Raw genomic sequence first — 288358 nt, 5'->3', positions numbered from 1 at the left:
TCAAGAACATCCCGGTTTGGCTGGATGACCAGAGAATCTAATATATGCTGCCTGGAGTCTTAATGGAACAAGCGCACAATATCTAATCCCTAATTTGATGTCCTCCGTATGTATGTGATGAGCAGCCCTTCCAGTATTTGAGGGTGTTGTTAGAATCAGCCTTACTGTTGTGTTCCAGGTGGAAAGGTCTTGGTGTTCAACACAGATGAGTGGCTGGCCCTGAGAATCACACTGTACAATCCATGATGGAAAAGTCAGATATGGTATTAAAATTCTCATGTATTAAGTTTATAAATCCTTTCCCATTCTGGATGCTAATGGAGAGTGGCTCCATATTGCCGATGTAGTCAACATCAGCGTAGGATTGTTGCCTTGTGGTGCATGTCTTGTCTTTAAATAAAGTCTATGACTGAAGTGGAAGACTTGTATCTGAAAGTAGCTTCAGCTTAGGTTATTGCCCATGCAGCATGCATTTGTGAGAAAAAAACCCACTTTTGTTCTTTACTGTTGATTACTTATTGATTCTGCAAATTCAGCATCTTTTCCATTTTAGAGGTACAGGTAGTCTTCGACTTTTGACCACAATTGGGACTGAAACTTCCGTTGCTATGTGAGGCAGTTGTAAAGTGAGTCATGCCTGATTTTATGATCTTTTTGCTGCAGTTGTCAAGTGAATCACCACGGTCGATAAGCTAATCAACGCAGGCATTAAGTGAATCCGGCTTCCCCCATTGACTTTGCTTGTTGGAAGCCACTGGGAAGGTCGCAAATGACAGTCACATGACTCTGGAACACTGCAGCTGTTGTAAGTGCAAGCTGGTAGCCAAGCACCTGAATTTTGATCATGTGGCCTCAGGGGCACTGCAGCAGTCATAAGTGCGAGGAAGTAAGTAACTTTTTTCAGCGCTGTTGTAACTTCAAATGGTCACTAAACAAATGGTCATAAGTTGAGGACTACCTGTATGCCAATGTAGACTATAGTGTCTAGATAAAGGGAATCTCTGCCCTGTGGATTATCTAAACCTTTAGGTGTTTCGTTCTGATTTTCCCCAGAGACATGTCCTTCACTGAGCCCCAGATCCAGATCATCAATATTACTTACTCCATCTTGCTCTGTTCTTCCCCTTCCCTATTACAGAGTTCACGAAGAAAGGAAATGTATGAGTACAAATACATTCCATGTGGAGAAAAATGTAAACACTGATCATATAATTCCATCTACCTTCCACTTTGGATGAACCACTTCTGGATTATAGATCCTGTGCATGAACACAGATGTTTCTATGGGTACTTAAGCAACAAGGCCATTCTCAGTGGACTCCTCTGAATGGCCCTGAAAGCTTTTAATTGCTTGGCATTTGGGCTCAGCTCTATAAAGGATGCAAGGCAGAAATATGCTAGCGTGTAGGTACAGGCACAAAATAATGCTCATGCTTTCCATAAAAGAAATTTATTTAGTGGTCATGTGTCAGTATACAGTTATGAAGTCTTTGCTTAACCATATTGAAAAATGTGCTGTAAGAAATACTTCAAGGTATTTACACTATTATCTGAAAAAAGTTTTGAGTTGGGTTGCATATTAAGTGGAGAGAGAAAATGTTCACAAAATGATTTTTTCTCCCTTTCAGAAAAAATTCAAAATATAAATGATACAACATAAACATTAAAAAAAAATTCACAGTGAACTATTTACAGTAAAACACATTTTAACAGAAACCCATTTAGGTGCTGGTTGGTGGATTTCTTAGGTTTTCAACCTTCCCATGCTTTTCATAACGAGAAGCACATCTGGTTTGGATTCCTCTACAGCTGGGGTAAGCAACCTGTTACCCACCAGATGTTTTGTAGTACAATCCCTTGCCATTGTCCATACTGTCCAGAGCTGATGGGAAATGAGGTCCAAAACATCTGAAGGGCATCAAGCTACCTACACCACTAACAGCCTCCCTCATAACCCCCCATAGTGTGGAACCATTTGTGTATTTTACAATTTTGTGTGCGTTTTATGTCCTACATTGAAAACTGTTACCACTTTGACAAGTCTATTTCTAATTATTAAACCTTAAGCTTTTCACGCAATTCATTGTTATCTCCATTAAATATTTTCTGAGTCCTATTTCAAACATTCACTGAATCCCAGTGAAGATACTGACCCAAGTCCTCTTGAAACTCAATGCTTTAATCCTATTTATGTTTGTTCCAAGGTCCCTCTATGTTCAGTGGAACTTACTCCTAAGTAAAGGTAGATAGGATTTCATTCCAAAAATCTAAAGTATGCCTTAAACTGGAGTTGTTTGCTTATTTCATGGGGCAAAATGCAACTTTTCAATTGCCCTTCACAGCTACATGTTATTGCTACTTGGTAAAAGTTTCAACAGCTGCTGATTTTTTTTGTACCTCAAGCCAATGAAATACAGGTGGAGGCCACATTACACTTTTCTGTTTACGTAACATTTCTACCCTACAGCTTCAAATTAACATATCTAATCTTAAAAGTAGAAACATCTTCCAGTCTCTGGAAACGGATGTGTTGAATATACAGGCCATGTATGAGAAAAAAGCTCATTTGCGACTTGAAAAATTGCCTAGAAGAAGGACTTTTCAGGATTGTTCCTTGAGATTCCTACCTCTGTGCAAATATTAAAGGCTCTGAATCAGTCTTGTCTTCTGCAGCTGGCTGTCCAAATTTCCATAGATGCCCACCATCAATAATGCCACAGAATGTGCCACAGAGTGAAGCCAGATAATTACGTCCCTGTTCTTTGTATTCTTGTTTTCCAAGCCAGTGAAAATGAACCTGCTTTCAGCATAATGCGTGACAAAAGCACCAAATCTGGGAACGGTGGGGGTAAACCCTGATTTTAGTGAGGGCAGGCACCGTCTGGCTCACTCTCTAATGGACCAGGCTGCAGTACAATTGCCAGCTCTTTTCAAAGTGTCTGAAATGCAGAAAATAGGATAAAATTGCACCTCAACAGGGAACTTCCCCCACAGTCTCAGCAACACAGGAATTGCTTTGCAGCCTCTATAATATAGACTTCAGGGAACAGTGTAGATTCCATGGCCAAATGTACAAGGTATCTGAAGTTTTTCTTGTCAAAGTTTACACGGGAGATCAAGAAAGCTTATGCGTAACAGCACCTGCCAGAGGTGTTCCAAATCTACAAGATGGTGTCACAATCATAGCCCTTCCTCTTTGTACATGTGATGTGTGCATGTACACACCAGATGGAGCTTCCATTGCAACATGCTGCACAAATCATCTTGCAAACAATTTGGACACACCTCCTCCACCCCATGGATGCCCTGCTGATACGTCCACAGACCATGGTTGCTGTGTGATCCTGGTCTAAAACTTATTGCAGGTAACAAGACCCTTCCTATCCATCTTTCATAGTCACTCGAGGTGCAGCTGCACATACATACATACATGAATGACAGTTGTTCATAGATCTCTGCTACGTCTTACGTAACAATGCAAGATTAAGTTCTGGCAGCCAATCACAGGAGAACTATGGGAAACAAATGTAAACCTGATGACTCAGCATCTCATGCTGTGTTATGCCTTAAGCAAAAAAAAAAAAAAGTAGGAGCAAATTGGTAGTGTGGGCAAAATGTTTCAAACTGATCCATTTCGCATACAAAGCACCCTGTCCTGAATGTGCAACAACTGTTCTAAGCAAGAAGTGGGCTGTTTTGAGCATTGGGGAAGATGCACCAGCAACGCTCAGCCTTGCAGGAGACTTGCAGGATGTTTGACAGCATCCCGCTTTGCACTTAGAACAGCCGTTCTGTATTTGAGGCAGGACGCTCCATGCTCAAATTGAAAGCGATTCAGTTTGAAATGTTTCGCACGTCCACGCAAAGAGGCATCTTGCTCTTTCTTCGGAAGAAAGCTTGGGTGACTGCAGAGACAACTTAGCAACAAACGTTAAAACACGGTAAACAAAAGGGGCCGTGAGTTCAGTCATTCAGCAGCAAGCATCCTCTGCCTGGTCAACGTGGGGTTAGGCTACACCTGATCTGTCTGATACTCAGAAGCTTCAGAGAGGCTTTCAGAAAAGCTGAGGAAATTCTCTTGATACTCGGAGCAAATGATCTCAAACTGGTAGTGTCTGAATTCCACAGCGAAGGATCCAAAGAAGCATAGGAAGCACATCACCATTCCCCACTGTACCCTCGATGCATGCATGTGGAACTTAAACTCGTTCATCAAAATGAAATCTGAAGGGGTATCAAGGAAAATACCCAGAAACACAAAGGAACGGACCGAGCGACAGGAGCAAAAGTTGAAATGGCTCTTCGAATCAGGGCTGTATAAGCTTCCTGCTGGGAAAAAGAATCTATAGCCCATTGATCCAGCGTCTGTCCCATGAAAAGCAACATTATTAAGTTAGCAGAATTGTAACCCAGCCTCTATTTGGCATCGCTTATTCAGCCACAGTTTGCTACTTTGCAAGTCATGAGAAGAAGGCCATTCCAACCAAACAACTGGAAATGTTATTTTTTTGGCTGCTAAGACTCAAGCAGACCTTGCTGCTTATGGTTTTTTCCCATGGTATATATTCATAAACACAGAGATTAGAAACGACAGTCAATATGTTACAATAAAGCTAAGTTTCTCGGGAAGCCAAGGGGTGGGCCAATTCAGGCATACGCTATCAGACTGATTGTGGCTAGGACAGGGTATTTCAAATAGTGTTTTGCACAACCCTCAAATTCCACAAGAAGCTGATGAGGTATGTGACAGATTAAGGGCAAAAAGGAATAAATAAATAAAAGTTCACTCAAACGGAGCCGATTTTCTATCCCTGGAGCTTTGTCTCTCGAGCAGGCAATCTGGGAAAATTTTCTTTCCAACTATCAGATTCCACAGCCTGAAAAGGTTTGAAAACCTTTGGCAGACAGCATTAGATCTGGAACTTTCGATAGCTCAAGCCTATATTCCGGGTCTCCTAAAAAAGGGACTTCATCAAGAAATAAACAGAATGATACAGTATTTCCTGCAGGGTATTTGCTCAAGCTATAGGAACTTTCCAGTGGTCAATGTGTTGGCCTCCAGATGTTCTTTGACTGAAATTCTCATCATTCCACAGCACTCAGTCTTGCTGCTAGAATTAATGGGAATTCAATTTCAGGGCTGCAAATTCTCCATCCTCCCTTTTCTAGGCAGAGAACATTTCACAGAGTAATCCAAAGAAAATATGAAAATTTAGATACACATAAACATACCTATCCTAGAGGAGAACCTTTTCTTCTCCACTTGGAATTCAGCTTATTCCTACTTTGGAATAAGCTAAGAAAAATACCTAGGAAATTATTTCTTCTATTGAATGATTAAACTGTTAAAAGTACAAGAGTTCTGTCTGCACTCTGCACTTCACCATGTGGACACACCTACATTCACACAACACGTACAACCCCAAGGTCCTGTCAATGAATGCAAAAGCATTGCCATGTTACTGCCACCCCCATAGTGCATAACCTTTGACCAAGACTTCAGCTTACTCTGCTGTCCAAACTAAAGACAGTCATTTAAGGTTTATGAAAAACAGAATTCAAAATCAAAATACGTAGATCACAAATACTGGTTTCTGTAAACCTGGAATGGTGGACACTCCAGGTTTAGACAACCTGGTACATCTAAGATTTTAATTAAGCAGCTATGTGTGATGAACAGGGTGAAATAAGATAGCAGCATCTGCAAACTCATTGAGTGGACTTTTGCGTAGCATATTGTGCAATCTCAGCCCCTGTATTTCAAGAGTCTTTTTAAGAAGTAAACTGGATGTTTAAAGTATATCTAGACCAAAGTTTTTCAAACCGTGACTAAGGGCAAAATATTATTATTATTATTAATAACAACAACTCAAATGCAGCTAATTTTTTTGCACTAGAGCTTTGCTTCTTTGTGTTGCAACCTGGAAAAGTTTGAAAACCCCTAATCTAGGCCATTTGACTTTAAAATGGGGTCTTCTCCAAACATCAAATGAAGCACATGAAAAGAGGAACAGAACTGAACTTACCTCTCTGCTGTACGTCAGCCTTTTGAATACTGATCTTTCATTGTTTTTTCCCTGGCACGGTTCCCTTCTGGCACTGAAAGCCAGTTGGGGGAAATCAGCCGATGACAAGAGAAATGGGGGCATGTGCCCTCTTTTTCCGTGTGCCCCACTGGATACTGATCAGAAGGCAAGTCTGATTTGTAACCACCGACTTTGTGGTCAAAGAGGCCAGACATGTTCTGTCAAATACATGCTTATGCAGCTTGGACCAAACAGTAATTACTATGCCAGTACAACAAACAATTCAGAAACAGCCTATCAGGATTCAAGCTGTTTTTTGAAAAGACTAGTCTGCACTTAGGAAAAAAAAAAGCAAAAACTTAAAGGATACAAAGGACTAGGCAGAGGGTTATCGCTGCTGACAAGACAACCCGTGGGATTCCAACTTTTCTACCTTCATTCTTCAAGTCGATTTTGAGGGTTAGCGCAGACTGAATCCAACAGGCCAGGGTGCCGAAACCAAAGGCCAAAGATGTGCCAACATTGTGTATTTCTTCATCACTGGAAAGCTAAAAAGAGCACAGAACAGGGGACCTTGGTTGATACATCCAGTGAAAAACACTGAGCCAAATTTTCCTAAGGATTTCACTTTCTATTGCTCAACTCAGAATGCCCTAATATCTCTGCTATGAGTACTGGGAGAGCTGGAGGTCTTTGCTCCCCATTCCCAAAAAGTGTTTTGCTTGTCTCTTGAACTTCCAGTGGGATAGCTCTTACATGTTTGGAGTTATGAGTTAAAGAAGGAAGTTGACATTCTTCTGGCATTTCTAAAGGAGACCAAAAGAGACCACTAAGGCAGTTCCATCCTCTTATCATCTCTTGTATTTATCCCAAGAAAAAGATGTAGGCACCAATAAGATTGAGGCTGCCTATGGATTTTAACTGCTCACCCTGTTCTATTAAAACTAGGTAAATGTTATGATCTTGCCGCAAAAGCTGGATTTCAGATTTGTGGGCCTGGCAAGTTTTTATCCAAGCCCTTCATCCCTTAATATACCAGAATCCTATTCTTGTGTAAATCCATCAGTCTTGTTTCTTGTGCTCATTTCTTGTTTTTTTATGAAGGTATCACTGTCACAAATTTGCTGAATTATGATCACAGCTGCCTGGAGCCAAAGAGGTAGCACAGAAACTTTTATGGCCTGACCCCAATCGAGACTTTGGCCCATGCAAATGCAGCTTAGGTATATCCAGAGAGCTGGGCATGGATCTTGCCATTGTTCCACCAATTTTTTTTTCCAGAAAGCCTGAAGGAAGTTCAAAAGAAGTTTGTATTGCTGAAGCAAAACAAGTGGCAGCCAAAAGATCTTGCTAAGCACACAAATACCTCCATGGCCAAGCACAGTGGACCAAATCTGGCTCAGGTGATTCAGAAGAAAGCCATTCACAGGTAGCTGGGACATTCATTAAATGGGACAGGAAACAGAGTTCTGCATGCTGTAAGCCGTAAGTGATAGTTCCCTTCACTATGTTTTACTGAATAAACCACAATAGTTTGACTTCATGCAGCAACCTGTCAGGATTTAGCATCCTTCCAGTATATTGAATTGTAGTGATGGGTATTGTAGTATTTTATTAGTAGGTTGTAGTGGTAATTTGGTATGTTAGAAGTAGAATTGTTTAGACGGCCTAAATAAGTTCAAAGTCAGCTTGTTATCAGTGCTTGCTAGCAGAAGGGGTTGTAGCTGGAAGTAGAGAGCTGTTAGGTGTGAGAAAGGAATTTCTCTGTTAGAGAGAAATCAACATTTGAAGCGGGGCTAGGACTGAGCTGTTTGATGTTAGAAAGGAATGTTTATGTTAGAGAGAAATCAGCATTTTAAGGAGGGGCGGGTACTGAGGAGATTCCTGTAGTAGCATTTACGCAGGCTTTCTTCAGACTGATCTTTGTACTTGAACTGATCACTGCATTAATAAAGAACTTTTTCATATCCCCTGATGGCTTGTAACTGAGAGACTCTGAATTAATAACTGAAGATGCGGTTCATCACACAACCAAAGCCCCAAGCCATGATTCATAAATAGTGGCTAGGTTTATGCAACACGCTGAGCCAAAAGCAACCACAGGACATTATGGCAGAGTGGAGGGTGTGACTCCAGCCAGTAAGGAAGAGAAAACAAAATACCTGGAAGTTGCCCAGCAGGGTCATTCCAAAAGAAGCCAAGCATAAGGCCACCAAGCCACTGACATTGAGCCATGGGGTTAAAACCTTTGGCTTTAGCTGAATGAAGCGGAGGACAGCCACAACCAGTGCTGGAAAAAAAAGAATGAATTGGTGACCCAGCCCTGCAACTTCAACTCCCACAATAAAAGCCATTCAACATCCAAGTGAAGACGCATTTACAAGGACAGCTACAGTCACCTAGTACAAAACAACTGTTGGCAGAGGTTGGGCAGCCCCAAGATGGATTCTCCCTTTAACTTTGTGAACTGCTAAACTAGTAAAGCCACGTGCACCAGTTCCCCCACTCCCATCCCCACGGGATTAGAAATGTATGACTGAGTTTGCCCACAAAGCTTAACTTGGTTACTGAATCAGCCTATTTCTGCATTCACAGAGTGTACTAAACCACACGTTTACTAAGCAAATGGGCTGGGTTCACATACACTAAAGAATGACCTAACCAAGTCTTTAACTAACCTGCTATATGAGCAGTGTAGCCCATACCACAGAGAGCAAGAACAAATCGCTTCTCTTACATTTTTTTGTGGCCTGTCCCTGCTCCTGGCCACACACAGGTCGCTGAACACTTGCAGAAGGGAACACTGTACGCAGAGTAAAAACGCCAAGATTCTAAATTTTGCAGGAAGCTCACACGTATAAAAAAAGACTCCCTGATACAGACATCTGGCTCCCAGCTCAGAAGTGGTAGGGTTGGGCAACAACAGTTCAGTAGAGAAGGGGAAAGGCAAGGGGCTTGTGTCTTTTCTTGCACGAGACTAGGTCATGCGTGCCTGTCTGTGAACTAAGATATCATTCCAATTCAGTTGCTACAAGACATTTGCATAGATAGAATTGTTTATCTTAGCAATTATACTGTAAGGTCTTTGCTTGCACAAGATTCTAAGGTGTATACACTCTCTCTCTCTCTCTCACACACACACACACACGCTTCCTACTGCAGACATCCACGCTGTATACATGGCTGTCCAGAAGAGGGAGATGTCATTTGAGGAATGCCAACATGTTGGGATTTACTGAAAGTGCTTGTATGCTGGAACTCCTTCTTTTTGAATGCATGTACAATATAGCACTATTTTTTTCTGGAATATAATATCAAGAGTCATCTCATTTTCTACGAAGATAGCCATATGTTTACACAAAGCATACTTAAAAGTGAAGCTGCTTCACCTTCAGACTAAGCATTCGAGTCCCCAAATCATGGATTTCTAAGCAACCCTTGAAGCAAAACACCAAGTACACATTGACCCTTCCATGCTGGCAATGCAACCACTGAATGCTTATATTTATCAAACTGGTGATTAATGCAGGAGTTGAAGGCAACCAACCCAAGGACCCATCTAGTGCAACAACCTGTTTTCGACAGTGGCTAGCCAAAGATTTCTGAGAAGCCTACAAGAAAAATAAATAAACAATACTCTCCTTTTGCTTGGTTTCTGCACTTAACACTGTATGCTACAGGTATGATGCCTGTGAAATTAGAGCTTGCACTGAACAATCCTGGCCACTAGCAACTGAAAGACCAATTTTCCATTAATCTTACCACATCTCAACGTTCATCCATGAAAACCTCCTAACTGTAAAAGCAGTTCAACGATGGACCTAATTTCAGAGACAGTGAGCCTCTTTCTCTAGGATGTGGCCAAGCAGAAGCTGCAGTGGGGAGGTTCTGCCGTGAGCAAAGGGTTAGTCTCAATGTCCTAAGATTAGATGGAACCTTGTTCTCTGGCTCTTCCTCCTTGGTCCTTCTCCTGTTACTAAAAGATGATCAGAGGAGCCATAGAACTATAGGGTCCCTATAGATTTAGTACCTTGCAGGTTCAACCATACAGGGAGGCACTAAATGAATTTCTTGCATCAGAACTTTTGTCCCACTCTTGACGGAGAGAACTTAGGCCGGCAGGAGACATGACTATGGAGTTAAGGCCATCAAGCCTGTTCCTGCTTTCTCCTCACATACGATAGGGGACACTTGAGTAAGAAGGCATCAACAAGGCTCTTGTTATAGATACTGTTCATTGCCTTACACTGTTTAGTAAAGTCAATTCTCAGGATTGTAAAAAATAATTACCTATAATCTTTTGTGCCTATCTATAACATGGGAAGAGTGACCAGCAGCCCAGACAAGGATTTGAAGAGTTACATATAAATGGTACATTATTGCTATTATTATATGCACACTCACAACTGTGTGATGTTCACACACATGCAGAGTTCTCAAACAATAGAATCTGTAAAAGTCTCATGCAAACCAATAATAATGACTGATGGTGGGTTTTTTTTAATTTAACATATGAAAAAAGAATATGAAGGCACTCATGGGTCATTACTGGAATAGTTAACACATCTTTTATAGGCCTAGTTCCTGCTGAGGTAGTAAGCTTCAGGTTTGATTGGGACCCCTGAAAAAGCAACATTTGGTGGCTTCTTCTCAACATTATTGCCCACCAACAAGCTATCATTAAGGACAGACAGCAGCACTTCCATCTTCTATTTTAATTATCCATAATGCTTGGATATGATGTGATTCCAAAGCTTTGTGGAAAATTTTAAATGGCAGCCAGTTCACAACAATTTGCAAAGAGATATTAAAAATTTGACTAGCTTGCACAGGTAAGGCAGGCCCAATTTCAAGAAAAGTGCCTAGTTTCTGAGTTTAAAGATTCCAGGTCTTTGTGCAATGCCTGGAATCTGTACCTATCCTATATAACGTGAGTCTACAAATAGGGATGGAATGTAGTGTCTATTGCCGGTTATTGACTAGAATCCCTGCATAAAGAAAGTTGGTGTGTCCGGGGAAAAAAAGATATAGCTTAGCTTTTTCCTAGACATGGTAACTTCCTTTCTACAATAATAATTGGGGGATATGGAGAAGTTGTTTCTAGCCCAAACCCAACTTTACCACCTCAGAGAGAATTTAGCCCTTGTAGCTGCTGCTCACTAGATCTCTATGACACGGATTTGGCTGAAACGGGATTCTCTAAAGTGAATTAGAAGAGGTGAAAAAAGAAGCCACACATTCTTCATGCAACGCCTACCTAGAAATGCTGCCATGTTCATGACTTGGCTAAATACACAGCTAGCAGGAGCGACATCACCTGCAATACTTCAAAAATATAATGTGTTTCATTGTAAATCTACTAAGCCTGCAACAAAAGTAAACAAATCAATTAAAAATGCATAGGGTAGAACAGGCTTTATTGGGGAAAAGAAGAAGAAGAGGGGACAAGAGAAGAGAATGGACAATGGTATTATTACCTGATATATGGCGGCTTTAAAGAACTTGGTTTGCTGTGGGACACAAAAGGAAACTAATCACACCTAAGTCAGAATGACAGCATTAGTCATTTGGTGCTATTGAACTTGTTTTGCATAGAAATACCTAGTTTTAAAGAATCGATCTGCTTCCCAACAAGATGAAACAGAACTCTGATTGCACTCCACCAAAAAAATCTACAGCAGCCTTCTCCAATCTGGGCACCTGGGCATGTGAACTTCTACTTCAAAATTCTCAGCAATTTAGAGTGCTGGGGGACCCTAGAGTTCAGGATCCACATATTTGGAGATGCATGATTGGGGAAAGCTTTTTATCTTAAATAACAATTGCTGGAAGTCCCTGGCTCTGGAGCCACATGGAATTCTTTTTGTGCATTACTCTTCAAATTATGCCCCAATCTCCTTCCCCATTACGTTCTCCCAACCGTTCCTATCCTCACGAGAGCTGGTCTCCATTCCTGAATGAAGCTGTGTGGATATGTATCAACTGCCCAACATGGAGAGCCATCGTGATGTGTGTGCAAGTGCATATATCAAATAGTTCTTCTCATGATCTTCCCTTCACCCCAGCACTAGGGATGGGGCATGCAATTCTGTTCCTCTCCCTGAGTTACACAGGAAGGATGGGTGAATTCCATCTCCTTCCAAGCATGGGGCAATGATATGTGCGCCTCTCCTCCTTACTCTACTTGGCAGGTATGTGCATGTCTGTTTAAATGAGACCAGAAGGCCTTTGGTTCTGAATCAGAAGGAAAAGAAGGAAACCCAGCAGGTGTTTGTGACCCAAGCTATTCGCTGTGGCTTCATAGATTGCCCTTAAAACTCACCTCGATAGCCTCTCTATACCTATTTCCTCTACCAGTTGTGCTAATGGTATTTGCTTTCTCAAGCTATTTTGCATACACAGCAATTCTTCTAGTGGCACAATTTTATTAGTAATTATCTTTGCTGGCTCAATATGATTATTTTATTATTTGGTGACATCCCTGAAATGGCTGACTTGCTCCCTACCCTCAGCAGGTTTCCATCTCTCCTTGACCTCATTCTTCTGGGTGTTTTTTTTAATTTTTACATTAATATAGTGGTTACATACTGGAGAGTATAAGGTTTACAAGGCATAGTGATAATCAAGACCAGCACCGTTCTCTGTGCTGCCATTTGGTGACTGGACTCAACTGGTAAATCTCAGAATGCTGCTCAAAAACAAAACAAAGAAGAAAAAGTAGACCATTCACAGCCAAGACCCTTGCGCTATATGGCTCAGAACGGTGAGATGCTTGTGACCAAATGCACAATCAAACAAGCTGAGTATCTCTGCTTTGTTTTTTCCTACTTTCGGTGCACCACACTTGGGCTATTGTTTACATCATATTGGCTTATTAGTAGAAAATAGGCTAATGCCCATGAATGCGCTCTACTACGGCCGTGCAATACCTCAGAGTCAGCTCCCCAAAGGTTGTTCAAAGCGGATGGGAGCAAAATTATAGCACTCATCTACAACTTTTTAAAGCAGCCATGTCTTTTCCTGGGATCATGCAACTGCCATTCCCATCCCGCCTCTTGGTTATATTAACATCCATACATTGCTTACTTGGCAGCCATGTATATTTATCTTGTATTTATCTTGTATTTTAATTGTTTTAATTGTAATTGTTTTAACTGTTTTGTGGTTTTATTGTTCTAAGCTGCCCAGAGTCACTTGTTGAGATGGGCGGCTATAGAAATCAAATAAAAAAATAAAATAAAATAAATAAAGACACGGCTACTTTATACAGATAGTGGTTATCCTCACAGACTTGTGTATTTCAAACACCTTTTGGGAACTGAATCCAAAGCACTGCACAGCCTTAATAAAAAGCATTAGTGTGTATACCGGAATATCGAGTTGATAAAAAAGGCTTACATACTGCACTCCAGGCTTAAAGGAAGCTAATTCTATTTCATTATAGATGGCCACAGAGTAAAACACCCAACACTGTTTTGGAAACAAGTCTGGTGGAGCCTTCAAATGCCAAATAATAAATATTAGAAAAATTAGTGTATTACCTGTCTGGCACATTTAGTGGACGAATTTTGTGGTCCTCTACTGCTATAAAATATCTGCCAAAATAGGAAAGCAGAAGCATAGAAAAAGTTAATAAAACTATATCTCACAAGGAAAATGGATGTGTATGTAGGGATACTAGAGCTGGGAGCTGGAAAGAAATTGTTCAGCAGAGGGTCAGAAAGGAGCAGGTGTGAGGAAAGAAAGATGGGGTCAAGAGGAAGGGGGAGATCAAGAAAGTTGTGCTTGGATGGAGTTGATAAGGTCCTCTAAAAAGAGAGAGATGACAGGTTTAAAGAACCAAGGGTAATTTATGAAGTGGCATATGGATATCATGAAAACAAGAATGATTGGAAGGAATGGAAAGGTATGGAGATAGTATAGGGAATGGTGTTGATGTACAGTAAAGAAGTTATAGATAGGTTTTCTTTTTTCATATATTGTGCTTCTGATTTCTTTGGCTTGCTTTTTTTTTTTACTTTCATTCCACCCTTGCATAATGTTGCTGTCCCCAAAAGGGTGGATATGTATCTATGTATATACTGGGTGAAAAAGCAGCTTAACAGAGAATCCAGTAAGACATCAGCCTACAAGATCCTTAGATAATCCTGGGCCAGAATCTTCCAAAACACTGGGTTGAGAAGGGTTACTTTCTGCAAAGCAGACAGATCAGAGCCAGATCTGTAGGGCTCTACCGTATCGTTGTGACATCAAATCCTTGCAGGATGATGGTACACCTTCTGGCCAACAGTAGAATTGGTCCTGCATTGCCATCAAGATTTCTTTCTTCTGCCAGAGTCACTGGTATCTTTTGGCAGGAGCTTAAACCTGCTGCCCTCCAGATGTTTTGGACTACACATCCCATAAACCCTTGCCATTGGCCATGCTAATTGGCACTGAAGGGAGCGGAACTCCAAACCATGGGGAGAACACCAGATGATTTCCTCTGATTTATGATGAGAGATGGAGCTTAAGGGTATGGCATGGTCCTTTCAAAGTAACAAACATTATACCTTGAGTACAATCCAAGAATCTGTTAAGCATCCTCCTTTGATTCCATTTGAATCCACTGGATTTAAATGTATGTAAATTCCTGAGGATTAGCATGCTAAGGTTAGGATGTCAACTGCAATGTGGTTATAATAGTAGAGGCACCTTTCTAAGATGAGTCTATATTAATGAAGGCCATTTTTGGACACTCTTCTTCCTTATATAATCAGAAATTTATACTCAGACCATTGGCCCAATTAGCCCAAGACCGTCTGCAATATTGGCAGATCTCTTCAGATTCTAAGACAGAGAGATTTCCTATAATCAGAGAACTTCCAAGGAGTCAGCCTAAAACCTTCTCCATTCATAGCATGTGCTTGCCACTGAAAAGGGATCAGGTGGGATCACTATAAATCCAGTCCTGCAAGGAAAAATGTTAAAGTGGCATAGCAAGCAATTTTTCAAAGCCTATTAAGCAGGGAAAAGTTGCTATAATTGCTATAATTATGATTCCAGTCAAAGGTATACATACAGAGAGCCACTATTAGAAACCAGGAGATCGTGAGTTCTAATCATCTCTCAGGCATAGAAGTTGGCTGGATGATTTTGGGCCAGTCACTCTCTCTCAGCCCAACCCACTTCACAGGATGCTTGTTGTGGAGAAAATAGGAAGGAGGGAGCATTAGGTATGCCACCTTGAGTTCAACAATAGATGCAGGATATAAATCGTATTCAAGCCTATTTGAATAGGATGTTCTCCTTGAAATCTTATGGCATGTTCACATGTCAGGGACAGCCATCGTGTTGGCTTGACTGGACAAGCCATCACTTCCTGTGACAATCAAACACAGAATAAGTTATAATTTACTGTTAAGGAGCCTTTACTCTTAGCAGATAGTGGTGCCTGGCTAACCTTGTCTGAGGCTGGAAGTTAAGCAGCATCAGGCCTGGTTAGATATTCAAGGAAGGGGTTGTAGAAATCAAAGCAACAGCCCTAAAGCACAAAACGTTGAGTTCCTGGAGAGGAGTCAGGAAATCAGTCTAGACCAGTGTTTCTCAACCTCAGCAACGTTAAGATGTGTGGACTTCAATTCCCATAATTGTGGGAGTTGAAGTCCTCACATCTTAACGTTGCTGAGGCTGAGAAACACTGGTCTAGCATATGCAGTGGCCAAGTAGCACCCTCAACATGAGGGCCTCTTCCATTTTTAGCTCACCCAGAACCCAGGAGTACTAGAGCCAAAATTCCCCACAGGTGAGAGTATGTTGGTATGGGGAGGAAGGAGTGAATAATTTAAAAAACTGAGGCAGGATTAGCTTTCCTATCCTGTGCCCAGTGATGAAATGGTGCCTGGCAATGCTTCTAACAACAGTGTGTGGCGTAAGTGAACTCACAGGACATTACAGAAAAACCCAACACAATTACTGTTCTGATGGCTGATGCAGTTGTTTGTGGGGGGGGGGGGGTTGGATGTCTCTCATGGTAGGGTGTCCTTGTGGCGTAGCACTTCATAGGAACAGACCCACTGCTTCCTTTTAATTTCTTTGTTCATTTGTTTCCACTTAAAATATCTAGCCATCTCGGGAAAACAGGTCGGTAATAACATCTGCTGACATTTTGTGATAGGAAATGAGATTTAGATCTTCTGCCTATGGTTCTGCAAACCATACCCAAATAAAATATTACACAAGATAAAAATTGCAAATTAAACAATGCAGAACAGGACAAGTTTTGCAGATTTGCTTATGTTGCATAACTATGCAGATTACCATCACATTTGAATTGCAGACATAGGTGCTTAATTTCTTGCATGTGTGTGCATGGTTTTTATCAGTGGCATTGTTTATGTTTGGCAAGGCAACACTGTTCAAGGATAGTACACAACAGAGAAACACTGGCAAGCTTACAAAACCCTAATTTTGCATAAGTACTGCAAAAATATAAACAAACAAACTGGGGAAAGAGACACAGCAGCCTCATGAAAAATAAGTGTCTATAATGATCACGGAATCTTGACTGAAAACACTTCCAGACAAATGTATTGTGCAACTGTCTTGCCTCATACAAGGAAAGTTGTGCTGAAAGAAACAGAGCATTCCAAGAGAGATGTTGGATTATTATAATCTTCCTTGGATAAAATGCTGTTTCTTCTTGAAACATGTTGTGACTCTTAGACTTGACTTGTATAACAACAATAATTCAGTAGAGCTTACGTACACAATCCACAGTCCTGCTGAGGTAAACAATGTCAAGACAAGAGGTAAGAACATCCATACACTGCATTTCTTCCCATCCATGCCTGAAAAAAAGAAGAAGAAAACAGGAAGTGAACTAAGCTGTGGGTAGAATGGAAGTTAACAGATTTATTTGCTGAAGACATCTTTTTTTTTTTACTAAGCACAAATATGGTGTTGCCCATATAGAATCTGGAGGTGGAACTCTTCACCCAACTTCTTCCATTTGGATCTCCTTTTCTTCTCTGGAGCAACATGATCCTATCTGATTCTGTTCAGATAAGGAAATGCAAGTAGGTTAAATAAAAAATGAGTGGAACAAAGCATCATGATCTGGTTGCTCAAACCTGATTTGGACCCCATATTCTATCCGTTATCAGGACCTCTTCCACTCCCAAGAACTGGGACAGAGAAGCACCATCACCTAGGAATTTTTAACTGGCATCCCAGAACCATTTAAAATATAAATGATATAAATATTGGGAAAAGATATGAAAGGGACACTTCCCAACACAGGGAAAGATTATCAACTCATTGATGCATGTTGACTTGGTGCCATGGTAATTCTGCAGCATCCAGAAGGTGAGAGTGCAGCTACTCATACCATGCATCTAATTTGTTCACCGGTTAAAAACCTAGAGACTACATTACCTAATACGATAATCTTGTTTTGTTTAAACCTTGGTTAGAGTTTTTTGTTGCTTAGGTACACTTGTGCAAATCCAACTCATTTGTTTAGTTGTCAGTTTAATATATTATGCAAATCTAGAAAATGATTTAATTCAGTAAGCAGGTTAAGTGTGCTGGGTGAACATAGCTATATATCCAACTAAGTTATTTGCTACTAGGCAAGCAAGTGAATGGTTTAAAATTGCTTCCCCATGTTACCCGCCCTTCAAACAAGGATAACTCTTTATATAAAGATAATGCTTCTAGTTTTTATAGTCTCCAAAACTATGAGATTCTAAGATCTCCTTATAGCAAGTTTAGAGTGAACCCATTAATAGAAGTCCAGATGAATTCCTAGATCACCTCTACATTCTTCTCCTTCCAAACAAACTATGGACAAGTTGGCCATGACAAATGTGATATTAGGTCATGGTTGAAAAATGTTATAATGAAATGTAGATTCCAACATTCAAAGCATATTTTACATAAACTGTAATGATTACACATATGTAAAATCCATAGACTGGCCTTTGTTTTGTTTCATGGACTCAGGTAACACTCCTTTCTTTGCAAAACTACTATAGAGAGGGTTTTTTTTTTTCCATGCAGCTTATATTCATGTTGTTTTTCTTACTGGCAACCCCTTTCAAGTAGTAGTAGCAGAAGTTTTATTTAGTATGTGCTTATAACTAAGTGCAGTAAATCAAAATTATATACAGTATAAACTAATATACAAATAAAATAATAAAACAACCAGGTTAAGACATTTCCCAATACAGTATAACAATCAGTGTATACAATTTCTAGTATTACCACAACTTTAGTATAAATCTATAGCAAATAGAAAGAGAGATAAGATTTTAAAGGGTGCTGTGAAAAGAAGTGTTTTAAAGGATCTTTTAAAATATCTGTAGATAAGACTCCAGAAAGCAGTCAAGAGGTAATTGATTTCAGAGAGTAGAAACTAAATGGAAAAAGCCCTAAAACATGAAGTAGCAATTCTAAAATGAGAAAAAAACTAATTGAACGTGATTGCATTATCAATGCAAGTACGCAGAAGCATGAACAGTAATTATGTTTTTCAAATAATGGAGTGTTTCTATAGGTACAGCCAGAAGACAGCCCCAGTAATGTAAAGTGATGACTCTCTTAAAGACCGAACCAATATAGGAATTGATGAAAATAAGAAATAGCAGGATATTGGGAAAGATTCACAACCAGTTTGATTCACCAACACCTTCATTGGTTTCTTACGAACCCAACAGTCAACATCAGACTGAACAGACCTCAAGGAAATCTAAGACTCACCTTCCTTCACCTGTATCATGCAGGCTGTATGCCAACATAAATTTGTTACCTGGAAAAATGAGCACTGTTTTTGTTTTCTCTGAGTAATTTCCAAGCCTGATGTCCAAACAAGGCACAGGTCAACCTCATAATCCTATTTTCCCCAGTTCCTTCCACCCCAATCCTCAGTACTTTCATATTATCTAAGATAATTAATTGAAGCTGTTACTCAACTCTAGGAAAGATGCCACCACAGATAAGACAGCAATTTCTGTCCCACCCTAACTTCCTGGTTAAGAAATCACTATCTGAGCTTAACTTCAGCATCACTGAGTAATGCTGAAATGCCAAACTTCAATTTTGCAGCTTTGAATTTCCTATTGTGGGATTATCTATCACTTTTTCATGTTTCCATTGTGACCAAATGTGGTCCTTGGCCTGGAAACTCTACAGCAGAATTATGGGATGAAGCCAGGGAAAAACCATTCTACAGTTCCCACTTATAATGGCCTTGTGGAATTTTATTTTTTAAAAAACTGTATGGTACTTGACTTTTTATGGAACCTACACCCTCCCATTATGATAAATAAAGGGCACCTTAATGATGGTCTTTTATACATCACCTGGAGTCACAAAATCAGCAGAGTTACAAAGGGAAGCAATCTAAGAATACGGGGAGGTCACATCTGGACCTCAGCCTTCATTGTAGGCTGACTCACATGGAAAGCATCGGCCGGACCTTCTGTTTGGCTGAGGCCGTGATGGCACCAACTTATCCCTTGTGGCTTCAGTGGCATTTTTAGGCCTCTCTGCCCTCTGCTTGGGTTCAAGGTGGGCCATCACGAGGCAGTCTGGAAAGCTGGCACACCAATTGCACTGCTTCTTGTCTGAGTGTGCAAGGATGAAATTAAACCTGAGGAGAAAGTGGGTCCACAGCTTTTTGCACCTGTAACCTTCCTCCATCCAAAATGGGGTGGGTAGCCACAAGAGAGGTGGATGCTGCAATGTGGAAAATAGATACAATGAAATGCAATTTACAGGGCTGCTTTTAACCTATAAAGAACTTTATTGTTCACCATTGGGTGACCTGCCAGACTATATTTCTCTACTGGAATTGGCCCAACCACTTTGTTCACCCATTTTTAGGAGATGGGATGCTGAAGCCTGGAGGCGTTGTTTTTCCATAAGGGGTTGGCTCTCTGGAATGACCTTAGCCCCAGCGTCCACCTTCCAGAAAGACCTGAAAACAGAGCTTTTTGAGATAGTGTTTAGGGAATTACAAGTATTGTACTTTTATCTTGTATTATGACGTTATTGTCTTCTTTTGAAAGCTGCCAAGAGTCTATTTAAGATTGCAGTATGATATCAATTAATGTCAATTAATAAACAAAGATATAAGCAAAAGGAGTAGTATTTAGCTCCCTAATCATTAGGCCTCATGACTGGGAGAGGCAAGGAGGGATTTCAATCAAGCAGCATAAGTTAATTCTATAGAGACTAGGAAAACAATGTACAGACAAGTGTGGGTTGGGGTGTAACTCTTCATGGAGTTTTTTGGGAGTGGGGCAACCTTCTAAATAGGACCAATACATAAAATAAATAAATAACCAAGGCAGTGTGGCAGCTGCTGAAAAAATATTCCTCTTGTGGCCTAGTTCAATATTGCCTTGATAATATGATAGGATCTGAAGAGGACTGTCCTCACACACAGGCCTAGAGTTTAAACAGAGTAGATCTAATTAGATGGTGGACCTTTGACCAGACTAAGCTATTTCAGGCCACAGCTTGGACACAGCATTGAGTGATCCTCAATATAACTGCTTCCCTGCTCTATGAAAACTAGCAAATTAGGAAATCCAGGTCAGCCCCTGGTACTGCATTTTCAACATGCAGCTTTAAAAAAAAAGCTCAGTTATTTATTTATCACATTTCTTCACCGCCCATCTCAACAAATGACTCTGGGCAGTGAGAAACAACTCCAAGTATGACCTGGCATGGTACAGATAGATGTTGCCCATCTCATTTGTTGTTTAATGCACTGATACATGGGATACAGACTTCTCAGAAGGCATTCTTCAATGCGCATCTCTATTCTTAAGGCAACAGCCTTAAGATGACTAATGATTTTCTAAAATAAAATCAGGATTACTCATTGGCATATGTTACAAGCTTCTTCACCCCCAAAATTACAGCCCAGATCACAGCCGTCAATGCACGCACGGTAAAGATCCTGTTTTAGCAAACGTAAGGGTTCACGTTTTAAAGAATGTTAAATTAGGAGCCTAAACCAATGGGCCCACATTAAGATGCAATTAATGTAACAAAAGATTGTGTGTATGAGTTCACTGGACACCCAGAGAATGTGTAATAAGAATTGGGTTTCAATTTCTATACAGTATATCAGAAGTATAATATTCTAACGCTGGGACATTGGCTCCTATGTTTTAGAATCTCGAAGACATGTCTTCATTATCTACATATGAACTGGCCTTCTACGGATAGTGTGGGAAGCCTGCTTAGCATTGCTCTGGGTGATCAGAGTTTAACTGGTTGTTTAAGATCTCAGCTTTCTATTTTACATACATTTATTTCAACTTCTCTCTCTCTTTTCAGTTTTTTCCCTATTATCTTTTCATTTCTGTACTTTGACTATTTTTCGATTTAGTTTATATATTAAAAGCAATTATGCTGGGAAACCTAGCAATGCCAGTGCCTCATATACTTCCCTCTACAGAAAGCTATTTAATATGGGGCGCATCCCAGCACTTTGTCATCTCTAGGGATTAATTTCTCCTACTGCAAGCCTAGAGTCACCTTCATAATTCATTTGCACATATAGAGGTTGCTTTAAGTATGTCAGGAAGAGTTGCAAGCATCTTTCCAGTAGCACCTGCCTTAGAAATAGGGGTATATTTTAACATTCACCACTGCAATGCTGCAATCTTGATACTAATTAGTAGCAGCTACAAGACAATAAAAAATTTCTACGTTTTCAGACCCATCCAGTGCCACAAATCAATAATATTATTATTCTAAGGCATGCATTTTCAACTCCATTCTTAGCCTCAGGACCTTCTTGCTTGCCTTAGCAAATGTCTCATGTCAGAAAATCATGGAAACATAGCAACCAGCTATTACACCAGGATTATAGGAATTAGGATGGATGGCTGAGCCCACTTTGCAACTCCACGCCAGAGATCAAGGTTTCAGCTTAATTCTGCTCTGTCGAATTTCCAAAATACTCTCCATTTGACACATGCAAAAGCAGTAGCCATGAAAATGTCTGAAGCAAGAGCTGCAATGCACCAGGCTGATGATAGAAGAAGCAATGAGCCATTTTGTATCAGTCCCAGGCTCCAGAAACTTTTCCTTGGAGGAACAGAATTGTTTGAAAATCCCAGAATCAATCAGTCTGCTGTAGTGACATTCTGCAATAAATGGCAGATTTCAGAAGAGGGTTCTGGAATTCTCTCTGACACAGGAGAGTTGTTTAATGCAGGAATATCATTAGGTCAGACAGGCTTGTCCCTTTGAAAAGGAGGCAATGCCTGAAAAATAATCTTTACAGGACATATCAGCACAGGTCAGAATAGAAAAAGTGTTGGATTTGGTTCAAGTCTGTACGAGAGTCAATCACTCCCTCTCAGCCCAACCCACCTCATTTAAGCAGTTGTGAGGATAAAAATCAGAGGAGAGCTCCATACACATTGATTAAATGGAGCAGAGAAATGCAATAATCCATTTTTAAAACATAGTTCTATCCAATTAATGCCATGCTTTCCATTCTGAGTTTCAATGGGGTTGCATGTCACCCCCATTCCTTATAAAAAAAATAGTCTCCTTTGAATAAAGCTTGACTCCTGGTGACTTTGTGAACATGTCCACATTGTTTTTTTAGCCACAGTACAGAAATGTTTTTCCATAACCGCCTTCTGGGATGTTTCTGAACTTCTAACTCTAGGGAGTTCCTGGTTCCCATGTGAGTACTAACAAGGAGGGTCAGCAGTGCTTTGGAAAATGTATTTCAAGAACACATAGCATCTACCTGCACTTCTTTAAAGTAGACATCTGGTTTCCAGGATTGCAAGGTTGCTCTCTGCAACTTTTTGGAATCCAATAGAACAGGGCTCCTCAACCCTGGCAACTCTAAGCTGTGCAGGCTTCAACTCCCAGAATTCCCCAGCCAGCAAAGCTTTGCTGGCTGGGGAATTCTGGGAGTTGAAGTCCGCACAGCTTAGAGTTGCCAAGGTTGAGGAGCCCTGCAATAGAAAGCACTGCAGAGGTCAGGCCAGACCCTGCTTAGTTTTGGAGTTCAGGCAAGTCTACGCAGAGATGCTGAGACCATTTCTTGTGTGCTCTGGCAACATGGAACACAAGGAAGATGCCATAAACTATCAGATTCAAATATGTAGCTGGTGACATGAGCTCATAGTCTCTGACATGACCATCTCACTGCAGAATGACACTTGTTTGAAAGTCATGTCATCATGTCAGGTCAAATACATTTTTGATTGGGAAGATTAGCAGCATTTATGTTCTCCAACAATGACTAGACTAGATCATGCGTAGTCATTTGAACACAGAATCTTAGTGAGGGGCATTTAGGCCATTGAGTTCACCCCACAGCTCAGTGCAGGAATCCAAATTGAAGCAACCCCTGCAGTGCTTGAACGCATCTAATGAAGGGAAGCCCATCATGCCTGTAGAAACTGGTTCCATAGTTGAACCATTCTTATTGTAGGAATACTTTCTTCTAACACTCAATTGGAATCTGTCTTCTGAAATCTATTCTTCTGGAACTAAAAGAATAGGTCTTGATCTTCTTCTGGGTGACATCTTTTCAGATAATTGAAGAGTGCCATCTTCTCCCCACTCCATCCTCTCTTTTTGAGGCTAATCATCCCCAGGTCCTACAAGCTCTCTTCACAGCACTTACAGTAGCTTCTAGTCCCCTGATTATACCTGTTGTCCTTTCTGAACCTGTTCCAAAATCTCTGAATCCTTCTTAAAAGTGTGATGTCCAGAACCGGACAAGATACAGTAGCTGAGGGCACACCAATCCAGAATAAAGTGGAACAATTAATTCCTATGATTTGTAAACTATACTCTACTTCCATTCATGCGGCTAAAAATCGGCTCTGCATTTTTGCAGCCACTTCACACTGTTGACTCATATTCAGCTTATAATTAACTATTATGGGAATAACTTCTTTACAAGAACCACCAAGCCAAGTATTCTCCTTTCTCCCTTTTATACCTACACATTTGCTTTCTTTTGTTTTATGAAGGAAATGAAGTCTTAAATTGCATTCTGCTATTTCCAGCTCGTTTATCAAGACTTTGCTCGGATTTTATTTCTGCTTTCTAAAATGTTAGCTATCCAACTGGATTTTGTGTCAACTGCGGATATGATAAGCATAGCTTCCACCTCTTCCTCCAAGTCATTAATAAAACTGTTGAAGAAAGGGCAGATAACCATGACAGCATGCGATCCCTACCATTTGCATTTTAAACATGATGAGATTTTCTTTTTCTTTTTTTTATTTGACAACTTGCATGGGTTCCAACAAGGATAGGATTTAGTCTTTTCCTCTTTAGCCTTTCCCTTCTGAAATTTTTCTCCATTATTGTAAAAGAAAAATCCACATTAAGGCATTAGCCATATTAGGTTGACTCCAATTCATAAATAATGCCAAAGCTTTCAATTTCTTAAGAACACTTCATCCAGCAAGATGATAAAGAAAGCAAAGGAAGAATGCAAATGTCCAAACTATGACACTTTCTGAAACTGAACACGGAAGAATGTTATGGATGTGTAAATTAGGTATTCTAAGGCACTAATATTGGGTCATGTTACCCTTGGTCTTGCCTAAGGATTCACTTAAGGAAGAAACAAGCATAATAAGCATAACAAGAGGCAGGCCTTCTCTGCAGTGGCACCCGCCCTCTGGAACATTCTATCCCCGGAGGTGAGACAGGCCCCTTTGCTCCCGGCCTTCCGGAAGAATTTGAAGACCTGGTTCTGCCGCCTCGCCTGGGATGGAAGGGCAATAGTTCTTCCTGGGGGTGGCTGGCACCGTAGAGCCCTCTTCACTGAATGAGATCTTATCGCTGCTTGGATTTCACATCTATTTTATTTTCTATTTATCATTGGCTGTTTGTATTGTATTTTATGGGTTTTATGGTTTTAAGTGTTAATTTTATTGTAAACCACCCAGAGTCCCCCTTTTTGGGGCAGATGGGCAGTGATAGAAATTTGAAAAACAAACAAACAAACAAATAAATAATCTTTTAAATTTATATTCCATTGCTATTGTTCAAAATCTTTTGTAAACCGCCCAGAGTTATTTTGAGATGGGCAGTATAAAAATACAATAAATAAATAAATAAATACGAGAGTTGATCCAGCTTAAAAAATATTAAAATCCACCTGTTGAAATCAATTCTATCTCCAATCATAGCAGAAATACACAAAATCCACAGTAGGTGGGAAAACCAAGAAGCTAACTAGTTTTCATCTTAACAAAGCTGGAGATAATTTTTAAATATTGTACAGTATTTATTTTTTAAACTATTACTAGTTGAATGATGATAGGGTTATAATACAGCCAGTTTGGTGTAGTGGTTAAGGCACCATGCTAGAAACTGGGAGACCGTGAGTTCTAGTCCCCCCTTAGGCACAAAGCCAGCTGGGTGACCTTGGGCCAGTCACTCTCTCTCAGCCCTAGGAAGGAGGCAATGGCAAACCACTTCCAAAAATCCTTGCCAAGAAAACTGCAGGGACTAGTCCAGGGAGTCACCAGGAATCAACACTGACTCAGAGATGATGATGAAGATGAAGATGAAGATGAAGATGAAGATGAAGATGAAGATGAAGATGATGATGATGATGATGATGATGATGATGATAGCTTCAAAATGTGCTTCCTCCAGAATGCTCCTAATGCTCCTAAATTTGCACTAAGGCCAGCATAGGAGTTGGTCCACACATCTTCAAGTTGCCAAGGTTGAGAAACACTGCCCTAGAAGACCTGGGATTTGTACAACCACAGCTTGGAATTCCAAATTAAGGAAATTTCAAGAGAAGTAGAAGGCAGAGAAGAGATCATTACAGAATGAACAGTCTCTGAGTCAGATTTCTCTGCAAGTGATTGTGTAGATACTTAACAACAGATCACTTATTATTTTATATATTAATTCCAGAAAAGAAGTGGTTCAGGGCTTGTCACATGGATTGATTGAAATGCCGCCTTTTGTACAGGTCATGGCAGAATATATTATACTACTTCCTATTTCCCATACAAGAACATCCCTCTGAGCTATCATAATAAAGCCCAGCCAAGTCTCTGAGAAAAATGACTAATCCACTTCATTGGAGAGACTGGAGATACTAAACCCACTTCCAATCTACAAAACTGCACTCAGATTTAGTTGTTGGGTTTTTTTTAAGTGAAAAAAAGCAATTTCCAGGAACGCATTACCTCAGCTTTAAAAGTCCCTAGACGCTATGCCGAAAAGCAAACATATGCAATGTTTAAAGCTCTGAACTCTGCCAATCTCAAATAATCCCAGTCATTTGTGGGCCCTGGTTTTTCCCTTGGTAATTTATTTTGATTGCACAATATACTTTTGAAATTATCTGCAGGGTTGTAAAAAGCAAAATTAGACAGAGGCATTGACCCAGTTCACATGACAAAGTAAACTAGCCTGCACATTAGCTCAGCTCATTGCCTAAATTTAGAGTATGGTTAAGGAGCACCTTAACTCCTATCTGTAATAACAGATCGTTTTATGATTATCTTATGTGAACCACAGACAGGCATGTTATCCAAACCAACATTATTGGCTAATTTATGATTAAGCAGCCATTATTCCTCCAAGGATACCAAACAAGGAACAAGACTTGCTGCAGAGCTGTGTTTCTGCTGCTCCCTCTTATTATTCTTTGGAATTGCTTTACAATCACACATTGACTTTGTTTTGAAAATAAAAGGGCAGGGGAACAACCAGCTTTCCCATCCCACGTGCAAAGGCTCTGGCTATAATCACCCCATGGTAGGTTTTAAAAGTGTTTTTGAGAAATCAACATAACAGAAACAATATTGATTAAAAGGACATGGTCAAATCACATTCTGGCACAGTTTGATGTGTAATTTGGGGCAAGTTCATTAAGCAAGTGCCTTAACCATGGTTAACTCTAATCCTGGTTTAGTATGTCATGCAGTCGCAATAGTTGAGGCTTCTAGATAATACTAATTCAGCTGAGGCTGATCATAATTAAGTGCCAGGCAAAGCAATGAAACTTAAAAGCGTTGTGATTAATTTGTTTCATTACTTTATATGGGTCTTGCTCATGACTGGCTTTCAACGACAGGGCTTATAGGTACAGGAAACATGGAGGACAATAAACAGAGATCCTACGCCTATTAAAAGAGAAGCTTTGTCCATAAATTCAGTACATCTCTTTTTTCTTTTTGGAAAGCTCCAGCATCTGGTGGTTTCTTCAGTGTTAAGGACAAAACATACCTTGCAGCGTCCAAGAACTTCCGCATATATGGTGCTTTATGGAGAGTCACACTTCGCTCTCAGCCTGCCAGACAGAAAACCATACGTCAGTTACAATATCCAAGATATGACCATAAAAAACAAGAGGCGGACATCTTGGCAGATCTACTATGGCAGGTTTAAATGACCATTTCCCATGGGCACAGATGTGTTTTCTGCACTTATGACTGCTGTACCGCACACAAAGATTAAGCAACCTGGGGCTGTCCAGATGTTTGAGCTTCAATTCCCATCAGTCGCACTCAGCACTGTCCACAGCAACGTACTGTGGGCATTACAGTACAAAATGCTTGGTTGGCTTTAGGCTGCTCAGCCCTGCTTCATTAATGCTGTTTCACTGAATCCTTGATGAACCCAGCCAGCAGCTTGGTTTGTTTGTTTTTTAAACTTGAATCACAAATTTGAAATTGCTACTTTGACTGGTACCTCATCAGTTCATTAGCTTATTAGTTAATTTGATGAAAGACTGCATTTTTAGAAACAGAACATTTTCCCCTCCACATCACTGCCTGGAGCACACAGTGATGGGCTCATGTAAATCAGCACCACAGACACAGGACCTTCATAAGGCTTTTCAATGGGATTCAAACATTGGTCTGCCAGGAACTGAGTGCAAAGCCAAAGTGATGTACATGCCTACCAGGACCAGTCTCTGATGACCGGTATCTGCAGGTATAAAGACACGCAACTGAAAAAGATTGGGCTGAAAAATGAAAAGTTGGTGGTCTGGCATTTGTGATGATCTCAGCTGCTCAGTAAAGACTAGATCACTGTTTCTCAACCTCGGCAACTTTAAGATGTGTGGACTTCAACTTCCAGAATTCCTCAGCCAGCCATGCTGGCTGGGGAATTCTGGGAGTTGAAGTCCACACATCTTAAAGTTGCCAAGGTTGAGAAACGACTAAATACTGCAGTCACACACAGATGGACATGGATGAAGCCGAAACCTTTTGCCCCAGACTTCCCAACATACCTCTCAATGTTCTGCCTCCCCAATCCTTGAAGATCACCCTTTCTCTCTTTCTCTCTTTCCTTTTCAATTTTATCTTCCCTTTTGTTCCTCTCTCTTTCTCATCTTCCCTCTGTTCAGAAAGTGGGCACAAGCCTGTGGCAACTTTTCCTTTTCTTTCTCTCTTTTTAAACTTATTGAAGAGTTTGGACATCAGCTAGAATGAAACGGCCATCACCCTGGGTGTCTTGATTTTCATAAAAAAATATGGTCGAGCAACCTTCATAATCTTGGAAGATTATGGAATCCAAAGGCAACCTTGGAGAAGATAAGAGGTTTGGAACTCCAACCCATCTTCTAACCATGAACTATGAAATTTTTAAAAAAATACATGCAGCCATGTGTGTACAGAAACATCCCTTTTTTCCCCAATGAGAAAATCAGCATACTGTGCTGAGTTTATTCCATATATCCCTATTTTTAAAAAAAATTACACTCCCACAATCAGAGAACAAAGAAAGGGTGTGGGCAAGGGAAATTCTTCCCTGTGTTCAGTGCTGCAGGCTGGCAACATAACAAAGTGGACAAATGGACAGGCAAAATTATAAGCACAAAAATATTCTCTCTATTTTAATGAAAAGATATTCCCATAGCTTACACAGCAATTGCAGCAACAAGTTTTTTCCCATTTATCCCTACCTCCATTTCCACCCTCCATTTCTACCCATTTCCCTCTTGCTTCCTGGGGTCCGTTTTCATAGACTCCAAGCCCCTTGGCACCAGGATTTGATTGTTGCTGCAAACCTAGAGTTCTCAAGAGCCATGTTCCATGGCAGCCTGTCCCAGCCCCGGCCACCTCCAGGTGTGTGGATTTGATCTCTCAAAATTCTCAGCAATGGCCACACCAGCTAGGAATTCTGGGAGCTGCAGTCCCAACACATCTGGATGTTGCCAGCATTTGGAAAGCCGCTGGAAGAAACCTGAAAATAGTTTCATCCTGTCTTAGTGGAGCTGGGGCAAAGCTCTGGCCCACTGTGGATCTCTGGAAAATGCTTGATGGTAGCTTTGGAACTTGATTGACGGTTGGACATTGGGAATTCTCTTCTGATCCTCAGTGGGTGGGGTCAGAAGGAGAATACTTAGCAGCCACTCCAGGGGTGGCATCTAAAGCCACTTATTCTCTGCCAGTTGTTCCTAAGAACAAAAATAACTCAAATTAAAGGAAGCTGTTTTCCTCTTTTTCTGACACTTGGGAGCCCATCCTTAGAAAGAAAGTCCTGCAAGGGGGTACAAGCGACTTCCTTCACAATACCACTCCCCACCTTTTGCACCCTCACTCGCACACACACACCCATGTCTCATACTCAAGGACATTTCACTAAGGAAACAACAGCAAGCACACGGCTTGGGCTTTGCCATTAGGCTGCTTGCTATGCCAGAAAAAGGGGAAAAAATCATCATCCTCACCACCTACACCACCACAGCTTTCCAAAAACGACTTCCACTAATGGCTGCAGGATGAAAATATCTGAAATACTGTAAGGGGCATCCCCCAACTGTTTGCTTTTAGGGACTGGGATGAAAGAGGCAACTCTAAGGGCTGCAGGGAGGAGCACGCTGAAAAACACAAGCGGATGGATGGGCTTCTTGAGGCTGGCCTCGCTCCAGGCAGGTGCAGCCTTACAAGAAGTGGCTATGGCTGAATGATGCAGGAAAGGGGCATCCATTCTACAGCAGGAAAAAACAACGAGCAGAGGGAGAGGCTTGGGGAGGAGAAAAATATTAATAGCACCATCTTATACTGACTTCAGCAGGAGTTACCCCCAGGGAAGAGCGCAGAGGGCTGCAGCCTGCGGATTGCAGTCATGGCAAGATGGATTTCAGGTTAGAATACTGCTGCATGCATCCCAAAGTGGGTGGTTTGTTGGTTCTTTCTCCCCCAGGCTGGTGGAGAGGGCTTACGAGCACATAAAAGCAGCCGGAAGCCAAGGGAAGGACAAGGGCTTTCTAAGACAAGGAAACGAGGAGAATAGGAGTAGTAAAATCAAGTAAAAGGGTCCTAATTATAAATACCAGCTGCCAATCCTTTGGGACTGCATCCAGATCTTGGAAATGCCTGGAAGAAGGGGAAAGTGAGTGTGTGTGTGTGGGGGGGGGGGGTTGTTAAGCACACTATATTCCCACTATTCAGAGTTGCTGGGGCTACAACGTGACTGTGACCGGACCGCAAGTGTCAGGGTAGCTGGGCTGCTGCGGGTGGTCCGGGCGGGAAGAAAGAGCACCAGAGCAGCGCCCTGGATGGGGAGGGTGGGAACGCGGGGCCGCGGAGGACGCCGAGATGAAGGAGGGGAAGGACGGGGCGCCCTGTGGAAAGCGAGCATCGGATCTACCCACCTGCCGAGGACTGGGGACCGGCCCGCCGGCGTGCCTGCGAGGAGGAGGAGGAGAAGCGGCGGCGATAGCAGCAGCCGAAGGACCACCTGGCCGCGCCGAGAGGAGGCGGTGCGGCGGGGACCTGACCGGTCTGGTCAGCCTCGCCGGGGTCAGAGACAAAGAGCGCCCGCCTGCTTCTCCCTCCGATGCTCGCAAGGGAAAAATAAGGGTGTGGGGGAACACACCCCAAAAGGGGCGTGGGACGGACGGATCCTGATAGGAAGGGGTGAGGGCGGGGCTGGGGACATCCTGGCGACGCAGGAGTAAGCCTCCGGGGCGCTGGCACGAGCCGGAGGTAGGCAGGGAACCGGGGAGGCGCCACCGGGGGCCGGACCAACCTCCCCTTTGCCCGCGGCTCCGGGCCAAGCCCCGCTGCAGCGCTTCCCGCCACCCCGCTTGGCCAGAGGGAGGGCCGGGAGGCGCTGGGGGCTGCGGCTGCGGGGCTGACCGAGAGGCGCGTGTGAACGGGAGACACGCCGGCGAGATGCCGGGACTAGGGCCGCCCGCCGGGGGCTCCGGCGCTCGCGGGGGCCGCCTTGCTGGGTGCTCAGCCCAGCGCCCTCCGGTTCGCGGGGAGCTCGGCTCCCCTCGTTTTCCCACCGTGCGAAGCCCGCCCTCCCGCTGGCCGGTCTGCCCCTGCAGTGTTTCTCTTCCTTTCAATTATCTGTTCCTGGGACGTTTTCATTTAAATTACCGATCAGTGTGTTACTGGTTTCACTACTCCCACTCACTACTGGGCATGTTTCTATTTTGGTCACAAGATTGTGGTGGCTTAAACATCTGATAAATTAATAATAATAATAATAATAATAATAAATACATTCCATACTGCAGGAAGGATGTGCTTGCAATTGATAAAAACATGCTCACAATCAAGTAAGGCAAGCTGAGTGACTCCCCTTAAGACAGGAAACCAACTGACATATTGCTCTGGGTGTGTTTTATGTAATCATTTATTGTTCAATAAGCCCTAACTGGCTGGGTTCAACAACACACTATACCATAAATCTGCCAACCACAGAGGCTGAGTTCACCTGACCCAGCCTAGAACAAGAAAAACCACCTTTCAGTTTAATTCTGCAGTGTGTGATTTCAGGCTAGGAAGGGTTTTATTTGAGCTTCTTAAGCCAAGATAGAGAAACACTGTTCTTAAGGTTACTGTTGTGAACATATTTTAATTACTGTAAGCCTGTTGAACACTGAGAACTGGTTAGCAGTTAGCGCCCTATGTCAAGACCATGAAAGTCCAAAGTACGATACGTGATTTAGAAATCCCCTTTTCTACTTCCATTAATGACATACATGCTGATACATGTCATGTGCACATTTTGGAATATCTTTCATCCATGTGTCTCATGTCAGTAGAGGGTGAAAGAATTAGGTGTGGTTCCCTGATTTATCACTTGGAGTTATGATATCAAGAACTGCCTTGAATGTAGAGATGAAGAAACAGGTTTTGTTTAACCACTATTTTCAAAAGAACAGCAGCTGTCACATGTGGATGGCTTCTCTCTTTTTCTGCAAAAACTTAACCAATTCTTAGAAGAAGTAATTTAAGACAGATTTTAAACAATTACACCATAGGCTAAAACAATGAGGAACACACACTTTGACCTGACAAGGCAGAACTGTTGCTGCTTTAGTTTTGTAATCTTCTGGATTTATTTTGTGCCAAACACTACCAGTTAGAACCACTTTTTAAGCAGCAAACTGAAAATGCATCTGCAAAGTCCGAAACATGTATTAAAATGACAGAGATTAAGTAAGGAAGAATGGAATTCTGAATCTCAAAGGTTATCAAAACAAGGTTGTTGGTTTTTGGGTTTTTTGCAAAATAAAGGTTCACAATTGGGGGAGAGGACAGAGCAGGAAAAGAGCTACAGAATTTTTCAAGGTCCTAATAGCAAAAGAGACAAATGAGACCTCAACTGGGATAAAGTTTAGCCTGCTGAACAACAACCAGGGAGCCTTAATTCCAATCTTTTAGGGGATTAGTCACTGTTTCTACACTGTTGTTATGAGAATAAGTAAGTCTATGAAGGAGGAGAGAATGCTTTGGACACCCTAAGGTCCCGTGAAATATAAATACAACCCATCATCCAGCAGAAATCAGTAAATGCAATGGCCTAGGGTAAGGATCCACGACTTTTCAAGGCTTAGAGCAGCCAATATGGTCCAAGAAGTAGAGAATCACCCTGGGATAAAAAAGTATATTTGAGCTTATCTAATTGGGCATTTGATTTTCCCTATGTTAAAAATAAATAAATAAATAAATAAATAAATAAATCGCAGTTTGGGGGCGACTTTTGGAGGCTGCCAAAAGAAACTTGAAACCAGCCCTGAGGAATCAGGCTGCATGCTGTTGATACACTACATGGATCAAAGGATGTAAAATGAGGCAGGTTGGTGGAACCCAACCCAATCTGTTCCTTTCCAATTATGTTGGGTTACAATTCGCCAAAATGATTAAATCTGCATTGTGACATCATAAACCCCACTATTCTGTACTATTCAGTCCTTGCATCACAAGGTTCTACAAAAGTAACCAAGACATGGAGTTTGTCACCCATCCCTCCTTTGCCTCCCTTCTGCAATGCCCATGATTACCAGTATAATAAATGAACCTTAAGACAGGGTTTCTTGGCATGCACAGAGCCAAAAACTGCCTCTTTTTATGGATGGGATGTGGGGGGGGGGGGATTGGGGTGATTAGAAGGGGCAAAATCCAAACACTTCAGACACAGACTTCATTTTAAACACAGCCTCCCAAAATCCATTCCCCCTTTACCACTTGGGCCCTGTAACTTTGGGAGTGTGGTTCCCCACATTCTGCAAAGGCCAAGTCAGCCCCTGAGCCAAAGGAAATGTGCATTTCTGTTGTAAGATGTATATGTTTCCAATTAACTTAGCTTTAGATACTTTATGTTAATTTCCTGTCCATCCAGTCCAATATGATTATTCAAAGTTTAATCATTTCAGAGAGGGAATTGGGTTAGTTATCATAGCAAAAATGACAAACAAATATGATGTATCATCTATTGCATTTTTCATGGACAAAATGCAATATATGATACATGATAAGGAAGTTACAAATGCTATTGGAAAATGGTAAGGCTGCAGGTATGTATCATGTAACCAGAGAAACGGAGTGTCTGCATGGCTTGTTTAATGTGTGCAACGATTATAACTGTGACTGGTGTCTGAACAAATGCGAACAAGGGGATTAGTTTGATAAGTGTGCATGGAAAGGTGTTTGGCAGAATTCTTGCTGCAAATGTGTAACTGGTGACAATGAACAATATTTGGAAAGTACAGTGTGACTTATTGTTGGGCAGGGGGTGTGCTGAGAAGACTTTTTTCTTTTTATCAGGTAATGGAGAAGTGTATGAATGTGCTTATTTAGAAAAAGCATATGATAAGGTTTGAATTATGCAACATTTTGCACAAATATGGAATTGAAAGTTGGTTGCTGAATGTGGTAAAAGCGGTAGTTGATGTAAGTAAACCATGTATGAGAATAATTGGAATGCTTAGCAAACGGTTCAACATTTAACAGGGAGTAAAACAAGAATTTGTGATGTTCCCTTATTGTTGTTATTTATTTGTTTTTTTAAATAATTTTATTAAAGCTTTTAATAAACAGTAAAAACAAATACAAACTAAATAACTAAACTAAATAACTACAAACTAAAATAAAATAAGGAAAAAGTAGAAGAAAAGAAAAAGACAAATAGAAAAGAAAGAAAAAATAAGAATATAGTAAAGAAAAAGAAAAGAAATATATAAAGAAATGACTTCCCCCTTCATCACAAGTATAAACAATTTTAGTAATTTATCACCTCCTCTTGAAATACAACAAATGGAGCAAAAGTCCATTAAGGGTTACCAGATATAACAAAACATCTATTTTAACCGTGATCAAATTAAAAAAATTATAGTCTTTCCTTTTAGTTTTAATAATCTTGATCTTTAATCCCTTCAAATAATGTCCTAGAACTTGGTATCTTTTCATTTTTTCTTTTTCCCTTCTCACAAAATACTTCAAAGCTTTAACAAGCCTCTTTTGTAAATCCAATATAGGAAATTTGTCCAGGTCGCTCTCTTGGTTTGTTATTTGTATATACCTTTTAATTATTAAGACATCAGCCAGTTTCATTTGTATATCCAGTGTAGCATGTTTTTCCATATCATTCTTGTAGCTTGTTATTTTTAAATCCACTTTCAGGTCAGTTTCAGTCTTCTCCAGAAAAGCTTGTTCCTCTTTCATAACATCTTTTAAACATAGTCTATCTATAAAGGGAGACATTTTAAAAATTAACTTCTATGTTCATTGGTCGCAAATATCTTCAATACATCTGATGTGAAAGTATTTTGCTCCATTCTATATTAGTAAGTCAAATTTCAAAATTCAAAATTTCAAAATTCAGCAAAGGATCGTTACCTTGTCGTGGTGCTGGAGCTTGAGCACCTCAATGATGCCATGAGCTAAACCGTGAAGGGCCACCCAAGACGGGAAGGTCATGACAGAGAGGTCAGACTAAATGCGATCCCTGGGGAAGGTAATGGCAACCCACCCCAGTATTCTTGCCATGAAAACTAAATGATCAGTACAACCAGAGATATGTCGGTATGTCATCGGAAGATGAGACCCCCAGGTCGGAAGATGGTCAAAATGCTACTGGGGAGGAACAGAGGATGAGTTCAACTAGCCCCAGACGTGATGACGCAGCTAGCTTAAAGCCGAAAGGACAGTTAGCGGCCGACGGTGCTGGTGGTGAACGGCGAATCCGATGTTCTAAGGATCAACACACCATTGGAACCTGGAATGTAAGATCTATGAGCCAGGGCAAATTGGATGTGGTTATTGGTGAGCTGTCAAGATTAAAGATAGACATTTTGGGCGTCAGTGAACTGAAATGGACTGGAATGGGCCACTTCACATCAAATGACCACCAGATCTACTACTGTGGACAAGAGGACCACAGAAGAAATGGAGTAGCCTTCATAATTAATAGTCAAGTGGCTAAAGCAGTGCTTGGATACAATCCAAAAAACGATAGAATGATCTCAATTCGAATTCAGGGCAAGCCATCTAATGTCACAGTGATCCAAATATATCCCCCAACCAGATTACTGCAGATTCTGACTGCAGTCAGGAAATCAGAAGACGCTTAATCCTTGGGAGAAGAGCAACGACAAATCTCGATAAAATAGTTAAGAGCAGAGACATCACACTGACAACAAAGGTCTGCATAGTTAAAGCAATGGTGTTCCCTGTAGTAACATATGGCTGCGAGAGCTGGACCATAAGGAAGGCTGAGAGAAGGAAGATAGATGCTTTGGAACTGTGGTGTTGGAGGAAAATTCTGAGAGTGCCTTGGACTGCAAGAAGATCAAACCAGTCCATACTCCAGGAAATAAAGCTAGACTGCTCACTTCAGGGAATGATATTAAAGGCAAAACTGAAATACTTTGGCCACATAATGAGAAGACAGGACACTGTGGAGAAGATGCTGATGCTAGGGAGAGTGGAAGGCAAAAGGAAGAGGGGCCGACCAAGGGCAAGATGGATAGATGATATTCTAGAGGTGATGGATTCATCCCTAGGGGAGCTGGGGGTGTTGACAACCGACAGGAAGCTCTGGCGTGGGCTGGTCCATGAAGTCACGAAGAGTCGGAAGCGACTGAATGAATACACAACAACAAAATCAAATTTAAGTGTTCTTCTCCTTTAATTGTAATCTTTAGTTCCTTATGGTTCCCTCTAGTGTCCAGCCTTCAAAGTCCCATCCTATCTTTTTTTTTTAAGAATTCAAAACAACAGCCTTTTCCCATGGGAAGGATTCTTACAATTAATTCCAAAATCTTATTTCAAATCCATCTGGACCTTTAATCTGTTTGTAACTTCCAAAATCAACATTCTAGTCACTCTTTTGCAGTTTATTCCAAAAAAAAAGAAAAAATAAGCTTTTTTTTAGCAGAGCCATTTTCAGTTTGCCATTTCTTCCCCAGAAGGGAATATTAAAGTTATTTCAAAGCTTTACCTTGTTACATCCATCAAAGGTTGGGAGGTACATTCTTGCTCAAGGAAGAACCAGAGAAACAGACTAGACCAGTTTTACAGCTTAATACTGAGATGCAACAGAGAGAACAATTTTCATGGGGAGGTAGTAAAATTAGGTGCCATCTTGGACTGTGGGGGTGAAATGCTATTTTGGGAAAAGTTGAATGTAGCATTTCCAATCATTCACATTTAGCATTACTAGGACCAACCAAATGGTTAAGAACCCATGTCTGAATAAGGATTTTTCAGCAAAGAGTTAGAACTAGTTAATGCTTGGATAGGAGAACTATTAGGAAACTCCCTGGCTGTAAGCTAGAGGGGGGAGTAAAAAAAAAACCCTAGAAGAATGCAAATCACTTCCATATTGGTTGTCAAGAGCTGAATATGTAATCTTCCTCCTTTTATTGCTGTGAGTGCTTGATACACATTCTTCAGAATTTGGAAGTAGAGTTGACACCAAAGTTGGAGTCTGCCTTCCAAGGAAGAAGATTCTCCATCCTCTAAAGAGTGACCACACAACTGTCAAATCTCTAAATCAGTGTTTCTCAACCTTGGCCACTTTCAGATGTGTGGACTTCAACTCCCAGAATTCTGGGAGTTGAAGTCCACACATCTGAAAGTGGCCAAGGTTGAGGACCTCTGCTCTAAATAATACTACCTGGTTTGATTAATTCTTTCCTTAGGGAAACAACCCAATTCCTTTCACACTTTTCAGACCAAAAGACTGTTTTAAAAGTCCTGCTGTCTGCCTGGCTGAGAAAGGAATTTGGTCTATAAATTCCAAATGGCAGAGCACACGGTGGAAAGATTAGCCTTTTAAGCAGAAAGGGTATTTTTGTCCTTTTTAAACCACCCTTGTTTTTGTAAAATCATACCTGAAGAAAAGAACTCTTAATGCTTGCCTACTGAGTTTGTGTCGTTTTAGTTGCGCCCAGTATAGGTGTTATCAGCAACAGATGTTGGATTTTTAAAAATGGACTAAGACAACCCTGACTGCTTTTAATAAAAAAGTTGGCAGTGCCTTCATTGAACTTCCTGGGAAAATGGGGTGCTTCAACCTTATTTTGACAGTCAGCAAAAAAAACAAGAGGAAGCATTTCTTTAAAAAACGAATAGCCTTTCTTTTAACCAGTTCCTATTTTTATTCCCAGACTTCTTCCTTCTAGCAGCCTTACATTGTCTTCAGTTTCAGTTGCTTTATGTACTTGGTAATAACCAGTGGAAATTCCACAAGTTACTTTTTCTTTTCTTTTTCTTCTGGGTCGAGGAGCAGAGCTGCCTTGATGGAACTGATTCATCATCATAAAATATTTCTGAATCCAACTTTCACTTTGTAGCTACTGGTATTGATTCTCCTTGGCTGTCATGAATTCCTGTAATCCTTATGGAAGTTTATGGCGGGTTCACACGAGCAATTAAAGACTCGACTCTTTTTTAACATAAAAAATGGCGGAGATTTGATTGGGTACCCCCACCATCTTGACTCTGTTGAATCCTCCATCCAAAAAAGCCAGTAGTGATTTTCATCAACCCCATTCAGAGGCATGATTAGATAATGCTCTAGGGCCTGCTCACCTAGATTCAGTGGCTTTAGATAACCCTGATGCTGCAAATTGCCCACCCTGGCCCCAAACTACAATGACTGGATTTGTATAACAAACTGAACCAAAACACAAGCTACTTTTTTACACCAGAAATAAAGCATCTTTCGTTAGCCCAGGGGGTGTGATAAGTTAGGCTGAAGGATAATGAGCTGCCCCAGGTTTTTTACTGAGTTTCATGGCTGAGTGGGAATTTGAACCTTGGTTTCCCACATCCCAGTTCAACACTCTAAACCCTGTACCAACCTGACTTCAGCATGTAAACAGGCCAGTAGCACATCTTGACTTGTTCCTAAATGGTTTGTTTCCTAAAGGTGAATCTGAGGTTTCAGTTCTCCCATTTTAGCTGAGCGTGCTCTGCAGTGGTTTAATTTGGAGACCATGGGGCTTAGTTAAGATGTTAAACTGGGATTGGGAAACCAAGCTTCATCCCCCCATAGTCTCAGAGCTCACTCTAAGTTGGCCAGTAACTCCACCCAACCTACTTCCCAGGGCTGAAGGAGAGAAAAGGAGAGGCGAACCTCATTAATGTCATCATGAGCTCCCACCGAAGGTATGAATGCAATAAATAAATTAGTGCAATCTAAATGCAGATCATACATACATGCATGCTAATTTGCCTTCCAGGATAGAAGAAAATGGAAATCCCCATGTTCAGTGCTGCACGGAGCTTAGAAACAGGGATGCATACGAATATATATGCAGTAATATTCTCCCTGTGTTAATGTATTAAGCTTAAATATTTTGAAACATTGGGAGAACAATTTATTTTCTCTTCAGGATTAATTTGTTTTAGTCCCGGAATGTTTTTAAACATTCTAATTTGGAAGATATTTTTTTTAACTCCAGGCAGTTGCTCCTGTCTTCCAAGCCTTGTTGTACTGTGTTCTAAGCTTTGAGGGTGATATTTATTTATTTAGAACCTTATATGGCCATCTATCTTAGATAATCCTAGGCAGCTCACAATAATAATCAGTAAAAGCAGAATACAGGTAGCCCTCATTTCGTGAACACAATTGGGACTGGTAACTGGGTAGTTAAGCGAAGCGGTCACTAAGTAAAACCACAACTGTGCTTATGATCTGACTTCAGCTTTCCTTTGCTTTACAGACCTGTGAAGTTTGTCAGTGAGAGGATTGGTCACAAAGTTACTTTTCATCATTGTTGTAACTTCAAACGGTCACTAAACAAGGCAGCTGCTAAACAAGGACTACCTGTAAATAAAACCAACAAACCCCACAACACCACACATCTCAACCACAGCACAGCAACAGCCCACAAACTCCACATATTCTTATATCTGCTGGGCTTGCTTCTATCCTAGCTCCCCCCTGAAATGAAAACCTTCAGTTCTGGACTGGGCTTTGTTTTCATGGATGCTGATTCTGTTGTATACTCTCTTCTCTTCTGCATCTTGCCCTGTACCACCATGCATACTGGATTCCCTTGGCTGGACACTCCAAATTCCCCAGGCCATCCTTGCATCTGGCACTATCCTGATACACCACTTGGACTGATAATTAGTTCATTCATGGATAATGAGCTCCTTCTGACGGGCTAAAACAGAATATGTGCCCACAATGGACACACAAGTCTGTCGTCCTCCTAGATCTTCTAGATCTTTCTCAAGGGCTTCCATGCTCCAGGAGCCATTCATAGAATTCAAACCACAAGATTCAGGCTCTTTCAACTGCACCCAGCAGTTAGTTGTGCAATAGCCTTCTGGTGTGATTCGTATGACACGCTGTAAGAGCTTTAAGTTGTGGCTAATAACCACATGTTTCCTTAACCTAGCTGCAAAGAATGTAGGAGAAAAGGGGGTGTCTCAAGGGGTGGTATAAGAACATATTTAGTCTGCCAGTTGTTTCCACAATAGCCCCAAAAGATTTCTGTTCGCAGGCAGTAAGTTTATAATAAATACAGTAGCTGGAGAGTGGAATGGCATTACATCTCTCTCCTCCCCCAATTCTTGTTCCTGTAAATATTTTCTGTACTCTTATTTTTTTCTTCCTCTTCCTTCATCCTGTCTCTCAGTATCTACTTCTTTCTCTCTGCATTCCCCATCCAAGCATTAACGCTGACACATTTATTTTCTCTCTCTCTCTCTCTCTCTCTCTTAAAAAACTTTGATCCTGCTTGTCATTTTTTTCTCCAGAGAACTTCTACAGCAAGGAAGAAACTAAACCTTTGCCATTTTTTTCTTAAAGAGATATGTTTGCAGATGAATAAGGAAGCCCTTTGATTTTGTTTTTGTTTTGTTTACTAAGTCAACAAATGATGCAAAGAATGATGAAAAGAATCTGTGTGACAAAGCCATCTTTTAACTTCCCCCAAATATGCATGGTATGAATTGGCAATTAACAGTGTAATGATTCAATGTACCGTATTCAAATGTTAAGCGAGAAAAGGGAAAATTTCCTGGAAATTTGTTTCATAACCAGAACAACTCCAGAAAAATTGACCAAATTGCTCAAAATCTTTTCTCCTGCCCATTTGCTAAAAAAAAAAAAGGGGGGGAGGAAAAGACTCATACAAATCAGCACCTTTTAACAAGCCCCTGCTACAAATAAAATGTTGCTTTATCTGGTATAGTAATTATTTACATCCTATGTGGAAGGTCCATCATTCTTGATATTTTGCTAAATTCCAAATGTTGGGGATATAGCCAGGGAGAAAATATTCATTCTTAATCAGCAGCTGTCACCTTAAAATTATGTTGACAATTGCACCGACCTTAGATTAAATTATCATAGTACAGAACAAGCCCAAACAATGTGGCTTGATGGTAATGTCTGTAGCTCCTTAAATTGTGCCTACTGTGGTGTTAGTGACATCACCGAGCAGGGGAATTTGCTCATCTTCACACTAGGGCCATTTCCCCTTACTGTGTTTCCAAAATGACAACAGAGAAATGCTGTGCAGTCGTGTTTTGACAGCTTCATTCAAAAACAGACACTTCTATAGACATTCTCATCATGACAATGATTCAGCTAGGGTCTGACATGGAGGTCAAAATCCAGGAACTTGCAACCTGGTGACCCAGACCTGAGAACTCTGAAAGTGGTAAATGGTGGGACATACAGATCCACTGATAGGGACAGCTTGCCATGGGAATCCACATAATCTACCTATCCAGGGAGGAGCTGTTAGGAGCTAATGTTGCGGAGAGAAACCCCTTTTAAGGATCCTTGGGGAAAAAAAGTTTGGTAACAGTCTTTTCTGGAGAAGAAAGCCAAGAAGCCCCACCCTTGTAATAATTTCATTTATTAAAATTGTGTTGCACGTTTTTCCCTGCCGCCAATCAGCTTGGAAAAAAATCAACTGGCTTGAATATGTAGCCTACATCTTTTCCCCAAACATCCACAATCGAGGCATAAACAAAAGCAGGAAAATTCGTCCAACGGCTTGCGGCAAATCTTAAAATAAACCTGTCGAAAAACAGAAGCATCTGCCAAGCGAAGGCCTTCCAGAAGTTTTCTGACTTTGTCAATAACAATAGCACCATGCTGCTAGCTAATCCCCTCCCCCCCCCAAAAAGCTAAGTACAGTAAGAAAAATAAAGCCATTTATTTGTATTCTAAACTGGCCCACAGTTGATCAGCCAAATCTCTCATCTCCAGCCATCTGTTTCAGGTTTAAAAATATTTTGATACATTGAGTGTTTTAAAGATAGATGTCCTACGACACCATATGTTTCATTTAGCCCCAGTTTGCATCATTTTTGTTCTGTGCCATGTTGTTCCTACCCAATGTCTCTGGAGCAGAACAGCTGAGAACCTGTGGGATAGAAGGCCAGAAGTCTCAAGCCTGTTCTCCCAGAAGCTCTGGCCCCGCCTCCTGTCTCAGCGTAGTTCTGTTTCTACCACTTCTCTTTCAAGGGGTACTTCATTTGGTGTCTTCCTCTAATGTGCCTGACTGAGAATGATAGGGCTCTCACAGCCTATCCTCTCTTTTTTGGTGATTAAACAGTTAAACATGCAAAAAGTGAAATCATTTCCATAGTGCCCCCTCCTGGCTTTATAATATGCAGGTGTGTGACTAGATCAGCCTTTCTCAACGTTTTGACCCTGGAGGAACCCTTGAAATGTTTTTCAGGCCCTGAGGGAACCCCTGCACATTCAGGCTCAAATGTAGACCGGAAGCTACAAAATTATTATATTCGTTTCATGGGTGGGCCTGTATATATGCGTTCACAGTGTTCTTAAACTAAAAGTAAAGAATGAAACTTACCTCTTTAATGTGAAGTTGCCCAAATTTGAAATAATTTTTTAAATAAATCGTGATCTCCCAGAGAACCCCTAGTGACCTCTTGCGGAATCCGAGGGTGCCATGGAACCCTGGTCGAGAAACCCTGGACTAGATCATGCTGGCTGGGGGATTCTGTTGAAGTCCACCCATCCTAAAGTTGCCAAGGTTGAGAAACACTGGACTAGAGAATGTAGCCCTTCCTTCTCCCCTCCCCTTTGGGAGATAGACAAATCTCACCAAAAATGAACCAAATCAAACTTTATTTTAAAAAAAGAAAAAAAAACATAGTACTTTTTTAAACTTGAAAAAAATGAATTGCAGACATTCCCCATTAAAGGGAAGAAGTTCAAGCTACCTTAATAAAACTGTGCTTCCTAATGAGTTAAAAAGAAAAGTCTAAAATCAAATGCAACATTCCAGTCAAACTATAAGAAGCTACTTGTAGTCTTCACAAAGAGACCAGAGGGGAGGAGGATTAACAAAAATATTCTGACGGAAGAATATTATAGCCTCTTTTGTAAATGTTTATTGAAGATATCTGAGTATCTGTGAACATCTGAGACTCAATTGGCAAGTAGGTGATGTTCAGAATGATATCTTTGGTACATCTAGCTGATATTATATGTCATAGTTTAGCTCAAAAATAAAGTATATATTTTGCAAACAAATGATCTTCAGTCCTTGGCATCTCCAGTCCTTGGCATCTCCAGTTTGAAAGAAGATTTGATAGCTGAGAAAGCTATTTGGAAACTTCACTAGTATTTTCCAGAGTTCTCTAACCTGATGCCCTCTGGATTTCATTTTGGGGCCTCCTGTGTTGTCATTTTGGTTTATAAATCATGGTTTATAACATATGTGTAAACTATAATCAAGTAAAGCATGGCTGAACTATCTTGCTTGAACATGCCTTCTAGGAGATCCAGAGGCAGAAAAATTGTGTTTTTCCCCCCCACCCAATTTTCTTCTTGCTACATCCTATACCAAGGTACAGTAAACCCCAGTCTTTTTTGTTCTCTGAAGTCAGTGGTCTAATAAACAGGAATATGTTGGAAACACAAAATATTCACATGACTCTTCAATTTATATTTTAACTTACTAGCTGTACTATCCTCGATGGAAAAGTTCCATAAAAAGAAGTTCCGTTGCGCCATATGATCATTTTAAATACTGGACTACATTTGGACTGTATTCAAGAAGAGGGAGGGGTAAAGATCTCTTGCCCTGAACTCTAAGTGGGTTATTTCAGGTGTACAATTTTGTATCTTGAAGCAACATGCTGCAAATTGACCTTCAGAATTCTGCCCGTGCTTTCCTAACTGATCCTTTAGTCCAGTGTTTCTCAACTTCAGCAACTTTAAGATGGTGGAGTTCAACTCCCAGAATTCCCCCAGCCAGCCATGACCATAGTAAAATGGTCGTAAAATTGGTTCCAGTCACATGGTGATTCACTTAATGACCACACCACTTAACAACCAATTTTCAGTTCCCTATTATGGTCATTGAGGACTACCTGTATGCAGCTGTTATGCAGCCTTTTGTCCTCTTTTCTTTGCTTTTGGGTGGCTTGGCCCTAACACTCACATTGAGTCTGCCCTTACACTTCCTGCCCCTTTAGTAAATCCCTCTCCTGCCTCTTTTGCCTCCCTTCTGAGTCATGGCCCAATGTTGTTGCCCTGCCTGGTGAGTGTGCCACTTCTCCGCAAGGTGATGGGCGTTCCCTTCTGGCTTCCCTACTTTCCCCTTCCAGCCAATGGGAAAACAGCCACCAATCAGGGCACTGCAGTGGCAAGGGGGAGGGGCTCATTTCAGGACTGCCTTGGGTTCTCAAGGCTCACGCACCCCATGGGGGCATCTCCCAAATTAAAATAATGTGAAATTAAGACTACATGGGAAGATAGCTGGCCAGACCCTGCCATTAAGTGTTGGCTTAAAGTGGGGGAAAGCCGTTTATATTCCAATACCCTTCGTGGGTATTGTTTCACTCCTGGGCTGGGGACATGGCCAGGCAAAGGAGGGAGGAGATGGGGGCTGTGTCAGGGCACAAGGATGCTGCAGTAAACTCCAGAGGGGGACAGGACCTGTGCTTGGTATCTGTTGAATATTAACACCAGCCAACTGATGCAGGAACTGATTTTAGTTCACTCCTGACAGCAAAAGAGACTGTTGGAGAGCCTCCACAATTGCTGCAAAAACTCAAGACTTCTGTCTCACATTCTCTGGGTCTGTTTGAAAAGCTAGAGATTTCCTGGTCCTGCTGTTAGCTATTTTCTGTAGAGAACCAGCAAAAGCCATTGAGCTCTTAGCTAAACAACAAGCCAGATTAGGGTAAAGGCCATCTTTTCCCCTTAATGGCCCTTAAAGCAATCATGATGCAGTGGTGATTTTCCTTAAGCTGTTCCTGTTTTAACATAGTGTTCCTTCTGCTGTATCCTCTTTTCACCCCAGGGATCTGGGTTTTCCTTTCTTCTGAAATCCAGGAAAGAGGAAAAAAACAAAAGAAAACACATAGGGAGCAAAGGAGGAGAACAATGGGAATTTTTTATCTGTATTTGTAAGAGCCCAATTCACAGGATTCAGGGGGAGGCACACAACCCACACCCCATACTGCCAAAGGAAACGGAGTCAGGGGGCTTCTGGCTTTTGAAATAAGGGAATCGATACACATTCCTACCCAACCAGGGTCTCACTCATGTCTGTTAGTTTTTCAACTTCTTCTCAATAAGTGTGAGAAACTGGAGGGTGGGCTTCAGTTTTTACTGGAAGGAGACATCGTAGGAGGAGAAGGTAGTGGTAGACTACCGTGGAAAAATCAGGAGTCTGGTGACATCCTTTCCAACTAACAAAAAGCTCATGCTTTTTCATAAGAATTGTTAGTGGAAAACGATGCTACCAGATTTCTTCCGATTTATTGGAAGGGAAGAAGCCCTAGAGATCTGTCTTTGCAGACCTCTGCCTCTTCATAGGAATTGCAGTTGGGCCAGGCTGCAGAATAATTACCTCTATGATCTTCACTGCAACATGGGTGGTTGTTGTTGATATACACAACAACATGAAATCACAGCTGCCAGTTCTTTAGCTGGTGTTGGCCTTCATTTGCATCAAGTTCTTCCTAAGAACCTGGGATGTCGTAATGTATCAGCGTAGTATATGTGCGGATCCAAGCAGTGTGGCCTTTTGTAATTGACAGATGGAAATTTTGCCAATGTGCAGATTTTCTAATTGCCATCCAAGGTTTTTTGGAATGGCACTCAGTGCGCCGATAACCACTGGGTTTATTATTAGCATTATTATTACACTTATAATTATTATAATGCAGTTACCCTGATCATCTTATAGTTATTGTCACCCAAGTGGTCCCCCATTAAGGCCAAACATGCTTAGTTCCACCAGCAGAAATGTATCATGCCATTTACTCTCTGTCTGGAGTTCACAAGTTTGACTGAAAATGAAAAATGGCACCTATTAGTCTCTCCCAGCAGTACAGCAAATGAACCCAATTTTCATGGTATATGAAACACTATGCATTAAGGCAGTGTTTCACAACCTTGGCCACTGTGGCTGGGGAATTCTGGGAGCTGAAGTCCACACATCTTCAAGTAGCCAAGGTTGAGAAACACCACATTGTGCAAAACTTTGAATCACCACTGGATAGCAGCAAACAATTAAAATTTTTTGTTTGTTGAAGAAACTCTGCTGCCATCTAACAATTGTCTGGATTTTGCTACAGAGATCAGGTAGCCCTAATTTATCGATGAGAGTGAAATCCAATCTATTCAGTTTGTGGTTCCCAAAAGATGAAGGAACTGCTTGTCAAGAAATAAAGGTAATATTTTGAGAAGCAACAGATCTGAGCCCAAATAGATTTTGAACAGCTTGGTTCACACATCACATGCTTTGCTTGGTCTTGGTTTAGTACTTTGTGGGAATCCAACCCTTTTGTTCATAAACCATGAGTTTTGGCTTAGGATGCTGTATAAACTTACCCAATTACAGTTTATTTATAAATAGTCAATGATGGGAATCCAAAATATTTGAAGCTGTTTTTGCTGACTTTCCTGAATACTTTTAAATTGTTTTGTTAAAGCAGTCTTAATAATTTTCAGAGTACTGTAGAGCATTCACAGCCCTTTAAGATAGTCTCCTCTCTCTATATAGACTCCTTAAACATTGTGCTAAGCCATAGTTTGACTATGTACAGGACTGGGTGTGCATAAGTTTCCATAGGAATCCTGCTGCATTTCCTGATTGTGTCCAGACAGTCAATGGATTTACTTAAGAAGATTATTATGGAGGCACCCAGACACTGAGTTCATTGAAGATGCACCACATTTCAGCAGTTAAAAAGATAAAAACTCTTGGTGCTTTCATGGACATGCCCATGTAGTATTTTGTTTCAATTTGGCTTTAGCATGTTGTCTGAAAATAACCATCTGGGCATTATTCAGTAAACCATGTTCAGCTAAAGAGGGGCAATCATGTCTTGAGGAGACAATGTTCAAGCTTCCTCTGACCTTCAGCAAAAAAATCTGTGCATTATCAAAAGTGAAATGTGATGAGCCATGAGAAAACTATATATCCTGCTTGGTGCAGAGTTGATTCATCTCATAAAACTTAATCCCCACCACTATAGTCATGAATATTGCATAAGATGTATTAGGATACAGTTTAGGAATTCAGTAATGACTTTAAAACATTCTGGATCAGTTTTCATGATAAAATGAAGAGTAAAAAGTTTGAAGTAAAAACATTACTGTGGATAAAACTCTGTTGCTCCAAATACTAATGGAGGGACCTTAAATCCTATTCCTAAACACACGTCTTCAGCAAAGGATCGTTACCTTGTCGTGGTGCTGGAGCTTGAGCACCTCAATGATGCCATGAGCTAAACCGTGAAGGGCCACCCAAGACGGGAAGGTCATGACAGAGAGGTCAGACCAAATGCGATCCCTGGGGAAGGTAATGGCAACCCACCCCAGTATTCTTGCCATGAAAACTAAATGATCAGTACAACCAGAGATATGTCGGTATACCATTGGAAGATGAGACCCCCAGGTCGGAAGATGGTCAAAATGCTACTGGGGAGGAACAGAGGATGAGTTCAACTAGCCCCAGACGTGATGACGCAGCTAGCTCAAAGCCGAAAGGATGGCTAGCGGCCGACGGTGCTGGTGGTGAACGGCGAATCCGATGCTCTAAGGATCAACACACCATTGGAACCTGGAATGTAAGATCTATGAGCCAGGGCAAATTGGATGTGGTTATTGGTGAGCTGTCAAGATTAAAGATAGACATTTTGGGCGTCAGTGAACTGAAATGGACTGGAATGGGCCACTTCACATCAAATGACCACCAGATCTACTACTGTGGACAAGAGGGCCACAGAAGAAATGGAGTAGCCTTCATAATTAATAGTAAAGTGGCTAAAGCAGTGCTTGGATACAATCCAAAAAACGATAGAATGATCTCAATTCGAATTCAGGGCAAGCCATCTAACATCACAGTGATCCAAATATACGCCCCAACCACAGATGCTGAAAAAGCTGAAGTAGATCAGTTCTATGAGGATCTGCAGCACCTACTGGACAGCACGGCTAAAAGAGATGTTATTTTCATCACAGGAGACTGGAATGCTAAGGTGGGCAGTCAAATGACACCTGGAATTACAGGTAAGCATGGCCTGGTAGAACAAAACGAAGCAGGACATAGGCTGATACAATTTTGCCAAGACACTCTGCATAACAAACACTCTCTTCCAACAACCTAAGAGACGGCTTTATATATGGACTTCACCAGATGGACAACACCGAAATCAGATTGACTACATCCTTTGCAGCCAAAGGTGGCGGACATCTATACAGTCGGTAAAAACAAGACCTGGAGCTGACTGTAGTTCAGATCACGAACTTCTTCTTGCACAATTTAGGATCAGACTAAAGAGATTAGGGAAGACCCACAGATCAGCTAGATATGAGCTCACTAATATTCCTAAGGAATATGCCGTGGAGGTGAAGAATAGATTTAAGGGACTGGACTTAGTAGATAGGGTCCCGGAAGAACTATGGACAGAAGTTCGCAACATTGTTCAGGAGGTGGCAACAAAATACATCCCAAAGAAAGAGAAAACCAAGAAGGCAAAATGGCTGTCTGCTGAGACACTAGAAGTAGCCCAAGAAAGAAGGAAAGCAAAAGCCAACAGTGATAGGGAGAGATATGCCCAATTAAATGCAAAATTCCAGAGGTTAGCCTGAAGAGAGAAGGAATTATTTTTAAACAAGCAATGTGCGGAAGTGGAAGAAGACAATAGAATAGGAAGGACAAGAGACCTCTTCCAGAAAATTAGAAACATTGGAGGTAAATTCCAGGCCAAAATGGGTATGATCAAAAACAAAGATGGCAAGGACCTAACAGAAGAAGAAGTGATCAAGAAAAGGTGGCAAGAATATACAGAAGACCTGTATAGGAAGGATAACAATATTGGGGATAGCTTTGACGGTGTGGTCAGTGAGCTAGAGCCGGACATCCTGAAGAGTGAGGTTGAATGGGCCTTAAGAAGCATTGCTAATAACAAGGCAGCAGGAGACGACAGCATCCCAGCTGAACTGTTCAAAATCTTGCAAGATGATGCTGTCAAGGTAATGCATGCTATATGCCAGCAAATTTGGAAAACACAAGAATGGCCATCAGATTGGAAAAAATCAACTTATATCCCCATACCAAAAAACGGGAACAGTAAAGAATGTTCAAACTATCGAACAGTGGCACTCATTTCACATGCCAGTAAGGTAATGCTCAAGATCCTGCAAGGTAGACTTCAGCAATTCATGGAGCGAGAATTGCCAGATGTACAAGCTGGGTTTAGAAAAGGCAGAGGAACTAGAGACCAAATTGCCATTATCCACTGGATAATGGAAAAAGCCAGGGAGTTTCAGAAAAACATCTATTTCTGTTTTATTGACTATTCTAAAGCCTTTGACTGTGTGGACCATAACAAATTGTGGCAAGTTCTTAGTGGTATGGGGATACCAAGTCATCTTGTATGCCTCCTGAAGAATCTGTATAACAACCAAGTGGCAACAGTAAGAACAGACCACGGAAAAACGGACTGGTTTAAGATTGGGAAAGGAGTACGGCAGGGCTGTATACTCTCACCCTACCTATTCAACTTGTATGCAGAACACATCATACGACAAGCTGGGCTTGAGGAATCCAAGGCTGGAGTTAAAATCGCTGGAAGAAACATTAACAGTCTCAGATATGCAGATGATACCACTTGGATGGCTGAAAGTGAAGAGGAACTGAGGAGCCTTATGATGAAGATGAAAGAAGGAAGTGCCAAAGCTGGCTTGCAGCTAAACCTCAAAAAAACCAAGATTATGGCAACCAACTTGATTGATAACTGGCAAATAGAGGGAGAAAACGTAGAGGCAGTGAAAGACTTTGTATTTCTAGGTGCAAAGATTACTGCAGATGCTGACTGCAGTCAGGAAATCAGAAGACGCATAATCCTTGGGAGAAGAGCAATGACAAATCTCAATAAAATAGTCAAGAGCAGAGACATCACACTGACAACAAAGGCCTGCATAGTTAAAGCAATGGTGTTCCCCGTAGTAACATATGGCTGCGAGAGCTGGACCATAAGGAAGGCTGAGAGAAGGAAGATAGATGCTTTGGAACTGTGGTGTTGGAGGAAAATTCTGAGAGTGCCTTAGATTGCAAGAAGATCAAACCAGTCCGTACTCCAGGAAATCAAGCCAGACTGCTCACTTGAGGGAATGATATTAAAGGCCAAACTGAAATACTTTGGCCACATAATGAGAAGACAGGACACCCTGGAGAAGATGCTGATGCTAGGGAGAGGGGAGGGCAAAAGGAAGAGGGGCCGACCAAGGGCAAGGTGGATGGATGATATTCTAGAGGTGACGGACTTGTCCCTGGGGGAGCTGGGGGTGTTGACGACCGACAGGAAGCTCTGGCGTGGGCTGGTCCATGAAGTCACGAAGAGTCGGAAGCGACTAAATGAATAAACAGCAAACAACAACAAACACACGTACTCATTAGTAAATCCTTTGGGGAGGCATTTATGCCCTAGTGAAACAGAGAATCAGGACACTAATCTCATGCAGTGATAATGTTTGGAATGTTTATAATCAATCTCGCCTATTTATTTTATGCTATTTTTTCTCCCAAGGTCAAGTACTTCAACAGTAGTTGTCAAGGAAACTTGCAAGGCATGATTTGGTAATGAATATTTCATTTTGCCGGATTCCCCAGTATGGTAGATTTGATAGGTTTCTCCACTCCCCATTTTCATAAACGAAAAGGGTAGTGACTCTTTTGCAAAAAGGAAGATATTATTTTCCAAAGTGATGCAGGTATATAGTTCTGTTTAAAAGAAAAGGATCAAAGGAGGGTTTTTCCTTCTTTTTTGGCAAAGCAGCCCCTCTCAGTCTTGGCCCTCTTCCAACAACTCCATACATTTCTTTTTCTGATGCACTTAATACTCAAAGGCCAAACTATCGGAAGGCAATGTACAGATGGGATGTGAAGTCAGGAAGGATGTCTTTAGATCATATGTATGAATCAGGGGGGCAGGGCCGCAACTGGGGGGGGGGGCAAGCGGGGCATGTGCCCCTGTCACCAGGCTGGGGGGGCACCAAAATGTGCACTGGGGGGCACCAAAATGGGCATGGAATCCATGTTTGCCCTGGGTGACACAGACCCTAGTTGCAGCCCTGACGAAGGGAGAAGTGCCAGTTTGGTGTAGTGGTTAAGACACCAGGCTAGAAACTGGGAGACTGTGAGTTCTAGTCCCCCCTTAGGCACGAAGCCAGCTGGGTGACCCTGGGCCAGTCACTCCCTCTCAGCCCTAGGAAGCAGCCAATGGCAAACCACTTCCAAAATCTTGCCAAGTAAACTGCAGGGACTACGCCACGCACTTGCCAGGAGTCAACACTGACTCAAAGGCACCAAATCAGCCTTTCCCAGGTAAGCTTGTTTAAGCTTGCTGCCTTCATTTGAGAGATCTAACATTTTGCAGGAACAGCATTCAGTAGTTGGAAACTAAGGGGCCAGCTACTACACCCAGTAGTTCTGTTGTTTTTCGGGAGCGCTCTGACGTTAAAGCTCTATCCTACAAGATACCAAACAGGAAGGACAGATTTTGTATTTTTCATTCTCTTCTGGCGGTCAGAGGGGTCTGCAGGGAAGAGGGTGTCAAAAAAGTCAAGATGTGCATCCTAATGCATGTTCAAAAAGGGCAGGGCTTTGATCTTGACTTTATTTTTTTAACTTCCTCTCTGCAAATACTCCTGCTGGCTGTTTTAATTACTAAATAAACACATTTCCCACCCATTGCCAGCAAAGATGGAGAATTTGTTCCTGCCCTTGCCAGGGCTGGGAATAATGCCATCTCAGGTCCATGTTAAGGAGCCAAGCTGCCTTTGGATCCACAGGACCATTTGATTTGCATTCCTGGCCCCAATGCATCTCTTTGGACACTCTCAGTCACCCGACTTCCCAAACATTAGAAAGAGCAGCCCTGGAGGCTGGTGCGGTGCTGAGAATATCCCTGACCTCCAATCTTCCCCCCTTTGACTCTTCCAAGGTTGGAGCCCTTACTCATTCCCCTCGGGGAGGCAAAATCTAAAATATCCTGCAGCCCCAGGAATGCCTTCCCCGCCACTCCACAAGTGAATGCTTGTTTTCCCTAAAATTGGACAAGCTTGCCTGAATTAAATTCAACAACCCATGAAGTTCAAGGGAAGTGGTTAAACTTTGGCAGTGAGTTTATTAGTCATTTTTTGCAGCCTGCGTCCAAGTGACTTAGGAGTATCAGTTCTGGGAAAGAGGCTGCATGTTTCCAACAAGATATTCCCAGCCCCTTCCTTATACTGCAATTCTGGAACATTTGTGACTATAGAAGGCAGATGGGTGGAAGATACCCACATAGACCAGCTCTCAGTGTCACATAGATGGCCTTTTGGTTATATATTTAGATGGACATCTCCTGTATCCATGTCTGCGCTCTAGATTTATAGACTGTATGTACACGTAATTATATTAAGGCATGACTGACCAAGTTAAATATGCATCTTTCTGTAACAAGATCAAAACAAACGATACTTATGTCCTAGGGACTGGATTGGCAGATCTGGGTCGCAAAAATCTGGGCAACCAGCAGAGGGACATAGAAAGAATAGAAAGCCAGAAAAAGTGTAACTCTTTTTAGTGGTCACTCATATTTTTGCAGTGCATATATGACCCCCTCATTAATCATACACTTTTTGGATTAAATCCTTCGAATAGCAGATGGCTCAGTTTAGCACAGCCCCAATTTTATGTTACCTAGATTCAGACCAAAAAATTCTGCTTTTTTTTTTTTTTTTTGCATTTGGGGAGTTTGGGGTTTTAAAATGTCTTAAGGGTCTTAAATTTTGCAAAAGTTTAAGGCATGCATTTAGCTTCTTACCTCCCCCAACTGGGGCCATTTTAAGTCCTGGCTTCACCTGCTTTTCCACTGGTGTCGACAACTTATTGCACAAAACCCAGATCAGTCCATAAGCAAAGAAGAGGGGGCCAAATGGCCCATTAAAATATATCTACAATGTATTTCCTCCCACCATTACATTAACAGCAATGATGTCATAGGGGGTGGGGCTAAAACAGTTCAGCCTTTTTTAATGAATGGGTATGTTTGGGAGTTTTAAAAGTTTGAAAGGGAAATCTCTATCCTTACAGAGGACTTGCACGCCTATCTCTATTTTTATTTTAAAAATTTTCAGCACAAAGCACATATTGCCGAACCCTGGTCATTGTGTCAGATATAATTACAGTGACCATACATCCTTTATTATAAAGGACAGTCCTTTATTTCAGAAAGCTGCCCTTTAGGTTTATTTTTCAAAACCTCAGTTTTGTCCTTTATTTTGGTTGTTTTAAGTTTTAACGTACAAATGGTACCACTTAATGCACAGTCTTTTGCATTCATGTGAAAAATATGGAAATTCAATTGTCTTTTCAAAATAAATTTACATATACTGTTTGATTTTAGATTTTTTTAAATGTATTTTCATGAAGTTTGTCTTAGTTTTACTCTTGAATTTTCCTTTGTAAAGCAAAGTTGTAAACATAAACAATTTTTTTTTAATCCTTATTAACCTCTTTCAGTTTTCCCCCTTTTTCATGTTTGTCCTTTATTTTTTCCAAGAAAATATGGTCACCATAGGTATAATCTGCTTTTTTTTTACAAAAAAAGATAGTGAAGAGAATTAATTCAGTGTTGGCCTGTGACAACTGAGGAGAGAAGTTGGTCTTTTCATCTTGCATCATGGCCCTAAGAGGAGCAATTTTTGAAGTAGCTTTTTAAAATTTAAATTCTATTGTGCATTTAAAAAATAGCCACACTAAGCCAGAATTTTTGTTCATTCAGGGGTGCACCAAAGTTCTTTCAGAGTGATCTTTCGGAGGCCACAAAGAAACTGGTGTCTTTGGCCAAAGCCCACCAAATTTTTTTCAATATCTACTTTTTCTATAAATAATATCTAATTTCTCCATCTCGCCCCCAACATGTAACTCTTCAAACATATAAAAAATGATGAGTTGTCAGTCACATAGTCATGGCTACCATCTTGATGTTTTTATACCCCCACACATGGACACACACACACAGAGATGCTCCTGCTGCAAAGAATGGGACATCTCTCTCTGAATTGATGGCTGGATGAATTCACACAATGTGGTTGTGGCTTAATGTATTGTTCATATCCACCCCTGTGGTTATTAAACCAAAGTTTATGGTGGGGAGTTAACCTGCAGCCCTGGGGTCATGTACAGCTCCAAGTCCCTTTTTTCATCTTCTGGATGGAAAATTCAGCTGTTAGTTAATTCTGGCTGGCATCTTCAGAGGCAAAGTCTGTTGCCTGTTGTTTAATTGTCTGTACTTCCTGAAGTGTAAAAAATAAATGCAGCACAAGAAATACATTTAGTTCCTATTATTAATTTTCAGATTTGTAATTGCAACACATTTGAAAATTAAACTCCATCTTTCATTGGCTCAGTGGCATTAACACAACAAAAAAGAGATTAAAAAACTCCGCAGTGACAAATTTATTCAAGTATTGTCATCACGTGAGCAGTATTAACAATATTTTTCCTAATAAGTTATCTTTGTTCTGTATAAGTATCATTTTGGGGAGAAGCATTAAAATGTATGTATTTCTTCTTAAAATAACATATACACTTCTGAAAAAATTATCTTCTCTTTTTTGCGTGTTGTCCCGTATACATTTTTTAACTCTGTAAGTTCATGTCTTAATGATCTGCTTAAGAATCTTTCCAGATTCCATAATTCCCTGATTTTTCCCCTTGATGCAGATAGAGACAGCTAAAGAGGAGGAGGAAGGAGTATTAGGTATGTTTGCCACCTTGAGTTATTTATAAAAATAATAAAGGTGGAATAGAAAATAAATAAATAAATAATAATTTTTAAAAAATCTCCTTCAGTCATTTGACATTTTAGCCATTCTACAGGATATCTCAAAGAAAATAATCAAGTTTCAGCGAAACCATCAGCTACTTTCTTCAGCCTCCTAGAATGCAGTTAATCTGGCCCTGGAGATTTCTCATGGAACTGTATTATATTGTGACATTTATTTTGGCCATTCAAAAGCACTCCAGTATAATCAAAGGAATTTCCGAAGCAAAACATCTAAAAACCATTTGCTAGGCTTTAGGTCAGTGTGAGAAAAGAACATTAGATGGACAACAAAATCTTCCAAAGGTCTGATGTTGTTGTTAAGAATGTGATCAAGCTTCCTATTTTCCTCTTTTTAGACACACTGAAGCAAAACGATTCTCTGTTTCACCACAGTGTTCCCTTTTGCAATACAGGGATAATAATGCTGATCTACTTTTTAGGCCTGGTATCATAAGCACTCTGGAATATTCTGTGCATCATTCAGCATAGCAAGTTCTTGGATCCAACCTTATTTTACAGGCAACCAAGGCATTCCCTTTGCAGCATCGTATTGCCGTGGTGCCCTAACGTGGACCCAGAATGAAGAATGACACGTAGTGAATACTTTTTAAAGCTGTCCTCTGCATTCTGTGGCATCAAATTGTTATGTGTTACCTTATGTAAAGGGGATGAATCTGAATGTTCGCTGTCAATCTAAGATGCTGAATACAACCCACCTGGAATGAATTCCACTGCTTTCTCCTTAATAACATCAATGCACTTTTTATTCAGCGATGGAGGCCAACTAACACCAACTCCTCTCTTTTGTTCAAGGTAGAAAATTGTATTTTATGGTGATAGGCAAGTAGATTGCTGTTCCTTCCCCCCTTATGCATTTCAAAACATTTGTTGAAATAATTTCAGAAGAGATAAGCATCTCTATTTATACAAATTAATTAAGGCTGTAGGAGGTTCTGTGCATTCAAGCCTTGTCATCTAGCCTTTCTAATAGAATAACTTAATCTTCCCACCAAAGAACTGAAGAGAAGGCAAGCTATCTTCAACCGGGATCTGCTTTTGGTACCCAATTAAGGAAGATCAAAATGGCTATTTTTAATTTTCCTGGCTTGTATCCACAGACTTCTCTTTTGACCTTCAGGAAATGCTGTCCATTTGAGGAGATGGATTGGCCACAACAAATTTGTGAGGTTTGAAGCCGCCACTGTTGCTGCATGTCCAAACATGTTTAATTGTTCTGTAGATCTCTACCTAACCAGCTTTGAAAACAGGAAGCAATAATGGCAGGAGCAGAGCCAAGCGAGAAAGAAATGAAATCTGGAAGGATAGTAAATAGGGTGTCAATAGGAAGAATCAAATAGCAGAACAGCCACGTAATGTCTGCAGTCAATTATGTGATAGACCCAGGGGTGGTTTTCTTTATGATGGAGAGTCAGAATGCTGAGCATCCTAACTATTGTAGAAGGATTGGATATGTTCAAGGATTGAATGGGTCTTCCTCTAGGAAAATGTCCTCCCTGTAGAAAGTTAGGGATTAGGGACAAGAATTCTAGTTTATGTCGGTTTATTATGAAGAGGGACATTTGTATATGGAAAAAGGAGTATCCAATTACATTAAATCTTCCTTCCATCTATATTCTGAAGTAATTAAGCCCAGAAACTTCTCATGGAGGTAGAGGCCTTAATGGAAAAGAAAACTGGAATAAATAAGGAACTTGGTAGGAAAAAGAAAAAAGAACAATATCTCTTTTCCATCCAAATATTAATGGGATGTCATGGATGAAACTGAAGAATTTAACAGCAACAGAAATGTCTCTTCTAAGAGTGAGATCAGGGCTTCTGTTGAAATGCTGGATGAAGATCAGATCGTTGAGTTGAAGAAATTAAAGGGAGAGATCGAGTTGCAAGCCATAAGTGAAATTGCTCTTCTGATGGAACACCATGAAAAGAAGGGGCTATTATGTACGGGAAGTCTCCTGAAGAGAAGTTGGAGTTTTTGAGGGGGACAGTTGGGCTGTTCAATTTTTTTAAGAAAAAGGCTCTGTGCACATTGTGGGGATATGTAAATGCTCTGGTTTATTTTGAAGTAGGATAAGGGTTAAAGAATGTTTATCTGGATTAGTTTAAGGGTTTGGCTGATTTCATTTATCTTTAAGGATTTGGATTAAGATTATTAAGGTATAACAAAAAAAAGTGTCTGATTTTGGGTTTAATATGATTAAGATTATTAAAGTTGTTGTATTATCAAGTACAGTGGCAGACAATTTATATGTTTTATTATGGTAGACAGGAATGTATAGTAGTAGGAAGGAAATAATTAAATAAATGTTATCTTTGGGGGGAGGTTGATTAGGAGGTGTATGTGTGTATGTGTGTGTGTATATGTGTGTGTGTATGTGCACGTGTATATATTCCTTCCTTCCTTCCTTCCTTCCTTTTAATATAAGGGGAGGGAGCAACTATATTTAGTGATTTTTATAATGTGCCAATGGAATGATCTATAGAAATAATGTGATTTTGGTTTAATATAGAGTAAGGGATTGATTATGGAAAATTGTTGTATATCCTTGCTGTTAGAAGTCGGAAGTCACCTCTTTTTGTAATTTTGAAAAATTTTCTCCTGTGTTTCTACACTTTTTTAGTTTTTTCTTTTTTTCTTTGTAGTTTTTTCTTTTTTTTTTTGTAGCTTTTATCTTTGCTTAAAACTTAATAAAATTCTTATATAAAAAAAGAATGTCTCAAAGTGAAATGTTTTTTCCTTGCACGAGGCCTCAGCAGATAGTAGCACCAAGCTGATCTTGATTGATCTTGAGAGTAAGTAGGGATGGAACTGGTTAATGCTTGGATGGGAGACCACCAACAAACATCAGCTGCAGGCTAGACTGGTAATTAAAAAAAAATAAATCCCCCAAGAGGGCAGCTTGTTGTCAAGGAAGTTGCATGGAAGTGTCCATGAAGTCAGCAGGAGCCAGCAGGACTGAAGCACTTCTTTATCTTTACCTCTTATCTTTAATATTAACTCCTCCAGAACAAAACCAGGTATTCCCTAACAGATGTTAAATAAAAACTGGGCTTGGCAAGTCAGCTGCAAGTTGTTTGTTATTGGACGTAAGGTACAAATAACAGAGAAATCAAAGCTGGAGAATCCACTGCATGTTTTTGCTCTGAGAGATGATGAAGAACTAAAACTCTTAACTCTGATATTTTCTTTCCAAGTGACAAGGCTTTTAAAAAGACGCTTGCCCTCTCTGGCATAGTTTGGCAGATGCCTATATCTGTTCCAGGGCTGAAAAGGAGATCATCACCATAGCCAAATATTTTTAAACACGCACAAGTTGGGTCCTGTCCTGTATTCAGAGAACCTGAACAATTAAGAGTCAATTTTTGCTATCAGTGGAATGATGACAAATGATATACAGTATAGTCCACTTGATTTCACTAAGGATTATTGTATTGCTCTGGTCTCATATTTACATGTCTAACTTTTAAATCAGTATTCCCCAACTTAGGATTCTCCAGCTGTGTTGGGTGCAAAACGCAGAATTCCTGCAAGTCCAAATCCATCATGTGTGGCAATTGCATGACATTGTGACATATGTGATGTCACTTGCCCCCTTTATTCCCCTCCAACAGTTTAAGCTCACTTCTACCTCAGTGTATAAAATACTTTACCAATACCATCTCAGGTATGTGGGCACTGTTCTTACAGCCATAGCAGTTCTGGTACACCTAGAGAAATACCTTTTGTAAACGCAAAAAGTTGTAGATTTTGCCTCTTGACATTCTCTTGAATTGATTAACACATTCGGCTAATCCTGGTTTGTTTAACCACAGTTTATAAATGGCAATCGGTTGAGTCCCACACAGTCAAAGAAGCCACATCCAGACAAGCTTAATTTAGCTCTGCTAAGGAAAAATCAACAGTTGCACGATCAGTTTAGTGCCACAGGGATAAAGTTAGGGCAGCTTTAAGCACCTGTACTCTATTCTGTCGCATGAGATGGCAGAAGAGGCAGAAAAGTGAAAAGGAGACAAATATCAAACTCTTAGTCCACAGTTCCATGTTTCATGGGGTCTCGCGTCTCAGTGTCAGGAAGTGAGAATTAATTTGTTGACCAGGTTTAGCACCAGAGTCATCGCAAGGCTCCGAGTGAGTGTTAGATAACTGGATTAGGGTGTCAGGGTCTTTGCACAACACACTAACACCCTCCCTAACCCCGTTAAGTGTGCTGTGCGAATAGGGCCAATATGTTTGCAATTAAACCTGTTGAGTTAGGCTGAGGATTATTGTGAGGCAAAAAAAGAAGCAGCAATAATGTGCCCCAAAACTCATTTGAAAAAGGGCAAAATTAAAATAAATAAAATATAACCCCAAGATTTGGCCTTCAGTGTTTTTTAGAATCACCAATCACATTTCCATCAAGCACTTTTCCCAAAGAATTAAAACAGCAGAACTAGACTCCTGAATATTTGGCAAATGTTGAATATAAGGCCACCATCTAGTCCCATGCCCAGAATGCATTTGTTTAATGAGACATCATGGGTCAAATAAGAGTCAGGGAAGAGAAACTCATTAGTAATGATTTAAGGGGGAAAAAAATCACTGCGGCATTTTAGATGTGTCCTAATGTAAGCAATGATAAACCTCATATATCAATGGTGCATAATTTATATGATGCAATTATCATTTAGCAAACTAATTAAATATACCAACAAATTAGGTTTTTTAAAAAGTATAAATAAATCTTTATACCCACTCATGGAAGTGAGTATGGAGTTTTAATTCAATGCATTGTGGTTAAATTTTCAGCGCATTGCGAGAACAGTTATTGATTAATCCATGAATAAGGAATGGGCTGTAGTACTAGCTGGTATCCTCCTGAATTCCCCAAGCTGTGCCAATGCTTGTCTATGATGAAGTGAGTTGTAGTCCAATACATCTAGGAGGGGCCAGATTGCAAAGGCTGGTACACACATACAGTACATTTAACTCTTCCTGGTGATAAAATATGTAGTATGTAGGACAAATGAAAGGTCCACTAGCCCTCTTTTCACAAAAATATTAGAATCAAGGGTGAGGCCATGTCTTTCAGCTGAATATGTATCAAAATCAAGACCTAATCCATTTCACATTATCTCAATACCTTCAGAATCTCAGCAAAACCATTTCCCCACCAATTTCTAGCCTTCCCCATTGATTCTCAGGTGTCATCTCCAGTGCTGTATGTAGTTTGGATGGCAGTGTCCGTGACAAGTTTCAGCGATGTCCAAGTAATGTGAGTCATGACACCAACATGCAAAAGAACACAGTTTAGTTCTGGTGTTGCAATGTCTGAGCAGGTATGAAAGCCACATCATTTGCATCACAATGCAGGTGTCATCACTTGACCCCCACCCTGTCTTCCCCAGGGATGTCCATGGTTCTTGGCCCATGGCTCTGAACCAATTGTGTCTAGGGCAGATCCATACTTCCAGCTTGGCCCAGCACAAGCATGAGCCACCATAGTTTCTGGAGGGCAAGAATGCAGGACATGATCCTCAATTTGCCCCCAGCCAACAGCTAACACAAGCTCTGCCTGTGCATACTGGCTCCATGTCAAAAGTATTTTTTTTCATCTTACTCCTGCTCAGGCTACGTTGTCTAGTTTGCATGTTGCACTTCAATTCTTGCTAAGTGATCCCCACTCTAATTGGTTATTAGGCTTTCATTGAGAGTTTCCCCCCCCTTCCCCTCCTGTCACTGTTCCCTGTCCCTGTCCTCTGTTGCTGTGGGTGTATTTTTTTAAACAGCTTCACCATTAAATAAATGTTATCTTTGGGGGGGGGGGAAGTTGTTTAGGAGGTTTATATAATTTTTTCTTTTTTTCTTTTAATATAAGAGGAGGGAGTAACTGTACTTGGTGATTTTTATAATATGCCAAAGTGGAATGATTTATAGAAATAATGTGATTTTGGTTTAATATGGGGTAAGGGATTGATTACGGAAATTGTTGTATATCCTTGCTGTTAAAAGTCAGAAGTCACTTCTTTTTGTAACTTTGAAAAATTGTCTCTTGTGTTTTCACTCTTTTTTAGTTTTTTTTCTCTGTAATTTTGTTTTTCTGTAGCTTTTATCTTTGCTTGAAACATAATAAAATTCTTATTAAAAAAATAAAGTAGGTATCCAAACATTTAACATGAAGCTTTATTTGATTTAAGACATCATTTAGCTGTATACATTAGAAATGACAATGTCTATATCACAAAATGACAATAAAATCAATAATCTAAACATATTCATTTAATTTTTGGCCCATAAAGCATATAGATGTTAATATAAATACCTGCTCTTCAATAAATTAACTGCATATTCAACAAGGAAACAAAGCAAACGAGGAATAAGGAAAATCAAAGCAGAGGAGCACTGGTCTTGCAACAAGGGGAATCTCTTTGTGTCTTGCTTTAATCATTAGTGATTCCAAGTCGTTTAGAAATGTCTTTTTGTTTGAATGTGGACACAGACCACGGATTTGGAAAAAAAACCCATATGAGCAATGAAGATAGGGATCAGGAAGGAAGAGTGGTGCTTCAAAGATGCCCAAGAGGGAATTACAAGATGCTTCTCCTAATCAGAATTCCTGACCCTTTTATCACAAGAGAAAAGCCTTCAGGAAATCCCCTGTCCTTACAGAACATCGGCAAACGTATCTTCAGCAGGCTCACATCAAATATATCCCAAGTGAGAACTTGGAATAAATCAAAAGATTGGGGTATGTTTCATGATTGATCAAGAGAGCGTTTACTGCTAGCAAATGTCTGGAATTATCTAAAGAGCTTGGTTTCATCAAAATGACAGAAATGCAAGGTACGGTTCTCCCTTACGAACAGATTTTGAGTGCCCCTTTTCCATACTGCCTTTAAAATACATTCTTTACTTCTTTCAGTAGCCCTCTCTTGCAGCCAAGAATTTGTGGCCCCTAAGCAGACAAACAAAGACAAAATTGCATAGACTTTCTTGGATCCTAGTTCACTGTATTGGATGCCTACATACTGCATGCATCTGATGAAGTGGACTATGATCCCCCAAAGTTTATGCAGAAATAAAGGTGCCAGTTTTTAAAGGTGCCACAAGAACTCATTGTTTTTATTATTTTATTCAGCCCTCCTCTATAAAAACAGCAGGATAGATCACAGGCATCATTGTGGATCTATTAAATAGTGACAGCTAGAAGCAGGCAATTATCAGGAAAAAAAAATCTTACTGAAAACAATAATACTGAATCATGGTCCAAATAATGCTGGTGGTGGGATAGCTATACTTTATAACATTTCCTGGAATTGATTATATATTAGGTCCTTTTGCCTGTCTTCATTTGTCACATCGGAACACGGTTCAGAATATCTCCTCAGAACATGGAGATATGTGATAGTTACAGTACTCTCCTGTCTGCTTCAGTGGAGGATCTAGCTTCACACCCACATTTCTTGTGTATACAAAGCTAGCCTTTCACTAAAACAAGTGGGAGAGTTCTTCTCAAAGAGTGAGCTCCAGGTGTATTTTTAAAGGTCCTGTGTATACAAGAAACCACCAGGCCAAAGCATAGGGGAAAAAAACATGATAGAGCTATTTTAAATTAAACAATTGACTTCCTTGAACTACACATTAAAGAACTGTAAGTTCCTTCATTCTGTTAAGAGTTACATGCATATCCAAGTAGTGCATTCCAAGCTTCTTCATTCTGATAACATCTGTTCAAATTGGACTACAGTTCTGTTCATTGCCAACCAACATGGCCAGTGGGTATGTTTACTGCCGATGCTGAGAGCAAGGATACCAACTTGGAGAAGGAAGGTGTATAGTCATGATGATACTGAATAATATGTAATCTTCCAAAAATGTTGCATTTAAGACAGCTTTGATTTAATTCCACAATCAATTCCGCTAAAACATACTGGGGAAATTTACATGCCTTGGGGATGTATCAGGAGCTCTTTAGCTATCCTTAAAGAATGTTGCCTACTACCATTGAGCTTCTTCTGTCGTGTACAATTGCAGGAGACTGTTGGGTGCTTCCTAGAGCATTGCCTCAAATCATACAGAGCATCAATGAGCTTCAATGTACAGTGTTCAGCAGCTGTTTTGAGCTGAAGGTATGCTTTAGAGCAGGTAAGCTGCACAGTTTTCCTGGCCAGTTTTACATTCTATATCAGAGTTCCTGACATGCAACGTTTCAGGTGTACATCTGTACTACTAGAGGCAAACCTCTTTGCTCCTGCATCACCGTTTTGCATCTGGCTCTGCCCCATTTGTACTTTACAGCTGGTTTGTAGATATCATGGTTTCAGTAGAACAAGCACCCACAAGCCTAAAGACTGCCCATCCAACCTTTCCCAACCTGGAGTTTTCCAGATGTGTTGAACTTCAATGTTCAAAGGCCACAATTGCTGGGGATTATGGGAACTAGAGTTCAACTCATCTGGAGGGCATTATATTATGGAAAGTTGCAGGCTGGAACATTCACAGCTTTCTTGGAAGATGAATTAATATTTAAAGTGTTTTCGGCAATAGAAAAACCACAGCACTAAAGTAAAATTACATTTATCCAGAAATGAATTTGGCCTTTGTTCAATGAAAAATACTACTTCCATTCTAAGGGAAAGTTTGAGGCAGAGGCCCCCAGTGAAGAAACATACAAACAACACATACAGCAGCATCAAAGTTCAAGACTCAACTTGTTTCTCAAGAAGTGCCATCTCCAGTCCTCTCTTTGCGAGCTTGGATCATCTCCTTGGGAACCTGCTTCCGCTCAGTGACCAGACCCAACCAAAACATGAAGTCAATGAACCATGTGGTTGGATTGAATTTCAAACCAAGCTCACTAGCTGAATAATCAAATGGAAAGGTGTGGTGGTAATTATGAAAACCTTCTCCTGGAAAACAGAACCCAGAAGAAACAAAAAGTAGGGTCAAAGGTAGGGAAGGAAAAAAGTAGAATGTATCATCAACAAGCAGAAGCAGCAAAAGAGGTAGTACATATTCTAATGGAGAGACATTTATTATTTTCATTATTTTGAACAACAAAAGGATTTTAAGAACTACATCCTGTAAGAATATGTGAGCAGCAGACAGGGCGCCCAAAGGTGACACTGAAGTGCTGAGACAAACCATCCCCTGATTTCTTACTGTAAAAACAGTCTTGTTTCCTTTACTTCTGTTTTCCACCTAGGTTAGATAATTGGATTTTATATTCTCAAAATGGGGGACTATTATGTTTCCCAAGAGCTTTTGGGAAGCTCCTACATAACAATCTGAATCTCAGCTCTGATAGTGCTTAGAATGCCTGCCACGTTCCATGTTAAAATAGTAATTAAATGCAGGTTCTGGAAATTTAACATCAGCCATTATTTCTTCCTCCCACTCTTGCTTAGTCTACTATGTAGCTGGAGGAAGAGTCCTAGAAAACAATGTTGTATATTTTAGTTGTTCTAACAGTACAGTTGTTTTTTTTTAGAGAAGAAGGAAAGGTCTAAGCAAACAAATAAGGTTTCCCAGCATCTGCACCAGAAATTCCTAATCTTATCTGCATTCGGAGATTTCATAAGACACTTATCAAAAAGAGGAACAGCCTTGATCGCGCTGTCACAGCCAGCATCTTTTTTTTTTTTTTTAACCACAAGCCGTGGACACCTCTGACCCTAAAGCAGCCTTAAAGCAGTCTGGAGAAAGTAACCTCAAAGCCACACCGCCCAAGAGTCGGTGAGCCGATTCTTGGTAACTCACCAATAGCTCCAAAAGTGACAAAGGTATTCTGCCGAGGGTTGATGTTTTTGTCATACGGCCTGTTGCCATACATGTGAGCAACACTATTGACCAGCCAAGCAACGTTGAGGGAGATGGTGTAGCGGAGGATTGAAGCCAGAAAGTATGAATTCCACAAGCTCTCACCCCAGAAAAACCAAGGCACGAGAGTAGGAATGACAAAGCACATCAACACAACTGAGATTTTGTAGTACCTGTGGGGAAAAAAAGGAAAAACAGGGCTGGCTCGGTCATACAAGACAACATTTCCCATACCAACGAATCCAAATAAGTCAAGTGAGAAGAAAAGACAATGGGAGTCACATTATCAATATATATATACTGTATGTATGTGTGTATGCAGGGGGGCTCAGTGCAGGGTTCCTCAATCTTGGCAACTCTAAGCTGTGCGGACTTCAACTCCCAGCAAAGCTGGCTGGGGAATTCTGGGAGTTGAAGTCCGCACAGCTTAGAGTTGCCAAGGTTGAGGAGCCCTGGCTCAGCGGTTAAGATGCTAGGTTTGTTGACTGGAAGGTTGCAAATTTGGCAGTTTGAGACCCGAGTGCTGTGTGATGGAGTGAGCTCCCCCGCTCATCCCCACTCTTGCCAAACTAGCAATTCGAAAGCATGCAAATGCAAGTAGATAAATAGGTACCGCTTCGGCGGGAAGGTAACAGCGTTCTGTGACTGTCATGCTGGCCACATGACCGCGGAAGTGTCTTCAGACAACGCTGGCTCTTCGGCCATGAAATGGAGATGAGCACCGCCCCCTAGTGTCAGACACGACTAAACCTTTACCTTTACGTGTATGTGTGTGTGTGTGTGTGTTTGTGTGTGTAGTGCAAAACCAAAGAATAAGTGATAATGTACTTGATACAAGCCCTTATTCAGCTATTAGTGTAGCTTAAGTATAAAAATAGAGTTCTGAAAAAATGAAAACATTCTCCCATTTTCATTCATTCAGCTAGTGAGCTTGGTTTGAAATTCAATCCAACCACATGGTTCATTGACTTCATGTTTTGGTTGGGTCTGGTCACTGAGCGGAAGCAGGTGTCCCCATTTTAACAAGGAGCATGTTTGATCAAAAGCACGATCGTTTGTTTAAGGAGTGTGCTTAAGATAAACAAAGAAAGCATGTTGTTGGGAAACAATGGCTGATATGACTTGCAAGAGATTGTACAGCCAAATGACTTCTAGTAATTTACTCTGAGTCTGTAGCTGATTTGGCATTATTTATTTATTTATTTATTTATTTATTTATCAATCAATCATATTTCTTTACCACCCATCTCATATTGCAATGACTCTGGGCTGTTACAAATGAAATGAAGAAATGAACATTTCCAATATTCTTTGCAGTAGACTGACTGGAGAATTTTGCAAGTATGGTACCAGGAGCCTCAATTTTGGACTACATTTGGCAGTAGTCAGAGAAAAACATATTTGCCTTCTCTGCAGTAGCTCCCGCCCTGTGGAACATCCTCCCCCCAGAGGTGAGAAAGGACCCCTCACTCCTGGACTTCCGAAAAAGATTAAAGACCTGGTTTTGTCAGCAGGCTTGGAATGGGAGGGAGAACAGTCATGCCTGGGGATGGCTAGCGCCCTAAAGTGATCTTTGATGGACCTATTACACTCACGGACTGATTAAAATCTTTTAGCCATTTAGATTCTATTATATCTTTATTTTTATTGTATTATAAACTGCTGAGCTGCTGAGCTTGCCGATCGGAAGGTCGGCGGTTCGAATCCGCGTGACGGGGTGAGCTCCTGTTGCCAGTCCCAGCTCCTGCCAACCTAGCAGTTCGAAAACATGCAAATGTGAGTAGATCAATAGGCACCGCTTCAGTGGGCAGGTAACGGCGTTCCGTTTAGTCATGCCGGCCACATGACCACGGAAGTGTCTACGGACAAACGCCGGCTCTTTGGCTTTGAAATGGAGATGAGCACCACCCCCTAGAGTCAGACACGACTGGACTTAATGTCAAGGGAAACCTTTACCTAATTATATTTGTAATTGTTTTGAATTTTAATCCTGTTTTATTGTAAATCGCCCAGACTCCCCCCGTGTGGGGGAGATGGGCAGTGATAAGCTTGATAAATAGATAAATATTTCTGTGGATTCCTCTACTGAAGAGGAAGATCACAGATGGAATTTCGTTATCATAGAGAGAGTATTTCACTTTCAGCATCCTTACAAACCAGTATAATCCATTGCTTCCAGTCACATCCATACTGTAGTCTTGCTTATGATTTTGGAAAACTGTAAAATTTAGAAGAGAACAGCCTTGAATTAACATTTCCAAGAAAACAAGGCTTGAACCACACAATTCCCCAAAGCTGTAATTTGCAGGAGGACGGTCACGTTAGTCTACACTATGGTAGTAAAAAGTCAGAAGGAGGCTGGTGGCAAATCTTACTCTCTGCCTCTAATGAAGCGAGCTGCTGCTCAGAAAATACTATGCCTTTTAATAAAAGATACTATTTGGAAAAGGTGCTACCAGACTTCTTCTGACTTTCTGCTACCATAGGTATAACAGCTAAAGTCAGCCTTGCCATTTCTCCAGGTTTCTTCCTCTGTGAAATTGGGTTCTGGTGTTCTACTTTGTTCTCAGGGTGTTTGAGAATTATTCCTGAACTTCTCTCGGCGATGTTTTTGAGCTATATTGTTGGAGGGGGTGGAGCATGTGAGTATGTTCTTTTCCCATCATTCTGAAGCTTTGATGCTGCCCACATTGCCCAGTCCAGGAGGAGAGTAGCATGGGAGGAGTTTCATCACAGGGTTTTCCCTTGGGACGGAATTGAAGCATTGAAAGCCTGGGAGACTGGAGATCACTGTACAAGGATAGACAGGACATGCACATGAATCCTTAACTAAGCGAATGCAAGAAGGACCTAGGAGAAAGGGTCTTCTCCCTGCAACATGGAAAATCTAATGGTTTAGGAGGTTCATGAGGCTAAGCCCTTGATCTGTGTATGGTCCTGAGATCTTGCTGGCCATTTCAGACTCCTGGACCCCAAGTTCAGTCCTTTCCTGCTTTCTAAACCTTAATCCATCTACTTCTTCAGTAAATTCCACCAATAATATTATCTACTGATCTCTAGTTGTACTGGAGTGGCTTAACCTGTGCTATTTTACCTGTTATGGTGAAAGCAGAATACTGTAGGCATCCTCAGCCTTCCCCATTGGTCCAGCTGGACCGTCACCCATATGTTTTTAAGCTGGGATTGCTTTTAAAAACAAAGTGGGCTAGACAAAGTATGCATAAATAGTGGTGCTGTTCCAGGGGTATGCTAGAGAAGAATATATGCCTTGTGTCAACAGCATAATACTAGGTAAGGGTCTACAACTGTGCCAGGTATTAAACCTGGAATCTTCAGATCTCCACGCAACCCTGCTGCATCCTCGCAAGTAGCATGAGCATTTCCTTGACACCTGTGAGCCTTTGATTATGACATTCTCTCTTTAGTTGATTTGCTTTATCTCTGTTCACCAGGATGTAAAAAAAGTAGTCTACCTCCAGGTGGGAAAAGTGAACTCCTGCAGTTAACATTACTAGATGTAATGTTTCAGCTAAGGAGCCTGTAAACTTCCATCCTTCACCTCCTCTACAACTACAAAACCTTTATCTCTCTGCAAGCCTCCATGAGCTGCACTCAGTTGCTCAGGGCACTGTGTGCGTTGCGCACACCAGAGTGTCTGCTCCTTTGTTTGGAACAATTCTTCTTGAAGAAATTGTAATTTGCCAGAATTTGTGTCACTGAGCATATATTTCTTTCTCATTAATGCAGATGCCTTGAAAGCATTATCCCCCACTCCCCCAAGAGATAAAATTCTGTGACTTTCTCATGCCTGATCATGTTCTCATTCCTTCTGCTGTGATCATGCTTTCTTTCTTTTTTAAGGGAACAAAGGAGCTTTCCTTCTGGCTCAGAAATGACAAATTCCCATGGCACTTCAAAATTAGCTGATTGTGGCATAAGCATTCGTGGCTTGTTCACTAAAATGTATTGATCTTTAAGGTGTCATAAGATTCTTCATTGTTCACTGGAGTGACCAACGAGGCTCTCTTGCTGGAAACTCCTCATTCAGTTTGGAAACCCGTTGGACAATCAGTGTCCCCTCCTTGTCCAACACTTTTTCCTTTCTGCTCGACCATCTTGCTTTCCATGAATCCCTTGGGTCCTGGTTCAGGTCCACTCTCAGTCATGTAAAGTCATTGGGTGTTGCTCCAACTTTCAGCCCACCTAGCCACAACCACATAGGGTTGTGGTTCTGGGGATAAAAGCCCCTGGTGAAACTGTGGGATATAAATCTATCAATGAAACGAATAAAAGGTCGGTTTTGGGTTAAGTCTTAATGGGGTTGAGAGAAAAATAGAAGCTTTGTGCAACTCACTGTGTTTGAAGAGAGGTCTGATTGAGCCCAAGTTTACAGCCTTTTTAAACTCATCTCTTAAATGCTTTAATTCTATATATGTTTATGTTCTTTGTTCTTTGTTCCATGCTGGGGTCTTCTTCTTCTTCTTCTTTTTTTTTTTGATCCTTTCAATCATGTCTGATTTTTGGAGACTGCCTGGACAAGTCCCTGCAGTTTTCTTGGCAAGGTTTTTCAGAAGTGGTTTGCCATTGCCTCCTTCCTAGGGCTGAGAAAGAGGGACTGGCCCAAGGTCACCCAGCTGGCTTTGTGCCTAAGGTGGGACTAGAACCAGTTTCTAGCCTGCTGCCTTAACCACTACACCAGACTGGCTCTGGGGTGTTCTCAAAAACTGCTTTTTAGCCTCACTGGTGCTTTCTTATGTTTTCACTATTTATTCATAGCTATTTTCTTTCTGAGTGATTCTTTTGAAATAAGTCTCAGGTGAGAAACAGATGCAAGAAATGCAGCTGAATTAAGTTGTTCTCGGCAATATTTGTGACTGCCTATTTCAGTCAGAGATCAATGCCCCTCTGAGGAAGGTCCTTTTAGACCTGGAGACCTCCCTTATAAAATCCAGCAAGCCAACTTTCACTGTAGTTGTTTAGATTGGCTGAGAATAATCATGGGCTAAGCAATTTATTTATGCAGGAATTGGTCTCACAAATTATGTAACTGTTTACGAGCTTTGTATATACCAGTTCTCATGAATGTGGGCTTGTGCTTTCAGCTTTCCAATAGCTCTATACTAAATTCAGTGCAGTAATTAATGTACCACAGTCATGAAAATCCTATAAATAACATTCTGCTTGTTAAATTTTTAAGTCCTTCCCTTCGCAGATCTGCACCCCTGAATAATCACTTTTACATTTGGTTGAGGCTGGAAAATGCTAATCATCACAGAATCATTCAGTTGGAAGGGACCTTGGAGATCAGCTAATCCAATCCCCTGCCCAGTGTAGGAATCCTCATACAATCCCAATGGCTGTCCAACCTTAACTTGAAAACCTCCCATGGTGGAACATCAGTGTATCTCCAGCCTTACTCATGTTTACAAGTATCACTCACTTTCTCTGAAAGCTAACAACAGGATCCTCCAACAAATCACTGAAGTCCAGCTTTCTTCCTTTCTCAATGACATCGTGATGCTTCCGAACAAAGAGCCAGCCAATATGGGAGAAAAAGAACCCACGCTGGGCATTGTGGGGATCAGCATCTGTCTCGGAGTATTTGTGATGCACTCGGTGATCTCGACTCCACTCAAAAATATCATTCTGCACAAAACACAAGAAGAAAATTAAGTTTCACAGCCCTGTGGACCTCTGAATCCTTCCTTGCCCACATTGTTCTTTCAGGCACAAGCACTGTTTGCCCTATCAGAAAAACAACTGTTTATGTCATATACTATCAAAGGGAGTAGCTGGCTTATTTTCCAGAGAAAATTGCCCTCTGGCTATTTTGCTGCTCTCACCTCCTGTGAGACTTCAGGAGTGTGTTTACCTCACCCACCTGTGCTTGTAGGAAAAGAGCAGGTGGGCTGATTTTCAACATATAAATAGCAGGTGCAGGCAGGGGTAGGTACATCTCTCACCCTTCAGCCCAGTGTTTCTCACCCTTGGCAACCTGAAGATGTGTGGACTTCAACATGCTGGCTGGGGAATTTTGGGAGTTGAAGTCCACACATCTTCAAGGAGCCAAAGTTGAGAAACTCTGCTTTAGCCTATGTCATTTCAAATATTTTCCTGTTGTGGAGCAAAGAAACCAGCTTTTGGGCTTTTCTTAAAGTCAATGGCTTCTAAGATTTACTGGATCTTGGGAACCAGACAATAAATCATTTTGCAAAAGACGTTGGGCCACAGAGCTGGTTGACTAGGTCCATATACAGTCCTAAGCAGGCCTGCTCAGAGTTAAGCTGAATACACAATCCCTTTATTTGCATATGCTGTTTTCTTTCTCTTTCTTTTCTTTCTCTCCCTCCCTCACCTTTCTCACACACACACTGTAATTACTTTTTACAACAGTCTCCATGACAACAACAGAAGCTACTTGTAAGCCTGATTGCAGCATAGGAGATGTTTCAAGTGTGGAAGGGCAGTATTAGTTCTTCTCTGCCCTTAAGCAGCCCACCCAACGTGCCCTTTGCCCCTTACAGGATGGAAGCATTAATGCAACCTCCATTAGCAACAATGGAGTCAGTGTTCAACCAATGTGGGTTCTTGGATCAGCTGCTGAGGAGAAGAGCTTTCCCTATTCCTTGCGGAAGACAATCAGGGCCTGGGAAAAAGGGGTCTGGATATGGGGAGGTGGTTATGTCTCCCTATACAGTTTATGGCCCAAATCTGCCATCTCCATTGGATTCATGAGTCCTGATGTCTTAATGCCTGCCCTGCAGGGTCCAATAACATTGCCTCCCACAGAAGTCTGCAGCAGAAGTTGCCGTTCAGCTGTAAATGTGGAATGGAGACAACCGCAATATTGATTGCTATTTCAGACTACAAATATAATTTGGTGTAGTAGAAAGATGATGTAGGGGCATCCATGAGGAGGGTAGAGAAAGTCAAGATAGCATTTTACAACTGCACAATCAAAGCGCCACCCCTTTTTCTGTGCATCGCAACACATGTAAAAAAGGGAGTGGCTTTTGATCACACAGTGGTGTCCACCATCTTGAATTTTTTGACCCACTTTGTAGATGCTCCTGCCCTTCAGCTTGATGAAAATGACAAATGTATGATTCTTGGAAGTATTTAATGTCAAGCATATCTCAAAGAGTCTCTCTGTCATTCTCTCTCTCTCACACACACACAAGATCTATTGACTATGAGCTGAAACACATGTATGGTTTTGATTTAATGTTGGCAACTTAAAAGCCCAATTTACACAAATTGCTTAAGCCAGCCAACCATAACTCTTCCCGGTTGAGCTGACTGGCAGCATATTATCACATTAACTGCATCAAGTGTCCTTGTTTCGGGCAGTCCTGCTTTCTTGTCTACAATCCTCCAGAGTTTTTCATGAGACCTGCAGGGATATGGTCACTGGCTAGGCAGGCACCAGTGGGTATCACTTGAGCACTGCAGTCAATCAGGGTTTGGTAGAGGCTGGAAAGGTGTCTTGGGGCTGCCATGGATTAGCACTGAGTTATATTACGGACAATCTCCTGTTTTCAGCTGTTCTAAAATTCCATCTTTTTTACTTGGAGGACTGATTGGGTGGAACATGGATATTCCCACAGTTGAATGGGCAGGTCTTTGTGATATGGCAGCTTGGGAGAGGATAGATCATTAGAGTGGCCCCGGAACAATTCTGAGTTGACTGTCCCCAGTCCTACACCAGCGCTATCTGGATTAGTACTGTAGATTCACACTATACACAGCCCTTAACTTTAACCCAGTGTTTTCCAACCTTGGCAACTTTAAGATGGGTAGACTTCAACTCCCAGAATTCCCCAGCCAGCCATGCTTTAACCTGTTCTGTGAATGAGGGTGAAGTGATGACATTACATGGAGGAATACCCATGATGGCCCTCAATTAATCCACCAGAACTCTGCTGACGTGTCAGACTCCGAGCTTTTCACAGAAAGCCATTTTATTCCTTACACTGCCACTTAGTAAGAGTTCAGTAGGTGTGTGAATCAACCTCGCATACCCACCTGAAATGCCATTGAATTGGCTGCAGCCAAAAATATTCGCAGAGGCAGTCTGGCTTTGTAAGATCTGTGACTCCACAAGCGATGGGCACCTGCTGTCACACCCAGGGCACACACCAGGAAACATATGTATGCTGAAAACATGAACGAAAAATGAAAGAAGAGAGAGAGGTTATGAAAGTATCAGACAGCTGTGTGGTTGTTAAAGTACAGCTCATACTATCAATGCCCCTATAGCCACATAACGAACACATCATGCTGTGCTGATCCTTCTGATTTAACCCATCTAGCACATTCGGTTGTCATAAAAACTGCACGTTGTATAAAATGTAGAACCTGGCAACCACATTTCCCAGAGGGTTGAAATTTAGACAGTTTCCCTCCTCATTAGCAATGTTCTTCTCTCCTCCACTGAAAATTCTCCATGCTTCCCCTGTAACCGAGGCAGCAAAAATTGATGCTTAAAACAGGATTGTTCCTTGATTCACCTAGAAAATTCCGCCCACAATATCTTTCCCTCTTTCTGAACGAGGAACATAATGTGACTGTGTTAATTCACCTACGTTTTCTGTAATGAAAATCTATCTCATACTATTATAATAGAATTCACGTCCATAGCTCACAGCAGATTTGATTAAAGCTACTATTTAAGGGTTTCTATTTCATCCTCACAACAATCTTGAATTGGGGCAGAGGGGCTGCATGGCTGCGCAAAGGAGGGAGTCCAAGCGTCCCCAATTTAGGTGCAGTGCTTCCACTGGCTGTGACTGAATTCTGTGCCAAAAACCATAGGTAGATGAAGATACCTTTAGCTGGTGAGCCAGAGATTTTCCTTAACACAGCTTGTTAATCTAACTCAGTGTTTCTCAACCTTAGCAAATTTAAGAGGGGTGGACTTCAACTCCCAGAATTCCCCTGCCAGTATGCTGGCTAGGGAATTCTGGGAGTTGAAGTCCGTCTCTCTTAAAGTTGCTAAGGTTGAGAAACATTGATCTAACCAACCTTCAACCTTCATTATATCCTCTTTCAGATGTACTTGTTTCTTTTAATGAGAGCTGTTAAGTCAGGAGTATCCTACTAGGAGAGAAAAAAAATGGAATATATGGGGTCATTCTTACTACTGTCTACAGATTCCTCTTAACAGGCTTGAAACAGTAACTTTATGCATGGGAAATGGTCTTTACTCCTTGGCTTTATCACCTTCCTATACAATATGGCTCCTGTCATATCAGAGGATTAGTTTTGTTTTGTTTTTTAGCAAACCTCAGCCACTAGCACTATTGTTCCTCTGTCTGCAAAGCTTCCTCTTGGGTTTGCATAAGAAAACATGTCCTGAAAGTTTGTTCCCTGGCACGGTGCTAGATTGAGCTAGGACTTCTGCAGATGTACCATGGTTTGACATTGGGTTATCATCTGAGCTTTAAGGCTACAACGCTTTCCTCTTAATGGAGCTGCTTACAAAACAAAACAAAACCTAATACTATTTAATCGTAATCATTTTAAGTAGAAAACAGAGTTGTAAACAGTTCAAATTGGGGTGCCTGACAAATTTTGTTAAATAAAATAAGCAAACAAACAAACATGTAGATGCTACAGTTACAAAAAGAGAAGGGATGTTAATATTTATGAACACTGGCCACTTCTGTTCGTTGGCAGCTTATAGGAAGAAAAAGAAAATTTAGGGCAGCTAGGTTAATATTAGGATAAATCTTATAAATCTTATTCAGAGTACAACTGCTAAAATCAGTGGGACTTATTAGTGATGATTTAAGGTCCATTTAGGGTGGATTACAGCATGCAAAACCCACAATGTGGTTTGTTTGGTTCTGATATAATGCAATGTGTGAACTCAGCTATCTAGGTTTGTAAACCATGGTGTACCTTACCATGTAGTGTGAGTGCCACCACTGTTGCTTGCTTAACAAATTGTGATTTAAATAAAAAATTCTTAACTGAGGAATGAATGCAGCCCTACTATGACTCAGTCTGGATTCAATTTAATATTATGATACAGCAAATCAATATTAAGATGGATGGGCAACAAAAATCACAAAAACACAAACATTCCTTGTTTAGTCATGAAGGATTTAAAAGCCTTTTAAAGAATTACAGAGTTCTAAGCTGCAAGGAGAACTAAAATAAAGGCTGAACAATACGGCTTGGCATTTCAGAAGACTGCAGAATTTTGCTTCTTGAATTCCAGACACATTTGCTTTTGAAAAGTAAAATGGAAGAGTCGAGAAATAAGGCTTTTCAAAGAAAATTTGGAGTGTATCCACAATCGTGCCATATGCATTAGGTGAGGGGAGAGTTCTTCCCTTTTACATACCTGAGGGGACAAAATAAAAAAGGCTGGATCTCAACACTCCTCTCAGACTGAGTTTTGCTGAGGAGTTTCCTTGCTCACTGGTAGCATGGAAGATGATACTTCTACGACTGTGCTGTGCTAATCTCTCTTCTGCCCGGCCAGGATCAAGTTTTGTCCTGGAGTGAAAAACTAAAAACTAAAGAGGAGCAGCCCAGATGCTATTCCATGAGTTGTTCCACTTTATACTCCTTCTTGTACCTTTCCTCATTTTCCAGGAGGATTAATGGATGAACTTGGTTGATGTTGTCTGAGAAGCTGCAGGGTCATGCCTGATTACTCCTTGAACAGAGACCATCACACAATTCCAGACCAATAGATGGGGCTACAGATTTGAAACATTTTCCACAGGAAAGCTATGGCGAACCACTTCTGTATTGCTGTCAGGAACACTACACGGGTGTCTATATGATGTCACCAGCTCATTTGAAAGGCACTTTACTTGTCAACCAAGTGCAGATGATAAGTCATGGTTGGACAAGGTAAACCAAGAAACAACATGATTAGTGATAGTGATTAACATAAAGTATCTTAAACACAGTCTGATCCTCAGTTCTGTTGCTAAGCCAAACTGTAATGGTTTAGCATTTCATAGAAACTGTATCACTTATTGGCTAATCCAGAACGTCCTTTATTTAAAACTCAATTCAACTGGATTTATAAACCATGTTCTTGAATACATTTATTCAGTTTTCCAATAAGAGATGGATATCCATTCCCTTGTACAGAAGAAAGTAATGGAGGTAGCTTGGCACCAAGGGCTGTGATAATACAACACACTAAATTACAATCTAGCCAAACACAGTTTAGCTTAGCATGTTGTGCAACTCCAGCCAGTGTGGTTAGTTTATGGTCTACTGCCTCATATTCATTCAGGATGTCATATTAACTTAGCAAACCATGGTTCAGTTAGCCATGAGTTACACTGTTATGCAAGCAGAATAAGAGTTAAAACACTGTTTTTCCATATCAGTGACTCTTACCAATACAAATTAATCCTGTTGCTTTCTGCATAGCTCCTCTTCTTCATCTGCCTAATCCCATGGTATGGCTTTTTAAAAAAAAACTAAAAGGATGTAAATAAATAAAGCATATTTCTTTTCTAGACTTGTCAACTGGCCTGGGATGTTCCTGTGCCATTAGCATAGAATTTCCTACATTTTGGAGGTAAACACATACTTTAACCACTAATCAAAAACGATCAAGTTGTTAAGGCACAGCTACAAAGGGCCATCTGAAACATTGCCAGCCATACTAAACAGACAAACATGCACAGCATCTGTTGGTGAATATACTTATAGAATATTGAGAAACCGATCTTTGTGCAGCGAAATTGTTCTACAGTGACATTTGGCAGACTCTCACAATGCCATGTCAGCATCTAAATCAGATGAAGAGGAAAAAGGAATTATGACAAAAGTATATCTGAGATGAGGGGGCTCCTCTCAACGTGGCCTTGGGAAGTGCTCCAGGACATCACTAGCACTTAACTCAAAATCTGATGAGCTGCATTATAAGCAATGGGAGATGTGATAGAATCTTTCCTCTCCGCAATGAATAGTGTCTGAGATCTTGCTACTGAACAAAAACCACATCCCACCCCTTGCTGTCTGCTTGCCTGCAGGTTGGCACCCTTGTGAGCAATGCTCAAGACACAGATGTGCAGAGATCATTTGTACTGCAAAAATACAGGATCCAGCTGAAGTATTGGCATACTGCCATCATCAAGGCTTCAGCTAAATGTACATCATATCAAACTGTGTCTTTTCTTTGTTAGCTGTAAAACATAGGCTGCAAACATAGGCTATGATTTTTTTAAAAATTATTTGTAACAAAATTGCAGCTGCAAGCTATCAAGGATCAATTCCAAATCAAGATCTAGACATAAATTCAGTCCCTCAGTTTGCCACTCCCATCTGTCTTTTCTATCTTATTTTAGCTAATACAGCACTTCCACAATAAATATTTATCTTTTTAGGTTTTGTAAACAGGTCACATAGTTTATCCCAATCTATGCTTCATTTGGGGGAAATCCTATTTTCTTGAGCAATCAAAGCCTTAGTATTTTGAACATTTTGCACTTGGAGAAAATGTGGTGCTTGCCCCAAATAGCACATTTATTGCAACAAATGTGTGGGATGTAACAATGGAAGGAATGTTAGCAAATAATGATATGAAAGGTGGGATGAACTCTATTTTCTTGAGAAGAACTGTAGTAGACCTTCACATTCTTTTGGATGGATTTTAAAAGCAACAGAAGCTGCAGAACACTAAGATGAAATTTGGAACTTAATAACAGCAGGACACATTTTTATTTATCCTAAATGGTGCTAAATCTTCAGCTCCTCATACCAATGAACAGCTGCCCAAATTAGGGGAAGGCACGGAAATTGTAAAACTTTGTGGAATACATACAAACAAAGGACATACAATCAATGTTCTGAAGCTGCATAGTGTCTCTTTTTTGTTAAATGTTGCTATATTAGTCCTCATATTAATATTATGAAACACCAAGTTACCAACACAGTGCTTCAGTTATCCAAATCTTTTTTTTATTTCTTACACTCCTCCAGTGACTGGTCAAGTATTTAGGGTGTTATTTAAAAGCATTGTTATAAACCTAACTACTAAATGCTAACAGCTCAGTATTTGGAGAAGGTCTTACCTTTTAACTTTTTGAATATTTTGCAAATGGTTCAGACAAAGTCCTTTAGTCCTTACATGAGCAAAAGACCTCTTTGATAATCATTAAAGCCATTCCTCTTTTTTTTTAGCCTTAGGTGTGAGTTGCAGCTGCATTAGCAGTCAAACGTATTAAAGCAGCAGCATCTGCTTTTGAAGTCTGAAAAAGACATGGCTGCTCTAATGAACAGCCGAGAGGTGCTGGGCTCAAGCAAGGTTCAAAACACTTTAAATTGTTTTCAGAGCAGACCCCATCCTATAATACCATTCTAGTCTCTGTGAAAACAGGTGTGAACTAAGCCTTACATCTTAAAGCAGAGATGAGCAACCTTGGCACCCTAAAACTGCATCACCAAAATACAGGGGCAAAATGGCCATATTGTGGCAACATGATTTGGGGCTTTTTTTGAGTTAGGGAAGCTTTAAAAGTAGTTTAAGGATGGGGATCAGAGGAATATATCTTCCAGAGGAGTATTCCTACACTAACCTCTCCCATTCCAAACCATTTTGGCTCCTCTCCTTCATGTGGCTCTTCAGAAGATTGTGAAGTTGGGTTGTGACCCTGATCCTACAAACATTGCATATCCCTGTCTTAAACGCATACTCATTTTCATTCTGATCTTTCAGTGGGCAAAGAGAATATTAATTTGCAGCATGGCTGATACTTTTTTTTTTCAGATGCTTTTTTTTTTTTAATATCTACCAAGTAGCTTCTTGGCAAAGGTTTGCAGAAAGTTGTGTCACTCAGTGGTTCTCAGGGACTGCCAAAGATCAAACTTAACCTAGATAGAAAAGGAACAGCAATGATCTCAGTGGACCCAAAAGGAAAAAAAGAGAGAGATTAAAAATAGGATGGCATGAAATGAATCAGTGATGTGTTTCTAACACTGCTGCTGACAAGCTGAAGATTTTAAAAGCACATGAGTTTATCTGTGGGCTTGATAAGATCTACAGTATATCAGTTGCCCTGACAACTAGCAAATAAGGCCTTTGTTAATCCTACCAGAGGCTTGCACAGCAGGTAGTCAAAAAAAATCAAAATGGCAGCCACAACCACATGATAGAAGCCCTTGGGTTTTGATCTGACTGCTGTGGCTGTTGTATTGACCTTTTGTTTTTGAAGAAACAATGCTTTAATCCAGTTCCCATTTGCAGACAGAAAGCTAGACCCCTCCAAAAAGAAAAAGAATAATGTCCATGATAGAACTAGGACTTCTCCTAAATCATCTTCTTATAAGAAGCATCCATGCCCCTGATCATGTGATAAAGGCATTGAACACCAGGCTGAATTGTTCATCATAGAAATGGAAAGGATCTTGGAGGTGTCGTGGCCAAAACCTGGCTCACTTAAAACAACTAAATCACTTCAAAGATACAACATACATTTATTAAGCATGCAAATAACAAACACTATACATCGAACTTCTGGCAAACCACAGGCAGCTTGTTGAGCAGCCCTGAGCAAAAGCAGAATCACAGCATATATACCTTTGGCCTACTACATTTCAAAGACAAGACAAAGGAAAAGACAGACATACGGTAAATTGCAGCATGATGTTGGAATGTTCTTGATAAACCCATCTGGATTATTTGTCCCTTCCTACTAGGTCAGCATGCCAGCTATACTAGCTTTGAGATATGGTCAGTGGATAGAAACAATTTGGTTTACTGGGCCACTGGTCCCTGTCTGATGCCTCCCCCTGTCACTACTCGGGGTCAATTCAGCTTGCTGTGAATGCTTTACTACAAAGGCACTAAGCAGTTCACATATATGGGGTGGCATCTATGGGTTGGTATGAATGCAGCTCACATGTGTATAGGGGTCACCTAGTTCAACCTCCTGCCCAGTCCAGATTTGCCACAACGTTTCTGACAAATGACCATCAATTCTGTATGAAGACCTCCAGTGAAGGAGAACTCATCACTCCTGTGCTGCCAGGTAACAATTACGTTTTCAAAAGTGATTATCTCAGCATAGAAACTCAGCTATGAAAGGTGGGGCTGGTGTTTACCCTGCCTGGAAATGGATCATTATTTTTTTGGTTTCATTTATTCATTTATTATTTTCTCTAGGTTTCCATGGCTGATCTTCTCTTTGGTCTGTCCCCCTGGAATGGTTCAAGCTTTGAAGGTCTCTTTCCTGGGGATCCTTAACTAAATGTGGGTGTTTTGCCACAGTTTTTTCACATACCCCCTTCAGTGGACAGCAAACAGCATTGCCAGGTTACAAAATAGACTATATTGTTTCAGATGTCAGGTGGAAGGCTGGGTTTCAGAAGTCATCTTTAGGAGACCTAATAACAGCATCTGGTATCCTTGAGCATCTGCACTTCTTTTCCTAATTCCAATTATTACTTTTTCCCCCTTCCAAGCACTCCCAGTGGAATGAGGCAGCCTCATCTAACTCTCTTATAATCTCCCACAATGCCTTTGACTGATTGTGGGAAATTACAAGGGTAGCCAGATACTTTGTCCAGAACTTCTGGTTCCTTTGATAGTGGAGGAGGACAGCCAGAACCAGCCTTGTCCTCTGCATTAAAAAGAAAGGCAATTCTTGTAACCAAAAATGAGCACATTGGGGGAGGTTGCTATGCTCCTGTTTTATTTTCAGTATCTTTATAAAACTAACTCAAGGTTACAATTCAAACCAGTCTTCAAAATGTTGAATTTCAAGCAGGCTTCACCAAGTTAACTGACAAAACAAACAATTCACAAAAGAGGTGAAGGACAAATAAATATGACTGATATTCAAGCCATCAGTTCTGGCCATAGATGGAATGTGGGAATAGCAAGCAGATGTTATCTACCAAATGGAAAGCAGTTGTAAGCTGCATTTCAGGTTCTCCTTAAAATCTCTGGGCTGAAGAAATAAGGAAACGATTGTTCCTCCGTTTTTAAAAATATAATCCATTTAGTAAGTACATTTTGTTTTCATCCATAGGTGCCTTGGAAGATGGAAAACAGAACAGGACAAAATCTAGGATTAATATATTATTAATATAATGTTTATATTTATGTTAATAGCATTGCAATTAATTATAGATGTTACTAGATAAAATTATTCATCAGCTGCTAGAACATTATGTTTTATAGTTGATTCTCCCACCTCAAGATTGTACTACCTTCGTTGCCTGTGGAGATCAGACCAGAAATTATACTATAGAGCAGGTCTGATGTGAAGGGGAAGAAAAAATTCTTCCATCTGAAAAATAAAAAATAAGCTATACTCATCCAGCAGTGTCAAGTCTCTGCAGGAAGCAGGGCCAAATCAGCCTTAGGTTGGAAGGGTCAAGCAGGGTCAAGCCTGGTTAGCATTTGGAAGGGATGCGAACTAGATTGGGAACTTGAAAACAATCTCTGAAGTTAATGGCAAACCACTCCTGGGCACTGCCAAGAAAACTACACTGTTGTGCCTGTGAAATAATCCAGGTTTACTTTGTTACTGAAGTGAGTGTAAACACTTACTTAGGGCATAAGGTTGTGTTGAAAATCAGTCCTTTTTTTTTACATGCAAGCTAACTAATTTAATTTAATGATAAATTGGTTTAACATTTTTTTAAATAGCTAATGGTCCCAGGGATGGTTCTACAATGTCTAGTAGCTATAGATTTCTCAGATTATGAAGCAGCCTCCTTCAATCTGGTCATAGTGGGAATTCTGGGAGTTGTAGTATCAACTGAATTAAGTTGAGAAATGCTGCAATTGTCACAAAGAATCTGCTGTTTGTTGCCTTGTGTGTAATTTTTCACTTATTTCTGAGTAAACCTATTGGAGAATAAGCTCTATGATTAGCAAATGTCCTTTTTATATGCATGCATGCATACAGGCATACAGTTTTGTAATACACTTTAAATTGTATCCTTGCATTTTATTGCACTGTTTCATAAATGGTTTCAAGTAATAAGTAACAATAAAGGGAGTTTGCATATTAACAATAAAATGAAATATACTGTCATTGTTATAAATGCCTTTTATTGCGTTGTAGCATTTGATGTCTAATTATAACTTAACATTTGCTTAATGCTTTTAATAGTAAAGGTAAAGGTTTCCCTTGACATTAAGTCCAGTTGTGTCCGACTCTAGGGGGCGGTGCTCATCTCCGTTTCAAAGCCGAAGAGCCGGCGTTTGTCCATAGACACTTCCGTGGTCATGTGGCCGGCATGACTAAACGGAACGCCATTATCTGCCTGCCGAAGCGGTACCTATTGATCTACTCACATTTGCATGTTTTCGAACTGCTAGGTTGGCAGGAGCTGGGACTAGCAATGGGAGCTCACCCCGTCACGCAGATTCGAACCACCGACCTTCCGATCGGCAAGCTCAGCAGCTCAGTAGCTTAACCCGCAGCACCACTGCGTCCCCAATGCTTTTAATACATTATTTTAATTGTCTTTCAGATAACTCTGTGAAGATAGAATGCTATTTTTATCTTCCCTTTTTTATTTATACAAGAAAATATCAACAATTATAAAAAACAGTGTGATAAGGAAAACAAAAAAAACAAACCTAATCAATTGTTAGAGAGAAAATGCAATTTCAGAATACAACTGTAATCTGTACGGAAAGTTATGAGATTTTAAATATCCATATTCAATACTAATGAAAATTTGTAAACATACTTGAATAGACAGAGGTGAGCATTTTTATTCCTGAATCACAGATAGGATATTGAGTGTAATAAAATATGGCTTCATGTGGTCAAGGTTTAATTTGTTGTTTACAAAACCAAGCTATATAATTGTTTCATATATGTTTGTTTAGTTTATTTGGTTATCTAGTGTTCAGAGTTTTTTTTCCCTTCTTTTTCCTACTCATATGTATATGGAGAATTTTTTTTTATCTGTTCACTCATGTCTGATTCTCGGCGACTGCCTGGACAAGTCTCTTCAGTGTTCCTGGCCAGGTTTTTCAGAAGTGGTTTGCCATTGCCTCCTTCCAAGGGCTGAGAGGGAGTGACTGGCCCACGGTCACCCAGCTGGCTTTGTGCCTAAGGCAGGACTAGAACTCCCGGTCTCCCAGTTTCTAGCCTGGTGCCTTAACCACTACACCAAACTGGCTGTCATATGGAGTATAGCATGATCCAATTAACCATGGAACATTGTTGGAACACAGCCGGAGAGTGAAGAAGGGAAGAGAAAGACTTCATATTGAATGCAACGTCAGAGGAGAGTAAACACTTCCACCACAAGGCTACAAGCAAACCAGGAACTGAGCCTGGGGATAGAACACTTCTTTTAAAGCACTGTTGTGCAAGGGAGCTGAGCACTTAAAAGTTTGTGGGCCAATTGCTCCCATGCAATTGCTGTGCATGGTCTGGTAGGAATGATACGGTCTGCAGATCAGGAGATCAAGCTCTAGAAAGAGGTAGTTTCTCCAGAGTGGGTGGCCTTGGGCAAAGCTAGCTCATGTGTCAGTTATGAAATAAGAGACAAAGTTTTTCTCAGGGATATCTTGGCAAACATGCCCTAGCTTTCCATGTTGCCAAGAAAGCTATTGTTGCAAAAAGAAACAGAAAACAAAGAAATAAACGTAACTATTTTTTCATGTCTGCAGCTATCATCATCACTCAGGACTCACCACACTCCCTTCTCTTTCAATTCGCAAGGCGGTTCCTGTTTGCTTGAATGTCTCCTTCCATTTCCAAGGAAGGTAAAACCCCACCTGAACATAAGTGCAAGACTACATTGTCTGCAAAGATGCCCTGGAAGTGCTTCCATAGATAATGTCAGTCATGGGATGACATGGCAAGCAAAGAAAGCCGACAGAAGAACTCATTTAGTTCTCAACTCAAAGTAATGTTCAGTGTCTTATGCTACTGTGAGTTCATTATCAGAATGCTTCTGTCTGGGCTGTGTGTATGTTGAAAACTATTGTGAAAAGACAGTTCAAATCGTGCTTGAATATAGTCTCTCTGCATAGAAGTGTGAAAAAAGATACAGCTGCTTTAATGAACAGCAGAGAGAGGCACTGCGTTCATCCAATGTCCTAGCCTTGTGCCTGGGTTAAAACACAGGTTTTTAAGCCTTTACAGAAGGCCAAAAAGATCAGGGCCGTCCAAATCTCCAAGAGTATGAATCTCAACTGTTATTGTAATTATTTTTGCTAGATAACTATAGCGGATTTAGCTTAGTTCCTCCAAATAGATTGGGATGCTTACTCCCAGATCTCCATGAGAGATCTGGGGGTATGGTCCCAACATACCTGAACAGCACCAATTGTGGGAGGCCATATTATAACTATTTAAAAAGCCACATGTATGACTTACAGCATCTTTTAGAGGTGTACCAAAATAACAGCAATGAGGCATTAACAGCAAAGAGGCTTTAAACTGCCACAAGTATGGCTGGGAAGACACTGTAAATGGTTAGTGGGGAAACTGTGTGAGGAACAGACCTATTCAATGCTTCAAAGGGATAACAGTCTCTTGGAGCACACAGTGTCTGGCAACAGTCTGTGGCTCCTTAAACTCCCTTTTCCTGGGATCATGCTGTTGCTGTGGAGGGCAACATCACAGTCCCAGGAAAAGATGCAACTGCTTTAAAGAGCTGCTGACAATGCTATATGATGCCCCCAGGGGCTTCAAAACAAACTTCCCCCTTCAAATCTGAAGGGTTACACAGCTGTCCTAAGATAAATTCTGACTGTCATTCTAGAATCACTAGCACTGAAATAACATGGCTACTTCTTGCAACAGAGACAGAAGCATTTCATCTCAGTGGCTGTCTTGAAGGTGAAGAAGGAGAAGGAAGATTAAAGAGCTGGACAAAAAAGAAGAAAACTGCCCTTCAAGTAGGAAACGCAGGATGCAATTACTGACTTTGGAAGTGATCCCAGATTGCTGAATGTGGCTAATGTTACAAAACTCACAACAGATCTTTAATCAAGTTACTTGACTAAGGTCAAGCCCTTGGCTTTGAGTAGCATACTAAAGACCCCAGTCCTGATTTGTATTTGGGATAAAGCAGAATTTGGCAAATGCCACAAACTAGAATCCTGATGTTGGTAATTTATAATCTTTGGACTCCTTTAACTTGGATACTGGTGAACCGTTCCCAGGAAATAGGCAATTTGTAGACATGCCAAAGGAGCACACTGAACACGGCTCAATGTGTAAGGGCAAACTGGGACAATATGGAAAAATCTGTGTGATTTGATAGTCATGTTAGAATTCTTTATAATGTGATGGCCTGCATACCTGGGCCTCAAAGGTCCAGGTGTCCACTAGATGGCAGCAGAGGGCTAAGGTTTTGGTATTTGCTATCATCTAATGGCCATGAGATTTTTGCAGCCCGGATATGGTAGCCCTACTGATAAGAAGCTGCATATTGCTATATTTAGATTTACAAACTATGGGAGAAAATGTGCCAAATTATCCAAGAGAGATGCAGATGGATGTCCTATTTTAATTCTGGGAGTGAGGAAAAGTCTAGGGAAAGACTATTATTAATAGTAGAAGACAAAGTTCTAAATATAATTAAAATAAGTAGGATTTATTCCTGATTTTTTCTTTCTTTTTTTGCACCGGGGTAAAGATGTACAGCTGCCTACTTTCTGCTGTCTTAATAGGACTTTGTTTCTGTCCTTATGCTAAAGGTGAGGAGAATGCAATAATCTGATTGCTTGAATGCTTTCCACGATGTGGTTTGCGTCAATATTATTGAGAGGGAGCCTGCCTAAATTAATTGTATGGCAGGGGGACAAGCTGGCCATGGGTAATGAAATCTCTGCTAGTCAATTTCCAGAGGAAGCTTAGCCAGCTTTGTAAGAAAAGCCTAGCTTAAAATTTCAAGGAACTCTATTGCCTTCTGCCTCCTGGCACTGCAAAGTTTAGCTGAGACCCTAAAATTAATAGCTATTGTTTAGGGAGGAGTTGGCCCAATTGTCTGTGTGCACCACCTCCTCCTCTTTGCAATATATGACTTTTCCAAGGAGAGGTAAAGAAAACAGCAAAGAGAAAGGGGTTTAAATGTGCATTTAACCCTGCAGCTTTCCTTCGAGGACAGGCATTATTTTTATAGTATTTAAAAATAATTGCTGTCAGTATCATTGTTGAAGAAGGCTTAAACATTTCATTTCCCCCTACCTGGTGTGACGTTTAACTCCCATTATTCTTGGCTTCAGCCATCTTAATCTGGGAATGCTGGGAGTTGAAGTGCACACATCTGGAGAAAGTGGGGTTCATGCCTTTGCCCTTGTGACCATCTTGTGGGTTCCCCTTGGCAGCTCACTGGCTATTACAGAAAACACTGACACCTGAAGGACTCTTACATGTTCTAACATTAATGTGAGCACCTCATTTCTCTTCTTGGGATCCCTAAACAATATTTTAAAATTAAAAGGTTTGCTAAAAAAAACCCTATACTGATCTTCCTAAATCTAGTACTCTGAGAAGGATTGGACTATAGCTCCCAGTTAACTGTGCTAGTTGGGGATGATGGGAGATGTAGTTTAGCACAGGGGTAAGTAATCTTTTGGTGCTAATGAGCACCTATGGACTTTTGAGATAATGTTGGAGGTACTCTCACAAAATGGTTGCTATGGAGGTTGTCTTTTCATAAAATGGTTCTTTGGTGGGTGTGGCCAATCACAAAGCATCCTTTTCTTAGAAGGCTAAGCGAGGATACTACGTGTCCTCTCTTATACCTGTTTTCTCTCACCCCAGATGTTGCTTACCACCACCACGACTTGCTTTGGTCTTTTGTTCTTCATGCTCGTAAGAACTGAGCTACAGCCATCCTCTAAGAATGCCCCTGGAGCCTCTGTAAGACCCACAGAAACTCAGAGATGATGCTAGAAATTGGCACAGACCTAAAATTACAAACAGAGGAATCCAATCTTCAAGCGACTATATTCTGAGCAGCTTCCAAGCTAAAGGTTGTCTTCCAAACATCTTATATCTGCCTGAGGGCATCCTAACAGTGACATCAACATAGGGAAAGGTAGGGGAGGTCTTGGGGCCCACAAGCACAAGGAGCCCATTTTGTGGAAGCTACTCCTTCTCCACAAACATGATCTCCCTGGGTAGGGCTACCACAGATGAGCTATCAGAATTTGGACTATCACAAGTTGACAACAAAAAGAATTGTCTAGCAATCATCTGGAGCTTGGGCTACTAGACAGGATAGACCAAGTGCAGGGCCCTGAGAGCAGAACAGCAACATGGAAGGAAGAAGGTGGTGAGTAAAGGAGAAGCTGCTGCTGTCCTGTTACATCTCTGCTGCTGTTCTCCACAGCTGTTTCCAAGTCATGCAATGAAGCTCTGGAGATGAAGCTGGGGGCTTTCCCATTGGTCATTACTGGCCACCTTCTTCTCACTCTCTTCTTCCTTCCCGCTTGTGAAAGGAATGGGGGGAACGAGTACAGTATAGGTATACCATATCTAGGCTGCAACAATCTAGGGGACCACTAGATAGCAGTGAAGTGATAGAGAAAACAATAACCCTTTGCTGCCACCTAGTGGCGGGACAGGGTTGTGCAGCCTAGAGGTGGCCTGCTCTTTCTTCTGCGCACTCTCCCTCATTCCCTCTCTCCCTCCATTGCCCCAACCTGAGGACTCAGCACCTGTACTCGCATGCTGTGAGGTGGAGATGGGGTTCTCCTTTGAGAGATTTGCTTTGGAGCCCAAAGAGTGATACTTGCACCTCTATATCTTCCCACATAAGATGCCAATAACAACCTTTTCCCATTCTTACTGGGCAATCTAGAATCCCAAGGAAATCCTCACCAGGAAAGCTGTAGTTTGGCAAAGGTTGTGCCAAGGTATAATCTACAGTACTTGGGAGTAGCAACTTTATGTAAATCCCTCGCTGAGTCCACACACTGCATTCAGCCAGGAATTTAAACCATGGTTTGTTGAACAAACAACCACGATCTGGTTCACCCATAAGACTAACCCGCACTGATACACAACTTGCAGTAGGCAAGAATAAATAAATAAAATCACAGTATGGCGTAGCCTGTTGCTTGAACCCAACTCTCAGTCATGCATACATACATACATCTCTCAATGAAACCTTCTTTTCAGGGTTATTATGTCAGAAGTTGTGAGGAGAAAATCATCCATGCTGCTCTAAGCAATGTAAAGGAGAGTTAGGAAATAATAAAAATACTTTCCCTACTGGGAATAAAAACTTATTGGGGGCTGGATGTATGAAGGAGATGAATCAAATATACAGAATCTCCAAGGAAATCTCATTCTATTATAAAATGAAGTCTAGCAAAGGCTTTAGGCAAAACAGTGATAATGAACTTGACCAACACACACCCCCATCCTATATTCATTTCTGTGGAACCAGATGGTATTTATCCATGAATCCACAGCTAGGAAAACCCATAATTTAGAATGTCAACATCCTTGATTCTTTGTGTATTTCTCCAGAAAGGAAGATAAAGTGGGTTTTTTTTAAGGCATGTAAGAAATAATTCAGGCCTTGATAAAAAGGTTTGTCACAAGAATATTTTACAATCTGGGAAAGAAGACAGGGTTATCTCATGCCATCTGTCCACAACATTCTGTCAGACATGACATGGGAATTATGATGTAAATACCTGGATTAGAAAAAGTATAAAATGGAAATTTATGTGGGAGCCATTCCAGCTATCTGAAAAAGAGAGCCTGTGTGGTTCAGTGGCCCTGCGGAACAATTATTTTTTTGGGCCCTGAGGTAGCATGTTAGGAATTTGATGCGGTTAAGACTATGCTATGTGAACCCACCTTTGTAACCTTTTGATGTTATTGAAGCATGTTCAAACCTGCAAAGCACTTCTCATTAAAGACAAAGAGAGACAGATGTTCTTAGCATCAGAGAGTGATGTAAAGATTGAAAGAAATGTTGCAATGCTTCAAAACTCTAAACAGTAATAGAAAATGTACAAAGTAGCTTGAATGCTGAATTTTGCAATGTTTCACAGTAGTTTTCAATATTCTCTACTTGATTAAGATTCAGGCTGATTTCCCAGACAAGAAGGGCCCTGTTCATTTTCAGCTTTTTCTCTCTGAACAGTGCAAAAAGGCAGCCACTTCAGTCTTGTTAAATGAAACCCCAGCCTTTCCTGTGGTGGGTTACTGCCTACAGAGAGCAATGATCTAAGATCAATTGTACTGAGATGGCGCAGCCGAATCACCATCTCCAAGGGGATCAGAGAACAAAAGCTCAATTGTACTTTTTCACAACAGCCAGCCACAGATGAGAAGAAAGAAAATGCAACAAAGCCCCCAAGTTAAGCTTGAAATAGTACTTTCTGAGAGCTTCAATTTGGGGGTTTCTCCTTTTAAACATGCTTTATTTTTCTGAATATGCATTTATTAGCTTAAATATAAAAAAACACAGAAATATGATATTCCAATTGCACATGAACACAGCAATAGAAAAATGAAACAGAAGCAGCTAATGGGAAGGAGCAGAGTCAGGAGAGGCAATTGTTGCCCAGGTAACATCTGAATCTGAACCAACAACTGATAAAACAGACTTCCTCATCCTACCTCCTTTAGATGAGTCAAATTACAAGCTCCATCATCCTCAGCAGCTGTGCAGACAACAACCTAAGCATGCATGGCCTTGTAACTGCTACATGGTCTTACAGGAGAGAGAGATGAGCTGGATTCACATGCAACAAACCAAATTGGGGTTTGTTTGAGGCTTAGTAGGTTACACAGACTGAGCCAATCAAGGTTTATTCCATAAATCACACTTAACAAGGTATGGCTTAGCAAATAGCTAGGTTTACACAATATGGTTATAGCTTGATAAGCCAGCTTTCTTTAACTTAGTATCCTCCAGATATTTTAGATTTTAACTCCTAGGAGTCCCAACTAGAATAAACTTTGGACATACTGGTTGAAAATTTTGGGAATTATAGGTCAATGTATTTGGAAGACGCATGGTTGGGAAAGGCTACTGTGCTAAGCCAAAATGTGGTTTGTTTCTTTGAGGCTTAATATGCTCAATGAATCCAACCATTCTGGTTTGCAAATCATGGTTTATAAGGTTACTAGCTAACTGTGATTTATTCAGTAAACAATGACTTAAATGTACACACACATATACATATATGTCAGTGGCACAAATCCAATACAGTTCTGTGATCCAGCATTAATATATAATGAGTTTTTTCATAAGCAGGAGTGGAAAAAAAATCCTCTTATTATCAATTGTATTTTTGTGCCTTGTTTCTAACAAGACCATGGTGAGAGCCAAATTACAAAGATCTGGCTTGTCTGTGGTTTCCTCAGGTTCATCTGCTCTTATAGTTATATATTGACATTTCTGCTTTTATGTGCACACATAAATGCAAAGTCTTTTTAGTGAGAGTCCAAAGAGTCTCAAATTCCTTCTTCTGGAATTGTATGCCTTTCTTTCAACACTGAGAATGGCCTTCACAACATGACACCCATGGTCGCCTGTAGCCCATGAACGCTTATGCCTTTTAATAAAGTTTGAAAGCATATTAATGGACTTTTTCTGATTTTTGGCTACCATAAGCTAATGCATCTCTCTGCCTACAATACCTACTGCATCTCAATGAAGCAAATTCCAGAAGAATAGAAAGCCTATGTATTTTATAAGTTATGTTGTTCTCAAGCACAAAATCTATATATTTTATTATCTGCTTTCTACACTGACCTTTGGTCTTCCTTCCTCTCCATATTTGTCCCTCAGCATCTTGGAAACTAGCCCAAATTAAAGTAATTCCAAAAAGATATACTGCTGAACTTGACCAAGAACTAATGAATAAAAATATTTCTAGCCCTGGGGAAAAATAACTTTTCTGTTATGTCTAATTCACTCATGCAACTGCCCCATCCTTCACTTAAAATTGATGTAGCTCAGGTAAAATACCTGATACAAGACAGGATAAATTTATTTCAAATTTTGGAACTGTCTGTCTCTTTCTCTCCATATATATACATATTGACTCTTGGAACTTCAAAGAAACAACTCCCTGCTATTTTCTTGGCAACATTTTTAGAAGTGGTTTGCCCTGGCCTCCTTCCTAGGGCTGAGAGAGAAGACCTGGCCCAGAGTCATCCAGCTGGCTTCTTGCCTAAGGTGAGAGTAGAACTCCAGTTTCCCTGCTCCTGGTCCAAGTTCTTAACCGCTAGACCAAACTGGCTCTCTTAAAAGGCATAGACAGCCATGATCAATTTTCCTCACTTCCATTCTACTAATAAAGCCAAAGGGTAAGATTCTGTATAAAGAGACCTCACTAAACGTTATTTTATCTTGTAGCAATACCTCCTGCAAATTAGCCAGGTCTCTGGGGAGTTCTGAGGGCCTTAGGTTTAGCTTACCTCAGCAAGCTTGCAAGGCAGCCTATTATTATTCCTCAATGTCACAGATTACCTTTCTTTAGAATACACACCCATTCTTGGATGTATAGATACTTCATCGGTTGGGCATTGTGGAATAATGGGATAAAAGTAAAGATTCCTTTGTTGAGCAAATCCTCAAGGCTGCCTGGACACCTCCATGTTAACAATATGGAAGTGGTTTGCCATTGTCATTTTCTAGAATTTTTTTAATGTCCCAGTCTAGCCTATAATTCTGAGAAATTATGGTGGTCTTCCTTCCAAGTACTAACCAGATCTGAGTCTGCTTAGCTTTGGGGAATCAGCCAAGGTCTGCCAGATGCTGCCACTGCTATAAGAAAATGTGAGATAGCCAGAATTATCTCCTTAAATTGGCCATAAAAAATGAATAGGATTTTTGGCCTATTTAATTGTCATTCAAAGGAATTTGGGAGCTGGGCCTTCATTCTTCAGAGTATACTTTTAAGTAATTACATTTTCTAGGTAAATATATCCAACTGAGTCCTGATACAGTATTTTTACAAGAAAAAAAAACAGGATAATTTAAACAAAGATAGATCAGAATTGTGCAAGCCATGGTATTCCTTATGACACTCTATGGAAGCAAATGTTGGACTTCAAAGAAACAGGATAGGAAGAGTATTGATACTTTTGAACTCTGGTGTTGGAGAAGACTCCTGAGAATACTGTGGACAGCCAAGAAAACAAACAGATTGATCATCAAACAAATCAGCCCAGAGATCTCATTCAAGGCACAATTGACCAGGGTCAAATTATCCTACTTCAGATGTTATGCGAAGACCCAGCTCTCTGGAGAAGGCTCCAGTGCTGGGAAAGGTGGAAGGAAAGAGAAGAGGAGGATGATCAGCAGCAAGGTGGATAGACTCAGTTACAGTAGCAATGAGTGTATCATTGGAAGAGCCAAAGGACCAGGTTAGGAACAGACCATCATGGAGAAAGTCTATGTTGTCACTGTGAAAGGGGAAAGGTCCCCTGTGCAAGCACCGAGTCATACCTGACCCTTTGGGGGACGCCGCTTTTGCGACGTTTTCTTGGCAGACTATATTGGGGTGGTTTGACATTGCCTTCCCCAGTCATCACCTTCCCCAGCAAGCTGGGTGCTCATTTTACCAACCTCGGAAGGATGGAAGGCTGAGTCGACCTGAGCCGGCTACCTGAGGATTCAGCTTCCGCTGGGATCGAACCCGGGTCATGGGAGAGTTTTGGTTGCAATGCTGCCACCTACCCCTCTGCGCCACACGAGGCTCTATGTTGTCACTAGGAAGGACAATGACTCGATGGCACATTATCAATCAATTTAAACAAAAAAGCACTGAAGCAGGAATTTAACTCTTTTCCCTTCTCTCTGCTCCATTCTCACTTTTCCAAATACAGTAGGCAACCACATCGCCTGTAACAATGCCTGTATAATGTGTCTCAAAGTTATGCAGCTAGGTTTCAAGATATCCTTCCCCAAACTGCTCACCTTTCAGACATCAAATCTCACTGACAAAGGCAGCTTTCTGAAATTGCCACTGCGTTGTTTTTTTTAACTGTCTGGGGAAGTTTTCCAAGCAGGCAGCTGCATCCTGGGGGGGACAGATCTTGTGCCAAGATTAAAATGGGGAGAAGAAAAGTAGAAAAGTAGTTCAGCTGAGCTGCATTTTGACCTCCACCAGCAGGCTGGAGAGGAAAAGGATAGCCAGAACATCTTTTCCAAAAGGCTACCTGCACTTTCACAGAGGCAGCAGCCTCATCTTTTTTTACCATCTGCAGAAAACTGTGTGGATTGTCAAGCTTCTCAAAGGTGTCCTTTATTTTCAATATGAAGGATCCTTCAGGAAAATTGATGGACAAGTTATTGATGGACTCTCAACTGTTACAAGAACAAGCGCTTTATCCAGGGTGGGAGGTAGATTTACAGCTCCCATGTAGGATTGATCCCTGATTGATAGAAGATTTCCTTCCTTTATTCCACCTCTACATCCTCAAATTCTGAACTTTTTAGTTAATTATTATTTCCTAAGGCAAGTGGGTTAATCTACCAGGAAAAAAATTTCTAACAGGAAAAAAGGGTAGGTATGCAGAATAACTTATGAGAGAGAGAGGATGAGATGGGGGACTAGAAATGTGTTGTTCCCCCAAGAGGAAAACCATTATTATTGCAAGGAAAAAAGAGGGTCTCATGAGATAAATTTAACAAAATTAAGAATGGTCCTCTGGAGTAACCAAGTTTCATTCACAACTATGGTTTTTATTTTTGGAAAAGGATGTTCATTGCTATAAAAATATTTTAAAAAGAAAAGTAGGACAAGCCTTTATGCCAGATACAGGCCCAGCAGACCAGTTCATTATTTCTTTAGGTATTTATTAACAGTATTTCCATAGGATGACTTCTGGTGGTTTACAGAATTACAGACAACATAAATGTATCATACAAAACATTGCTCTATGCTAAACCTGGCATCCCATAATACCCCCTCCTCTTCAACCATTAAAAGCTCATTATAAGCAACTGTTTTAATAATAGGAAGCAAGAAATCCCACCACAACCATGATGGTTAGAAGGAAAAATACTTATCCTGGCCAACACTAGCTTTGTTCTTAGCCCCATCACTTCTGGTTCTCTGATTGTTTAGGTTCTCTCTGATCGGCAACCTCTGTATTTCAATGGTGGGATCCATCTCTACCTAATCATACAGTAAAAGCTGAAGCACCATTTCTACACTGAAGGAGAAGGACACAGATTCGAAAGCATCTGATGTGAAGCTTAAAATCCATTCACACATTCAAAAATATGACAGTCTTTCCTCACGTCTCTCTCTCTAGTGTTAGGAGTGGAAAAGGAAAAAGGAAAAATCTCCATGCAGAAGAACAAAGAACTAGAGTGAACAATAATATAATGTTGCAGTTCCAGAGCTGTCACACGCAGGACAAACCTGTAAGTGTTTGTTAACATCGGTAAACAGTAAGAGGTGAGAAGGGAACAGGAGACAAGACATACCAGCTGGCTCACAATGGGGATGCACTGGGATTATAAGAGGAACAGGTTTTCAATCCCCCCAAAGGGGAGATGGACTTCTCTTCAGTTTGACAATGGCATGGTGAGAGACCTAGCCAACGGTTTCCTTAATCCAGGAAGTTCTGAATCCTAATCTGCCTTCTCTACATGATTATCTTAGAAAAATTTCTTTTTCTTGGAACCTGGGCCATTTTGATAATGCAGTGTAAGTACACGTTTCCATTTGCTTGCCTTTGTCCTTCAGTACATGATTATTTCATCCTTTATTCCCCCCACTACCCCCATCATTATAGTTTTGTTTGTAGGAACCTTGCTGAGTTTGTATCAGTCTGCAAAGCATGATATAAATAAGAACAATCTAAACCTAGACATACAGTTATTCAGCAATAAAGGAAAAACACAATCGTGATGCACAAACATATTCTCTTTGTACAGTTTCCACAGGAGAGGGACTAAGACACCTTTAAGTCTAGATATCTTGGTGTGAAATTTGGTTTCCAAGGTTAGCACTGGATTAAATCAAATACCCTGGCCATGAAGGATTCTCAGTAGCAGACTGAGAATGCAGTTACCTCCCTGCCATTGTCTAAAACTAAAGGAGATGGCAACACAATAAGCAAAGTATTATTCACAAAGCAGAAGAATATGTATTCTAGCTGCAGGAAATAAATGGAAAAATCTTTAATATAGCTATGGCTTATTCCTTCAAAAGCATAAAGCACAATTATTGAGAGTTGCAATTATCCATCACCTTACTGACATTCTCTTTTCTCAGTCCCCAAAGCTGCTATCTTATAATTATTTACCTGGAAGTAAATCCACCAAACTCAATGGGACTACTAAGTAGATATGTCTAGGATTTGAGTATGGTTACTCTCTTACTCATCACAAAGTCAAAACTGGCAAGTGCTAGTGAATGAAAAAGTAGGTTTCTTACAAGAACTACCTGCTAATGGTAAACCAATAAAACACTCTAATCTTGAAAGCAAGCGTATTAAAAATGGGATTCTTACAAATCAGTGAGAGCAACTTCACCTCATGAGTTTTAAATATGGGAACAGGTTTCTTTATCGTAACACTTTCCTCCTAATATTATCTCTTTTCTCACAAATACATTTATACCTGAATTATTTGGATGAGGCACTGTATTTATTTTATCAGTGTTTTACCCTAAGGCTGGATTTATGTAGCCCATACAGGCTATCTCAAAGGGGGTGTTTACAAGGTCAGTTCATGCCGATTGGTTACCTTTGAGCTATTCTTTTGTCTAAATAATCAAATAATTATAAGATTAATTTGGATTCACAGTGGGATCAGGCCCACTGATGAGTAAAAACCTGGGATTTCAATCTGTTAGGAAGGTATTAAGAGCACAAAAATATAATGTGCTTCTTTCATCGGGATGAATCAGTTACAAGAGTCTGATTTTATTTATTTATTTATTTATTTATTAAATTGATATCACAAATTTATATCATTTTGCAAATGTTTCTAAAGAATGAATGATATTCTTTGAATAAAACTGGGACTTTTTAGCCACTGAAATCTAGCCAGTCATTTTGAACCAGTAAACCAAAAGGAAAAAGAATGACTGTTCTAATGCTTTTTTTTTTTAAAGGCACTTCATTATGAATTAAGTCTCCTGGGGAACAGATAGCTATAAAAGAACCAAAAAGAGAAATTTGCATGAAAACAAGAAGACCTTCCCCCATGGAAGAAAATGCTAAGAAAAAAAAAACTTACCCCAGAACAGAGTAAACAGATGGGCCTTGGGAATAAGGAAAAGGGCATACACAGCCCCAGCATGAAGCAAGGCCATCAGGATGACATTCCTCCACACAATGTTTTTCTTTGGTCCGACTTTCTGCTTGTTTTTTTCTTCTCTTGATTCCGCTTGTCCATCGCAGGACATTTCTGTCTCTCCATTCATCATGCTCTTGGTTCCTAGCTTTGACATGATAGCCAAAAAGAAAACCACTGCACGGTGGAGCTTCAGGGACTGCATAAGCTGGTAGAAATTCTTTTATTGGGCGACTGGGAAGGCAAGGAGAGAAGGGGGAATGAAAGCCTATAATTGCCTTTTGTTTTAGGGGTCAGATCTCCTTTTTTCCTCCTCTCCCTCCCCTGCTTCTCTTCCTTCCTCTGATCTTTTCCTTCCCAGGACTGCTTTTAAAATTTGTCTAGGGATGCATGACTTAAACAGCTGTAGCTAGCATCTTATCCATGCTGCTGCTGTGGCAAAGCCGAACTCCACATAGCAACAGAGGATGAAAAAAACAGGGGGGGGGGCTGGGGGAGAAGGAGAGAGAGAGAGAGAGAGAGAGAGAATGGGAGAAAAAACCTGCATAGCTACAGCCAATCATATGCGTGCTCTTAAAGGGATGGGGCAAGGGGGGGGAGAGCGATTCAGAATCGCTGCCTGCTGCTGCTGGTACATATTGGTTAGGCTGAATGGACCGAAATTCCCCAGCTCCAACAAAGAAGAATGCCATGCAGATGTTCCAATGCAGCTGGAACTCAGACTGAGAGAAGACTGATTTGGGACTAGGGGTAACAGCAGGCTTTGTGAGCAAACCATGGTTAAAACAAAAAGGGATTAGGGTGATCAATGAATCCAGACACTGAATGGGGTAAGGTTAAGTGTAGGTCTGCCAAATGAAACAAGGCTGGAATATGCTATTAGTGCATTTTGAACCCTCCTGCTTTTCCAGAAAGGACTTTGCTGTTAGGATCAAAGTCAAAGGATCATAATTCAGATGCAGGGATTTGTAAATATTACTTTTTTATAAGGATTCAAATGTAACCCTGAAGATACGATGTGCTATATCCATATTCCCCGGCTGAGGACCTCCCAATTGCACTGAAGTACAATTACAACTATCCCATAATGGTAAGTCCAATATTTATAGGGGCACCAAGCCCACAAAAGCTAATTTAGCTGTTATGAAGGATGCAGGTGTATGAGAATCGAAGCTGAAAATAAGCCCCAAAGTAAAATATTTAACGGCTTTCCCCAACCCATTATCCTTCAAACATGTTGGACTACAGTTCCCATTGTCTCAGCCAGCAAGACTGGTTGAGGATTATGTGAGTTATTGTCTGGGAAGGAAAGTCCTATAGTTTATCTTTCAACTTAAAAGACATCAGTAGAATACAACATCTTGAATGGCTCACACTTCACATTAAGTTCCAAATTAATATAAATTACCTTCTTTTTTTTGTGCCTTCAAGTCCGTTTTTGACTCCTGGTCACTGCATGGACTAACTACCATATTATTAAATGAGAGTTTGCATCAGCCTTTAAAGTACTGTAATTTGGAAACAAACCTTCTTACTCAGGAGAAAGCCTTGCTGAACTTTAATGTAATTACTCAACAGCTTTTGAGTAGATTTACATAGATAGTGATATTTGAATGTCTTACCACTTTGTACATCTAACACTTCATTTATCCAAATTCCTATTAAAGTCTATCTGATCCCAATGACACTTTAATTAAACCCTCAAATTAGACAAGACATGGATGAGGTGCTTAAAGAGAAGAGAATAATCAATCTCAATTACCAGAGTACGTGAAATATAAAATGGCATGTGGAGAAGAGGGAAGCAATCTTTTTCAGATGTCCTTGAGGTCAGATATGAACCAGTGTGTAAAACAGCCTTTCTCAATCTGTTGCTGACCAGATACTTTAGGTTCCAGGCTGCAGTCCCAGCAGATTGAGAAGGCTGTTTTAATACAATGCAGGAACAGTTCCATCTTGTTTGCTATTTGTCAAAATCAGACCAAGGTCAAGGAAAAGGAAAAAGCTGAAAGACAGAAAAAGAAAGATCTCACAATCCTATGTCCTACATCAGTCTTCACTATGTGGTCAAACATCCTCGGCATCTCTTCCCAGGCAGCTGATCACTAAAGTAGGTTCCTGGTAACAAGGATGAGCAGGAAATATGCCTCTGGTGAGGCAAGTCCAGTTCCTACCTGATTCTTCCCATTCCTCATAGAACAGCCAACTGGAGTGACAGATAAATATTACTTCAACATAGGCAGTGGGATAAGGGTCCTTCAGAACCACAGGATAGTCTAGAGTGGAGAATGCCACCTGTGGCCATTCAGATACTTTGGTTTCTAGCAGCCTTTAGTGTGACGGGAGCTGCAGGGCTTCAACCAGCTATTTGAGTCCAGTGCATGAACAAATGCATACAGCAATGGAAAAATACATTGTCATAAGATATGAGAAGTAGGGAGCATCGAATGAAGAGTCTGCCTTGCCCAGCCTTTTTCAAACTGGCACACACAGTTCTCTTTCAATACACTGAAATGGTGGAGAGAGGCAGTTGCTGCTATTGTGACTTTCTCCAGCATTGCCTCAATCTGCCTGATTGAAAGGTCGGTCCTAGGACATTCTCAAACTTCCATTTCAGCCCTGTCACCCATAGCTAGCAAAGACTCTAAAAGATACCAAATGCTGGTAGAGAAAAATATGAGATGCTAAGGCAGTGTTTCTCAACCTTGGCAACTTGAAGATGGTGGACTTCAGTTCCCAGAACTCCCCAGCCAGCATGCCGGCTGAGGAATTCTGGGAGTTGAAGTCCACACATCTTCAAGCTGCCAAGGTTGAGAAACACTGTGCTAGGGTGTCAAGCCACCTCCAGCATCAGCGACCATGGGGTATGTATGTATGTATTTATCTATCTATCCAATTTGTCCCCGCCCATCTTTTCCATTCAGGGGACTCTGGGCGGTTTACAGTAATCAATTAAAACAACAATCATACAATGAATAAAATATACAATATAAAATTACAGTAGTAAATAATATAAATAAGAGTAAAAAATTAATCTCCACATCATGAGGCAAAGGTTATATCCGGCGGGTGAACGGGGTAGTAGTGACAGGAATTAAAGTGATTTATTGATCTCAGATTGTATTTGTCTTTGTGTTTCATTAAACAAGCAAGAATAATAGTGATTATACACTGATACAAATTGTTTTTTAATCTTTCTGTGTTATAAAATTATATAATCTAATGTTAATGTTTTGTATTATAAACATTATAATACAAAATGTTGTATTATATACGAAACATTGTAATACATAATATTATAAACATATTATAAACAGTCCACAAATAGGGTATGATTAAAATTGACAGGATAGAAAAAGAGGCCTGGAAATTAATAAATAGCTCCAGAAAATGTGTGGGAGGAGGTCTTCTGATGAAAGACCCAGGGCGCTTTAGACAAAAGACTTTTTTGCTATAGTTCAGAATCATCTCCGCACCTCCATAAATGGATGACGAGGCTTCATTTCAAGAACTGAATTGGTTTTTTCCCCCTGCCTTATTACATGGTTCCTTCAAGACTGTGCAGTGATACTGAAGTAGCTATAGCTAGGAATCACAGTATGAATTTTAAAAATATATATATAAACAGGGGTTATCCAGGATATAGACCTAATTAGTAATGGCATAGATGTTGCCTAGTGACCAGATGGAACCAATTAACTTAGCTGGGCTTCTTATATCAAGGGATTGTAGCATTTTATAAACCTATGTGCTTTGCTGAATATTTTCCCCTGATAACCTTATTTAACAATTGTTCTGTGCCCTTGGATTCCTTCCATTTTATTTCTGATTCAAGGCCTTTACTCCTTGGATTTTGTCTTTCTTGTTCAGAGACACTGTGCTAATATTCACGTGCTCATGCACAATTCTGCAGTTTTCTCAAGGGCAGGGTATAGAGTACACAGTGGTCTTTGAATCGCATGGCCTTCTGTAGTTACTTCTGGACCCAGATCAAAGAGCCATTGGTAACTACCAAGACTAGCACATAACTCAGGGCTATCGTCTTCTATCTTTTTCAGACCTGGGATCACCCTAGAGCTCAAATGTGCACTTGGAAGACCCTAGTTCTTAATTTCCTTTGTATATAGCATTCAAGTTCTTGTAATACTCTTTAGACCATGCAACAACAGTTGAAGACAAAAGATTTATTTAGGACTATCTTTCCTAACCTCCTACTGTTCAGATTTATTAGAGTAGAACTTCCATAGTTCCCAATTAATGTAAGTACCTGGAGGGTACCAGGCTGGAATAAAGCTCATGTGAAACTTACCTATTTAGAGAGCAATGTCCAATAAGCATCTTCTGAGCAAAATCCCACATAATTTTGAGCTGGTTGCTGCTATAGAGCCCATGCATTGTGCATACAACAGGAGACATATTTTGGATTTTGAATACTTTATCAGACACTGTGGTCTAGGGTTAAGGTGAATACAGAGTTTAAGAGATGACCCCAGAAGCTGGCTGGGGAATTCTGGGAGTTGAAGTTCACACATCTTAAAGTTGCCGAGGTTGAGAAACACTGGTTTAGTCAGTAACTTAACTCTGTGAAGAAGGCTGGCATTAAATATATATATATATATGGGAAATCTAAATCTCTAAACACTGCTCTTATGGCAGGACACAGCCGTCAACCAGGACTATTCATAGACAATTGTACGATTGTTAGGGAAAGTCCTGTTGTGTATGCCAAGACTAGCAGAATGCTATCTTGCAGATGTGATGAGGCTTCTCTCTGATGCAGCCTTTCTCAACCTTTTGACCCTGGAGGACCCCTTGAAATATTTTTCAGGCCCCGGGGGACCTCTGCACATTCAGGCTCAAATATAGGCCCGAGGTTACAAAAGTATAATATTTGTTTCGTGTGAAGGCCTGTATACTATATGCATTAACAGTGTTCTTAAACTGAAAATAAAGAATGAAATTTACCTCTTTAATGTGAACTTGCTGGAATCTGAACTAATTTTTAAAATAGATCGTGAACTCCTAGTGACCTCTCGCGGAATCCTCATGATGGGTCTATTATTTTTCCTTAATAAGATTATCTGTTGCCCCAAATAACTATAGGGGTGGGATGGGGGGGGGGGAGGACAAGCTGATAAGAACAGCAGCCCCTGAAATAATAGGCATGAGCAAGCAATCTAAATGGCTGCAGACATGCTGCTAAAAAACTGAATGCTCTATAATTTTTTGGGAGCTCTTTGCCTGGCAAAATTAGCCTTCTAAATTCGTTTATCAGGCTTTCTCTTCCCCTGCTCCCACCAGCTTGCTCTTCTCTTTACCTCTTCCACATCCCGTTGTTCCCTTTTTTTGTCTTCACGATGCACTTACTGCTTCCCCCTCCCCCTTTCCATTACATTTTATCTTCTGTTGTTTCTGCTTGCAAGAATGGGACGTGTGTGTTCTGTGAAGGAGACTGGTTTGTGTGAGGGTGGCGGTTCTACGCAGAGGGGATCAATTCCACACTATCTGGAAGACTGTAGGTTGTAGATCAAGCATGACCTTCAGACCAATTGAATGGTTGGCTAGCTACCTGCAATTAAAAATTATATAATAATTCCTTATGTAAAGCTCAAGTGCTTTAAGCCAATTAAAAGCGGAGGGGCAATTAGAAGCCTCCATTTTCATCCCAGCTAAGGCAAAAGGATCTGGTTCATTATGCTTACAGTAGAGATGCAGAACTCTCTGTATCAGCTCACACGATCTGGGTTCCATTCAATTCCCATTTTTACAGTAGGAACAGCTCTTCTTGCACAGCTTTTTGAAGATGAAAGGTGAAAGGTCCCCTGTGCAAGCACCCAGTCATGTCTGACCCTTTGGGGGGACGCCGCTTTCGCGACATTTTCTTGGCAGACTATAGCAGGGTGGTTTGCCATTGCCTTCCCCAGCTTCTTGCTGAGTCCTTCTTCAGCTGCTTCAAAGAATTTTTAGTGGATTATCCTTTTTTAAAATAAAATCAATTTATATCCACATTTCTCCTTAAATGAGTATTCAGGTGACTGGTTAAATGGAAAGCTGAAAAACCTTTTCAAAAAGTTATTTTTGAATCAACAACTTAAAAAGTCTAGTGGAAATCTTTACAGGTTTTCTAAGAAGAGAGTGGGGCCCAAATGCAACTCCCAAGGAGGTGCATTCCATAGCCTAGGAATGACACTCCACACTAGATAAGCAAGCTTCTGACTAGCTCATTTTTGCAACTGTTGAGTTCTTGGTGTTTTCTTAACTTGGTGGTTTTCCTGCAGCTGGTTCATTAACCCAACAGTTCAGCTCTTGAGCTATGCATACTCTATTGGAATCGTTGTTATAATCATGCATTCAAAAATGCGTGGTCTCTGAAACCTAAATAAACTTCTCAAAACTATGCTTAAACGACCAAAGATAGCTGGGGAAAAGAAGTTTCTATTTTAAAGCAGTGGAAGCTTTTAAGTTTAAATCCATCTAGGAATGAGATGACAGTATGTGGAAGAATTTCATTCATTGGGTTGTAGTAGTTGAGATTTCAAGCTGTCTGGAAAGCCACGGAATTTAAATAAATACACAAAACCTCTTCTGGACACACAAAGAAGCCTGCACAAGACAATTTTTCCAAAATGATGCACCACGGGTACTAATGGGTTTATACGGGTTGAGTTTTATGGTCTGTATGCATCTCTCACTCAACCTACGTGCTGTAACACAATTGGAATCAGGTAGCATCTCTTTGGGGGAGGCATGCAGACTATGCTGCTTAAGGTCCCAGGCAAGGGAGATCCTTTGGGGGGAGCCTCCTTGGTTCATCTTACCATGAACAATAAATTTGCATCCACCCTGCAAAAGCAAATTGACCAAGACCTGATATATTGTGGTCTGTCAATACCACCTCTACTTACTGTAGGCCTTGATAAAACCTTAGCAGAACTCAGACAGAAGGTCTGGATTTAGATATTCAGTCAAGGCCAAAATCTCCCATCTGTTATAGAAGAATTGCCCCATGCTCCAGGACTCTCCCTATTTTTTTTTAAGATCCTGTACTCTCCATATGAGGCATTTTTCTTCCAGCCCAAATGGATGTGCTATCCAGAAGGATGGCAAGTGGGAGATATTTCAACCTCCCATAGGAAAATTGAATTTGTATGTGTTGAGATAGAGATTGAATCTATACCTCGTTTTATTAAAATGCCCACTTTATATACAGTGATTAAAACTTATAAACCCAGTTATTACAAAGCATAATTTTCCCCATGATGACGAGACCACCACCTTCTTTTTAAGTGATCGATTCCAAAATGTATCAAGGGCAGCAGCAAAATTTCTGTGTGTACTTTTAGCCCACAGGGATCAGCTGGTGCTTTCTTCCCAGCTTTGATTGTCTTTGGTTTTTATGTAATTTATTTGTATAACTTTTTTTCCTAACTCCTGTATATGTTTTAATGTTTGTTGGTTTGGTCTTGGACTGTAAATAAATAAATCTTTATAATGCTGCACACAATCATGAAAAACAGGCCAACACCCTGGCATTTAACCTGAATATCTCTCATTGTCCTCTCACACATGGAGGGAGTGCTTAGGAGATACTGGCCAACACTCATCTCATGAAGATGCAAAGTGTGAAAGCTTAGGAAACATGAAACATCAGAAGAAATTATGGATCCAATGGCACGATTCCATCACGGATGAGATCATCATCAATGCAATGATCTATTCAAAACAGCCTTTGTGTCATTTTGACACAGAGGGTGAGGTTCTGAAAAATAAGGCTGAAGTTTAATTTCCGAGAAGTACTTTGGAAGTTTAATTTCATGGAAACGTGTCTAAATAAACAATCATGTGGCCCAACAAAAACAAAGCTATTAACTGAACTGAAAGTTAAACTAACTATAATCAAGTCAACAATGGATGCTTAAAATGAAGAATAACTCAGCACACATATAAAATAGAATCTGGAACCTTTAATTGGTTGATACTGAGAATTGTGGAAGGGATTTCTTCGATGGCTGCCTTATACTCTCTCTTTTCAGTATTTAAAAGCCACTTTCAAAGCAGCAGATAACATGCATTTAAAATGGACAATATGGGGGTGGCATAATTAAATACAGTATCTGTAGGTAAGAATAATAAAAGAGAAGAGAAAGAATAAGCACCAGAGCTCATGGGCCTTTCTAAAATGAAGCTCATCTTGCACGGAGACTGCAGTGATCTGCTCTCTACTGCATCATGCTCTAAGGGACAGAATGTGGAACATTTCATGCACCCTTCCACAGCTACACGCCTTCTACTGAAGCCCACTTCAGACACCAAGCTTGTTGGCCTGAGTGAGGACTACTTTCAGCACGGGCATGAAAGCTGACGTTTCACTGAAGTTACTTGTGCTGACAATGTGGGTGTGAATGTTCAGCCCCTCAGTATAGTTCCGGGTTTCAATGCTCCTGGCAATGTTGTGCAAACCATTGATTATCATTGGTGAGAGCTGGAAAAGAGGGAAAAAAACAATATGAGACCCATCCTTACCACAATTATTGTTTTCCAAACCTGGGCCTGTTTGGACATCAAACACTCTCCAAACTGCAATTTTAGAACTGCTATAGCTATTTAAAAAACAAAACAAAACCTTCTTTCTTGTTCACCTGAATAGCAGCTCAACCTGCTTAACCAACAAAAAGCAGCTGCTAATAGGGTAAGGATAGTCGCACATGCCAAGTACAACTGGTAGTTATAAGGTTGTAGCAGTATCCCCTTCCCCCTAACAGTATGTGGTTTACTAAGCCATTTCCCCAAGCCTCCTTCAATTTGCCAACCAACCAGAATCCATCACAGAATTTGCCTTCTGTCGTACAGGGGAGAAGATGGGCTTTGGGCTGGGACTACACTTATACAGTACTACCACCCTAGTCTTAGTTTTTGGCCAAGCTCTTCATCTCCTAACTTCTTAGAGAATAATAGCATCCCTAACCATTGCCGCTTTGGGGAAACAATCACTGGAACAGAAAACCAGGAGTTCAGAAGAGTGTCTTTTCTGGTTTGAAGCTCAAGTCCAGCACATACAGATTCCTAGGCAAGCTATTTTTATTTTATTTAAAGGTAAAGGTTTCCCTTAACATTAAGTCCAGTCATGTCCGACTCTAGGGGGCGGTGCTCATCTCTGTTTCAAAGCTGAAGAGCCGGTGTTTGTCCGTAGACACTTCCATGGTCGTGACTAAACGGAACGCCATTACCTGCCTGCCGAAGCGGTCCCTATTAATCTACTCACATCTGCATGTTTTCGAACTGCTAGGTTGGCAGGAGCTGGGACTAGCAACGGGAGCTCACCCCGTCACGTGGATTCGAACCGCCGACCTTCCGATCGGCAAGTTCAGCAGCTCAGTGGTTTAACCCACAGCCCCACTGCTTTAATTAATTAAATTTATGTCACCACCCATCACCCCCAATGGGGGACTCTGGGTAGTTTACAATTTTAGCTTCACTAATGTAGTTTCTGTAAGATGACTAGTTTGTAGCAACCACACCCACCTTGGAAGTTATTTTGTGAATGCATAAACTATTTCACTGCAGCCATCTTGAGTGAGGACCCATGTCTCTCCCCTCAAATCCCGCAAAATATTTTCATTATATCCCATACACTCAAGTGTAACCTGCTTTTCTTCCAGGCAACAAACTACGGAATGCCAGATGCTACAAACTATCTTCTGTTGCTGCACTGCCAGACCACTGGGGATATAACGTCCTGGACCAAATCTGAGCTTCAGGGGGTCTTGTATTGATTTGGAATCCTCAAGAGATAAATTAGACTTAGTCCTGATTTCATCCCACAGCTAACTGATCAATGCATTTAAACATCTAGCTACCAAACACAAAATTACTCTATGATAGCTTATCACAGACATTCAAAGGCACCCTAGGAAGGCATTCTACGTATTTGTTAGAACACTACAGGGCCCATTCCACAGCACAGTGCATGTTTCTAACAAATACATGTGTTTTTAAATGCACGAAGGGAGAAATGAAAGCAAAAATAAATATCAATGCCCAGAGAATTATCTCAAAACTAAAAGGAAGTTCTACTCCTGAAGTTATCTTGCTTAGCTTGAAGGTCTCCTGGAATGAAAGTATTCTGAACCTGATTAAAAAAACCTGCAGGACAGAAGAATCACTGGCTGTAAGAGAGGTGCATGGCTATAAATAAAGCTTACCGTCTGATCTCTTAGTTTATCATACAGAAACTCCAGGCGTTTGTTGGCATCATCTAATTTCCTCTTGGTTTGCTATGGAAGAAAGCAGAACAGAAAACCGAGAACAGTTGCATCTACCTGGGCTTTCAAGATGTACATCCATGGTGAAAGGACTACAGTCAGAGATTCTACTTTGACCATTTCCACCCCTGAGAACATCTTGCATTCAGACTGAATACAACACATAAGGACTCTGCACATATAAAATCTGATGTAGTTTGCCCTCTCTAGCATCCTCCAGATACATTCCATGATATCTAGAATGCCATGGTAGTGAGGAATTCTGGGAATTATGTAGTCCAACATACTAGGAGGGCATCAGGTGATGAGTTTGATGTATACCAGTAGATTTCAGTTAAGTGTTACTTCTATCCTATGAATGTAAGGCATGGAGTTCTTTCCTAAACACAGAATCCTTTGAAATATTGTGTGAAAGCAGGGTCATGAGTGATAACATGCACCCTATGGAATCCATAATCTCAAACTGTCAGTTATGCACAGGTTTCAAACAAAGACCTAAATTGCTTAACGAGTTGTTAAACAATGGTTTATGTTATGCTATGGACATGCTTAGTAAAGGTAAAGGTTTCCCCTGATTTTAAGTCCAGTTGTGTCTGACTCTAGGGGGTGGTGCTCATCTCCATCTCAAAGCCGAAGAGCCGGCGTTTGTCCGTAGACACTTCCGCGGTCATGTGGCCAGCATGACTATACAGAACGCCGTTACCTGCCTGCCGAAGCAGTACCTATTAATCTACTCACATTTACATGTTTTCGAACTACTAGGTTGGCAGGAGCTGGGACTAGCAACGGGAGCTCACCCTGTCACGCGGATTCGAACCGCCGACCTTCCGATCAGCAAGCTCAGCAGCTCAGCGGTTTAACCCACAGCACCACCGCGTCCCCTCTATGGACACGCTTAGTCTTACTCAAATTGGTGATCATCAGACACTGCCTGGTTAGGGCACCTACAATGCCCTGAGTATCTTGTTGCTCCCTTCGGAGAAGACGGGTAGGAACTGCATGGTGGGGTGTGCGCATATGTGTTGGGATTTTAAATATTTGAGGGTGGATGTTTCAAAAGTCAGCTATGTTTCAGGCAAGAGTAATCTGTTGTGGGGGAGAGGAAGTTAATGGGATTTACTGATCAGACCTGCTAATAGCTACTCATGCTTTGGCTGCATCCTGACTTGACTACTACAATGTGCTCTCCATGAGGCTACCCTTGATGAACGTCTAAAGCTTAGCTTTTCCTTTATGTTTTGGAGAAGGAGGACTGAAACACATCACATTCTGTATTGTTCTAGAAGAATCTGAGAACTGCTCTGTGTGGCTGCGTAGCTGCAGTCTTTTATTTGAGACTGCATGGAAGCTACAAAGAACTGGCTTTGGGATCAAGAAAAATAAGCTACTTAATTCAGGCTGAGTCCAAAATCTAGCTGATGGATTTGCATCCTAGTAGTGGGAAGAAAGGGACGCAGTGGCGCTGCGGGTTGAACCGCTGAGCTTGCTGATTGGAAGGTTGGTGGTTCGAATCCGCATGACAGGGTGAGCTCCTGTTGCTAGTCCCAGCTCCTGCCAACCTAGCAGTTCGAAAACATGTAAATGAGAGTAGATTAATAGGTACTGCTTCGGCGGGCAGGTAACGGCGTTCCGTGTAGTCATGCTGGCCACATGACCACGGAAGTGTCTACAGACAAATGCCGGCTCTTCGGCTTTGAAACGGAGATGAGCACCGCCCCCTAGAGTTGGACACGACTGGACTTAATGTCAAGGGAAACCTTTACTTTTACTAGTGGGAAGAAAAGAATTCTCCATATTGGATTACAGTCCAAAGATGAACCGGGAGTTGGTTTGTGACATAATGCCAACAGGCAACTCCTCTGTCCTTTCTTGTTTCTAACTTCCAGTGGCTTTACGGATCTGCCAAATTGAACTGAGTTCACTAATTCTTCTGTAGCCCTTGCTATTTCCTTGTAGGTCTCAGGATAGTGTAATGCTGAAACCTGCTAGGCATCTCAGCCTTTTCCAACATTTGCTCTACTACCACTTTTATCATTTCTGAACACTTCCCATCTTGGCTGGGATGATTGGTGCTGTAGCTTACCACTAACTGAAATGGAGGAAAAATGCAAACTGAAGATGGTTAAAAGCTTCTCTGTGCAAAAAAAAAAAAAGTGTTCCCCGAGTAAGTCAGGAGCTAAAAGAACCATGGTAGTCATCTGCTTCCCATTTTAGACATAACTATAAATGGGTATTTTGCACACCTTTATGTTTGCTCCCCATGCGCACTGGCAAGCACTAAATTTCATCTCAGCTTTCCAGAAGGAGGGGCTCCATCTATGGCCCACTGCATAAATCACACAGTAGCTGCAATTTCCTTGATAACCTGATTATATGAAGCATGGAGACAGCTGAGCTAGTAGCTATAAATTAGCTCTGGTGACTTGTCACAGAATGATGGATGCTACAAGCTATGAATATATGATTAAGCTACACAAAATGCATTTTTTAAAATAACAGAGCTGCTATCGCATATGAAAGATGTACCGGATCTGTAGCTGAAGAGAGACATCTCTGGATCAAAGCTTCAAAAGTGGTCTTTAGGATAAGGTGTTCCTCAGGAATGGGCTTTTTTGTTATCTTCTCTGTGGGCAGGGACTGCATGTGCTGGAGGAGGGAAAAAAATAATTGAAGATTTTTTGGAACTCGTGTCCCCAGCCTTTTTACCAAGTGGGATTCTCAAACAACTATGGCTAAGTTCACACATTGTGTCACACCCTAATAATTTATGGCGTATGACTTATCGTCTTGTGCAAGCCCATCCAATTGTGGTTTAAAAATGGTTTCAACAAATTATGTCTTAATCCAAGGCTCTTCTCAGTGCCCAGTGGCTAGAGCAGTGTTTCTCAACCTTGGCAACTTTAAGATGTGTGGACTTCAACTCCCAGAATTCCCCAGCCAGCATGGCTGAGAAACACTGGGTTTAAGAAAGCCTCATACCTATTTCCAGTCTTTAATAGGAGAACAATAGATTACAATAAAGTCTATGAATTCCCTCCATTATGAAGAAGCTAAATAACTTGGTTGGACTTCTGGCCTTGTAGCAAGGGAGGGCCCAAAGGGAATCACAAGTAGTTGCTTGACAGACATGGAATTTTAAAAAGAGGCTGGGCTTATTCGCCACCCCCACCTCACTTCTGACACCTAGCGGTCAAGACAACTTGGAGCAGAGGAAAGCTTCTATATCCTTATAGAATTTATTCAGTAGTCTGTAAAATATAGACTTTATATATCCTATGTGAAGTCCAGACTTTAGCATTTTCCCATTTTCTTATTGCCCATCTCAAGAAAAACATTGGTTTCAATTGACTTGTCACCCAAAGGAGAGGAAAAGGGCATGCCCTGATTCCTCAGTGCCTAAGGTTTTCTCAGGGGCAGGCCTTTACCTTGATTACCTTTTCCCCCCTTTTAAAGAAAGGAGCATAACTGCTTCCCTGCCAAATGAACAAGATGTTTCAGGGAGGGTTAAAAGGATTTTCTATCTTGGGCTTATAGCTTTGAACCACCAAGGAATTTGGCATTATACAGGTAGTCCTCGTTTAACAACCACAATTGGGACTGGAATTCTGGTTGCTTTGTGAAGCGGTCATTAAACAAATCCGGCCCGATTTTACAACCTTTTTTGAGGCAGTCATTAAGCAAATCACCACAGGCATTAAGCGAACCATGTGATTAAGTGAATCACACGGTTCCCCGTTGATTTTGCTTGCCAGAAGCCAGCTGGGAAAGTTGAAAATGGCAATCACGTGACCACATGACGCTGTCATAAATGAGAACCGGCTGCTAAGTGTCCAAATTGTGATCACGTGACCAAGGGGACACAGAGACGGCCATAAGCGTGAGGACCAATTGTAAATCAGTTTTCCAGCACCATCGTAAGTCTGAACCATCACTAAATGAATGGTTGTTAAGCGAGGACTACCTGTAGTTAAAGTTCATATCATGGTCAAAGTTCATATCATAGTTCATATCATAGTCCAAGTTCAGTGGGAGGAGCAGGGGCAGGGGAGACAAACACTGGGCATCTCCACCAGTGGGATTCCTTGAAAATCTTCCTGCAGACACTGTTCTAGAATACCTCCCTAGCAGATGCCTCCTCATCTATGGTGCTTTCAGCCTCTGGAATTGTTCAAAACATTCCAGGGAAGAATCTACTATGCAAAGGCCATGCATGGACCTCTTATACAAGTAAGAACTTGGTGACATCCAAGCACAATCACTGGCATATTGAGACAAGCTTACCTGCATGGCATTTCCTGTGGGAGCTCCTGGCGCTCCTTCCATGCTAGATGCCGATACAGCTGGAGTCAGGATTGTCTGGACCCCTGGCTGTGGAACGTTCTGGAAGGGGCTCTGTAACCCTGGCTGGCCCGGAGGCAGATGGGAAGGCTGGAAGGGGACCTGGGCTGGGGGTGGGACTGAAGTGGGGGGCTGCTGCAGCTGAGCTTGCGGGTCTGACAAAGGAGTCATGATGGGGGCCGTGATGGGAACAGGCGGTAAGAAGGCGTCAGGCGCCTAAAACGAAAACAGGGAACGAGTGAAACGTTGCAAGAAAAATGTATTCAAATTCTATCAGTTGAAGCAATTGTATTAACTATTTCGTTTTTATAACCCTGCATAAAATAACCTAGCAGGAGTTATCAACTGACTGGTTTTAAGTATCTATGAAAATTAACTTTATTATTAGGAACTTAGCAAAAGGCCATTTAAACATTTAAGACATTTGACCAGAAAAAGACATAGGCAACCGTTTCCAGTCAAAACTGCCAAAAATATCGGTTTATTGAATATCATAAAACCACACCCATAGAAATCTGGATTTATACATCCCTACCAAGTTTAAAAAAAAATCCCATCTTTTCACCCTATCCCTCAATCTTGCATAACTCAAATTTTATCATCTCTGCAATTCTCTAACCTTTTACAAATGATATTTTAAGTTAGGGGTGCACAACATTTTCTGGGCCAAGGGACAAAGCTGTCCTCTGAGTGGCTCTCCAGGGCTGTAGCTTTAATTTATATTTAATTAAGATTAAATGTGGTTACTATTACCTTCCAATTACCTTCCATAACATATTTTTAATAATTTTCCACTTCTGTCATATTAAAAATCACAATTCTTTCAGTGACTACATGTGGCCCTGCAAACCAAGTTGTATATTTCTGCTGTATAAGGGAAATAATGACATTTTCACCATTTCTGAGGTGCTGCCTTTGTCTTATGGGGGGAGGGGGCTACATTTAATATTTCCCACATTAACTCTTTCATCAGTTAGGGAAGCAGAGAAAAGCCTCTGAAGATGATCAGAACAGTCCAATCTGCATGCAATTCCAAACAAATATTTAATGCTTTGGGTCAGACAGAAGAAAAATAACTTCCATGACTCTGTTAAAGCAAAAAATAAAGTTTGGTGTATTATTTTCCCAAGCCACATGGAAGGAGGAAAGGGAAGAGAAAGCTTGCAAGTGTCACGTTTGAAGAAGGCACCATCCTGCATGCAAAGCTAAACCTGGCTTAACATTATCTGTAAGATGGTCAGGTATATGTCAGTTCATCCTTGTGTTGCTAACCTTCTTCTTCTTTGCGGCTCTACTTAGAGCAGGAGGATCATTCCAGCCATTCTGAGGCCCTGCAACAAGAACAAACAGTCACGGGCAAATCTAGAAAATCTGAGTGGCGAAGAGGAAGACCTGCCACGTTCTATATGAAGTTTACCATTTCATCAAATCTAGAAACGTCACAGAAGGATGAACCTTCCATACTTGTAACGTTGTTTTTAATGAATCTATGAAGCCTTTGGCTTAACTCCTAGGTCCTAACACCCAACAGAAATCAAACTCTATTACACTGTCTTGCAACTATGCATATTTTGCCTCCACTAATTTTTCCTCTTCTCTTGCCAAAACATAGTTTGCAAACACTTCGGGGTAGGGACCTGGGATTTCTGCTTAGTCGACTTCTAAAGTACTATATACCTTGACAGTATAATAAAATCATTCCAGTCATGCTGTCCCTACATCAAGCTGGCTTACAGACCAGCAGACAGTTCGAAACATCTGCTGTAAGTAGATGCTTTACATACATTGTTTTGATCATTTATTACTATTCACTCGTTATTTTCCAACTAAGCTGAGATTTGTTTTGGCAGATGTGAACAGAGGACAATGCTTTGGAACAAAGTTGCCCTCCAGTTGTATCAGATCACAAGTCTCATAATTCTTAGCAAACAAGCAACTTCGGTGACTGAAATCCTGGCACATCTGGAATGCACCACATTGGAGAAGCCCACCTTGGATATTGAGTTAAGAGCTGCTTGTTGTTTGGAACAGCATCACCATTCACCTCTATGGATCTGTGTATTTCACTGAGTGACTGTTTCAAGTATGGGGAATCTGCATCTCAACTCCCCTTTCTAAGATCTGACCAGTTATCTTATAAATGGGTACAACCATTTATTAATTACAGTGAACTAGGCCTGTAACGATACAATAATTCTCTTAATGCATGGCTCGAATCTGTTCTATGGTTTAAAAGATATTGGGAAAAAGCAAGTAATTTTACATCTGCTGTGTCTCATCATGATTGCAGCAACCAAAGAGGGCAGCTATCTTTTATTGTACTAATACTCCTCCTACAAGCCCTAGATCCACAACAACATACAGAAGAGAGTTCAGATTGAACCAGAAAGATCAGAAAAACAAAGCTGCTGTGAACACAACGTAGCTGCCCATTTACAATTTACAGCTTGTATGCACACTGAGCTATCAGCAAATGTTGCTGTTGGGGTTGCTAATCATCTTAATTGGTAACAAGAGTAAGAATTCTGCATACTCATACTTCGTAAAGAGGCCTGGGTGCTCAAGTGGACTGACTTTCCACATCTGCAGATAGTTTAATCTCAGAAAGCTGGTGTGGTATGATGGTTAAGGTGAGGAATTAGGATGAAAATACTCAGTTCCAGCTCATTAGGTGTTTTTAGGGCTATGCAGAACACTTCAAATTCGAAACACCTCAAGCTTCAGACAGGTTGTTCCAACTTTCCTGGAATACTTCTAATATGGTGGAGCAGCTATTTCAAATTCTAAACAGAGTGCTTTTAGCAAAATCAAACTTCAAGATGGCGCTCCAGGAGCAACTTTGGGTCAGCTCAACCTTGGTGTTTGTTGCAAAAGAAAAAAAATAAAGGAGGAAGTGCTACATACACTGCGTTGACTCCTGGAAGAAAGATGGGATATAACTCCAATAAGTAAATAAATAAAGGTCACTGGGGAAACTACAAATGGAATGTTTTTCTCTCCATCCCACCTTCCCCACGTGCTTCCAGCTTCTAAGCCATCCTAGATAACTATTCTAAAATTCCAATGCTTAATGGAAACATTTCTGTATAGCTTTTTCAGGTCCTAACAAGGACCCTAAAAGCAAATGTACAAATCTAAAACTGAAACAAAAAACTAGGGTGGGAAACACTCTCACCACAAAGGCCAGAGGAAAATGATTGGTGAGAAACAGGACAACCCATATCTCATTAGGAGGATTAATATGTGTAAGTGCACATCAACTTGTAAAGTGGGGAAAAAATGTGAGCTCAACTGAAATGGGTCCCCCTGTACAAATCTACAAGGGAAAGTGGTTTGCACAAAAGTCAAATAATTTGGAAAGACAACCAAGTTTGGGTTTGTCAAGAGAAAGTAATCTAGAAAAAAACTAAAGTCAAGGAGTTTGGGAGATGCAAGTGCTAGGAATTACTCAGGGTCCCCTCATTTTCCAGGCAAGGATATATCTGCTTGAGGGAGAAATTCAGTTTCGCATACTCCATTGTGTCTGACCCACTACAAGTTAGTGAGATTTTTTGTTTTGTTTTGTTTTGGCTAGTTGAGAAAAGAGGAATGCAGAACACTAAACCTTCGGTCATCTTAAATCCAGCAATTTGCAATTTGACCAAATATTGGCCATGTCCACTTAGTATGTTTTTCACATTCAGCTTATCATTCTTAAAAGCAACAAAGACAAAGCTGAAATTCTTGTGAAGCAGAATTGATACTTGTTGATGCTAAGTATACACAGATCTGCTCTGAGGAGGCCTAGATGTTAACAGAATTGATGGCATGTATTGCTAAGTTTACAGTTCTGTCATTACAAAGACCAGTAGTAATTATTTTCATTGGATGTATTTCTCAAATTTACTTTGCAGATTTATAGGCGGCCCAATTCTGGTTAGCTTTAAAAAATATAATTATCACCTGATGATAGAAACCATAGAAGATACTCTGAAAGGCCTCGGTGAAAAACAGCAACGTTGTGCAACAAATACATTCTTGGTTTTAATTTGAACAATCTTTGTGATGGATGGATGAAGGACAGGACATTGAGTTCTGGGTACCATCCAAACCATTTTTAGGATGAACTCGTGGTAATTCCTGAATAAGACAAAATTCCACTAGGGATATGTGCCAAGGAGACAAAGATAGATTTACATGCAGTAGATTACCTACATATCTTCTGGCAATGCACATTTGCTCTCAGCCTGATCTCTTGTGCAAACCACTTTCCCTTGTAGACTCGTACAAAGGGACCCATTTCAGTTAAGCCGAAATGAGTGGACAGCCCTTTCTCTATGAAAATTTTGGATCTCTTATGAGCAGACTGCATTATTGCTATTATTATTATTATCTACAAATGGTGGGATGGGTGTGCCCCAGATGAACATTTTTATGACTTTTTCCATTCCCTATCTTGGGGGTCCCTATCTTGGGGGTCTACATGAGAAAGGAGCTATTAGATAATTTGTGTAAAGCTCTTCAATTTGCATAATTACACAAATAATTCCACAATTTCTATTTTTTTAAGCATCAGATACACATTTCCCAGACTATGGGTACTATTCTGAAGACTGCAACTCTGTCTCTTCAGCCACCCTGTTAACAGCACATAGCTGAATTGTCTTTTTTTTTTAGATTCTTTTTATCCCGCTTTTATTATTTTTATAAATAACTCAAGGCGGTGAACATACTTAATACTCCTTCCTCCTCCTATTTTCCCCACAACAACCACCCTGTGAGGTGAGCTGGGCTGAGACAGAGGGACTGGCTCAAGGTCACCCAGCCAGCTTTCATGCCTAAGGCAGGACTAGAACTCTCCTACCACGCCTGATTGGCTCTTGGGCTGAGAGAGAGGGACTGGCCCAAGGTCACCCAGCCAGCTTTCATGCCTAAGGCGGGACTAGAACTCTCCTACCACGCCTGATTGGCTCTTGGGCTGAGACAGAAGGACTGGCGCAAGGTCACCCAGCAGGCTTTCGTGCCTAAGGCGGGACTAGAACTCTCCTACCACGCCTGATTGGCTCTTGGGCTGAGACAGAAGGACTGGCCCAAGGCCACCCAGCGGGCTTTCATGCCTAAGGCAGGACTAGAACTCACAGTCTCCTGGTTTCTAGCCTGGTGCCTTAACCACCTAGACCTGCTCTAATCTCTGTAGTGCTGACTGAACATTAGTATTTTGCAGGAAGATTACTGTTGCCAAGAACTTCATAAATCATTTCTTTAACAGCTGTTCACAACCGTGATTGGAAACCCCAGATTGGTTATTTCATTACCACTTTTTATATTTATTAAAAAATGTTATTAGATGTTAAATTTCATTTAAATTTACCAAATTTAATTAACTCAGAATGTTGAAATAGTGATTGCATGCACTGCTAGATTCAAACTCGTTAGATCCTTTTGTTGAACTTCAATTATTTTATAAGATAATTAATTCACCTTGCAGGAAACTGGCTTGGTCTTGTAAAGAATGATATTCTGCAGGTAAAATGCAAAAACAACATAGGTGGTGTTTCAAAATATATTCGTTATGAACGATTATTATATTTTTTTAGGCTTTGTATATGGAGATGCAGAAAGCACCATGGAAGCAGCATTCATACCATTCTCCACATTCAGCCCCAGAATTTCATCAAATATGCAATTTGAAAAAGAATTTACATACTGCACTAAACCATAATGAGGATTCCTTATTTGTGGTTTAACATGTGCAAACTCAGCCACTGGGGATTAGAAAGCATGGTTTACAGCTCAGAGCCAGCATGAATCCATTAATTGTAGCTCAATAAAAAAACACCCATTAACAAAATTATGGTTTGTTGTGATAGGTAAACTCTGCTTGAATTTAATCTGTGAATTCTATTTCTTGTTACTGAAATAGGGGGTAGGAAGGAGACAGTGTGCTAAAATGAGCACAGACTTGATTGAATTCTGAAAGAGTGCTGATGTAGGTTTTCTCCCTGCAGTATGGTGTGGCTTCTGAAACTGTTTGCTCTGCAGACACCTGCAGTTTTACTACTGATAGTAAAATGCACATTCCTTCAGGTGTGCCTTTGACTAGGTCGGCTGAGGGTTATAGTAGTTGAAGACCAACAGCTCTGAAAAAAAAGACGTGTTGTATACTAGATCAAGGTGATAAGGCCGGAAGACAAAAAGGAAAGGGAGATATCCCTGACTAACTTTTAGGGTCATTCTGTTGAGAGCAATGACTCCCTCTTTTCCTACACACAGAAATGCAATGAAGCCGTATCATCTTGGAGAAGTTTGGGGAAGTGTATTTCAGATAATGTTCTTGCTGTTAATACTCTCATTGAGAGGTTTCAATGAAAAGAAAGAATCGCCTACTTTGGCCAAGGAACAACTAATTTTGAAATCCTGCACTGTAGAAGTTCTGAAGAAGTTTTTCTTCACCTCAATTCATGGTTCCTATCTAACTGTGCTGGAAGACGTAAGAGTAGAAATGTAAAAATAAAATGGCGGCAGTTGGAGTACAGTCCATCTGCCATCTTCCACTCTTCCTGGATTCACAATAAGAAGACAACACCGCCCCTATCTTGGAGTTGTCCTCCAGCCACTCAATACCAATCTGATCTGCATGGTCCTGAGGAGGGAGGGTAAGGAGACCCACTGTCCATCCCTCTAATTTTTGTTATTGTCAGCAGCCATCTGGCTCTGAGGACTTCTAGAGATCAATGCATCCAGGCCAACAAGGGGGATAGTAAATGTCCAGCTGAAAGCAGGAGATGCTGTGTGGTAGTTGGGAGGGTAGTGGATGGGGCTAGGCCTTATTTGATGCCACTCACTATCTGACATCTGATTGCTGACATCTATTTGCCTAATAATAGAGCTGGTTGACATTCTCCCTAAAAACCAAATTTATAGGCTATTAATCAAAACTGCTACATTTACAGCTATAGAGGAAATCAAAGGCATGGCAGGACTTTTTTCCTTTGCTTAAAACTAGTATTATTATTGAAATGGTCACAGTGGGCACTGGCTAATAAGCAACCCCGACGTGGCCCTATTTTTGGCAGGACAGGAGATTAGGTTATTTGACAAGGCCCACCTTAATGTGCTTTACCTGCATCAGATAGATAGGTACCAAAGGAAACAAAACACAAAGAGATCAGAAAAGGAAAAAAAAAAACCTGATTCTTGGCAGGTAAGGAGCAAGGACAACAAGGTCAGGCAAATTTTCTGTACTTTGTCGTCACTGGGAACGTGACTTGGCCTAGCAGAGTTGGTGATTCACTGCTGAGCCATTTATAAATCAATTCCTTTTAGACATTGGGTGGATCTGCTAACAACATAGCCCTACATGTATTGATGTGGAAGTAAATCCTACTGCTTTCACTGGGACTCACTTCCAGGTAAATAAGTACAGGGTTACATACGCAGCTTTTAACAGATCGGTTGCAAATGGAAGATACCTGCCTCTCGCTGCAGAAAGTTTTTTTGTCCTAAGAACACTCTGCAGGTTGAATCAGGATGAATAAGGTTAGATTTCAAATCCCAGCATTTGAAGCTGGGCAGGATAGGGATTGTGAGTTTACATCTTGGGGAAGTCTTTTCTGTAGTCCAGACAATGAATCTGCCAAGCATCCTAATTGTTTTGTCTACCAGGAAAGGGCATTGGTCTTAGTCCCTACATAGGCAGTAGGATGTGGAGGTGATGGCACTTCACCTAAGCCTTCACTCTGATAGATAAGAGGAAATCTTTTCCCACTGAGAAATCATGACCTCCCCACCTTCCACTCAGGGTATAATCTTTTTTTTTTCCCCCAAGAGGGAATACTGAATAACATCAGTAAAGGAATAGGTCTGTTACCATGCATTAAAACGTGCCTGAGACCAAAGGGGACAAAGGGTTCAAAAGCAAGGTTACAAGAGGTTCTTGGGTTTTTTAAGCCACACCTTGTTCACGCCATGCTTAACATACAAACAGCAGCAGATGCTTTAGTCATGCACACACACTTCTGTTCAGCCCCTGGTGGGGAAATTGCATGTTTAAACGGCTTTCTAAACCGCCTTGGCATTTCGGTGCAACTGGAAACACTTCCTTATCCATGAATATAAACTGATGTATTGGGTCACCTGCCAAATATATTTTGCCTGGTTAGAATTAGGACATTTAAAAATAAATAGCCTAAAGACAGACTTCAGAGAGGTGGGCAAATCATGACTCTGAAATCACTTACGCTATCATATTACACTGATGAAGTGGGGGTGGGGGCAAATTACCAAACCCTAACTGGTTTCTTGCCGATTTTTGGTAAGAAACAAAGGGGAAAAAAGATATGCTGAGACATCAAATAGTCTTCTCATACCTAAAACTGGAAAAAAAGGTAAGAATATCCCAAACTAACCTTTAAAAATCACTGCCACCCACTTGCACAGCATTATGACATATCTTTGGCCCCCTTGGTGGTCTCACTCACAAAATACAACCAAAAACTACAGCAGCCACCAAAAAGGCGCCCACCTGGCTTCAAGAAAGGGTATGTCTTCCAGGAACTATACATTTCTGCAAATAGAAAAAAAAAAACCCAGCTGCTTTGCATAGATATTTTATATAAATGTTCCGAAACTTAGTGCCCTCCAGGTATGTTGGGATTGCTATTCCCATCACTTCCAGCCAGGGCAGCAGGATAAGGAGGGGTGTTTATAACATGGGTGCAAGCACAAAAATAAGGTACAGCAAGAATGCCACTCCAAGAACCTATAGAACAGTGTTTCTCAACCTCAGCAACTTTAAGATGTGTGGACTTCAACTCCCAGGATTCCCCAGCCAGCATTGCTATAGAGAGAGAATATCTTGGAGGGCCAGAGAAGTTTAGCAATTAGACAAGGATGTGAAAGATCCTGCCTCTAAATCCCAGTCAGAAGTGAAGCTCATTACATTCTATGGGATCAGTTGCGGGCTGGGCTCACACGTCATATTGAAGTAGTTGTGAGCCCAATCACGCTGGCTCTGTTAACAGATCATGGTTAAAATAAAACTGGTTTAGCATGATGCATGAACCGGCTACTATCCCATGGTTTGGTCCACCTCTTGGGGTTAGCAAAAGACATCTACATAATGCCCTAAACCTCCTGGAAGGAAGGATGGGAACAACATGTCAACAATGAAAGGAGCAGTGTGCTCATGTCACTGCAAGGATTCATGGCTGTTAAGCCACAGATTGCAAACAAGAGCTAAACACTCCTGGGATGCAGCAAAAATAGACGAACAGCCAGATTCCCTTCCACAGTTTCTCGAACCAGACAGCTAGTTGTTCTTACAAGCTGCTGATTTAGAGCTGCCAATTCCTCCTGACAGGCACAAATACATTGACTGTCTTTTGGCGAGCAACCCTACAATGCCCTTTATCTGATAAAGTCATGGAAGCTGCTCTTCTAAAAGTGAGAATATTCTGTAAAGAAACAGGGAGGAACGCCAATTGCACCTAGCTTAAGAGTCTCCTCTTCGTGGCCGGAAACCTACTATCTTAATTGCTCTGAACAGAATGTGAGGAAGCGTTCGACGCTGCGCAGCGTGCAAAGATGGCAACGCTTCTGCCATTGCCAAAGTGTGCCCCAGATGCTATGTCATTCACAAAACAAGATCGCCACAGACATGCGACATTAGTAAGAATAAGACAAACGGCACCCTGTTCCCAGGCCCAATGCAAAGACCCACGGCCCTTTCAAGCGCGGACCTGTTTTTTGGGAAGCGGCCAACTCACTGGTCGCAGTCTCTGTACCTGTTGGTCCAGGAGGCAATGCGTATGGCAGAGAAGATGCTGGAGCTCCTGGCCGGCCATGCTGGTAGGAGGCACCAGGAGGAGGAGGGGGAGGAAGAGAAGAACTCGGATTCAAGCTCGTTGGAGAGGCCTGGGGCTGGGCTGAGTATAAGGGAGGAGGCATGGCACTGGCAGGATTAGAGGGCATGTAAGGAGGATTGGGGGTAGGGTAGGAGGTTGAAGTAGGAGGAGCAAGAGGTGGTTGTTGCGGCTGATAGAGTGATGGTCGAAAAGTATACTGTTGGGTTGGCTGACAAGCTACATTGGAGAGGAAAGAGGAACAAATTAGTAAGAAAAACAGTTTGGATTAACAACTACAGGTAGTCCTCACTTAATGACAACTGGGACTGGAATTTTGGTCACTAAGTGATGTGGTTGTTAAGTGAATCTGACCCAATTTTATGACCATTTTTGCGGCAGTTGTTAAACAAATCACATGGTCATTAAGCGAACCACTTGGCCATTAAGCAAATAATGCGGATCCCCAATGATTCTGCTTGCAGGAAGTTGGCTGGGAAGGTTGAAAACGGTGGTCATGTGACCACAGGAGGCTGTGACGATCGTAAATGCAAACCAATTGCCAAGCGCCCAAATTGCAATCACGTGACTGAAACCCTGAACGAATGGTCATCAAGTGAGGATTACCTGTATCCACAGTTCTTTCAGATCACAGGTTTTTGAACACAGATTCCTGCTTAATGTTAAAAACCATCAGAATGAATTTTCAGACAGAATTAAAATATGCACATACACACAAGGGTACTTTACAGGTTTATATCAGCTTAGAAAACATATTAATTATCCAAGTGCTATTTTTTCCTTTAAATGCAATCATTCAAGTTGGACGTACAATTCATTATTCGGCCTACAAGCACAAAATACTTCGCCTTGCCCTGATCCCCAGAATAGAAATTGCTAGGCTGTTAAGTATTGTTACACTAATTATTGATTAGGTTGGGGAGGGGAGGGGGAGAGAAAAAGAAGAGAATCAAATGAATTCTCACTAAACTGCAACTCACTGCAAAATCTATATTCATTTTATTTAATGCCTCCAAGATGCCCTAGGGGAAAATAATCAACTGGAGCTGCAAACAGCACAGTATAATAACCAAGAAGGAAGGGAGGGAGAGGCATAGGCTGAAATCCTGGCTCAGCTAGAAACCACAAAGGATGGGCCATCTGGGCAAGGCAGCATCTGTAGTCCTTTGTCACAGTGCTGGGAAAATACAGTGAGATCAATAACTCACACGTTGTTCCTAACATAAAGTCCTGATTCTCCAGACCTCCATTCAACAGATTTTGGATGCAAAGGCCAACATTTTATTGCAGACGTCAAACCCTCTCCGACAATGGATGAAGTCCATACAAGGAACATAATTTGCTTAATTTGTGTCAGTTTACATTCTTTGCATAAATGTGCGATTAATGTTTTTACATCCTTTGCCGAACTGCACAAAGGATATACATTAGTGCACACAACATTAATAGCATCAATCTGGATTTAACAGACACTGGAGTTTAACGGACATCCTTCCCTCCAAGTAGCCCACCAAACTGAGGCTTGGCTTGGTGGTCATTAATTAAAAACATGCCCTGCTTTTTCTCTTCACATCTGAAGTTACATAGCAGCCTTCTTCCACATAGTACCCTGGAGGCATGTTGGATAGAAACTTTATTAAACCTAGTGATTTGGCAAACTGGCTGGGAATGGGATTTATAATCTAAGGTGGTGTTTCTCAACCTTGGCAGCTTTCAGATGCGTGGACTTCAACTCCCATGCTGGCTGGGGAAGTCCAGGAGTGGAAGTCCACACATCTGAAAGCTGCCAAGGTTGAGAAACGCTGGTCTAAGGCATCTGGAAAGCGCTGTTTGTTAAGGAAGAGCTCTGTACAATTTATTCCACTGACAGGAAAGGCCGCAGCAGAATGCTCAGGTCCCTTTTACTCTCCAAGCACTGTCCAAGAAGCAGAACACATTATACAATACATTATAGCAGAAGCTGGAACAATTTATCCTTATTCACTTCTGCTACAGAGATCACACTTTCAAGGAATACCAATAGTAACAAACAGCTATAGCACAAAAGAAGAATGAAACAGGAAAGCTCCCTTTTTAATAAATCAAGAACAATTATCTCCCACCTCCTCACTTTTTTGGAGAAGAGAAAGGGTTAACTCCCCTTTGATTACACTGGGGTTAGACTGCCTGGCACCAGATAACGTTATAGGTAGTCCTCACTTAACAACCATTCATTTAGTGATGGTTTGGACTTAACAACCGTGCTGGGAAAACCGGCTTGTGATCAGTCCTCACGCTTACGGCTGTTGCAGCATTCCCACAGTCACATGAGCATGATTTGGGTGCTTGGCAATTGGTTTGCATTTATTTATTTATTATTTATTTTCTATCCCGCCTTTATTATTTTTATAAATAACTCAAGGCGGTGAACATACCTAACCCTCCTACCTCCTCCTATTTTCCCCACAACCACCACCCTGTGAGAGAAAGCGACTGGCCCAAGGTCACTCAGCCGGCTTTCATGCTTAAGGCGGGACTAGAACTCTCAGTCTCCTGGTTTATGACCATTGCAGCGTCCTGCAGTCATGTGATCACCACTTGCTACCTTCCCGGCCATCTTCTGGCAAGCAAAATCAGTGGGGAACGAACACCACAAAAAGGTCATAAAATCAGGTTGGATTTGCTTAATGACTGCTCCACTTAGCAACCAAAATTCTGGGCCCAATTGTGGTTGTTAAGCGAGGACTACCTGTATCTTTAGAGAGAGGTAGTTAGATTCAAGGCAAACTAAGGCAATATATTATCCCATATTTGCTGAGCCATTTTAAAGAACCCAGCATGCGTGGTCCCTGAAAATCAAGCTAGAGAAGATTGCAGCTACTTACGCTGTGGGCATGGCTGTCTTGAGTAAAAATTGTAATCAGGATGGGCAGGCTGATGTGGTGGCATATGTGGATTCACATCCTTTTGCATAATAAACCCTGGAGGTGGTGGGGGGTTATCTCTCTGAGGAAGAAATGGGCAGGGGGAGGAACAAATACAGACGTTAGACTTAACTGGTAGCAGCAGGGAAGACCCCACATGGATTCCTGGTTTCCAAGATAAATGTTCTGAACTCACAGCAGCCATCAGCTCACACATCCTTTCTTCTACTACCCTTGGTTTCAGTGTTACAACAGGGATTTTGAATATAAAACATTCAAATCTGATTACCAAGAAGTTATAGTCTCAAGAAGCAACATTACTGAATGCATACTGATTTGATTACTGCGTTGGCCAGGGAGGGGAAGTGGATCTGTTTCAAGATTTTTATAAATGGGGATCGTTTTATAAATGGGGGACCATTTCAAGCAATCTTGGGAAAGGATGACAAGATAATTCAGGATCATCCGTGCCACACATGAAAGCTATGGGGTTGATTAGTTGAACTCCAAATGCATGGATCATCGGACATTCACCAAGTATCTTAAAATACAGCAACATCTCTTGCTGGAGGCAATAGGCAGAGAAAGCCAGGATAAGCTGAAACTCTGAAACAGCCTCCCAGATGGCCAAGAATGCATTGTGAATTCTACAGTGCATAAACAAGGAAAGAGTGCCAGGAACATGGCATGAGGTCTATAGGAGGAGAGCAGATCCTGCTCAAAGAGGAAGAATGAATGTTATACCTGTGTCTCAGAGGGAGAGGCTGCAGGAAGGCTGGGAAGGGCAGTGGGGTTTTTGTTACTCCAGGTAGTAACAGTAGGGGCAATTCTAACCTGAATTGAACAGAGAGATACCAATCATGGAAAAATAAAATAAAAATAAAAATAAAAAAAATGAAATGAAATGAAATGCCAAAAAGTTTCCAACAGCCAGAATGCTCAGGAATGCACCAAGAAACAATTTCAAGCCATTTACAGTAATTGGTTGAAGACCTTCATCATCGTAACATGCTGGGTATCAAGCAGCAACATCAAGCAGAGAAGCTAAATATCCCGGAAAGGCAGCTAATATTCACCAGAGCTGCCAACTCTGAAGAGGTATATTCATGCTATAAGGGTTAGAAGCTCATATTTTGTTTATTTTTTGATTCATTCATTCATTGATTCATTCATTCATTCGATTTCTATAGCCGCCCATCTCAGCAAGTCTGCAGCTCAAGTTATGTATCCTCTCCCACTAGCAAAGGGAAGCAGCAAGCTAGAGTCTTCATGCTAAATAACGCACAAAGAGAATTAGACCAAAAGGTCTTGCTAATGTCAGAAGAGTTTGAAAACTTAATCCTTCCATGCTTTCTTTGGAAAGGAACTTCTGTTGTGAGACCTTAATACAGGAGCGAACACACAGCACTGTGATGTATAAGGAAAGGTACTGGCAGGGATTAGGGATTGTTCATGCAAAACTCAGGAAGATGACAGCGGGGTGTTCTATGTCCACCACAATTGCTAGACTGGGAATCTAGTATTAAGACATGGGGCAAGTGAAAAAAGCCATAGATGCTCGATAAAGTTGCTAAATGAGGTTAGGTAATTAAAAGAGACAAAAAGGAAACATTTGGGTGTAACTCAAGAGCAAATGTTATGTATCCTAATGCATTTGTTCTCCTGGGCTAAAGACAAAACTCAAATCCATCAAGTAAAACTATGCTCATCTTCAAAAACAAAGCATATTCCCCCTTTCTGTAAGGTAACATTTCATACAGCACTGCAACATTTCGTTTGCAGAATAATGGTCTAGATATAGACATAATGGGACAACTGGCAATGTGCAGAAGCCTCTACACTTGCTGGAAATTGGTGTTCTGCTTTCCCACCAATTTGTGGCAGGAAGCACAAGAACACTAGTATAAATCCTAAACAAGGCTTTGCACAGTGAAAGAAAAGAATAAAATCTAATCCCATATCCCACCCCACCCGAAAAACTGGGAAAAGAAAATCCTGACCTGTTTACCTGCGCAACACAGCCTCCCCATTTTCCACCACAGCAACACCCACTCTAAGTCTCGCCCCATCAAAAATATTAAGAGTGGCCTCTGGACATCAAAGGTTGCCTATCTTACCTTTATAGACTTTTATTTTGCCATCCAAACCAATCCTTAGCAAACAAAAAACAAAAAAACCCCACTAACTTTTCCTGAGCTGCTCAGTATTTTTTCTGTTAAGACCGAACGCCCAGACAGTCCCTTTCCCTGTCTTTCTCATATTCCAACAACCAGCTGATTCCCATCAATAATAAATATATTCTTCTGTCTTAGGACTGCTATTAATTGTGACCACATTTAACAACTGACTGTTTGATTCATATGCAGTTGTTTGCTCCTCCAGCAGCCGTATGCTGATCAAAGCTCTTCAGAAGCAATGCTGGCTTTCACTATAGATATGGCTGCTTGCAAGAATCATGGTCTCCTGCACCAAGAGATTCTTGGTCTTCTGATCAAATGGTGCAACACAATTAAGTGAGTCGAGGGGAGAAAAGGGGAACTTGGATAATCAAGGATGGGCAACTTCCTCACAGCCGTAAGTTGCAGTTAAAAAAAACAAAAAAACTAGGGAGCCTACATGGGCTAAAGGGAGCAGATCCAGAGATGATAATGTTGAAGCACATGGGAGCAAAATATTCTGCCTCTTTTTTAAAAAAAATTGGAGGGATTTTAAGAAGTAAAACAAGAGCTTTAAGTCTCCGTAAGAAGATACCCAGTTATCACCTTAACAGCCCCACTGCTCACTATTTTGACCCCAAAAGAGACTGGTGTCAAACTGGTGTTCCAAATTGATGTAGGAGGCTGGATATGGCTTCTGTCTTATGTCCACATGTCTGGAGGTGAATGAGGAAAGAAAATAGGATGTTTCTCAGGAATCAATACCATATCCAAGCCCAATTATTAGGGGGAATGAAGCAATAGGAAAACCTGTAAGTTTCACTCTCCCCATCCATAAAATAACTTTATAACTAGCTTATAGAAAGAAACCTATTAAACCGTTGATCAACAATCAGCCCACAAGAACACTCATGCTGGTCATTTGCGTCCTGAAAGAAATGAGTCATCCCTTTTTCACTTTAGGAGCCTTTCCTTGTTCCGTGCGATAGAGATTATTTACAAATCTGGTATAAATGTATAACATTCACTGACTTCAGTCTGTTGTAAGAGGATAATGGGAATTGTAATCCATCCAGAGGGTCCCCAGGTGGAAACGGTTGAGCCAGGTGACAAGCCTGCTCTAACATTTTTGGGACAAGAAGTCTGCTTGGAAAATGACAACTTGCAACGCTAAGCTTTATTAAAACTGGAAGACCCAGAGGGGAACTTAAAGCAACAAATGGAGAAGGGGGAGATCTTCCAGGCATCAGCTGGGGGTAGAACACGTTAGTATTCCAAAGAGCATTTCACATCAGGAAGACCTTGACTAGCCACTGCATGAAACCTCAAGCAGCTTTGTAGGCAAGATCTGCAAAAGCACTTCCTGGAACGAGAGGACAAGGAGCATCTCTCCAAACTGAAAAAGGTACAACAGGCTCTTACTCAAGAGCTTTCAAGGGACATTTCTGGGTAATGCTGAACAGAACATCATGCAAACACACTCAACGTCATTTCAAATACTGTAGCCACCAGCTTAAGGGCAGCAGCTGAAAATGTGCTTTACCTGCTGATAATATTGTGGAGTTGGGGCTTGTGGCATCTGCATCTGGCCAGCAGCAGACCCACTCCTTCCCTTGGCTGCTGGCTGCCTCTCATAAGGTGCTGTGGGTGCCTCTGGGCCCCTGGGAAGCTCCCCCTGAGCTCTACAGATTCTGTCCCGTAGCACCACGATGTTGGGCTGCAAACCACACAAAACCCAGTTAAGCACACTCACAGGACGTATTAGCCCAGATCTACCAAGAATACATGTCGCGTTATCATAAAAGCCACAGAAGTGGTGGAACAGAAACAAGAAGGCAATGGACTCACAGTAACCTGTTGGAGATGGCTGACCGAGCCTCTGCCCTAAAAGGCTAAATTCAGTTGTGTGTTCTAATCTAGCAGAAGGCAAAAGAAGAAAATACACATAAGTACGGTGAAGTCCTTTTACCTGGTTGGTATTAGCTGGAAGGAAAGCTAAAGCTGCAGCAATGCTGCCTTGTGAAGCCAAAAGGTTGGCATATTGGCTCATCTTTTCAGCCAGCAGAGCTCCGACAGCGTTGGCATCCATCACCTGTGTCTGCTTGACCGCCTTACGCAGAATGACCACTTTTTCAATGAGATCCTAGAAGGTTGAAATGGAAGGAGAAAGAAAAGGCAAAGGAGACCAAGCTTGCATCTGAGACCGAATGATGCAAATAACTAAAGCTGGAAGGGGTGGCGTTCACAATCAGTTTTGCATTCCCTGTGCTCTGACTCATTCTGTAAGCTTATGGCTGCCTTGTTTTTCTCTTTATAAAAGGCCTGATCCCAAGAAATTGTTGAAGCTCACTAGATGGGGGCAATCTCTCGTGACAAATCCGCTTCCTTGCCACTGATCTTGTAAGATTTTTATGCCATTTTAGAAAAACAGTTTATTTTTCATTTAGTTCGGGGAGGGTTGCCCATCTTTGCTTTATATAGTACTTCTGCGGCAACCACCCACACATCAAGTCATTTCAAAGTGGGAAACCAGACAGACTGCAGTGGCCGCACCTCAGCCCTCTCTTCCACAGAAGTACCTGCTTGCATTCCAGGGGGAAGGAAACGGGGACCCTTTCTTGCCAAAAGCTGTAGACTTTAGAAGGAGGTTGATTGTACCGTGTATCCCCCAAGGACTGGACCAAAAGGGAACTGACAAATAAAGGGCCTAACCTGAAGAGAGAGCGGACTGTTTCCATCCTGGGCTTTAGTCCAGCAGGCAACCAACTTCTCCACGTTCCCGGCACAAATGTAACACAGGCAAGCCTGAGTTTGCAAAAGGCTGTCCCCCTCATTTTCGAGCCTCGCGCCCAACAAATCTAGTTAGGAAGATGCACAGGAAGATGCACACAGTATCAATGGGGACCAAAGTAACCACAGAACGAATTGATCCCAATCATCAGAAAGGGCTGGAGGCTCATGTACGCCCTCCCTCCCATTTTCTGCTTCCCTGTTTCCATTCACTGGTGCTGTATCCTCTAAACTACTCTGAAAGTTGAGCTGCTGAGGGCCTCCAACACTTCCAGGCCTCACTGCCTCTACCAGCTCCAGTGTTGCCACTGCTCCGCTAGCCACCAAGCAGCTGATCGGCGTGCCAGGTATTCCTTTGCAGCCCACAATTAACTTGAATTTATCAATGTGACCATTTCCCTATGCAAATCATGCTGGCCTGCTCTCCGTGCTGTTTGCTGTAAGACGGCATAGCCGAGACCAGCAAACAGAGAAGAGCCTGAACACGCAAGGCAGAAGAGAGGAGAGCACCTTCCGATAAACTGAAATATGATCCTGGAATGAGAAGTGGGTTAATGAAAATCTAACCACAAAGAGTTGTAACATCGTCTGGCCTAGCATAAGCCAACCCAAGAGCTAAGGTTTTGCCTACTGTACAACTGGACAACCTCCTTCCAGTTCTACGTTACAACTGCAGTGAAGAAAGAAACCACGGTTTGCCTGCTGTGGTAAATCTAACAGGAAATTGAGGACAGAATCAGCATGTAGGAGGGAAAAGAAGCAGGAAAGATGAAATGCAATGAGCTTGGGGTGCATTTCCTAATCCCCATGGTTTCATTTTGGAGGGCTGTCTGCATAACATCCGAGGGGTAGTGGAGAATGTCTGTAAGATGCTGCACTCTCTCTAAAAGCATTAAACAGAACATTCTGAATTACTCTCATCAGACTATTAATTTTTTAGCTACAAATGGGAACTGTGTCTGTCTTCCAAACTGTGCTCCTGTGCACTGATCCCAAAATAAAGCTGATCAAGATCCAGAATGCTTTCTCATTAAGTCGCTAGAAAGGAACAGCTTTTACAGGGAGTTCCCTGCTGCTGCATTCTGATCTACAATTTTTAAGAGCCTAATCCTGCTACAATTTCCTTTCAGAGTCTGGACAGCGTGCCTATGCTTTTAAATATTAATTATCCAATATTAATCAGTATCAATGCTCCTTCCTGTCAGAGACAAATAGAATGCCATTAGTAATTGGGAGGGTTTCGAATATGATGCCCATAAAAACTGGAGCACTATTTTTACCTTCAGACGTGAAACCTGAGTGCCCAAGTTGAATAAATTATTTGGTAAAGGAGATGTGCCCAGGTATTACTTCCCTGAACTGAAAACATTATTTATATGTATGTATGTATGCATGCATGTGCCTATGTATATGATGGGGAGGGGAGTACTTAGAAACATTAATGCCCATTTAGCTTACCACAAAGAGCTGCAAATTCATCTGGTCTAGCGTAAGTCAACACAGCTGCTAAGGCCTCTTTCCAGTTTTGCAAATCACATGATTGGACAATCTCCTTCCAGTTCTTGGTTACAACAGCAGTGATGAGCTGCAATTGGGGGATGGGGGGACACACATACACACTTCAGTAGCATCTTCAAAATGCCCTCTCCCAAAGTTGAGCATTTTACTGAGCACTGAGACGCAGAATACATAAAAAACCCTTCCCCAAACTGGTATCCTCTGGATGCGTTGGGACGGCACCCCAGAATTTGGCCATCACTGGCTTCAAATGCTGGGCACCGAGTCCCAGTGCGCATGGAAAGGTTCTGTAGAATGCATTTCACAATCAGATTTCATTGTGCTCATGCTGTGCACTGAGCTGGTTCCAGGGTTAGTCATATTTAGAAGAGATCCATTGAAATCAAGACATCCACAGTCACGCCCAACCCAAGTCCCCTGTTTTCAACAGGTCTACATTAGGAACGACCAAGTCTGGAACCAACGTTGATACTCGCTTCTCCTGTTGCCACAGTAATATTTTTGCCGCAGTGTATTTCCATTGGCCACCTGGATCTCCATGTCTAGTAAAAGGAGATGGTAAGGATCTCCCTACCTCCCAACTGACTGAGAGTAGCACTTCACAATAGAAGGGGGGAAATCACATTTTAAAACTTTATTGGACTGGTACATGTATAATAAGGCCAATCAATGCTTAAGATACCAGGAGCAGAAGGTGGCACCTTATATTTCTCTCCCTCCCTAAACTACCCCTCTTAATTTTAATTCAGATGCATACTGACATTAGGAGTGGGTGTTGGTGCCTTCAAGTCAGTGTTGACTCCTGGCGATTGCCTAGACTAGTTCCTGCAATTTTCTTGGCAAGGTTTTTCGGAAGTGGTTTGCCCTTGCCTGCTTCCTAGGGCTGACAGAGAGTGACTGACCCAAGGGCACCCAGCTGGCTTCGTGTCTAAGGCGGGACTAGAACTCACGGTCTCCCAGTTTCTAGCCTGGTGCCTTAAACACTAGACCAATCTGGCTCTTGACATTAGTATTAACCAGGGTTAAAACAGTTGGGAAGGGCTTAGGTGGTGATGGGGGAAAGAACCCTATAACTGCACACTCCATTCATTACTAGTCCTGTTTTGTAAATGCTGACCACAATATAAAACTTTGACACAAAACCAAAATTATATAATATATCCTTTGGTAAATACATACCTGCTTAGCTGTTCTCTGGATTACCTAAGTTTTTTATCATCAACTGGTTTTTTTTGGGGGGGGGAGGAGTAAGATAATCAAAAGGTTTGCCAATATGTAATTTTGTCCTTGCCTCCTGATTTTAAAAGTCCACATACCCTGGTAATTTTGCCTCTTGTTTTTGCAAAATACTTCTTCTGCGTCTTGGACAACAGTTCCTGGCCACCAGCTATAGCAAGAATAATGGCATCCGCCATGCGATTGTCATGGAGGCAAAGGTCAACAGCGCTTTCAAAGTTACCCGTCAGCAAAGCCTGAGTGATCAAACCATCAATGTCTGAGTTAAGGAGAACAAACAAACAAAGAAGATGGTCACTACCATCGTAATCTTATAATCAAGTGTAGAAGATTAACTCAGTTTAGCAACCTGAGATATATGTAAAAAAAACTTTTTTTACCTCCAGTGACAGAAATGTTAAAGGTTTCATCTGTGGGCAGCAGTGAATCAGCCTTGGCATGTTTACTCTGATAGGGAGAAATAATGCAGTTTAGTGTAGTTTCAGAACATGTTATTTAAATGCATTCTAATCATAACATGCTTTATACTGGGAAGCATTAAGATATAGCAGCACTGAAATGAGAACTGCCCCTTAACAGTAATTCCTTTTATCCTATTCACTATGATGAGAAATCGCATACTGACATCTGTATCCCTGCACTTATTCACCCTGGGAATGAGTGTGACTTACTTCTGAGCAAACAGGCGTAACACGGGGCGGATAATCATTTGACAAAACTGCCTTATCATCAAATTGACATAGTGAAAGAGCTATAAAGGTACAAACTGATGGCACACACTGATGTATTTAGTGACTTTTCTAAGATTTCTTGTGCATGGTGCGTACAAAATACATGCCAGCTTTATAACATATATTCCCAAAAAATCCAATCATAGTAGGCAACTTCCTGGAAGCAGGGATGGTGCGAAGTCAAGCATGGCTATACTCTGAAGGTAAGTCGAATATTTTCTCAGTTTAAAGACAGTCCCAGACAGAGACAAATGGAAACACAATCCCCGTGATTCCATCATATTCAGTGTAAGGGGGAAATCTAGATTCCTTGCACACAGCAGCCAATATTCTGAATTGGCTGAAAATCTACAGCCGAGTCCATACATCTGATGCCATGGTACTTTCTCTGTTCTGCTTCCTGAAAAGAAGGCCTGGAAGCTTCATTCTTCCTTCCTGCTAATCCAGTAGGGAGACAGGAGAGAGGCAATTCAGTGAAAGGAATCTCCAGGCATTCTCACATCCTGGTGTCACAGAGCTCCCAAGAGCGACAAAGTAGGAATTAAGAAACACGACCAGGCCTGTAGTCCAGGTGGGGTGTTTCCTCCCACAGCATATGTGAATAACTTATATTATGTGGCATGTTTATTCAAGCTGCAAAATTCCACATTTGCTGGAAAATATTTAGCGTATGGAACATACAGCCTTGCCACAGTTCTTCAGGACTTTATCCTACTCAGTCTCTCTCTCCTGCTGGCATTCATCTCTATATAATATGACACTATCTGTCAGTTATTGACATGAGGACATAGATACACGCAAAAGCAAACAAGTTAGTTGGGAGTCAATGCAAAATCACCCACGTTTACTACAAATGCAAGTTAGTTTGCATGTTTAGCACAAAAGAGAGTGAATACCTCTGCCAACAGCTGATCCTTAGCAGCTAGACCCTCTCCACCATCAGTCTGTGCAAGCTGGTCAGGTTCCTCATGAGCCTTTCTCACAGATACGAAGAGGATGTTTCAAAGATTAAAGTAAAGAAACCAACTGTTTAACCAATGCAGTTAAGCTAGCCCCAAACAGCCCCTAGATTTCTCCAAAAGGTCTAATGTTAGTAAACCTCGAGTTACAGCAACAAGGAGAAGAAACCATATTTCCTTTCTTTCACCATCTCCCTTTCTGAATGGTCAGAATATCTACTGCTTGTCAAAATATAACAGGGGACCTCCAAGCTACACCAACATAGAAGCAATGTGAGGCAGTGTGGCAGAAGCTCTAGTTAGGGACAAGAGACTTGATGACTTTGGAACACGAGAAAACAAGTGTATGAGTGCCAGTTAGTTTGAAAGGAATGAGGACTTGTTAGTGGAGTAAAACTTAGCTTCTGCATGCTGGAAGTTTGGCAAAACTTGTATGACCTTTCGTACTATCTGTTGTTCAGTTATTGATTTGCAAGCATTTCTAGGCTTCCCAGTTCAAGTGACTCCTGTCAGTTTCCAGTAATACAGTTGAAAAGGTAATAAGCTTTCTAGGCTGCTCAAGAACTGATAGCAAGAAGATATATTTGTGCACATGAGATTCAGCAGACCTGTCATGTGGAGAAGCACTGTCAGGCGGGCATTTTCCTCAGTGCAGAAAATCTCAAGGTCCATGAAATGAGAGACTAAAATAAAGTGATGCTGTCTTGCACAGGATCCTCTAGAACAGTGGTTCTTAAACTGTTTGACCCAATTACCCCTTTTCCTCACCTTTGAGTGCCATTTCCCCCACAAAAAAAGACTCCACTGTTTTTCACAAGTGTCTCAACAACAGCAGTCCCAAAATGGATCCTCAATTCACAAACAAGCAATTACAAACTGTTCCATTGCCCCCGGGATATGCCCAAATTTCCTCCTGGGGGGTAACTACCTCCAGTTTAAGAACCATTGCTCTAGAACATCCTTTGCCTACTTGGCACCCTACAAATGCGTCAGTCTATAGCTCACCTAACATGGATACGTATGAAGGGAATTGTAGTCTAGCATATATACAGGGTGCCAGATTGAAGGCTTTTTCACACTGAGACAAATCTGGGGTTGACAACACAGACTGGATTGGGGCTAACAGATTCTGCTAAATGGTCAAGAAACCCATCAGTAACTCTTTTGTGCCGCCCCCTCCACTTTCAGAGGTTCGGCTGCTTGAGAGACCATGTGGCCTTTCCTGAATGTTTCGCAGGTGTGCAAACACAGGCTTGTTTCAAAGATAATCTCAATACACTTTTCCCCTGTATTGGATTATGAAGTTGGCTTTTGCTATGTTATGATTCCTGCTGCTCTGTCTCATTTATTTACTTTGCTATTCTAAAATTTAGTTTTCAACTCTGCTGTTGTTATGCACACATCTGGGGAGAAAAACAAAGTAGAGACTGAGATAATCTAAAATATGTAATCTATAAAATGTAAAAAAAAAACTAATTTAAGATAAATACAAAGCAAAAAAAAATCAAAATTAAGTACTGCTGTAGAAAATAGAAAACATGCCATAAAAGAGGTGGAAAAGAAGAAAAGGAAAAAGTTAGACCGTGGTTGCAACGGAACAACAAGGAAACACTATGGTATAAGTCTGGGAGCCAAATTGGGACTCAGGGAGACGTTCAGAGGAGAACAGCAAGAGGACGCACGGCTCAGCTTGAGACAATATTTAATTTCTGCAGAGGAGGAACAATAAAAATGATGGCTGTTTAAGTCTTTGAAGTGATTCATGCTGCAGATGGACCTGTGCATACTCTGTGCAAACTCATAGTCTAGAGTGGCACTAACAAATTGCAATGAGTACTGAGTCTTCCATACAGCCCCTCGTAGAGGTCACTGTGGATGTTTTCCCTTAATGTGTCTTGCGTTGTCAGGATTATTTTAAATTCTTATTTTTCACCGTATAAGCACTGGGCTGCCACAAAGTCACTGTGAAAGGGTGCTACTTTCCAAACTTCATCAAACTTCCAAGAAAAAAAATGTTGCACTGGATTTTTTTTTTTTTTACCTCATCTTGATCTCTGCCCTGAGGACTCTCTTTAGTAAGAGCTGAAGTAATCTAAGGAAATAAAACAAATGACATAATATTTATTTTGCAGAATGAAGCCAATTTTAGTTTGCCTATTTAAAAAAAAACAGGCAAAAAGATTAAATATTTTCAATTTATCTGAAGTCAGATTTTGAGTGATGATACTGAAATAATAAAAGCGATACTAAAAATGTGATTATTTTTTTCTTCTTCTTCCCTCCTCATCCTCCTATCCTTGTGTGTTAGTTAACCCTGGTGAGTGATATATTCAAGCGAGAAACATCCATGGATGTCTGCATTATTCAGATACTCTAGAGCCTTTTTCAATTGAGAGAGATCATGATTGAAAAAAAACCCATCTTTTTTGCACAATGCTAGCATTAGCAGCAGGAGGATTTTTTTACGCGCTGTGACTCAGGTGCCCACCTGCTGTTTTGCTGCTGTTGTAATGCTGTAAAACATGGAGTGTGTAGGTTAGAAGTGAATTGTATCGTGAAGTTTTCACACGTTTTCCAATTTTTAGGCAAGGATTCCCTGAATTATTTAAAAAATATTTCAAGGGTTCTTACAGTGTAAAAAAGGTAGGGAAAGGCTGCTTTAGACTAAGAAACTATCTGTAAAAAAGAGAGTGATGTGTCAAGCAATTATTAGGAATTTCATTAATTCCTAGTAATTCCTGTCATTAATCAAAGAACACACTCTTTAATATTATTGGGCAGTGAAAGGCTAATTCTTGCCCTAAGCATTTCCTACCCATATTCCCATAATTTTTTCCAAACCAAACCCAAATGGCAATTAATATATATGGAACATTTCTAACATAGTTTTTAAAATTGCAATGTAAGAACATTTACCTTCTGCCCCAGACCATCTTTTTTGTATCCCAAGAGTTCCAGATATTTGCCACGTGAGTCTTCCTCAAAATGCACCTTCAGAAAAAAAGGAAATAAGGCATTTGAGAGAGTGACTAATTTCTGTGTTCTTCCTCTCAATGCAAGACACGTTTTCCAAACAATTACTGTAAATTATGATAAATTTCAAATGATACATAGCTATGAAAATCCTGTGGCAAAGCAATTGACTTGAGGGAAAAAGCCCTCAGAGGGCAGCAAAATCATCTCTACATGGGGAAAAATGGGGGGAAAATGGGAGAAAAATGAAGGCAAACTGGATTTTTTGTCTTCCCTTACCCTTCTTCCTAGAATTTGTAAGTAATTTCACAAGTTAAGCCAACAAAATGTCTTCTCTTCAAGATCTATTATTTCTAAGTATTAACCCATTTTCCAGGAGATAGACTCTATCTGGGTGAGATTACTGTGAGATGGCCAAAAGGCCTCTTTAGAAAACCAACATCTTCCTCCCAACAAAGGGTTGCCCTGCAGGCAGATCCTACATGATCTACTTCTTTCCACACAGGTGGATCATTAAGACCTACCTCCACCTTGTCAGAACTGTCAACAAATAACTGAAGGCCTGTTGCTTTACAACTTGTAGGGGCATGCATAAAGCACCTCACAAATCACTAAGCAGCTACTTTGTCATCTCCAGGACTTGCCATGGCTGCTTGGAAGTGATTTCTGGCAGTCTCTGAACGCCTTCTTCCCACTGAAGCAGGACCTTGCATGCCGAGACAGCTGAGAGCAGATTCTGAAGCAGCCACCCAGATCTTGTAAACAACAAGCCTGCTTTAATTATTCAAAAAGAGGTGCTTTATATGTACTTTTTTAGGTTGTGACGCGGTGGCACTGCGGGTTAAACCGCTGAGCTGCCGATCGGAAGGTCGGCGGTTCGAAACCGCGCGGCGGGGTGAGCTCCCGTTGCTCGTCCCAGCTCCTGCTCACCTAGCAGTTCAAAAACATGCAAATGTGAGTATATCAATAGGTACCGCTTCAGCGGGAAGGTAACGGCGTTCTGAGTCGTCATGCTGGCCACATGACCCGGAAGTGTCTATGACAACGCCGGCTCTAAGGCTTAGAAACGGAGATGAGCACCGCCCCCTAGAGTCGGACACGACTGGACTTTACGTCGAGGGAAACCTTTACCTTTACCTTAGGTTGTGAAATACCTCTTTTGAACACTTTGCAAATGCCCAGATGAGCACAGCAAGGCCAACATTTAAATTTATCTTTTGATTCACCATCTTACTTGGCAGGGTCTGGATCTGAAGTGGATGAAGCTGTGGTTGATCCAACATGGACACCCTCACTATACTGGGGCCCATGCTGGACCCAGAAATACTTTCCACTTTGAATCTGAATGCTGCATGCCTCTAGTTTTTAAAATGAGAGAGAGATTCTGTATGCAATCAACACTGAAAATCACCTTCAGGAATGACCACACGTTCCTCTCAAGGTCATTCTTGGCTGCATCAATTTTCTTCTGACAGTAGCTGATGAAGGCTTCGGCCTGAACCGCTTCCTGCAGCTGATTGGACCGGTTCAAGAATTCCTTCTCGGTGACAACTTGACTAATGTAGACATGAAAGCACGGCTGGGGATGTTCTCCTTGCTGTTGAGGCTTGCTGTTCTCAAAAGTGACCAGCCTCCCTCCAAACTGGAATTCAAGCAATCAGTTGCACCGTTATCCATCTCTACGCATACCACCAGGTGGCCCTAAGGCAAGTCCTTCTTGGTTCTCAGTCTGATATATGGGAATTGCAACGGTTTGCTTCACAAGGACTTGGCAGTAGGAAACACACTTGTGAATACTACAAATGAAACCAGCCCTTTTTTGTCTAGGGGGCCGCACCCTCCATTTAGGTCACGCAGGATCTGGCCATTAACACTTCCAGAATTGGTGGAGCCAAAACACAGAGCAATCATTCAACTCAAAAGACAGTAAACATGGCTTACATTCTGAGGAAGGGGAGCTATGGATAGCTGCAGTATATATTATTTTATGTATACGTCTACTGACCTTTACAACAGAGATTAAAACCAATTCATAACAACTAAATGTTGAATTAAAACAAATCTAAAAGAAAAGCCATTCCTAAAGTTACAAATATTAATTCTGAGAGAATAAAACACAACTGTAAATCCAGCAGGAGTGAACCATTAAGATAAAATCTAAATCACAGAATGTTCAACGTAGCTGCTGTTAGACCCTTAGCTATGTTACAAGGAATATACTTGTTGGTCCTTGTGATAAAAACGTTACATAAAAATGGACGCTTCCTGTTTATCATCCCCAGAGGTAAAGCATTCACGGATGTTTATACCAAGTGCAAACATGAAGGATATACTCAACTGATTCTGCACTTGGAGACCCCTTTAGTTATATTTGGTTTATGACTGGCTGCTTCATTCCCTGGTTGGCCATGATCTCTTTTTTATATGCATTGTTTTCCTTTTTATCTCAAGCAGTTGGGTGGCCTTGAAATTGGGCGGGTAAGTAAGTAAGTAAGTAAGTAAGTAAGTAAATAAATAAATAAATAAATAAATTCCTTCTATGTCGGATGTAATGGATGCCTTACGCCTACGCAACGGTGCCTCTAAAATAACATCACCGATGTCTGTGAAGCATCCTGCAGAAGACCGATCGGAAGGTACCACTTTCTTCTAAACAGAGACTTACTGAAAAAGAGGCTCCCACGGGCCGGCGGATCCACTTCGGTGGCTTCTTCAGGGGCAGGATTGTACTCTGTGGGGTGGTCTGTTGTGGGAGCTGCAATGGAGGAAGGGGCTGCCCTGTTCCAAATGGATCGAGATTGCCAAAAGACAAGGAGAGCTTTGAAAACAGAAAAGAGAGAGAAAATAACGCCCTGCTCTTCAGCTGAATCCAATTCCAGGGCAGACTTTTATGTCAGAACCTGTTTATCATTTCTCGAATGTGCTTTCTGCAATTTGTTTTTAAAATCAAAGGCTTATAGGCAAGGAATTTAAATGGATTAGGGCACGATATGAACAGAGCCAAAGAACCGCTAGTACTGGTCAGCATCCCATCTGTTCCTCCTTGGCAGGTGGACATTTAAAGCCTTGTTAAAAAAAAAAAACCAATAACATGGAGTTCTGAGACAGCCAAGGTATCAATCACTTATTTTTAAGCGTTCCATCACGTACTGCAAAACCTGCCTTTTGCCGTTTTTAAACATGAGATACCTTGTCTGCTTGTTTTTGTCGCAGGCTATCTGTGCTTCCTCCCATGATTGAGTAAATGCTGATTCTGCCATCAAAAGAAGCAGCAGAGAGAAGGGCAGGATTCCGGGGACACCACTGCACATCAAAGCACCACTGGGTAGAGGTAGGAAGCTCATATAACACCTGTGACCGGAAGAAAGGAAGGACAACTGTGGCTGCCAACTGCAAAATTGGTCCGCGACATGTATCAAGGTACCGAGCAAGATGTAGAATTAAGGGTGTACAAAACATTTCGTTTCAAGCAGGACTCAGCACGAAACTTCGCAAAACATCCTAGTTTTGCATGCTGATGATACCTAACCCCATGCCATTGGATGACTTGCTCACTGGCCTCATGTACATGTTGAACAGGAGTGGGGAGAGAGTGGAGCCCTGCAGAACCACATGGAGTGGGATCTGATGGTAGACCTCTCCCTCCCACCACCAGAATTGACTTTAACCAACCCCACAGGAAGGAGGAGAAACTACCACAATACTATGCTCCCAACTCCTTGAGTTGATCCCAAGGGATTCCATGATTGAGGGTGTCAAAAGCTGCCAAGAAACAAGGAGGAATGCACTACCCCCATCTTGGCCCCTCCGAATTACTGGTAGTCCTCAACCTACAACCATCTGTTCAGCGACCATTCAAAGTTATGACGGCACTGAATGAATGGTGGTTACGACTGGTCCTCGGAGTTCCAGCTGTCCCAGCACCCCAGGGTCATGTGATCACAATCTGGGTATTTGGCAACCAGTTCACACTTACGACCGGTTGCAGTGCCTCATGATCGCATGATCACCTTTTGCAACCTTCCCTGCCATCTTCCCCAGAAAGTCAATGGGGAAATCGGCAGGGAAGGTCATATGTCACTGGGCTAAGTCTCCCCCACCTGCACACCTTCCCCCAGCCTCTCTGCACTGGCACCGCACTGGCCACTCATGCACCCTCCCTGACCTGCGCCAAGCCACCCTCACGTATCCCCTTGCACCCTCCCCAACCAGCGCCTCTCGCACACCCCCTTGCAAACTCACGCACCCTCCCTGACCATCCCACGCACCTCCCCTGACCCTCCCCCAGACCCCTGCGCACCCCCACGTACCCTCCCACATCTGGCAGCAGCCACTTATCTGCCAGCCTGCTTGTGAGTTACCTGGGACTAACCACTTCCTGCCAGCTTCCCAACTGATTTGGTTGTGGGAAGCCAGCAGGCAGTTGCCTTGCCTAACAACCATGGGTTTGGTTAACAGCAGAAACCAGGACTGCAGGGACTGCTGTCGCTAAGCGAGGCGGTCGCACTTTACAACCGCATTGCTTAGTGATAGAAATTCCAGTCCCAATTGCCATCGTAAGTCAAGGACTACCTGTGTTTACTATTACTGGATTTTTAAGGAAATTTTGTATCGTATTACATGTCCTTGTTTCATTAATTTATACAGTTAATAAATAGTCACATGCAAGCATTTCCAAGCCCATCTGCATGCAAAATTACATCGCAAAATGTAAAGGTTACATTCAAGGCACACAAATAGTTTAAAAAACCCAAAACAGTAGCTTGAAGAGAAAATTTTAAAAGGTGGTAGTCAAAAGTTAGCTTGGACATAAAGTAATGGTGAGAAGTTGATGAGCTCTTTATGCACTGCCCAGATAAGACATATTTTTCCATTTCTAAAGTTTAAATGTTACTTAGGGGCCATGGTGGCTCAGTGGTTAAGACGCTGAGTCAGAGGACCATTAAGGTTGGCAGCTTGGCAGTTCGAAAGCCGAGAGCATGAGCTGCGTGACTGAGTGAGCTCCCATCAACTTGTCCCAGCTCCTGCTAACCTAGCAGTTCAAAAGCATGCAAATGCGAGTAGATGAATAGGTACCACTTCGGTGGGAAAATAACAGGGACATGAAAGGGGCGTCCCCCGGGGAACAGTGACGTTACTGGTAAATCCTTTCAATACTGAAGCGCCCTGGTAGGTGCTTCTGACATTAAAAAAAAAAGTTACTTAATAGCAAATACCTCTCCTGTGTTTGGATTGGAACAAAGGATTTTAGAATCCTTTCCGCAGCTCAGCAGTAGTTCAGGATCTGCCATACTCCAAGCAATTGTCAAAATACCTCTGTGTAAAAAAAATAAATGCTTATCAAACAAGCAAACATTGCATATATGTAACTGTATATTTTGGCCTAATATCTCCATCACTCTTCTCAACCCCATACATAAAATCTGTATTTTATGCACCTTGCATGGTTTTCAAGGACACGAAGCGGAGAAGATGCAAATCTCAGATCCCACATCTGGATTACGGGCAGCCGGTCATCTTCTGAAGCCAGAACCATTTGTGTAGCAACCTCAGGATGCCAACCCAGCCCTGAGCAATGCATCTGAAATGGTACAACCCATGTTCAATTAACAACATTATGTAAAAGAAAACTCCTTCTCTTTTAGGCATTCAAGACTTCTTTTACAGGCTCCATTACTAACATGGCTTCTCTTCCTTAGAGGGACTATTCTGATCTTTCTTTGACAAGCTTAGGGATATTAAATCTAAATGGCACAGTAGCAGGAAAAACCCATACCGTATCAGTGCTTTCTCAACTGTTTTACACTTCCGGTATAACAAGGTTATTAGCCATCTCCTTTTAAGCACTCTGAGGTGTCCAATAAAGGCAAACAAGAGTGTTTTGTTGAATTAATCTCTTTTAAAGAGTGTAGAAACCTATTTAGTATTCTTTAAGACCATCAGCCATTGTAATAAATGGAGCCACGCTCCTGCCATGATGTCAAAGTGTCACACAGTAACTTTTTAATTATGCCCCTAATGATTTTTTTTAAACCGGATCAATTGCATTTAACACATAAATTTAACACCATAGTTGAATAGCTACCCGATTGCTGTGGTCGCTGACTTTGATGATAGGCTCATTCTTCCTGAGATCCCACACTGTAGCACGACCGCTGGGGCTTGCAGAGGCCAAGATATGTTGGACTTGTCTGTTCCATGCAATACAGCTGATATCTTCAGGAGGCTGTTGGGAAGAAAGTTTGTGAACTGATTCAACTTTCCTTAGCCCAGTTCTTACTCTACACCATGAATGTGTTAGCTCTTTCTCTACTACTCAAGCAAGGATCACCAACCAGGAAGTAGATGGGATAGAAGAGTAACTGGGAAGAACTGTCAAGTCATATTTACAAGATGGGATTAAGAACGCAATGTGCCTTCAGAGGAAAACCTATGGGGCAAGCACATGACCTGGATACTCCCCAAAAATACAATTCTAGGTATCTGTTATTCTAAGGAACATAATGCTTCTTTGACTCTTTCTCACTATTCTTTACCAGTTTTTCTAGAATAACTTGCAAACACCTAAGAACATTTGTGCACTTTAGAACATGCATACACTGTAGGAGAAATCAAATATATTTTCTTTATTTGAAAAGTCATCACTGGACACCCACTAAAACCAGAGATAGGACAAATCACCAGAGACATACAGAAATTCCTCCTTAACAATCTTCAGACCTGAGGAGGGAAATAAGGAGGACTGTGAGATTAGAAAGACAGATTTTTCCCGACAACCAAGAATACACCTATGTCTGATAATGGTCGGTGTTGGGCAGTGACCCTCTGTAAGACTACAAGTGAAAATTCCAAGCCATATTAGTTGAGAATTCTGACAACTGTCATTCATAAATCTGGTTGAACTCTGTTGCAGAGGACAATACAATCTACAATCTCTCTATGGGATTTTCAGACATTTGCTGCTATTAACCAGCAGCCCAGTCACTTTTGGGGATGTGATGAACTTTGGAGCCGATGCCATAAGGATCCTTAAGGAGGACCTGTCACTGCCTCATGAAAGAAGTGGTACCTTTTCCTGAGCGCATGCAATCCCAGGAAAATACCTCTTTGGGTTAAGGAAGCGCCAATGAGGCCAGCATGAACAGGCATGAGTACACTGTCAGGACTTCCCCGACTCCAATGTGTATTCCCCAGGGATCATACAGCTACCCTCAGAGCCCAGGAAAAATGCAGGTTTTGAAAGGAGGAGTCCACAGGGGCTGCCTGTGCACCTATGCCAGCTCTGAAGCACTTTCTGGCTTCAGATCCAAAATGCAGTACAGGTAGTACTCACTTACCAACCGCAATATGGACACAATATATATCCTGTACCTGTGTCTTGGTGCCTGGAGTCATTGGCGTTGCAAAGTTATTTAAATCCCAGATGTAGATCTCTGACTCATTTGCACCAGAGGCTACTAGATTTGTCTGTAACACAAAGCAAACACTAAGAATTAAATTGCATCAAAAGCACCTTTTTCAAGAAAGTTATTGCCCGTGATAGCTTTGGGACTGCTGGAAACTGTGGTCTAACAAACTTAGAGAGGGCCAGAATGGGGAAGTTTGGTCTGGAATGCTCTGAAGGCACTGTGAAAAGTTATAAGGAAAATCTAACCTGGAATAGATTAACATCCAGAGCTCTTACAGGTCCTGTATGCTTGCTGTTCTGAGCAATCACAACTTCAGTTTCACCAGCTAATATTTTAGCTGGATCATACAAAATTATATTCCCATTTTCACCACCAGCAATAAGAACCCCTGAAAGATTCCCATCAGATACTGTTTTGTGAGGACTCCAGATCAACTTGTGATACCTGCAAGACAATGTCAAGAACACAGGGATAGAAGTTACTTAAACAGATTTTTTTTTCCATCAGTCTTGCTCCATTCTTCTGAGAGGCGATACTGTTGAGTTTGCCAGTAGGGGACCTGGATCAGAATTTTCATTAGAACATGAAACAAACAGATTGGATGATGGTAGCTTATAATATTTAAAAGAAAACCAGTTTGATGTAGTGGGTTAAGGCATCAGGGTAGAAAACAAGGAGACGTGAGTTCTAGTCCTGCCTTAGCCATGAAGCCAGCTGGGTGAGTTTGGTCCAGTCACCGTCTCTCAGCCCTAGGAAGAAGGCAAGGGGAAACCACCTCCAAAAATACTGCGTAGACAACTGCATGGACTTGTCTAGGCCTGTGTTTCTCAACCTTGGCAACTTTAAGATGTGTGGACTTCAACTCCCAGAATTCCTCAGCCAGCATGGCTAGCTGGGGAATTCTGGGAGTTGAAGTCCATACAAGGTTGAGAAACACTGGTCTAGGCAGTCACTGGGAGTCAAGACTGACTTGAAGGCACCTACGTTATTTAAAAACTTTAGACTGGGTTGAGGAGTTTGTGGCCCTCCAGCTCTGCTGATTGACAAGTCCCAGTTACCTCCCAAAACAAGGTCAACAGTGAGGGATGCTCTGAACTGTAGTTCAGCCACATGTGAAGGACACTAGTTCTTCTCCCCATCTAGTTTTTAGTTTTCAAAACATTGGTCATCCTGTATTTGCTGTAAGATGTTTGAACAGGAAAACTCTGATCTGTTAGTATTAAAAAGAATAAATACAACAGTTTAAATCAAGACGCCTCTAGTGACAGGAAGTCAACAGAATAACCAAGGTTGAAGTAAGATACTGTTTCAGTCAGATACTGATTAAAGGGTAAGCAGAATTCCCTTGCTATTCTGAGGAGCGTTTCCTGATACTGTCAAAGCTGACATCAAAAGCAGATGATACAAGCTGAGAGCAATTCCGCTAAACAGATCAATAGGAGAGTTCTTCCTGTCAACTAAATGAACACAGTAGACAATTCCAGGTACTATGGTTTTTAAGCCAATGCCTATGGGCTAGTCAAGAAGACCACAATGGCTTGATCAACACAGCATGGCTTGGTGTGGTATGTGAAGCCAGCCAGAAAGCTGAAGAGGAGGACAGAACTACAGCCTTACATTCTGCTACCCAAATCTAAGAAATCTGCACTTGTTGCACAGTTCTTGCATCCTCCTTCTCCAATCCCATCTCCCTGGCCCAGTAAGTACAGAACGTGTAGTTGATACTATCAGACTCCGCTTCAAATATGGCTTACAGTTCTTCGAACATTCTGCCACAGCTGGTTTTGGCACAACTCCTTCCATGATTTTGGAAAGCAAACTCTGCCTACCTAAGCTGCTTAGAGATCCTGCTGGCACACAGGTATGACCAAATGCACAATCTCCTTAGTACCTCAATAAAGCAGCAATATAAGCAGCACACTTTCTCAAGTGCATTGGTTCTTGAAGCTGATTGCAGGCAGCATATACGCTTTGTTCTTGTTTAGGGAATCTCTGGCATCAAATGGATTATATCCAAGATTTAGTATGTTTATTGCAACTATCTCAAATGATGCAGCCCTTAACGACCACCCATGTTCTAACATTTCCATTTCTATAGTGTGCTGCAATTCTCGAAAGCAGAGATGAAGTTTTAAAATCCAGGACTTACCTATGAGGGGAAGAGAAAGTGGCACAGGACTTCATATCCAGGGCTGGGTCCGTCAAATCAAGTTCAAATATTTCTAGGGAGGCATTGGTACTGAAAGTGGCATCCAACTGCTGAGCAGATGTGCCTGCAAGAAACACACAATTGCTTAATACTGACTTCTTATAAAAAGGGCACTTATGAATTCCAGTCTAATTCAGCACAGCTAAAGGGAAGCATTAAACGAGTGTTGTTCTACAGCTCTCTTTAAAAAACGAATCTTCTAAACGATAATCCCTTTGCTGTTTGCTGCTAGGAGGTGCGAAACATTCTTTGTCCAATCTTTCTGTGTACAGATCAGCTGTTTTTTTCAGTATTTGGGCTTAAACTGAAAAAGAGACATTTTGCATTTTTTGGTCTGCACACAGAGGGAAACTGGACTTCTTTTTTCTGCATATGGACTCCTGCTCCAGGGAGGAGGCTATCTAGCCATCTATTTGGAATGCTTCAGCAGATCCTGCACAAAGCAGAAGGCTGGGCTAGGTGACTTGAGTCCCTTTTAGAGCTGGATTTTGAGTGGGAGAAAGCCCAGGGTATTGGAGGGTAGGGATTTGACTATACTATATCGTTAGTGAATCTTTGTAATACTCGTTAGGTAAGGAAATTAGTAAGCGCCAAGGAAAAAGAGAATTTCATGTGCTATAGCCCTCTGATGTTCAGGGCCCAAGCTGAATCTTAGGTAAGCACTGCAAAAAGGCTGAAATCTGACACACAACAGGGTTTTCTTCCATGTGTACATGGGCAGGATTGTATTATAAATGGATCTTTTCTCTTGGCTGGATGACATAAAACCAAGAAAAAGCCATAAAACAAACGTTATTTCAATTTTGGAACAATAGCTCCAGAAATTCATGAAGTCAGGGGCTATAAAAGATGAACTGGACTTCAACACACAAAGATAGTTTATCTGTGGTGCTAAATAGAAGATCTATTATTGTCTGTTCTAGAGACCTTAATTTCTTAGGCATCCATTTCTACTTTCCACATAAACTCTGAGTTTTTCCAAACTGTGACTTTCAGTTGCAGTCATTGTGAAATATGTTCATGTTTAGAATGAAATATTTATCCTGTCCAGTCTAATGGACTGCTGGAAAGAAATCATGGAAAGGGAATCAGGGCCCTGTGTAACCATCTCTCCAAAAGTAGAATTGAAAGGGACCAAATTTACTGTTGTGGGGGTGGGGAAGGAGAAGTCAGACAAAGAAAGACTGAATTCCAAAACATGCCAGATCCAACTGGGTGTTGTGGAGGGGGGGGGGGCAGGAAAAAAAATCCCCCAATGCATCCCTATGGAAAAGGCATCTGGGCAAAGGTTAAGAATGCTGCCAACAGCTCCATTCTAAGCAGGCCTCCATCATGGCCACATGACTCAGAGTGGAGCTGCTGTTAAGAGGTTGGAAACAGTTTCAGGAGCCATGCTCTGCACTCTTACCCAATCCCATTTTAAAACAACAACAACATACCTGTAGCCAGGTAAATGGGATGATGTTGAGAAGGGCTCCATGCCTGCATGGCAGTACGGTCTATCTCTTTCAGTTTCATCCTGCTAAGAGAATGAATATAAAGAACACCAACACTATTCTTTTATTACTAAGATCACTTATTTTAATTTTTTCAGTGAAAAGGCATCTGGAAAAAAACTAATGGAAACTGGAAACTCATGCATACCCCTTTCCTCCTCCACGTTTCACATCTTTCCCACTAAAAGCATTTCGCTGACCAGTACTGATTCAGATCTGATATTCGAGAACTGAATGCTTCCCTTGGTCTTAAAACATCATTACAGGCAAGATAGACTGACAATACTGAAAAGATATTCACTGATAAAACATACATGAAACTAGAAGTATTCTCTTTACTACCAATCTAGATCATTTTCAAGATTAGATTTCCAAACTGAATGTGATTTCTAAGTAGAGTGCTTTCAATTTGGGACACTGCATGTTTCCAAGTGAAAATATTAAGTATATAAAGCCAATATTTGATCCTCTTAGGATGAAATAGAGGGCTAGTCGATGCTTTGCCTTCAATTTTGTAGCATTCTACTACATTTGTTCTCAATCCTTTCAAAATATAAACAGGATTTGAGTAGACAAAAGACGACTGAGATAATTATAAGTGTGGCATTATGATGCATCTCTCACAGAATTTCTTGATCTCATGTGCTAGGAAACAGGCTTCTTTGTTTATTCTCCTTTATTTTCCACTGGAATCTAAAATTACAAGAAAATAATACATCTACCAAATGCCAGGTCAGTGTGCAACAAAGCTCAACCCTGTGGTTGAGTCCATGAAGTAGTGAATTTATCCTTGAGTGAGGGGTTGGTTTCATCTGTCTTAACTGAGGTCATATACTTCTTCTGTAAAAAGCTATTGCTGAACCCAATGGTTCTGGATAATTTTTGTCCAGTCTCCAATCTTCCCTTTTGGGGAAAAGTTGTCAAGAAGGTGATCAGGTTGCTGCTTCAGAAAACCCTAGAAGAAGCAGATTACCCAGACCTATTTCAGTCAGGTTTCAGGCTAGAGCATAGTATAGAGACAGCACTGATTGCACTTGTTGATGACTTCAGGCAGATCTGGGATAGAGGTGGTACACTGTCCTAGTTCTCCTTGATCTTTCAGCAGCTCAATCATGGTATCTTTCTGAGCTAACTATGGTGATTGGCAGTGGGAGCATGGTGTTGTGGTGGTTCTCCTTTCTCTTCTGTGGCCAGTTCCAGTGGGTGTTGGCAGGGGAGGAGGTCAAGTTCAAAGCCTCTGGTTTGTGGGATGCCTGAGGGCTCAACACTCTCACCCCACCTGTTTAACATCTACATGAAATCATTGAGCAAGGTCATCCATCAATATAGGATCAGGATCATCATGAGGATGATCATAATCCATGGTCAGCCAAGTGATGTTGCCAAGATCTTGCCACAGTGTCTGGAAGCCGTAGGTATCCAGATGGGGAGAAAAGGCTAAAGCTCAACCTTGACAAGATTGAGTGACTGTGGGCTTATGGTTTATGGTTCTTCTAGTGCTGGAGATTTTTCATCAGTTTAGAAGTTCAAACAGCTCTGATCCTGCCATCCTTTAACTAACCGTGAAGTTCTGGCTTTCCCCCCAAACTCAAGATAGGTTGAGGTGCATCCACCTGTATTGTATTATGCTGGGATGTTTATGGTATATGTCTGTTCCCTCTTACATTAATTTTTCATTTTGGTTATGTTTTTAATTTGTATGCAGCCCAGAGTGATTACTGGGTTGGCCAGCCTTATAAACAAACACTGTAAAAATGCATGCACATTTGAAAAGCATATACCATAAAAGCAAGTTAAGAGGCTATAATGTTGCTCCAAAGAAATGAGACAAAGAGGGCAGGACTGCATCATGTAGAGTTAAGATTTTCCATCCTCTCCAGCCCTGGAAGCTGGGGGGTGGGGGTGGGCACAGGGATTTTTAAAAAAAATATGGTACTATCAAAATGACAGACTGCACTGTCAATTTTGCCCAACTAAACCATTGCTATTTGGTAGCTCTACCAAAGAGAGCCAGCTTGGTGCAGTGGTTAAGGCACAGGCTAGAAACCAGGAGACTTTTAGTCCTGCCTTGGACATGAAGCCAACTGGGTGACCTTGGGCCAGTCACTCTCTCTCAGCCCTAGGAAGGAGGCAATGGAAAGGCACTTCCAAAAATGTGGCCAAGAAAACTGCAGGGACTAGTCCAAGCAGTCATCGAGAGTCAACAATGCCTTGAAGGCCCACACCCACACATATACACAGAGGCTCTACCAGAGAGGACTCAGAGAAGGCTGCAAAAAAGGAACTTGAGAAGTTGCACACTTCTGCCTTTCTAAGGTCACTGAGGTTTCTTCACGAATAACTGTCCTTTTCAAGTTAAACTGTTTTGAAAACATTTTCTAGTTACAAGCTTATTTGCAATAATTAAGCTCAGCAAAAGGATACTTCCAACATCATAAATTACTTTGATGATGCATTCCAGCTTTTAATAAAAAGATAAAGCAGTAAATTTCTGTCTCCCTCTCTCTCTCATACACATATACTCTTAAGACCAAGAATGCAGTTATGAGGATGCAGTCAAGTTTTCTGGGGACTACAACCCTGAACCTCATATTTAAGACTCTTCAGTCCAAACATGTACGAAAACACTACTCCCTGTTATTACTTCTGAACTGGCTGGTTTTGCAACGCTGTTCTGTCACGTCTCAGCTCAGTTCCTGTTGTTTAACCTGTGGAGTAGCGGTTAAGGTGCAGAACTAAGGCCAAGGAGGCCCAGGTTCAAATCTACCCATGATCCCTGGGTGACTTTGGGCCAAACACTCTCAGCCCAGCCAACTTCAAGGTGTATCACTGAAGGGGAAAACTGAAGGCAGGAGTGCTATGTACATTGCCTTAAGATCCCAAAGACAGAATAAAAAATCTAACAAATCAATATATATACATAGCTTGTGGATTTTTTTGTTTGAATTGAGAAAAAGTCGACCAAAAGTAGGTCTCAAGGCACTTGTATTAAATTACATTTTGCAGGATCCTCTCTCGCATTTATCCAATTTCTGCTGGTGCAACAACTTAGAATGGAAGTTACAGAGGATCCACAAGAAAGCTGTAGCAGTGGAAGACACTGACCGGACTTGCACATGATGCTAAGGCAATAGGCTTAAAGAATAAGAAAGAAGATTTTGGATGGACATTAGGAAGAATTTCCTGACAGAGCAGTTTGACAATGGAAAGGGTGCTCAGCAGATGGTGGACACTGCTTTGCTGGAGCTGTTTAAACAGAGGCTGGATGGCCATTTCTTGGGGATACTGTAGTAATGCATTCCTGCAGGGTTGGACTAAATGATCTCCAAGGTGCCTTTTAACCAATTCTATGATTCTACAGTTTAACCATAATTTATTGAATAAACCAAAATGGATGGTTTTGATATCTAAGATATCAAATATGATTCACAAATCACAATAGCTGAGTCTGCACAGCATGCTAAGCCCCCAAAGCAGAACACACTGAGTCACACAATAAATTATGAACATACTGTTATGGTTATATTGCTTTTTACATATTCTTTGGTATCAATCTTGCAACAACTGACAAGACCAGGTCTTCTTTTCACTTTATATACTATGTAAACCCTATGTCTTGAAATAAAAATGCTTGAAGGGTCAGTCAACAGGAATCAAACAATTAGCTACAAAATAATACTGTATTTGTAAGAGACCTTACGTGACTTATTCACGATCCTCGAATGGGAAAGCACTTCTTAATCTGCATATAGCTGATTTCAGACTGACTAGTACAGGGCACATTTCAAGTCCCCCAAAGAAATCAGAAGGACAATATGGGAGAGGCCTCTGCATAATCATATTTCAAAATAATTCAGCCTCTGGTCCCTTGTTACTCTTTGCAGTTATAAAAGAGTGCTCAGAACCTTCCATGGAGGAAAGCTCTACAAACCAATCATGTACTCAACTGATAATGCTGAAATCTTTATTACTGTCAACAAAGAATCCCCAATCTCCTTCAATGAGACTAATATTGAAAAGGACTTATTCTTCGGAATGCTCAGCACTCTTTGCTTTCCCCTAAATAAGCTGTAGTTTCTTCCCACTCATCATGATAGGAATCAGTATGCCAAATACAGGAATCTAGATCAACCCAACACTAAAGTAAGTTTTATGTTATGGTCAATAAATTACCATGCCCCTAGATTTCTTTTACCCAAACAGGGCTCTCCAATTCAACTGTAGCCTTACACAGAAATATTTGTTAGCATGAATTACTACTAGGGTGTGCAGTGGTTCAGATGCAAAGGCAAGAGATGCTTCAAAGCACATGGGGGTGCTCATATAACACCTATGTGTAAGTCCTCTGAACAGCTGCATTTTTTCCCAGGTTCATGTAGTTGCACTCCACAGCTGAAGCTCAATCCATGGGAGATACGCATTTGGTTTAAGAAGTTGTGGACAGATGCTATAGAAGACCCCCCTTGCACTTCAAAATGCCCTCCTGCCCTTTGTGAAGAACGATGCAGAGCGAACAATGACCATCATTTTCCCATTTTAATCAGCTTTCAAGAATAGGAGGCAGAGAGATCTGTGTTCACTCAAGCCACTGAAGTAGATTTTAGGCTACCATGGTGCCCAAATCTTGCCTGTGTGATTAATGTATGGTTTAGTATGTTGGGCAAACCCAGGAAACAGAGCTAGAGTAAACCTCAGTTCAATTAATGATGTCAGGTAACCTCAGCCACACATCAATAATTTGCACTAACCCAATAACCATACAAATTAGGGAATCAACTAATCAAAACGAACAGTGACATTTCATGTATACGTAGGACTTAATAAGTCCTTCTAGAAGATGACAACGTTTCAACTATATAGTTTGCAACTGATACAACTAACTTTACCATGCCCAATATTTTAGGCCTTACACATTTTTTAATGAGACTCACAGCCCCTTAAAGTAGAAGCAACGTCTCTATTCCCTTCCATGCTAAAATTTAAACAAATAAAGTAGGCAAAGAACAGTACCTTAGTGCAAAACACCTACAAGACTTTGCCTAGATGTGTAGTGTTCTCTTCTACAACCACAAACAGAGAGACTCGAGCGTAGCTAGAAGAATAGAAACGCAGACAAGGATTACGTCTGACACGAGTTTGGAGGCTCCCCTGCTTCCCTTCCGCGACCTGAATTCCCAAGGCACGTTTGAATCAGCTGAGCCCTTTGAACCCTCCGCGTTGTGCAAAGCCAGACAGGGAGGTGACTTGATGATTCACAGCGTGGCAGTAAAGTGGTTTCACCGAGGAAGCCGCGGCCAAGAGCGGGTCGCAAAAGCCACGGGCTGGCCTAGAGCTCCGAGCAGGCCGGGTCGCCCTCAAAGCCTCGGACAGGCCCAACGCCGGGGAACAAAAGCGGGGCAGGCGGTGCTCCCTAGGATCGACCGGCCCCTCTTGCAACGGCTCCCCGGCAAAGCCAAGGGAAAGGGGGCGCCCCGCCCCAATTCTCCCCCTCGATGTCCCGCGTCGGCTTGCTCGGGATTAACGCCCCGGCGGACCCCTCACCTGCTCCGAGGAGCGCCGCGCGGGCCCCTCCAGCCGCCGCTGCGGCCGCGCCTCCGCCTCTCCTGGCCCTCTCGCAGCGACCGCGGCTGCTCCACGTTCGGCTTCAACGTGGCAGCGGGAGCACCGCCTCCATCGCGGCGGCTTCCGGGACAAACCGACGCCTGGGCTGGAGCTTCCTCCGCCACGCAAGCGTCGAGCCGGCGCCTTTCTCGCCTCTCGGGCTACCCAGTTGAGCCTGGCAGTAAGGGCGAAGTTCCTCTGCCCGCGTGCAAAGCGCCTTCCCCTTCACACGGAGCCCCGGCTAGGTGGCCTTCGCAAAAGAGGCCGCAGGGATCAGGACAAAAGGCCTACGCCAGGCTCCTGCCGCCCAGCCCTGTGGCAGGGACGGTTGGCATCGAGTCGCCAGCCTGGCCATCGGACATGATCTGGGCGAATGCTTCACGATTAATCCTGGTTTGAGGAAACCCGTTGGGTAGGTTCACGCATCACGTACAAACGATAGTAATCTAGTTTAGGCGATGCTAAGCCAGAACTAAATCGCATGATTCCCACATCGTGCACAAACATGTTCCTTTTTGGCTCGAGCAGAGTATAAACTAGGGTGTATGACTAGCCCTATTCTCTGCTTAAGCTATTTCACAGGATACCTAAGAAAGCAAATTTAACTAATTGGGGTTTTTTGTTTACCAGAGATGAAAGAACAAGCAAGTTAAATCTTTTCATCTGTTATAAGTCAGATATTCCTTACACCACAGAAATAAATGAAATAGTGGTGCCATTGATAGCTATCTGCACATAGCCATAAAATATGACAATTCTCATGTTCATCCTTAATTTTAAAGCCTAAAAAGGGTATCTTAAGACAAGTATTTTCCATTTACATGTAATAAGGGAACCTATGCTAAAACCTTCATACAAAAAATATTTTTTTTTATCCCACTTTTATTTTTATAAATAACCCAAGGTGGGGAACATACCTTATACTCCTTCCTCCTATTTTCCCCACAACCACCATCCTGTGAGGTGGGTTGGGCTGAGAGACTGGCCCAAACTTGAAACGTTTTTCAATTTTAAAGCACATAGCCTTACTTCCACATGTGTGATTTGTAACTCTTATAATTCCCAGCTAAAATGCAAAAATTGGGAAATTTGGGTGCTTCAATGTGAAAACATCTGGTGGGTGCCAGTTTAAAAAAGGCAGCCTTGAGTTCCATGACAACTTGGTGACATAGCCATGAGAGATCAGGTGAAAAACTTTTCAAGGCACTACAACTGATTGATTTTGTGTCCTCAAGTGGTTTTTGACTCCTAGAGACCACATAGGTAAGATTAAGCACTGCAATACGTGTTAAGCAATTACCAGTTTATATGAGGAGCCATAATTTTATCCTGTAACTCCAATGTTTGCTCAAGACTATTTCACCAGAGTAAAAAGCAGACACGTTTTATTTAAAGCTGTAATATTGCACAGAAATGACATCTTCACGTATCTTGAAGTAGACTTCTCAGCCCATCTCAGTGCTTACAATACTTATGAAATCAGCATCCCCTTTAATAACCTAGTATAGAAATGAAAACACTTAAGGCAAGGTTAAGGTAATTCTTTATTATAAACACAAATCAGGAAAATACATTGCCTTCTATTACAAGGGGGTAAAATTAAGAACAGTTTTAAAACAGATGGAAAATGAAATGTTGGTGAAAAGTCCACAACGTGAATGTTCAAACTTTTAAAAACATACCCAAGGAACAAAAAGGTTTTATCTGTTATCAATTTTTGAAAAGCATAAGACTTCATTTCATACTGTTTCTTCTATAAATTATTTTTTAATGTCAACACACAGGTGGTGCTTTTTAAGTGCGATATGCTTTAGTTTTTGGTGGTAAGGAACAGCAGAGTACAGTTTAGAGAATTAACTACTGCCTATGTGGGATCTGTCTAAAGGCTATAAAGAGATTGCCATAAAATTCAGAACAATAGCAGTATGTGCAAATACGATACAAATAGTTTTCTATGGGTGATACACCATATACAACATCCTAATAATTAAGCCGATTTACACAAAACATTTTGTATCTGCGTGAACAACCTGACAATATGCATTCAGAAGGACAAGTTTATAAGTTCTCACAGTGCTGCTTTATTTAGCTGCCAAAACCACACAATTGCCAGCAATTCACTGGCCTAGTTTGCAGCTAACAAACTACAGCCATAACATAGTTCGATTTTGGTGACTAGTATATGAATCCATCTTTATAGACCAGCATTAAAATGTACGGTTTGTTCAACATAGTGGCCTAGCTTAGCAATGAATCAAGTCATTATACCCCCATGTGGACCACTTATTTTATTCTTTCCTACTTTTACAAACTATTTTAAAGGTTACCTGGTTATCCTCTAAGAGAAATTTCTTGTTTCCTGAAAGCAGGGAAAAGAGTATTGTGAATACATATTAAAGTATAAATTGTATTTTCATCTATAGCTTGAACTATACTTTGTTCAAAACTGATATGAAACAGAACCTGGTGTCCTCATTTACATGGATACTAATCACAGCAAATCATGATGTGAACAGCAAAAAAGTTTTAATCATTGAACACCACAGAAAAACTGACCAAAAAAGGAAGATAACAGCCTAAACATTAGCATTACAGATTATGCATTAAACCTGGCATTTAAAAAGTAAATTATGTTTTAAGGACTATTTTATTGCCATAGTATCTGCCCAGCTAATCCAATCTGGCAGAGTTGGTATGTTCCAGGTTCCTTTGATTAAACAATGCCATCTGTCAGGACGCCGGAAACACACCTTCTCTGTAGTGCCTGCCTTCTGGATTGAGATTCTTCCCAAGATTTGAACAACCCCCACCCTATTGGTGTTTTGAAGGGCCCTGAAGTTGTGGCTGTTCGCCTTGGACTTTGGTAAGGATGATTTACACCTCTTTACTTCTTTTTCTTTGTCCCCATCCAGGTTTGTTTCTCTGCCATCTTTGTTTCTTTTGTTCTGTTGTTTTTTAAAATGTTTTTAACAATTTGTAAACCACCAGAATCACTGGGAGCCAGGCAGCATATACAGTAAATCTAATTAATCGTCGTCATCATATGGCAGAGTTCTGAATCATTTATAAACAGTGTCAACTCCATAGAAATAATAATGGGATATATGCACTCTTAGTTATATTAAAGGGCAGATTCATTGTAATCAAATTCTTTATCAGTGTTTTGATTATCTTATCCAATTATGAAAAAATCTGATACAACACACAACCTAATGCATGAACAGGAATCCTCAGGGAAAAAAGCAGGAGTCTTACCTCAAATTTGAGACTCCATGTTCCAAACATCGCATATATGTAACAACTCCTAAGAAAACAAAACAAAATTAACAATCCCTTTTTTCCATCTAACAGTAAAATGTTACAGTACATCCCTAAAGCACAAACAACTAGTGGGTTGTTCGAGATGCTGGGCTAGAAACCAGGAGGCTGTGAGTTCTACTGCCACCTTAGATAAGAAAGCCGGCCGGGTGACCTTGGGCCAGTCCCTCTCTCGCAGCCCAACACACCTCACAGGGTTGCTGTTGTGGGGAAAATGGGAGGAGGAAGGAGTATTTGGTATGTTTGCTGCCTTGAGTTATTTATAAAAATAATGAAGGCGGGATAAAAATTAAATAAAAATAAAAAATCAAATGTTAATCACATCATGCATTAAATATTTTAATTCCCACGTTCTACCACAAAACCCAAGGGGCCACTAAATCCTTGGCTCAGACGATTCCTCGATACCCGCCGAAACCCAACTCAATGCCAGGCTTTGCCCCAAACCGCTCACAACCTAGAGTTCCCAGAACGTCAGTGATTCGTGTTGCCCCACAGCACGTGGCGTAAGCCAGAACGGCATCCGAATTAAAAAGCGAACAGTAGCGAAGCAAACACGATCGTCCATCAGCTGTCCCTGCCCACGTGCCCTCCATCCGCGCAGACTACAACTCCCATCGTCCCCTCGCACAAGCGTGATGACCGCACCTTTTGCCAGAACTGAAGGAATGGATTCTCCTCGTGGGAACGAGCGAGGCGGTTACTCTCAAACATCCCCTCCCCCAATAGCAACGAACTCACTGTATGTAATTCAGAGGAAAAGGTAAAATATCTAAGACGCCCCCTCGCTTTTCTAAGTGACTACTAGTTCTCTAACTAACCTCCCACCGCGGGGAGAAAAGCGAGGGGGCGTCCTCCTGGAGTCCCGCTGCTCCACAGGACCGACCCAGGGACCCTTCACTCCCGAACGCGCCGCACGCACGCCCGGCCGCCGTCGGACGAGCCGCACGAAAGGAAGTCACGCGCCAGAATCCGTGAGTAACCCACCTCCCCTTCGAGCTAGCCGCGCTCCCATTCGTCTAACTAAACGCTGGCTTTGATTGGCAACTGCCTTTCTTCCGCTTCCGGTGTGCGGGCGAGGGGCGGTCAGGTCCGTAATCATAGAGAGATGTCCGCAGTTCTCCTCAGCGCGTCACCTTCCCTGCTTTCGTTTGGCAGGGAGGTGACGGGGTTGGTTTTACGGGGGTTTTGCTATAGGGAAGACAAGGGAAGCCACGGCGCCCTGGTCCTGCGGAAGGTTTCCGCTTCCCTGCAGGAGAGAGGACCTCGGTTCGAATTTGGTGTCCCAACGGAAGGAAGCCAATGGACAGGCAGAATCCGTGACGGTGGCGGCCTCAATTGACCCGTGAAGGAAAGGCGCATCCCACGTTTAAAGCAGAGATTTCTTCCAGCCGCCCTCGGCACGTCCCTTTAATTTTCTCGACAAGGATGCCGAAGCCACTGCCATCTTCTGGGATGGCGGTTTGACTTCCCAAGCTAAGCAGCGATTCTGGAATTTCCTGGTGGTCTCCCATCCAAGCCCTAACTAGGCCTGGGCCCGCTCAGCTTTTCCACACCAACCAAGCTCTGCGAGAGGCGGCCGTGGGCTGTGACGGACAACGTGGCGTGCCGCCCTTGTCACGTGCGGTCCCAAGCTCAGCTGGGTGCTTCTTGCTGTAGACCCGTTTTTCAGCCTCGGCGACTTGTAAGATGTGTGACTGCAACTCCCTTGCTGGCTGGGGAATTCTGGGAGTTGAAGTCCAGACATCTTAGAGTCGCCGAGGTTGAAAAACACTACTGTAGACATTGTAGGGGGACAGCCTTGTTAGTTTACGGTGGCAAAAAATCAGGAAGAGTCTAAAAGCGCCTTTAGAAGCTCAGTGTCTCTTATTCTATCCCTGTGGGGAAAATGGTTGCAATTCTCGCGAGAGCGGATGGGGGGCCTCTTTCAGTCTACCGAACAGTAGTCCGGAAGGGCAGGTGAGTGACGGCTGGGAGATGTTCGAAAGTTCAGGACCGGGGACAGCGGGATGAGCGGAGAGAGGAGCGTTCTGGCAATCATGGGGAAGAGGCCGGGTCCCATCTCACTTTAAACCAGATTTGGCGAAGGATTAATTAAAGAAAAACACCACTTTACAAACCACAACGCCTGGGTTTATATAGCACTGAACTCTGTCTAGCCTTCTCATGTAAACTGAATAAACAAACATAATCTTCAACAAATTCAATGAATTTATACCCTTCTTTATTAGGCCAAGGAAACCCAGTTTTCAAAAATCATGCTTCTTCAGTTGTAGTAGACCTAATATACAAAATGAATGCAGAATCTGTAATGTAGCATTCTGTTTGTAAAAAAGAAAAAGAGGGAGAGGGAGGGGAAGAGCACTGAATGGCACTCAAAAGTCAGTTCAGGACTGCAGGATTGTGATGAAGATTCAGATACTTGAATTGCTCATACTGCAGTTTCTGAGCAGCATGTCTTATGCTCAGATATAAGGTGTTGCCCTGGCACTAAATTCTGAAGTTACAATAAATGTGCAAATAAATGGGCCAGATTGTATAATAGAAGCTAATTGCTTCGGGAGTTTTTCTCATGACTTGAATGACATGTTCTTGATGATTTCTATTCATAATTCAGACTTTATAACAAACATAATGAAATACTAGACAAATATCCTATACCTATCCCTTATGGATTGATTAAACAAAGAGTACTGTAACCTTTATTAGCAAAGAGGACTGCAAAAGTATTCTGAGGAGAAATTGGTTTACCCCATAAGGAGGAAAGCTTCACTATGTCAAATTAATAGAAATTAAGATCACTTGCACTGAAATTTCCAGAAATTGTGGAAGAGGTAGATGCAGATGTCCTAATTAAATCTAGATCAGCCTTTCTCAACCTTTTGACTCTGGAGGAACTCTTGAAATGTTTTTCAGGCCTCAGGGAAACCCTGGACATTCAGGGTCAAATATAGACAAGTTACAAAATTATCATATTCATTTCATGTGTAGACCTGTATATATGCATTAACAGTGTTCGTAAACTAAAAATAATGAAACATACTTCTTTAACGTGAAGTTGCCCGAATTTGAAATAATTTTTAAAATAAATCGTGATCTCCCAGGGACCCCCTACTGACCACTCACGGAACCTTGGTTGAGAAACCCTGATCTTGATGCAGAACTGAATCACCTTGTAACACTAGGGAATCTGTTAACATAAGCTTGGGATGCCCACTATACCATTTTAAAGCTTCATGGTAGTGTTCACATTTCAGTGATTACAAGTGCATCTTAAATAAAACATAAAAGCAAGATCTATGTTCAGTGCTGATTATAAATCAGCTATTACCACTTTTCCTGGAGGTGACATTTTTCCCAGGCTTGTTCTCAGTTAAGCCTATTGACAAATGTTTGTGGATGACAAAACCATAGGTATTTAAACTATAGTTATACTCCAAGAATTTTCCATTTTTTCCCCTTTAATAAAGCTTTATTAAGTTTTTTAACAAATACATAAAACTACAAGAAATGAAATAAAGTATACTACAAGAGAAAAAAGGAACTAAACAGCGTGAAAATATAAAAAAAGACTACTAGATAATACATACATACTACCTTCTGGCTTTCTACAACAAAGATATAAATATTAGTCTCTTACTCTAGTTCAAACTGGAATGAACATTACTTCTATAAAACATTTCCATTCTCAATATAACATTTCCTCTAAAACACTATTTTTCCCTTGAAATGGAGATACACACACACACACACACACACACACATTTTTATAACATAAAAAATCCCCCCCTTAATAGACAGATAAATATTATCCTTCCTCGTTACAATTTTACTCCTAACCAAAGCATTTATATAGTTAAACCTTATATCTCCACCGTTACATATTTAAACAATAACCTTATTAATACCCTTTTACCCAAGGTAAATTCATCATCCCAAAAGCAAAAACATCTGTCTAAACCTTTAAAAGACAATCCTAATAAACACAATTAAACAGTTAACCCACTTCAAAGTAAACTAAGGGATTTATATATCTCACTGTTACACACAAGGCTTTCTCCTTGCAATCCTCAACTTGCCTTGTAAAGTCCAACTCGTCTTCAAGGTCCTTTTGTCCCTTGAGGTTTAAAACTTGTCTTTGATCTCAACATTCCAAGAATGCAGCCATTTCCATTCTTTTTACACCCAAAGCTTTTCTTCCCTCAAAATTAACATTCCAGAGGTGAATCTTCTTCCCTTCACTTTTTGGCTTTGGGACGTTACTCCTAATTTCTTTTCTTTGAGACCAGGATCCAAATAACTTTCTAAGAGATGGTCCAAAGCATAAGTAACCTTGAGGTACAGCTCCTTAAAAATATCTTTAAAATCTTCCATATCCCTCCATGGAACCTTATGGTGCCCTCTAGTGCCTCAGGATATTAGACAAAAGGCTGTCTTTCAGAAAGAAAGTGTTAATCGGCGGGAGTGGAAAAATAAAGGTAAACAAAGCCCTCTCTCAGGGAAAGCAGATAGATCAAAGCTCAGCTCTGCAAATTCAACGAAGAGGGTAATTCTTTCATAATCCTTCAGACTTTGAAAATAGTAACAGTAAACAGGCGAAAGTCTTTAAATCCAACAATACAATTTAAAAAGAAAAATGAGAAAAAAAATATATTTAGGGGAAAAAAGCCAAATTAACAAATTAATAACTTCCAGAAGTAATGAAACCCACTAAGAGATTCTGCATTTCTTTGTTGCAAAAAGCCTCTCCTTAGTAATAATTAAAAAAGAAAAAAATGGTGTTTTAGAAATAGGGTAGGTAGCTTTTCTGTTTAAGGCTTCAACATGGCTTAGGAAATGATGGCAATCCCTGCCTCCCAGCTGCTAGCTTACTAGTCAATTGCAAAATGCTGTTTTGCGATCTTCTGGCTGCTTCCAGCAGTCCGGAGGACAAATGAGGTAATTCCTGGGGTTCTCCTTACTCCAGAGAACACTTCTGGGCTTTAGGAAATCCTGCCTGAGCCCAAAAAAGTCTGTATTGACGGGTCAACCACGGAGCTCGTGGAGACATGTCTCAAGTTGCCAATCCCCCACTGGAAGTCAAGAAATTTCCATTTCAAGGATCTACAATTTGGTATATCTGTGGTGTCTGAACAATGGAACATTACATATTTTGATGAAGTTCTTACTGGAAATCTGTATGAGGAAAACCTCACTGAATACCTTCCAGAAGCTTTACAGAAACTTGACCATGCAGTTATTGGGGTAAAGGAACAAGGCAATTCCTTGTATTATTTCCTTAGGATGCTCAAATTAATTCACTTATATCCATCCCCTCAAAGACAAGGTGAAAGGAATACATTAAATCTTCAGGTTTTCCTTCACCTATTGAATTTCTTTCATTTTTGAAATGCAAAGCTATTGTAGCAGATCCTTTATGGCACTGTTGGACTAAGTGTTAAATGAAGGTGGTCTCAGCACAGTTTAGCTTCTCATTCTCTCTAGAGAAATCAGTGGCTGAAATTAAAGTCCAGGTCTCTCAGTGGGTCCCATCTATTGTGGACATAACAGTATAAGACACCTCTTTCTTTGATACTATTCAGACAGCAAACAGTTTTGGAGATTCGTGCCAACCCACTATACAATTGTGGTTCTATTAATGACATTGTATCAGGATTAATCTCAATGACAGAAATAGACTTTCCTGAAGAGTGTCAATTATAACAACTTCAGGAGGGAATAGTGTAGTAGGAACACCCAAGAGGTGTTTGTAGAGGTTTTTGTCTTCTGAATCTATAATGGAGTCAAATACTTTCCAGTGGCCCCAGTGGAAGCATAATACACCCAAATGAATGAATGGTTATTCTGCGCATGATGAAAATAATCTTGTATAATAAGCATTTTAAAACACTGTTTTTTAAGGTTAGTTCAAACCCTTGTTGAGACAGTGAGACAGATGGTCAGGTTAGGCTGTTCTGTTTCATCTCTCATAAGTAGGACTTGAAGCTGAATATTTACAGAGGGGGACTACATTCTTTCCCACTAGGCTTTCTTTGAATGTCTTAACTTGCAATATAATAATCTAGACCTTTATAATTAAGTGTGCTTTAACTAACCAGCACTGGCCTGCTGTGGCTTTGTTAACTATTCAACAATTATAGAAAAGGACAGCCAGGAAAGGCCTTGTTTCTGCAATATTTTAAAGAAAAGCAGTGTCTTAATAGATGGAATTTAGAGGATAAAAAAAGTTGGTAAAAGTGAAGACTAGAGATCAACATCAGAGTCAATAATAGATAACAAATTATATAAGGATAACATTAAAGCAAAAATAAGAATTTTAATTTTGAAAAAAAGTAGCTTCAGATGACACATTTTAAAGATTGGTGACAACTGAACGATCAAGTTGTGGCTGTTACGCTAATGAAAGCTAGTAATTTCTTCATATTACCGACTTTAGCAAAGAAAAACACATTTGTCAGTTTGTACATAATAGTATAAACATTTTATTTTTTTCTTTGATTTATCTGACATTCGTTTTTACAATATAGAAAAGTGTATTCTTTTAATAGGTCTAGTAAATATAAATTTAAATCTATTTTTGGATGTAAACCATAACTAGAAAATTTTCCCGAATACCCTCCCCCGTCTCAAAATCTGCTGATAAGGGATGTAATATAAAAGCACTCTGGCTGGGCAGCTCCTAATCATTGTTGTAGGGGTTTGACAGAAACACTGCAGAATCTCAGCTGACAGAGAGGATCACACTGCAGGCATCACTTGATAAGCTGCTCTCAAGATCTTGATGTATTTTACTAACTTGTCAGCACTTTCGTGCAAACAATCAAGTTGAAAAACGCAACGGGGAAAAGAGCCAAGCTATGTAGAAGAGACAGCTTGTTTTATGAGACAAAAAACTAATTTTCTTTGATTGCACCTTCTTCAAATCTTTTACACACAATTCCATCATACATAATCTACAACCAGAATCCAAACTTCTGCACACTTATAAATACACATCACAAAAAGGTGCAAGTTAAAATAAGACACAGAATATGTACAAAATAAAACAAATGTAATTCTAGACAAAAAATGCATGTTTGAAAAATAACTTGATCAAGTTTTACTTTACCCACTTACACTAGTTTACATTTATACAAATCTTGTTGAATGGACATTTATGAAATTAGTAAAAAGGCAAGTCTTCATCTACTCAGAAAGTTAACATAGACTCCCACCCACCAAAAAATAATTCTATTTGTAAAACAATTATATGGAAATAAAGAGCTTCCCTTTCAGGGCTGTGTGTACATATAAGCAAGTCTGCTATATACATACATATCGCAATAGAATAGAATGCGTGTTTGTGTGTGTATCTGTATCTTTACACACCCACAGTAATATGGAGAAAACATCCATTTTGAAAAAAAAATTGCAGCACTATAATTACAGAGCAGGTTACATTATCTAGCAGGTGCTTGCTAATTCAAACATGGAACTTATATATTCATAAACTCATTTAACAATTTCTGCACTAAAAAGCATGCAGTTGTGTTTTGCACTTTAATAGTATTTATTACAAAGATTCTCTCCCCTAAGCAGTTCCATCCAAATGTTATTCCACCCTTTTTTCCCTTTCCCAAGGAAATCTCGTAAGTTTTTGCCCTAAGACAAAAGTTCCAAGACTGTACTTCTAAAATATACTTTTAAAATATAGACTAAGCCGATCCAATAATGAAAAGAATACATACAGTTTGAAATTGGTTTGAACACTGCTAAAAGAATGTCTCAGCTGAATACTTACTGGGACTAATGTTTGCTCTTTGCTGAAGGAAAAAAAGACTCACCACCTCAATATCCTCCCCTCCCTCTTCAGTTGAAATACAGATTTTCATGTGATGGATCTACCTTGCTGCACAGGCAGATGCGGCTCTCTGAACAGAGACTTCCACTTCAACCATAGCCCAACAGACTGAAGTAGGTGCATGAAAGGTCACGGACTTAAGTGAGCACAAAGTGCACCATTATTGCATGGTGGCCACAGTGTTCATCCTACTGAAACCTGTAAATGACAATCATACAGTTAAAAAAAAAGGTCACCTCAGTCTTCAAAAGACGCACCCTCCACACTGCACCACGCACAATTTAAAACAAAACTCACGCAGCTCTTATAGAGGCAGCAGATGAGCTATGTCTAAGTAATTCACTGACAATGGATGAGGAACGTAAGATGTTAGGAAACGTACTGACTTCTTCCCTTCCCATTTAAGAACCTCTTTTCTAAAGCCATTTCACCATGTATCATCTGGAGTGGAGGCAAAAAGTTATTTGAGAAACTTAAGAGACCCAAAAGAATTGCTAGGATTTGTCTTGGAATCCCAGATAGTACAATAAGAACATCGGCCATTTTACATGGCGTAAGGTAGCCTCCAGTTTTGGCACTCTGAGACATATGGGTTTCTGGAATTCTCAGGGATGGGGAATTTTGTGAGTTGAAGTCCACACACTGGAAAGAAACCCAAGTTTGGAGAAAGCTGAACTAAGGATTATCCTGTGACCCACTGAGCATTAAAGGGGAAGTATTGCCAAGTGCTCCTTATATTATAAATATCCCCAGTATTGCTTACACCAACATATATGGGCATGATCGTGGATTTATTTCCACATATTCCTGCCTTGAGTATGAGTAAAGCTTAGACACTACAAATATAAATTAAGATTAAATGAATTAAGGTTTTTTTTATTAGTTTACTGGAGCAATTCAAGGAGAAACTGGGAAACTCAGCAGTTGACTGGATAACAATAGCTAGATTCTAGACAAACAAGACAGATTTGTCCTCATTTTGTCACAGGGCATATAGCAGATATGTTAAAAATCTAATTACACTGACATTTGTCGAATAAAATATTGATCACCTTGAAAGTCAAAGACATGAAAATGTCTTATTAAAATTTGGAATATATATTACAGTGATATATTTTTAAAAACATACCAAAATGATTAATCTAAGATATCAATTATGACCTTGATTTTTGTATATCAATGTTATATATCTGCAGCTATCACTGCTATGGTGTTAATATTTTAGGATCAATAGACAAGGTATTGTCACTGAAATCAGACTGTGGTCAACAAGACAACTGCCAAATTTGCATTTCTTTCTCAGTTGTTTTTCAGCAAGTATTTCTTTTTAATGATTTCTAGTCAGCATAAACTTATCCACAGATGTACCACTGCCTATACTGATGCAAGTAAAATCTGTGTTGTGATGCTGATTGAATGGACTGGAAAATCTATCCACTATACTGATACTGTTCTTGTAAGAACACCCAGGCATTTCAGTTAGATTTACACAAGAGTTGTTCCTGATAGACTGGCTAGGTTCCTTCTCTTCCTCCTAAATACAAAAGTCAACAGCATCAACTGCAGATAATAATTTAAAGAATTGCTTCAAGAGCACCCTTTTAAAGACAACAAAGGGAAGGAAACCATCTAAACTTCGCACTGTCCCACGTGGTTTAGAGGTTGAGAATAAAATACATCTTGTATTTGTGAAGTAAAAGAAAGTTAAGCTAAAAGGGTAAGCATCCTTACAAAGTTTCTATATTAACATACACCAATGGAAACTTCACAGCACCAGTTAACGAACGAAGAATCCTGCTGTGAACCAGAAAGTGTCCATGTGCCTTTTAGTGTCCCAGTTAGAGTAAAGCCCATTTTCAAGAATCAGCAGTTCATGGCACAAGGATCACTTTTGGACTTTCCTGCTGAGTTGATGATTCTCATTAGACAGTGTCCGAATTCCTCTAGAATCATCCGTTCTGCTACTGCTTTTGATTTTCCTGCTTTCTCGGCCTGTTCAGCCTGTGCAAGTAAACAGTCACATGTCGCATCAGCAACGTCCTTTGTTACAAACGTAAAAGGCAGCCTGGAAAGAGAAAAACCATGAGCTGCTTCCATGCAATACAGTTGTAACAACCATACTTTTGGTTAAAGAATACACCGAGCTATCCACAAACAGTAAAGGGAAGATTTAAAGATCTTAGCAGTGCCAATGCATTTGAATTATACATGTAGTCCTCAGCTTATGACCACAATTGGGACTGGAACTTCCGTTGTTAAACAAAGTGGTCATTAAGTGAGTCACACCAGATTTTACGAGCTTTTTTGCCACAGTTGTTAAGCAAATCACTGCAGTCTTTAAGCGAATCTGGCTTCCCTCATTGACTTTGCTTGTCAGAAGCCAGCTGGAAAGGTTGCAAATGGCAATCAGGTAACCCCAGGATGCTGCAACCGTCGCAAATACATGCCAGTTGCTAAGCGCCTGAATTTTATCACATGACCGCAGGAACACTGTGAGTCATCAATGCAAGGACCGGTTGGAAGTCACTTTTTTCAGTGCCATCATAACTTCAAATAGTCGCTAAACAAATGGTTGTAAGTTGAGGACTACCTGTATTTCACTTCCTTTTTTCTTTCCTCTTAAGATTATGCATCCAGCCTTATATAGATATTAATTAATTGGTTCAACAGCTCTTTCTTCAGGTTTAAAGGTACTGGACCTTTAAACCTACAGTTGGGAAAACCATATATCAGCACCCATTAATCTATGGTACCATATTTCACTCTCATGATCAGTAACAGAAGCAATGAAAGAAAATAAGAGTTTAGCAGCTAGCGAAGGGAGGGGAGGGGAGAAAAGAAAAAGCTTAGGCACGAGGGGGGGATGCCCTCCCCTCAAAATCTAATCTGCATGCAAAAAATGGTACCAAGTCAACAAACCAGAAGTGAACACACCTTCCCCCTCCACTTGTCAGCACCGGGGCCGGCCTGGTTAGGAGATCTGAAATCTGGGAAGATAGCTTTGTCTTTGCGGCTGTTTGCTGCTGGACTCGCACTTCAGCAGCATCAGCCAGGTGCATCAGCGTTTTCCTTTCGGGGCTTTCTTCAAAATTCTTGCAGCCAATACATTTGCAGATTGAAGAACACATGATCTTTGCCTGCAACAGTGAGAAGTCAAAAGTCAGCCAAATACACTTTCACTATGTTTTGCAGATCTGCATGGAACATATAGTATAATGCAGTGTTTCTCAACCTTAGCAACTCTAAGGTATGTGGACTTCAACTCCCAGAATTCCCCAGCCAGTTCAAATGTATTGCCTTTGAAGATTCACCTGTCAGTGTAACCTCAGACAGCTAATTCCTGGCAAATCCATGATAACCCAGTATTGTGACAATGGTCTTTCTTTCAACCCAACTCTGCACATTAAGATTTTCCTGTGTTAGAGATTGCTTATGCAAGCATAAGGGAGAATTTCAGACCTACAGAAGTTCAACGACTCTTCTCCTCTGCACAGATCTATCTGGCATCTCCATCACAACCTCCCTAACTGAAGACAATTTCTCCATTTAGATATTATTTTAGTCTGCTATTGCTCATATTTAGTTTTGCTGGTTATGATTTTATTACAAAACAGTTTTAAACTGTGCATAAAGGTGACTGAGGCTATAAACATGCTTTAAAATAAAAATATCTGATGTCCAGCTCAAAATAATAGAGATTTTCATTTTCTGTCCCATTCCTGATACAGAAACACGTTTACCCTTAGGAAGCTTCTGAAACTGTATGACCTTGATATAAGAAACCTTCACAGAATGGCTTTCTTGATTGCTCTTGAACCTTTTTTATAATCAAAGATATGGCTAAGATTTTTTTTAAAAACATCATAGCATAAGCGCTTTGAGAAATAGTATAGAAAGTTAATACTAACAGACAAACCCAAAAAATTGTTACTAAACTGGTAAGGACAGGAGGAAATAAAATTGAATTACATCAATTAAAGATATTGTATTGTTTCTGAAAAGCTTACTACTCTGAAATATTATCCCATCTACCATAGGAAGATTTTTCCACCTATTGCTCGACTAGAATATAAGATCACTTTTAAAAGGGGGTATAGTTTTTACCTTCTGCTCCTCTCTCAAAGACCTACAGTTATGAAGCTTCTATTGTAGAAATGATATTCATTGAAGTAATTTGACAAAACAATTATCAGAATAGAAACAGGAAAACCTGAAAAACAGTCACTATCACATACACAGAAAGGATTATTAAATAGGGAGAGTATGGTGGAAGGCCTTTGTAGAAGTGAGACAGTGGAATTGTCTCCCTTAAGAAGATCAATCAGTGTTAGGGATTTTTTAGAAGCACTGAAAGTATTTTTATTTAACTAGGTTTTCGGTGACTGAACACCTACTTAACTCTGGATTTTTAATAGGTGTAAGGTATCAGTATTCCATGTCAATTTTAAAACTAAAAGATTAGAGTTTTGAAATACTTGATTTCACAAGGCTGAACAAAGAAAGCATCAACAAAAAGCTCCTTTTTACCTCATAGCATTCGCAATAATTTTTGAGGCACCCAGACCTTTTGCAGTTACAACCTTTGCTGTGTCGCCTGTCCGACTCGCCTTCCTTTCCCTTCCCTATTTTAGGTTTAAAGGCTTCAGGATTTCTGTCCAGGCAGGCCTAACAAAGTAAATATAAAGAGAGAGATCCACCACAAAGAAACAAAATGCTAGAGATTCAGCTTCCTGCCCTTTGCAGAAAAACTGGCAAAAATATCCATCTAATCTAACAAAGGCAACAATTGTGGCTTCCACCCACGGTTCAGGAAGGAAGTCATGGGTACAGCGAACTTGGGAAATCTACTTCACCAAGATTCCCCTGCTTATGGCACTGGATTATTATTTTTTAAACAAATCTTACCTTGATTGCTTTTTGTCTATCATTTTCATGGTCCAGGTTGTTATAGCAATTTGTACAGTTGCAGTTGTTACAGAACTCCCCATTTGCAAAGCAATCACAATATCTGTAAACAAAACAAAACAAAACCTCTAATGACACTTGACCATATTGCGCTCAATTCAGAGAAGGGTTTCTGACTTCTTCCCATCCTCACTCTCTTCTGCATCCAACCAAACAGAATCCCTTAAGTATTGGGAAAAGCTTCTGAATGGAAGGGGATGGTGGCAGCCTACTGGACCTTATCTGAAATAACTGCCCAATCATATACAAAGATGAACATGTGGGGAATACTGGTTCCTCTACTCATGAGCATAAGCATGTTAATCTTGGGTTTAACAGGAACTCTCAACCTGTCATGAGCATTAAAAAAGTGTCCAGGCTCTTCAAAGGGACAAATAAATTGAAGACCAGAAACATGGGCTGCCTCTAAAGAAAAGGCTTTTGACATTCACCTCACATGGAGCTGGAATGGCCCCCTCCTCCCGATTCAATTGGCTCCAACCTTGTTAGGCTTTTGTAAGGTATTAAAAACCTGAGTTTTCCACAGGCATTTGGCCTGGAATGTTAGATGTGTCCATCTTGGGAGATGATATAATGTGGTTGGCAGCCAGCTTTTGTCTTTTTTAAAAAATATTCTTTCTGTTAATTACTGTTTTTAACATTTTGTTAGCTACCCAGAATCGCTTTGGCGGGTGGGCAGCCATATAGATTGGTTAGTATCAATATAAAAATAAGGAAATAAGCTAGTACGGACTGTTCCCTAAAGGAAAAGGTAGGTTTCCTTCAGTTTAGCAGCCATGAATTCATGCTGGAGATAGCTTGGGGATATCAGAAAAAGAAATTTTGCTTGTACCTCTACTCTGTGAACCATATTTATTGATGGTTTGCCTGAACATTGCACAAAGATGCCTGCTCCAACTGTGCAAATGGACAGTATCATCTGACACTCAGTACGTTTAGAGGATAATTGTAAAAGTGCAATCCCTGGGAAAATGTGGCTTTTCTTCTAATATACGGAAAAGTGGGCTTTTAAGCATTTGAAGAGGTTAAATATATTACACTCACAGCTTAAGACACAGTGATTTTGTACAGTTGCAAGGCTTTCTTGGACGATTTGCAGATTCAGAGGAGATTATCCTAGAAAACAGATTTCAGTATGATTTTATTTTCCAAAGGAGAATACAACCTTTCTGCTGAATTGTCTGTTCAGTTGAGCAACATAATATTGTTCACAATTTAGCCTACTCAAGTCAGCTCAACATGTTCCACAATCAGAGGACAGAAGTATCACTGACCCGCATTGAGCAAACGGCCTGAACAGACAAACATATCAGAAGAACAATGCAGGTTTGTTATGAGAAACAAATTGTCTAAGACACCCAGTGAAGCAGAGGCTGCTCTGGCTTTATCCCCAGGCTCTTTCCAGTAGGACACATCTTTAGATGAGAATCAGGTGCAATCAGTCGTTCGGCCATTCCAAACAGACACTGTTCTCAGATGATAGCTTCTTACTAAGTCTCAACTTCAGTCACTGCTTTTGGATTGCCTCTATCCCATTAGCAAGTATGTCCACATTAGCAACAATCCAAAATTCATAGGTAAGCTCTTTCGAAAGTCATACACATTTATACACTCTAAAAAGGAACTTGTTCAGGTGGTAACTACAGAGCTTCCCTTTCTCTAAGAAACAGGGAAAGGCAATCCCATATATGCCACTTTCCTCAAACCTGCCACTAAAATTTATAAATTTAAAGATTCTGCATCATAAGGAAAATATGATGTAAAAATAAGCTGTACGGAGTGGCTCTTCTTTTACTGGATTCTTCTGTACAAAGACCAAGCCGAATAGATGGCTGCATATTTGTAAGATCCTCTGTCTGTGTTTTTCTATTTTTAATGGCCTGTTTTCACATTGTTTTCTGCCTTGTGCCTTCAGGATGAAATATACTATCAACCAAATCAGTAACACACAACTTAACCAGGCAGCCAGGCCATATGTAAAGCAAGGAGGGAAAATCTTCAGTATCACTGCTATGGAAAGAAATAATTTCCTGGCCTTTGAGAGAACACTATGATTGCAGAAGCTGTTCTTTAGTAGTTGAACATTAAACAGTTTTCCCAACCCCATCTCCTTTCACGTAGTATACATGTTGCACAATTTATGTAGACAATACCCACCCATTGAACGGAAGTCGGGCTTGGGTCTGGATACTTGATGTCCCACTAAGACTAGTACTGCTTGCTATGGAGACACAAGATGGCTGCTGTAGCTTAAAAAACAGACATAGTTAGTGCATGACATGCTGTCTGTAGATGAGGACTTTCACAAATAGCTACATTAATCACACACCCTTCTTTTTCCATGCCTGGAAGTCAGAAGATGTTGTTCATTGCTATTTTTGGCCAGTATGGCTTTCATTCTTTCTTCATTCTTGAGTGGTATCTTCAAATTCAGTATGCCTATATGGATATTCCAACCTCTTGTATTGTAGTTGCAATCTTTGATTATGACTAGATAAAAGCTTGACTTTAAAGTTAAAAAAAAGCTAGGCAGATTCAACAGATGTCTCTTAAAATAAAAGCCTGCTTGACTAAAAATATGTAAAAAGTCAATTATACTACTACACTGATTTGCAATTTGTGCTGTCAGAGCACTCTTGCTTTAGTAGGTAAAAATTCCACAGGTATGTAGATAAAATGTAGAAAACTAACAGGAATCCTATGCTGAGCATAGGGCATCTTGTTCCCAACACTGTTTTTTACAATAATGTTACAGTTCCTCTGCAGTTCCCCTATTTGCTTTGGATCCCTTACTGCTGTTAGTGGATTTCTATAAAACATTTCTTTACAAGTCTTCTGAAATTCATTTTATGATACCCCCCTCTCCCCAATAAATTTAAGACTAGGTAACATTAGAATAGATAAGCACCTTAAAAACAAAAACAAAATGAAAACTGATCCAAGTGTTCATTCAAAATGTGCAATAATACCTGGAAAAATTAGAGTCAAAGGAAAAAGTGTGTCCAACATAAAGCTTGTGAACCTCATTTTCCCTATTCATATCTTGGCTTTCTACAATAGTATTCTGCTATCATAACTTTTTTTCTGCATGTTTTACACAACCTGGCTGCCCTCCAAATTATGGATTTCAACTCCCAGTATTCTCAGAATGTTAGCTGGGGAATTCTGGGAAGTGATGTCCACACATCTGAAGAATGCACAGGCTGCAGAAGATGATGTTTAAGAACAGTTGTTCTTTCTTTCTTGCCTGCACTGACCTTTTAATTATTGCCAGGTTGAGTTTCTCTAAATGTGATACTGCAAAAATACGTTCTGCTCCATCAAATTACATTATGTTGCATTTCATTTCTTACAGCCCTGCTCTGTAAATTTTTCTGGATTTTAGGGAATAGAGAACATATTCCCTGTCTTATCAGGAGAGCAACTGACCAATTCTAGGCTCCATTAAGCAGGTATGTAACTGCTTCACATACAATTTTTAATCTCAACTTTCAAAATGGAAAAAAAAATCAGAGGTTACTTCTGAGACTTAACCTTACCAATGAGCTTCCTTTGGTAGCAGTTCCTAAACTGTGGTAGAAAACACTAGTGCACTCCAAGATGGACTAGAATGGAACCTGATAATTTAAACCATTGTGAGCATAACTACATTCTATGAAGGAAGTCCCTACATAAGATTAATTTTCTCATCTTCCTAATGTATGGATAGCAAGCATTTCCCAAAAATATTTCAACGTAGTTTGAAATACAAGTGAGAGAATCCCAAAAGTTTTATTGTCAAAAATAGAGGAAACTGTTACACCTGCTTCCATATAACAGAATAAAGTGTGCTTCCAATATTAATCCAAGACACCCTCCCCATTTTTAGTTCTAGCAAGTAAATCCTCCTCACAGACATTTGAAAACAAAAAATCATTTTATCATTTGAGGACCAAAGTGATTTACATTTTCAATAATATACAACAGATGAAAAAATACTTCGGAGTATCTAAAATCACATCCCTTGAACCAGTGTTTCTCAATCTCAGCAACTTTAAGATGTGTTGACTTCAACTCCCAGAATTCCCCAGCCAGCATGTTGAAGAGGTTCAGAATGCTGAGAAACACTGCCTTAAACTACCAAGTAGACATGTTCTCTAGCCTCTCCTCCAACAGTATTAAGTTATAAACACTACATAGCCCTGATTATTTTTGTTGATTTTTTTCCCCGTAAGAACACCATACCTGTGTAACATACTGAGCTGGGAGAAAAGCATATCCCACATTTCCTGTGCCAGGGGCAGGGGTCAGGACAGTGCCAGGGGGAAGGTTGGCGAGGTTGGGTTGGATTTGTGGCAGTGGTGTGGCAGGCATAATAAGTCTTTGTTGTGGCTGGCTTGTGGTAACTATCTGTGAAGTCGTATTCATTGGTTTGGGTGCCACCTGCAAGGAAGGAAATATTCAGGATATCTTTCTTGCATACCAAACTATAATCTTTTGCAGCAAATAACTTCGTAAGGATAGTGAGAGAGTTGAACTAACTGAAAGCTTCTAGGAAAAAACTAGGGATTCATATGAAGTTGGTGCACGTGGAACTCACTTGTTTGACTGTCTGCGTTGCTGGAATAATTGGGACAGACATCCGTACGGGGGTTGCATTCACCACCACTGGCTTTGCTGTTCAAAAGAAATTGCATCAGATACAATATGCAACTTTCTAGACTAAGACATTAAGAAAAGGGTAGGCAGCTTCCTTAGTTAGCCAGTCCTCCCTCATTCTCATCTATTAGAAAGTAAGCTGGTAGATCCATCTTGAGCTATGCCATCTTCAGCAAGAAATGCTACCTAGCAGGTCCCAGTGTTGGAGAAACGCAATTCCTGTCCATATGTAAGTAGCTACAGAAAAATGTCATGAATTGCAAAATGCTTGTTATACAAGCCAGATACAATTTCATTTAGAATCTAATGTCAGGGAAACGAAATAAGTACATGGTGCATATATGCATTTTAAATGGAGCAATATAATTTCCACAGAAACATATGCACTCCATTCATTTTGGTAACTTTAATGCAAAAATAGGTCAAAGCAGCTCTGAGCTGATTTTAGGGTTATGTATTCTAATTCCAATTTTGTTTCCCAAGAATTATTGCTTATGCTAATTACTGCTATGATAATATTAGCAGGCTTGGGGAACCAAAGGTTGCAGGTGGCTTTAAAAAAATAATAGAGAAAATCCTAGTGGGGTGACCTCCCGCCCACCAAATCACAAATTTGCCTTAGAAAGGGAAAAGTACAGCAAGAGAAGGGGGGAAACTCACTGTGCTGCAGGGCTGTACAGGGATGCTTGGAAGCACTCCACACTGCAATGGTTTGTTCTACAGAACCTGCTAATAATTCACAAGCAGGCTTAAGAGAGTTCCAAGGCATGCAGAAACACCAAGATTTCAGACACAACTTGAATAGGGGACCTCCTCCATCAACCACTCAATTCCGATGAAGGTAAAATGTGTCCAGTGACCATGAAGTGGTCACAGTGATGGGGAGAATGGAAACTGGGAGGGGAAGCAAAATGAAGCCACCTGGAGGGATATCACTGTACATTGCAACATTCTGATGCAAATCCCACTTGCAAACATACTAATTGAAAATCAAGTGACAAAACAATGAAACTGGGTAATGGTCCAAAGTACTGTTATGAAATTAATCAATAAAGCTGTACACCCATTTTGCTAAATGGTCTATTTTTAGAAGAAAATCTTTCAGAACTCTAAGTAAAAGTGAACATAAATATCAAATCTTTATTACATGGTTGGCTAATATCTACACAAGCCATGAAAAATAATGCCACACAAAATTATTGTAATTCTAAGACACATCCAAAAATTCTGAAGCAAAGCTAATCACGTGAATAAGACAAGCAAGCTATGGTCGTAATCTAATTCTTAATGAAACTGAGACATTCTCCAACTAAGCAAAGATCAATAATAATTGTGTTTCAACTATAAATCCTAAAACTATTAAAAAATACAGAACCATTTCCAGCTCAGCATTAGGCTTTCCACTTGCACAAAGCATCTGTTCCAATTTGCCATTCTTTTCAAATCCCCTTCGTAGCTTCCTATTTGTATTTTCCTTAAGCACGTTCCAATTATCATAAAAATATTCAAATAAGGACACTTCTAACCTTGCTGGAGGGATGTGGTGCTGGTGCTGGGATTCTGATTGGTTGGTTGTGCTGTGCTATTGGCAGTTGTGGCAGTTACAAGCCGGACATAATGGAATTTGCTTCCAGGTACCTGAATTTGCTGGACGTTAGGTGCTGTTGCCAAGGGAATTATCGTCTTAAATTGAGAAGTACTCACTCCCCCAACAGTGAGGGTCTGTACTGCGGATTTCACAGCCTGTTAAAACAATACAAAGTTATTTCTGAGACTGCTGGCAAACCAATTTTTTTATTTCTAATGAGAGTCAGCATAATTCCGGTCTGAGACTAATGTACAGATGAAACAGTCCTACAACACTATTCATTCTTAGGCCAGAAGCTATTTGCTGAGTATAGTAGAATGTTGCTTGATTCTGGGTTGGCTTTAAGCTATTCTTTTCAATAGTGCTTCATTTCAATTTATTAGAAAGAAAGAAAGAAAGAAAGAAAGAAAGAAAGAAAGAAAGAAAGAAAGAAAGAAAGAAAGAAAGAAAGAAAGAAAGAAAGAAAGAAAGAAAGAAGCAAGCAAGCAAGCAAGCAAGCAAGCAAGCAAGCAAGCAAGCAAGCAAGCAAGCAGAAATAACAAAGATAAACAATCAGTCGTGCCTGAAGCTATGTAATGCTGCAAATCACAATCTGAAGAACAGGTTCTCAGAATGGGACTCAAATGAGTGTGTACCTGAGCAGTCGTATTGTTAGCTACAGCTTTTCCTGGGGAAGAGGGTGTTGAATGCTGCACTGTGAGAATCTGTTGTCCCAGGGCTACATTTAGAGGAACACCAACTGTTTTCTGTGGGGAGCTTGGAGGCTGCGAGGCGACCGACACCACGGTTAGCTGCTTAACAGGATCACACAAGTACAGAATCCCAACTTTAAAACATGTAACATTGCAAATGCATAAGAGGTCAAGATTTACCACAATATTGGTTCAGTGGTGTCACCTAGGCAGGATTTTGGGGCAAAATGAGCAAGGGGACCCAAAATGCAGTGGGGCTGTTTTATGCTACTTTGGAAAAAAGTAATCCTATTATCAACAGGGGGGAGGGAAGTGGTGAGAGGGGTGGAGGTGGCAGCTATAGAGTTTGCATTGCTGTAGTGATATATTTGCATTCCTTCACTGACAACACATAATATTTTCTGTCAGATCCATTTTATTTGGAGGATTTTTGAGTTTCCCTTTAGCACATACTCCCATTGCAGAATGATACCAGAGAACAGATAATGCTAAAATAACTGAAAACAGCCAGAGCATTTTAGAAAGTCAATTTCAGAATCAGACTAACTTAGTTTAAGTGGAACACATCTATAAATTGCAATCATTTTCAATCAACCCATGCATGCAAACAAGAGAATGGCCTGCAGATTTTCTTAGTAGTATGTCTCAGATGTGAAAACTGGAGTCAGACTACACACACACACACACACACATGCACGCATGCATGCATGCATGCATGCAATTGAAACATAGGTTTTACCTTATTTGGGGATTTCAAAGGAGAGATCGCTATCTTATTTGGTGCCTCCTGCATTGTAGAACTTAAAGTTGTCCCAATAACTCCACTTTCTGATATAGTTACAGTTTTTGGAGGTGTCCCTGGAGCAGCCTGTGTAAGAACTCTACCTGTAGAAAAACAGAGAGAACTGATGATTATAGGTTACTATCTTACCCATCTTCTTGGCTAAGATGACACACTTTAGAAATAATATTGTATTATTACAATATATAAAATGATGTTTTATTGTAAACCGCCCAGAGTCCCTTTTGGGAGATGGGCGGTGATAAATTTGATAGATAGATAGATAGATAGATAGATAGATAGATAGATAGATAGATAGATAGATAGATAGATAATAGAGTGCTAGATTTGCTGGTAAAGGGAAATTTCCACTGAAGGCATTAGCCCTTTCCATGGCTGCTCTACAGGATTTGGTTTTAATGGCAGACCACTCACCTTTAAAAATAAACAATCTAAATCTAGACTCCTGCAATCATCACATTTTGTGGCACCAACTTCCATAAGATATATTGCATACTTCATTGATTTATTTCTCTCTCTTGAATAGCCTACCTACTTAAATGTTTTATTTTTAAAAAAATAAAATAAAAATTTAGAATACTTTAACAATCAAAAACAAGTGTAATACAAAGTAAATCACAGTCTTCACCTAAAACGCCACCAGGTAAGCAGATATCCTAAACAGCAGTTTAAAAAAAATACTTTTTCACATAACTGGAGAACCACCCACATTATTAAAAAAAACAAAGCCACTATTGTCTTTTGAACAAGTACAATTTTTATAGTAATGCATCTTATTATAACCCCAAAATGTTGATATAGTCTTGACCACAATTCTGGCCTTAAGAATTTGCTAAGCATAATAAAAGACAAATAAGATTTTTTTTATTAATCAGATCCAATATTCCAGATAAATTTATACCAGACTTTATATCTGGAATTTAACTCCCTTCCCTCTACAGTCCACCCCTCCTATGTGTGTTTTGTAACTGAAACTGCAATTTTTTGCCCCTGTATCTCTTCTGTAGTAAAGAAAGAGAAGCAATTAATATTGATTTTAAGATTTAATATGACTATTTGTTTTTCTTGAGCAAAAGGGAAAAATGCAAATGATTCCAACACTGTTGCACTGAAAAAAATAAGATTTTCTAAGTTAGAACAGATTGAACTATTGCTCTAACACAAAAATAGGAAGTATGCTAAAATGTGGCAGTTAAGCTTCAGGTGATATGTACAATCAATATATTGATTTCTTAGCGACAAAACTTGTCAATAACTCCATATGGATTAACAAAAATGAGAGCATAATTCAAAGCCAACCAAGAATGCATTCCTGCACTTCAACACACATTTATAAAAACTAGCAAGCTTTCTATAATTGCACATGGTAAGATGATTGCCTGTATCCCAACCAAATAAGTCCAGGATCTGAACTTCTAAAGAAAAGATAAGACTCTAAGCTTTTGTATACTTTCTACCTCACCAGAGAACTGTATGAAAAACAGGGCAGGAATGGTCATTTTATGGCTGGCATTCAAAGCACCCATGTCTAGAAAAATGGTTCTTTAAACCACAAAAGAATGAACCTACAAATCCTACTCCCTTTTACACTGAGTGATGCTCTAGAGCAGCTTTCCTCAAAATAACATCATCCAGATGCTTGGATGATAACTCCTGGAATTCGCAGCCAGCTGGGCCTTTTGGTTGCCTTAGCTGGGCGTGCTGAACTCATTGTCCTACTATATCTGAATAGCCTCAGGTCTAGTGCAGGTTTCCCCAATGTGGGTCCCCTCCAGAGGTAGGGACCAACTCCCAGACTTCCCCACCAGATGTACTTTGCAGAGTTGAAGCCTAAATATCTGGAAAGTATCAACGTTGAGGAAAGCTGGTCTAGGGAGTTCCATAACCTAATACCCTCCTGATGTTTGGCGGTGATACTGTCATGAGTACTGATGGTGAGCAGAAGGACAGATACTACTTCGAGGAATTTCAAGAAACTAGGAGTGGAAAAGGGCAGAAAATCCCCTAGGAAACCAAAATCCATCAAACATCAGTTTATCCTTCCAGTTCACTTTGTATACCCTGGGTAAACAGCACAATATAAAAAGCCATTAATATATATTTTATATATAAACCTGCAATGACTGGTGATACTTGAGTTGTCTGCCCGGTAACTGCTTTGCTATTGATTGGTTTTGTGATGATCAGTTTCGTTATCACTGGGGCTGAGGTTGGTGTCCTGGTTTTCTTAGCAATCTAAAAAACAATGAGAAATCCAATAACCATTCATTTATTAAGAAGTAAACCCAAACAGAAGCAAGGGGGAACCAGCCCTGCCCCCACTCCACAGATAGTACCCCAAAAACAGAAGTAAAAGAACAGCCCAGACTGTTCCTATCACATTAAAGATGCATTGATAGGACAAGTATTCATTAGTACTGGGAGAGGATCCAGCCAATGAGGAATGCCTGTGGCCTAAATAGTCCTGGTTCTTTGCAGAGTTACTTGGTGCATAATAATTTAAGAAAGAAAGTCCCTGGCCCAAGGCAGTGACAATCTCAATGCAGACTGTAGAATATATGCAGATGGTGTGTGTGCGTGTGTGTGTAATAAACGGATGGGAAGCAAAAATAAACAACTCAATTGATAGGTTCACACATTGGTTTGGTTATTACATTTATATCCTTCTATTCCAAATAAGAATCTTCCCAAACTGGCTTACAAGCAATATAGATAATTATAAATGAAATTTCAGTAAACACTATTTTAAAACAACAAACTTATATTATCCTTTACACAGAGCAGTTGATGGTAATGGCTGTGCCTGAAGCGAGGGAAGAGGCCAGTTGAGCCAGTGTTTCAGGTGATTTCTGCTTGCCTTCCTCCCTTGTTTTTGCACCACAATTTACTGAATAAACCACAATTGGCGGGGTTCATACAACGTATAAAACCATACAACGTATAAAACCAAGCAAACGTATTATGGATTATTACAACATGTGAACCTAGTCAATTCCAAAAACTAGCCGACTACAATAATACATTAAAGGCAGCATTACAACTATCAATGGATTCTTTATTTTTAGATGTAAGTTTTCAGAGCAGAATGAATAAATGCGAGTTTTCTACTAAAAGAACCAGAATTTTAGTCTATTAAAGCTTCCTTGAAACAGCATTTTTTACTCAGCCGTTTCTGGGAAATCATTATACTTTATTTTCCTTAATTAAATGCTAACCTGTAATGAACAAACAAGTGTACTGGACAACTACAGAGATAACTGAACAGATGCCTCTGTAGTTGGTCAAAAACAGAGAATAGAAAATTGACTAGGCTTAAGGAGCAGGCCTGTGCAGGCCCTCTCCTACCATATTCTCCCATTCTCAAGAATGTAGAAGCTAAGCCACAAATAAGGAATACAATGAAGAGTATAAAGAAAGCTGAATTTCTATTATTCTGGAGAACATGAAATATTCTCCAGTGCCATACATTCAGAAGGCATTCTATATCAGTCTAGATTTTTAAGAAGCAACAAGATGCCACGTAGATTCAGGTGGGAATATGGCCTAAAACCAGCAACTTTGCTTTTACATGATAGGCCAGAACCAAAGGAATATTGAACATGGGCATGAAGATCTAACATTTCTTGAGCTTATGGTTACCCCCATGAATCACTGCTATACTGAAGTTTCAATTTTTGTATATGTTTATGTGCTTGCATATATAGTTTTCACTCCTCACATTTTCTTCACATAGTATGTACTTTTATTCTTCAGTGCATCTGAACAAGACAAGCCTTAAGGCTGGTTTCCAAACTGCCAACTTTTACTTCTGGTAATAATCTGATTTATTTATTTATTTACTTTAGAGAGTTGATCAACTCCGTAAGACTCTGGGTAGCACGCAACATTAAAAACAGTAGAAACCAAACTAGTAAGAAAAGAACAGTGATGTCCCAGAAGAAAACATTCAGACTAACAGGTAAATCCTAAAAGAGGCTCACCATCTCACCAAAACCAAGACCTGGGAAAAAGTCAAGTTTCCAAAGTCTTATAATTTTGAGGAAGCACTTCCTGTTATGTACTGCTACACACCCATCTCAATGGACAGTTAGTCTATTATTTAAAATTACTCATCACTTCCACTATATTTTAAATTTGCTCTTCAAAAATTTACTGGGGTCCTTTTCCTTGGCCAATTGTCCTCCAAACATATTGCTGCCACCAAAGGGAATTCCCAATAGTACAGCAATTTTATTGCAAAGGGAATAATCAATAAAAGTCCTTCTTACCTGCACTGCTTTTAATTGCTGGGTCTGCAGTACAGATGACTGGGTTGCAGTATTTACCAGCTGGCACCCTGGACTCAAGGTAGATACACCAATGACGGGTTTCACCTCTTGCCTTCCTCCAATTGTGACCACCTTGAATTGCTGTGCTGAAACCTTGGAGTCACTTGCTTGTACTTGTGATGTGGTCTTCTGAGACTGTGACAGCTGGTTGTGGGGTAGCGCTAAGACAATTGGCTGTCCAGGCTTGCCCAGAGTTGTTACTATGAGTTTTTGACCTTCCTGCTTTATGGTCTGTTTACCAATTTTCAAGTCAGTTGCCTTGTTAAGAATAATCTGATTGGTTGATAAAGAGACAGGAGTCTGGGTACCCAGTTTTTGAAGGCCACTTTGAAAAGAAGGTTGTGCAGTCACACCAGCATCAGATTTTACAAAGGCAGGATTGCCAGTAACATGGCTCACACAATTGCTGGGCAACGTGACAGATTCTGTAGTGACTGATGATGTACCAGTAGTAGTATGATCATCAGCAGAGCTCACATTTGCCATTCCCTCCAGTTCTGTTTCCATAGGAATAGTGTCACCCACAATTACAGCCTCGATGTTCCCATCTTCCTCCAATGCTATACCTGTGTCCATGATCTCCTCAGGGAGCAAGCTGTTCACTTCTGCTGACACAACCTCCATTCTGCAGATGTTGACGGTAGGCTCAACAGAAGCCACTGCAGTGACATTTTTAAATAGTTCAATTTTCATGTTCCACAAAACTACACAACTTGAAACATCCTATGGGTCATAGCCAGACAGCATATAATTGTGGAAGCGATGTATCATCAACTGCAGGTAAATACTTGTCACTATTAGCACCCCTTCCCCCATTAGCTATCATTAATCTGTTAATAAGAACAGCTACTAATTATATTGAAAGCAGTATACCTCAGAAACCAGGAGCCTGAGCTGCAAAGCAGGACATTCCCAGTCCTAATCACTTATCAGCCATAAATATATTGAATAACCAATGGAAAAATCTTTTTCAACTTTAGCCAGTCTGGGGAAACAAGAGACACACCTTTCCACCCTTAGGTTTTCATGCTTAGGTTTTAATGCGAAGTTCTCACTGGCAAAAGTATGACACATATTTGTGAGTGGAAGATATTCTGATTTCATATTACACAGGGAGAGGAGGGTTAACCCTTTTCCCACCAAATATGAATCATAGCCAAATGGCAATTAATTCCTTTTTTTAAAAAAAAAAACACCTCCTTTGGCACCAATAGAAGCTTTCATTATACCTAATCACGGTGCTGGCAGGATTTTTTTTTGGAAATCTCAGCATGTAGGGACAGGTTATCCCATCCCTTTTCAACAGCAAACTCTCTGAAAGTGATCCCTGCATACAATATTTATAGATTTATTTAAAAGCTTGCAGTGGCACCAATGCTGCATGAAGAGACTTGGGTTGGAGCACGAAGGGGAGCCTGTGGCTAGCCAAAAGGCCCTTCTCATGAAATGGGTGGCTATATAAATTTGATAAATAAATAAATAACTTCATTTCTATAAAACAAAATATGTATTATTACAGTATTATTATTATTATTATTATTATTATTTACAGAACCAGAGTAATTTAAAGAATATTGGGAATTCATACTCAATATTTTGATGGAAGTAGGGAAGATATGAAATTCTTGGCACACTGACAAATGTCTAGATTGGACACTGTTTGGCACTATGCAGCAGTGACATGGGATATATCATACAAGAATTCTATTCAACATAATTACCTGACTTTCTTTTAAATCCTGCTCCACATCAGTGTACCTCCAAAAGCATCATCGTGCAGCACCATCTGCTGAAGCTACAAAAGATAACAATGTCTGTTATTTTCAGATCCAGTCTAGATTGAGAAAATGCTATGCTGTCAGGATATTCCCCCTCCCTTTTGACATTTTTGCCAAAGACAAATATATATACCGTGTTGCTATCCTCTCTCAGTGCCTGAAGGCTGTGGGGGTCTGGATGGGGAACAACAGGCTTCAACTGAACCCTGGAAAGACTGAGTGGCTGTGGGTTTTAGGGCCTTCTGTATCTGGGCATTTACCATCTTTGGTGCTGGATGGGGTTGCACTGCCCCAGAGACCCAGTGCGCAACTTGGGAGTTCTTCTGGACTCATGACTCCTGCTTGAAGAGCAGGTAGCAGTTGTGGCCAGGAGAGCCTTTGCACAGCTTCATGTTGTGTGCTAGTTGCGCCCATTCCTGGACTGGGAGGCTCCACTCTCAGTCACTCATGCCCTAGTCATCTCCTGAATGGAGTACTGTAATGTGCTTTACATGGGGCTGCCCTTGAAAACTATCCAGAAGCTTCAGCTGGTGCAAAGTGTAGCAGCGCAGGCAGTTATCTGTGCTCCGAGATCTGCACAGGTTACATCTCTGCTACATGAGCTGCATTGGTTGCCAGTTTGCTTCCGGGTCCAATTCAAGGTGCTGGTTATGACCGTTGAAGCCCTACATGACATGGGGCAAGGATATTTGAGGGGCCGCATCTCCCTGGGCACATCTACCCATCCCATCAGGTCCAGCAGGAGAGGTGTGTTGTGGGTCCTGTCGACCAGGGTGTGTCGTTGGGCAGGACCTAGAAAGCTTTTTCTGCCATAGCCCCTGGCCTGTGGAACATCACCCAAAAAAAAGCAGGGGAAGGAGTTCAAGGAGCTGCATGCAGACCTCAGCCTCAAGTGGCCTCTTCCCGCAGTGACAGCGGACAGTTTCAAGAAGGAATTCCTACATGATATATCCCAAATGGGAAATGTGATATACATAAAATGATCCTACAGCACATGTAAGATTTAAATTAATTCTTCCATAATTTGTTAACTGTAGAAGAAAAATATGGCAGCTTGTTTTTTTCATAACTCCTTGGTTTCCATATACTCAAAATCTGACATACATTTTTTTAACTGGATGTACAATTCACCATTTTACTGTAGTATTTTTTTTAAAAAATTCTGTAAAAATTGTCTATCTTCTGAAAAGCCCTCCTGTTTTTCAAGACTGGCTTATACATGCCTGTTATGCAGAAGAGAAAATCATAGAACAGGTCTTCATACAGAGATACAACAATCAGTTTCCACTGGAAACAGTACATCTTCCTTGGCTCCCCCATGCTCCTGCCAATCAGAATCTGATTGGGAAATCGAAGAAAAAAAATCACAGCAAGGCAGGTATTCTGAAGGTAATCCTTAGATTCTACAGAGCAGTCTGATGGGACAATAGGTAGATCAGACTGATTGAATGCACTGCAGCAAGGAGATCTCTACTCTCTGGTCTGTTCCCAGAATTAACATTTTCCAGACAGAAGCCCAGCTAGCCTTTTGTAGTAAACAAAATAAGGCCAGTCTTGCGGCATCTAAAAGACAAATAAATTAAGTAGGTCATAAACTTCCATGGACTAGTCTATTTTACACTTTTTGTATATTATCATGATGCCTACATAAAACATGTGCATGGATACGGATAGAAGTAACAGTAAAGAAAGGTGAAACCAAGGGCAAAAAGTAGTGATTACCTACAGATAGCAACTATTTACAAAACATCTTTTGGCTGTGAAACATCCTTTCACTGGTGAACCAATTAACATGTTAGGTTAAGCAGCTTTCGAATCCTTTGTTTATGTTTAATCCAAGGACAGAACTAAGCCACCGCATGAACTGTAGCTTACATATTTTGCAGTGAAATTGCTCTTTGTAATTTTTTTGGGTCTGAGAATTCTTCAAGTCAATGATAGAGTGTCTTGGAAAGATAAAGTGTTCATTATTTAAGGATGTTGACATTTCTGAGCTTAGTGTCCATCTGGTATCTAGACTGGGCAGTTAGTTCTATATAGAATGCTGTATAGGGTCGCTGACATGCCAAGATACAAATCTATCAATAAATTGACTACTTGTGGACATACGAGATTAGGACCTGTAGTGGTGTTGCCAGTTTAAATACGAAGAAGTGAGCATCTGGATATGCTGCAAAGCTTGGTTCCTTGGTTCCTGTGAATTTGTATCACTGTGGCTTTCTCTACTGCTGCTGCCAACTTGTCATAGGCTGGTTGATTGCCCAAGTACATACTACAAGCCACAGCCTAAGAAAAGGAAATGCCATTATCCAAAATGGGCTGAAGAGCACAAATTATACATTTTAGTTTTACCTGTAAACTATAGATAACAAAGGTTGTTTTCTTCTCTTGTTTACTGTAAGTTATTCCTACACAAATCTTAATTGTTATGGCTTTTGTTTCCTTATTACTTAGTTGGGTATAAATTCTGCTTGGAAAATAGTCCCTTAAATCCTTTAGCTGCAAATCTGTCTGATAAGGAGCATTATATAATTGGACAAAATAAATGCTCAGCGTAAACGGTGGTAGCATCATGTAAATATAAGTGGTGTATTGGCTTCTGAATTAGGTGGTGCATACCTGTCCATTATGTAGTTTCACATTACTACTAGTAAGCAGCTCTCTTGTATGGATTGATCTAGGATTAATTTTTTTAAAAAAAGATGCAACTTATTTGATAACCATTCTCTCTCTACGGCATTCATTTTTCTAAAAGGCAATGCATAATTATAATCTATTTTGAAATTTCAAGGTTTAGAAATATTAAAGCAAATAAACTATAATATGCGATGAATGAAAAAGAAAGTTACCCAACTTCTTAAGTTTTATTGGGGCTTGATACATGTTTGGTCTTAAGCAGCAAATCCCCTCTTTGTGTATACAATTTGCAGAGTACTATGAAGGGGCATCAAGCATTAAATCATAAAATTTGTATAATGAGGATACAAATACTGAAAAAAATAGGCAGGCTTGACCCAGATAGTCAGGATATATGCATTAAAATTAATTGGACATAATAATGAACTGCTATTATCAGGCACTATAAAACTACAATACATAATATGTAATAGAACAGCAACAATTTCTTTAAGTATAAGCTTTCATGACCAGTATCTGTTGGGCACTGTTGGGCTTCAGGGCTCACACTATGCAGACCACAGGCAACTGAGGAGGGTTGCAGACCACTTTGCCTCTGAAGATGCTAGCCGCAGTTGCAGGCCAAAACATCAAGAAATCTGTTCTCTAGACCGCGGTCACTAAACCCTGAAGTCCAGTGCTGTCCAATTTATTTAAGCCTTGTTGATTTTAGTACAAGTAGTCCTTGTTTAATGACTACTCTTTCACTGACTGCTCGAAGTTACGATGGTGCTGAACAAGGAGACTTACGACCAGTCCTCATAGTTGAGGCTGCTGTAGTGTCCCCACAGTTATGTGACCGCGATTCAGGCGCTTGGCAACTGGCTCGCAGTTACAATGGTCACAGTATTCTGCAGCCACATGAGCACCATTTTCGACCTTCGCTGCTGGCTTCTGACAAGCAAAGTCAACGGGGAAGCTGGCAGGAGGTCACAAATGGCGATCACATGACATTGCGCCTACTGACCACGCAGGATTCACTTAACGACAGCAACTGGAACTGCCGCAACTGCTGTCATAAGTCAGTGTGGTCACATGACATTGAGCTTTATGATTGCATCACTTAGTGATGGAGTTGCCAGTCCCAATTACTGTCATTAAGCAAGGACTACCTGTAAATCTGTTCTAATTGAGATTTCATGTTCAGGCTTATCAATGTATATTACAGGTAGAAGATTGGTTGTATAGTTTTTTAAAACGTAAACGTGATATTTGGATGTATTTTACTTAAGAATAGCCCAATATTACATATAACCAAGGTAAAGGTAAAGGTTTCCCTTGACGTAAAGTCCAGTCGTGTCCGACTCTAGGGGGCGGTGCTCATCTCCGTTTCAAAGCCTTGGAGCCGGCGTTGTCCATAGGACACTTCCGGGTCATGTGGCCAGCATGACTCACGGAACGCCGTTACCTTCCCGCCGAAGCGGTACCAATTAATCTACTCACATTTGCATGTTTTCGAACTGCTTGGTGTGCAGGAGCTGGGACGAGCAACGGGAGCTCACCCCGCCGCGCGGTTTCGAACCGCCGACCTTCCGATCGACAGCTCAGCGGTTTAACCCGCAGCGCCACATATAACCAAAACAGGCAAGTAATCTGCAGACTATGTTGGCTTCCATTTTACAGCCTACAATATAAGGCTGATATAATTATCTAAATATAGACAGTTCTATACCTCTGCCAAATAGCACTTTTTTGAAAATTAAGAGAGATAAGAAATATTCCAGCAAATAGTAGAGTACCCAGAATTCAAAAACAAGCACAGTTCTTTTCTAGACTGGTAGAAATGCCTTATATTGTATATTATACAATATATTATATAATGCCTTATATACAGAAATGCCTTATATTTAATTGTGTTTTATGCTTCTGTATTATTTTACCATAAGGCCCTTTGAATGCAACTGTAGAAGAAGAAGATACAAAAGAATTCCTTGTTTACATTATCAGGCATCTTTGTTTCTAATACATCACTTGAACACATAATATTTAATTATTTTCTGGTATAATATCACCCCATATATCATTTAATCACATTATAAGATCTATAAAATATAGATGCTATGAAGTTCAAATAGCTGAAGAGACACAGATTCATATAGAAATGGTTCTAGCCTGAAATAAGCCAAACAACAATGGTCAGATTAATTTGTTGCTAAACTGAGTTGTTAAATAAAAATGTTTTTCCTCCAGAGGCATTATATGCAATAGTTATTCATCTACAGTTATTACTTTGCCAGGAACAGAAGCTGCCCTAAATCACCCTAGACATCCACAGCCTCCTATTAAAAAGAAAAAAAATGCCATTTTTCCTAATAACTTTTCTTTTACAACTTCGTTTATTGATTGAAAAGTGAAGAAAGCTCAGTGTAACAAAGTTAATGGGAATTTTTTAAAAAAAAAATCCACTTAAATTTAATACAAAGAGCCGCACATAGGCTGAAGCTTTCTTTGTTGTCACCAGCGACACAAGTGCTAATTAAAAGAGATGACTTCGAAACACACCCATTAATGAGACTGAGCAGCTATGAAATTAGTTTTTAAGACCCTTCTGTGTCCCACAAGCAGCTTGATTTACAAATATTCTTCACTACCCTGTACAGCAAAGGATGAATAATACGTCCTAGACAACGGAGACTAGCCAGCAAGCTCTAGCCCGTATTCCTCCAGAAAAAACGCCCCCCCCACCCCCGAGTCCTATCATTCCCAGCTGACCCCGAAGGTAACTGTGGCACAGCTGGACAGCTCTCAATCAGCCCTTGGGAAGAAAATTAGGCCCCAAGAGCCCCAAACCAGCAGCAACACCAGGGCGCTTCGGCGGAGGAACACCTGCATCCCAAGCAGGACCCGCTGGGGCGGCTTCAGCCCCCTTCCCGGCGCATCCGCGGCTCCCCAGGCCTCGATGCGCCCGTCGCTCACCCTCTCGGGGACGCAGCCGCGAGTCCTTCCAGGCTGGTCGGTTCCAGCTCCGGGCAGGCAGGGAGGGGGCTTCCCGCCTTGAGGGTCTAACTAGCGGGGCGTGGGGGGAGCGGCCGATCTGCAGCTGGAGGGCTGCTGGCAGCAGCGGGCAGAGCCTCTTCAGGCTGTTGAGCTACTGCTTCTGGAATGTCAAGGGCCGGGATAGGATTTCGAAAGATCCGCCATTTTCACTTCGTCATCACCCTCGCAGCCCAGCTCCGCAACAACCCCAACCTCCTCCCTCCGGGCTCGCCCCCGCCCCGGAGCCCGCCCCGCCGAGGGAAGCCCGCCCACCGCGGGGAAAGGAGGACCGGGAAAGTGCCCTGCCAGCGCCAGGCGCTTCGGTCCGACGGCGCCCGAGCGGGCAAAGGAGCTGCGCCCCGGGACGGAGGCGCAGCTGCGCGACGAGGCGGGAGTCGCTCCAGAAGAGCAATCGGGTGGGTCGGCCGCCTCAAGTTCTGCGGCACCTTAACAGACTACAGTGGTTTGCACAGCTGAAAAAGTGGCGGATTTATGAGGCAGAACCTTTCATCTTGAATATACGGGACAGATCTTGCCCATGATCCAGTTTCTTGTATTAAAAATGGCACGGAAAGTATTTTTAAACCTGAGGGAGAATATCCAGCAGCTGCCATTTCTAATGTTAATAGAAATTGACCTTTAAGAACTTGAAAATACAGTATAGAAATACAAGAGCAAAGATACGTGTGCTGCGGTACAAAACTGTGTACGGTATCTCACTCAGAAAATATTTCCTTGGGTGACCTGCAAAATTCTCAAGAATAAAACTCAATCATTAAAACAAACTAAAGCAAAACAGGAAACCAAACAGATTCTTTGCAAAGAACTACAATGCTTGAGTTAACAACTAACATATTACATATCTACTCACAAGTAAATCTGACTTCAAAGAAGCTTACAGCTATGAAATTGCACACAGAATTTGAGCCTTGGGTTTCTTTGAAGGACAGGCACTGCTTCTATAAGCAGTTAGCACACCTCCTCTTAATAGTCAAATTAAAATGGCACTGTAATATGGCAAACGTTAAACCCATGAATATATGCAACTTATTCTGTAAAGCACACTCATGACAAAAATCCTAAGACTCATGCTATACCACAAAAAAGCACAAGCATAAATACTGTGCACACACATTATACCAGCAATAAAAATGTGATTATCCAGTTGTTGCCAAATTACAACAATGCAACATCTGGACAAGTTTAGGTTTCCCTTCCCTGCACTAGGTTCTCATCAGCATGAATGTCTTGCCAACCCACTGGCCACAGCAATCATATCATATAAAATAGCAAGGAAAATTCTGTATATGTTAATATTACATGTTTATCAGTCTTATACTTCAGCAGTTATAAAATAGTTTGAATGCCAGCACTTATATGCTAAATTAGGATAAAAGCCTGATTCCATTTCCTAAATTGGCTTTGATCCAGATGGAACAAAATTAATCCCAGTTTAATTTACATTTAAAACATTTATACTATAGACCAGTAGCTCACAATGTGTAGCCCAATGCTGCATGCAATCCCTGAACATTTTGGGTTTAGCCTCCAGAGCCCCCACAGATGAATGAAAATCAAATTTTACTTTTATCTTGGTGTCACCTACTTTTTAATGTCTAGTCCCTGGCATGCCAGAGAAAGGCCAAATGCAGTCCTTGGACTGAAGAAGTTGCACAGCCTTATTAAAGGATTAAGTTCTTAACATGACATCACTATTTGGCTCTAAGTACTCAGGAGACTTACCCCATCCTCCAAATAACATGTATGCAGAATCAACGCAGTCGTAAAGCAACTTATTAGACAACATTCGTATTTGTTTTCAAATCTATTTACATATTCTTCCACCCACCCACAGCAAGTGCACATGCTTTATATAAACTTATTTCTCCATTGGCTCATTTTATTGCTTTGTGAGGAATGGATCGTAAGTAGTTTCAGTAGATACTACTAATTCTACTGAACTGAAATGCACTTGCAAAAGTAGGAGAAAAAGACAACTAAGAGATTTATGACAGGAAGAATGGATTAAGACTCCTTTAATAGCAAAGAAAATCTCTCTCATTTATTACAAAACATACTTGTTTTCTGAATCTTGATCAAAAATAACAAAAAAAGGCAACATATGAATGAAGTGGTGGAAGCAAGAATAGTTTGCAAAGACAGAAAGTTATAGAAAGAGATACTGAATGATGCTGGTGCCCACTAGGATTTGTTTAGGTTTCCCTTTCTTATCTCGTAATTCATTGTTTGACTTCCTTTTCACTCCTTTTCTGCACCTTACATAAAGTTGCTAACCTCTAAAGGAAATGACAGGACAGGTAGCTACGTATGCAAACAAAATTTCTTTAACTTTTTCTCTCTCTCCCCCAAAGAAAGAAAGAAAGAAAGAAAGAAAGAAAGAAAGAAAGAAAGAAAGAAAGAGCAAGCAAGCAAAGCCTCCTCCGACCAAGTATCATTTCCAGCAATAGATACGTTAGGGGGTTTTTGGAAGCTAAGTAAATATTCTGTCGATTTATCTTTTCACAGCACTGACAAGTACTTGAGAATACCGCCCCCGAGCAACACCTACGGTCAAGTTACGCTCGTCTATCTGCGATCATTGCTAAAGGTCGATTGGCAAACCCAGCCCGCCGCCCCTTGCGCTCCTCTCGTTGCCCACCATAAAGCGAAGGCCGCCTTTCGCCACGGCTGGGAAGGCACCCCGAGCTCAGCACTGCGGCGGGGGCCTCGGACACCGGCTGTGGTCCCCACGGCGCTCCCAACCTGGGTCTGGCAATCCCCGCCCCGCGGAGGGAGAGGCTAGCGGCGAAGGGCGGCCACTGCTCGGGCAGCCTCCCTCCCCGCTCGTCGCCAGCCCGCGGGCAGGCCGGGCCGGTCCTGTCAAGGCGCTCGCTCCCCGTTTCACCGTTAGCCGTTCAGCCCGCCCGACGCCGGCACTCACCTGCGGCGGCCTCGCGGGCGCGGCGCTCGCTTCTCTCCCTCGCTCCCCGTCCGCCCCGCCGGCGCGCGCCTGGCCGGGGCTCGCTCCCGCGCGCGGCCGGCTTGCCACAACAGCAGCCGAGCCTGGCGGCAGGCTCCGCGTCGGTTCAAAATCACGCGCCCAGCGCCATTCCGACGCCGCCGCATCCCATAATAGCCCGCTACGGCGCCCTGACAACCGACGTCGCACCACCCCTACGGAGCCTCATCCCCTACGCTCCATTCTCCCGCCTTCCCTCCTCAAAGCTCACCCGACTTCCGGCGTTCTTCCCGCCCACCTGTCGCTAGCCGCCTCTTTCTCTCCCGCCCCGGCGCTTCCGGGGAAGACCAGCGCCCATCCGCTCTAGGCGGGCCTGCTCTGTGGTTACGCAGCGGCGTCGGAGGCCGTGCCGCCTTCCCCTCCCAGAGGGACGGGCGAGCCTGGAAACCGGGCGAGCAAGATGGCGGCTTCCGTGAGGCAGGAGCTGACCCAACTCATGAGCTCCAGCGGCTCTCACAAGGACCTGGCAGGGAAGTGAGTGAAGCGCCCCAACAGCCGTTTTTCCCCTCCCGGTTGCTGATAGCGGATCGGGCAGGGGTGGGAAGAGATAAAGAAGCCGGAGCGGGTCTCGATTCTGAGAGACTGGGAAGGCCGGAGTGGGGTTATTAGCCGAGGGAGACCACGGATGGGCCTACAGGACCGAGTGACTAGTTTGGGGTTCGGAGCTGGAGACCCGGGGTCAGGTCAGTCACTCTTTCTCAGCCCAACGTCCTCTCCGGGTTATTGATGTGGAGATAACACACATGAGGACATACATCCAGCAGAGAAATAAATTAACGGAATGGCAGCGAGTAGCAGCAGCAGCAGCAGGTTCATAGCAGATGTATTTTATTTTTCATCTATTTATTTATGATTGGATTCATATCTCACCTTTATTTTGTGAAACTCGAGGATGTGTACATAATGCTCCCACAACAACAATCCTTTGAGGTGGGCTGGGCTGAGAGAAAGTCATCTACCCAGCCTCCATGCTTAAGGGAGGACTAGAACTCATGGTCTGTAGCTCAGCAACCACTACCCCAGACTGGCTCTTATTATGGGTTTATAACTTAGCTCTGTACAAACATGGAATAAGGCAACCAATAATACGCTACAGTCAGAGCATTATAATTATAAAACAAGCCAATAACCAAAACAACCCATGACCTGTAATATTATTGTTATTCGATTTTTATCCCACCCTTTTATATATATATATATTTGGTCAACTCAAGGCAGCAAATACACATAATACTCCTCCCTCCTAGTTTCCCCACAACAACCACCCTGTAAGGTGAGTTAGGCTGAGAGTGACTGGCCCCAAATCACCCAGCTGGCTTTCATGCCTAAGGCGGGACTGGAACTCACAATATCCTGGTTTCTAGGCCAGCACCTTAACCACAACACCAAACCACAACTCTCCATTAATCAAAATAACAGATGAAAATGTATTTTAAAGTGACTTCATAGGGGACTGTTGAAACAGAAGCATTTTTAGTGCTTTTTTAAGTGTAAAGCATGTTCATCTGACAGTTGGTAGAAACCAAGCTGCGGTTCAAGGGCACGATGGGAGATCTGAGTCAAAAGTGTATTGTTCTGGATAATCCCAAAAAACTAAGCAGGGTGGGAACTGGTTACTACTTAGATAGGAGACCTCCATAGAATAGCAAGTTTGTAGGCTAGATTGGAAAACTTTAAAAAAAAACCTGGAATTGCTGGAATAAAGCAATGTCAATTGCTTATTTATTGTTGCCAGGAAAACACTATGGGCATGAAGTCACCAAGAGTTGAGCTTGGCTCAGATGAGACTTGACTTTATTTGAAAATACCCCCCATCTTCCACCACAATCAGCTCCATATGTAGATAGCAGAGTATTTGCCGATAGTCAGAATGGTTCATCCAAGTATCGTCAGGGTTGAGATTAACAATATTATATAAGCAGCAGTATCTGAGGGAAGGGTTAAAAACAGAGAAGTGGTATTCATGACAGTTCAATTGAAGCCCTGCTCCTTTGTACAGCATGTCTACCAACACATATGAAAGGCCCAGGATTCAAGTTGCAGTGCTGCACCAGCTATCCTGACCTTTTTTTTTTTATCCTCTTTCCCCAAATCCACTGTGGACAAGTTAAATGCTAAAGAGCGTGTTGCTAAAGAAGACAATTTTCATAAGATGGTGATTTCTGTCTAGGAAAGGTGGGAAAGAGAAAACATGGACTTGACTAAACTGAGGCAGATTCCAGGAATTGACTGCCTGTTGCTGCAATAGTTGAAGACTTCCCCCTTCAGTTCATTACAGGAGGAAAAATACCTGAAGTGTTAGATGTTAGAGTTTCTCTTTGGACTGAAAGTATCTGTAGAATGGCAAACTGCTCTCAGAATAAATTTACCTCCTGTAATCTCCAGTGCATGTTACAAGAATTTTTAGAAACTTAGTATTTTTATCCTGCATTCAAGTTAAAAAGCATTTAAAGCATGAGTAAGAAGTTATATAAGGATAGGGATCAATTCAGTCACACACGCAGCTGAGATATTAATCAAAATAACATTTATTATTCTTTACAATGGATTATAATAAATAATTAATTCAGTTTATGTCTATATACAATGTCCTCTTTCCATTCTAAGTTAGTGCACATGTTAATATCTAGTTATAAGGTTAACATAACAAAAATATTCTATATGCATTTATCAGGCATCTTTCTAAAAGTTCCTTAAAATTTCCTAAGTATCAACCATACATTGCTTTTGCTTCCTCCCTTTTCCCAGCCTTTGCTTATGTAATTTCATGCTTTGGAATCCTAATTCCTTTCTTAGCTAGTTTTGCTTTTGCCTCAAGGTAGAAAAGCCACCTGCTACCTAAAGCAGGGGAAGAAAGAGAACACACTCACATTTTTCTTCTACAGGCAGTCCTCAATTTACAGCCATTTGTTCAGCGGCCATTTGTTCAGCAACTGTTCAAAGCTACAGCGACACTGTGAACGAAGGGACTTAGGACAGGTCCCCGAAGCTACAGCCATTGCAGCTTCCCCATGGTCACGTGAATAAAAGTCGAGTGCTTGACAGCCTGCCCGCACTTAACAACTGCAGGGGCGCTTCAACTCCCCCACCCGCCTGTCTCCCCCCCATCTATGCCCTTTTGTTTTGTTTGGCCACTCAGCAGCCCCTGCCACCTTAGCTGATCTTCACTGTCTTCTTGCTCCTGCTGCTGACCAAGCCCCAGAGCCGGAGCCACAGCACACCAGGAAGCCCCTTTGTGCTGTATTGCTGAGCCAGGCTAGGGCAGCTGAGGCTTCCAGGGGAGGCTTTGCACCGCAGCTCAGGGGCTTCTTGCAGCCCCAGAGCCATGGCATGCCGAGAAGCTCCTGAACTGCAGCACATTCTTTCCCCGGCCTTCCTGAGTTCGTGCCACACATCAGCACCCCCCGCCCCCAACTCGTGTGCGGCATGCACCGGCCCTCCCAGGCCTCCTCAACCCCCACAGTGGCACTCCCCATGCTCCTTACCTGGGACACCCACCTCTTCCTGCTTAATGACTGGCGTGTCTTGGGGTTACAACGGCACCCGGGACTGCCCGGGATTGCCGTCATTAAGAGATGCAGTCATGTGACATCGTACTTTACAACTGCATAGCTTAGCAACAAAATTATGGTCCCAATTATGGTCTTAAGTTGAGGAGTACCTTTACTCTAAACCCCTTTGCCAGCACCTGACTGCCTTTTTTTGCCCTCCGGTGATAGTCCGGGGCTGCCTTGTTATATATTTGTGTCTTCCACTGTCAACTTGGTTCCTTTTCAGTCTGCCGTAGATATCCCCCGATTCTCCACCCTTTAGCTGTGGATCCTCTGCTCATCTCGTCACTACTCCTTCTCAGTCCCCTGTTGTCCAATAACATCTCCTGTAGGCCCTGAAGTCACCCCCCACCTACTTACTATGGCTGTTATATACATTGTCTCCAAAAAGCATATACTGTACCTTATTCCAAATTGTAGGTGCTCCAAGGAGTTAGGATTTTTTCTAACCATCTTCATGCCTTCAGCCATGTCCCTGTCAGACCACCAAAGAAAACAACCTTTACCCTGAACATTTACAGTTCTGAGAACAGCAGTTTCTTGTATCATGGCAACTCATTCTGTCACATCATGTTGAAGGAAAAGCAATGTATTCTAAAACAGTTTGGAGGGTCATGACATTCTGAAGAAACTTCTGTATTTTGGCAGCACTCTGTGGACATTGGATATTGGTTTTATTGTGAGTTCAAGAAATAATGTAAAACTGATTTTAAACATCAACCCACTTTTTTGTACAATCACGTAATATTAAAACATATAACTGAGTACTTCTAGCAAAGCTAACCAAAATGACACAAAAATTGTGCAATATTCTCAGTTCTCCAGAACTCCTCTTAACAAACAGTGCAAACATGTAAAAGAATTTGAAAAATGGCAAATCGAAACAAGGTTCTTTAGCTAATGAGGTCTGGCAGAACCTGCCTGACCTCCTGAACAACTGGGCTCATTATCTAAGCAAGCTCGCTAAACTGCCCAGAGTCCCTCCTTGTGGGGAGATGGGCAGTGATAAAATTTGATAGATAAATAAAGTTTGGACCTGCTTAATGCTGGAATGAGATACCATTAGGGAATCCTAATGTTGTAGGAAGATGGCAGTGGCAAATCATTTCCATATTTCAGCCAAAAAACTGCATGAATATGTTGGGAGCTGAGGGCATCTCTTTGATGGAAACTGCAGGTTGCATAAATTGCAAGTGTAAGATTACATCCAACACTCTTATTCAAAAAAACAGAAACAGAAGGATAGCCCCTCTATTCTGAAAACAAAATGGTCACCCAGATTTTAGATCTGCTGCCTGTCAAAAACAAAGTTCCAAGAGTGATAAGGAACTGAAGTAAAGGAGAATAGGATAACCTTTATAAGTTAAGAAAAAGCATTCAAGCTTATTTGTATAGTAGTATATAAAAGTTGGAAGAAATGAAATACAAAGTTCCTATTTAGGATGTAGACTTAATTGCCACTTATTTTTACAACTTTTTGGCAGGTATCGACAGATATTGGAGAAAGCAATTCAGCTTTCAGGAGTGGAACAACTGGAAGCTTTAAAAGCTTTTGTAGAAGCAAGTGAGTTTATTAAACTACATTTGGTGTTGCATGACAGCACTGTGGGAACATACTGAACTGCAGTCAGGAGAAGGAAATAATTGAGTAGTATCACAATTATATATTTAGCTAGATGTTTACAAAGTTTTGACTTTATTAATGATTAAGTACAGTATGAACACTTGGACATTTTAGTAAAATTGAAGGGATTTATTTCTTGACTAACATTTTTCATCATCCTATTAGTCTGCGTAGCCCTTGGAGTACTACAAAACGGGCATTGTAGAAGAACCGACAGTGGGAACAGTTTTACTATACATGGAAAGCTTAACATGTCTGGCTTTAAATTTATAACTAAGTTCTAGTGATTTCATAGTTGTTCTTAGTAAACACTGCAGTTCTCTGTTGAATATATGTCTTTGTAGTAAAGCCCACTGGGAATTACTCCTGCTAAGAATGCTTCAGATTGCAACCCTGTGATTAGTGAAAAGCTGACTTTCTGACTTGCTCTGGCACTTTTTTTCCTTTGTTCTTAGTCTCTTGTTTATAGAGATGTGAGTTTCAGCAACCTGAATTCTTAACAAGTAATTTGGCTTGCTTGTTCCTGTGCATGTAATGCCTTCCTATGGGTAAAAAGTGTCCTTTAATTTTTTTTTTTATGATGAGAGATTGTATGTAATTGGCCCACCTTTTGTAACTATGGAATGTGGTTATCACTATTTCTGTGTACCATAGATACTTACGAGAATGGAAGTTCTGTTTCAGAAAAAGTGCTTAGGACTTTTTTTGTTAAAAATAAATTTTATTTTATTTGTAACAAATTTTTTATTGTTAAAAATAAATTTTAAAAAAGCAAGGGAGGTTAGAAATACTGTAAGAAACACTACAGTAAAATTTCTGAGTATTTCTCAAATAGTCCAGGGTGGATCTCTCTTCAAAATAATCATACCAGCATAAATATTTGAACACCAGAAGTAATTATTGTTGTGAATAGCTTGTGCTGTGGCAGATTCAGCAGATTCTTATCTGCTTGCTTCTGAGTTACATAATTTGACATTGTGGGAGCAAAGCAATATTGTAGAATAGGACTCTGGTGTGCTGGTGCAGATGTTTTATGTCCCATGCAATCATTAGATGGTCCATCTGCTGAAAACATTGCCCTGGTTGGCTTAATAAATGTTTTGTTTGTCCTGGTTGGCTTAATAATTGTTTGGACTTAATAAGAAAATGGGTTATGATCAGAGGACTGTTTAAAATGACAACCCAAGCATGAATTTATAGTATTTTCCCTTTGTGTCTTTTGTATCAGTGGTAAATGAAAACGTCAGTTTAGTAATTTCACGCCAGTTGCTGACAGACTTCTGTACACATCTTCCAAATCTTCCTGATAGTACAGCCAAAGAAATCTACCACTTCACATTGGAAAAGATCCAGCCTCGTGTAATTTCGTTTGAGGAACAGGTAAGAATGAGACGTCATGGATAAAACCCTGTGGCCTACACTTACTGACAGTCTTCCAACAGGAGGGAACAGTTTGTCTTTCGCCTTGTAATTTCCCCAATGCCCTTAAGATGTGCTTCGGAGGACTGTAGGATCATCAACAATCAGATTTTAAGGGGTTTGTCACAGGGAGGGGTGTGCTGTGGGGAAAGAGGACTGAAGGTTGGAGAGGAATTGAAAGTCCCATTGCCCCACTATGGGTTTCTGTTATATATGACTAATATTTAGTATATGTTTGCACTGGAAGCATTTCATTGGTCACTTGATTAACCACTTATTTTTGTTTGTTTCAACTTTGAAATTAGATACATGGTCCTCTGAACATGCTTATGCTACTGTGCTGTTTTGTATTGCAAATGGTCTAATTCTACTTTCTCAAGTTGTTCGAACATACTTTGGTTCGATGCAAGAGCAGACCTCTAAAAGGATTTTAAAAAGAACTGTAGGAAGAAAATATTTGTCGAATGACTTGTTTGCCATGAAATGCCAAAATGTATGCTGTTTTCTTTCTTCATTATTTTGTTTGTTATTGGATTCTTTGTAACAAACATTCATTCCAAAAAGAACTGTAGCAAAAATCTCTTAGGATCTACCCTGTTGGTGGATTTCATTTTGTAGTTTAGTGTTGATCACTCCTGCGTAAATAAGAATTGTCATTTATCTGATTATTTAAATATGTTATTGTTACCAAGGCCGTTCATCCTGCAATACATTGAATCCTAGTTAACAGGTTCATTTTCAAATATTGGGGAAATAAATTCCTCAATATATTTGTTATATCAGTGAGGATCTTGTCAAAGTTTGTTGATGGTTGGTTGGATGGGATAAAGGAGAAACAAGCACAAAGGCCACTGGAAAATAGATGTCTTTCAGATAAGATGTGGGTTATAGTTTATCCTATGCCTTCTCCTTCCCTTCCTCCTCCCTGCAGGTTGCTTCTATAAGACAACATCTTGCATCAATTTATGAGAAAGAAGAAGATTGGCGGAATGCAGCACAAGTGCTGGTGGGGATTCCTCTTGAAACGGGACAAAAGTAAATAGAACAGTTATCCCTTTTTGTTTGACACAGAATTATTGGTATATTCTTTGTCCTTTCTTCAGTACTTTTTATTCTAAAGTGATTATGTTGTTATTGCTGCTCTGTCACAATATGGTGCAGAAAAGTCTCTGAGCCTTTTTCAACAATTATCTTTGAAGCAGAAACATATAACTAGTTTCAGCAAGCTTCTGAAAGCCTTTTCTTATCCTGGTTGGGATCCTTGTGTCTTTTTAATGGTATGTCAGAATGCTCATCTCAGCAGGTGGCAGCACATGGCTGATCTTGGAAGCTAAAGTGAGTTTGGCCTAATTAGAACTTAGCTGAAATATCAGCTAGGGAATACTTATACCAGTGTTTCTCAACCCTGGCAACTTTAAGATGAATGGACTTCAACTCCCAGAATTCTCCAGCCAGGTAATTCTGGGAGTTGAAGTCCACACATCTTAAAGTTGCCAAGGTTGAGAAACACCGCAGTAAACAGACCAGGAACTCAAAATATCCCCCAAAAGGCAAACTACATGTATATTGCTCCCTGAAAAAGGCCTTAGCTAGGAGGTAACTTGGGAGAAATTTTACTTTGGTAATACTTAGAACTGAGCTATTTTGACAGGATAGTGTTCTTGTATTCCTGATTACAAAAGAATGCAGTTCTGTGCCAACTGCATTTTAATAGCCTACTTCTTTAAGGCATTATAATGAAGCTCTGAATTTGTCTTTTGAAACTTTTGGTCTTTTTGTTAAAAACAAAATTCTAAAGGCTTTGTGCTTTGTGGTGTTGTGTTGTTGGTACACTTGATTGGTTTTTGTTTAAGCTTTGTGACCGTTTAGTTGGTTGGATGTGATTTAGATAGGATGGATGGAAAATAATTGGAATAGAGATTACATCAGAAATCAATTCATTTGCTTTACAATGTTGTCATTAGCATATGAAATCAGGCCTGTTTTTGACTCTGAATAGTTATTTCTCAGATACTAAAAAAGACAACATGACTCTGAACTGCTGTGCTAGGCATATTGCTTTGATTTGGAATGGAATTAGCAAACCAGGGCATAATGTAGTTCAAAAGACTGTGCTTCACTCTGTGCTCCAGCAAAAGAGAAGGGCTCCCCCCCACCCCCGGGGGGGGGGGCACTCATTCTTCCTGGAAGAAGTACCAGCTATTTAGTCAAGATAAGGTGTGAATTTGTCATGTATTATTGAACATAACCATCTCCAGTTTTTTATTTGTACAATTCTGTGCTTTATTGTAAAATATTGCAGACTGTTTAAGTATACTTGCAAAAAAGTATACTTTTTTTGCAAGTATACCAGAGTCCCTCTTTTGGGGGAGATGGGTGGTAATTAAGTTTGAATAATTAATAAATAAGTTAAGTAAGTAAGTGTGATCCAGTTCAAATATAAGACTGAAACTCTACATCTTTTTCCTCACTATTCAAGGCAGTACAATGTGGATTATAAACTGGAAACTTATCTGAAAATTGCCCGGCTATACCTGGAGGATGATGATCCTGTTCAGGCTGAGGCTTATATCAACAGGGCATCTCTTCTTCAAAATGAATCGACCAATGAGCAGTTACAAATTCATTATAAGGTGAAATACTTATAATAGCTTTTGTTTCGAAGAGAACAAAATGCTAGATTATAACAAAACTATTGATCATTATGGCTTCTTACGTGCAAAGTTATTACTTATTCTTGGGTACTGTCTAATATGTTCTCATGGCAGTCTGTTGTATTAAACAGAATGCTTTTACTGTCAGTGATAGGCATTAGAGCATGTACTATATCTATAGGGTCTCCTCTGGTACCAGTAGAAGAGCATATCTGTAGCTCAGGGTTGAACTGTGGAGTCCTTGGCGCTCTCTGAGCTTGGCTGTTTGCTTGCAGATGTTTCGTTGCCTGACTAGGTACCAAACTACCAAGTTCAGAGAGCACCAAGGACTCCACAGATCTCCTCTAGGTTTACAATTGTCCAATAATCTATATCCCTTCACTCAGTAGTAATAATAATAATTGATGGTGGGGCTGATATGCAGAGGCAAAGTTTCACAAAATGTCCTGCTGACGAATCTTATTTCCACACTCTTTTTTCCTTCATGCTGCTCTGAATTGATGAATTGAATGGAAGCTGCAACATCCCCAGGGAGACATATATGACAATATTCAAACTGAACAGGACAAATAAAGTTGAATTAATTGTAGTTAAGCTGTTCAATTAATTATTTTTAATTTAAAAATAGCACTGAGATAGTTTTCATTGCTGTTTAAATGCTATTCTGCATCGTGAGAAATGCTACTTTGTCAGCCAAAACGCATTTTAGTTGTACGTTTTTCCTCGTTTCAGGTATGTTATGCTCGTGTTCTTGACTACAGGAGGAAATTCATTGAAGCTGCCCAAAGATATAACGAGCTTTCTTATAAAAGCATAGTCCATGAAAGTGAGCGGCTCGAAGCCCTGAAGCATGCCTTGCATTGTACTATTTTAGCTTCAGCAGGTAAAATGATAGACGAAGATTTAACTCAGTTTTATTTGAATCTTCGGAATATATACATAGTGCCATTTTGAGGAGGCTCATACATAAAAATCTACTTTCCTAATGCTGTAAACAAGGACAGAAATGAGTCTTGAATTCTTACATATAAGTTTGAGGGTTAATTTACTATGAGTTGAAACTTACTGAATGCTATGGGCTTCCACTGTGGGACCATAGTTTGTGACTATGGATGCATTCATCTAAGCAAAGATATTCCTAAGGGCTTTTATGAATGTCCCAAGATGTGTTCTAGATGCCATAGTCTTTCCTGAAACTGGACAGTGCCCTCTTGAAACTAAAGCCTGCTGTTTGCAATGAAATTATGATTTAAAATCTGTATTTTTTTAAAATAGCGATTGAGTTACTACTTGAACTCTCAAATTTCAGTTTTAGCAGTTCTTTAATTGTAGAGTCCTTGGTGTTCTCTGAGCCTGGTTGTTTTCTTGCAGACGTTTCATTGCCAGGCTAGGTAACATCTTCAGTGCGAAGAGGGAGTGGGCCTTGTTCTCAGTTTATATACCATGGCTTGCCCTGCTTGTGTTGGTAGTGGGGTTGTTCTCTCCTTGGGAGTTCCTTGATTGGGCTGTTGTTTGCTGCTTGGTTGATTGCCTGAGTTAATAAGTTCTGAGTTCTTTAAATATATTACTAACCCAGAAAATTTGACATATACTGTAGATCTGTTGATGGACTGTTTCAAAGGAAGTATAAAGTTTTACTTTTCACTAAACAAAGAGTATGGGATATTTATATACAGGAGTTAATTTATTTTATTTTTATTTATTTTATTTTTTTATCCTGCCTTTATTATTTTTATAAATAACTCAAGGCAGTGAACATACCTAATACTCCTTCCTCCTCCTATTTTCCCCACAACAACAACCCTGTGAGGTGAGTTGGGCTGAGAGAGACTGACTGGCCCAAGGTCACCCAGCCGGCTTTCATGCCTGAGGCGGGATTAGAATTCACAGACTCCTGGTTTCTAGCCCAGCACCTTAACCACAAGACCAAACTGGCTCTTCTTAATAGCTTAATCGCTAAAGCTAGATCAATTAGCTCTTAATAGCTAAAGCTAAATCAATTTGTTCATTATTCAGTGTATATGTTCAATGTGATTACACCTTCCAGATGGCTTGCTGTAAGTCTGCAATAAAAGCAATTTATTATAGCAAGTATCAGATGGCTTTTACCAAGGCCAAACTAAACGTTTCACCCTCACACATGCTAAATGGAAGATTCGAGGATCCTTCTTCTACAAAGATTTTCTGTTGCGGTGACAAAGAGGCAAAATTGGTGCAGCATGTTCTGATTGGTAATTTCTATATTGGGGTTTCTTGGGACTTGGCCTGGCCCATGTTAAAAACTACCAGGCTGATCTTATTTTGGAATGTTTTACAAGTGTGTGGCCTGATAGAAATTCCAAGGTGATCCTTGCTACAGCCAACCATTGTTGGTGGTGGCTATTACATTAGGGACACAACTTGTGAATTAATTAGGAAAGTACAAATTATTACTCTGTTAGCAAATCGTTGTTGAATGTTTTTATGACTATTGCTTAGTGTAACGGGATTTGTAATACTTACATTTTGTTTTATATTTGGCTCTTGAGTGTGATTGAGTGAGTGAGTGATTGATTGATTGAAGCAGCAAAACTATAATTAATAGTACTTACTCCCTGATAAAATAATTCTTTATCTTAGGCTATAATCCCATCTCTGGAAGTTTATTTCCATAGCATTACTTAGTGTGTAAATGGAAGCCTCAGGGCTACTTGTAGCTGTCAGAAACCTCGGTTGTGGTACCCAACCAAAGCTGTTGCCAAGTAGATGGGAAATTTATTATTTTAAAAATTGGATTTAATTACATTAACCTGAGTTTTTATCCTGGCCCTTCCTACTGTTTGAGAGAGCAGGGACCAGCATACAACTAAAATGCAGAGTGCAGCGTTCAGCCCAATGATGCATACCCTGCCTTAAGAAATTACCATTTTCTCTCTGTGTGGAACATTACGGGCCGACAGAGGAGGCCTTAGATCTGCAAGACCCAAAGGCTACAGTGTTCCTCAGTCATACTTTGAAAAAGGAAAAAAGTCATCCTGATTTACAGCAAGAATACATGTTTTTCATCTGCACTGTATAATTGGGTTTTATTTTTAAAAAGGTAAAGAGAGAGAAAGAGAAATGCTGGAAGATTGGGTTAGTAAGGCTCTTAGCAAGCAGACATCTTCCTGCCATGGAGTTGTCTCCTCACTGCCGTAGGAATCCTACGCATCACATTTCTATTATCTGCAAACACTATGGAAAGGAGGAAAATTAAATTATTTTGCATTTGTAAGCAGTCCTAATAGTTGATGACTGATAGATTGATTATGTGCCATTAAGTCATTACTGACTTCAAGCAACCATATAGAAAGATATACTTCAGATTTTTGTAAGCATTCATTGGTTCTTAAAATGATACTCTATTGAATGTCTCAACTAAGGCTCTCACGTCTGGGCTAGAGAAATCCAGCTGCCCACTAGACAACAGTGAATACAGATACGGAAAACTTTGACAAGGATATGAAGAGAAACTAAACAAAATTAAAGAGCAGTAATACATGCTTTCCATAGTAAAAAGGTTCATCTGACTACTTAGGCTACTATAAATTATTTGCCTTTTCAGTGGAATACATGAGAAATCTACAGATTTTTATACAGACCCTAATGATTATTGAAATCAATCATCTTGGTAGGATAACATTCCAGAGCGATTATGTCCCTGCCCTCGATTTGTTTTTGAATAATGAATGAGGTGGGTTAAACATGGCAGAAATAATTAACATAAAAATGTGACCAAAATAATGCAGGTGAGACTTTCAGAGACATTCTCTGCAGCTTTCACAGACTGTTCTGTAATAACTGGACTTACAGGCTGGGTTTCTGTACGCAGGTCCTCCAATGCAGGAGGAGAAATATGGGCAGCCTTTTTTTGCAGAATCAATGTAGCACTGCTAGAGAAGAACATAGGGTTTTTTTCCATCCTTGTCTGGGCTTGGAAGCTTAGCAGGTCAGTCTTCGTTAGTACTTGCATGGGAAGTTGCTGGGGATATGAGAGCTGTAGGCTAGACTGAGAAGTTGAAAAATATCCTGGAAGAAAGTAGTAAAAGCACTTCTCATACAATGCTAAGAAAACTGCATACAGGTAGTCCTTGTTTAGCGACCGCAATTAGTTCTGGTGACTCCATCATTAAGCAAAGTGGTCGCTATGTGAAAATTATGTGACTGCAACTGTGCTTATGATTTTACTTCAGCTTTCCTTTGCTTTACAGCATCAGAAGGATACGACCCCAAACAGCCGGGTGAGCCCAAATGGCGGGGAAACTCAACTCAAGAGGAAGCCAGGTAAAAGGGCAAATCTTACAGCCCTTTTTCCCCACTCCCCCGCCCTTTGGAATGCTCACCCTGGTGCTGGGATAATTAGCAAGAAGAGAATTAATGTTTGCACTTACATTCTTTGGTGAGGAAGGGATTACAAAAGAGTAAGCAGGCATACAAGGGGGAATACACATGGAAAGGAATGTTCTTGAGGCTTAGGATGCAAAAGAAAACCCTTAGTGTGAAACCGATTAGGTTCTTGTCAGTTACAGGCAGCAGCTACCAGCCCCAGGGAGCTGAGCTTGTTAACTTGCCTTAGCACTTTTTAGGGATGGGCTGCCCTGCCGAGAAAAGCAGCTCAGGAAGAGGTAGCTTGTTCAAGCAATCCCTCTGCTCTGCGAGGGGGGAGGAGAGAAAAAGTGGTCAGGCACAAGACAACACATACTGACTGATTGTAATGGTGAACACATGACTGAGAGAGACACTGTGAAGGTTGTAAATGTTTGCAAAGTTACTTTCCATCACTGTTGTAACTGTGAGTGGCTGCTGTCCGAGGCAGTCACTAAACAAGAACTACCTGTAATTGTGTCCATGTAGTCATCTTTGATGGCATCTTTTCTTAACCACAAGGAAAAGTTGGACAGACAGATTGAAATTTGGCATTGGAGCACAAATCCATCAATTGAGAAAAATGCTACTGCAGATTTTACACACTGTATCTGGGCTAGAGCAGTTAGTAGTATTCTTCTTACGTTTCAGGACAGCAGCGCTCCCGAATGTTAGCCACCCTCTTCAAGGATGAAAGATGCCAGCAGCTTGCAGCCTATGGCATACTGGAGAAAATGTATCTTGACAGGATTATCAGAGGAAACCAGTTACAAGAGTTTGCTGCAATGCTCATGCCACATCAAAAGGCAACAACAGCTGATGGTACTTTTATCTTTGCCTGATATAGTGTATCATATTTGAAACATTGAATAGGATACAATATTTTTCCTTTTCATTTCTTCATTTACAAAATGAACTTAATTGCTCATTGAGTACTTTGGTAATCTGTTACGTTGATGTCTTGTATTGGGGACACACATTTGATTCAAATGAATCCCAGCCTGGCTGTCTGACACGAAATGAGATTCTGTCCTAAATGACAAAGCTGGGCAAAGCTGCAGGATTGTGAAGGCCACCAAAAATCTGGCAATGTGTCTGGAGGGGAAAATCCGTATTCTTGTTTTCATGCATACATATATGAAAAATGGCAGGATAGAACACGGCGAAGGATGGAACTATGCGACTGACTGACTGCTCTGTCTTCTGGAATAGAAAGTTCTGGGGGCAGGAATGTTTGAATGGCCTGCTTTGGAAGGATCATGGAGTCTTCTGCACTGCTTGCGCAGAATGCTCTGTACTTTTCACTGGATTTACCTCTTTTGAATGTTAGAGCTGTAGTTGAAAGAGGTGAAAGAGGAACTGTTCATGGCTGATTTCTGACTATGGTTTCAGTCTGTCCTCTGTCTACCCAGTTCTTATTCTGCCTTCCTAATTCCTTTCCTAAAGTCCTTCTTTTTGCATTCCAAACTGTTTATTTTTCATTCTGCTCTTCCATTTGTTATAGCTGTTGTTCATCTAGGTATCTGTGTTACATCATGATAGTTCTGTAGGCCATATTAGTTTCCATCCAATTTTGGCCTTAGTTACTAGATAAAATTTATTTTGAAATAGATTCCATACAAATCAGTAAGGGTTAGGATCAGGATTATCTTTCCACCTGTTTTTGTTTTTATATTGTATCTCATTCATACACACACACTCACACTTACTTCTAGGCAAGTTACTTTAATTCTTTTACTTCCACTCTGTATGAGGTGCCCCTTCAGGGTAAGGTAGAGTCAGAACTGCTGGTGGCAGTGCCTATGCTGATCAGAGCCCTCCCTTGTTGCTCCAAATTTAAAGTCTGTTGTTTGCAACCAGGAACATTTTGCAGTAGAGGCAACTGTCCATTATAGAACAGGCTGGATTTTTGTTTCTTTTTTGTAGCAGGGAAAGAAGGTGCAAGCAGAACCAAACCTCTGGCAGTTGTAGCTTCATTGATGGAACAGAAAAAGGAAGGCATGATACAGTATTAGACATGGAGCTCCTATTATGGAGAGGCCTAATTTGCAGTCCTAGTAGCTCTCCCTCATGAGTTAGCAGCAGTACATCTGTGAGAAGAGGAAGCCCAGGAACAGATACTGCTCTGGACCAGTGGTGAATGTCCATGGGTTAGACCAGTGTTTCTCAACATCAGCAACTTTAAGATGGATGGACTTCAACTCCCAGAATTCCCCAGCCAGCATGCTGGCTGGGGAATTCTGGGAGTTGAAGTCCACCCATCTTAAAGTTGCTGATGTTGAGAAACACTGGGTTAGACAGTAGAACTTTTGGGTCACACAGAAAAGGCAGAGCATGGTATAATGGCATTTGTAAGTAGTAGAGGATTTCAGCTCAACTGTCTACCCAAATAGTCTCAGTTGTTTAAAACCATAGATCAAAGACTTGTTCATTACATTACATTGAGGCTTTATTGCAAATGATGCCATTTATGTCAAGTACATAATTATGCCAGTGACATAAATTGATGCAAATTCTGTACATTCAGATTTAACAGACTTTTGGATTTAATGGACCCCCACCTTCTCAGATGAACTGTCAATTGAAGGTTTCACTGTAGTAATGTATACCCATTCCTTTCTACTTTTCTCTCTTTTATGGAACAACACTAACACGTATATACACATATATAACGTATGAGCGTATGTATTATATACATTGTGTGTATTTACATGTTTTGTAGCTAAATTTATACTGATAGATAGATTTTTCTCCTCAGGTTCTAGTATTTTGGACAGAGCTGTCATTGAACATAATTTGTTATCTGCAAGCAAACTATATAACAATATTACCTTTGAAGAACTTGGAGCATTATTAGAAATACCTGCAGCCAAGGTATATATATTTTTCAGTGATTCATTCTTTCTTTTGCTAAACTGTAAATCATTACTATTATCATGTAAATCGTGCCTTAGGCATGAAAGCCGGCTGGGTGACCTTGGGCCAGTCACTCCCTCTCAGCCCTACTAACCTCACAGGGTTGGTGTTGTGGGGAAAATAGGAGGAGGAAGGAGTATTTGGTATGTTCACTGCCTTGAGTTATTTATAAAAATAATAAAGGCGGGATTAAAATTAAATAAATAAATTATGCTGGATCTTTGAGAGTCAGATAATGGAAATAGCATTATGGTTGAGTTTATATAAGAAGTTGAAAAAGATCTGTACAGGGAGTCCCTGACTTACAACCGTCCTTTTAACGACGGTCCAAAGTTACGATAGGCTCAGAATGGGTGCTTTATGGCCTGTGAAGCACTTCCAAGCATCACAAAACATCACACCCCCCTGCATGATCACATTATCACATTTCAGGCATTTGGCAACTGGCTCACATTTACAACTGGTTGCAGCGTCCTGCGTTCACATGATTGCGTTATTCTACGTTTTTTGCTGTTTACGGCAAAAAACGCCCATTGGGGAAGCTGGATTCATTTATTGACCACTGTAAAAAATGGCTGTAAAATCGGGTCTGGCCATGTGATGACTCAACTTACGACTGCAACAACTTACGATGGAAATTCCAGTCCCAATTGTGGTCGTAAGTTGAGGATTACCTGTACACTAAATTGAACTGATTTTAAGAACTGTCAGAACTGAGGAAAACTAGTCTTTGGACACTTCAGACATACTACAAGAGATGCAAAGACCAAAAACAATCATGTACAGTGTAAGATACTTGTTGCCATATTAATTTGGGATGATACAATATAAGATGTTTTTGTCATAATTTATATGCACATCTTCCATACTTTGGAAAAGGTCTAGTTTTCCAGTTCTCATTTTTAATGTTAGAATGTAACAGCCCTATTCATTGCCTCTGTTACTCCTCAGCAAGCTCTTGCCTAATTCTTCTAACGCTTAAGTTACACTGTAATGTAGGACTCGCACAGACCCATCCTGAGATTAATTTTGGGACTTGCTTGGATTGTTCACTGATTTGTTAGCTCTATATCCCACCTTTTGTTCAAGGCTCAACCTATAGACCAGCATTTCTCGATCTCATCAACATTAAAGTGCTGGTTGGGTAATTCTGGGAGTTGAAGTCCACACATCTTAAAGTTGCTGAGACTGAGAAACAGAGCTGCCTCCTCCCATTTTTTCCCCACAATACCAAGTCTCTGGAAGGATGAAAAAGTAAATTAGATACATTCGCATACGTATCCTAAAAACATATCAGGACCAGCCTTCTGTTTCTGTCAAAAGCTGATGTGCTGCTTGGTTTTCTTTTTCAGGCAGAAAAGATAGCCTCCCAGATGATAACCGAGGGTCGCATGAACGGCTTTATTGATCAAATAGATGGAATAGTTCACTTTGAAAGTAAGTTTGTCTATAGATTAGTGAAACCAGATGTACAGTGGTGTTTCCGCCAGGTGAATAAGTGAGCAGCTGGAGAGGATTGGCTGACCATCCTTCCTTCATCAGCCCGTGGGCTTAAAACTGTGTTTTTCAACCTTGTCAACTTCAACTTCAACTTCATGGCTGGCTGGGGAATTCTGGGAGTTGTAGTCCAGACATCTTAGAGTTGCTGAGGTTGAGAAACACTGGCTTGGAAGTTTTTTCTGCATTCAACATAGCAGTGGAGCAGGTGGCCAAAGCAGGGATGGCATGATCCATCCATATCAGTCCAAACTCTTTCCTCCGTGGGCAGCATTGATGTGTCAGTAGATAAGAACATAACCATCTGTCTGCCAGATCACTCAATAGAAGGCAATATTGTTTACCAGCTTGCTAAACTCTTGTGTTAAGGGTAACTAATTTAAGTTTCTAACACATCATTTTATCTAAGGCTATAACTAGGAGCAGAGGTAAACATCTTGCCTGATAAAAGTTCTTTTGGAAATAATGACTTAATACCTCTTAGTAAAGGTAAAGGTTTCCCTTGACGTAAAGTCCAGTCGTGTCCGACTCTAGGGGGCGGTGCTCATCTCCGTTTCTAAGCCTTAGAGCCGGTGTTGTCCATAGGACACTTCCGGGTCATGTGGCCAGCATGACTTAATAAATCTTGCCTTAATATAGATCTTGCAGTTGTGCTATCAGTATAACATACAGTGATTCTTCCTTCAACCTCCAGATGGCAGTGTCTATTTACAATGGGAATGCTGTGAATTTCATGTTCCAAAACATCCAGAATATTTGCTAATGCTTGTCATTTATAATAAACTACGTTTATGAGGATGAAGGATTGCAAGAGTGAAAATTCTGCTGTTGCTTATTTGATTTTTTTTCCCTTTTAGCTCGTGAAGCCTTACCAACATGGGACAAACAGATTCAGTCACTTTGCTTCCAAGTTAACAATCTCTTGGAGAAGATCAGTCAGACCGCTCCAGAATGGACAGCACAAGCTATGGAAGCTCAAATGGCTCAATAGACTTTCATCTTCCCCCCATTCTTTGGATTTTTTTTTCTAAAAATGTGAAATAAACCTAAGAAATTGAACTTCTGGCTTTGGTTCTACTTGTTACCATTAAGAACCTTGATAGTGGCACAGCCTGAACATTCTTTTAAGCGGTAATTTAAGGATATAAACGTGTTTAAGTTTTATATTAAAATTTTGGTTGCCATGTAACTTTGTGAATATTTGTGTGTTATGAAAATTGAAGTTCCATTCTCTTTAGATACAGTTGCTCCAATAAAGATGGGATGGAAATTGATCAGTTACTTGGTATCTGGATTCTTCATTTCCTGCATTTTTATTGGTCTTTGCAAAAAATTAACCAGTTAAAAGGTGTTAAACATTGAAGATGTAAGTCTTTGCATCTTATATTACAGATGCATATTATCCAAGTAGGCTGAAATATTATATTTACCTGTCCTCTCCCTAATCAGAGCAGTGATGAAATATGGGCAAAGAAATTGACTATGATTCTAGCCAGTAGTTCTTGGAATCTGATATAAGTCACTAGAGAATGTATTCTGGTCCAGTTGCAATGGTACACTATGAATATTTTCTGGCAGTTTGTTGGAAGTACAAGCCCAGGTCTAAGTAACTGCATCCAGATGGTGACATATGGGGAAAAGCGGGTTAATCTGCATTCCGTGACCACAGAGGCAGAAAATGCACATAGGAATCTGCTACCTACTTGCTATCTGTTACTCACATTCAAAACTATTTTTTATTGTATTGTGTTTAAAAAAATCAAAGTGCAATAGATTGTAGATAAGTGCACATATAAAACTATTGCATTTTGCAGATACCGAACTGGTAGAAACTACATCTTAACATCTCACATAGTTTAGAGATAATGTATGCTTTTAACATCTACAGAACACTACAGTGGGCTAAATTAGAATTCAGACCATAAAGGGTGGGAAAAATGCTATTGCTTTTCCTTGCAAGTGTCACTCTAATACATACAAGACGGTTATTAGCAAAATATTTTTCTTGATAAGCACCCAAGGAAGACATTTCTTTTTCCCTCTATTGCCTTTCTTCCATTTGTTCCTTTCATAGATTAGTCAATAGGTTTTTGTGTATGGCCACATCCCTACGACTTTTTGTTATTCCATAAACACACTACATGGACTGAAGGCACAATACTAGTAACTGCTGAACCTGGCCTGGGTATTGATCTCCGGAATGGCAAGACGTGTGACTTTTGGAGCATAGTGGAAATGTACATTTCAAGTAACATGACCAAGAGTTTCTAAATGGTCTCTAGTACAAAATTGCATATTCAAGATGAAGGCTTAACAATATAGGACACTTTATTTTATTTTTATCCCAACTTTATGGTCAACTCAAGGCACATATATGTAATGTTCCTGCCTCCTATTCTCTTCACAAGAACCACCCTATGATGTAGGTTAGGCTGAGAGAGTGACGGAGAACTGGAACTCGTGGTTTTCCCGTTTCTAGCCCAGCTTCTTAGCCAAACCGGCTCTCAAACTTTCCAATTTAAAATAGAATATTGGGGAAAAGGATGCTTGTAAGGACATCTTTCAGGCAGGGCCCTGCACTTTCCAACACATAAAGCCAGCTCTTGTGTGCGTTGCTCCTACCTTGTTTCCTAAGATAACTTGAGTTTTGGAAAGCAGTTCCATGCTTAAGGCCTTTGCCACTGAGATTCCGCACAAGTTTCTCCAAAATAAACCTTGCAAGTGAAGTTGCTAACAGTCTTCGAATATTCCCATCTTTCACCTTTTACCCATGTGTCTTAATTCAACAAAGGGAACAAGGGAAACAAGACACGACAGTCTAGAAATCTGTCCAGAGCAATCCCTGTTAAAAGAGAAAAGAAAAAGCATTACTCATTTAGATTGAGTGTGAATACAGCCTTTTCATCCACATCTATAAAAATGTACTATAATACATAGAATGTTTACAGATTGTTGTCTAAAAACTTGCACCATTTTTTTGATGTATCTCATCTCCCAGCTAGTACCTCTGTTTGAAATTAGATACTGCAGGCAATGAGTATCATTTCCTGAAGAGTGAGTGCAAAATACCTCAAGCTATAAGCTCAGCTCTGTACCAAGTAAACAGTTGTCTGTATGAATTTGTGTGTTTAATTCTTGCCGGTAGGGTTCAAGCATGCTAAACCATTATGGAACTAGATTATTGAATAAACCACAATTACTGGGTTAACACAGTATTCACAAGCCATAGGACATGGTTTACAAACACCAACAGCCAAGTGCACACAAGATGCTAACTCAAAAATGAAAATGCCACAATATGGCATAGCAGATTGGCTTGAATCCAGTCACTAACTGTTTTATTTCCCACAAAGCAGCTATATATGGCACGGTATTCTGGAGGCATCAGAGTTAGAGAAGTTAGTCTAGCACCAGTGTCAGTTAGGGCCATCTGTGTTTTTCGCAGGTTCCTCTCAGACTGGAGTTGGCCTGATGCTTACACACAAAACCCACTGTGTACAAAAAATACTCCTAAGCACCTGTACATAGTAGCTGCAACATCTCTAATTTCTATTTTGCAGCTGGCTTGACTTGGTCAAAGAAAATCTCACAAGCTTGAAGTATGCAAAGCCCTAGGCTAGATAACTCCACTTACTGGGATCTCATGTTTTGTCTGGGACATGGACCTCATTGCCATAGAGCAGGGTTTCTCAACCAGGGTTCTGTGGCACCCTCAGGTTCCGCAAGAGGTCACTAGGGGTTCCCTGGGAGATCCCGATTTATTTAAAAAAATATTTCCAATTTGGGCAACTTCACATTAAAGAGGTAAGTTTCATTCTTTACTTTTAGTTTAAGAACACTGTGAATGCATATATACAGGCCTAACCATGAAACAAATATAATCATTTGGAACCCTCTGGCCTATATTTGGGCCTGAACGTGCAGGGGTTCCCCAAGGCCTGGAAAATATTTCAAGGGTTCCTCCAGGGTCCAAAGGTGGAGAAAGGCTGCCATAGAGGGACCACAGCAGAAGCATTCTTTCATATTTACAGCCACTTGGCATCCTAAACAATAGAAGCAAAATGTTCCTCAAAGACCATGATGGAGACAGCAGAACAGGAAAACCTGTTAGCAGAGAGTGGGTTTGATACAACTCATCTGCAAGCCTTAATATATACACCACAGGTCCTAAATTCTAATGATTGCTTTTCAGAAACAGAGATATCTCTTTCTCTCATGAAAATCAACTTCCACTTCCCGTTATAGATGCCCAAGTCAAGCAAAATTGATTTCCAGATAAGCTTCCGCTCAGGATGCAGGGGTTCTTTAAGCTTTTGGTATCAATTTGTATTGTTAGCAGGATCTACCCAAAAAAGAACCACCAGATGACAGAGGAAGGGAATAATTTTCCTTCTCCAGTAGCTTCCGTCTGCTACTAGAAACAACTTGATGGCTTTGTTGATGTTTTAGCCCCAAGTTATACTCTTGAGCGAGGGTGCAGATCTGAAGCTGCATGTGATGCTCCCAAACCTTTGAACCCAGCCTCCAGAGGTTTGCAAAAGTTGTTGCCTAACTGTAATTTTTAATTTGCAGAAGGGGAAAAATAATACATACTTGGGTAAAGAGTCAATATTTACTAGATTTGATTAGAGCAAATCACCAAACAAATTAAACCTTTTTTTCTGACTCAACCCTCTTTTTTCTGGAGTGGCTCCCAGCAAGCTACTCAAAGGTCAAGGACAGAAAAAATGCACACCCCAATTTTGGGGGATCTGATTGTTTTGTGCCACTCAGAGACAGTTCAGAAATGTCAAGGAAGCACAGATGAGTTTTGCTTTCTTTGCCCTAATTTCTGCTTCTTGTCCAACAGGTAAGCTGGTGATGATGGGTATCTTGAAGACACACACCTTCCACAGAAAAGTTAAGAGTGCAGAGTAAATCTTTATGAAGCAGAAGACACCATTGCTTACCCTCCTGACATTTGTTAAACAAACCTTCCCCAATCTTGTCCTCTTTGGATGCATTAGGGGTACAACTTGCACCTGCTATACCCTCAACTCATCCAGAGGAAATCAAGGTTGAGGAAGGTCCCAATTGCTTTAAATACTTTCCATTTCCTGTAATACCACACAGGGGAAAGGTGACTGGAACTGATCGTAGAGCTCTTTAAACATTATGTCTACTGTACCACATCTGAATTGCAAAAATCTAAAGCACTACTAGATGGCAAGATCTAGAGATAGAAAATTAACACATTGCTGCCTTCTAGTGATCATCTGGATTCTTTTAGCTCTGGATTTTTTTTTAGCTCTGATTTTTTTTAGCTCTGATAAGGCTATAACTCAGGGGTAGAGTAGATACTCTGCTTGATGTTTGGAATCCTGAAATTCTGCTGTCATCCTCCATGTAGATTACAATGAACTTGATGACCTAATGGTTTGACTGAGTTTAAAGACCTTTCCAGGCAACTAGCCTTTTCATCTCCAAGCTATTAATAGAAAATGTCTCCAAGATTGATAGACATCAGCCCCATTAGCTAGACCAGACCAGGAAAACAACTGCACAGGAAGTTGAGTTTGGCTATAATAATAGAATCTTGCAAGCCTGATTATACTGTATTCCCCCCCCCCACCCCCTTATACTCCAGAGAATTAGGGAGGTGTCTACCTGAGAAGCTTCTGAATACTATCTCATTGTTCTGGTATTAAATAGATATGTTTCGGCCTCTCTTGCCTAGGTAATGTTTCCTGCGTATTTCCATCAAAGTCACCTTCCTTACTCTCTACAATATAGGCCATTTTAACTGTCTTCCCTGTAACTGTTTTAGGTGAAATAAGCAGGGGAAAATCTACCAGAATTCACCAGCAATTAGCAAGCACTAGCCTACCATGGTGAGATTTGGGGGGGGGGGTAGTATTAGTACCACAGGCAAGAAGTCCCTTGAAAAGGAAGTTCCTTCTCCATGAAAGCACAAAAATACTAGAGTATAAAGCCATATGTTCTGACCGTTCTATAATATCTAACATTGTAATCATGTCAGAATGGGGAAGTGCCATTGTTAATCCTCTAAAACAGCTTTAGACAATTGACAGTAGTGGGCAGGGTGAGAGAGAGAGAAAAAAAAGGGATGCGGGTTAAACCGCTGAGCTGCTGAGCTTGCCGATCTGAAGGTCGGCGGTTCGAATCCGCCTGACGGGGTGAGCTCCCGTTGCTAGTCCCAGCTCCTGCCAACCTAGCAGTTCGAAAACATGCCAATGTGAGTAGATGAATAGGTACCGCTTCGGCGGGCAGGTAACGGCGCTCCGTGTAGTCATGCTGGCCACATGACCACAGAAGTGTCTACGGACAAACGCCGGCTCTTCGGCTTTGAAACGGAGATGAGCACCGCCCCCTAGAGTCAGACACGACTGGCCTTAATGTCAAGGGAAACTTTTACCTTTACCTTATAGGATTAGATCCATCTGTGGAGAGAAGTGCATATTTCATAGGTCTATTACAAATTCAGAAAGCATCTTCGTTTAAGTCAGAGCAATGACTTTAGAACAGTGTTTGTCAACCTTGATAACTCTAAGATGTGTGGACTTCAACTCCCAGAATTCCCAGGCTAGCATGCTGGCTGGGGAATTCTGGGAGTTGAAGTCTACACATCTTAAAGTTGCCCAGGTTGAAAAGAACACTGCTTTAGAGATTGCACTTTAGTACTCAGTTCGATAGACTTTCAATCATAATCTCTTTGTAGAAAATCAAATGCGGAACTAAGCAGAAAAAATGCAAAGCAGCCATAGGAACAAGTTAAAGTGGTGTCTCAACCACTCAAACATTACTGTGGAAAATAAAAATGTAACTGTCACTTCCCGTTACTACAGCTGTAGAAAGTAGAAAACACTTGACAGAAAGAGAGCAGAGTTTTAGTAACATTGACCCTCTGCTGTTTACAGTGAAATATACATCTCTTTCTTACTGTGTGTGTTCATGTACTTTGCACTCCAATGATCCTTTCTTCTGTAAACACCAGCAGTCTAAAACAAGGAGTTTTGATTTCCCATAGCTGTTTAACTTATTTACAAATAAATGTAGAAGGAATGCTTCTGGCAACATTAGAGATTTGTTGTTTGGGAACATCAATGCGTGTGTACTTTTGTATGCAGATGATGCCAAATTCTTGATGGAGAAGCTGAATTATTAGCAGCAAATGTTAGATAGATTGTATGATGTAATGAGGAAGATGGTTCTTAAAATTAATTTATCCAAGACCAAGTTCTTTTTTTCTTGACACAGGAAATGGACTGAATGAAGTTTTACATAAATGGCCAAAAAATTTGCTCGCCAGTGAGTTTCACACACTAATTGATTGTCTGCTTAATTTGGCTGTCTGTGCTTTTCCTGCCAGCAAATGGGTCAGGGTTACCGATCGACAGTTACCTCTGCAAATTTATGTACCCATGCCACAATCACACAAGGATATCACACCAACCAATTATATTCAAAGTGGAGCAAAAACTTTTTGGACACGAGATTTTAACCCCAGGCATAAAACGAACAATAGCCCCATGTTTACTAAAAATGGGGAAATAGATTGAGAAGATTTAAGTCCTGCAAATGCTGAAAGAAAGTACTCTGCAGAAGGAGGGTTTGTCAAAAGAAGTGAGCATGACTTGCATAAGAGCGTGTTTCTGCCTACTCTGTTATATGGAAGTGAGAGTTAACTACTGTATGTCAGGAGAAATATGAAAGTAAGTTGAATGCAGAGGGAATAAGACACTTAAGAAATAGGTGTGGTAAAGCAAGAAGAGATAAAGGGATGAATAAATATTAGTGTAGATTACAGTTTGGCCATATAGAGAGAACAAAGCCCATTAGGTGTAGTGGTTAAGGCACCAGGCTAGAAACCGGGAGACTGTGAGTTCTAGTCCTGCCTTAGGCACAAAGCCAGCTGGATGACCTTGGGCCAGTCCCTCTCTCCCAGCCCCTTCCTCTTTTGAAGGAAATAGCTTAAAATAAGATGAAACAAAACTAGAAAAAACTAACGTATTACAAAACGATGTATTACAATAGATAGGTGAAAAGGATTTGGTTGTTAAACAACCCATTAAAATTTTCCTGCACAGAATCATTTAGAACTAGTTTGGTCCCTAGGAACTGGGATGCTGTGCGTTCTAGTCCTGCTTTAGGCACTAAGCCAGCTGGGTAACCTGGAGCCAGTCACTCTCTCTCAGCCCCAGGAAGGAGGCAATGGCAAACCACTTCTGAAAATGTTGGTAAGCAAACTGCAGGGACTAGTTCAGGCAGTCACCAGGAGTCAAAAACTGACTCGAAGGCACAAACAATATAAATAAATAAATAAATAAAAAGAGAGATAGAAAGAATGTGGATCAAATTGCACAATGGCCAGATGAAGGTAGAATTAATGTGTGAATAGGAAGGAGATGGTTGGATGGAGTTGATGAGATCCTCAACAAGACAGAGGGAGGTTTAAAGAACAAAAGCCAGCATCTAAACTGGGATAGGATCAGGGTGGTAGCAAGGATGGCTTGCAAGGACAGAAAGATGCGGAGATGGGTAGTGAACTGTACTGGTGTAAACTAGGTTTAACTCTACTTGCTTTTTTCTTTTTTTTTAATCTTAGTTTATTTGGCTTCTTTTTTAAAAATAAATTTTATTAAAAGTTTTACAAAGAACATAAAAACTAACACAAACAAAGAGAGAGTAAAAAAGAAGAAAGAAAGAAAGAAAGAAAGAAAGAAAGAAAGAAAGAAAGAAAGAAAGAAAGAAAGAAGGAGAAACAGCTTACAATTTCCTTTGCAGCAAATATAAGTACAAGTTGGCTTGCTATTTCTCACTCTTCTTGCACTTTGCATAATGTTGCCTCTCTTGAAGGAAGTAGCTCAAAATAAGATGAAACAAAACTAGAAAAAACTGCAGGGACTAGTGCAGGCAGTCATCAAGAGTTAACACTGACTTGAAGGAAAATAAAATAAAAACCACAGAACTGTATTGTTCAGTCTTTCCATTATGTTGATAGAAAATCAGGGCAATGGTTGAACGTGTCATTTGCAGCAATTTATGTGATGTGTGGAATTACAGTACAAAAATCAAAGTCTTCTCCATATTGTCCTGCCTCGTCCTGTGTACGAAGATGAAAATCTTAGCACTTAGATTAACAAATAACCAGCACACCATAAAAACAGCCTAAAGCGGTGTTTCTCGACCATAGCAACATTAAGGTGGGTGGACTTCAACTCCCAGAATTCCCCAGCCAGCTTTGAAGTCCACATACCTTAACATTGCTACGGTTGAGAAATACTAGCCTAATGAAATAACAACACCTATAGGTGGTCCTTGCTTAATGACCACAATTGGGACTGGAATTTCAGTTGTTAAGCTGAGCAGTCATTAAGAGAATCCAATCTGATTTTGCAACTTTTTTTGTGGCACTCATTAAGCAAATCACTGCAGGCGTTAAGCAAACCATGTGGTTCCCCATTGATTTTGCTTGCCAGAAGCCAGCCAGGAAGGTAAAAAATGGCAATCGAGCGACCATGGGATGCTGTGACAGTCATAAATGCTGGTTGCCAAGTTCCCAAATCATGATCACATGACCGCAGGGACCCTGCGAGAGTCCTAAGTGTGAGGATCAGTTGTAAATCGTTTCTTCCAGCACTGTCGTAAGTCCGAACCATCACTAAATGAATGGTTGCTAAGCGAGGACTACCTGTACTGCTTTTCTTTAGAGCAGAATAACATTTGAAACACACAAAACATGATGGGTGAGATAAGACTATTTTTATTAATTTCTACGTAAATTCTCCATGCAAAATAGCATATTCAATATAAAAGTTCATTGAGCAATTTATATTTTTCAGACCCCGCCAAATTAATTGCAATATTAATTAATGGTAAGATGGGCTTTTGGGTCATCATATAAAAATATGAGCCACTTGTTTTCACATATAACTGTAAGACACGTATTTCTGAAATATACATAGTTCTGCAACACCCAAGATGCTAAGAGGAGAAAGCATTCAGATTATCATATTTAAAGCTGCTGAAGTCACTTTATTGGATAATTGACTTTTGTCCCTTGGTTTTACTATAAGCTGCTTTATGGAACAGGCTATAATGCACACATGAACACAATATGGTGTTGACTAAATCCCAAATACGTAGCTGGTGTGGTACAGCAGATCTGAGAGGACGTGTTCAGCAGAATTAGCAGAGATATGTTTTGTACTTCTACCCAGATAACTTTCGCAGCTGTGAGTTTAAAAGTGATCTAAGGATGAGATAGTTGGGAAAAAAGGAACAGAAACAATGCAAATGAACATGCCTCCATATCTTCAGTGCTTGGGGTTGTTCAGAGTGCTGGAAAGCATTTGGCCTGAGAGATCAGAAAAAACACATCAGGCATTTCTGTAAAAATAAGTGTATTTATAAAAAGCATAAAACATAGGCATCTGCTGGTTCCTGACATAATTGACATTTCTGTCCTAAGAAACTCGAGCTTCCAAAGTAACTCCCACATCTACCATCTCTGTTGAATGATAGTGTCATGTTCACTGATTCAATGTAGTTTATACATCGTAACGTTTCACATGCCATGGCGCTGACGCACGTTTCTGTTTGGGAGGGAGCTGCTGTGGGACCTTGTACCAAGCTCTGCATGTGAAATCAGGACAATGGAATGTGTTTGGGTTATGTTCTCTGCTCAAGGACTTTTCCCGCAGAACATCAGAAACCGTTAGGAGCACCTGGGATTGTGAACTTAGGAAGATTCTACGGGGGGAGGGGTTTCATTTGCACCGGGGGCGGTTAGTTTGAATTTGGCGCGCTTTCATCTTTCTCAGCTTTCTCTGTGATCCTGCATACTATTCTTTAATAAATCAGATATCTTTGAATTCACACTCGTGAGTTTGATGGTGTTTTAGAATAGGCAACCATTACAGATAGGACGGTGTGACTTCAAGAGAGATCTTGCAAATTGCATTGATTGCACACTCTCCCTATATTCATGTCTGTTTTTGGAGGAGACCTCGTGAAGCATACTGTATGATTCTAACATCAGTGTCCTGATGTTGATAAATTGAGGACTAGAGAAAGTTGTCCTGAGAAGAACTTCAAGTAAAAGGGCTTTAATTTTACAGTGAGAGATGAGAGGCTGTGAGAGATGAGAACCGCATCATAGTGGTGGGAAGGTATGGAGACAACCAACTTTGGCCGACTCCAAACCATTAGCTAGGAGAGGAAGAACAACACAGTTTGCATCTAGATAATCACTTACACCAGCTTTCCCTAATACGCTACCCTCCATTTATGTCATTTTGTATCTCCTATAATTCAAAGCTGTGATGGCTGTGAGTCATGATGCTTCTAGTCCACCACATCTGTAGGGCATGCAATTGAGAAAAGCTATGCTAGCTTGACAAAATAGATGGAATACTGTAGTTGGAAATGGCTTTTTATTCCTAGCCATCAGCACTAAAGGGCTAGGTATGGCTCATGGCTCTAGACTGTAATTCCACATTGATTTCTCCAGTCACTACATCTTGCAAACCAGAATCACCAGTAGCCCTAAAACAGGAAAGGCAGAATGCTGGATTGACTAATGAATCTTAATGAATTTGACTGCTCAAGTTGATTAATTTGACTAGTTGAAATGACTAACATTTGCAACCCCGGGGGGGAAAAACACAGTGAAGGATGAAGTCTTGCGTGTCCCGTTTCAACAAAAGGCCAAACTTCATGATGGTGTTACGATTTACATAAGTTTGAAAGGGAATATTGCACATTCTTGGATGGTTTCTTTTCTATTTTTTAAATCAGGGTTGGAAATTTGGAGGGCATAAGGATGTGTGACTGAAGGGAGAAAAGCCTTTCTCTTTCCCATTCTCTGACCAGTTAGACAGCCGACACATGGGATTGTGTTTAGGTCAATGAACATCTTTCCCAAACAGCAGGAGGATGGAGGGGGTGAACTTCTCTCTAGTGTGTCCTGTCTCTTTGGCTCTCATGGATTTTTCCATTTGGAAAAATGCAAAGTTTAGGGTAAAGAGTTAGAAGGGTTTGGCCAGGTGAGCCAGATGATGTGGATGGATCACAGAAGGCAGCCCATCCTTACTTCAAGGGAAGAAGAGGAAGAGGATAATACAGTAATTGTACACTTGAGAAATAACTCATTTAGGGTCTTGCCTAATAAAGCCAGAGATCCAAAATATCTACCTGCACTACTGGATGGAGAAGAACAGGCTTTGGTTCAACTCAAGCAAGACTGAGTGACTGTGGGTTTTGCGGTCCCTCGTTCTGATCTGGGGTTCTGAGGCCCCCTGGCTCTGGGATTCTCCTCCTTTAACTCTAGATGGGGTTGCACTTCTCCGGAATAGAACTGGTGTACAGTTTAGGAGTTGCCTTATATCCTCGGTTCCTGTTCAAAGAGTAGGTAGCAGCTCTGGTCAGGAGAACCTTTACACAGATCCTCCTTGTGTGGCCACTGTGCCAGTTCTTAGATCAAAAGGCCATGCTCACAGTCACTCAGGCCCTGGTCATCTCCTGTTTGGATTATTCCAATGCACTTTATATGGGGTTGCCCTTGAAAACCATCGGAAGCCACAAACTGGTCCAGAATGCAGTAGCATAAGTAGTTCTGGGTGCACCTCGGTATACACATGTAACACCCCTGCTTCATGAGCTGCATTGGCACCCTGTAGACTTCTGGTTGCAATTTGAAGTATTGGTTATTACCTCTAAAACTCTTCATGGCACAAGGCAGAGTCGGTGGGACCACCTGTCTCCAATTGTCTCTACTTGTCCCATGAGATCTGGGAGAGTGAGCGTGCTTCAGGTTCCTTCTATGAAACAACGGTACCTGTGGGACCCAGGAACTGTGCTTTCTCTGTCTCAAAGCCAGCCCTATGGGACATCGTTTTCCCCAAGGTCCAGATGCCCTGACCCTGCTCACCTTCTGCAGGCCTTGGATTGCTGGTTTTTCCCTCCAGCTTTGGGCCAGAGCTCAAGATGACCCTGCCGAGAATGGTTTCTGAATGGTTTATATAATGGCTGGCCTTGGTTATTTTACTATCCTTTTATTTTCTTATTCTGTTATTCTATTTCCTGTTCCAAGTATCCATTGAGTTTGATTTTTAGTTTGTTTGTTTTTTATGGTTCTTATTGTAAGTCACCGAATTGTAAGTCACCGAGAGTCATTTTTACAAGTTGGGCAGCTGCATAAATCAACCAAACATTATTTTCCAAAGGAGGTTTAAAAAAACAGGGCTGACAAAGGATTAAAAAATGCCTACTGTCTCCCAGCAACAACTAAATCCCTGCAAGTTTACAAAGTTGTATCTTTCCTTAGCCAAAAAACAGCATGTATCACTTCATGCTTTTGCATGGCATCTTTACTCTGAAACTGGACATGCCACATTTCTCAGGAGCGCCACACATTGACATTCTTGGCATTTTCTCACTCTGCAGTTGAGAATGAGATTTTTTTTCAAACTGATCTAGGAGGTAAGAGAAATAAAAGTGTTGATGCGAATATGCCCCAGGCCACCACACAATATGAACTTTATTGCCCCCATCCAAACATTCAGGGGTGTGCACAGGGAGAGGGTCAAAACAGTCCAAGATGGCCACACAGGTTGAAAAGGGGCAGATTTTCAATCAATCAATCAATTAATTAATTAATTTCCTATCCCGCCTTTATTATTTTTATAAATAACTCAAGGTGGGGAACATACCAAATACTCCTTCCTCCTCCTATTTTCCCCACAGCAACCACCCTGAGGTGAGTTAGGCTGAGAGAGACTAGGCCCAAGGTCACCCAGCCAGCCTTCATGCCTAAGGTGGGACTAGAATTCTCAGTCTTCTGGTTTCTAGCCCGTTGCTTTAACCACTAGGCCAAACTGGCTCTCTAACTGCATGATTGTGGCCACCATCTTGACGTTTTTGACTCCCTTCCCTGCAGACACACCTGAAACCACTGTAGACTAGACACAGATATTATGCCACTCCTCTGGCATTATTCCATCCCTCCAATGTCAAAGCCAGGTAAATAATAAGTGTATTGTATGTGATCTTGAGTAATTTATAGGAGGAATAATACAGAAATCAAGTCAGTAAATAGTTGATATACATGCTTTTTCACAGATATGGCTATTTCCCAAGGGAAAATCACAACCTTCAAAATGCTGAAAACTGGCAGCCTTAATGAGGGAAGTTTCCTCCCTGCCCTAATTCACAGTATAATAATTACTTTATTGCTTGAAATGTGTATGTGTTGGTTATCATATATTTCAGTGTATGGAATATGTGCAGAGAATATCATCTTAAGTGTTTGTTTGCACAATGTGCCCCAAGTTAACTGAATTCTGGGTTATGAACCCGGTAGGCTTAATTCATACAATACACCATAGTCTGAAATCGTCAACATTTTAATCCAGCATGTTGCACAGATACTACCAGAGACTACAAATGTTTATGGCATACATTTTCATGGATTAAATTTACCGCATGGACTATTAAGGACTCAGATGCATGGAATATTTGCCCAAGAGAGAGAAAGAGGGAGAGTGTACACACACACACACACACACAAAATTGGGTGGGGAAGGGAATAGTTTTTTTAAAAAAATAATAATAAAATGCAATTAAACTACAGCACCAACAAAATCTAGCTATATTATAGCTTATATCATTATAAAATAAAGCTAAGCATAAGAAAACCTAATTAACAGAAAAAGAGATCCATATATTAACCGTAGATATTGATATACAATTAATTCAGTCCTTACGTTTATCATTAAATCTAGACCATATAGCAACATAATATGTCATCTTCTCATTTTAGGACACAGAGACTTTCAAAACATAGACAACAAACTCAGTCCTGAATCCATTCCCTAAAATCAGGACAGTAAACTTCTTTCCAATTATGGAAAATTATCTTCTTTGTTGTGTCCCAGGCTTGATAGAGTCAAAGCTTTTCAGGACAAATTCCATATTTTAGGAATATTTATTTATTTATTTATTTATCATCTAATTTGTCACCACCCATCTCCTCCCACCAGCGATTATAGTTCAATATCACAAACAAGAGCAGGTTTTTGTACATGTGATTGGACCTTGAGCTCAGAGCCAGTACTAAAATTTAATTTGTGGGTTAAGAATATGCTTAGAAGTATAAAGCAAGGGTGCCTCTAAGAAAGCTTCTTCCCATAAGCTACTATGCTGCATCTTATTCCTCAGGATTCTAACAGAAAGGACACATCTCAAGGTCTACCCTAGTGTGGAGTCTTCTAGAAGATCCCCATTTCTTTCCTTCTGTTGATATCTCTCTTGATTTGGCAGAGAGAACAAACAGGCAACCACATAACAGTGCACCAATCCCCACAGATGGATCCCTGTGGAAAAGAAAAGAAAGCAAACAAATCAATAACCTTTTCAGTAAAACCATGATATAGAGATATGGAATCATCAAAAGCTAACTCTGTGTTGGATGACAAAACACATTTAATTGACTCCTCCAAGCTATTTCTTTTCCCTTGGCATTGCCTCAAAACAGGTGACTTTGAATGGAGGACCATGAGGGGTGTTGTCTTCTACTTGTCTGCTAAAGGTTACATCCTGCCCCAGGCTCTTGGGCCACGGAGCATTAGGATATTTCCAATTGCTTTACTGGCAACAAACCAACAATGTGGAATCAGCAACATTTACTGATCTTCCTAATTTATTTCCTAAAGGAAAAACCGTTTCCCTGGTTTCAAGTGAGAAGAAACACATTCAGTTCTTGATCTTGGGGTATGCCTATGTGGGGGAACAGCTGGATGACAGGAATGTTCAGTGCCACCTGTCCCTCCCTCTTTTGTTTGCCATTTTAGGCCTTAAAAACCTATAAAAAGAATTGAAGAGGGGGAAAGTTGATTTTCGAAGAGGGCAAGGAGGATTTTCTGGCCATTTCCCTCTTCTTGAGGGAAAGCTTTGACTCCAATCTTAGAGAGGAAAATGGAAGGTCCCATGGCATGTAGGACAGGGATTTTGCCTTAAATACCGTGCCCCTGTCTGTTTCCTTGCTGGGTTACGTTTGGCATGGAACGGGTGTCATTTTTATTTTCTTTCTGATGATTCTGAAAGCTCACGGTCAGTTGCAGATAATGAAGGACTGCAATCACAGCTTAGGACCGGAGTCCCTCAAACCTGGTATGGGTCCCAATAAACACACCAAGCGAGAAATAGGATAACCCTTTTATTTGAGCGCTCAAGTAACAAGGGGGTCTCTCCTCTGAAGAGGAGAGCCCTTTGTGTTAGTAGACAGCATCTTCTATACCATTGTCTATAAGATACAGTTACAAGCATAAAATGATTATTGGACAATTTCTGTCACAGGGTACATAGGCATTCATACATTTGTGTTATCTATGTTAACTACATACTACATCTACACCCATCATCATTTAGGGATTTCTCCCCTCCTTTGGGTGTAAAATTCCACCTTGGGCCCTCCCTAAGGTGGGGAATTATCTCATAGTGGGAGGGAAATTTAACATTATAATTACCTGTCCGGTTACTTTCGGACAAGATATCCCTCATGTGGGCATGCTGGCATTCTTGTATTACCTTCTACTGGCTTCTGCTGGTTCTGGTTTGTATTTCCTTCCCTTAACTTCCATTCGTACCATCTTCCAACTTATACCTGTCATGTACTTGCCAGCCCCCCACATTCCAACTTATTCTTAGGCATCCATATCTCCCAAGAGAGCCTTGGAACTCTTGAGACAAGGAAGCCATTATTTTCCTTGATATTTACAGCTTACACAGTTAGCTGAACACGTACATTCCTTATAAGAAGGATGCTGGTAAAATTCTGTCTCCACAATAACAAATGAAATAATTATCAATTCACATCTCAGGCCAGTTCATTTCATTTCACAAATTTCTGGAGGGTGCATGTACTCAACGCTCAATGCTCCTTATTTTTAAAAGTGTATGTTGGCCTCTCTGACCGGGTATTTTCTCTCCAATTTCATGAATTCTTTTAAGATTCTAGTTTGGTTTTTGGTTCCAATTAGAGGTCATAAACCTGAAGCTTATCTAAGCATGGGCTAGAAAATCTACTCACGGGGATTTGGTATTTTGTTCGGTAGACAGATCGCATGGCTACAGATGCTCCACAGCAACAGCATTCACTCATATCTGAAGCAACTTGGCATGACAAACAAGGGACGCAAAAGAGTCCACAGCAAACTAGACAGAGGAAGGAAAAGCCCTTGTAGAAATCTCTTGGAAGAGCGCTGAACAAAGACAAGATTTATCGCACAGAAAGTGAAAGTTATGCTACTTCTGCAACATCAAAGCTGCAAATTCAAGTGCCAGTTAAACATCACTTAGGAGAGAGGAGGGCTGAAATAGCTAATGTACAAGCCACATTAAATTAAAGGCACACTCCACTGCATTTTTCCATATTCTGGTGTTTCCTGAATAGGTTAGACTCCTTCTGTAGTTCCCAACCACCATGAATTAGAATTATGAGAATTAAAATACAAAACATGCAGAGGACACCAGTTTTTTTTTAATCTTTAGCATAATTCTTCAGTTGTGTAGAACTTTACAGTTCCATCTTCTGCACAAGTTTTAATAGTACAGAAGCGCTGTGCCCTTTTACATCTGGCCATGATAATTCCAATCCAGTGGGTTGTTCAATTAGTGAACATCCATCACTCAAATTTTAAAGAATAATTTAATTCTACAACATATCCAGTTGGGAACAATATTCAATGCAATCTTCCCTTGTTCCTAAGAAGGCTTGGACAACCCCCCTTTCAGTTATTGGCACAATCACTCACGGACTCCACAGTCGCTGCAGCAGTCACATACGCCCGTTTGCCAATAGTTTCTTTGGGGTTGCATAACCACCACCTGTGGCTGAGTGATGACCAGTGGCTGAGCATTCATTGCAGGCAATAGTAATTCTAAGGAAGAGAAAGAAGAGGGCCAAAAGGAGAAAAGATTAATTAACAGGTTTGGTAGAACCTGGTAGCAAATCTGAGTCCCAACTTCACAGAATGGAATCTGGCTGCTAGGCTCGGTCCTGGATGAAGTCTCCCAGATACACAAACTGGTATGGTTAGATAAGAATCTTTGTTTCAAAGAAGAATGGAGCCATACTGAATATCCAATTGTCCTCTGTCCTTTTAAGGGAGTGGTTCCCTCGTGTACTCAGGCAATGGCTTCTTCCTCTGTTCATTCTAGCCCCTGTGCTTTGTGGCCTTGAAGCCACATGGCTGTTGGCGTAATGGAGAGCCCTGCCCTCCAACCCAGTGGCTCTTGGCTTATCTCACTTTCTGAAAATAAGTTAAGTGGCCAGTGCTCTTTCCTGTTGTTGATAGTCAAAGATAGTCTAGTATTCATTGATAGATTTATTTTCCATGGATTTCCTACATCTTACCTTTTTTTTGTTTGTTTGCTTAGGCTTTCAAGACAACTCCATACTGTTTTCTTTCCGACATTTTTGGGAGTTGTTTGCCCTTGCCTTCTTCCTAGGGCTGAGAGAGAGTGTCTGGCCCAGAGTCACCCAGCTGGCTTAACACCTAAGGCAGGATTGGAACTCACAACCTCCTGATTTCCAATCTAGTACCTTTAATCACTGCATGAAACTGGCTCTCACATCTAAGAGAAGGAGAAGAGTTCATCTCCATCCACTTTCCATATCTCATATATCTAAGAACAAAAATAATTATTTGTGTCTTAGCATCTAGACTGTGGCCAAGTACTTGGAGGGAACATGCTGCTTTCTGGATCTGTTGTATGCATGAGTGAATGTGCCAGGTTGGGGAATTCAGAGCCCATGCAGAGGTTTTATGAGCCAGAGATAGCCAGTTATGAACTCTGGAGTCCAGGAATACCTATGATAGGTGACCATTGAATGCAAACCTGGTTTAGCTTCTTCTGTACTGTACACAGAGGTTTCTGGAGGACAGGTCATCCCTTGGTTCTGTAAAGAATGATCAAGCGACTAAGAAGAGACCAAAGGGCTGCCTTAAAATACAGTCATTAAACCAGTGTTTCTCAACCTTGGCAACTTTAAGATGTGTGGACTTCAACTCCCAGAATTCCCTAGCCAGCCACGCAACCTAGAATTTAATGTGCTTTTTTTTACAGCTGCATCACAGTATTGGCTCATGATCAGTCTGAGGTCCACCAAAACAGCCAGAGTCTTTTTGTATATGCTACTGTCCAGCATAGTCCTCCCACTTTTGATTATACCTTTGATTTTTCCTACCCAAATATAGGGCATTTATTCAGCCATGCTGGCTGGGGAATTCTGGGAGTTGCAGTCCACACATCTTAAAGTTGCCAAGGTTGAGAAGCTCTGCATTAAACATTGGTAGAGATGCTGTGTATTTGCTTTGATAGCCCACCCCTCTGAACTATTAACAAGTAGTTCTGTCTCACAATAGTAACAGAAAAAGGAAAAAGAACAAAGCACAGAGAAAATTACAATGCAAATACAGAAATTGTCAAGAAGAAAAAATACGTAAAAAGTGCTTTAAAAAAAAGTGAGGAAAAAATAAAGGAAGTATAATATATTGATAGCCCACCCCTCTGAACTATTAACAAGTAGTCCAGCAGGAGCTATTGGGGCAGGGAGCATCATTTAATATCTGCAGTGTCTTATCAACTTTTGCAAGCAGTAGGAGACTCTTAATGGCAATAGGCAAACTGGGTTCTCTTCTTGGTGCTCCCCTTTAAATTGTAGTAGAAACACAGGATAGATATTTAACTAACAAACATAAACAAGCATTTCAAAACCTAGAAGCCGGGAAGGTGTAGGGGTGAGAATTAGAAATGAAACAATTTCTCCTAGTCAGTCCTTAGCATTCCTCTATAAAAATGGTTACCTTTACATTTGTGTTACGTTAGGAATCCACCCTTATTTCTCCCCAAATCTAAAAAAAATTAGGATTCCCATTCTGTCATATAATATACTGTACTCTGTCATAAGAGGGTCTTTCAACAGCCAGATTAGATCCCAGGAGACAAACGCTTGGAAAACTTTATTACTTTAGAATAAATACAACAGCAAAGAAAAAGATTTCAAGCAAAGCAAGATTTCAAACCTTTTTCTTCTTCTTTTATCCTTCTTTTGGCTTGCTTTTGCAGAGCTGTAATGCAGCCTGCCCACTGGCTGACTCCTGCTTTTGTCTTTTAAAACAGAAAGTGCAACACTCTAGTAAAGGCTTTGCTAGGTGTTTTTTTAAACAAGGAAGTAATTGTTCTTTCAGCCCAAGTGGAGGTGTTTTTTTTTTAAATGAAAGCTAAGAGATTAGGAGGGGAAAACGGAAGTTTAGGAGGAGAAATGAAACTTAGATGAAATTGTGACATGTCAATGATTAGAAATTATTAATGATTAGAAATTATCCTTAAATTGATTGTTCTTTGTCCTGTCTTTAGAAACAGATCTCACAATTCTGCCATGTCTTCTATAGGATAGGACTTCAGATACCCAGAACCCGTCAGCAGATCTCCCACGATCTCTGCCAGTGTTTCTCAGTCTTGGTAACTTTAAGTGTGTTAAATAAGTATATAGAGAGTTGTAACTGTTTTAGCAATATATTATACTTCCTTTATTTTTTCCTCACTTTTTTTAAAGCACTTTTTACGTGTTTTTGCTTCTTGACAATTTCTGTATTTGCATTGTAATTTTCTTTGTGCTTTGTTCTTTTTCCTTTTTCTGTTACTATTGTGGAGACAGAATTTTACCAGCATCCTTCTTATAAGGAATGTACGTGTTCAGCTAACTGTGTAAGCTGTAAATATCAAGGAAAATAATGGCTTCCTTGTCTCAAGAGTTCCAAGGCTCTCTTGGGAGATATGGATGCCTAAGAATAAGTTGGAATGTGGGGGGCTGGCAAGTACATGACAGGTATAAGTTGGAAGATGGTACGAATGGAAGTTAAGGGAAGGAAATACAAACCAGAACCAGCAGAAGCCAGTAGAAGGTAATACAAGAATGCCAGCATGCCCACATGAGGGATATCTTGTCCGAAAGTAACCGGACAGGTAATTATAATGTTAAATTTCCCTCCCACTATGAGATAATTCCCCACCTTAGGGAGGGCCCAAGGTGGAATTTTACACCCAAAGGAGGGGAGAAATCCCTAAATGATGATGGGTGTAGATGTAGTGTGTAGTTAACATAGATAACACAAATGTATGAATGCCTATGTACCCTGTGACAGAAATTGTCCAATAATCATTTTATGCTTGTAACTGTATCTTATAGACAATGGTATAGAAGATGCTGTCTACTAACACAAAGGGCTCTCCTCTTCAGAGGAGAGACCCCCTTGTTACTTGAGCGCTCAAATAAAAGGGTTATCCTATTTCTCGCTTGGTGTGTTTATTGGGACCCATACCAGGTTTGAGGGACTCCGGTCCTAAGCTGTGATTGCAGTCCTTCATTATCTGCAACTGACCGTGAGCTTTCAGAATCATCAGAAAGAAAATAAAAATGACACCCGTTCCATGCCAAACGTAACCCAGCAAGGAAACAGACAGGGGCACGGTATTTAAGGCAAAATCCCTGTCCTACATGCCATGGGACCTTCCATTTTCCTCTCCAAGATTGGAGTCAAAGCTTTCCCTCAAGAAGAGGGAAATGGCCAGAAAATCCTCCTTGCCCTCTTCGAAAATCAACTTTCCCCCTCTTCAATTCTTTTTATAGGTTTTTAAGGCCTAAAATGGCAAACAAAAGAGGGAGGGACAGGTGGCACTGAACATTCCTGTCATCCAGCTGTTCCCCCACATAGGCATACCCCAAGATCAAGAACTGAATGTGTTTCTTCTCACTTGAAACCAGGGAAACGGTTTTTCCTTTAGGAAATAAATTAGGAAGATCAGTAAATGTTGCTGATTCCACATTGTTGGTTTGTTGCCAGTAAAGCAATTGGAAATATCCTAATGCTCTGTGGCCCAAGAGCCTGGGGCAGGATGTAACCTTTAGCAGACAAGTAGAAGACAACACCCCTCATGGTCCTCCATTCAAAGTCACCTGTTTTGAGGCAATGCCAAGGGAAAAGAAATAGCTTGGAGGAGTCAATTAAATGTGTTTTGTCATCCAACACAGAGTTAGCTTTTGATGATTCCATATCTCTATATCATGGTTTTACTGAAAAGGTTATTGATTTGTTTGCTTTCTTTTCTTTTCCACAGGGATCCATCTGTGGGGATTGGTGCACTGTTATGTGGTTGCCTGTTTGTTCTCTCTGCCAAATCAAGAGAGATATCAACAGAAGGAAAGAAATGGGGATCTTCTAGAAGACTCCACACTAGGGTAGACCTTGAGATGTGTCCTTTCTGTTAGAATCCTGAGGAGTAAGATGCAGCATAGTAGCTTATGGGAAGAAGCTTTCTTAGAGGCACCCTTGCTTTATACTTCTAAGCATATTCTTAACCCACAAATTAAATTTTAGTACTGGCTCTGAGCTCAAGGTCCAATCACATGTACAAAAACCTGCTCTTGTTTGTGATATTGAACTATAATCGCTGGTGGGAGGAGATGGGTGGTGACAAATTAGATGATAAATAAATAAATAAATAAATAAATATTCCTAAAATATGGAATTTGTCCTGAAAAGCTTTGACTCTATCAAGCCTGGGACACAACAAAGAAGATAATTTTCCATAATTGGAAAGAAGTTTACTGTCCTGATTTTAGGGAATGGATTCAGGACTGAGTTTGTTGTCTATGTTTTTAAAGTCTCTGTGTCCTAAAATGAGAAGATGACATATTATGTTGCTATATGGTCTAGATTTAATGATAAACGTAAGGACTGAATTAATTGTATATCAATATCTACGGTTAATATATGGATCTCTTTTTCTGTTAATTAGGTTTTCTTATGCTTAGCTTTATTTTATAATGATATAAGCTATAATATAGCTAGATTTTGTTGGTGCTGTAGTTTAATTGCATTTTATTATTATTATTTTTTTAAAAACTATTCCCTTCCCCACCCAATTTTGTGTGTGTGTGTGTGTGTGTGTGTACACTCTCCCTCTTTCTCTCTCTTGGGCAAATATTCCATGCATCTGAGTCCTTAATAGTCCATGCGGTAAATTTAATCCATGAAAATGTATGCCATAAACATTTGTAGTCTCTGGTAGTATCTGTGCAACATGCTGGATTAAAATGTTGACGATTTCAGACTATGGTGTATTGTATGAATTAAGCCTACCGGGTTCATAACCCAGAATTCAGTTAACTTGGGGCACATTGTGCAAACAAACACTTAAGATGATATTCTCTGCACATATTCCACACACTGAAATATATGATAACCAACACATACACATTTCAAGCAATAAAGTAATTATTATACTGTGAATTAGGGCAGGGAGGAAACTTCCCTCATTAAGGCTGCCAGTTTTCAGCATTTTGAAGGTTGTGATTTTCCCTTGGGAAATAGCCATATCTGTGAAAAAGCATGTATATCAACTATTTACTGACTTGATTTCTGTATTATTCCTCCTATAAATTACTCAAGATCACATACAATACACTTATTATTTACCTGGCTTTGACATTGGAGGGATGGAATAACGCCAGAGGAGTGGCATAATATCTGTGTCTAGTCTACAGTGGTTTCAGGTGTGTCTGCAGGGAAGGGAGTCAAAAACGTCAAGCTGGTGGCCACAATCATGCAGTTAGAGAGCCAGTTTGGCCTAGTGGTTAAAGCAACGGGCTAGAAACCAGAAGACTGAGAATTCTAGTCCCACCTTAGGCATGAAGGCTGGCTGGGTGACCTTGGGCCTAGTCTCTCTCAGCCTAACTCACCTCAGGGTGGTTGCTGTGGGGAAAATAGGAGGAGGAAGGAGTATTTGGTATGTTCCCCACCTTGAGTTATTTATAAAAATAATAAAGGCGGGATAGGAAATTAATTAATTGATTGATTGATTGATTGAAAATCTGCCCCTTTTCAACCTGTGTGGCCATCTTGGACTGTTTTGACCCTCTCCCTGTGCACACCCCTGAATGTTTGGATGGGGGCAATAAAGTTCATATTGTGTGGTGGCCTGGGGCATATTCGCATCAACACTTTTATTTCTCTTACCTCCTAGATCAGTTTGAAAAAAAATCTCATTCTCAACTGCAGAGTGAGAAAATGCCAAGAATGTCAATGTGTGGCGCTCCTGAGAAATGTGGCATGTCCAGTTTCAGAGTAAAGATGCCATGCAAAAGCATGAAGTGATACATGCTGTTTTTTGGCTAAGGAAAGATACAACTTTGTAAACTTGCAGGGATTTAGTTGTTGCTGGGAGACAGTAGGCATTTTTTAATCCTTTGTCAGCCCTGTTTTTTTAAACCTCCTTTGGAAAATAATGTTTGGTTGATTTATGCAGCTGCCCAACTTGTAAAAATGACTCTCGGTGACTTACAATTCGGTGACTTACAATAAGAACCATAAAAAACAAACAAACTAAAAATCAAACTCAATGGATACTTGGAACAGGAAATAGAATAACAGAATAAGAAAATAAAAGGATAGTAAAATAACCAAGGCCAGCCATTATATAAACCATTCAGAAACCATTCTCGGCAGGGTCATCTTGAGCTCTGGCCCAAAGCTGGAGGGAAAAACCAGCAATCCAAGGCCTGCAGAAGGTGAGCAGGGTCAGGGCATCTGGACCTTGGGGAAAACGATGTCCCATAGGGCTGGCTTTGAGACAGAGAAAGCACAGTTCCTGGGTCCCACAGGTACCGTTGTTTCATAGAAGGAACCTGAAGCACGCTCACTCTCCCAGATCTCATGGGACAAGTAGAGACAATTGGAGACAGGTGGTCCCACAGACTCTGCCTTGTGCCATGAAGAGTTTTAGAGGTAATAACCAATACTTCAAATTGCAACCAGAAGTCTACAGGGTGCCAATGCAGCTCATGAAGCAGGGGTGTTACATGTGTATACCGAGGTGCACCCAGAACTACTTATGCTACTGCATTCTGGACCAGTTTGTGGCTTCCGATGGTTTTCAAGGGCAACCCCATATAAAGTGCATTGGAATAATCCAAACAGGAGATGACCAGGGCCTGAGTGACTGTGAGCATGGCCTTTTGATCTAAGAACTGGCACAGTGGCCACACAAGGAGGATCTGTGTAAAGGTTCTCCTGACCAGAGCTGCTACCTACTCTTTGAACAGGAACCGAGGATATAAGGCAACTCCTAAACTGTACACCAGTTCTATTCCGGAGAAGTGCAACCCCATCTAGAGTTAAAGGAGGAGAATCCCAGAGCCAGGGGGCCTCAGAACCCCAGATCAGAACGAGGGACCGCAAAACCCACAGTCACTCAGTCTTGCTTGAGTTGAACCAAAGCCTGTTCTTCTCCATCCAGTAGTGCAGGTAGATATTTTGGATCTCTGGCTTTATTAGGCAAGACCCTAAATGAGTTATTTCTCAAGTGTACAATTACTGTATTATCCTCTTCCTCTTCTTCCCTTGAAGTAAGGATGGGCTGCCTTCTGTGATCCATCCACATCATCTGGCTCACCTGGCCAAACCCTTCTAACTCTTTACCCTAAACTTTGCATTTTTCCAAATGGAAAAATCCATGAGAGCCAAAGAGACAGGACACACTAGAGAGAAGTTCACCCCCTCCATCCTCCTGCTGTTTGGGAAAGATGTTCATTGACCTAAACACAATCCCATGTGTCGGCTGTCTAACTGGTCAGATAATGGGAAAGAGAAAGGCTTTTCTCACACATCCTTATGCCCTCCAAATTTCCAACCCTGATTTAAAAAATAGAAAAGAAACCATCCAAGAATGTGCAATATTCCCTTTCAAACTTATGTAAATCGTAACACCATCATGAAGTTTGGCCTTTTGTTGAAACGGGACACGCAAGACTTCATCCTTCACTGTGTTTTTCCCCCCCGGGGTTGCAAATGTTAGTCATTTCAACTAGTCAAATTAATCAACTTGAGCAGTCAAATTCATTAAGATTCATTAGTCAATCCAGCATTCTGCCTTTCCTGTTTTAGGGCTACTGGTGATTCTGGTTTGCAAGATGTAGTGACTGGAGAAATCAATGTGGAATTACAGTCTAGAGCCATGAGCCATACCTAGCCCTTTAGTGCTGATGGCTAGGAATAAAAAGCCATTTCCAACTACAGTATTCCATCTATTTTGTCAAGCTAGCATAGCTTTTCTCAATTGCATGCCCTACAGATGTGGTGGACTAGAAGCATCATGACTCACAGCCATCACAGCTTTGAATTATAGGAGATACAAAATGACATAAATGGAGGGTAGCGTATTAGGGAAAGCTGGTGTAAGTGATTATCTAGATGCAAACTGTGTTGTTCTTCCTCTCCTAGCTAATGGTTTGGAGTCGGCCAAAGTTGGTTGTCTCCATACCTTCCCACCACTATGATGCGGTTCTCATCTCTCACAGCCTCTCATCTCTCACTGTAAAATTAAAGCCCTTTTACTTGAAGTTCTTCTCAGGACAACTTTCTCTAGTCCTCAATTTATCAACATCAGGACACTGATGTTAGAATCATACAGTATGCTTCACGAGGTCTCCTCCAAAAACAGACATGAATATAGGGAGAGTGTGCAATCAATGCAATTTGCAAGATCTCTCTTGAAGTCACACCGTCCTATCTGTAATGGTTGCCTATTCTAAAACACCATCAAACTCACGAGTGTGAATTCAAAGATATCTGATTTATTAAAGAATAGTATGCAGGATCACAGAGAAAGCTGAGAAAGATGAAAGCGCGCCAAATTCAAACTAAACCCCCCCGGTGCAAATGAAACCCCTCCCCCCGTAGAATCTTCCTAAGTTCACAATCCCAGGTGCTCCTAACGGTTTCTGATGTTCTGCGGGAAAAGTCCTTGAGCAGAGAACATAACCCAAACACATTCCATTGTCCTGATTTCACATGCAGAGCTTGGTACAAGGTCCCACAGCAGCTCCCTCCCAAACAGAAACGTGCGTCAGCGCCATGGCATGTGAAACGTTACGATGTATAAACTACATTGAATCAGTGAACATGACACTATCATTCAACAGAGATGGTAGATGTGGGAGTTACTTTGGAAGCTCGAGTTTCTTAGGACAGAAATGTCAATTATGTCAGGAACCAGCAGATGCCTATGTTTTATGCTTTTTATAAATACACTTATTTTTACAGAAATGCCTGATGTGTTTTTTCTGATCTCTCAGGCCAAATGCTTTCCAGCACTCTGAACAACCCCAAGCACTGAAGATATGGAGGCATGTTCATTTGCATTGTTTCTGTTCCTTTTTTCCCAACTATCTCATCCTTAGATCACTTTTAAACTCACAGCTGCGAAAGTTATCTGGGTAGAAGTACAAAACATATCTCTGCTAATTCTGCTGAACACGTCCTCTCAGATCTGCTGTACCACACCAGCTACGTATTTGGGATTTAGTCAACACCATATTGTGTTCATGTGTGCATTATAGCCTGTTCCATAAAGCAGCTTATAGTAAAACCAAGGGACAAAAGTCAATTATCCAATAAAGTGACTTCAGCAGCTTTAAATATGATAATCTGAATGCTTTCTCCTCTTAGCATCTTGGGTGTTGCAGAACTATGTATATTTCAGAAATACGTGTCTTACAGTTATATGTGAAAACAAGTGGCTCATATTTTTATATGATGACCCAAAAGCCCATCTTACCATTAATTAATATTGCAATTAATTTGGCGGGGTCTGAAAAATATAAATTGCTCAATGAACTTTTATATTGAATATGCTATTTTGCATGGAGAATTTACGTAGAAATTAATAAAAATAGTCTTATCTCACCCATCATGTTTTGTGTGTTTCAAATGTTATTCTGCTCTAAAGAAAAGCAGTACAGGTAGTCCTCGCTTAGCAACCATTCATTTAGTGATGGTTCGGACTTACGACAGTGCTGGAAGAAACGATTTACAACTGATCCTCACACTTAGGACTCTCGCAGGGTCCCTGCGGTCATGTGATCATGATTTGGGAACTTGGCAACCAGCATTTATGACTGTCACAGCATCCCATGGTCGCTCGATTGCCATTTTTTACCTTCCTGGCTGGCTTCTGGCAAGCAAAATCAATGGGGAACCACATGGTTTGCTTAACACCTGCAGTGATTTGCTTAATGAGTGCCACAAAAAAAGTTGCAAAATCAGATTGGATTCTCTTAATGACTGCTCAGCTTAACAACTGAAATTCCAGTCCCAATTGTGGTCATTAAGCAAGGACCACCTATAGGTGTTGTTATTTCATTAGGCTAGTGTTTCTCAACCGTAGCAATGTTAAGGTATGTGGACTTCAAAGCTGGCTGGGGAATTCTGGGAGTTGAAGTCCACCCACCTTAATGTTGCTATGGTCGAGAAACACCGCTTTAGGCTGTTTTTATGGTGTACTGGTTATTTGTTAATCTAAGTGCTAAGATTTTCATCTTCGTACACAGGACGAGGCAGGACAATATGGAGAAGACTTTGATTTTTGTACTGTAATTCCACACATCACATAAATTGCTGCAAATGACACGTTCAACCATTGCCCTGATTTTCTATCAACATAATGGAAAGACTGAACAATACAGTTCTGTGGTTTTTATTTTATTTTCCTTCAAGTCAGTGTTAACTCTTGATGACTGCCTGCACTAGTCCCTGCAGTTTTTTCTAGTTTTGTTTCATCTTATTTTGAGCTACTTCCTTCAAGAGAGGCAACATTATGCAAAGTGCAAGAAGAGTGAGAAATAGCAAGCCAACTTGTACTTATATTTGCTGCAAAGGAAATTGTAAGCTGTTTCTCCTTCTTTCTTTCTTTCTTTCTTTCTTTCTTTCTTTCTTTCTTCTTTTTTACTCTCTCTTTGTTTGTGTTAGTTTTTATGTTCTTTGTAAAACTTTTAATAAAATTTATTTTTAAAAAAGCAAGCCAAATAAACTAAGATTAAAAAAAAAGAAAAAAGCAAGTAGAGTTAAACCTAGTTTACACCAGTACAGTTCACTACCCATCTCCGCATCTTTCTGTCCTTGCAAGCCATCCTTGCTACCACCCTGATCCTATCCCAGTTTAGATGCTGGCTTTTGTTCTTTAAACCTCCCTCTGTCTTGTTGAGGATCTCATCAACTCCATCCAACCATCTCCTTCCTATTCACACATTAATTCTACCTTCATCTGGCCATTGTGCAATTTGATCCACATTCTTTCTATCTCTCTTTTTATTTATTTATTTATTTATTTATTTATTTATTTATTTATATTGTTTGTGCCTTCGAGTCAGTTTTTGACTCCTGGTGACTGCCTGAACTAGTCCCTGCAGTTTGCTTACCAACATTTTCAGAAGTGGTTTGCCATTGCCTCCTTCCTGGGGCCGAGAGAGAGTGACTGGCTCCAGGTTACCCAGCTGGCTTAGTGCCTAAAGCAGGACTAGAACGCACAGCATCCCAGTTCCTAGGGACCAAACTAGTTCTAAATGATTCTGTGCAGGAAAATTTTAATGGGTTGTTTAACAACCAAATCCTTTTCACCTATCTATTGTAATACATCGTTTTGTAATACGTTAGTTTTTTCTAGTTTTGTTTCATCTTATTTTAAGCTATTTCCTTCAAAAGAGGAAGGGGCTGGGAGAGAGGGACTGGCCCAAGGTCATCCAGCTGGCTTTGTGCCTAAGGCAGGACTAGAACTCACAGTCTCCCGGTTTCTAGCCTGGTGCCTTAACCACTACACCTAATGGGCTTTGTTCTCTCTATATGGCCAAACTGTAATCTACACTAATATTTATTCATCCCTTTATCTCTTCTTGCTTTACCACACCTATTTCTTAAGTGTCTTATTCCCTCTGCATTCAACTTACTTTCATATTTCTCCTGACATACAGTAGTTAACTCTCACTTCCATATAACAGAGTAGGCAGAAACACGCTCTTATGCAAGTCATGCTCACTTCTTTTGACAAACCCTCCTTCTGCAGAGTACTTTCTTTCAGCATTTGCAGGACTTAAATCTTCTCAATCTATTTCCCCATTTTTAGTAAACATGGGGCTATTGTTCGTTTTATACCTGGGGTTGAAATCTCGTGTCCAAAAAGTTTTTGCTCCACTTTGAATATAATTGGTTGGTGTGATATCCTTGTGTGATTGTGGCATGGGTACATAAATTTGCAGAGGTAACTGTCGATCGGTAACCCTGACCCATTTGCTGGCAGGAAAAGCACAGACAGCCAAATTAAGCAGACAATCAATTAGTGTGTGAAACTCACTGGCGAGCAAATTTTTTGGCCATTTATGTAAAACTTCATTCAGTCCATTTCCTGTGTCAAGAAAAAAAGAACTTGGTCTTGGATAAATTAATTTTAAGAACCATCTTCCTCATTACTTCATACAATCTATCTAACATTTGCTGCTAATAATTCAGCTTCTCCATCAAGAATTTGGCATCATCTGCATACAAAAGTACACACGCATTGATGTTCCCAAACAACAAATCTCTAATGTTGCCAGAAGCATTCCTTCTACATTTATTTGTAAATAAGTTAAACAGCTATGGGAAATCAAAACTCCTTGTTTTAGACTGCTGGTGTTTACAGAAGAAAGGATCATTGGAGTGCAAAGTACATGAACACACACAGTAAACAGAGATGTATATTTCACTGTAAACAGCAGAGGGTCAATGTTATTAAAACTCTGCTCTCTTTCTGTCAAGTGTTTTCTACTCTACAGCTGTAGTAACGGGAAGTGACAGTTACATTACAGTTACACTAAGCCGTGATTTGCAGCCCTTCACTATTCAATTTAAATTTAAAAAAATAATTTTAGTTGCCAAAGTTGAGAAACACTTCTCTAAACCTAAAAGAAGAAGCCTCATTAATGTGTTTTGTGAACCAAGCCAGTATTTTATACATTTTTTTAAAATCAACATTAAAAAACATGAGGTTTGTGGCTCCTGCTCTAACCACAAAGGGGCAGCAGTGTCTACCCATTGATTTTCTATATAGCAGTGTTTCCTCACCTTGGCCATTTCCAGAAGTATAAACTTCAAATCCCAGAATTCCCCACCCAACATAGCTATGCATGAGAATTCTGGGAATTGAAGTCCACACACCTGGAAGCTGCCATGGTTGGGAACTGCTGCTATATGCTATCGTCAGTGCAAATAGCCTTAATTGCCTGGGCCTTTTGCTAGCCTACCTCTCTTTCAGTGTTGAATACATCTTGTACAAAAAATTACAGATGGATCTCCATGATGAGCTCTTAGCATTTTTTATAATATAATATAATATAATATAATATAATATAATATAATATAATATAATATAATATAATATAATATAATACAATATCACGTTTGAATATTCCAGTATGAAAAATAAGGGAATCTATAGCTTTACAATTATTGTTGGACCTACTTTAATTGCCTTAATATGTTTTTAATGGTTTCAGTTGTTATTGTTTTGGTTACTTACTTGTATGTGGTTTTGGTTACTTTTAACTGTGTGAGCCACCCACAGTCACACATGTGAGATGGATGGCTGTATGTTGTTGTTGTTTATTCGTTTAGTTGCTTCCGACTCTTTGTGACTTCATGGACCAGCCCACGCCAGAGCTTCCTGTCGGTCCAGCTCCCCCAGGGACGAATCCATCACCTCTAGAATACCATCCATCCACCTTGCCCTTGGTTGGCCCCTCTTCCTTTTGCCCTCCACTCTCCCTAGCATCAGCATCTTCTCCAGGGTGTCCTGTCTTCTCATTATGTGGCCAAAGTATTAATATCATTCCCTCAAGTGAGCAGTCTGGCTTGATTTCCTGGAGGATGGACTGGTTTGATCTTCTGGCAGTCCAAGGCACTCTCAGAATTTTCCTCCAACACCACAGTTCAAAAGCATCGATCTTCCTTCTCTCAGCCTTCCTTATGGTCCAGCTCTCGCAGCCATATGTTACTACTGGGAATACCATTGCGTTAACTATGCGGACCTTTGTTGTCAGTGTGATGTCTCTGCTCTTGACTATTTTATTGAGATTTGTCATTGCTCTTCTCCCAAGGATTAAGCGTCTTCTGATTTCCTGACTGCAGTCAGCACCTGCAGTAATCTTAGCACCTAGAAATACAAAGTCTTTCACTGCCTCTATGTTTTCTTCCTCTATTTACCAGTTATCAATCAAGCTGGTTGCCATTATCTTGGTTTTTTTGAGGTTTAGTTGCAAGCCAGCTTTTGCACTTCCTTCTTTCACCTTCATCATAAGGCTCCTCAGTTCCTCTTTGCTTTCAGCCATCGAAGTGGTATCATCTGCATATCTGAGACTGTTAATGTTTCCTCCAGCGATTTTAACTCCAGCCTTGGATTCCTCAAGCCCAGCACATCGCATGATGTGTTCTGTGTACAAGTTGAATAGGTAGGGTGAGAGTATACAGCCCTGCCGTACTCCTTTCCCAATCTTAAACCAGTCCGTTGTTCCGTGGTCTGTTCTTACTGTTGCTACTTGGTCATTGTACAGATTCCTCAGGAGGCAGACAAGGATGGCTGTATACATGGAACAAATAAATAAATAATCTCTCAGCAGCTCAGCTGGCATGGCCAACGCTGAAGAATGTTGAGTGTTCTAGTTCATCAACAGATGTCATCCCGGATCCAATTGCAACACCACGCTTTGCCCAGCCATTATGCAAAAGGCTCAGATTAATTTATTGGGCCAACACAATTCTTCAATGTAATGATATCAACTCAGGAGGAACAGAAAGATGGAGTAGCTGTCTAATGCTGGAGTGCAGCTAGAAGGGTAATTTCCTGTGATGATAGTGTATTTCCTTTGCCCACAAAAGCAGGAGCATAGAAAGGTTGAAGACAGACCTTAGATGAGTGTTTCTCAACCTTGTCAACTTGACGACATGTGGACTTCAACTCCCAGAATTCCCCAGCCAGCATGGCTGCCTGGGGAATTCTGGGAGTTGAAGTCCACACATCTTAAAGTCACCAAGGTTGAGAAATACTGCCTTAGATGAAGACTGGAAGAGTAACTTGGGCAATTTTGCCTCAGGGGATTTTTAAAAGGGGGGAATAGGGGCCCCACACCTGAAGCAGGCCATATCAGAAGTCCAGTTTAGCATTTGAAATGGTAGATCGCCAGTATTTTCCATTTGAAGTAACAAGACTAATCCATTAAGATATCATGGCAAGAAATTTCAGGATTCCACAATCATTCCCAATTACTGGGTTATTAGCTTAATAAACTAAAAAACAGTGGAGAGAAAAAATTACATTGATACAAGAATAATAGAATTATAGAATCATAGGGTTGAAAGGGACCTTGGAGATCTTCTAGCCCAACCCCATGCAGGAATTCTCATACCATTCTGGACAAATGGCTGTCCAGTCTTTTCTTGAAGACCTCCAGTGATGGAGCACCACCACTTCAGGAAGCAGGCTGATCCATTGCTCAACAGCTCTCACAGTCAGGAAATTCCTCCTTAGTTCAGATTTAGCCCTCTCATGTAAACCTTCCACCCATTGGTTGCTGTCTTGCCCTCAGGTGCTGGAGAGAATAAATCAACTTCCTCTTCCCTGGAACATCCCTTCACGTATCAGAAGACTGCTGTGATGTCTCCCCTCAGCCTTGTGTTCTTCACACTAAATGTACCAAGTCCCTTTAACCGTTCTTTGTAGGATTTAGCCTCCAAAATCCTTACCAGCCTTGTTCCTCTTCTCTGTACTCTTTCCAGTTCCTCAGCATCCTTTTTGTATTGTTGTGACCGAAGTAGACACAGTATTCCTGGTGTAGTCTGACCAGTGCAGCATAGAGCAGCGCTTTCACTTCCAATGATCTTGACATATAATTGACCTCTGTGGATGCAGCCCAAAACTCCATTGGCTTTTTGAGTGGCTGCAGCCCATTGCTGGCTCACCCTTAATCTGTGGCCTACCAGGACCCCCAGATCTTTCTCTCAAGTACTATTGCTAAGCCAGGGACCACCAATCTTGTACCTGTGCATCGGTTTCTTCCTACCTAAGTGCAGAAATTTACATTTCTCACCATCAAGCAACATTTTGTTGGAGAGGGCCCAACACTCACGTTTATCAAGATCCTTTTGAAACCTGAGCCTGTCTTCAGAGGTCTTAGCAATTCCCTCACCCCCAGCTTTGTGTCATCCACAGTTTTTTTGAGCATGCCTTCTATTCCCTCATCTAAGTCATTCTGGAAGATGTTGAACAGTACTGGGCCCAGGACAGAACCCTGAAATACCTGACTGCATTACCCTGCCAGGTAAATTAAAGGTTCAGGGGGAAGAAATTGAAGGGGGAAGTGTTAAAATATTCTTCCTCGTGGAAAAGCATGAGGCTTAGTGAGTTTCAGACCGGTGCCATGTTAGAAAGGCTATCTTGCCCATATGTAAGCCTGGCATAGCAACTCCTCCAAATCTTAGAAATAATTGCTACTCAGTCATATACAGAGGAAGTGATGATGAAGATGGTAAAGGAGGACTAGATCTGGAGATGTTGCACTCACTCAGTGTGAGTGAGTCACAGAAACAGCTATATATTGAGTTCTACAGCACATTGCTACCAGTTCTAAAGCTTTTATAAACTTCCCTGCTGTGGAGTCCTATTTTCAGGAAAGGCTCACTGAAAACAATAGCCAAGGGCACAGGCATGACCCAAAGCAAATGGGATTTTCAAGCAAGACTTATTAAGGTTTGTTCCAAAACAATTAGCATTAAAAATACAATATTGTGTTGCTCCATGACACTGTGCTTATCATTTTAATCTGGTCATTATTCTTTGCCAGATCGTTCCCTTGTATTCTATCCACTAATTTGCAGCACCGTCTACATTTTGCACCAGTCCATCTTTGGCAACTAAAGCAGATTACAAAATATCAAAGAAACGAACTTTTTTTCTGACCTGTGTGAATGCATTTGAGGAGTTAGGATCTCCTGCTGCTAGGATTCCTTGGTTGTTGTTATTGTCTGATTTTGAAAAGTGAAAATTAATCATCAGATTACCGTCCTATTCGTTCTCAAGTGTGCTCTCCACATTTTCAAGGGTTCCTAATTAAATCATATAGTAATATCATGGGAAGGTGTATTCAGTTACACACTTGCCACTCACCCAGGCACTTAGCAGCAGACCTGGAACATTCGCACTCAAATCAAAGGGTAATTACAGCGATATTTCAGCATAGCAACAAGTAACCTTTGCCATTTCCCTTATCCCAGAAAAGTAATCGGATGTCTATGTTAAAGTGCTTGGAGATTAAAAAGACTGAAGTGGATTCCTGCTTATTGAATAGAGGATGAAATATGGATATATACAGTAGGTCTGTTCCAATGCCACATTTTAGAGAGATGGAATCAGGAATTATAACTTTACTGCCCTGCACTTTGCCAGGAAATACTGAAATCTTTCCAGATTTTCCAAAGCTGGTGAGTGGCCTAAGTTAATATTCAGAGCACAAAGCAAGGTAGCAGTGCTTTCGGAATGAGAGAACACCCTCAGGATCCTTAATAAGGTATTTGTATCAGCCTTGTGAGGTAATCCAGACAAGCACATCCGGGCGTACTAGCTCTATCTTTATTGTAAGGTTACATTAACAGAATTTTGCAAGTCTGCAATTACATCTCTCCCTCCTTATCTTTAGAGTCCAAGAAACTAAGGAGGGTCCCTTCTGAGACTTTTGTCATGCTCCCATTCCTTCTGCAGGCTCAGCAGCCTCTTATCTGACATTGCCTAGTCTGCAGCTCTTCCTCCTGTCTCCCAAGGTCACTCCCACATACAGTACCATTACATCTGTCACTGGTTTGATATTTGCAAGATCCCTTTTTTGGTTACATACCACCAGCTAGCTTTTTTTTTATGCCCTAAGGACCCCATTTTAGCCTTGTTTGCTTACTCTGAGACCATATCCTTTTTTGTTTTAATCACCCTAAATCAGTGTTCCTCAACCTTAGCAACTTTAAGATGTCTGGACTCCAACTCCCAGAATTCCCCAGCCAGCCCATGAACTGTTTGCTTTCATTTTGTCATTATTTTGTGAATTGTGCTCTTTTTGTAATCCATCTTATTCATCTGGACCAAAGTTTCTAGTTTCAAAAGCATCTGTTTTTAATATATTCATTATCGCTAACTATGATGGCATCCTCTTGTACTGGTGGGACCTTTCCTGAACTGTGGTATATATTCCAGCAATGGTTCTATTACAATTTTAAGCAATCCCCAACAATTCTGGAGATACATAACTCTCTTAATTTCCCCTTCCTTTTTTAACAAACACCTTCATTTTTCAGCAGTTTCTCTTCTGAAATCCAATGTGACTCAATACGTTTGTTCTGGAATCTCTCACATACACATACATATTTTTCTTCCCAGTTGGTTGAATCATATTTGCATCTCAAAGGCTTCATCCTCAGTCTTGCAAACCCATCCTCTCTAGAATGCCGATACACAAGGAGATCCCCTTAACTAAACTGTACACAGTTCCTGACAACAAGGAAGAAAATTGCTGCTTTCCCATTGCTAATGAGAATGGGAACTGTTATCTGAAATATGGCTGTTGGGAGAAAAAGGGAACTTGCATTGCTTCCTCTTTCTTCCAGGAAGACTTGCTGAGGTCACTGCTGCATGTATAGAAGTCAGTGTTGCTGTTGCTGTTGTTGTTTTTACCAAGTATGGAAGTTAGATTCTCTGCTTTGCACAAGAAAGCAGACAAGAAGACTAAACTAGTAGATTTATTGCAGATAATTAGGAACCCACACATACAAGACATCACCTATCTAAAGATACCTAGGGAGCCTGCCCTTGGTATATACTGTCCCAAGATTTGAATCCTGGGTCCCTTCCTCAAACCACTGAGTCATCAGCTGTGTGGTTACTTGTTTCCCAGTCTTGAAGATATCTCCCTCTATACTTGTTTTAAAAATGGCTTTCTTTGGTGAGCCGCACCAGCTCCAATCCTTACAGCATGTCTGTTTAGAGTTGTGGGCAAGTATATCTGTAATCGATTGTCCTTGCCTATGTCCATCTGGTTTACCTTTGAGCTGGCGCTGGGATGCAGGGCTATGGAGTGTTTAGAGTATGTGTTTGATGAATAGGCATGTCTTTGTTGTATGAATGTTTTCCTATCTGTGGATGTCTTGATACATAACTCTTGAGCTTCATATCGGCACTATCTGCCAATCTATTTGAAGAACATCTTATATCATCATTCCTTACACTGCGTCAGACTTACCATATTGTCTATATACTGTACCTTTCCCAAAACTAGCATAATAACATTATTAATAGTAGTAGTAGTAGTAATATGCAGTTTTGGATTTTCATATATTTGGCATGCTCATTTGAAATTATGCTTTGCTAAATATACCCAATGGTTACTATTGTGCACCCACTGAAGTCATGCCGTAGACATTTCTCCAAACACTGAAAATAGCTTCTCTTCTAAGGTTATCCTCATTTTCTCTATTTTCTCTTTTCTTTATTGTTTTTCCTAACATTTGGGACAAGCACTTGTTTCTTCTACTTTATATCATAACGTTCTGCATACATTCCAGGCGCTACATAAAATAATAGCTAACCTAGTTTTGTAAGCTGATTGTCCAATTCTCCAAAAATAAACACCTAACCAGAAAGGACATGCAATACTGCTTCTGCTTGCAATCAAAATGAATCTGAAGGCTGCTGTGGGCCCCTCTTCCCCCTAAACATGGCACAGAGATACCCCAATAACACCTTCTTTTCTTCTGTCTCCTTGCTTTCATCTCATCCCCAGACCATAACTGAGACAGTTATATGCCTTAAGCCTATAGCATCCAACGGTTGCTGTAAGGTGTATAAAATCTATTTGTAATGATTGCCTATTAAGGATCTGAGCTGGTGGGCTCCTCGGGTCCTTCGGCGCTCATTTGCAATTCAGCCATTGTTAGCTATAATCCCTCACAAGAAGTGGTTCTTGGTAGGAGCTAACAGTTTTATAGTATTCTCAGCTTTATGTAATGATTGCCTATTCAAAATCACCATCAGACTCACACAGGGCTTTCATGGATATCTGATTTAATGATGAATAGTATGCAGGATCACAAGCAAAGCTGAGAATAGTAAAAGCGTGGGATGTCTCCCAATAAATCCCCAAGCAACTCCCAATCCCTCCCCCCAAAGTCAGTACAATTCCATGCCCCAGGTGCCCCTAGCGGTTCCTGCTGGTCTGCGGGAAACGTCCTTGACAAGGCGAGATAACCCAAACATGCATTCCTCATTCTTTACTCCTCGCTTCGCAGCCTGGTACAAGGAACAGGAGCAGCCCCCTCCCGTACAGCAACTTGTGTCAGCCCCATGGCATGGGAACCCATTACGATGTTTTCCAGGAACATTGGAACAGGGACCATGACGCTATTGCCCTTCACCACCCATTCACCACCCACCTCAACCAACTGCATTCACTTGAATCAGAGACAGGATAGGGTTGACTATCAGACAGCAAATTTATTGTCAATATATGTATCTATATTTCTGCCAAATTGAGGATAGGTAAATGGCATAAGATTTAGTTTTAATTCTAGGTTAATTTCCAGTAAGAAAACTGCACAAATTATATGCCTTAAAATACCATATTATTTTGTGAACAATGGCATCCAGTGTATTATCTTGCGGAGAACACATTTACTGGGGATAATTTCAAAGAACAATTTGGTTTGATTATGAAGGATCATTGAGAAGTATAAGTTCTCAAGTATAAGTTGAGTTTGAGATGGTAGGACATGTACTGCTGAATACAACCAGAACTGAAAGAGAAAAGAGAATATTCAGAAGAGGTCAAACATTTCTAATATTTTTAAGTGGGGGCAGGCAAAATTTCTCTATTCTTTAACAATTTTTACTCTATTTGTTTTGCTAAAAATACTATATATCCAAATATTAGCATATCTAACTAATACAAAGTTAGAAGGCAGGGTTCTGGTGGCATATTTCATTGGAATTAAGATGCAGGAGTAAAGAGTGTAACCATTTTTCATTCTTTCTTGTTGTTCCCTGTGGCTAATATGTACAGTAATAAACCAGCTCCACATCTGGAGCTTAAATGTTCATTCAACATAATATTTTTACAAGATGAAAGGAGGGTAAAGGAGGAATCTGTCTCTGTGGGTGTGTTTTTCCTTCTCACAGTTATGGATTGCATGCCAATGAGGACCAGGTTTTGCAGTAACAAGGCTGGAGGGTAGTTAGATTTCACCCTCTCTGCAAAATTATTTGAAAAGTGGTTGAGAAAATGGGAAGGGACGACTGTAAGCAGGTTCTGGATTGGAGGCACGCTAAGCTGAGTGTTGTTGTCTCAGCCCCCTTCTCTGCTCCTGTCGGTAGCCATGGCAGATTCACTGGGCTGCAGCAGAAACACACCAATGGGTGCTTGGTGGCCAGAATCTAGCAATTTCCCATCATGCCCACTGTGTGGTAAGAGGCTTTGTGGGGATTTCCTAGGACAGTTGGATCCAGTTATCTGCTGCTGCTGGAATTTGTGGGCAGAATTCAAAGGTGGACAAAAGGCAAGCATCCACCTTTTTTTCCAGGGACCTTCCAACTGTCCCGGGATGGTGGATATTAATTATTTTGGAGGACATTTTGGTCTCAGTGGGTTCCCTACCACCACGCTTCCAGTTAACCAGTTCCAGCTTTCAGCAATGAAAAATGCCTCCTTTGGCAGCAAAACCTAGTCCTCCCTTCTCTTTTCAGTCATACTTCCCTGCATGGAATTCTGGAGAGTGGTTTCTTACATTTTTAGAGGTTGCTGCTCTGAGTTTGTACTCCAGTTATACATGGCTCTTTTGTATCATATTGCAATGCTTCTCTAGTTTCTCTGATCGTCTGCCTGAGGCTTAGCACATGAAGTCTGGTGAGTAAAACCAACCTTCCTAGAAGATTCCCATGTCTTTTCTTTTATTGATGTCTCGCTTGAGTTGGCAAAAAGAACAGAGAGGGCAAAACAGGACTGCCAAGAAGTCAGACAAGAGGGATCCCTGTTAAGCAGAAAAACAGGTTAAAAACGGAATGGTTCTTTTTGGAAGTGGATGGGGGAGTCCCGTCATAAACAAATGAAACTGTTGGGAGCTCTTCACATGTCAAATATGTCATGTATGAATATTTCAGTATACAGAGTACCCTTCAGTTCCCAGAAGTTCCCAGCCAGTATCATCATTGCTGAGAATTCTCAGACTTGAAATTCACAACTCTGGAAGTAGTCCTCTGGTTTGTTAATAAATAAAGAAATACCTACTCTGAGAAAAGGCAATTTTGATCAGTGCAGAGATGCTTAATCCTCTTAGTGATAAGGAAGAAAAATCTTTTAGTTTGTACTTGCATGCAAACTGCCTAATTTCTAAATTTTTACACCTATGCACAGATTAAAAGTTATCACTATGAAATTCACCCTTTTCCTAACCTGGCAATATATTTCACCAATTAAAAAAATAGATAATCTTAGAGAAAGTCTGTATAAAACACATTATATTAGGAAACTTGTTAACACAACTGGGTTTGTGTATGTTTGTAGACATATTAGCTAAGATGCATGTGATTTTTGGTGAAAACCTTTTGTTAAAAAAACCCAAGTCCAGCAAATCAGATCTGATTCACAAAAAAACTTACAAAAATCAAATTGAATAGAATCATAACAATGAAAAATTGAAATGGATAGATTCACACATCCCTATACATTTCTTTGGTGTTCATGGCTTCTCTCCTTAAAATGCCCCTGCTATGGGTGGAAACCACAGTCTTCACCTTCATCCACCACACAATTAATCAGATCAGTTAAAGACCAAATGGCTGCACTGATACAGCGCATTCAGACTGATTAGGGCTAGCCTTGGCTAGGTTTTCTGTGATTTTATGTGCTGTGTGAACACACACTCTGCTTACTTTGCCATTTAATGCATTGTACAAATTCAGAAAAGGGTTGTTTTGACAACCGGGTTAAAGGTGTTACAAGATCCACGTGAAAACAGGAAGGAAGCAAAGATCCTCTACTCACCGGAATGCCATATTTTGTCCGATAGACGGATCTCATGGCCATGCTTGTGCCACAGAGACAGCATTCATCCATATCTGAAGCAATTTGGCATCCCAAACACATGGAACAAAACGATCCACAGAGACCTAGGGAGGAAGGAAAAACCGTTGCAGATACCATTTGGGAGAAGGTAGAGTTGATACATGGTAAGATCACCCCATAGAGAGATTTATCTTCCAGAGAGTATCACATGCTATTTATGAAACAAAACACCAACAACTATAAATTCAAGTAGGAATTAGACTGGTGGATAATTTATTCCAGTTGCTCTCTGCTATTTTGCTACTTATTCAATCCACCCTATCCTGTATTGTGGAGCTGGCTTTCCCAACTTCATCTCCTCCAAACATGTTGGAGGAAACTGGGTCAGTCAGGTCTCCAATCTTCCCTTTTTAAGGAAAGCTGTTCGATTGCAGCTCTGGAGGGCCCTGGAGAAAGCAGATTATCTGGACTGTTTTCAGTTGGGTTTGGGACATAAATACAGAGATGGCATTGACCACACTTATGGATGACCTCTGGCAGAATCTGATGCAACTGTCTTGGCTCTCTTTGATCTCTCAGCAGCCTTCAATACTATCAATTATGGTATCCTCCTGGGCTGCCTATGGGGTTTAGGAGTAGGAGGCACAGTGTTGCAGTGTTCCCTTCCTTTCCCTGAGGCCAGTTGCAATCAGTATTAACAAGGAAAGAGGTTGAATGAGGTCCTTAATATGTGGTGAGCCACTGGGTTCAATGCTCTTGTCCTTCCTGTGAACAACTATGTGAAGCTGCTGGGCAAAGTCAACTGCTGGCATGTGGTCAGGTATGAACATGCTGATGATTCCCAATTATATACAGTATTTCCACCCTGGGCCAACCAAATGAGGTTGTGTCCCAGTGCGTGAAGGCTGTTGGGTTCTAGATAGGTAGGAAGAGACAAACTGAATCCTGACAAGACTTAGTGGCTGTGTGTTTCAGGTTCTCTCAGGTTCCCCCAGTACCAAGGACTTTCTACCCTGAGTTCTGAATGTAGTTCAGGTGGTCCTCTGTTAATGACCACTCATTCAGCAACTGTTCAAACTTATGATGGCACTGAACAAGTGGTAGTTATGACCGGTTCTTGGAATTCTGGCCATTGCAATGCCAGTCATGTGAACGCAATTTTCGACCTTCCCTGCCAGCTTCCCACAAGCAAAGTCAATGGGGAAGCCGGCAGGAAGTTGGAAGTCATGGTCATGTGTGGTCCTTGCTTAACAACCCATGCAGTCCTTGCTTAATGATGGCAACCAGGCCTGCCAGAATTGCCATTGCTAAGTAGCATGGGCACATGACATTGTGCTTTACGACCGCATTGTTTAGTGACATCGATTCTGGTCCCAATAGTTATTGTTAACTGAGGACTACTTGTAATACTCCCCTGGGCAGAACTGGAATGCAGTTTTCGGAGACCTCCTACTCCTGCTCAATGAGTAGGTGGCAGCTGTGTCCAGGGGGCCTTTACCTAGATTCATCTGGTATGCCAATTGCAACCTCTCCTGTACAGGACATCCCCTCTCATGGTCACCTATGCCTTAGTCATCTTTCACACAGGCTACTGTAGTGCATACATGGGGCTGCCCTTGAAGACCACTTAGAAACTACAGATGGTCCAGAATGCAGTGGCACAGGCATTTATGGATGCATCTCAGCAAGCCATGTAACATTTCTGCTGCACAAAGTGCACTGGGTACCTGGATAAATGGCAATAACCTTTCCACTGTTGGATGTTGGGAAGTAAGATCAGGAAGTGGGAACATTCCTTGTTGCTTACTCATGAATTTCCTAGGGTCAACTAGAGGGCAAAGTGAGAAATAAAAGACCTAGATTGGAACCGCCTTCAGTATGATGTAATTAATGTTATGAAACTACTTGACCTTGTTACAGAGATTCTAAGGCAGGCTTTCCCAAGGCAGAATTAAAGAGATTCTAAGCCAGGAAATAAAGCTGACAATTCTGGGAGTCACAATCACAAGCATCTAGAGCAGTGTTTCATAATCTTGGTAACTTTAAGAGGTGTGGACTTCAACTTCCAGAACTCCCCAGCTGGCATTCTGGGAGTTGGAATTCTGGGAATTGGCAGCCACACCTCTTAAACTTGCGAAGATTGAGAAACACTGCCCTAGAGGGTAGCAGGATGAAAAAACAGCTTAAAGCAGTTACACATAGTTTTGCTTTTCTCTGTCTTCAGTTTTTAGTTCTGGGTATAAAATTCTTGTAGTTTTCTTAGGGGCATAACATTCAAAACCACAAGTGGAAGCCAAAGGCCACGCATAATTCATCTCTACTGTTTCATCAGAATATCTAACATGTTCAATTAACCTTTTGTCCACAGGAGACAAAGCAACACAGACCTGTAGAATGAGGAGGATTTCCCCTTATTCTTCCAAAATTACATCAAAGGGGAACTGGTCTTCTCACTAACTTCACACTGAGACACTTTAGACTTTTTTTTTTTCCTGGAAGGAGCCTCTGTTGCATCTGTCTATGGTGCAAGGTGATACAAGTAATTGTGCTAACCATCATCTGCACACCTGGCACAAGGCCCATTTTACTTAACTGAAGGCATGCCTGTAGGAACGAATATGGTTAAAACAGAAGTGGCCCTTTGTAGCCATGGGTGCAATTCATTTAATAATAATTTTAAAAATGGAATTTATTTCCAGAGACTTTATTGATCTTACTGTGCCCAAGCAGAATTCAGGAGCCCTTCCTTCAGTAAACATCATAATCTCAATGACAAAAGAGATCTATTTCCAGCATGAAAACCTTCTGGTTTGGAAAAGTGTTTGGTCCAAGATTTACTTAAGAGTCCCAACAAGTCTAAAACTGTCTCCACCCTGAGGTATGTACAGGGTTACTCACAGACTCCACAGTCATTGAAACAATCGAGTAAGCCTGATTGCCACTGAGGACTTTGATGTTGGACCACCATCACCTGCGGCTGGCTCATAACCACCTGAGGATTCATCTTGAGGGCCCCTAATTCTGAAAGAGAGAAAGAATAGGATTTTTTTAAAAAAGAAGTTAAATAAATAAACCCAACCAACATGCTTATGTGCTAAGTGCAAGGAATCCATTTCATATCCAGGCAGAACATTTTCAGAGGTTCTATAAAACATTTGATACCAAAAGGGATGGCAATATCTGTATGATGAATGTGTTGGTTTAAACCATACATGAATGTTTAAATCTATCCCAGTGTTTCTCAACTTCGGCGACTTTAAGCTGAGTGGACTTCAACTCTCAGAATTCCCTAGTCAGCATGGCTGGCTGGGGAATTCTGGGAGTTGAAGTCCACTCAGTATAAAGTTGCCAAAGTTGAGAAACACTGATATATCCCAAGAATACCTCTAGTCTGGAGTTCCTTGTGGGCAAGAGAAATAACTACTAAGAACAAGTTAACTAGAAATGTAACAAATGCTTTTGGCCTAGAAATCACTTTTGTTTGTTTAGAGTTTATTTCATTTAAACTCTATGGAAGCCGCCCTCTATTGGATTTCAGCACCATTTACAAGATCATGAATAAAGCCCCGCTGAGCTGCTGAGCTTGCCGATCAGAAGGTCGGCAGTTCAAATCCGCGTGATGGGGTGAGCTCCCGTTGCTAGTCCCAGCTCCTGCCAACCTAGCAGTTCGAAAACATGCAAATGTGAGTAGATTAATAGGTACCGCTTCGGCGGGCAGGTAACGGTGTTCCGTGTAGTCATGCCGGCCACATGACTACGGACAAACGCTGGCTCTTCGGCCTTGAAATGGAGATGAGCACCACCCCCTAGAGTTGGACATGACTGGACTTAATGTCAAGGGAAACCTTTACCTTTACTAGATAAATATTAAACCATCACTACCAGAATAAACAAGAAGCAAGATCTCATAAGGAGATCCTTGCTTCATTTTTTTTATTAAATAAGTGGAAAGTGGCTTGTATGTACCTGGAATAGGTATGAAAGATGCATCAGTGAACTACAATGTCTGGGATTTTAATTTTGCTGGATTATTAGGGCCCACATGGATGATAGGTACAGAATAACTCTCTATATAGGATAAGAGATATCTTGAAACAACCACCATCTTTGCAGGAGTGACTGGCAATCTACTGGTTGCACACTTGTACACACACAAACAGCACACCTTTTGATTGCTGATATTTCCAAGGATGTATTGCCCTACAGTTTAAAAATAGGTAGAAATAATCTGGAGATTTTAAAACAGACATTAAAGTGGAGATTAGATAAAGGAGAGATAAATGGTATATTTAATCTTAATATGGATTTCTAGTGTGCAAAGCGTATTATAAACCTTTCAGTGACTGCTATCAATGTTTCCTGCAGACACTTGCAATTAGGCACGCTCAGAGGAAACTGAAGGCTCAGCTTGAATATATTCTTTTAGTGCTTTCCCAGCAATCTCAATACAGTATATGGAAGACAGCTTCTTCCAAGCTGAAGAGCCCAGTCATGTAGGCTTTCATTCATTCTCCCACCACTACGGGACCCAGAACTGGTAGTCAAGCTTAGTGGTTCTGGCCCCACACAGAGTGTTTTCATAACAGACTTCTCTTCCCTGAGCTTTTACTCCTCCTCCTTTGCTAAAGTCAGCCCTGACAACTGCTCAGTTTTATCTGGTAAACAAATAGCTGTTGTAGTCTGCAAGCACAGGCCGGGCCATCTGGGGAGCAAGTCAAGATGGCAAACAAGACCACACAATCAAAGCCCAGTTCCTTTTCAAATGTGTTGCATGCTTGACATTTTGACTTTTATCCTTCCTTGTGGATATCTTAGGGAATAGGTCTGTTACCTGGAATTTTAGGCTTCCTTATTAGCTTTTTAGTAAAGGTGATATTAGCATTTAAGCATAGCATCCATGCCTTCTTTTCAAGTTCAAGAAACCATGTTTTCCTTTTACCCAAAGCCCTTTCTTTTACGTGTAAAAGCTAGCCTTTTCAGCAACTAAACAATAGAGAGCGTATTCTGAAAGTCCTTGAACACACTTGCAAGTTTTATGATGATAGAAACCCGGCTGGGAGTGGCATAACCCATAAATTTGCCATTTGTGGAATGTTATCTAGAATCCACGTTTTCTATTGTTCAATTCTCACACGTAATCAATGTCTTTTACTGTTTGATTACTTGCTTTATGATGTATCACGTATACCAAAGGTCTCTGTACCCTATGAAAGGACTTGACACCCCCATCCCTAATAAATACTTTTGCTTTTGCCTGAATTGCTGTGTGATTCATGTTTTCAAGTAGGCAAAAAGCCACTTTGCAAAGTTAGTCTGTCTCCCAAATTCAGGGACCAAGTTTTATCAGCTCCACGCCAAACTTGGGATGCCTGAGTTTCCAGGCAACACGTCTTTATGCAGCTAAACAATATTATTTGCTTTCCAAGGAGGATGTCATAGATAGTTTAAGAGTGGGGGAGGCCCTAAGTAAAATGGTAGCAGGATGCTCTTCAGTGGCATCTTCTTAAAACAATTCCTCCTTCTACGGGACGGTAATAGAACTTACTGGTTGCATATTGCTTGTATAGAAAAGGTTATCTTTTCAGTTTCAGGTATTTCAAAGTAGGCCTGGCCTAAAATCCAGGAAACCTACTGAAATGCAGTTTAGATCAGACTGTCCCAACCACATGAAACCCAGATGTGGTGGGATGAGAATCCCCCTAACTGCCAGATAACATGCTGTCAGAGAGTGAAAGCTGAGCTAGAGGGACCTGACATGCTGTACGTGTTATGACTTTTTATGGGCTTTCCTATTTGCATGAATTAATATTTATCATGGAAAAATTTGACTGCTCAAGTTGATTAATTTGACTAGTTAAAATGACTAACATTTGCAACCCCGGGGGGAAAAAACACAGTGAAGGATGAAGTCTTGCGTGTCCCGTTTTAACAAAAGGCCAAACTTCATGATGGCATTATGATTTACATAAGTTTGAAAGGGAATATTGCACATTCTTGGATGGTTTCTTTTCTATTTTTTAAATCAGGGTTGGAAATTTGGAGGGCATAAGGATGTGTGACTGAAGGGAGAAAAGCCTTTCTCTTTCCCATTATCTGACCAGTTAGACAGCCGACACATGGGATTGTGTTTAGGTCAATGAACATCTTTCCCAAACAGCAGGAGGATGGAGGGGGTGAACTTCTCTCTAGTGTGTCCTGTCTCTTTGGCTCTCATGGATTTTTCCATTTGGAAAAATGCAAAGTTTAGGGTAAAGAGTTAGAAGGGTTTGGCCAGGTGAGCCAGATGATGTGGATGGATCACAGAAGGTAGCCCATCCTTACTTCAAGGGAAGAAGAGGAAGAGGATAATACAGTAATTGTACACTTGAGAAATAACTCATTTAGGGTCTTGCCTAATAAAGCCAGAGATCCAAAATATGTACTACTAGTGCTTCTTCTAAACCTCAAATTATCACACTGCCAGCAGTTACTATTTCAACAGTTTTGAGCATGCACATTCAGCCTTGAGAACAATCATTTAGCCTCTTCCCACACCCGAAATAGCCCCATATCCAGTCCACTTCGTAGTACTGAGACATCATAGTGCTGATAACTTGACAACCTTAATGAGGGAAGTTTCCTCCCTGCTCTGATTCACGGTATAATAATTACTTTATTGCTTGAAATAAATCACAAATTACTGTACATCCAGTGCTCTACCTCTTTGGCTACCTCTTTTAATTCCTGTTGTAACTTGCAAACAAAAGTAATGAAGTAAATGGGCAGCATAAAAATAGCCACCTTTCAGAACAGCTTCTGACTGTTTTACAAATGGCATTGGACAATTCTCTAGCCAACTGGTAGGAAGAGAAATTAGGTGATATCTAATTTAACTGAGTATCTCCAAGTTATCAAGGGTGGGTCTTCCTTTAATAAAGACCGTAGTACTGCTACTGGGAAAAAAGAACCGTAGAGGTCCTCTAAACTCTACTCCTAAACTTTTTCAGGAACTATACTGGATGTCAGGGAGTCTGCTTGCAATTGGAGAGATGTCCAGACAGTGAAACACAAATTATTTATATAACCCTTGTTCAACTTATGAATGTCCAACTGCCAAAATATGGCACTCATCTGTGAACATTTCTCCAAAACTCTCTTCAATGAAAAATTAAAAAAAAAAAAAAAATCGATAGACACATTGCAGAATTTCCCCTTCCTATTCTGTCCCTCACTGTCCTGCCATCCTGGGGATATTTTTATTATCTTGCCTGATGAAGAGATTGTGGAAATGCAGAGCTTTGCTATTTTATGAACCTTCATTTTTTTTCCTCATGAAAAGGCTGCTTTGATATGGATCTTCAATGATTTTTCCCCTTTGCTGGTCAGCACAACTCCATTTTTCTTAATTATTCTTTCAATGAGAAGGAAGGAGCAAGAGGTCAGTGTTATATCACAAGATAAAAATAGTTATATCCTAAATGGAAATCCAAGTTTTTGTTGGTTTTTTATTTCCTGTTTCCTATTTTTGCCCACCTAACTATATTAGGCAATAGAGAAATAGCCTAAAAAAGCTGAGATCCACCCCCTAGTTCGAAACCCATGTAGATAGATCAAAAAGGAAAGTGCAGAATAGAAAATGGTGACAAACAACCAGTGTAGAAGAATGGGAATCAAGTAATGGCTACCATAAGATAATCATGTGGGCTTTTTTTTCAGCAGGCAAAGAAATAAATCTCGTCAAAAAGGCACAACAAAGGATGTTCTTCCTGCATCAACTTAGGAAGCTTAATCTATCTCAGGAGCTTTTGGTACAGTTTTACAGAAGAATTATTGAATCTGTTATCTGTTCTTCTATAACTGTCTGGTTTGGTTCCGCAACCAAGCAGGACAAATATAGACTTCAACGGATAGTTAAGTCTGCAGAAAGAATCGTTGCAATCTGCCTGCCTTCTATAGAAGACCTGTAATATTGCAAGGGTCAAAAGGAGGGTGGAGAAGATATCTGCAGACCCTTCGCATCCTGGATATAAACTGTTTCAACTTCTACCATCAGGACAGCGCTACAGAGCACCGTATGTCAAAACATCTAGACATCAAAACATTTTTTTCCCTTGTGCCATTGCTCTGTTGAACTCCTAATTAATGTAGCATGATACAATGATTGACAATGTATGGTAAGACATGACTGCTAAGATGTGACCGGTAATGCTCTGTTACTTGTGAACATAGGTTAGACAACAGATGCAGTACGCTGTCCCTTAATTCTCCTCTTAAATATGAGTGTGTGTTAGTTAATAGCTGTATTATTTCCTTCAATTTTTTTTCTTTCTTGATTGTATAGTTCTAGTAAGTAACATTATTACTTTACTATTGTTTATGTCTGATGTTATGTAAATATATTGAGAGCTCTTGCACCAAAGTCAAATTCCTTCTATGTCTAATCATACTTGGCCAATAAATATTCCATTCTATTCATGAATCTGCAGAAGGCCCTTTCCTTCTTTTCCCCAGATGTCCTCCAGATGTACCCACAGCCTTTTCTAGCAAAAGGTTGATGAAGATGCAGAGATGGAAGGTTGAAACTGAAAAAGGACTTGGAATGTTGAGCCATAAGTGGAGGGAAAAAAATTAAAGGTGGCTAAAGAAAATGTAAAACAACCAAGAGCAGAACTGCCTGGAATGTGATGCTCTCAAGAAGTTCTTTTTGTGATATGTGAAAGCCTGCAGTCTAGGAAAAATAAATTGTCCTAATAAAGAACAGGAAGCTAACAAGAAGAGATAGAGAGAAAGTATATATAATCAGAGAAAGTCATTACAGGAAATGTTTTCGGGGCAAGCAGATGACAGGAAGACTTGCATGACTAATGTTACTGCGTGGCCTTCTTGGGCAACTGCCAGGCTCCTGTCTGGCTCTTGGAACCTCCAAGTGGTTTAGAGTCTGGAGTCTTCTTGGCCTGGGCCTAGGCACTCCATTTTAATTTTCCACAATGGTTGAAGAAGGAAAGATAGGACCTTTGCATGCTTCTGAACTATACCTCCCAACACCTGTGCTCTGGGAATACAGTAGTTGTCCAACAATATTGACTATCAAGGCTTTGAAGATAATCAAAATGGGGATTCTTGGATTTAGTTGGGCACTACTCTCACTAGTTAAGCTAGAGGACACCTCCCAAATACAGGCAGTATTTTCACTGTATTGGAATAAAGATTGTATAGGCAGTAGTAAACAGGCAGTAGTAATGCCATTGTATAAAAGCTGGCTTCTCCATTAGAAACAATAGAGACACTGTGTAGCATATCCATGTAAAGGAAGACATGTCTCTTATGCATAGCCATGTAAAGGAAAACTCAACTTACGTATAGAAAACACATGTATAGGAAAGATAAGACGCCCATTAGCTCTAGATAAAGAGAGATATGTTTAACTATTAATAAGGAGGCATATGCCTTCACTTTTAAGATAGGGAAACCTCTGTTTTAACAGAATATGAAAGGAAGGAAGGGTTGCACAGGAGGAAAATGTTCATGCTGGTAGAGCAGAACTATTGTAATAAGCTAACACATTCCATTCTGTTGATAATGATTGGCTAGATCTTTAAACTAAAAAACCTATAAAAAGGGGAGGGAAAGGTAGCCCTGACACAGCTGCCTATCCAAAGCTACAACTTTGGATTGAATAAACATACTTTGACCTCCACTGATCATCTGGTTTGTTTTATTGGAATTCCTGGCTTGGCACCAACCCAGAAAGGGAAAAGAAGGTGTCTTGGCCTTCTGACAACCACATGCTTAATTTAGTCACAGAGACAATCCACTTTATGGATTTGCACAATGCATTGAATCTAACTAACAGCCTTGGTTTGCACAAAGTCCTAAGCCACGTAACTACTAAGCAAGGCTAAAGCACCTGGGTTTAATGTGTTGCATGTATGCAGATGCTGGGTCATTCCTAAACAGGGTAAGCTCATTGAGGCAACCCAGAATGGAGCATGGGACACCAGAAATAACTTTGTGAAGGGACCGCTCAGAGTGGAGCTAACCGGGAGCCTAGAACAGAATCCCCAAACTGGTGCACAGATCCATTGTCACCTCTTGATGACTGGCACATCAACTGGCTGGTTGACATGTGTCAGTGAATCCACACTGATTGACTGCTACATGACAAAGGTTCACTTGACTAAGTTTCAAACATTTGTTGTCCCGCTCAGTGTCTACCCTTCATTTTTAGCACAATTGGGCAAACTGTGAGTCACAAGTAAATTCCACTTAAACAGAGGTATGACACAGGTGTGACATTAGCCCAACATTATTTGAAATCCAATCCTATTCTTCCTGAGTTTTGCGTACTATTTCCTCCTTTTCTGGCTAAGCTGTTGCAGTAGGTAATAAATTTCCCCACCTATATTTGTAACTTCTTTTAGGTCATACAAAATATTTGAGAAGCCACTTTCTCCTGGTACAAATCTGTACACCTGTACCATTAAAATGATACACTGTGTAGAAAAGCAAAGTTAATCACAGGCTTGTTTTTAATTTTGCAGTTTTTAGAAAGTGAGATTTGTTACAGTGTGAGTAGATTTCCTCCCATGAGAATTCTAGTTAACTCTCAAATTCTTTTGAATATTGACAGAAAATAGTCTTATAAAAGATTGACATAGGATTCATGCACGCCACTTACCGTGTGCTTAGACAGGAACGGAGATCTTGCTTCTTTGAAGTTAACAGTAACTATAGAGACAGTTACAGGATTGACCAGCCTTTGTAACCTTCTGATACTGTAATTGGTTCTTTAGCAGGAAGTTAATAACTGCTGTTGAGTTCACAGTATTTTGCAAGAAGATAAGTGATACCTCACTAGAGCTTGAGAGTCTAATAGTATTCATACTGAAAGGAAACAAAATAAGTAAAAGCAGGAAATAAGCAGACATTGCATGGAGAGGGGAGGGAGGGAGGAAGGAAGGAAGGAAGGAAGGAAGGAAGGAAGGAAGGAAGGAAGGAAGGAAGGAAGGAAAGCATATTTCTGCCCAGTTAGAGGAAACTTCATTGAATTCATGGGACCAATTAAAAACCAGATGCTGAACATTGCTTAACTTCCAAACAAGTCATACAAACCTGGTTTAGAATCTGAAAATCATGTGACCATTTCCCCCCCTTTGGGTTAAAGTTTTAATTTTTGTTAGCTGTCCAGAATTGCATTTGTGAGATTGGTGACCATATAAGTCGATATAAGCAAATAAATAAAGCTCTTTTCTATGGTCCTTTTCCTGCTGCTGAGTTTAGCTGCTCTTCACCCATCCTTGAGTCAGTGAAAAACAATACCTGTACAAAATTTGCTAGCCTCATTGCCAATCCCTATCCTGCCCCTGTTTCCTCTGTGTCCAGCCCCAGTGGGGACCTGACTTTCCTCCAAGGAATGGGTCATGAAAGAGTTGACCTATCTTGAAGCTGCCTTTCAATAAGGACAACAGACTAAGGGAGAGAATTACGGTACCACCAGATAATGACACCTTAATCCTGTCTCATTGGTGGGCTGTTGATAAGATGAATGCAACTTGATTGGGACCAGAAGAAAGAAGTAGTTGCCAGGACAGGTTGGTGCTATAGTGGGGTCCAGTGGGAATGGCTCTCTAGCTCTACCCTACACAAAAATAGAGCAAGTGAAGATTTTCCTGCTCTGAAGCGGAAGACCTACATTTTTCTGGCTGAGTTTCAGTATGCAAGCTAGCAATCGGAAGGACAGTACTCTTATCAGGGGAAAAAAACGTGCCTGTATTTTAACAATGTGATTCACTTGTATATCTTCTATAAGGAAATAGGACACTACGTCCTAGAACATCCCTGACAGCATTAGTAGGTAGTGTTAAGATTTGTTTTTCCTGCTTCTTATTAATTGCTACTTTTTATCATTCCTCCCCTCTTTACATTTCATTGGGAAGGGGCCTATTATGGGGCTTGTATTTTCACAATAGAAATCTTGTCCGGTCCAAACACATCAGGTTTCCCTGAAAAGGAGGTATCTGTTTTTCTACCTTTCTTTCTGCTGCTTGAAAACTTCTTCAGAATTGTTCTTGGACCGGTTTAGTTAGGTATTTATTTTATTACCGCCATTCATTAAAAAAAATGGTTACAAACAAGCTCTGAGCAGCTTACAAACAGTATGAAAGTAAAATAGAAAAAATTCAAGGGGAAAAAAAATCAACACACCAAACCCAGTAATAATCAACTTCGTAGCTTTTGACATCCTAAAGAAAACAGTGCTAATAGCAACCAACTCTTATTGTAGGGAGGGGACTGCCATACCATCAATCCCCAAGGGCTTTCTGAAACAGGCAGGTCTGGGCAGCTTTTCTGAATGCCAACAGGGTGCCTGTTGACTCGACCTTGGGTCAAACACAATTCCAAGGAGAGGGGCTGTCATGTTCTGCGTTTCAATGTTCTGTATAAATCGTAACGTTTCACATGTCACTCTTCTGTCCCGTGTTTGATTGTTGGAAATTTCCAGTCCTGCGAGGCTGTAATCTCTGGAATGCATGTTTGGGTTGGTAACTCTATTCAAGGTTACTTTCCCAGGCAGATGTATGACGGTGGTTGACATCTGGGATGGGGTGGTTGCTGCGATGAGGCACGGGGCGGAGTTGGGCTGAAGCAACAGTATTTGATTTGTATTTCGCGCGCTTTTCGTTTATTCTCAGCTTTGTCTGTATTTGCACACTATTCCTTTAATAAATCAGTTATCTTAAAGCCCGGGCTTGTGAGACTGAGTATATCGGAGTAGGCAACCATTACATAAAGCTGAGAATCATCCCTTAACCTTTCCGCTAGCCCCATCCAAGTGTTTGGTGAAGAGGGACGCTAGCAATGTCAGAACCCAGACTGCAAGAGTGCGAGGAGGGCGAAGGAGAACCAGACACCACATGGTGGGCGTTGGGATGGGACGATCCGAAAACGTTGTACGGGTGGATTCAGCTGGCCGGTAGTGCTGAAGACGCCCTAGAGACATTCGCACATAATAAAGAATTAAAACAAGGAAAGTTCAGTAAAAGTGTCCGTACCCCGAGATTCCCAAGCCGCCCCAAGTCGAAAAGTTGGGAGGAGGAGAAAGAACGCCATTTTGCGAAAGGACAGTGCTTGCGGTGTGGGAAAGAAGGACATCGTGCAGCGGCGTGCCCAAGAAAGAGATCCGAGGAACGACCTGGAAAGTCGTCTGGCAAGTCCCCTTCAGTACAAAGGAAGGTGAGAGCTGCCCGTGCGGAGGACGACCCTGATGACCACCAATTCGGGGGAGAGGAGGAACAGCTGGACTTCGAACAACCGGTGGGAAAAGCCAGCCACCTGCCCTGAACGGCGCCCTAGGGCAGGTGGAAGGAGATGGGCGTGACCACGATTCGGTGAGTGGGAATTTTCCTACCCTGACGGTCAAGGTAAAATTAGGCTCCAGTACCTGAACTGTGGAAGTGTGGGCAATGCTGGACTCGGGTTGCTCGCGATCTCTGATGCACCCTGATCTCGTAGCCGCATTAGAGCTTCCTAAGTTCCCGTTGAAGCGGCCAATGATTTTTACCCAACTGGACGGGACTATGGCCGGGGGGAAACCAGTAACCCACTCCACGGGACTGTGGCGTTGCAGATGGGGAGTCATTGGGAGAAATTGCCCTTTGTAATAGCACCGGTGGGGGGCCCATTGGTCATCCTGGGGATGCCCTGGTTTGTCAAGCAAAATCCGGCTATCAACTGGCTGCATAGAACTGTGACATTTGCTGATGGATTTTATAAGGTGCCGGAAAAAGATTTGTTGGAGGACAATGAAGGGGGGCGGGCAGCCACCACCACGGTGCAAACGCTGGAACCACTAGAGGGACTGCCTGCACAATATCAGGACTTTACAGATGTGTTTGGCGAAAAGGAGGCAGATCGCCTGCCCCCTCATCGAAAGACTGATTGTGCTATTGAATTGTTACCCAGTGTAAAGTTGCCTAACCCAAAAATGTATGCCATGTCCCCGAAGGAGTTGGCCACCTTGCGGGAGTTCATTGACAAGAATCTGGCCAGGGGGTTTATTGAGCCAGCCAATTCTCCGGTGGGGGCACCGGTCTTATTTAGACCAAAAAAGGATGGTTCTTTGAGGCTATGTACAGATTTCCGGGGGCTCAATGCAGTGTCAATATTAAATAAATATCCTTTGCCCCTCCTCAAAGACATGTTAGCACATCTGGCCAGAGGTAAGATTTTCTCAAAACTGGATTTAAGGGAGGCCTATTTTCGCATTCGCATAAGGGAAGGGGACGAGTGGAAAACAGCATTTAACTGTCCTCTGGGGGCTTTTCAATACAAGGTGTTACCTTTTGGGTTGTCGGGAGCACCTGGGGTATTTATGCAGCTTATCAATGAGGTCTTGCATGACCACCTGTTCAAGGGAGTGTTGGTATATTTGGATGATGTATTGATTTATACTGAAACCATGGCAGAACATGTTCACTTGGTGCGTCAAGTGCTGGCTAAACTCCGAAAAGCTGAGTTGTATGCTAAGTTATCTAAATGTGCTTTTCATCAGACCCAAATTGATTATCTGGGCTACCGAATTTCAGAAGGGGGGATAGAAATGGACCCAGCAAAAGTGGAAGCCATTGTCGCCTGGGAGCCCCCCCGCACGCGTCGCCAATTACAAAGTTTCCTTGGCTTCGCCAATTTCTATAGGGCGTTTGCCCAAAATTTTGCGGAAATCGCCCTCCCCCTCACTGACTTATTGAAAACCAAAGCTCAGGGGGACACGCGGCGATCAAAGAATCCGGGCGTGCTCCTTAAATGGACTCCAGCCTGCCAGCAGGCTTTTGACGCTCTTAAACAACTGTTCACAACTGAACTGAATTACAGGGGCTGCTACAGAAAAGGGCACACACTCTTGTGGTCCCTGATGACCACCATTCCTCAAGGATGAGACTTGAAAGGTGCCTTTCCTACTAGATCTTATTGAACTGGCAGAAACTGCTGGGGGAAAATGGTCCCACAAATAACCAGGTTCTGAGCAATGTAAGCGTTAAAGGTGACAACCAACATCAGAAGCCAACTAACAATCAGTGCAACTCTTGCATCACTTGAGCATACAGTGAGGTGCAGTTAAATAATTGAACTGCACCATTCTAGACCAACTATAGTGTCCTGATGGTCTTCAAGAGTAGTCTATGTAGGTCAAGCTGCCTTAGTTCAGTCAAGAGGGGACTGAGGGATGTTTGACCGTGAGCAGTGCCTTCTGATCCAGGAATGTTTGTAACTGACAAACAAGATGCAGTTGTGCAAAGGTCTTCTTAGCTACAACTGCCACCTACTCCTTGAGCAGGAATTAGGAGTCCAGAATAATCTTAAAGTTATGAACTATTTCAGTCCAAGGGAGTGTGACCCTGTCTAGAAGTAAAGATGGAATATGTCTGCCTTTGAACACACATCCAATCTGCATATCCAGTCTGTGATGGGATTCAGCCCAAGCTTGTTTTTCTTCATTCAGACCCTTACAGCCTCCAGGCATTGAGATAGCATCTCAACCTCATCTCCAGTTCAGCTCAGGATTAAGAAGTACAGCTGAGTACCATCAACATATATTTGTAAACTGTAGTTTATAGCATTGTCTGAACTCTCCCATTTTATTATTTATTTATTTATTTATTTATTTATTATTTATTTATTTATTTATTTTCTATCCCGCCTTTATTATTTTTAAAAATACCTCAAGGTGGCTAACGTACCTAATACTCCTTCCTCCTCCTATTTTCCCCACAACAACAACCCTGTGAGGTGAGTTCCTTTTGCTGAATTTTGCTGGATTCCCATCAAGCAATGATGATTAATATGGGACCCCTTAAAGGCTGATTGACTGCAAGCCCCACTGCTCCCACTTGTTGACATGCTGATGAAGGCTGACTGGAGTTGAATGTTATAGGGAGGGCCAGCTGACGTTGAACAACATACCCCATCTTGATGCAATATATAAATCCAACAAGTATGTGACAATTTGCTCTTTGGGTTTTGTAGTTCTAACTACAGTATCTTTTAGAGGCTATTCAGGAATAAACATTCTCTGATCAGTACCGATCATAGAGAATTGGTATTTTCTGATACCATTTTCTGGTATTTTCTGATAAATCCTCTGGTCAGTGCAACAGAATGAGAGAAAGGGAACATGGAAGAAAAGAGGACAAGAACTAGAGAAGGGGAAATAACAGTGAGTAACCTGTGTACATGTTGGACATCATATATTTCAGTGTATGAAATATGTGCAGAGAATATCACCTTAAGTGTTTGTTTGCACAATGTGCCCCAAGTTAGCTGAATTCTGGGTTATGAACTTGGTAGGCTTAATTCATACAATACACCATAGTCTGAAATCGTCAACATTTTAATCCAGCATGTTGCACAGATACTACCAGAGACTACAAATGTTTATGGCATACATTTTCGTGGATTAAATTTACTGTATGGACTATTAAGGACTCAGATGCATGGAATATTTGCCCAAGAGAGAGAAAGAGGGAGAGTGTACACACATACACACACACAAAATTGGGTGGGGAAGGGAATAGTTTTAATAAATAAATAAATAAATAAATAAAATGCAATTAAACTACAGCACCAACAAAATCTAGCTATATTATAGCTTATATCATTATAAAATAAAGCTAAGCATAAAAAAACCTAATTAACAGAAAAAGAGATCCATATATTAACCATAGATATTGATATAAGATTAATTCAGTCCTTAAGTTTATCATTAAATCTAGACCATATAGCAACATAATATGTCATCTTCTCATTTTAGGACACAGAGACTTTCAAAACATAGACAACAAACTCAGTCCTGAATCCATTCCCTAAAATCAGGACAGTAAACTTCTTTCCAATTATGCAAAATTATCTTCTTTGTTGTGTCCCAGGCTTGATAGAGTCAAAGCTTTTCAGGAGATGACAAATTCCATATTTTAGGAATATAGTTCAATATCACATTAAGATCCTTAACTATAATATTTCTTCCCAGAATTGTACTGACAAACCAAACTAAGCCTATACTTGGACAAGATCACATCTTATGAGTTAAAGAACCTTCAAACTTCTTACAACATCAACATAAAAAATGAGTATCTTTTTAAACAGTCTTTGATGAGTTCAATGAACACAAAATAATATTGTCTGATGAATTAATTTCATTTTAAGTATATTTCATGTTTTTTAACGCTGGACTCACTGCTTCTCCAAAGTTGGATGGGAAGGAATAATAAAAGATCAAAGAGGAATTTAACCATTCCCCAAACAGCTACTGAGTGATACAGCAACATTGGTGAGCTGATTAAGATACTGTATGTAGCATAATAAGAAACCCTGATCTCAGTTTGTTGCATGGGAAATGTCATTAAACTTCCTGAAGAATTCTAGCTCAGCAGTTTTATCATGAGCTTGGACTTTTAATCTTTTCACTCCAGGGTGACACCCTGAAGTCAGCAACAAAGTGTCCTGGAAAGGTGACCTCAACAAGGATGGTATTTGGCCTACTGGATTGTGCAGGAAGCCTGTTTGAAACGGCACCTTAAGGAATGTGAAGTACATCCAAAAAGATAATGTAAATTTGAGCCTTAAGTCAAAAAGGGTTTCCAAAAAGATAATGTCAATTTGAGCCTTAAGTGAAAAAGAGTTTCCAATCATAAATAACTTGCCCATCCCCTACTGGTACAGGAACTGGAAAGGAATGTGCCTGGACTAAAAAGAAAAGGGGGAAAAGAAAAGATCCAGTGGTTTATTTTAGCAAAAGCTGTATGAGTTTGAAAATTGTTATTGCACTTCTTACAGTTGTGAGGCCACTTGTGGGAGGAAACTATGTTGAAAGAGAATTTACCCTTGAAAACTGAAGGAAGATGTTGCAGAACTTTCAAGAACACAACTTCAGTATCACACACAGCCAGTGTCAAAAGCTTTGTAGGTGTAGCGTGTTGATCAAGCAGCCTTGAGGGTGAATAGGAAAAAGGTGAAGAGATACAATTGTTGGGAACGTTGATGGGACTCTGGGACAATGGAGAATCTTCCGAAGACAGGATTTCAAGCACCTCAGAGAGCAATCTGCCAACTTCAGCCCCGTGGGACACAAACTTGGTTTCTCAATGTCATTGCAAAAGTCTTCCAAAGGCAGAGTCCGTGACTCATGAACATGATAGTAGAGTCAGGCAGCTTTCAAAGGGGAAGTGTCCCAATGTTAGAACGGCTGAGCAAAGTACGGTTACAAGAACCCTGGTCAGAAGGGAAGGAAACAACTGTTTGAAGAAGAAGGGGCAAGAGAGAGAGCAAACTGTAATGGATGCATGGCAGAATGGCTGTCTAAAAGATGGAGGGGTCCACTGAGGCAGAAGGTCTTTGGGGATCATTCATGGAAAGTAATTATTGGGGTTCTTTTCTCTATCTGCTTTCAGGGAAGTTCCATTGGAATATAATTTCTTGTAACTGAAATCCACTATTCCGTGTCCTGATCTGCTGGGGACATCTCTGAATAATTTGTCACAGCTCCAGCTGTTTATGATAATATAATAGAGAGCCAGTTTGGTCTAGTGGTTAGGGCGCCAGGCTAGAAACCAGGAGACTGTGAGTTCTAGTCCTGCCTTAGGCATGAAAGCTGGCTGGGTGACCTTGGGCCAGTCCCTCTCTCTCAGCCCAACTCACCTCACAGGGTGGTTGTTGTGGGGAAAATAGTAGGAGGAAGGAGTATTAGGTATGTTCCCCCCCCCCTTGAGTTATTTATAAAAATAATAAAGGCGGGATAGAAAATAAATGAATGAATGAATGAATGAATGAATGAATAAATAAATAAATAAATAAATTTGCTTCCTACCACATTTCTCGGCTAGATCTAGTCAGCCTTGTAGTGAGACATGGCCTGGATGTTTGAACAGATACAAGAGTTGTAGAGTCCTTGGTGCTCTCTGAGCTTGGTGGTTTGCTTGCAGATGTTTCATTACCTGACTAGGTTAACATCAGCAGTGCACTGATGATGTTACCTAGTTGGGTAATGAAATGTCTGTATGCAAACAACCAAGCTCAGAGAGCACCAAGGACTCCACAGTTCAACTTCAAGCTACATATATTCTCTTCTATTGGATACAAGAATGGCTGAGAATCTGGTATGTTCTGGTGATGATTTCCATGGAAGCAGAAAGACCAGGGAGTAGCAAGAAGGATGAGGAATAGCCAGCTTTATATCTCCACCTCAGGCCATCCAAGTGATGCCGTGGAAGCCTTATCTGATGCCTGGAGGCTGCCTGGGTGGGAAGCAACAGGCTTCAGCTCAACCCAAGCAAGACTGAGTAGCTTTGGGATCTGGAGCCCCCTGATTCTGGGGACCTTCCATCTTTGGTTCTGGAAGGGGTGGCACTGCTTCAGACAGAACTGGTGTGCAATCTGGGTGTCCTTCTCAAAGAGCAGGTGGCAGCTGTGTCTAGGAGGCCTTTGCACACCTTGTGCATCACTTGCACCTGTTGCTAGACTGGGGAGCCCTGCTCATGCACACTCACACCCTCATGACCTCCCATATGGACTCTGCAATGTGCCCTACATGGGGCTGCCCTTCAAAGCATTTGGAATCTTTAGCTGGTGCACCAGTTATTTGGCACATATGACACCACTGTTCCGTGAGTTACATTGGCTACCAGTTTGCTCCTTGGTGCAATTTAAGGTGCTGGTAGTAGCTTTAAAGCCCTACATGGCTTGAGGCTGGGTTACTTATGGGACCATTGATTCCCAGTTGTTTCTACCCACCCTATCTGCTGGCTTTGAAGACCTGTGCCCAAGCCTGGGGCCTTGGGTGTGGGACAGAGCCCATTTCTTGGCTTTTTTATGATTCTCCAGCTGCTGTGCATTTTATTTCTTGTTTTATTTTAGTGTTTGTATATAATTTTTTAGTTGTTTTTAATGTTGTGAGCCACCCAGACTCATGTACTTTGAGATGGGTGGCCATATAAATCAAATCAAATCAAATCAAATCAAATCAAATCAATGTCTCTGATATATGTAACAGACTGCTGAGACGGAGATGAGTATAGATACAGAGAACTGAGTCACAACTCTCTAAGCATCTAAAGAATGTGGGCCATAATCTTAGAGATATGTCAGCCACTTCAGAACAGGTGTGTCTTTTCCCAGGATCTCACAACAACAACAACAACAACAACAACAACAGACGCAGCTGGTTTAAAGGGTTTCAGACAGAAGCCACATTCATGCCCCATGTGCACTGAAGCTGCCTCCTCCTCCTCCTCCTCCTCCTCCTCCTCATCATCATCATCTAATATTTTGGAATCAAATCTGAAGCACTGCACAACCCTAAAAGACATTTGCCAAAGCCAGCCATAAGTATTAAAGGGACATTATTATGTGTGGGCTCCCTTTACTGAAATGTTCTCTTCTTTAGAAGTTAAAGAAAAATAATTATGCTTCTTGATTAAGCCAGGCTCCTGTTAATTCTTCCTGCCTACTATCCAGAATATATCCCCTATTGGATGATGTCACAGCACTAATCCAAGGTCTCCCAAACCAGATCACAATCCTTAAAGTTTGGCACAAGTCCTAGTAGGCTCCTCGTACTACATCCTCCACTCCCCCAATTGATCATTGCAACTTCTCAGATTACTTTTACAATACTAGCAGTGTCCAATAATTTTTACACCCAAATTTGACTGAGATCTCCATCTGGCACAGCTCAGTTAAGTAAAAACCAGTCTCAAGTGATCCCTCACTGCACTTGATTTGGAGTGCAGTTCTCCTCTACATGTTGGCTTTCAGCTTAGTATATTGTGACAGACTAACCAAACGTAGGCTTATCCAAGAAATCATGCTGAAATAGGCAAACCCAATTATTGTATATCACAGGGAATTTCTACAGTCATGGCTTGTCAAACACCTGCTTATCTACACAATGATGAAAAATGTAGAATCCCTGTCCTTTTTCAGAATCTGGCCAATGTGAAATGACACAGTAAACCTATTTCTTAATTCTCCTTTGAGGACCAAGGAAAGCAATCCATTAGGGAACTGTATGGTAAGAAATCAGAAGCTGGGAGGGTTATAACTCATTTGCACAAGGAGATACTTAAAGAGGAGTTATCTCTAACACATAGTTAGGTTGTTGTATTCAGCTGACAATACTACATATACATAGCAAATTAAGTCGAAGCATTAAAGCTCAAGTAGAGTGATTTCAAAAAATCTGATCTAAGTTTTCAGGGATGTCTGGGCTGATGGTAGGGAGGTATTATATTTTTGAAATATTTAATTGCACACGTGAAGGCTGAATATGTCAAGCAGGCAAATACTGAATAGTAATACCATGATTCTATCACCCAAACAACCACATGTGTTTCTTTGAATCCTGACAATTTCAAACTGTTTAAATCTTTTAAAAAGATTCATAAGGAAACTGAGATATTTCTGCTTGCTGGGCTGATTCCTTCCCCTTTTCTTGATCACATGATTGCTGGTAACCATTTCTGTGGTTCACACAGGAGAGAACCAATAAAGTTGCACTTGGAGGCTGCTTTGCAGCAAGGGGGCCCACCAGTACCCTCAGATGTGACCTTTAGGGTTAGACTCTGATTTGTTTTGGATGACCAGTTTCTTTTCGCTTCCTTTACTATCCAGGATTAGTTTTAGATGATCTGAAATCGTAGAATGGCTGTCCTTTATTCACAGTGGATCAAGACATCATCTTCCCACCATTCTTTCATGGTTTTGACTTTCCAGAGAAATTCACAAAGGATTTGGACTGGATTTTATACCAATAAAATAAACTAATATAAAAGTTTTGCAACTGGCCACAGAAGAGTTGAATTTTTTTCCCCACAACCATCCCTGTTTGTTTGGAGTATACTTTTAAACCCCCTGATACAGCATATAGGAAAACATAGCATCAGGTAGATGAATATACCAAGCTTAAGACACAAAGAAGCTCTGAACTTGTGAAGGAAGGAAGGAAGGAAGGAAGGAAGGAAGGAAGGAAGGAAGGAAGGAAGGAAGGAGGGAGGGAGGGAGGGAGGGAGGGAGGGAAGGGAAGGGAAGGGAAGGGAAGGGAAAAGGGGTGCTGGAGAAGCTGAAGTCCAATACATCTGGACATGATGTGTATCATGTTGTGAGTACCATGAGTGTCATAGGGTAGAAGATACATTCTGTTTTTGAGACTCAGACCGTAGTAAATGGGATGTACAGCAGCATTTTACAATTAAGTGCTTTCTTTCAATTCCCTTCCAACTTCTATTCCTTTCTGCCTGCCTTCCCTAATTGACATTCAGCACATGTGAGTGAGCCAGTCCTCACTGCCAGGCAGATGGAGCAAGTACAAAGCAATGCACATTGGTGACAAAAATCCTTACTACTCATACAAACTAATGGGATCAGAGCTAGTAGTGAATGATGAGGAAAGAGATCTTAGAGTAACGGTAAACAGTTCAATGAAGGTGTCGACAAGAGTGTGCATCTGCAGTAAAAAAAAAAGCCAACAGCATGTTAGGGGTAATAAGAAATGCTATTGAGAATAGAGATGTCCATATCATAATGCCCTTGTTGTTGTTTATTCATTTAGTCGCTTCCGACTCCTCGTGACTTCATGGACCAGCCCACGCCAGAGCTTCCTGTCGGTCGTCAACACCCCCAGCTCCCCCAGGGACGAGTCCGTCACCTCCAGAATATCATCCATCCACCTTGCCCTTGGTCGGCCCCTCTTCCCTCCCCAGCATCAGCATCTTCTCCAGGGTGTCCTGTCTTCTCATTATGTGGCCAAAGTATTTCAGTTTTGCCTTTAATATCATTCCCTCAAGTGAGCAGTCTAAATTTATTTCCTGGAGTTGAGAAGGTTGAGAGGGGACATGATTGTTTATTCGTTTAGTCGCTTCCGACTCTTCATGACTTCATGGACCAGCCCACGCCAGAGCTTCCTGTTGGTCGTCAATACCCCCAGGGACGAGTCCGTCACCTCTAGAATATCATCCATCCACCTTGCCCTTGGTCAGCCCCTCTTCCTTTTGCCCTCCACTCTCCCTAGCATCAGCATCTTCTCCAGGGTATCCTGTCTTCTCACATAATGCCCTTATAAACTGTAAATCAATGGTGTGACTGCATCTGGAATATTGTGCAGTTCTGGTTGCGTACCTCAAAAGGAATATAGTGGAGCTAGAGAAAGTTCAGAAGAGGGCAGCTATAATGATCAAGGGGACGGAGCAGCTTCCCTGTGAGGAAAGGTTGGGAAATTTGGGGCTTTTTGGTCTAGAAAGTAGGCAAATGAGAGGGGACATGACTGAGGTGTACAAAGTGGTGTGGATAAAGTGGACAAGGAGAAGCTGTTTTTCTCTTCCCAAAATACTAGAACCAGAAATTGCCCACTGAAATTGAACTCTGGGAAGAATCAGGACAGACAAAAGGGATTTTTTTATATACAGCATGTAATTAAACTTTGAAATTCACTACCATGAGATGTGGTGATGGGTACCAGCTTGGCTGGCTTCAGAAAGGGTTGGACCAATTCATGGGGATCCATGGCTATTAGCTTTGATGGCAGTGGGGCTGCCTCTGAAGACCCATCTGCTGGGAGACTAGTGGGCTTCCTTGTGCAATTGGTTGGCCACTGTGAAAACAAACTGATGGGCTAGTTGGGCCAGGGGCTTCCATGAATTGCTTATGTTCTAACTTCACCTTAATTATTTCTTTTTTCATTTGGGAGGCATTTTTGTGATAAATGCCTACTTTTTGACCAGTCAGTAACAGCTGGGCTCAATAGCTAAGTCCAACGGCTTTTCTTCAAAGTTTTCTATCCTACACACTTACAATGTTGTACTCAAAGAGGATTTGAACACCTAGCTCTGGAGAACAGTTTCAGGAGTAATGGACCAAGTACATATACAGGCTGGGATCCACACATTGTTCTGGTTTATTGAATAAGGTACAATTTGCTGGGTACAAACCGCATGCTGACACAGCATAAATTATGACCTGCAAGTCACAATGCAAACCACAAAGTGCTAAGCCAGAAGCAAACAAGCCTCATGGGATCCGTGCCTGCAGTGGGAGTGGAGCTTCTACTGTGAAGAACTTTGGAGAAGATATACCAAGGTCCTGAGAAGTTGAGTGTGAACCCATTCTTCTTCAAGCTCTCCTGCTTCCCTCTGATAAACCTATTGGAAAATGACAGAGATTACATTGGAAAATTGCTCAATTTTATTACCCATCCACCCAAACTCCACAGGTAGTATTTGCAAACCAACCTAGAAAATCCCTAATTGCTTCCTCTTGTTGATATCTCTCTTCAGTTGGCAAACACTACAGGGAGCACAGCAGAGGGCACTAAGACAATCTGTGCAGATGGATCCCTGTGGAGCAAAAGAGAGAGAGAGAGAGAGGTCACAATTCTGCCTCTATTGTATTTCGAACCATAGTTTACTGTACACAATGAAGACGGACCAAAAGCTGGCTCTGAGCAGTGTTTATCTGGAGATTTCTGTCTTCCCTGCTTAAATGTTCAAGAGGTCATGTCCTTAGGCGTGACTGATGCTGTTTCTCTGCAAAACCCCACTGCTTACACCTGGGAATCACACAAAGGACACCATTCATGCCAATCTCATAAAATTGTGATAGAAGTGGGCAGAGCATAAAGCAAAGCAGATGCTATGGGATATAATAGATACTTTAGAACTGGTTTCAGGTCAACAGGTACCAAAAACATTGCTGAAAGATGGACTGGGCAAGCCGGAACATATTTGAAAGCTCTGAGATAAACCAAGCATCACAGCAGAGGGCAACACCTAGCAAATCTTGGCAGACAGCAGAAAGGCCAAGAAGACTTAGACATGGTTAGTGTACCTGGCTGAGAATTAGTCCAGGAAGCCCAAAGAACATCCCAGAAGTGTTGGAAATTTACTGTGGATAATTTCCAGTTGAGCTTGCCCACAGCACTCTGTCAGCCTTCCCAGGTAGACCAGACAGGAATCACAACCAGATGAGCTAATTCTACTATGTTGTAAGGCTACATTAACAGAATCTTGCATGTCTGAAAGTACAAATCTCCCGCCTGAGAAATTAGGGAGGGTCCCTTCTAATCCTCTTTCTCCACTCATTATGCAGCTGTGGGCTATGCCCTTTCTTACCTGACCATTCCCTAATCCCTTACCTGATCTCTTCACCTCATTTCTCAAGGTCTTTCTCACATACCATCACACTCTCCCAGTCAATTCCTATATCCAAATGTCAGCAAGCACACGCCCCACATAGTTCAGCTAGCAAAAAAATAATAGCTGGATGTTTGTTTGTTTATTAAACACCAGCAAACATCCCAAAGGGATTGGTAAAATGAAGCAAAAGGCAAAAGCAGGGGGAGAGACAGAACAGTGAAGAGACTAAAAGGTCAGAGGACTTGATGCATTTTCAGAGCCAGTCTGTGGATAATTAGCATAGACAGTTCCAAAGGGAGTGGCCTTTTGAGATTCTACCTTTGATCCTTTGTATAGCAATAGCAGAACAGAGATGGAAAAGTTGGACACTAGCTGATCCCTCCTCTATTCTTCAGTATAAAGGAAATAATTTGGTGGACAGGGATGATGTCTCCAACATGAAGAAGGAAATAGCAAACCATTTCCATGTTGCTATCAAACGAGTCCTACAGATTTTTTAGGGGCACATAAAGTCTCCAGGAGTCAAGCTCAGCTCAAGGGAGATTTTATCTTTATATTCCAGAGAACATACAAATCAAATAACTGTATTGGGTTGAGCATGTTGTGCATATGTGCATGGCAGGAACAATCACAGTGGAGTGACCATGACTTTTCTACACCTGAAAGCAAGGACTTTGAATCCTATAGGGAAACACATAGGTGACTCTCTTACAGAGGAACCATTTTGCAGTGCCTGATGGCAGACATTTTTTGTCAGAGTGAGGCTGGAGGGAAACTGGGACAATTTGTTCCTCAACTCTACAAAGCCAAACAAGAGAGGACCAGCCTCAGCCTCTTGTTCATCCTATTGGTCTCTGCTCCCACCTGATTCTATGGAGCATCCTTTAGCCATGGTCTGTGGTAGGGGACAACGGAAGGGCTTCTAACAAGACATCTGCCCACTCCTCCATAGGTCTCTGACCATCCCATTTTAGAGTTATCCTGTTCTCCAAATACCAATCTAAGGGTATTGGGAGGGTATTTGGCTGCCTAGGCCATCCTCCTTTGGCTTTAAAGAAATATGAGCACTAGGCTATCAACTGGCCAGGTGTCTAGCACTTCCCATGAGTCAATCGCAATGATCTTTCTCATTGTAGCATAATTTTCAGAAAAGTAGCCACAGGAATCTTTTGCAACCCAGGAACCATGACAACTTTGTCACTGACTGAGCCATTATGGATCACAGTCTGCTTCATGGTAGGGACTGTGATCTACAAAAATATAAACAAGAATGCAGCTGTTAGTCTTTAAGGTGAAAGTTCATTGCTGTTTAACCTGAGTAACTGACAGTTTTGGTCTTCAAACAACTTCATAGTACATTCCAAATCAACCATTAAAACAACAAATAAAAAAGAAAATGTGTGCTGTAATAAATGTGTCAGCCTTGAAAGTGACACTAGGCTTTTTCATTTTATTAAAGATTACAGTTAAAAATATAAATGCTAATACAAACTAAGAAAAAAGAAAAGAAAAAGAAAAAATTGAAACTGCAGAAAAAATAGAAGAAATAGAAGAAAAATAAGAATATAGTAAAGAAAAGGAAAATATACAAAGAAATGACTTCCCCCTTCATCACAAGTACAAGCAATTTTAGTAACTTATAACCTTCTCTTAAAATACAACAAATGATCTCTTCTTCCCATATCCCAACTCTCATCTATAAACAAATCCTTAAAAGCTTGCTATTCAGTCCTAGCCAGCAAAAGTCCATTAAGAATTACCAGAGACAACAAGATACCTATTTTAACCTTGATCAAATAAACCAACTTTATATTCCTTCCTTTTACTTTTAACAATCTTCATCTTTAACCCCTTCAAATAATGTCCTAGAACTTGATTTATTTTCATTTTTTCTTTGACCCTTCTCACAAAATTCTTCAAAACTTTAACAAAACTCTTTTGTAAATCCAATATAGGAAAGTTATCCAGGTCATTCTTTTGGTTTGTTATTTGTACATCCCTTTTAATTATTAAGACATTAGCCAGTTTCATTTGTATATCCAGTGTAGCATCTTTTTCCATATCATTCTTGTAGCTTGTCATTTTTGAATTCACATTCAAATCAGTCTCAGTCTTGTCTGATAAAACTTGTTCCTCTTCCATAAAATTTTTTAAATACAGTCTATCTATAATGGGAGACACTCTTAAAACTAACTTCTGGGTCCATTGTTCACAAACATCCCTCAATACATCCAATGTTAAAGTATTTTGCTCCATTCCGTATTATTAAGTCAAATTTAAGTGTTCTTCTCCTTTAATTGTAATCTTTAGTTCATTCTGGTTCCGCCTGGGGTCCAACCTTCAAAGTCCCATCTTATCATGTTTTTTTTAAGAATTCAAAACAACAGCCTTTTCCCACAGGAAGGATTCTTATAATTAATTTCAAAATCTCATTTCAAATCCATCTGGACCCTTAGTCCATTTGTAAGTTTCCAAAATCAACATTCTAATCACTCTTTTCTGTTCATTAAAAAAAAGAGAGATATTTTTAAAAAATCCTTAAATCTGTAATGAAATTTCATTTGTGAAGGATCGAAGGAGACTCACCCAATGTAGTAAAACATGTCATTCTGAAGGTTCCTAATAGCCGAAAAGCAGTTAACAAGCAATTTCCAAAGATGATTAGAAAAGGAGGTATGCAAACCCTGTGTCCATAAAGGTGCTGACCGTGGTTTGGGTGAAGATGGTATTCTCTTGTCTCCTAGAGCTCTAAACTCACCGGAGACTGCTATTCTACAGTCATGAGGAGCAACTGTATGGACCACTTGTGGGTGATCCCAAGTCCTCTCCATGTCTGGAGAGGATTCCCGAAGAGCCGGTCCCTTCGCCGGCTCTTCATTCCACTGTGGTCATTGGCTCCGCTCTCAGCAGAGCCATCTTCAGTTCGCCATTTCTTTCCCGGAAGTCGACACTAGGCTTTTTCAATGAGGATTGTTGCAAGAGAGATTTGTAGCATCATGCAGCCATTGCTGGGTAATAAATCAATAGTTTATTGATCGGTTGATTTCCCAAAGCTTATAAACTGCTCCAAAGGAAGTTGATTCTGGGCAGCAGACAAGATTAAATATTGCTAGTGCAGAAATGCTCATTTTTGCTGCAACAAACTCTCATGAACACTCCTCAGGAAGGAACAAGCAAAACCAAAACAAAAGCTATGAGATGTTGTGTGAATTTGTTCTTTTTCTATACTACTGGAACTCCTGGATATTACAGTATCTGATTGTCTCTGTTTTCCTGTTTTTTTGTTTTAATTTTGTAAATGTATTTGGAGCACCACCCACTGAGAGTGGTATATGACTGAAGCAGCATATAAGCTTTGGCAGGGCTGTCTACAGCGTATGGTCAAAAAAGTCTAGATGGCAGCCTGATGGTACAATCAGAGCTCCACCTGTTTTTGATGTGTGTTGCACACACAGAGGTGGAGCTTCAAGTCTACTTTGGTAGCTGCCATCTTGATTTTTGACCATATCCTAGGGATTCCCCTAAGCTTTGAAGAATAAATAAACTAAAGAGGAAATTAACAAATTAAGTTCTGGAACTTTATGAAAAAGGGAAACAAAATGGTCAGTAACGGGATACCCTTTGTGGGCTTTTTGCTGAAAATGGAAAAAAATGAACTTGTGATTTATAGGTTTGATGAATAGAAAGGGTAGAATATAGAAAGAAATGAGCCATGATATAACCTTAGAGAGAGAGGATAAAATATAAATGCATTTATAACTGCTGTAAAAAAGATCAGAAGCCACTCCTTTATATTTTTTTCTTTTTCTTTTTCTTTCTTTCTTTCTTTCTTTCTTTCTTTCTTTCTTTCTTTCTTTCTTTCTTTCTCTTTTTTCTTTTAATTCTTTGTCATGTCCCCCGTTGCGATGTATACATACATTGCAACAGGGAACATGCCTTTCCGGTGAAGGGAAGCGGGGAGGAAAGAATCAGTGCTAATCCCATAAGCACTGAAAGACAATACAGATAAAGGACAAAGAAGCCATTCCTTTGCCCTGACCCGGGAAACCATCATCCTATCTCCCTGACATCTCTGCATTACCACGGGGGACACACCTGCTCCGGACACAGGAAGAGGACAGAGGTAATCAGCGCTAATCCCCCTGATCGCCCATCAAGACTCCGGAATCGCCCCCTGATCGCCCATCGAGACTCCGGGTTCACCGTCGGTCAGGACTGTGGGACAATGGGGGATGGGGAAGGGTCGGGTCCGCACCGCGGGTATTTACCGGCTACCTCGCACGCCATGTGCTCATTCCCGTCTTTCTCCGTGTCTGCATTCTATTCTCAATAAACCAGAAATCCTTAGCCCTGGCTGGTGAGTCTGTGTTTTTTCTGAATAAGGCAACCATCACATCTTTCTTATTTACTTATCACTTTTCTTTTACTTTACTTTCTTTTTTCTTTAAATTTGTATTTTTTTTTACTTTGCAAAAAACTTCTTTAATAAAATTAATTAAAAAAAGAAAAGAAAAGCAAAAGGGAAACAAAATGATAACTGAGGAATTTACCGGAATGTGGTACAAAGTCCGATACCGTGTCCTCATGGCCGCACACATCCCGGTACAGCAGCATTCACCCATGTCTTCAGCAATTTCACATGCCAAGCAGCAGCAACAGAAGGCTCCACACAGACCTAGGGAAGAGATCAAAGAAAGTTTGTCATTATAATCTTGAGTGAAAGGGAAGCTTCTCTGCTTCTTCTTAGAACAGCCTTCTGCAAGCTGGTGCATTCCAGAAGGGTGGGGACTACAACTGCCATGATGGCTCAAAATTCTAGGAATTGTCATCCCCACCCTTTTGGAAGACTCAGAGTTGGAGAAGCTGTTTAGGAAGGCATATTTAAAGGAGTAGTAGTCTTTCATAATAGCCTCACATGAACCAGAAATTTCCAGCTATATTGTGTCACTGTTTTCTAGATCAACAAGGTGCTCGTGACTTAGAGCTCTCTCTTATTAATATCTGGAGTTATTACATGTTAGCAAGAGGTATGTCATCCTAACTGGGTGTGCTGCTTAAGGATTCTTATATTGCAATCCCCCATGATAAGCTATGCAATGTATCATCTTGTGCTTCATCAGCAGGATGGGCATTGCATCCCTCTTGCATGCTGGTTGGGGAATTCTGGGAGTTGAAGTCCACACATCTTAAAGTTGCCAAGATCGAGAAACACTGCTCTAGAATATCTAGGGAAGAAAAAAAACCAACTGTATTCAGAGGTTGAGGATCTTGATTCCAAAAATATTTTCAGGTGTAGTCAGGTTTTGGGGTGGGGGACCAATTGACCCAGATGCAAGATGTGGAAGGAACTTAATACAACGCATTATCCAGCATTTGAAACTGTTTGATGGATTGATTCCTTTCATTCAAAGCAGCAAAGCCAGTCCATAAAAATAGAATTCCATTTCCCCCCTATTTTGGAATAAAATACATGCCCTCCCATTCACCAGGTCATTGACTTCAATGTACAAAAAACAAGCAAGGAAAAGATTGGATAAACAAAGGACATCCTGCTCCTTCCACATACTTCCTTCAGCAGTTCCACTGCAATCAGTGGATTGCCAGCTCAGTTTGCCAGCTCAGCTAAAATTCCAGCACAAACACTGCAAGGACACTTTTCCAGTGTTCACACTGGAGTTGCAGAGTGAGAAGTCTCCTACTGGCAGGAGTTCCTATCTCAACCGCCCTTCCTAGCTTCCTAAGCAATTTCCCTTCTCTGTTGAAATCAAGGTGCCATGACTTCAGCACCATTTCGCTCAGCTTCTTAAACCACTGAAGCCAACATCCTGTAATGACTCACCACTATTTCAGTGGCCTTCTTAAACCAAGCATGGGGGCAGGCAGGAAAAGGATGGAATGCTGGAGGGATACTGATTTTTGCACTCTCCTGTTGGTCTCCTCATAGAGAATACTCAGCCTTGTGAGGAAAGCAGTGATGAGGCCAGTCATGAGGCAATGTCAAAATGCATCTGAGGATATGTGGTAGGGAAAGAAACATTACCTACCTGGAAGTGCCTACAGACATCAAAAGGCCTAGGGCTCAGGTGCAGCAGTTGGATTTCTCTGCCATTCCCTCTGATGGGGTCCACTTGGAAACACTAACAAGATAAGGCTACATCTCATCCTATACCGTATCAAGGACCTTGAACTAAGCAATCTGGCAGTAGGCACTCCAGGGATAGCTCTCAGGCAAGCAGAGTGCCTGATCTGATCTTTACTGATCTACAGTGGATAGCTGGATAGCAGTACTGCAGCTCATCAGTATAGCTGAAGCAAATGCCCTAAGAATCCCAAAAGGGCCCAGTTGGCTTCCTTCCTGGTTTCTGGCCTGTTGGTTTCTCCCAAACAAGTTGTCAGATGGCGTAGCTACTCTTAAAGTCCAATATCCACTCCTCCTCCTGCTCTTTCCATATCCTGGGTTGCCTTCTTTTTGAACCTGACTGTGGCTGTATTTTTAGAACACAGTGAACTACAAACTGATCGACCACATTTGAGATGTCCACTGTGTGAACTCAACTTTTCTGTCTAGTTTATGTTCTCTGTGTTGTTTGAGCATAGGAAATTGGGAAGGTTAAGCTAACCATGGCTAAGTTTAATGTGTGATCACACCGTTTGTTTTCCCTTTTGTAGTTATCTTTGAATGAACTGAACTACTCCACTGGCCCTGATAGATCACTATGCAGATCCCACTGCTCTAACCATTGTTGTCTGCTCTAATTCTCCTCCTTCATCTGGTTCTGCTACAGCACTTGGGCTGCTAAACTTGTTCTAAATCTCACTTAAGGCACAAATGACCAGGCCCAAATTATAGTACTTGGGACACATTATGTGAAGACCCATCTCTCTGGAGAAGGCTCTAAAAATGGGAAAGGTGGAAGGAAAGAGAAGAAGATGACTAGCAGTAAGGTGGATGGACTCAGTTACAGTGGAGATGGGTACACTCTTGGAAGATCTGAAGGGCCAAGTTGGAGACAGTTTGTCCTGGAGCAAATCTATGTGGTCACAAGAGTTGACACTGATTAGATGACACAAAATCAACCAGTAAACTTGTTCTAAACTTCTAATTCCATCACACATTGACAGACAATGAGTGCAGAAAATCTTTGATCACAGCTGGATTAATGTTTAAAGGAAGGGCAATTCAGGGACAAAGCTGCACAGGAATAATTTAAGAATTTAAGCACTTAAGAATTGACTCACAGATGTGACAGTCACTGCTGCAGTCACAGAGTTTAGTCTGCCATTCACAATTTCTTGTGGTCCTTGTGGTTTGTGGCTGATGGACAACAGGTGACATTTCCATTGTACCACCTATGGTGAGATGCTCCAATCTAGCGTGAGAAAATAAATAGCCATTAAAGATTTGCAAAAATGCGACTAGGCATATACCTTGTCTGTTTCACCCAAAATTTCTGAGTAAACTTAGCTAGGGTAGGAATGGACAACTTGATGTCCCAGGACTGAATCAGGCCTCTGAAATCTTTATTTGTGGTCCCTCCAGTGCACAGAACAGAGTTTGTACAGTGGCGGGCTTAGCACCTCCCCCTCCCCCAATTTTTAAACATTTACATGTAACCACAGAGCAAGATCATCCATCAGTATGCTGAATTGTGGTATATCTCTACCCAAGGCTGAGCAGGCCATGCAAGTGAAGCGCTGACCCAGTGCCTGGAGGTTGTGGGGGACTTGTTGGGATGCAACATGTTTGGATGGAGTTGCTGTTTGTCCAGAAGACCTCTGGTGCCAAGTTAGTTTAATTTGAGGTTCTACATGGCGTGCGCTCCTTTTGAAGGAACAGATATGCAGTCTGGGAATTCTCTTGGATGCATCACTGTTGCTGGATCAACAGGTAGAAGTCTTGACCAGGAGAACGAATGATATCTATTTATCTATCATCTCTATCTATCCATCTATCTATCCATCTATCCACCTATCATCTACCTATCATCCATCCATCCATCCATCCATCCATCCATCCATCCATCCATCTATCTATCTATCTATCTATCTATCTATCTATCTATCTATCATCTATCTATCATCTGTCTGTCTGTCTGTCTATCGATCTATCAAGATTCTAAGCCATTTACAAGAATTATAAGTGACACAAGTGTTTAAATAAAATGTCCACAGCAGGAACTAAAATATACAAAATTCTACAACCATAAAATCATAAACATTGTAAAAGCAATCAAACTGGGCATCCTTTCACTCATCACAGCTTCTCTGGAATTGCTCAGCCTTTATCCAATTTTGGCTGGAGCCTTTTCTGGAGTAAGACATACTGACAACAGTGACTCACGCAGGTATCATCTTGCATTGGACTACTGCAATTTGCTCTATCTGGGACTGCCTGTGAAGGCTGCTTGGAACTTACAGCTGGTGCAAAATGCATCTTTCCACCTGCTGACAGGTGAAAGATGTTATAGCAGAATAGCACTAATACTGCGTAAGCTGCACTGGCTGCTAGCTTGTTTCTGGGTCCAATTCAAAGTGCTGGCAATTCCCTATAAAGTCTTTTTAGGCTCAGATCCTTGTTACCTGCAAAACTGTCTCATTCATGTGGAATCTACTATTCCACAAGTAATAGTAGAGTATTCGCAAGCTGAGAAGGCATGCTGAAGACTATACCCCTTCTCTCCCCACCTGAAGTGAGTGTGGTAGAATATTTGAAACATGGAAGAGAAGTACAGGTAGTTCTTGACTTATACCCACAATTGGGACCGGAACTTCCATTGTAAGTTGTTGTGGTCATTAAGTCGACTCACTACATGACCGTACTCAATTTTACGACCATTTTTATGATAGTTGTCAAACAAATCCAGCTTTCCCAATGAGTGTTTTTTGCTGGAAAATGGCAAAAATGTTGCAAAATGCAATCATGTGACCGCAGGATGTTGCAACCGGTTATAAATGTGAGCCTGTTGCCAAACACCTGAAATGTGATCATGTGAGCGCGGGGGGTGGGGGTGGCACAACATTTTGCAATGCTCAGAAGTGCTTTTCAAGCTGTAAAGCATCTATTCTAAAGTTGTTATAATTTTGAACCGTCCTTAAACGAATAGTCATAAGTTGAGGACTACCTGTAAAGCCATTTGCAGATAAAACCATGACATTTGAGCTGATGGAAAACACAAGAAAGCTGCAAAGAACTCCAGAAGGATTTCTTTAAATTCTATCTGACCTTCACTTGGTCTGATAACTTACTGCTCAACCCTTGCAACCTTGGTTATTGATACAAAGACTTTGACTTGACCACTGGTTTGGTCCTTGACCATGCCTGATTTTGGCCTAAATGATCTCTGTTGGCTTTTGGCATTGGACGGTTTAATTACAGTACATCGCTTTCCTTGCTTTTTGGAACAATGGGACATTCCTCAGCTTTGAGTTCTCGGCTAGCACAGCTAAAAGAATTGCATTCCTAACACGTATAGAGATATTAGTTCTTCCTATTGTGACCTTTGGAATAGGGGAGGAATTTCCCTGTTGAATCTACTGTCAGTTATCATGCAGGGTATGTCTCTTCTTTATTGCTAAAATTATTTGAACTTTATTGACCTACTACCAGAATTGTTCTCCCTGTCACAGCCTCTGTTTTTGATTTGCCTGAGAAAGACTCAACTTCTTCATCTGAGTTCCTAATTTTCTTCAAAGTTTCTGCTTTTTTAGAAATGCTTTCTGTTTTGTTTTTTATGCTGAGGGGCATCTGACAGTCTGGTGAATGACCACTGTGACTCTTGGACATGCTCCAATACCCATCTAAGCAAAATGCAAAACCTATTTAGCTTCACTGGCATTCTTATGAACTAGATTGAACCAGGGAATACACCCGATGCTTTCTTGGTCCTACAAGTTGTTACAAAAGATTAGAAACAGCAGGTAAGATTGCCTGCCACTCCAGGTCCATTTATGGAAGAATCCTTGATTGTTCTCCATGGAATTCTAGGATTTTCCAGGACGCAGGATGAAAATTATTATAGGTATCTGGCTGTATGTCAGGTATTAATCTGACTGATGTAAGCATTACAAAATCTTCTGTGTTCAAAATACAACTGTATTGTTATTCCTGCTTGTGAATATTTGTACCATTGGTCTGTCATGCCAATGCAAAGTTCCTCCAAAGCTGGCTTCAGGCAACATACATACAGGTAGTCCTCACTTAACAACCATTCATTTAGTGATGGTTCAGACTTATGATGGTGCTGAAAAAACTGACTTACAAGCAGTTCTCACACTTACGACTGAGAACCAGTTGCAGCATCCACACAGTCACGTGATCATGATTTGGGCACCTTGCAACAGGTTCACATTTATGACCATCGCAGCATCCCGAGGTCACATGATCACCATTTTTTATCTTCCTGGCTGACTTCTGGCAGGCAAAATCAATGGGGAACCGCATTATTTGCTTAATGACCACGTGGTTTGCTTAATGCCCATGGTGATCTGCTTAACAACCACCGCTAAAAAGGTCATAAAATCAGGTTCAGTTTTGTTTAATGACCACTTTGCTTAGCAACCAAAATTCTGGTCTCAATTGTGGTTGTTAAGTGAGGACTACCTGCAGTATATATCAGCCTATTGCACTGGACTACAACTTCGAGCACTATAGTCCAACCCATTAGGAGGTCACCAGGTTGGGGAAGACTGTTGTAGGCAATTGCAGTTGTGTAGCTCCTGTTTTGCCTCATTTCATTTATTTTGGCATCAGATTTCAATGTGCGAAGTATTGAGTGAGTACAAATATTACTGGATATTTGGTCTGTCTCCATCTAGTGATCACACTGAGCTTCTGGGGTGATGTAGCCAATAGCTGCAGGGGATAAAATTCTTTCTCTTTGGCAGGAAGGGATGGAGAGTAAGATTTAAAAAAAATATCTAGCAGTTGTCTGTTGAGCTACTCGTGGCTAAAGGAGGAAGAAGGAAAAGATAAAAGATCAACTCTCATTTAGAGTGGGGTTTTTTTTAGCTATCACTTCTCAGTGAAAGCGGGAAAAAGCAACGGGAGTGACATTTTGATGAAGAGGCCCTAGGAATATATGCTGGATTTTTTCCCCTCTTGGGTGGACTGGAATTATTCTCACAGTAATATTTGTCTAGATTTTAAAAAATGTGCACTAAACTGTATTTCAATACATTTTACTAAATTGCTTCTTGAGGGCAAAACTCTTGAGCCATGTTTCTCAACCTTGGCAACTACAGGTAGTCCTCGCTTAACAACCACAATTGGGACCAGAATTTTGGTTGCTAAGCGAAGCCATCATTAAATGAATCCAACCCAATTTTATGACCTTTTTTGCAGCAGTAAAGTGAATCACCATGGGCATTAAGTGAACCATGTGGTCATTAAGCAAATCACGTGGCTCCCCATTGATTTTGCTTGCCAGAAGCCAGCCGGGATGGTCAAAAATGGTGATCACATGACCATGGGGATGCTGTGACAGTCATAAGTGTGAGGACTGGTCGTAAGTCAGGGTTTTTTTTCACTGTATTCTGAACTTTTGCTTTTCTGACACCAGATCAACAGTTCTAGGCTATGTGTCTGTGGCATGACCTGCTTTTTATTTTCAGATCTTCATTAAGCTGTTGGAGTAGCTCTGTTGGTTTATTCTGCTCACTTTCATTTTTTTTCCTCAGTGGAATTGTTTACAATCGCATTTATTACCTCTTTATTTAGAAACACCTACCCATTTAGATGTCATTTTCCCATTGGCTTCTCCTACTGTGAAGTCCTACATATCACTGCTCTGACCTCATTCAAATCTGCTTTAAGAGAAGCATCTGGCGAATTGAACTGTGGTGCAAGGAAGGTACCTATGGCTACTCTTGATTGCCCTCTTGCTGATGGGGCAAATGGAGTTAGGAATGCCAGATGACCAAGTGGCAGGAAGATGATCTGTGGACAGTGGAGCCCCAGAATTCACTGTGCCTAATTTGACTGATGGAACAAAGCAGCCTGAATTGCTGTGGGAAGGGGGCTCTTCGGTAGTGACAGCATCCATGAGATCCAGAATGCACAGTCCAGAAGTCTACTATTTCCATTCCTCCTTTTTGTTTCTATTTCAGAAACAGCTCATTTTCTGTACCTGTTTTCTGATGGCTTTGAGCTGTAGGGATGCCCAAAACTGAGACACTTAAAACTGAAACGTCATCAGAATGAACCACCAATCTTGATAGGTTCCCACAGTCCCTTTGGTAGCCAAATCTTTTCCTTCTGGTACGAAATGGCCTTGTTGATGAATGGAATGACTTTCCTCATTATAGCCGAATCCCATGGAAAGAGTCAGTGAAGACTGTCTGGTGCACTGTTTTTTAAAACTCTGGGGTTTGGCTTCATCAGTGTGGCCAAGGTTCTTGCTACGTGCAGAATGAGACCATGCTAGGCAGAGGCCGGACCAACCATCTTGGTCTGTGACAGGAAATCGGAACTAGGCCACCCTCCCACTCCCATTAATGCCCAATAATATATGTGCCCCCACAAGAATTTTACCACCATAATATTAAAACAGAAAGGACTGTGGATTTTTCCCCTTCGGTCTCATTGCCTCCTCTTGACTTCATAACATGAACATGACAGAAGTACAGGTGTCAGCCACGCAGGGTAAACCAGATAGAAATCACAACCAGATGAGCTAATTCTGAAAGGTGAAAGGTCCCCTGTGCAAGCACCGAGTCATGTCTGACCCTTTGGAGGGATGCTGCTTTTGCGACATTTTCTTGGCAGACCATAGTGGGGTGGTTTGCCATTGCCTTCCCCAGTTGTCACCTTCCCCAGCAAGCTGGGTGCTCCTTTTACTGACCTCAGAAGGATGGAAGGCTGAGTTGACCTGAGCCAGCTACCCGAGAGAGAATCCAGCTTCTGCTGGGATCAAACTCAGGTTGTGGGGAGAGTTTTGGTTGTAATACTGCTGCCTACCACTCTGTGCCACATGAGCCTAATTCTACTTCATTGTAAAACTA

At 41.0% G+C, this 288358-nt stretch overlaps 8 protein-coding genes and 1 long non-coding RNA gene across 29 annotated transcripts in view; 2 read left to right on the top strand and 7 right to left on the bottom strand.

The window, feature by feature from the left end:
- Positions 1–397, top strand: part of ENOPH1 (enolase-phosphatase 1) — a 9874-nt gene extending 9477 nt beyond the window's left edge. The window contains exon 6 of the mRNA XM_063310197.1: positions 1–397. This exon is cut by the window's left edge and continues 1330 nt beyond it. The gene's annotated coding sequence lies outside the window, so the exon portion shown is untranslated.
- Positions 398–3609: 3212 nt separating this feature from the next.
- Positions 3610–30833, bottom strand: TMEM150C (transmembrane protein 150C). 3 transcript variants are annotated; one of them, XM_063310378.1, is made up of 10 exons: positions 30655–30833; positions 27273–27336; positions 19466–19745; positions 16774–16855; positions 13568–13621; positions 11504–11536; positions 11284–11351; positions 8189–8316; positions 6397–6574; positions 3610–4224 (listed from the first exon to the last, which is right to left on the bottom strand). In XM_063310378.1, the coding sequence occupies exons 3-10, from the start codon at positions 19707–19709 to the stop codon at positions 4013–4015; spliced, it is 999 nt and encodes a 332-aa protein (XP_063166448.1). In that variant the 5' UTR covers positions 19710–19745; positions 27273–27336; positions 30655–30833; the 3' UTR covers positions 3610–4012. The 3 variants fall into 3 exon arrangements, with proteins under 3 accessions (XP_063166448.1, XP_063166450.1, XP_063166449.1); XM_063310380.1 differs by lacking the exon at positions 19466–19745; XM_063310379.1 differs by lacking the exons at positions 27273–27336; positions 30655–30833 and having other exon boundaries at positions 19466–20087.
- Positions 30834–62916: 32083 nt separating this feature from the next.
- Positions 62917–96506, bottom strand: SCD5 (stearoyl-CoA desaturase 5). The gene is made up of 5 exons (XM_063310065.1): positions 96042–96506; positions 72924–73054; positions 70339–70544; positions 64839–65071; positions 62917–63988 (listed from the first exon to the last, which is right to left on the bottom strand). Exons 1-5 carry the CDS (start codon positions 96301–96303, stop codon positions 63798–63800), a joined length of 1023 nt encoding a protein of 340 aa, XP_063166135.1. The 5' UTR covers positions 96304–96506; the 3' UTR covers positions 62917–63797.
- A 7541-nt stretch (positions 96507–104047) lies between these two features.
- Positions 104048–152477, bottom strand: SEC31A (SEC31 homolog A, COPII coat complex component). 11 transcript variants are annotated; one of them, XM_063309994.1, is made up of 30 exons: positions 152462–152477; positions 151931–152012; positions 146864–146946; positions 145365–145488; positions 143461–143659; positions 143178–143273; positions 141892–142032; positions 141245–141387; positions 141023–141122; positions 138996–139157; positions 138472–138624; positions 137218–137448; positions 135750–135824; positions 134875–134925; positions 132771–132848; positions 131524–131590; positions 131224–131402; positions 129848–129974; positions 128312–128457; positions 127569–127742; positions 127143–127316; positions 124188–124277; positions 123405–123525; positions 120418–120759; positions 116159–116197; positions 111971–112029; positions 110642–110914; positions 108887–109006; positions 106301–106372; positions 104048–104580 (listed from the first exon to the last, which is right to left on the bottom strand). In XM_063309994.1, the coding sequence occupies exons 3-30, from the start codon at positions 146940–146942 to the stop codon at positions 104401–104403; spliced, it is 3795 nt and encodes a 1264-aa protein (XP_063166064.1). In that variant the 5' UTR covers positions 146943–146946; positions 151931–152012; positions 152462–152477; the 3' UTR covers positions 104048–104400. The 11 variants fall into 11 exon arrangements, with proteins under 11 accessions (XP_063166064.1, XP_063166066.1, XP_063166069.1 ...); XM_063309996.1 differs by having other exon boundaries at positions 120445–120759; XM_063309999.1 differs by lacking the exon at positions 132771–132848.
- Positions 152478–154072: 1595 nt separating this feature from the next.
- On the bottom strand, positions 154073–156771 carry LOC134502203 (uncharacterized). 2 transcript variants are annotated; one of them, XR_010068424.1, is made up of 3 exons: positions 156661–156771; positions 155777–155825; positions 154073–154880 (listed from the first exon to the last, which is right to left on the bottom strand). It is a non-coding gene; the product is annotated as an uncharacterized LOC134502203 (long non-coding RNA). The 2 variants fall into 2 exon arrangements; XR_010068425.1 differs by lacking the exon at positions 156661–156771 and adding an exon at positions 156488–156654.
- Positions 156772–162305: 5534 nt separating this feature from the next.
- On the bottom strand, positions 162306–191359 carry LIN54 (lin-54 DREAM MuvB core complex component). Of its 6 annotated transcripts, none has more exons than XM_063310600.1 (15): positions 191064–191359; positions 182414–182487; positions 180633–181351; positions 178479–178599; positions 176302–176447; positions 175506–175664; positions 174809–175025; positions 173224–173300; positions 172869–173066; positions 170802–170893; positions 169689–169760; positions 168585–168687; positions 168207–168344; positions 166614–166816; positions 162306–165744 (listed from the first exon to the last, which is right to left on the bottom strand). In XM_063310600.1, the coding sequence occupies exons 3-15, from the start codon at positions 181314–181316 to the stop codon at positions 165543–165545; spliced, it is 2412 nt and encodes an 803-aa protein (XP_063166670.1). In that variant the 5' UTR covers positions 181317–181351; positions 182414–182487; positions 191064–191359; the 3' UTR covers positions 162306–165542. The 6 variants fall into 6 exon arrangements, with proteins under 6 accessions (XP_063166670.1, XP_063166669.1, XP_063166672.1 ...); XM_063310599.1 differs by lacking the exon at positions 191064–191359 and adding an exon at positions 188063–188310; XM_063310602.1 differs by lacking the exon at positions 191064–191359 and adding an exon at positions 188063–188310 and having other exon boundaries at positions 170802–170887.
- A 110-nt stretch (positions 191360–191469) lies between these two features.
- On the top strand, positions 191470–210459 carry COPS4 (COP9 signalosome subunit 4). Its single transcript, XM_063310605.1, has 10 exons — positions 191470–191615; positions 196177–196256; positions 197545–197696; positions 198667–198770; positions 200215–200368; positions 201122–201272; positions 205424–205594; positions 207531–207646; positions 209041–209125; positions 210043–210459. Exons 1-10 carry the CDS (start codon positions 191542–191544, stop codon positions 210174–210176), a joined length of 1221 nt encoding a protein of 406 aa, XP_063166675.1. The 5' UTR covers positions 191470–191541; the 3' UTR covers positions 210177–210459.
- Positions 210460–223572: 13113 nt separating this feature from the next.
- LOC134502012 (placenta-specific gene 8 protein-like) lies at positions 223573–229345 on the bottom strand. Of its 2 annotated transcripts, XM_063310089.1 has the most exons (5): positions 229273–229327; positions 228086–228146; positions 226999–227124; positions 226275–226399; positions 223573–224559 (listed from the first exon to the last, which is right to left on the bottom strand). In XM_063310089.1, the coding sequence occupies exons 2-5, from the start codon at positions 228135–228137 to the stop codon at positions 224455–224457; spliced, it is 408 nt and encodes a 135-aa protein (XP_063166159.1). In that variant the 5' UTR covers positions 228138–228146; positions 229273–229327; the 3' UTR covers positions 223573–224454. The 2 variants fall into 2 exon arrangements, with proteins under 2 accessions (XP_063166159.1, XP_063166160.1); XM_063310090.1 differs by lacking the exon at positions 228086–228146 and having other exon boundaries at positions 229273–229345.
- Positions 229346–247662: 18317 nt separating this feature from the next.
- On the bottom strand, positions 247663–261013 carry LOC134501876 (placenta-specific gene 8 protein-like). 2 transcript variants are annotated; one of them, XM_063309873.1, is made up of 5 exons: positions 260863–261013; positions 253104–253220; positions 250185–250309; positions 249063–249171; positions 247663–247941 (listed from the first exon to the last, which is right to left on the bottom strand). In XM_063309873.1, exons 2-4 carry the CDS (start codon positions 253207–253209, stop codon positions 249067–249069), a joined length of 336 nt encoding a protein of 111 aa, XP_063165943.1. In that variant the 5' UTR covers positions 253210–253220; positions 260863–261013; the 3' UTR covers positions 247663–247941; positions 249063–249066. The 2 variants fall into 2 exon arrangements, with proteins under 2 accessions (XP_063165943.1, XP_063165944.1); XM_063309874.1 differs by lacking the exon at positions 260863–261013 and adding an exon at positions 255751–255852.
- Between the last annotated feature and the right edge of the window lie 27345 nt (positions 261014–288358).

Source organism: Candoia aspera, chromosome 8 (assembly GCF_035149785.1).
Source record: "Candoia aspera isolate rCanAsp1 chromosome 8, rCanAsp1.hap2, whole genome shotgun sequence".
Taxonomy (NCBI): Eukaryota; Metazoa; Chordata; class Lepidosauria; order Squamata; family Boidae; genus Candoia; species Candoia aspera.
Note: the sequence above shows the minus strand (reverse complement) of the source record. Positions and strands in the feature narration are given on the sequence as shown.

Coding starts and splice junctions, on each gene's coding strand:
- TMEM150C (XM_063310378.1), bottom strand. CDS start 19,709: ATGGAGGAAGGTTACAGGTGCAAAAAGCTGTGGACCCACTTTCTCCTC. Junction 6,575..8,188: donor CCCTGCTGGGCAACTTCCAG/GTATTTTGTTTT, acceptor TGCTCTTTTTAG/CTTTCCAGTGATGAAGAAAT. Junction 4,225..6,396: donor AACCCTCTGCCTAGTCCTTT/GTATCCTTTAAG, acceptor ATACCCCTTCAG/ATTTCATTTTGATGAACGAG.
- SCD5 (XM_063310065.1), bottom strand. CDS start 96,303: ATGCAGTCCCTGAAGCTCCACCGTGCAGTGGTTTTCTTTTTGGCTATC. Junction 73,055..96,041: donor TCTGTTTACTCTGTTCTGGG/GTAAGTTTTTTT, acceptor TCATGTTTTCAG/CATACATATGTTTCCTGGTG. Junction 65,072..70,338: donor GTTGTTAGCTTTCAGAGAAA/GTGAGTGATACT, acceptor TTTTCCCCACAG/GTACTACAAAATCTCAGTTG.
- SEC31A (XM_063309994.1), bottom strand. CDS start 146,942: ATGAAACTGAAAGAGATAGACCGTACTGCCATGCAGGCATGGAGCCCT. Junction 142,033..143,177: donor CTCCAGGCACCAAGACACAG/GTACAGGATATA, acceptor TCTTCCCAACAG/CCTCCTGAAGATATCAGCTG. Junction 128,458..129,847: donor TGAATTTGCAGCTCTTTGTG/GTAAGCTAAATG, acceptor CTTCCTAACTAG/ATTTGTTGGGCGCGAGGCTC.
- LIN54 (XM_063310600.1), bottom strand. CDS start 181,316: ATGGAGGTTGTGTCAGCAGAAGTGAACAGCTTGCTCCCTGAGGAGATC. Junction 173,301..174,808: donor CACCACATCCCTCCAGCAAG/GTTAGAAGTGTC, acceptor TCTTTTGAACAG/CAAAGCCAGTGGTGGTGAAT. Junction 168,345..168,584: donor ATAGACAAAAAGCAATCAAG/GTAAGATTTGTT, acceptor TTACTTTGTTAG/GCCTGCCTGGACAGAAATCC.
- COPS4 (XM_063310605.1), top strand. CDS start 191,542: ATGGCGGCTTCCGTGAGGCAGGAGCTGACCCAACTCATGAGCTCCAGC. Junction 196,257..197,544: donor AAAAGCTTTTGTAGAAGCAA/GTGAGTTTATTA, acceptor CTTTTGTATCAG/TGGTAAATGAAAACGTCAGT. Junction 209,126..210,042: donor TGGAATAGTTCACTTTGAAA/GTAAGTTTGTCT, acceptor TTTCCCTTTTAG/CTCGTGAAGCCTTACCAACA.
- LOC134502012 (XM_063310089.1), bottom strand. CDS start 228,137: ATGACCTGTCCTCCAGAAACCTCTGTGTACAGTACAGAAGAAGCTAAA. Junction 227,125..228,085: donor TACAGAAGAAGCTAAACCAG/GTTTGCATTCAA, acceptor TCTCTTCCTTAG/AATTACTATTGCCTGCAATG. Junction 224,560..226,274: donor GAACAAAATACCAAATCCCC/GTGAGTAGATTT, acceptor TCTTTTCCACAG/GGATCCATCTGTGGGGATTG.
- LOC134501876 (XM_063309873.1), bottom strand. CDS start 253,209: ATGAATCCTCAGGTGGTTATGAGCCAGCCGCAGGTGATGGTGGTCCAA. Junction 250,310..253,103: donor TTTCAATGACTGTGGAGTCT/GTGAGTAACCCT, acceptor CTTCCTCCCTAG/GTCTCTGTGGATCGTTTTGT. Junction 249,172..250,184: donor GGACAAAATATGGCATTCCG/GTGAGTAGAGGA, acceptor TCTGCTTAACAG/GGATCCCTCTTGTCTGACTT.